This window comes from Rhyacophila brunnea, unplaced genomic scaffold (genome assembly GCF_057557595.1).
Source record: "Rhyacophila brunnea isolate RB1 unplaced genomic scaffold, BYU_Rbru_1.0 scaffold_4, whole genome shotgun sequence".
NCBI classification, from domain to species: Eukaryota; Metazoa; Arthropoda; class Insecta; order Trichoptera; family Rhyacophilidae; genus Rhyacophila; species Rhyacophila brunnea.
This window is the reverse complement of record NW_028233068.1, coordinates 17,708,644-17,977,000: the sequence shown is the minus strand read 5'-3', so window position 1 is coordinate 17,977,000 and position 268,357 is coordinate 17,708,644. Positions and strand designations below refer to the sequence as shown.

Sequence of the window (268,357 nt, the reverse complement as noted above, 5' to 3'; positions counted from 1 at the left end):
CGCTGGAGTGTGATTCACACAATGCACGGTTAGAAAAAGCAAAGCCATAAGACATGGCCATTTTTATACCGAGGGATTGGTACAATTCGGTAAGAACTGTACCTTAAAATACGTCTTCATTTAAATACTCGTTCTCAAAATAATGGGAAAATTTAATAAAACCAATCGGAACAAGACAAATTTAGACATTTTAAGCAATTGCAAAACTATTTTCATAGCAAACAAGCCCGTATGACTTATAATAACGAATATCTCAGATAAACCGAATATGAATATTTTTCTCTTAAAATACACCAACACAAAAACGGGTTAGATAAAACTAAATTATTGTGTATGTATATTACTCAAATATTTTGTTTGCTGGATTAAATTTAAATCATATTTTTGCTCTAAACATTCTTGAAAATGAATAGATGGGCCCTTCTGCCACCTGAGTACCGAATGTATTATCAAGATTCGCAACTTCACCCCTTCGTAAAACCGCTGTGGTTAAAATAGGCAGGCTATATCTGAGTCCTCGTAGGGAAGCGTGGGGGAAACTGACAGTAGAGGAGTCACGGTTGTACAAACATGGAAAGACACCATGGAATTTCTTGACATAGGCATGCAAACTGGGCCGGATGAAGCAGTTTTCACGAATAATGTAATGTGCGAAATCTGTTTTGACACCTTTTATTAATTGTGGACTTTAGTAAAGCGTCAATTACATTGAGCTACTTTACGAGCTGTTTATTGGCGAATTTAATAGCGGGCGATTCAGCTACAGCGATTATGATGACACACAAAACTTTCCATTCGCTGAGAAGCCACAAGCCAGCGACTATTTTGACAGAACATAGTTCGTTTTTTTACCGAGAGGTTGCTACTGCGCAAACGCAGTATGCCCACGCCGGCGTGTAGCGTGTAAAGTTGACCGGCTTTCAACTTTTCTCGGTACAGTGTTTACAATCTGCTTGTTAGCTTGTTCGATGATTACACTGGGCGACTTTACAGGCAGATTGTAAATTCGCCAACAAACAGCTCGTAAAGTAGCTCAATGTAAATGACGCTTAAAAAAATAAATGCATGTTAATCATAACAAAATCAAGATTGATAATGTGGATTTGCTCAGTAATACATGAGGATTTTTTTTAGCCGTGACTGCACTATGTCAATTCCCCTTCGACAAGTGAACTGAGTTTTAATAAAAGTTTATTTTTTTCACCTCGCCTGATCAATTTTGTCAACTTCTTTCATAAAATGGGGGAAACGATTATAGAGTTCAGAAAACGCTAGCATAGAGTGCAATTGGATAAAAACATAAGACGGAAAAGATGAGGAAAAATTACTTTTCAAAATAACAATGTAAAAGTATCGACAGATGACTGTGATAACTATGACAAGAGTCAAAAAAGGCAGTAAACAAACTCGCGAGAGCTAAAAATGCAAAACGTTCCTAGCAGCGATGAAATTAATAGTTTTTTACAATCAGGTATCGTAGTCTTCATCCAGTTGAATCTCGACGGACTTACTTTTCGGAAGGGAGGCAGATGCGCTCCTCTGCGTTGAGATTATCGGTAACAGAGGGGGCGGTTCATTGGGAAAATTACTCTTCCTCTTTTTACTCATCGAACAACCTGATGGACTGGGGTTTTCAATCCCGTCTGAGTCAAGCCGGGACGGGTCGAGGCGGGGAGGCATAACGGCACCGACAGCCGTAAGAGGAGGCATCCGGATGGTGGGCGACCCTCTCGTGGCCTCTGAAGAAGACCTCTTGAGCAGTGGAGGCGGGGCTCTCTTCGGGCAGGCGTCAGACCTCCCAGGCGGATCGGGGAAGAAATTTCCTTCGTGACGTGGAGTCCTTGGCTGCCACGTGAGCGACGGTGTGAATGGGGAACCACTTTCGCCAGACTTCAGAGTCAAGGGGACGGCCGATAGATCCAGATGGAATACGGGGGTAATCGAGTCGGCGGACGCGCTACGTGTGAAAGCTCTGGAGTCCACGCGGAGTTCAGGCGGTCGCGTTTCCAATGCGCTTGCCGATTTGGGCACGGGGTTTCTATCATAGTCATCCGATGGTCTGGGAAAGGCTGACGGGTTTCGCGGGGAATAGTCAGGGTTGGGGCGGATGACGGAGCCGTAGGGCGGCGGCTCTCCATCCCGACCGGCGTCTTCGTCGTCCGCCGTGCTCAACGTCTCCGTGTAAAAATTAGGCAACCGGTTGGGCCGAGACTCCCGGAGGGAGGTGTTCTGCACGGGCCCGGCCAAGCCGGCCGCATGGCGCTCTTCCGTGCGGAAGCGATCCTCAACAGGAATGTCGACGGTGGCATCGCCTGCGCCCGAAAGATGACCAATCGGATTACGGCCGTTGTTGTACGTTCTAGGAGGCCGGTTAGAATTGTAGGGCAGTCTCTTTCCTGTGGGATCGCATTCGTTCCCTGGATCTCCAGCACGACCATTGCGGCCAAGTGGATGACGGAGGAGAGCAAGTCCGGTGGGGGACAGAGCGGTGGCGGGGGGACCAGAAGGTCCGGCTGGGACATCTGGGAATCTACAGGTACTGGGAGAGCTGTCTGCACTCTGACTCAATGCCGACTCTTTCTCCTCCGCCTGACTCATGTCCGGAATGTTCTTCACCTGAAAATAGATTGTAGATTAGAGATCAGTGGATATTTCTGAGGTACGAGGGTGGGTCAATAAGTCCTTAGAAAAGCCGACAGGTGGCGCGACTAGTACTGCAAGCGGTTTGTTTTCATGCAGCGGCACTACCGATTCAGTATGCTGCGAAGTTTCAATAAGATTGGTCGGGTTGTTGTGTGTTTCTCGTACATTTAAAAAAAAAATTTGCTTGTGGAAAATGGAAAAATGGAAAATGGAGAAAATTGAGTTTAGAGTTGTTATTAAACATTTTAATATAAAAGGGTTAACAGCAAAAGAAATAAAAAAATGAGTTGGATTTAGTTCACGGCATATCTGCTCCTTCACTTGCAACTATTTATAACTGGTTAAATTAATTTAAACGTGGTCGTACAATCGACAAAGGATAAACCACGCTCAGGACGTCCTGTAGAGGTGACTACACCAGAAATGATCAATAAAATCCACGATATGGTGTTAAGTGACCGAAGATTAAAGTTGAGTGAGATAATTGAGGTTACAGGGATCTCAAAAGGTAGCGTCATTTCTATTTTACATGACAAATTGGGCATGAAAAATATTTCTGCAAGATGGGTGCCGCGTTTGCTCACAGTCGGCAATAAACGCAGTAGGGTGGTGGCCTCTAAAGCCCTGTTGTCGCTCATGCAACGCAATCCGGATGAATTTTTTCGTCGCTTTGTGACTGTAGATGAAACATGGATACACCACTATACTCCCGAGACGAAAGAACAGTCAAAGCAGTGGATTGCGAAGGCAAACCATGTCCAAAGAAGGCGAAAACCGTAAAATCAGCTGGTAAGGTTATGGCTACTGTATTTTGGGATGCACGTGAAATTATTTTCGTTGACTATTTGGAAAAAGGAAAAACAATAACAGGGGATTATTATGCATCTTTATTGGACCAGCTAAAAAACAAAATTGAAGAAAAACGGCCTCATTTAAACAGGAAAAAAATCCTCTTTCATCAGGACAATGCCCGTGTTCACACATGTTTACGATCAATGGCTAAAATTGAAGAATTGAAGTTCGAATTGGTCGACCACCCACCGTATTCGCCAGATTTAGCCCCCAGTGACTTTTTCCTTTTCCCAAACTTAAAAAAATGGCTAAGTGGACAACGTTTTTTTTCAAATGAAGAAGTCATCGATCGGACAAATGCTTATTTTGAGGACCTTCCGAAAACTTATTTTTCTGACGGTTTAAAAAAAATTGAGAAACGTCTAACCAAGTGTATTGAGCTCCAAGGAAATTATGTTGAGAAATAAAAAAAAATACAAAAATAAAACCTGTTTTAATGCTTTTTTCTAAGGAATTATTGACCCACCCTCGTATATGTAGTGTGATACACGACTTAGAAGTGCAAAAAAAAATTTAAATAGCCTAAAATAATTCTCACCAAGTCCTTGAGGAAATCGAATCTGGACTCAGCGGATATGCAGAGCTTGACGTGTGAGGGACTGAGAGTCTTGGCATTTCTTGCGTGCGTCACCTCCAGAGATTTAGTCAGCAGCGATTCCACAAACATCTCCAGGGTTCGAGGTATGATCGAGTTAAGGATAAATGAACATAGTATTATATACATAGTATTATATTAAAGTTTTCTCGAAAAACCAATATTGAAGCAATTCTTAAGTTATTTTTGAGTGACATAGTCGCTACCGATGAAGCCATTTAGAGTAGAGTAATGAAGAAATACAATCTTAATATAATATCTTTCTTCTTTTGACCATGTCCGATCATGGAGAGATATAGGATCATATTATCATGGGCCTCCACGATGGCCCCCACAAGGGGGGGCTGACAGGGCTCTAGCCTGGGGGCCTGGGCTTAGGAGGGGCCCGGCATGGATGTAACTCAGCTTATCACAAAAGGGGTCGCGATCAGAGCTTCAAAATATGACGCTGAGTGCCGACAATTCAACCGAATTTATTTACCCTTTATTTTACACGGAACCCTGGAGTTCCGCGGGTATGTCATTTGAGAAACACTACTGTAGAACACCACACTGCCCTTAACCTTAGCGATAGGTTGGGGGGCCCGCTTCAGGATATGGGGGCCATGGCATCCACCAGTGGCGAAGGGTGGAGGTAGGCTGTTAAGATCCGCCATAAATAGTGCACATTAAACTTTTTCAAACATACATATTTGTTATCATTGAAATAAGACTACAATTAACAGATAGTGTAGGTTAGATTTTAAAATTCAATTAAACCCTGAGAAACCAAGCCATAATAGATATTAGTCAAAAAATACATGTCTATCTATAAAATATCTAAAATTATGCAATTAAATCATACATAACTTTGAGTATTTTATAGATAGAATAATATTTTTTATTTATTATAGTTTGGTTTACGCAGGGCTTAATGAATCAAAAAAATGAAGCAAAAATATGTGTAATATGTAGTTTTAATCCAACGAAAACAAATAACTATGAATGAAAAATTGTACACAATTTTGTCGCATTGCCCAAATTAGACCAAATCTATTATGGTTTCGTTTAGGCAGGGTTTAATTGATTTTTAAAAACTAACTAATACCATCTGTAAATTGTAGTCTTAGTTCAATAAAAACAAATACATATGACTAACAAAGTTTAGTGTGCACTATTTATAGCGAATCTTAACAGCTTACCTCCACCCTTCGCCACTGGCATCCACAGAGCGAAGGTTTATACAACTAAACGAATTTTTGTTTTTATGACAATATAACAACTTGAAAACAATATGCGAGACCCATGATTTGAACCTGCGACTCACAGTATTATAAGCCGACGCGTAAGCCACTGAGCCATCGTGGGTGTGACATACATAGTACACTCAGGTAACAATAAAATAATTTTGTTTTATCTACATATTATAATATATAATATGGATAACTTTATTAGTGAGAAGGACGAAATTGATTTTGAGAAAGAATTAAGTATCAGTCAAAACACAGCTCTAAATTAGATAAACATGTAACACCTCATCTAACACCTGTAATCGCAGCAACTTGGCCTCTCACGTGACTCAATTATGATGAATTATAAAGACTGTCACCTACATGCGTCGCAGATACGCCAATTGGTTCTTGGAAGAGCAGGCAGCCTATAATGATTTTTCAAGGAAAATCATCACAGTGATGAGGCATATTTTCACCTCAATGGGTATGTTAATAAGCAAAACTGCCATATTTGGGACGAGAAAAACCCGCCAGTGATTTAAGAGACCGTTACATGCTGCGAAAGTTAGTATTTGGTGCGATTTTTGGCCTGAAAGCAAACTTCTTCGAAAATGATGAAAGAGCGATCGTTTCGGTCAATAGCATCTACTATAGGGAAATGAAAACTGATTTTTGTTAAGATTTAGAATCTGAAAGCATGTCGTCCAACAGGATGGCGCCACATGCCATACCGCTCGTTAAACAGTGGCTTTATTGTGTGAAATGTTCGATAGCCATTTAATTTAGATACTTTAAGTGCCCATACGCACTTGCGGCAGGCCGCTAACCGCAGCGGCCTGCCGCATATCGCAGCCAATTTTAGATGACTTTTTCACACATTTCGGGCTCTATCTCGCCCATAATCTTAAGGATCTTGTCCTTCAGCGTGTTAAGAGTTTACGGATTGTTGGCCTAGACCAGAGGTCGGCAGTATATTGATGAGTATTAATGTTTAGCTCCAGTTTTAGTATATCTTTATTTTATTATTTACATTTATCATAGACTTTTTACCTTTGTCATTTCGTATAAAAAAAGGCTAAAAAAACACAAAAACCTATATTTGACATGTTTTCTTGATTCCAATTATACACAAAATTAGCTCAAACTATAAATAAATAATAGAAGAATTCAATACCTACATGTATTCAAAGGATTTATTTGAATTAAGTGCATAATAAATGAGTTATATCAATTTTAGTAATCATTGTGCCTTTTTCAAAAATTCACTGTCTCCAATGGGTTAGTGCCCATACGCACTTGCGGCGGCCTGCCACCTATCGTTTTTTGTATGCAAAGTGCGGTAAGATGGTCCAGGGTCATTTGAATGATAGTTTGTTCCATGTGCAATTGCAATGACTAAATCATATAAATAAATATATTCGCAAAAAGTTAACAGTATGTGTTTTATTTAAAAAAACAAATCTGTGCCAGAGATTGGATAAACCTTTACAGCTTGATAGAACTAACACGCTTTTGGCGAGGTCTCAACATTGGACGTGTTAATCTTTATTTATGATCCACCAGTATAAGTTGTCCGCTGAGTGAGGGCGCCACTTCTAACATTTGACATATCATTCAATATTTTTTATACTGTGATAAGCTTAGTTCTAAATTCGAACACCTGACGATTTATGATGGTACATTATTTTAAAAGGATGGTAAATTAATCCTTTCCACGCGGACGGAATACCTGTTGTACACTATTGGCCATTAGATATAATTAGCATGTTATTTAAAGTTGACTCCTTGAAGTTCCTGTCATGTATTCCAAAATTTTACCGCGTTTACACGTGCATGGATTTACTGCTGACAGTACGTATTATCACAGCCATAATAAGAAAATCTATGTGTAAACATGTATTATCGTGCGAGTTGCAAGATTGCATGCATGTATCAAAAAAGTTTTGAAGCTTGTGAATTTTTACGTGACAGATGGAACTTGTGCGATATCTGCGCCTGCGCAGTAGATAGCGGCTTTTCACAACCAGTGAAATAGCACCTTACAATGACAACATCGCATCTCGCTTACACTTGAAGAATGAGATTGGTGAGACAGTCAGCACTTTTACGTGTAAACAGTTATTATCGCGATAGTTTAATTTACACCAAATTGGTGCCAGTAACCCAAAAATAAGTAGGTATGTTGTGTTAGGTTTTTGGTCTCAAAACACTTTAACCACAAAACGGCATGGAGTACTGTATCTTTACCCCCTTCCCAATTTAGTATGAAAGATGACGAAACGGGCAAATCTTTTTACTTACTATTAAACTGCCACATCGTACTTGAATCAACAAAAATATATAAAATAGGTATGCACTTAATGTACAATAAATTATGAAATTTTATAGGACTTAATTGTGACTTCTACAAAGTATAATAATTTATCAGGTGAGTCTAGCTGTGCATGCTTTAATTAGGTATCTATAAAGTAGACTAAAGAATACTTGCCTAAAATTGTATGACTTCTACTGTCAAATTTATGTCATGTTTTTTTGGCCATTTCAAGATTTCCACTATACGATACGACTATATGAATTAGAAATAGCCATACATACTTTTCGAATTCATAGCTCATTCAAAAAAAATCATTGAATACATTGTCTCATCAGCATTTTGTAAACAAAGACTGGAGGAATGTCTGTAATATACGTCTTGATAATAAAGAACCAAAATGTCATTGGTAGGTTTTAGCGTGAAAAAGGATATAGATTATAACTGGAACTGCTTGTGCAACCTTTCCCACTTCTTCGTCGGTTTGCATTATCTTCTTGATGCGTCCCTAAAATAATTAATTTAAAATTGTGTTAAAGGATAGGCTTGTCAAATTACGCACATACTCCACAACAACTCTAAACTCTCGGCAATTTCATTAATTTACTCACAGCTGGAAACCGTGCATTGTATTTCTTCTTTTTGGAAGGCATTTTGACTTTTAGACCGATTGGTAATTTTGATTTATCAATCAAATGATAGTAGATTTACGACGATTAAAAACATTTTTCTCCTAAATTTGAGGTTATCGAGAGGATGTTAACACTTTCGGTACTCATACTTTCTTTTCTTTTATGAATGTTGTCTATGGCCATTGTAGGCTACAAAAAGACCCTTAATTTTAAAAAATACGATATTATAAAGAGATGTTTTTTAGTTAAAATATAAAATATTAATATGTAATAAGCATCATAAAAAAGCGCGGGCGTCGACTTTGAAATTGAACAATCATAATGTCACCTTATTCCAAAAAGATTAAAGACCCAACAATACACAAAAAAAAATTAATTAACAGATCATTATAATATTAATGCATTCGATGTGGAGTATTTTTTTCATTTCGCATCATTTTATTTAGTATGTATTATTGTATTATAAATATAATATGATTACAAATTTAAAATCAAGCTGTGCATAACATCAATCGGCGATGAACAAAACTAAAGAGACAAACTATATAGGTACCTACTGCCAACCGTATACCTACTGACCCAGGTAAGGCGGATGTTGGTGCCCTTTTGAGATGTGGCCACCGACATTACAAACTTATCTAAAGAATGGATGGGGGAGCCACCGTCGAAAACTACCCAATCAAGACTCGCAACTGGACAGAGTCTGACATTCGAACGACGTTTTCAAAATGGCCTCCATATGGTAGTTCCATTTTTGACCGTTCTTTAGATAAGTTTGTAGGACTGTATGTCACTGTCGACCATAGCTATCGACACAATTTCGGTGGTCCAAGTCAGACGAATGACGAATCAATTCGCCGTGTATCTTTCAACCTGAATGAAACAAATCAAACTAAACCATGGACAAATACGTACAAATTGTATGAATAGAAAGTAGACCGGAAATGGTTTGAGATTTGACGTTTGGTTCAGTGTATCATTGAAAATCAAACCGTTCTCGAACCATCAGAAATGGTTTGACATGAAACGTCAAACCATTTCGGACGATCCATAGACTAATGACGATCTGTCAAAGTGATGATAGGCATTATTCAGCATTTATATATCGTGAGATGTTCATATTAATATTTTTGACATTTACACCATAGGAGTTCACTTGAATTATGTATATTATAGATTAATAATCAATACCTATTATTCATAACTAACCATACGCGAACAAGAAGCCGCTTTTGGTCTTATTATCAAAAAATCTAGCCATATTTTCTATGGTAAGAGTTCGATCTAATATCATTACGTAGGTACTTGTAATTATTATCATGTCAGACCAAGAATTATTTTCATTTTATTTACGTAATTATATTGTAACGGAGGTTCTAAACTACAAACTATCTTAAATCAACCCGGAAAGATCAGGTTTTATATTATTAGGTACCTACCTAACGAATTTTATCAATTTAATATGTCCAATTGTCGTCTAAGTCACAATATCATACCTACTGTCGACATGAATACAATCTAACAAGTGGGCAATTATGAAAAGCTTTAGGCAAATGTAATTTTTTTAAACTTTTGTCATACCCATAAATCTTATAAATGGCTACCTATTCATGAAGCATTATTTATATTTTGTACATTTAAAATAAATGAATACGACAGTTTGTTAAATTTGTGTTATTGTAGACGACGATAGGTTAGTACAGGGGTCGGCAAACTTTTGGACAAAAGGAGCCAAATATGAGTGGCACAACGGTTAAAAAAAATCAAGAGCCATACCTACATATATTTTTATAAATATGATTAATTTAAATGAATTAATTACACCCACGGTGGCCGCGCGGCTTAAGCGTTGGAATATAAAGCCGTGGGTCCCAGGTTCGAATCCTGGGTCTGGCAAGTATACATATTGTTTTTCAATTTGTGTGTTAGGGTATGGACCTAATAGGTTGAGCAAGTGGCTGACATCCATTTCTCGTAAAAAAAAAACAAAATCTGTCAATACAAACCTCCACTCTGTGGAGGCCCATATGATCTTATCAGGATCGGACATGGTCGAAAAAAATACATTTTATAATTGTTTATTTATTAAGCGAGAAGATTTCCCGAATAAAACTAACGTCAATATATGTTTTTATTGTTGAAATATCAAATGGAGAAAAATTTAATTTGTCGACTTTTGCAATGGGCGGATTTAAAACAACGACAATCATACCTACCTTTTTGCCATCAACCATCACGGAGGAAATATTAGTTTCGCGATAATGTCATTATATAATATAATGTAATACGTGTACAAACAAATCAATAATAAAAAATAAAAATTCTAAATTTTTGCAAAAGTTTTGTAAAAAATGTGAATTGGGAATTTGGCAAAGAGCCGCACACCAATACCCAAAGAGCCGCATGTGGCTCGCGAGCCGTGGTTTGCCGACCCCTGGGTTAGTATTTCATAACAAGTTGATGTTTCAATAAATGTGTTTCTGTTTTAGAGGCTAATATGTTATTGAATTAATTTTAAGTACTGGCAACACTAAGTAGTCGTCAGAAAAGCGTTCCCATGGACATTCTGCCAAGCGCTCCCAAATCCAACAAATCAAACGGTTCCATTTGATTTGTTTTATTCAGGTTGAATGAAACGTACCTATTGTCAAGATGTGCTGCCATTTATATGCCGTTACGTATTGTCTATGCCTATCAGTGCTGCCAACCGAACTATAATTAAAATAGGTACTATAAGCGCTTGGCCGTAGTCATGGGGCGTGTACGACGCGGAATAGGCGCGGGGACGGGCACGGGTAGAGTGTCCGTAGTAGCCCGCGCGCGTCCGGTCGTGTTCAGTGTCAAATCAGGGATAGGAAACCATAAACACAGAAAAGTTTTTGCTGGAAAACTCCTATTTGAAATGGCAAAACTTTGCAGAAAAATATGGGGACCATGAAATCAATATGGAAAACACTTTAACAGAAGAATTTTGTAACTTATACAAGAAACTGCGGGAACAACCAGGCAAATTTTTCGAATTAGAGTTACATGCGCAAATGTTTGATTAAGTATATTCTAATTGATTTAAGGTTTTTACTATTCTTTTTGAGTCATTTTTTGCGATCCGAGTATCGCATTTCGGCATCTTCAAACACCACCAATGGTGAATACACACTGTCATCTAATACAGTTAATTCCTGTTTATTTGGTAAATTCATATTTATTAATTTTAATTTAAATTCAATCAATTACCCTTGGTCGATAATATATTTTGATTATATATTGGATAATATATATGGAAACTAAGTTTAAAAATGACTTTTCGGTTCATATGGTGTAAATGTAGGTGTAGAGTATACGCTTCATAACTTTTCACCCCGGCTCTAGGATGGAAATGACGTACCTACTTAATATATTTAATTTTTATTATGTTTATATTTTTTTATTAAGGAAAACAAACATTTACGTAGATTACAAATATGTATAAAATAGACTAGAAAAAAGATATTGCAACCAGCAAAGTTTCCATATAAATTAAAATATAGTTAAGCCTAACAATATATAAAGCAAGAAGAACATAAAATACAGAAAAATTCGATAAAGAGATAAATGAACAAGAATATTGAATTATTATATACAAAAAAAAAACATTTTTAAGTACCTTTATAAATATAAGTAAGATAAGTATACAATATTATAAGTATCTGTGTTAAGAATTATTGAAATTTAAAGATATTATTTTTACATAATTATAATATTATTTATATAGTGAAAAGTGCAAAATTATAAAACGTATACCTATTTTACATCACTTCGCACTATCTATGCTTTGCGAAGATAATACCACAAATGCACCTGACGCGCGCGGTAAGCTCATGATGGTTTGAGACACCCGCTGCTCGCTCGTTTCCCGCATTGGCGCCCGTCCATTCAGTGCGGACATCTCTATGCGCGCGGTATGGGAAGATCCCGCCGCATGTACGATCTTGTCTGCGCCAAGCTACACGCGCCAAAACAACACGCGCGAACACCCGTCCCCGCGCATTGTCTACGGACATGTCGAGACGTGTTCACACGTTTGAGTTGCCCGCACCGCCGCCGCCCCGCGCCTGCCAAACCACCACGTCCGAGCACTAATTTTCGTCTGTGTTCTATGTACGCAATGACATATTAAATGGACAACTCACTTCATACCGGCGCGCACGAGAAATTGTGCATGAAAGTCATTCACAGATGTATAGGTAGATGTCACGTGACCATATGACGTATCCATTTCCATTATGCGATACAAGCTTCGAGAATTTATAGTAATATAACCTTTATTGTAATGGCGTATTAGTGTCATGACTCATTGCGTTAGAAACAGATTCTTGGTTACTTACGACTTCTCGGAGATTAGACGCAAGTGAGCCAGCGTATCACAGGCGACTATCCAATGGTTTCTGTCATTCAATTGCATTGAATAAACATTATCTTAAAATGGCATTTTATAAATAATAAATAATACTAACACATGAAAAGTGATATCCCATCTTTCTTGGAGTGTTTAGTAGATTTTTTTTACAATTTTTAACTAGGCACATTGGCATTTTGTAGCACAATAATAACGGTGGAGTCGAAACCTGACAGTCAGAAATTTTGTATGGGCAGACCCAGCGGTGTCGCCAGACCGCTTGCTAGCAGAATGTTCATTTGAGCGTAGGATACCGATATTAAAATATGAATTTCGCCATCCGGCAGACCCGACACAAAGTGAGTGTCATTTTATTTTCTAGATGCTTCGTCCATATTAATGTCATTGTATGTACGTTATAAAACAGCTGGTATAGTACGGTAGTAAAATAATATAATTTTATTTTGAAGATCGGAGAAAATACTCAAAAAGTATTAAATTTCCAAAGAGATTCGATAGTGCTTTGGAAATTTCGATATTGCCATACTATAAATTGCTGCAAAGTACTATAATTTCGCAATATAAAAGGCCTTGACTTTGGTTTAAAATGAAATTTCTTTAGAGCGTTTTTGAACCGAAGCGGTACCTAAATATAAAGGGGTCTCGGAATTTCTCATATTATTATCCGTTATTTTTTTTATGAAAAGCAAAAAAACTAGGTATAAATTTTCAGCATACAACGCGTACTATATTTTTTGCGAAAATACTATATTTTCTTGGACCGCGTACTAAAGATGGCAACACTGATGCATATTGTCTATGATTGACAAATATCAAAATGGTGGAATGTATTCGTGAGTTTCGCGTCGCTACGCCATCGAACCGTTGAATTTTCGTACGTTAATATCAATTGAAAACTGTATCATCTTACCAGAAATATTTAGAGGTGAGCTAGTTTGCATATGTTTTAGTAATTTCCATACGGTGTAATAGTCTTAAGCATTCTTAATTAATTTGACATAGCTTCATTTCTGAAAATGTCATGTCGTTTTTATAATATTTTTACGCATTCCAGCGAAGCAGTAAACGTCGTAGTAATAAGTAAAAAAACTATTTCATTCGTCATGTTATATCATCTATCGTTTCATGATCAGTAATGTTACTGTTAAATATTGTTTATAGGAGGTAACCTAAATGTGCCGAATACGTCAATATCCATAAAATTATCTTGCTTGACTCACTTAAAATATCATTTCTATATTTAATATTCGTTATTATTATTACTTTTAATATTACATTTAATTGATAGTTTTATTCATTCATATATTTGACCCGGTGATTCCTTGATGATATATAATTTACCATTTCTGTCAATGTGACTTATGACAATGGTCGTCTGAAAGCTTCAGTCAGTCATGAAAAACTTCCTTTGGTAAAGGCTATAGTACTCCATATCGTTTTTGCGATCGAGGTATTTTAAGACCAAAAACCTAACACAAGCTACATATTTATTTTTGTGTTACAGTAGGTTGCGTTAGGTTTCGGCTTGGTTTTTAGTCTCAAAACACCTCAATGATAGTATTATGGAGTACAATACCCTTCCTTTTTATATTTGAAAAATAACTCGTTAGCCCTGCACTCTTGTCATGCCAATATCATCCCGGTTATAGTGCTACAGATGACCGCATGACCATTTATCATTTTTTTTTTTGGCAGAAACAGTTTATCCCATGTAGATAATATAATTAAATACCCTTTTCTGTAGGCGGAGATACTTTTTGATCCAATAATTGTTAATTTAAAGTTTGATATTTTCATACATTCCGAAGCATCATTACACTAAGGTTAGGGGTTAGGTTGGGTTTGGTCTAAAAAGAAAGTTGTATAAGGTCATGCAGTCATCTGCGGCACCATTACCTATTATAGAACAGTACGTCTTTTGCTGGAAGGATATTGGTCAATTGAGTCGTGACATTGTAAAAATATGTTTTTAACCGACATATGTGAATGTCATTTTTAAATCAGTCATGAGGAAAAACCCATGTGACGATATCGTATTAATTGATTTTTATTTCATCACTCATGGCCTGCTATGAAAGGAATGAGTGGCCAGGAGTGAGGTGTATTTCAAAGGAAGCGTATTTCACCATACCGTCGAGCAATAGGCCTTTTGAACAGTTGGAGAATAGTTTGGCAAGTAGTACGATTGATAATGAGCAAAACTTATAATTTTCATGACGAATTGGAAATTGAGTATTTCTTTGTATTGTTTAATTTGTAACGCCATGTCTTCAGCCAAAATATAATGCGTTTGTTCTAGTTGAAGAACAGCAGTGTGGAATTACATTGATTTTACTAATTATATTATCTACTCTTATTACAGGTGTTCAGATAGGAACATGGATATGTCATATCCCGTGCGTGCCCCGGGAGGATTACGTGGTCACATGTTACGACCACCATTCATCCCTCCAGGAGGAGTCATGCCACCGGTGAGTACACATGATGTCGTGTCAGGCTATTAATTATAAACGAACTAATCTAAAATAGGCGCAGCGCAGCTACTTAAAAAAATTGGAATATTGTCCGTCTATCTTGTAAACCTTTTAAATCTGAAACAATTTATTTTTACGATAAGTTACAACTGTACAATCTTTAAAAAAACTTTTGGCAGGAAGAGTTAAAAAAAGGTCTCGATTTTGATTTTGGGCAAAACATATTTTTTTTGTTGCGAGAAAACCACTCATAATGGAAATAAAAGTTCCGAATTTGGATTTTTTTGTTCACAAAACCAAAATGATGACCTAATGTGGTTCACATCTCAATAAGGTTAAGATATCATGGTATATACTGTTGAACAAGGTCTGCTTGTCAACTTGTTAAAATTAAAAGCCCCTCTTATTTAGTTAATCGCACTTCGACTCCAGCGACTTCCGGTTATTGCCTAGATCTTCTTGTCGGACAGTAGCATTGAATTTTCAATTTCGAAATTTAAAAAAGGACAAACCACAAAATGACAACAATTAATGGCATTTACAAGCCAATTAGGTTTAATTTTTTTGCTCCGCTCATGGAGACTTTCTTAAAAATAAAAATTGTAGATTGCCCACCTTCAGTTTGGGCAAACCCGATATAAAATCTCATTGACTGAAAACTACTCCATACTAATCATTGGCTAAAATAAAATCTCATTGGCTGCATACTGTTTAATACCAATATGCCGAATGCTGTATGAAGCATCAGAAAATGTGTATGCATCAAATCTATGTGAATCCTAGGCCTATCCTATATAATAAATCAATATGAATTTTATGGATTGAATGATTGAATGTTCAACGATCTTAGACGGAGGTGGATAGTAAATTTGATTGTACTATTCAATAAACACCTTATTTTTGACCAAAATGGGATTTACAAGTTTTCCAAGATCCTTTCATACCAAATTGACCTAAAAGTTTGTTCGAATATTCCGCAACCGTGTTCGTTTACTCAGTTGTCGGTATCTCTTTATTTTCATGTTTCCTTGCTTGTTTGTGCCATATGCCATATTTAGTGTTCAAATAATGGGAAATTGTCAATTAATAATGTATTAAAAATCTGATGTGTTACCTAAATTTTGATGTAAAATCTGCCACATGATACATTAAAAATACACGCTATCACGTGAATCAGAGCTTCTCAACCAGTGTGCCGCAAGCGCAGAACAGATTAATAAGACAGAAATGCAATAACCATTGACCAAGGTTTTGATGCTGAGCTTGGCTTGTTAGTCAATTTTTTTTAACAATTAATTCATAAAATAGTAAAAAGATATACATATTATAGTGTTACCTACTGCCAAAAGTTGGTAAGTCTCGAAATCTTGTTATAGGGTAATTATTGCAATTTGAAAGTTTGACATGCCCTATAAAATCAGGCATAATGCTAATTTCTATGTGCTTTATGTACATGTTCTATATATCGGATGACCTTGATTTTTTTTTCTAGCATACATATTTATATATAGACACATAATCCAGTGTTACCTCTAAATACCCAATTTATCGACTTACCAACTTTTGGCAGCATCCCCACGATATGGTATTTTGATCATAACTCTTTTTGTTATTTATATAGAAACATGCCTATCGACATAAAAATCCAACATCCATTTAATGTTATGTTTATTGTTATATTACTAATAATAATAGTATATTCATTGACATGTTTTCTTTTTTAAGTACATAGGTATGTAAAGTTTTTTAGTCATCTTTACATGATTTAAGAATATTTTCATCCGACGCCATGACAAAACAAATCGATCTGCGCACACTTCGACTGTCAGTCTCCGATTGACGAGTCCAGGCGATGAGTGAGAAATTTCGTCGCACCTAATGTTGAAAATTATTTGCCGTTTCGCTGAAGTACGCTCTTAAGTGATGTGTTAAATAAAAGTGTTAATTCAAAAATTCGAATATCTCGTGATAAGTTAAAGGTTGGGAACTGTAAACTAATAAACCTAACTTTAGTTGCTGCATCTCATTTAATTATTGATTTCAAATGTTTGTCTGCAAATTCATATGTGTGAGAAATCTTATATTATTTTGTTTTTAGGAAAATAATTACGTAGGTACCATCTATACAAATTTCCCTCTAACTTATTCATCTTTATGTATTCTATCATATTACACAGCGGAGTTGTTGTTATTTCAGCATGTTTAATTATGTAAAACAATACTTATAGATGTTGCTTATAGACCATCAGGGCCACAGTTCTTTCATTTGAGAAAGTTTTTATTTTGTTAGTTGACAGGCAATAATAGTTTGGGGGATCCATTTTGAAAAAATTTCCTTAATATTTTAAATTAATTTTCAAAGCGTTGGGAGGGGCGGGGTTGACAAAATCTAGCAGGTGCCACAAACTTCAAATTTACCCAGCCCGCGGTACCGCACTTTTCCAGGTACATCCTCAAACCCAGCTACCTCCTACTTTGAACCTAGCCATAAACACATGGCCAGTTATTGCGAGCTGTTACATCCACTACTGGTTATTTAATTATTAGGATCATTAGTGTCCGTTCCCACTGCACTGTATTGTCTTTTAGACATACCTCATCAGAATATTAAACCAAACATAGAATGGCCCAGTACTAATTTATCAGTGCCACGGGTCTACCAGTGGACAGGCTTTGCATGTTGCAGAATTCTGAAAGAGTAGGGCCAGTCCGTTGAGAAAGTTGTTTGAAAGCAAAACATCTGACCGAAGAATAAGTAATTTTCAATTTACATGTTTCTTGGATTGCCCAGACCCGAAATCCCCCCCCCATCCCTTTCTGCGCGCCTGTTGGTTTATTATTTTTAAATTAGGCTGTCATTTTTTGCGTACACAGGCAACAGAACCCTTCACCCTGCCCTGAATATCAGATTTGAAGTAAAAGTTATTACTAATTCCACAACGTGTCATAACACAAATGATGACAAATCAAAAATTAGTAAATGTTGCGTTGAAAGTTATGTATTTTAAATGATTGCATGATATAATTTTCCAGATGATTTCGTTACCACCATATAGGGCTCCCGGGGCTCCCTTATTGCCGCCACCGGCAGGAATAATCCCAAAACCTTTGGGTGCCCCTGTTAATATTTCGCAAGCACCGCCTTCCATCGTCAACAAAAAAGACCTCTCCGAAGGGACCCAAGTCACCGTTTTCATTGGTAAGTTTCACTGTCTTTTTTATCCTCTTATTGCATTCAAAAAAATAGTTATGTTATACAAGAGTGATTGACCAATGTGCTACAATACACAATCAATGGACAAAATATGTAATGATTTAAAATAGTAAAGTAGAGAACATACAGACAAAAAGAATACTAAATTACTATATAATAGTAGTAGTAGTTACAATAATATTGACATACCTCGAGTTTTCAAGAAGCTACAGCGTGGGAACGGCTTAGGCAAAAGGGTTGCATGGCTGGAACATGGGAGTGACATAGAGAAAGTAATTGATTAAATAATCACATAGGTCTACACATCGTTTATTGCATAGACAGCATCACAAAACATCACACCTATAATCCTAAAGACTGCTGAGTTGCGAGTGATGTTGGAAATAAATTAAATTCGTAGACTACTTAGGAGTTCTACTTGTTGTATTGAACTTTATTATATAGTTATCGTTGTACCTACTGTAGTAATAACTGCTATGTAAGTATTATTGGAATTGTGCGTTTTTAACATTTATAATTGGGCAGGTAACATCACATCTCGCGCGCCGGATACGATGATTCGATACATCCTGACGTCCTGTGGGCCGGTGGTGAACTGGAAGCGGGTATCAGCATTTGGCTTCTGTGAGTTCAGTTCTCCGGAAGCCGGACTGCGATGCGTGAGGCTGTTGCATGATCGGGAGATCGGGGGAAAGAAACTAGTAGCCAAAGTAGATGCTAAGACTAAGACGTTACTCGATGAATACAAAAGTAAGATGGAAGCATTGCCTTATCTCATTGTTTTTAAATTATTTACACCTTCAATATGTATTTACCTGTATTTTTCTGTATGTTTGGTTGCCATTTTTTTTTAAATTAACACATGCGCCTAGACGCTGTGAGATGCTTTATTGCTTGCACCTAGATGCATTTCCATCCCACTTTTTGTTTTTTTTCCCTAAGTTAGGTACTATAAAATGTCTGCAAAAGAAATTTCACTGCAGAAAATATTTTTGCAAAAGTCTTAACTAAAGAGCCTAAAGCTCAGTTACCCAACCTTTTTATGTCACAACCCCCGTCTATAGTGATCAAGTAAGTAACCTGTAATCCTCGGCCACATAATATATTATATAATAATCAAAAATTATATGTAATAAACTAATTAAAGTGTAGCTGGCGACACGCTAGAAATCATGGGTTGGGAACCAGTAATCAAATAGTAAAGATGATAGCAATGATATTTCTATTACATAATGAAATTGTCACTTTAAACAAATTATGACTCGGTCTTTTGAAATTAAAACATGTTTAATACACTAATTATCTTTCAGCATGTAAATTATTTGTTTTACTGAAATCAATTTTTAAATGTGTGTTATTTGAAATATGTAGATGAGCAACGTCAAAAAAAACTGGAGCTGGAGCCGAATTCGGTGAAGAGAAATATTGATCCCGATGACCAGTCCGACGAAGACTATCTCGATGCCCAACAGAAGGCTGTGGACGAAAGCGCCCTCCACAGGATTCAACAGCTCATTTCTGAATACCAAGACGATATGAATAACTTCGAGGCCATACAGCTAGGTATTTAAATGTCACCTCTTCATCACTCATTACTATTCCTACTTAGTATGATACAAAGACAATATGCATATTATTAATTTGGCTACGGCTGACAGTTCAATCAATGTTGAGGAATCGATATTCAATGTTGTATGTAATAAAAAAAATCGTAAGATTCCGTCTGGTTTTGATATAATAATATTGAATTTGTTATTTATGTTGTCGGATTTATTGTTTAATAACAAATTGTTAATTCCTCGGTTAACTCGTTAGCTTTTTAAAATTCCAGTGAGAAATGCTACCATTTATAATTATTGTTGATATATGAAATGATATTATTTTCCTATCTTATTGATTGTGTGGCATCGGATTATTATTATTATTATACCGAGCGTGCGGGAGACTAATAACAACAACTCACAATAGGTTGAATTGAATAGAGGATTGCCTGAAAACTTGCCAATCGAGAGTAGATTTTGATTGTATTATATTAAATTATCTAATCCGCAAAAGAAGCATAGCAAAAGAAGTAATCAAATGTGCAAAACGAACATAGTAAAAACCGGTTTGATGAAGGAGCAGTACAAAATTCCCAAAATAATTTATGATTCCTTCTCGGAGAATGACTACCAAAAATTTGAGTGTTGTGCCACTGATAAATTATACTGCAGTAAACTTACTACAAAATATTGAATCATTTCCTTTTTCATACATTATACATATTATAAAGGAGACTACATCAGGATCAAGATATCAATTTGTAGTTATATTTTTGTTGTTTACAATTTCGCTACAATTTGTAATTAACAACATTTACTTTCAGAGGAACAAATTGAAAAGCGCAACAGGATCCTCCAAGAAGCTGATATAGAAGAAGAAAAGCGAGACGTCATTCATCGAGAGATTGGCAAATTCAGAGAAATCATGAAGGTTGGTTCATAATTATATATATTATTATTATAATATTCATGCTTCCTTTCACAACAGAATATCTCCGGTTGAGCATCTGTCACTCGTGGAGATAGAATTTTTCATATTTATAGCACTTTTGCGAAATTTTGAAAAAATATATGAAATAATCAATGGGTTGCCAAAAGTCAGATGATCATGTTTCATAAAAAAAATTCTTTTGATAATATTTATTTAATGTTGTTAATCTTTGTTGTTGTTAATTCAGAATTACCCTGCTTTTGTATATTTCACTTCAATCTTTTCACTCATGGCTGTAAATGTTGACTGTTGGTATGTATATGTTATTATTATAATATACTATACTTGCATCATCATTTTAAACTCAATCGTGATGGTAAAAAAAATCTGAGACATATTGTTTAAAATCTTAAAAATATTGTTGGTATAAGATATTTATATATTTTAACGCAGCCATGTTTCAATTAAGTTATCTTCTACAATGTAATATTCACGTGTTCTAAATGATGCAACGAGTTGAAAAGATTAATAACAAGGTGTAAATGGTCATGGTAAGGATTGATAGCAGGAATTGGAAGTCAGTTGTTTGATTTCATTTAATTAACACACACACACACACGGTACTGTTGTTTTACATCTTCACCTGTGTTTCGATGAACTGTCTCGTATGTATGTTTTTACCGATATGTCTCATGAAAGATTATGTGATTGCCATTGCTTAATGTTGGTGCCCTCCGTTAGGTACAGTCAGTTTGCTGCAAAATGAATTGAACGTGAACATCGACCGCCCCAGAGCTAAGTCCTTTGCAAGGCATTGGTGAGTCTCGATGCAAAATATAATGGAGATTGACTCATTGACGTGTGTTCCCCGAATGATTATTGTTCAAAATTGCTTAATCCTTATACTATTGGTACCGTATAAGTAATTATTTACTTTTAAATTTCACTATTCAAAATGAATTTCCTGATAATTATAGTAAAATGATACTTGATATTTTTATTGGGCTACACTAGAATCTCGATTATCCAGATTTCTAGTTATTTGGATTTATATGATCATCAGTTTTGTAAGACTATTAGAAAAATGTGCGATTTAGAAAAATATTTAGATTTTTATGAAAAAGCTTCAAAAAAATATAAAAAAGATTTTTTTAATGAGTTTTCAATTATCCGGATTTATCGTTATCCGGACTATCTTCATCCCTAATCAATCCGAATAATTGAGGTTCTACTGTATTTTAAAATAATTATTAAAAAGCTTTTGTTTAGTTCACGATCGTAAATCTAGTTTTCAACGTAGATAACATCATTCTTTAACGGATGTAAGATATTATAATATAGTCTGCATTAATATGATTAATTACTTATCGTTTGAAATAAGTTACCACTCACCCGAGGTAGAGGATATTTCTAGTACCATTTCAATGCCACATCGTGAGTTACATTGATAATTGATACTAAATCAATTAAAAGTAGCTTATTTACCATTATATCATGTTCATTAATTTTCACTTTTTATTATCGGTGAGCAGTAAATAGCTACAATTTATATATTTTTTCTAGAATCTAAACGCACCATTCCGTTGAAAGTCATTTTTAAATTATCATATCTATGAATGTCGAACACGTCAATGAGTCAAAATGAAACAGACGTCTCCCGATTCCATCGGTCCCTTTCGAAAAACAGAAAAATTCACACAATAGCAAACATTAATACGAATATATGCGTTTTTGATGCTGACGGGTTGGAACTTTTCTTATATCACTGCCCATGACATTTGATAAAATATACAAATCCAAATTTAGTAATTGACCCTTTGTGAATACCATATCCGTTTTGTAAATTTTTTTGACTCGAAAACATCCTTTCCATATTTCATTAAATAAATAAGCCTTTTTTGCATGAAGCCTGCACTCAATTGTCACTTTTTAAATAATATTAAAATCAATGCCGTTTTTAAGATAGGCATAACATTTTTTAAAACATACTTATATTATGATATATTATATACGTTTAAAGAAATTGCTTTCGAATAGTCTATTAAATCTGCAATTGATATTAAACATAAATTTCAACATATTTTACTATTTCAATAGGTATCTATCCAAAACTCGGTTTTCAGATAGCAGAACGGCCCATCTAAATTTATTTCTATTTTAAAGTTTTTAAATACAATCTTCAGTGTGGCTAAAGGACACATCTGTGAGTGCACTACAGACCAAATGCCGTTTCTTGGGCCCGGCACGCCTGCTTGGAGTGTGATTCACACCATATACGGATAGAAACGAAAGACCAAACGACATGTCCATGTTTATACGGTTTATATTATATTTAAGGGATTGGTACAATTCGATAAGAACTGTACGTTAAAAATATCTATATGCACATTCTCACAAAAATAAGAAATTTTATATATTTGTTACCAATCAGAACAAAAACATGGCAAAAGAGCCCATTTGCTTTATAATAGCTCGGTTGAACCGAATATGAATATTTTTTTCTCTAATTAAACAAAAAACATCCAAACACGTTAAATGATATTAAAATATTGTTTATATCACTTAAATATTTTGTTTGCTACGCTGAATTGAAATCTTATTTTTGCTTTCCTCGACATTCTTGAAAATGATAGATGGAAACTTCTACTATCTGACTACCGAAGTGTATATGCACCTACTTATTTAAAAAAAAATATTATTTACACGTCTTCAATGAGCCAGTGCAGGCAAATAAATATACCTCTTCCATTTTTTTTTCATTCTCAAATTTTTCACATCCTCCGACGCTCTGTACAGTTAAATTTGTGTTTATTTAGTGTTAGTCTATTTCTTTTCATTGTTTAGACTTTCATAATCAAAATAAATGGTGACCTATGAATCATATGTTTCAGTTAAATATGTGCAGTATGCACGCTTCATCACTTCATGAACTGATTGAACATTCTTCATGATATGATTTGTGACTGAATCACATCCATATAAAATAAAAATTAAAAGATATCTGTTGGTAGTTACACAAATGACAGTATTGATTTGCCTAGTTTCACTGATATCATTAGATTCTACAAACTGTCAATTTACTACTAAAAAAAACATCAATAGAAATTAACAACGAAATCGAAAATTTCTGGCCATTATCAGGGATGGCGAACCTTTTTGTTCAAGTGTGTCAAATTATATGAAAAAAATATTGAATAGTCAGTAATTAAAAAAAAAGGAATTGTAAAATTCAAGATTCACTACTATATATTTTCTAAATTTACATACTTGATACATAAAATATCAGAAAAATCATTCCAATGTCGCATAATCTGTTTGAACACAAATAAAACAAACTAGTGCTGCCTGGGACCCATGATATTTTAAGCTTGACACGTAACCACTCGGCAATTGTGGATGTCACTTAAATTAGTATAAAAAATATTGAAAGTTTTCCATTCAAAATTTGAATAAATGTGACACGCGTGTGATAGGCTCGCCATCCAAGGCCTATGCACTATACCAGGGATGGCGAACCTATGGTATGCGAGATGATTTTGCATGGCACACGAATGTTTCATTTTGAAGAGAAAAGAAATTGGTATTTTATATATATTTAAAAAGTGTTTTTTTAATAAATCTTATTTACAAATAATATAAAACGTATTTCCTTCAGTTTTTCTTATTATGTTTACCAATCGATGCGCAAACGGAAATGACGAAATTCATGAATAAACAACAAATCGCATCGTATTAAAATAGCAGGTCAATGCTTTTCAAGAATAATCATTACTTAAATTAATTAATTATCGGCAGTCATTCAAATAATATAATAACTGCTTGCTATTTTGTCTCAAACGTAATTTTTAAAAATGGAAAACCAACCGTTCAGTGATGGAGAATACAATATGAAAGAAGAGGGGTTTAAATGCTTCCACAATCCCTGAGAAACTTGAAAACAACGAACAAAAATATTCAAAGAAAAAAAGATATGGATTAAGCTAGAAATACGATGAAAGATAGAATATCAAAAACTCAATTGTAATTTTTAAACTTTTTAAATAGAATTTTTAAAACTTAAAAAAAACTTTTTTTCGCTATGAAAAACCGCTTGGCACGTCAGACAGTCGAAAAATATTATTTGGGAAATTTTGGCACACGTACGTAAAAAGGTTCGCCAACCCTGCCCTATACCATCATACCAATGGTTTGTAACTTGACAGTTTTGTGTTCAGATTAAGTTAAATTGTCATACTGTAAGTAATTAATTAATAAGATGCTTAGAAAATACAACTTATTTTAAAAATTGTCATAAGTCACCATTGGTTATGTACCTAATTTATAATTAGACAATATTTACTGATTCGCAAACCCTGTATTTGTAAGTTACGAGTTGGCGATTTGTCATTTAATTTCAAGCCTTTAGATGGTGTGTCGTACATAATATAATCGTTTAATTAATTCTTTTTTAATTATTTTAATGAATATTATAAACCAATCGTTTTAAAGTCTTTCTTGAATAATATAAACAAAGCACTATCAAATTGATGCAGTTGTTTAATATACTTCCATAGCCCTAAATGAAAATGTGGTGGACTCATAACCAAATTTAATATCTCCACCATGAGAAAGGTGTGGAACTCCACCCTAGTTTTGCTTTTGTCATAGATTTATTATTTAGTTCGGAAGTAGTATTCATTCATTTAGATTCTAGTCAAATAAATCAATTCTATTAATATAGTCTCTTCATCTGTAATGTGTAATTTTCTTACACACACCATCTTAGGCAATTAACATGATCAAGTGCTGACATCCTTGTGAAGCTGGATTCGGAGGGAAATTTAAAAATGGAACAAACAGTGGACGCCTGTCGTATACGCGACATATAACCTCAAACTGTTGTGACAACTTCCTCTTCAAGACGAGTGAGTATTGATGTGATAATGAAATAGAAGATTATTCTCATATGGTTGATAGATATTTCATCTTTGATTGTGTTAATATTACGCACTTGGTTATTTATTTTCTTTTCTACGCATACGTCGACCGAAGATGACTTTGTACACGCGTCCTGATGAACATTCGATAGAATGATAGTTTACTACTTACGAAGCAACGACGGGGCGATTATACGCATGGGTGAGCCTTATTTCCAACTGAATTCTTAATAGCTTCTTTTTCCTCCCACAGGTTCTCTGATCTGCGATGTTGTTACTTTTTTTTCATTATGTCTTGTATCTTTCTACATTTTTTTCCTGTATAATTAACTTGTTTCAGCTCGTAAGGATACACACACTTATAAATATTCTTTTTTAAAAAGAGAGTGAAAATTTTGCAGAATGTTTTAAAATTTCTTTACGAATGATTTTTTGAAAAATATTGCTTTAATTAATTACAATTGTTTTTCTCTTATATTAATTTCGATTTCAGTTATAATAGTTCATACGCAAATAATGAAAACAGTTAACAAATTATATATTATATTTTCATAAAATATCTTTTTTCAAATAGGCTTCAATATAATTTTATTTTATACATACATATAAACGTATATTGTTTTACCCTTTTATTCATTCGTTTGATACAAGATTGAAAAGCATTGGCTGCCATACATAAATTACATTTATGGTTGCAAAAGTCATTAGTTATTTCCTAGACTAAAATGTGTTTAAGCTATTTTTAAATATGAACCCGCTCTTTCTTCCTTCTTGTTGGCCACCTCCACCCGCAGAAACAGGAAGAAGCCAAGGAAATCACCAGAAGGAAAAAGGAGTCTGAAGAACAATCGTCGAGGGATAAGGAGCGCGACAGAGACAGGGAAAGGGACCGTGAAAGAGGTGACAGGGACAGAGATAGGGGAGAGCGAGATGTCAAAGAGAGAGACAGGGAGCGAGATCGAGATCGGGGAGAGCGGGGCGAAAGAGACAGAGACCGCGAGAAGGAACGGGAGAGAGAGAAAAAGTCCACCTCCAAAGAGAGGGCTAAGAGTAGAGACAAGGAAAGAAAAGCTTCAAGGAGGAGAAGCAAATCTAGGTTAGTGAAGTCTAGTTTATTTATTGACTTGACAATAATAATTACATCTCTTCAAGTGACTCAGCATTTATGTCAGAAATATTTAATGTTATGATATAGCTCTTACTGTACAATTGTTTAAAGGAATAAGTGAATAATATTGATATATGTAGTGGGAATGTCAATATGTACTGCTTTCGCTAATTATATTATTTTGTTAGGTCACGGGACAAGGAAAGGGAACGAGAAAAAGAAAGAGAGAGGGAAAAGGAAAAAGAAAAGGAGAGAGAAAGAGAGCGAGAAAGGTAATAAATTTTAATGTACGTAATATTATTCATTTAATGTTTTACTTACAAATAAAAATGTAACAATGCAATATTTTCTTTCCAGGGAAAGAGAACGTGAGCGTGAGAGGGAAAGAGAACGAGAAAGGGAAAGGGAACGGGAAAGAGAAAGAGAGAGGTATTTAGAATTTATCTGTTGATTAAATTTTAGCTAATAATTTGACTAAATAATGTTATAATGATATTATCTTTTGCTTCTTTGTAGGGAGAGAGAAAGAGAGGCAGCTGTCAAAGCTAGCATAAATACTCCTGTATCTCGAATGGATTCGAGAAAAGAAAAAGAAATGGAAGAAGAGGCTAGAGAGAGGAAAAGAGCCGACAAGCGAGCCAGAGAAAAGGAGGCCGCTTATCAAGAGAGGTAAACTCTATTTATTTTTTAGGTAGTTCGACCTTTTATATGCATCAATATTTGCATAGTAATAATTGGATTGAGGTAAACATAAAGGACCCAACTAATGTTTTTAGGTATTTTGAGTTATGAATGGGAACTAGTCTTAAATATTCCGAATTTCAATTTGTTAAAGAGATCCAATTACATTCGGTGTAGTTCCCTTTTTATTTACATTATTTTCTTTTTGTCTAACGGAAAGATATTTGATATTTGTTATGAAAAAGGAACGAACTGCAAAGTATCTGCCACAGAGTATCATGAGAGCAAGAGGTCAAGGTTCTTTTGATGATATAGAGTTTATCTTAACCATAAGTTATTTTTTTTAGGTTTTTAAGATATGCAAATATTTATTTTCACTTAAATGTTTTATGATAAATAAATAGTTTACGACTTCGCAAGTAATTAGAAATAATAAAAAGAGAATCACCTATTGGTTCCTTTATGTAAAATTGTTTCTAGTGATTGTTTGTATGAAAAATGTCATGTATGAAAAGGAACCAACTGTATTAATTAATATCATAACATATATTACTGCATTTTATGTCATTTAACTGGTAATAAAGATATATAAATAATTGTCACAGTATTTAATAGTTTTCATGTTCACAACATTTACATAAAGTATCTAAAGACGCATACAAACTTTCAATCTCAATATCTCCATTTAGTAAATTTTCAGTTGGGTCCTTTATGTTTATCTGAATCCAATTACGAATCTTGGTTCCGACAGGTTGAGAAACTGGGAGACACGCGAGAGACGCAAAGCCAAAGAGCACGACAAGGACAAAGAGAGAGAAAGATGCCGAGAGGAAGCAAGAGAGAAAGAAGCAAAAAAGCTTAAAGAGTTCCTGGAGGATTATGATGATGACAGAGACGACCCCAAGTATTACAAGTCAGTAATCACAACTAATCTTTGTCAATTTTAAAAATACTTTCAAATAAATAGCAGCAGTACTATTGTATTGTTATTTTATATTTCAGAGGAAAAGAGATGCACAGAAGACTCGGTGACAGAATGAGAGAGGCGGACGCTGATCTTAAAGACAGAGAAAAAGAAAAATCTGAACTCGAAGAGTTAAGAAATAAAGTATTCAGTTCTGAGATGGACAACCCTACTGAAGAATTTGAAAAGGTTAGTTAGTCATATCAAAATGGTTTATATAGAAATCTAGATTCCCATTCTAAGATGTTGAAGAAAACCTTTGCAACTTTGTAGCTGAAAAAAGGCTCCTCTTTTCACACTACAGATTCATTTCATTTACTGCTTACTTCACAATTATATTTACTTCACTTTCATAAATTAATAAATGTGCAGCTATTGCCTCTTCTTTACACTCTGAAACTGGCTTATTTGTTGTGAATTGATGTTATTGTTTTATTAATTACTAGGTACATACGCTGACCATTTGGAATATGAAACATCTTTGACCGTAACCAAGGCATCACATTATAATACTAATATTGCCTTTAACTGTTTGTGAAAGGTCCGATAACTTCAATTTTCTTATTTTGAATATCTAAATAAACCATCATTAAATCGCATGCCATATGTTTGAAATGTCAATTGTCAGCAATAAACAATCGCCTCATGTTTTAATGTACTTAAAAAATATTAAATCTTTCTATGGCTACCAATTCAACCACTTTTCAAATGTTTCAAGAATAGCTTCAAGTACCGTAGTACATGGGTTCATGATGTTCCTTCCAGTATTGCCAAAGCTTTTTTTTTTTATTGCTCGTTGGGTAAGGGGGTGTAATTGTTCATTGTCAATTTACAATAATGTTTATTTGGGTCGCTAATTTTTTTTAGTTTGAGAGAGCAGTGCTAATGTACATTTGTTAATGTCTGATGTATTATTGATACATATCACTTTTTATATTAAAACACTCATAATTTATCCTTTAAGCGGGGTACTCATTAGCAAGCCGTAACTTATTGTGACCGTTGCAGATACAGTAACCAGTATGGACTCCAAATAATTAGCTCGCGAGCTTGCCGCTTGCAGCGATCGATCGTTTTGTCAGTTTTTGCCGCGAATCAAAGGGAGGCTCGCAGTCGCTCATGGACGTTGAATGTTGCTCTGTTGCTCGCTGCGAACAATGGAAATACTTCGATAGTGTTGTTGTACATCTTTTTATGTGAACATGGCTGCTAACTGGAATGAGGAGAAATGCCTACTTTTAATTGATGTTTACAAAAATAATGGAGTGCTATGGGACATGGGATATGGCGGCTCGCCATCGGTTACATGGAAATAATTGACGTCTCGTCCACATCTAGAGTTGGTTACAGTATCTGCAACAGTCACAGTGACGGCTCGCTAATGAGTACCTGGCATTAGATTCTTTATTTGATAAAAAAATATTGAAGGCTTAAATTTCCTGTACATGATATACATACTAGAAATATAATAAGACAATATGAATTTGTTGAAACAGTGCTCTGAAAATAATAATGTATGAAACAAGAGGTAAAGTCAGTAATTGAAGCTTCTAATTTATACCGCAACGTGTAAACGTGACCTCATTTCATTTTACATTTATTTTTTAAATGTGAGTTTGCACAGTTAAATAATAGTACAGTGCAGCAATATGTAATTCGCGTTGATATGATTTTTCTGTTACAGATTAAAAAAGAACGCGATGAAATGTATAAACCCCGAATACTGATTGATGTTAACTTGGAACAGAGTCTGCAAAGGGAGAAAGAAGAACAGCGAATGAGGGACAGAGAAGAAGCCAGACAGCAGGTTAGTAATAATATCAACTGGAAACAATATGTAGTAAGTACACTACGCGTTTAGTAGATTTTAATTATTGTGTTACATTGCAGGCGAGAGATAGACAGCAGAGACATAGAGAGAGATTCTTGCAAGACAGAGCCTCCAGAGAAATCCCAGCTCATGCTGAACCAATCGATTCTGATTCCAGGTTAGTAAATAACTTTTACTTGTATGAATTCACATTTATATATCAATAAACATCATCATCATATATTATTAGTGAAATCCCAATTTGACTTATAAAATAAATGTAAATACATAAAGGGAAAACGTAAATTGGGGATATTGAATTTTTTTTTAAAAAATCTTTGTGAACCGGTAATGCTTTTCTTTGCTGAGACATTGAAGTTTGAATTCTGGTCACGTAAACTGACAGTTCCATACAAAAAAAGATGAATCCATTTAATTGAATTGTATGAATATTATAACACTTCTTAGGCTGACGATACAGATCATTTATGTCCTTGGCGCGCTGCACAACCATCTCTCTTCCCCATTAAGTCACATTCAGCCTCTACATACCTCTTAATTTTTCCAATAAAAAAGAATAATTCAATGTATAAAAGCTTAGATTTGAATAGAATAAATCTTTATTATATTATTTATTATCATGTGCACAACAGTTGTACGGAACCCACCTTCAGTTTTGATTTAAATTCATTTTGCCGTTATAAAACCTCATTAGCTGCATACCATTTTTTTTCCCTTTTTTTTGAGCTTGACCCCCTCCTGCTATTGTTTCATGCCTGAATTATCGAACCTAATTTTCAATATATGTAGCATACTTATACAATATAAATGTGATTGTGTGTTTCAGTGGCGGTGGTGGAACTCCTGCACTCTCTGATGGAGGAAGTACTCCTCCCCCTCCCCCTGCCACACCTCCATCACCCTCTTCACCGAGATCGCCACCCGGATCTACTCCACCTCAGGTTGGCAATACTAAGTTCTCGTATATTTAACATGGATTGCTTACTTCGGCTGAAACGCATAGAATGTTGGAAGTTATGAAAATCTATTTTACAGTGAAAGCCATTCACAGATAGAAATGTGATGACAGTGTGAAAATTTTAATTAAGCTGACACTGTTGCTTTCCACAATCAAAATGTTTTAACTTCCCATTGCCCGATGATTATTATAATATTTTTTAATTGACATACACTGGTTAGAGTATGAAAATAATAAAATTTCATAACATGGGTCGATAGTTAATATAAACTTTAAATTATTTAATATTTGCTGTATCGGTGGTTATACCTACAGTTTTTTCATATTATTTTTCAATGAGGTGGCAATGAGATTCTACTTAATATTAAAACGTCATCTTCGTTTCGTGTTGGTAGTTTGAATAATATAATTAGACATATTTAATATTTCTAGTCTTTCGTGTTTGTGTAGATAATTGATTGCTTTGTCGGAAATAAGTAAATGATAATAAAAACTGTATTTGTATAATTTCTGGATAGTGCTAGTGTAGTGCACACCCATTGTACACCAATCACTATTTACCCGAATAACGACCTGATCATTGTTTAGTGATTAATGATACTTTTATGCGTCAGGGTCTTACAGTTTTATTTATTTTTTGAATCCAACATCTTTGAATTATGTGTCTATTTATCTAAATTAAAAATAATTTTTGTTATATTAGGATATGGGTGACAGTAGATCACCCCCTATGGACATGATGAGGGTAAAAATAAAGAAGGAAGAAATCGACGGAAGATCGCTTACTCCCCCTCCCATAGCCCGTCCATCCACACCACAAGTAAGTACATATTCAATATCGTCATATCAGAGATAAGATTCATTAAGTAGTGCAATGTTTAAGTATTACCTCTAATACAAGAATTTTATTCATTCATTTCACATTCAACAATCATAACCGACTTTAACCATTGCTATAATTATTGTGGTAATAGTTTTCATCATCGGTGTCTTTATAGCAACCATGATTGGATCCAGTCTCCTAGTCCCCTAGGTTGTTAGGCATTCACTAAACCCTCATTTCGAAGGAGTAATGATCATTGTTAACTTAACTAATGCCATCTTAAATACATATAACTAATTATGTTTTTTTTTTGTCAACAGCATGATAAATCAGCCAGCAATTCTCCTATTTCAATATCAATGAACATCAAACACCACAACATGTACGGACAGGGACATGATTCAAGACAACAGAACAATTACAACAACTCCTCACCAAACCACAGTCAAGGTAATCGATTCGGTATTTATTACGTGTATGGGTTTCATTTATTTTTCATTTTTTTTTATTGTCCCTGACAGCTGACTTACATTGTTTTTTCAATTAAATAGCTCAGTCTCTAGAGCAGTCCTCCGCAACCTTTTCTCACCCACGGCACACTAAAGGTCTTCTCAGAATTCCGTGGCACACCGCACGTAAACAATTTATACACCAAAACATGGACCCCCATATACTCTAAAAAAGTGTTTTTTAACCCTCCTCCCGCTAACGGCATCTAGAAATGCCCATGATAGTTAAACCGTTCACCGCTAAGGGCATCCAGAAGTGCCCATAAGTTTCTACCTCCGTATTTTCGTAATTCGGCGAGTAATACAGTCGAAATTTGTTTGAAAAACTAGCTGGGTTATTCCTTTACTGACATCTGTGACTTTTTTTCAATAAGACTTTTTAGATAATTCGAAATTAAGCAAAGACACATACCCTGTCGATATTGGAGTAAAACAGATTTCCAATGATTGGTTTCAAAATTTACCGCTAGTTGCTTTGCGCAATTTGCGCCGGCGCGAATTGATGTTAATGATCTCATACATGAAATCGGCTAGTGCGGTGATAATTTTCAACAGTCGATTGCTTTCGTGTTGTGATTGATACATTTCAAAGTTTTTTACGGTTTTCTATAAAATTATTATTGATGCGCCATTCTGTTAATAATTAATTATGTGCGTTAATTCTTTAAATGAAAAGTGATTTTATGAATTAAATCAGTGGTTGTAAAGTGAAAACGAAATTATTAACACATAAATAATTTAAAATTCCTATAATAAATCTTTTGTACTGTATGGAAATACATACGAAAAATTGAGAATAAGTAAATAATAATCTGTAAAATATTTAAATTTAAATTAAAAAATGTAGAATAGATTTTCAAAATTCACGGCCACTCATTTTTATTTCAAGGAAAGTGATGATTAAAATTCTTCTCATTTTAGTCGAATAAAGAACTAAGATTAAAATTTAATATTATTGTGTAGTGAATTAAAACTTTAAATTTCCTCAAAACTGTTAAGTTATAATAGCATATTTAGTGTTTAAATAAAAATGTCTATCCCTGATGTTGAATGTTTGGATTCGGACTATGAGATGGAAAGTGATAATGAAGAAGCTGCGCTAGTAGAACATCCCGACGATGTTGACGAGCCTTCCAATATAGGCAGTGATGAAGGAGTGGCTGAACCGTCTACCAGTGCAGCACCAGACAGTTTACTCCAATCGTGGACTGCGGGTCCCTTCGTGCCGATCACATACGATTTTGATAGTTTCAACTCAGGCGTTAACCCTAGTGTACAGCTCAATGAAAATTCCACAGAAATGGAATTTTTTCGTCATTTTCTTAACAAAACAATAATGAATACCATAGTTAACCATACAAATAATTACCACAACCATATGCTCAACACACAAGCCCACACTCCGAATGCAAGGATCCATGCCTGGTATGATACATGCCCAGAAGAGATGTATGTTTTTTATGCTGTATCAATGTTGATGACAAGAAATCGCCATCTCACAATTGAAGAACATTGGAGTGCTGATCCATTATTAAATTCTAAAATATTTGGCCAAACTATGATAAGAGATCGGTATGAGTTGATTCTACAAATGCTACATTACTCTGATACCCAAATCCCTACTGGAGATCGTCTTTATAAAGTGCGCTCACTTCTTGACCACTGCAGAAAAATATTCAAAGAAACAATGCTACCAAACGAAAATCTCTGCATCGACGAAAGTATCATTGTTTTTAAAGGGAGATTAATATTCAAACAATTTATACCGTCAAAAAGACATAGGTTTGGAATCAAATTATTTGTGATTTGTGATGTGGAAACCGGTTATATTTTAGACTTTATTATTTATTGTGGTGTAGAAACCGAAATAAGTGATAGTGAACTTTTGGGAATATCTGGGGCTGTTGTCACCACTTTGATGAAGGATTATTTTGGTAAAGGGCATAAACTATTTTGTGATAATTGGTACAGCAGCCCAGAATTATTTCAGTTTCTACATAAAAAAAAGACAAATGCTTGCGGCACGGTACGTAAAACACGAAAGTCAATGCCAAAATTTGATAAACTGAAGAAAGGACAAGTAAAATCTCTTAACCGTGGCCCATTGCTCGTGTTAAAATGGCATGATAGGCGGGAAGTGCATATGATCAGTACCATGCACGATGACTCCATGGTACCGTCAGATAAAATTAATAGGGCCACAGGACAACCCATTATAAAACCACAATGCGTTGTGGATTATAATAAAAATATGGGCACGGTAGACAAAGCTGACATGATGTTGAGCAGCCTCTCGTGTATGCGAAAGAGTCTTAAGTGGTATAAAAAGGTTGGATTCCACATCATAGATTTATTTTTATTAAATAGTAGCATACTTTACAAAGTTATCACCGGTAAAAAAATTAGTTTAGCTGAATTTCAATTAAACGTAATCCGGCAATTAATCGAAACATATGGCAGTGCCTCAAGACCATCGACATCACAAACTACTCGTGTAGTTAATAACCCAAAAAGAATTTTAAAAACAGAACTCCTAAGACATTTACCCCGTAAAATTCCTCCAACAGTAAATAAAACAAAACCATATCGAAGATGTCGTGTGTGTATTGCTTCAACTACTAAAGATAAAAAAAGAAAAATGACGAACATTTATGCTCTGTGCCCTGTTTTTATGACTACCATGACAAAATCAATTTTTGAAATATAGTTAAGCCATAAACATTAATTAGGTGTGACTGAAATATGAGACCAAGTTGTAAGGAAATAATATAACAATAACGATTGTGTGCGTTCTGTGTTGGTGTTAAAAAACGTGTGAACATTAATCATCGGCGCAAGTGTCTACCACTTATCCGGTATCATAGAGGCCACTTCACTCTGCGGTATGTACTCCAAGCGTGCTTTATTATGTATGACAGAATTTCTTAAAGCTCTGTTGCTTAATTTACGATCTTTTTGTTTATTTTCACATGCTGTAAAATTAAAAGGAATGTTTTATTATAGCTAGAGCCACTCAGTGGATTTTTAGGTACATTTTTAATGATGTTTCGGTATGATTTATGAATCGTAAAAATCGCAGCGCGCCCGAACAAGTACATGAGCGAAATTATGTCGCGATAAAAAGGTTAAAGGGTGTCCGAGGTAAAATTAATGGTTTTGATTGTATGTTTAGCGATTTTTTGTGTTTATTAATACATCCACTTGAATTATGATTAGTTGTCGGGTTATGAATAATTATTTGTCGAGTATTGACATAATAATAATAAATTATTGTATCCTACAATCGCATGTTTCAAAATATTAATATCAGCGTAGTAAAATAGTGCCTTTCTGGTGACTTTTTTTACTATTAGAGCAAATTTGTAATTTGTTCCCCCTTGTGGGGGCCATGCACCAAAATTACATTAATAATTTATGTTTTTTTATTTGATAAATAATTAAATATATCTACAAACAAGACAACACACGACGAAAAACTAAATGTACATATTTCCATGTATTTGTATTATCAATATCATAACTAAGTAATGTGATAACTGAGCTTGTTTCAATGAACGTAAAAGTTTTATATATTTTGACTTGATATTTGAAAGAGCAATTCAAAGTTATCGATCAAGACCCATCAAGCAAGACTGCTTATTATTTTTAACTTTAACTTGAGTTGAAAAACTTTTCTCACCTAGATAATATGTCGTAGAAAATGGGAGCTGAACAGCGATAGCCTTGTCGGAAATCCGAGGATATTCTTTATTAACCGAAATCCAGAAAATAGCCAAAGGAACATCGGCGAAGTTCAGTTATAGCATCCTGTCGTTTCTCAATTCAACCAATTCCTCTCGAATTTATAGGGAAAGCGCTTCTATAGAATTTTCGGCATTGGTTGCAAAAGGGTTTTGAATCCAATCATATTGATTGTATGAAAGTAATGATGAAATTTCTTTTGCAGTAAAGTTAAATATTCTTGAGACATCCAAAATTAATTGTTTGTTTTCAATGGTGGTCTGGTAGGTCCTTTGGTACATTTGTAGGGATCCTTGTCTTAACTCCTTCTAATTTATCAGAAAACGTCAATATATTTTCATTCCGCCTTGCATTGTTTTATTAAGTCCATGTAGGTGCTCAAATATATTACCAGCCTTGTACGCAAATTTGGCTATTAAGTAAGTATTGTATATATACATAATTATTTGTATTTTTTCTTGGAAGCAATGCACCACGGCACAGTTAGCATTGTCTCGTGGCACACCGGTTGCGGAGCATTGCTCTAGAGCAAGATTTATTTCAACAAGTGAATACTTAATTGGAATAATTAACACAACATTGTTTTGGATTTAAAGATTTGTTCTTTTTCAGATATTAGCATGAGTATGAGTAAAAGCAAGCGTCGCAAGTTAGATGTCCGAGACGTCTTCAACAATGAGGAAGAAGAAGAGTCTGGGTCTGGAGAGGGAGGAGGTGGGCTAAACAAAAGACGACCTCTCGTTCCTCTTGATTACTCAGACGTCGTTCCACCTTCCGCTAGAGGTAAAAAGCACCTATGTATTACTTTTGGCTGCATTTACGATAGTATTTACTTGACTTTCTTAAACCGCTGTTCCGATTCACTATCACTTTTAACATTTTCTTAAAGCAGCATTTGAATATCTATAGTCACTCTCGTCAATTTCAAGCAAGTCACGTATATAATATATATTATATATACTTTAATTTAGTACCTATTTGAAATTTAAATGTTTAAATCACAGTGATTTGTATATTCATTTTTTTCTATATTCTTTGTTTCACAGTTTTACTATTGACCTATGTGAGGCATTATTATTTCTATTAATTTTACTTTCATAATTCATTTATATTCCTAATGTTTTTCGTTTTTTTCTTCAGGAAAGAGTTCAGAAATCCAGCCTTCCTCCAAGACATGGAATTCGTCATCTCATTCGCACTCGAAGAGTGGTAGAGATAAAGACAGAGAAAGAGAGAAAGACAGAGAGCGAGAAAAAGAAAAGGAAAAGGAGAGAGACAATGCCAAATCTCAAGAGGAAAAAAGAAAACAAGTTAAATCTCTAATCGACAAAATACCCACGCAAAAAGATGCTCTTTTCGCTTTTAAATTAGACTGTAGCCAAGTGAGTCACTTTTCATGTTTGATATTGATAAGTTTTTATCGAAGTTCTTTGTTACTCTTTGTACAATAATAATTATTCAGCTTTGCCAGTAAAATTGTTAAAAGATTTATCGCCACTGTCATTGTTTTTTTTGTTTGGCAGGATGCTTTTTTAATGTGAAATTCAATGTGTGACATTTTTAGATTGACATTCCCTTGATGGAAAAGAAAATAAGGCCGTGGATTAATAAGAAGATAATAGAATATATCGGGGAACCTGAACCCACCCTCGTAGACTTTATATGCAGCAAAGTCTTAGCAGGCAGCGCTCCACAAGGCATTTTAGATGACGTGCAAATGGTAATTATCTGTGTAAATTTTGTGCCATTAATATAGGATTTAGCACTCGCACTCTAAAAATATGATTTATAATAGTTATAATTGTTTTTCTCCTAGGTGCTGGATGAAGAGGCAGAAGTATTTGTAGTTAAAATGTGGCGCCTTCTCATTTATGAAGTTGAAGCCAAAAAACTAGGACTCGTCAAGTGACCATCGACTGAACGCCATGTCATAAGTCAATAACATGATTATAATATCATGTCAGAACAGTGTAATTAATATATTATAGTATGACCATAATTATATGTAGTAATAATTAGAGTTGAACATTCACTCATTAGATGTCGCTCACAAACATTACGTTATTATATCATTAATTAATTATTATTACATTTTAATATAATCAGCGAGTGCCAGTTGTCATAGGAAATGCATGACAGTACCTTTTTATTAGCCAATTTAAAATATGTACATGAGACTTTCAAAAATATCTTTCTGTAACTAAACATTATAAATATCACGCGAGTTCGAATAAATCAATTACCGCTGCCGAAAATTACATATTTCCATATTCAACTGTATGGCTGAATTACATGAATAGTCTCGACAATTCCCACATTCACACGGGGAGCATCATCAATCATAAATTGCTATCACACACAATGATTCAGATATCAATTGGATCGTCTCAAACCTTGTGATCGGCTTATATCATATCGAGGGTGCTCCAAACGGGTGTTGGGGATTTTATGGCGAAAATGAGTTACTTATGGGGATGGTTTATTTAGAAAGTCATGAGCAGCATTGCAAAAGTGTTTCAGTAAGAGTTATCAGTTACAAGTTAAACTATTTTTTGGCAGGGAAAAATATATGACGAAACCAATAAAATTCTTTATTCAAATTACTTTGCTGTAAAGTTATAAATTATTACTTAGGCCTTTGTGTACTGGCCATTTAGGTATGTTTGTGTTGACGGTATTTAAAATTTAAAGCGACCATTATGTTGCCAAAAATATGATCGCACAGGTGCTGTAGTGGCATGCGTCGTCAGTCTGCTCATAGTTGTCACGTCAGGTCTGAAAAGAATAAAAACTTTTCTATTTTACTCCAGACTGTCCATTCCATGTTGGGTCGCACTTTCAAACTCATCTCGACTGCAACATGTTGAATTTGTCTATATGATTTTCTTTGGCATTCGCAAAATACATGTAACTTGATCGTCCACCGCAACCAGTGTCAATGCAACATTTTAGATTTTGAAATATCAACTAGGTCAGTTCTACACAGCCAGCATGTTGAACATATATTATGCTGTTGCTATGCAAAGAGAGTTGCAACATTGCTGACAGGCTTAATTTATGGCCATATTGGTGTCAAGTTGAATTTCAGTGTACGTTGTGCCTAAGTGTAATTTTTTTTGACGCAGACAGTTGACAGAGATCGCGTCATTTCATGTAATTTGAGCATTAGGAAGATAAATAAATTGTAAGAAGATAGCTTCCCATTTTTTAGCTATCATCACATCAAATCATGAAAAACTCAGTGTCAGTCACTATGACTAGAGACCGCCAGGTTTAACATGAGGCTCCCTGGCAACGCAGCAGCTGAGCCTCACGTTAAACTTGTCGGTCTCTAGTGCATCATTTTTATTAAGTCATCTGTATATAATGTGTCAAGTCAGTTCTCATCAAATACAATAAAGAGTTGTCTACTACACAATGTTATTAATTATTCAGAAACCTTATATAATTTAAAAAATAATTCGCTACTCTTCGGCTTCTATATATTGACATCTACGTTGTGGCGCTGTATGAGATAACAGTATTATATTTACATGCTGGTGGAATGAGGGTTGATTCTGAACCTTGGAAAAACAAATAAAGCAAGTTCCTGATAGTTACCATGGTATTACGATGGTTTTAGTTCTAGAAACGGCCGCAGCGGCGTGTACATTTCGATATAGAAGTCAAAGTCTACTTACTATAGAATGGAATTTTAAGTCATAGAATTATATCACAATTTATTTTGACCACAAATCTAAGTATGAAGGTTCGTCTTGTCAATAAAAAATAGACATTTTTATAAAGATTTTAAATGGATATTTCTGTAATTTCCTTAAATAAATCACTGAACTAAGTTCCAATTTGATATAAGTGCCATTCTTGTAAGCAAAAAAAATTGGGATCACTCTCTAATATGTATCAGAGTTTGTATGAAAATAATTGGTACATTATTCCCAGGGGTCCTTTTTTGCCTTGTTTTCATATGTTTAGGCTCGCATTATTATTGTTATTAGCATTGTTTTACTATAAATGAATTCCATAAGTATCTCCTATGCATATGGGTGAAAGGGTGACCGGACAAAACAGAACACGACAAAACAGAACAGCCAGGGGAAAAATGAAACATTAATTTTGTGGAATCTATTTATTGATTAAATTTTAAACGAAATACGTATACTTATATATAAATATTTAATATTTAAAAAATAAAACAATTTTTAAGTGAAATCATCAAGGTAAGATATTATCGTCGGGTTAGTGCCAAAAGTTGGTAAGTCGATAGTTTAGGTATTTAGAGTTAACAACGGATTATGTGTCTATATATAAATATGTATGCTAGAAAAAAAAATCAAGGTCATCCGATATATAGAACATAGTTTTTTAGCTATTCATTATTTTAATAAAAATACGTAACTCCCGTTTTTTCGATTATCCAACATCAAAAAAACTGTAAAGATGCTTACAGTATTAATCTAGATAAAAATCGAACCAAATGTCAATGAAACGGGGTAGTCAAATCTTTGTAATGGCACTAACCGATTTATTTTAGTTCAATACTTGAGCTAAAAGTTAAAACTTCTTCTGAAATAAGTTTGTAATAACATTTACAGTATTCTCTTAAGCCGCAGTCGAGTCAAATTCAATGTACTAGTACTGCCAAATATTTGTAACTTCAGTTACAGCGCGCATTTGCCTATGGTTTTGGCCATTTTGCGGTAACTCTAGCCAGAATTATCATTCTTTCTCCTACAACTGTCAGAGCAGGTTGGTGATCAGGCGTGATCGTAATTATTTGTGGAACGTTATTTAGTGTTAATATAAAATGGGTAGTAAACCATTTCCAAAGTGCTTGTCATCTAGAGCTGTGAGGATTTTATAATCAGTTTATAAAAATACAACCGATGGCTGTAAAACAAACTGATGTCCGATGTCATACTGATCAGGTAACTACATTTTGTTGATTCATTTGTCTTTACTTTCGTTGTTTGGCGATTAATAATTGTTATATTTCTCAATGTTTTGATAATAAGTATATTGATTATGATATTATAATATTACAAAAGTCCAAGTGTTTATAAACTTGTAATAATTACTAATAAAAATAATAGCTTATAGATTCGTGACGTGTCACAATGCACGGTGCATCAATTTGAATATCAATAAATAACTTCGTTTTAGTTTTGTTTGTAAGTTGTATTACCTCTAATAATAATATAACTTATCTTATATAATATTAACAGCCAAGTCCTCTGACCTATTTCTTAACTAATATAGAATCATAATAGCCAAGTTATGGCTTTGTGACGTGTTGCGTTTCAAGAGTAATAATTTAGAATGTCTGCCTAGCTTTAATGTCAGTGGCTCGGTTATCATTCGTTTTTTATAATAACAATGATGAATAAGATTTATTGACACAATAATAATTGTTCCAGGATCCTATGCTGTTATCAACTCCTACGGAAGAAATCAAGGATCACCAAAATCATTGCCCATACCGGACATTATACTAATTTTTTTTATTAGTCATATGAGAGGGCGGCCTGTTATCAATGTGTTTAGTGAATTAAAGAATGGATATTATACTAAAATGTTGTGATAACTAAAGAAAAAAAAAGAAAAAATGTGTCGTGCTGGAATAATTCCATAAGAACTAAATTCATGATAAAAAAGGACTACCTACCTACAAGTGCATCATGTAGAAACATTATTCCCGAACCTTCCATAAGTGATAATGAAATCGAAGAAGACGGTGTAGTGTAGTGTTTATTATAATAATCATTCAATTGTGTTAAAAAAGAACGGAAATAGTGAATAGAATCATGTTAAAACCAATTATTTGTAAATTTATCTGTTTATTCATGTGTTATTTCAATGTAAGTTTGTATATTTTTATTATGTCCTCAATTTTGGAACTGTAAACTTTTGTAAGTATTATAAATTTATTTGTATTTTTTACTAATTAATATCAATATTTTCATATTAAAAGTGTCTTGTATTATGAATGTTTTTAAAATCAACTATTGATTGTCTATTAATAAATTAATTCATTTTATAATTGTATCATACCCATAAGTTTGTATGCTATTTTGGTGTACCGAGATTAATTAATACGATTTATTTTAAGTTTTTTCTCTTTATTAGGTCATGTGGGTAATTAATTATTAAAATAATTAAAGTTTATGTAATTTTATTATTTTCCTGACTTTTCCAATGTATACTGTTGAAAATAATGTAATTCCTATGACATTAATAAATTTCGAAATGTGTATGTTAAGTATTACTTATATTATATGTATTTGTAATATGAACAGCCGTATGTCCATTAAAATATTTATAAATACATTGAAATTGATCATTGATAATATAAAATTGCTTTCAAATTTATTTCTTTACCTTTAAACCTTCCTTTTTTTCAATCCTAACACAATGCTATGCAAAGATAACTCTCAAAAGAGCTGATTCATTTCTGCCAAAAGTTTGTAAGTCCCACCTCATCTTACAAAATGCGATTATTTTGTATGATTAATTTAATTTTTGAGTTTTTTAACATGCAGGGATAACTGTTAATACTTCAATTCATCTAAATAAATAAAGCACAAATAAATTAGCATTATGCCTGATTTTAGAGGGCATGTCAAACTTTCAAATTGCGATTACTCCATAACATGATTTCGAGACTTACCAACATTTGGCAGTATACCGACGTTATATACTTTCATTTTTTTTACAATACCGTTATTTTGAAAATAATGCATTTTTTATATATTATAGAGTATATAAAATTGTATAATGTAATCACTGCATGTTGGCCATTTGGCGTAAATACCTCAATTTATCTGTTTGATTTTGATAATCATGCACGACTATTGCCACTCGATTACTAAGTGTTTCATACTTTTTTTTTATAACTTCAAGGCGACCTGTATGAGCACTAGCTAATAACAATCGGGGTGCCGGACGAAATCAAAAATCATGAAAAAAATGGTTTTTTGTCTCTCCTGTAAAAAAATGCGCAATCGTAACACTTATTTTGAATTGCGCAAATTTTACAACGGAAACAAAAAAAACATTTTTTTGTGGAAAAAATGGGTTTTTGTCTCTCCTGTGAAAAATTGTGCAACCTTAACACTATACGGTCCGCGAATTTTTGCGACGACCTACACCAATATCCGGTATTTTTAAATGAAAATCAACAAATTTCGATCACGAAGTTAAAAATGCTATAACTTTTGAACATATTGATATATTTCAATAAAATTTTCAGAAAATACTTAAAATATATCAATGCATCAAATTGTGTCATTTATTTAACACTTCGTCGCTATAGGATTGGTTTGCCGAATATCCGTTTTTGTCGAAATCGACCTCTTAATGCAGAATGTTTTTTTGTATCTAATTGGACTAGAACCATCCCTTTCTTTAAATTACTTTGTAATGGTAATGAATATATCATTCATATCCTGTAAAAATAACAATTTAAATATCTCCATGTATTTAAATATAGGATTATGAAATTTGTTTTTCGTCTCATGAACATTTGGTCTATTCGGGAAACCAATCCTACAGCGACGACTTGTCAACCTCTGGCCCGCGTTCCATAAAGGTAAAGTATATAATTTGTAAATTTTCATAAATTGTTTATTATATGTTATTAGATTAGTTCAATTTGTTAAATATAATGTAAAGGAAACAGCCTATTGATATAAAGCAATCACAATATATTATTTTTAATTAAAAAATGTAATAAAATATTCAAATACAAAATGTTTTACACCGCTATAGAATACGTATCAATTCATTTTTAGCGCTACTACTCATATCTCTGATTATCAAATATAATAAAATAACAAAGACTTCACACAAACTGTGAGTGTTTAAAAATAAATGCACATTCATTCCCGAACGAATACTTATTTAGTGATTTATTGGTTTTACGAGTTTTATGGCTGAGGCCTAGCGATAGAGGCAGTGCAGTGGCGTGCATATTTTCGCGTAAATTTAATTAAATAAAATGCACGCATATACATTCCCACCGCTTATTACAATTTGGTATTTTTGTAGGAATCGAGACAATCCAATAACAGTGCAGAGGCGTGCGTAAAAAAATCATATAACAAAATCTAAGAGCAATAAATTGTAAAACAAACATCCATATTCCACAAAAATATTTGAATCAACACTCAATCTTATGGATAACTTTAGATAACTGGCTAGGCATGAAATAATTATTGGCACATAATAATATAGTGTACGAGTAGATTTAAAACAAATTAAACACTAAAACTGAAATTATTTGAAATAGTTTATAAAACTATGAATGTAAATGAACTAACAACTAATACACTTTTTTAAATGATACGAAAAAAAGCAATTACAAATATGTAGATGTAGAGGTACTTTACACTCTTTGGACATGTAAATAGGTTCTTTTCGAAGTTTATGTGAGGAACACACTTTACACTTTCTTCTTAAACGTTTATTAGTTGCGGAAATCCCCGGAAATATTTGATGTTGTTTTACACTGCCAGAGAGTCTTTGCAATGAAGTAGGTGAACTGGTTTTATGGGTTGAATCTATATCAGAAGATGTAGAAGGTGCATGCGTTTCCGCAACATCAATTGATTCAGATGTCTGTATATCCTCGATCCAAACTTTATGTTCAACAAAAAATCGTGAAATTTCATTTTTCATTATTAGTGAAATGTAAATAACGCAATATTTGAAAAACCGCTTACGTGGAATAAGTGGATTTGTCGGCCAATAAGAATGAGTCGCTTTTCTGACAATGCCCATTATTATCACCAAACCGAACCACTTTTTCAACTCCGACATGGTTATGTCCACACATTTTTTTGATTTAGCTTTAGGACTTAAATTATCAGTGTCAAATGTTACTCTTGATAATCCTTCAAATGGCTTGTTCTCTCTCGGCGGATCATCATCGTTCCATCATTGTCGGCCTCAGTTTCTGAATCCTCAGAATCACTCGCGAAATATGTTGTACGTGGGCGTGTTCTCAAAGGAGCAAATGAGTCTGTTTCAATATCACTAAAATCTCCGATATCTTCACAGTCACTGGGAATATCTGACATACAATCCGCATAGTTTTCCTCTAAAAACGATTGGTCCTCCATTTTAAAAAGTTTTTTTGGAGATAAAACTAATAAAAAATATATATCCTAGCTAAAATATACTTAGATTAATTATTTTTTCAATGAAATTAGTGCAACAAATATAAATAATAATAGCTATTATTTATGCAGTTACACAAGCAATAACCTCCCGAAAAAAGCGAACGAAAATAACGCGATACAAGTTCACATTTATAACTGTTCTCATTTTCAAGTTAAAATTTCTATCATGGATGATGAAGCATGGTGGACATTTCATGGGTAGTAAACCATTAAAGACAAAATATCAAATAGCACGCAATTTCATAGCTAAAAATCGCGTTCATTTTTTTTAAAAAAGAATGCAGGTTCATAAATGGTTGACTGCCACTGAAAAGGGTCGACAATTAAATTTCGAAGTTGAAGTGACGACACTGGAATATAACATTGAGTGTTTATTACCTTTTTTGTTTATGTCTCGTGATTCACCCGCCTAGAAACGGGCTTGTAACTAATTAAAAAAATGGTATAGGTACAAAAAAAATACTGAATGGTATTACGTCCGCCATCTCTGTAAAAACACCGAAATATTTTTTTTTCCATCGTGATTTTACTTCTTGCACATGTCATTCAACCATCTGTCGATAGATCTTGCAACCAAATATTAAATTTAATATTTATTTTTCACAGTAAAGATATGCGTAAGTTAAAACGCCACGTCGGCGTCACCGGACCGTAACGTTCGGCTCGCTAAGGACGCCAATGTGGCGTTCCCGGACCGTAAAGTGTTAACACTTATTTTGAATTGCGCATATTTTACAAGAGTCAAAAAAATCATACAGTTTGTTAAAATTGCGCAATTCAAGATAAAAGTCGCGATTGCGCAATTTGTCCCAGGAGACACAAAAAAGCATTTTTTTATCTCTCTTAATTATTTTTCGGGATTTCGACCCAAACCCATCCTAAGCTTGCCGGCAACACCGAGTTACGTTTATTTGAGGCTTTCTAGCGATTAGTAATGCAGAAATTAGGTCTCTCTCTGGAAAATCTCTGCTATTAAAAATCTATCAACATAATAGAGATAGGACAATTTCAATATTAAATTTATATTTTTCCTGAAATGTCATAGTTATATTTATCGTTGTTCTGTTTTGTCATGTTTTCTGTTTTGTTTTGTTCTGTTTTGTCACCGAACCGGGTGAAAGGCACTAGGATGCAAATACTTTTACAGTTAATACTATAGTGAAATTTATAATGATTGTCACTTGCCGAAACGAATGTTCTATGTCTCATTCATGATGAGAGCGTTAATAAATAATAAAATCTATAGGTTCTTTCAAATAATATAGTATCCTATTTTTTACCCCCATAAATGATATGTCAAGCGATCCATGGAGGTAAAGTGACGAGCTGTGTTGGTGCGTACTTTAGTGGACATTTGCAAAAAAAAATAAAGTACATTAGGCATCATTAAGGCCATTGGACCCGTTTTTTCCTGTCTTCTCGGAATCGCGGAAATGATAAGCATATTTAAAACGAATTGATACACAATAAACTCTTTATTTATTTAAAATCCAATAAATAGTATTCAACTAAAACGTTCTGTGTCATTAAAATTTTTCGAATCGCTTTACTTTTTAAAATAAATGACAAATAGTAAGTCCTGTTTTCGAAATTGGTCAAAGCGACTGTCACGCCACAATGAATGTTGAACTTAATAATAGTTTTGCAGGTATATATTGTATGAGAGAAATGGGTAAAACAATACATTTCATTGATTAACCCACGTACTTTTTTTAATTTCAGAAAAATAAAGATTTTAAAGCCATTTTAGTTTGAGTATACATCAGCCAATTTTGAATGATTTTTTCTCACAAAATAATATATACTGCACAATAAAAATATTTTTTTATTATAATATAACATTTCCGTAATACTATAAATAATAATTTATAATAAAAAAATAAATAAAACCCCATAAATTCGGTACAATTAGTGACGCTATATTACCAAAACATGTCGTACATTTTCATGTATTTATCCTGTTTTCAGACAATTTAGAAATATAATTATTTTGCAAAATTAACAAAAAGAGACCATTTGATCGATTAATCCATACAGTTTTTCTAATTTCTTATTTCTAACCTTAGTACGATCTGGAATTTCAACGGGTAAGGACGTCTTTTTTTTTCCCAAAATTTAGTCCGAAACAATATTATTTGACTCATGGAAAAATGACCTCTACTCTCTTTGCAGTAACAATCAAATTGGCAAGTCGCAATTATTTGTATCGTTCTATTCCGAACACAGGACGCATGCCAGGTGCTATAATTTGTGTTGACTAAAATATCAAACATCATATAGTACCACTGAATGTCAAACTGAAAAAAATGTAGTTTTATTATATTTATTATCTTGTTATTGAAATGGTTGCAGCATGTGAGATATTGTAAGATAATTGAATCTAATAACCACGATGGCTACAAGGAAGTACTGAAGGTATTCGTTCGGTGACCCATTTATAAAAAAAAAATATTTTGGTCTTGAGCAGTTTAGATAAAATATAGGTGGACTTTAATTGTTTTGATAAATATGTACCTACTTGGTTAGGCTTTAAGCGATTTGAAAAACTTTGCATGTACTTAATACAGTTTTTATGTACCTGGGTGGCCATGTTTTGTTATTTTCAAAGGGACGTACGTATCCAGTTGTATGTTTATTGGCATTATCAAAATGCGTTTTCCGCTGTATCTGCTTTAACCGAACAGTACCGAAAATTTAAAGTAAAATACGTTTTCTAATGCTGTCATCGTTATGGCCACTGAAACATGTGTCACAATTTTATTAATCGTTAAAATAATAATAAAAAAAGTCTTTTGGGGCACAAAATCACGTATATGTTTTATGATATATGTATTTTTCAGATGGTTTGTGGTAAAATCTTTTTTTTCATACTGCCACAATTCAACTATTCATAATTAATTGTTTGTTAAATTTTTCATAGTGATCTTTGACTTAATAGGTAGGTGATAAAGTTTTTACCTTACTTTATTGTATTAATTTATTTTTAAGTGAGAATTAGCTGCTTTCGTTGTCAGTGTGTATTTGATGAGTGCGCATAGTGCCTGACGATGTCGAAAGGCGAAACCAGGATCGCATAAAACGACTCAAATGAAATAGTACAAAACTTAAATCCATTAGAATTTAATATATTTAATGCCGAGTTGAATTGAATGGAATCACCTTAGGCATTTACTAGTAATTATTTAACACAAGTAAAAAATATATTGAGGTAAGAACCTAGTTCATTGAATAATAAAAACAATATTACTCGTTACATCACAACTGACAAGATGTATATGAATTGTATATTGCCTGAACTCGTTGATCCTAGACTAACACGGTTGATGAATATAAGAAACCCTCAATATAATAATTATATTAGATGCTATCAATAGAGAAGAAAAAAAAATTTAAAAATAATAATTTATAATAGTTATTCTAATACATTACATACCGTTAAGCCTGTACACTAATTAAAGAACCAATTATTAATTTTATATACACTAATGTTCCGAAATCCTCCGCGGCGACCAAAACGTACTGCCGTCAAATACACGTTATTATAATAATGGTTTCTTAAATCTTGATTGTTGCGTACTAAATTTAAAAAAAATTGTGCCTTGACAAATATTCATTGAATTGCTTTCTTTTATGAGTCATGTTTTTATAATTCAATAAAAACGCAATAATAACAGACATCTTTTATGCCATCTTGTGAATGTTTTAAACTTATAATTTGTAATGTTAGCTCATGAAAAAATGAATAACTTTTGTATTCATACACACCGATATATATAAATAATATACCAATTTGAAACACCTCAGAAACATACATAAGTATTAGATTTTTTTTTGAAAAATATTTGGACTGAATTTGAACCTACAATATGATAGGTTCAAGAAAAGGTGTCACTTCACAAATTCAGCATATCAATAATATGAGGTTCTTATTTGGAGGTCTACTATTTTTATTATTATAATTTATTCTACCTACCACAAAAATGTTTATAAAATATGGTAGAAAAAAAATATTATTAATTCAACACTTTTAAGACCTCTGATTTCGTATCTACTCCCGGAGACGCTGAGCGAAGCGATTTTTGTTTTTTTTACTTTGATATGCGCTGAAGCTTATGGCTAATTGTTGAGGCGCTTACGTCAAATTTGATTCTTACGAATGAACCCATAGGCCTTAAGAATAGTGATGCTTCCAGGACGGGCGTTTATCTCACTTCCAAAACATGCATTTTTGGAAGCCAGGTATATTCTTAAAAAATATGTTAAAACTAATGTTTCAATGATTCCGTCACCTAAAGAACTAAAACTACATTTTAATGCTAAACATATTATTCATAAAAGATGATGTACGAATAAAAATTGGACTTCGTTCGATCGGAAAAATGTATATTTTATATGGTTTTTACTGAACTGTACGTTTATTTATTAAATAAAAAATCACAGGCTGAAAACATTAATGAGGTACAAAATATTTTTAATTTGTCATTGGTCGAATCTCACCCCATTTAATGGTAGATATTTATTTCGCTATACATTAATTTGTATTACTGATCACAGTGCAGAGGTTGAGTGGTTTTAACTAACTCAGAACAACTATCAACATTTTTTTTCTTTTATTTTGTTAACTGTCAATTCATGGTGCAACTCAGATGTTCTAAATATAGGATAGGCAACGAAGCGGGTTACTCATGCAACCAAATGAAGCATGTCGACGACAGCCGACAACTTACGAGAAAAAACGACGCGATAAAAAAACGCAGGGCATCACTGAGGATTTACGTTGGCCCTTTGACCGTAGTACCTTACGTAGTTACTACGTACTCATATAATATAATAATGTTCAGCGAAGGAAGGTTTAAAATAACAACACTGTTAGGATTTTAGTATAATTATATTTGAATGTTGGGAATTTATGAAAAGATAGGTAGGTTATTTAGGTACTTACTCTATATGTCTTTCAAAAGTAATAAAGTAATTAAAAGTAAATAAAATTATAAAAGGTTATTAATATATATTATGTCATATTATATTAATCAAAAATAAAGTTTACATAAAGATATAGAAAACACATTATTAAATTCTTGCAAATATCCCATCACTAATTAATTCAGCCTTAATTAAGTTTAACTTACACATTTGTAATTAGTTCGGGTTTAATTAAGTTATACTACAATATAATATATATACCTACAATATATATAATATATAAACAACTTTCCTTTCCTAACTTATATAATATATAGTACGTTATCACCGGCCTTCTGCGCGCTCTGAAGCGGAGATGGCAGGCCGTGATAACGTCAAGGTCAAAGCGGGGGTGGGGGACAGAAACGCACGGGGTATTTGGTACTGGGCTGGTTTATTTCATCGTATTGCAGGGTAGTCGTTACAGATACGATACAGGTTATTGTCGTCGTTGGCGGTCGGTTGGTAATTGGCGGGCTGCAACGTGGTGTCGCGGCTGGGCTGCTGATTGATTGCTTGGCATCCGAGGCGAGTCAGTGCTTGCGGCGTGGCGATCTGCCGATGTCAGATGTGGTCTTTTTGGCGGGCTGTCCGAAATGCTGGCTTGGCTTCGCGTCCGAGGCGAGCGAAGGCGAGAAGAGATTTTGCGGTCGATGCTGTTGGTTCGCCGGTTGATGTAAGAGAGATGCTGGCTGGTCGACGTATCAGGCAAGAGAGAGCTTTCGCGCCCATCCAGATCCAACTGCCAGATTCGCGGCATCCTGTTTTATCCGTCGGTCGGGAAGCTCCCTGTTTTACCGACGGATTGACTAGTGGCGGCGCGAGCGGCCGTTTTTGATAGACCGTGTCTGTTTTGGCGGGAGTTTGACGAATTTGAATTTCAAGGAGACGGGTTCCGCTCGGCCGAGGGTTGCGATCACCGCGAAGAGTGGACGTAGGCTGTGGTATTTTGGGAAATATGATGGTTCGGTCCGCCCTTTGAGGTAGTCTCCTGTGGGAGATTTCCATCTGGTATCAACGTACATATCTATATGTAGGTATATGGATTATAAATATCTGAACACAAACACGTCTCATAATCAATTAATATTGTAAACAAAATAAATAAATATATATCACGTTATTCACAATTTTTAAAAAGTGAATAATATCAAAGTATCAACGCATACAATGATATAACAATGCTCAAATATACGATACAATCAAAATGTGTTACTTATATTCAATTATAATATTAATAATCAATGCGTTCACTTAAATGCGGTCCTGAGCAATACAAACACGACTGCTGTGTAATGGTATGTAAACAGAGTAATTCGGAACGAATTTAAGCATGCGTTATGCAGCCGAGTTTATTTTAGATTATTATTTTAACATGTATAAAATTAATTAAACATACTCATTTGTGATACGTCACGGCTCCTAAGCGTTTATTCTTTTCATTACTGTCGTTTTTACAATTTAACACACTACACACAACCATTTTTACTGAATATTACCTAGCTCAGGTGAACCTTTCATGTTGATTTACCAATGCAAACTGAACGTCAATGTGACGCACGTTGAAGTGCTACCATAACTTGATTACCAGCCTGCCTCACCATACTTTCATATATGTTGCCGTCCCTAGGTGCAACTGCATTGTATTGTTGTTTAATTTAATAAAACTTTTAATAAGTACTACAGTAACTTAAGTGGAATAAGTACTACAAAAAAAAAAATGCGTTTTATTAAATTAAACAACAACCATCATCTTCTTATCTTCACAACAGTATATTTATGATATATATTGACATGGAATATTAAAACAAAATACTTTGCATTTCACATCTATATGTACATCTGTAGCAAAAATTTCCAAATAACTATCACTCAAAAAATTGCAAATACTAATGCATTGCAATCACTGATCAGTATTTAAATATTCCTCTAGGGAAAAAGTATCAAGTGATTTGATATATACAAAAAATATTAATAGGGCCGCAATGGCCCTAAGCATGTGGCATTCACTAGTCGCGTGTGAAGAACAACTTATAGGGTTCTAAATGTTTATTTTGTCAAGGATGAACACTTAGAACCTTGTAGTATTAGGCTCATATAGTGTCTGTGATTGTGCCTGCATGTTGCTGAACCTAGGTTCATTTTACATATTCTATTTTCTTACTTCACTCAATCATTACAATTTTTTGAAAGTTTGAGGAGATGAAAATATAAATGACATGGTTTGAAAAGTGTACACGAAGAAGATTTAAAAAGAAAATCTCCAATTAAGATCTTTAACATAAACTATTTACAATCAAGTACCTTCAATCAGTATTATGACACTGGACACTTTATCAATGCACTGTTAAAACGATATTCTTGTGTAGTCCTGTCAAATCAACCTTAGAAAAGAAGTAGTGTCCCAAGGTTTATTGACAATAGGTAAATCATTGTGTGAATCAGATTAACCTAGTACAGGAAGATACCATGGATGTCTCATTTTTCAAATGGTGTTGAAAATAATTTCAGAATTAAAACAATGAACTTTATTATAGCTTGTACCACTCCCTATGGCTGATCAAAATTGGTTTCTCAATCAAGACAATATATTTACCAAATGCCAAACCGAACTCTTCCGTGCGGTCCATATTTTGGTCTTAACGCAATCTATCATAAATGGCCAAACCGTGCTAACTATAATATAACAATCATTAAACAGTAAATAAGTATCATGATTAGATTGAAAGAAAAAACACCTAAGTTACTTCTAGCATGCAAAATTCGCATCTAGCTTATGGCATTAAATCTAGCATTTTTTGAGACGGCAGAAGGATTAAAATTCTCATAAAATGTAGAATATTTCACAAGATTAGCTTGAAAATGAAAATTTAATGTAGGTAATAATATTAAAAAATGATAGGTATTAATAATTACTATTTGCTTACGGGCTAGAAATTTGCCTCGCAGTCGATCTGTTCATGTTTGCATGAATCAGCCCAATGATGATTCAGGCCTCATGGGCTTGGATCCTCTGAGGATGCCATGGTTTAGGCGGTATCAAGGTGGCTTGTCTAACCGTCGGAGTTTACGGATGTAGGCATCAGCATAGTCCGACGTGGGGACGGCAAGCTATTTTATCCCCCCTGTCTGCGGATTCGACGTACATTCTGATCACACGGCCACATGCCTCATACCTGGATAATCTGTTGGGTACATGTTATAACGGTTTATACTAAATACAACTACAATCTAACTATTCTAACATAAAACTCTATACAACTAACTTTACGTATTGTTTCTATATTTATTTTAATTACTATTTTTCTGCTCAAAGCAATGCTCCTGAATAAGTCAGAGTTTGATTTATTTTCCTTTCTTATTATCATTTGTCATTAATTTATTTTTATTTTTCTCCTGTAATGTCGTGCGTTTATTTTGTTTTCGTAATGTTTTTGTTATTTTTCTCGTTCTTTTATACTAGTCAGCGGAGGGGTCGTGGAGCTGCAGTCTTCGACTCTTGGACTGTCCAGTTTTTTTGTATTCCGAGAGGCTACATTCGTAGACGTTTGGCCCTCGTTCGGAATTATTATTTCGTTAAGCACTTCTATTTTTTTCTGGCGCTATAGGAGCGTACCTAGCCAGGCGTCTGCCTTCGCTACGAGGGCGAGATAGTGGTGTGACTACTGAGCCAGGCTCGTCCCTAGCAGCGGATATCTTTCTATGGAAAGTTTCCCACTCGTCTGTTGGTCTCTGTAGCATCACCTCATGGGTAGATACTGTGCTTGCATCCGTTCCTACCGCTGTGGGCAAAGCGTCATTTAGCGGTACAACGGCCAGGCTCGTTGACGGCATGGCTTTCCCACCGGTAGTAGGATGGTTCTTAGCCGCAAGTATTCTCTTCCACTTCCTCTTCTTTCTTCTATTCGCGGATGGCGACACTTCGAGACTACCTCCCGTTGTTCCACGACATCTTTCAGGCGTCACGTCCCTAGCCTCCTCGTGAACCTGCGACGAGAAAGGAGAGTTCGCACTCTCCACACCATCAAGCTCTGGTATCATAAGTTGCCCGGTTATGCTGCCTTCAGATTCGCTCACTTCGAGAGGAGACCCCCTTAGTGCTTCCAAATTATCTTTTTCCTCATCTCCTATATCGTCTTCCGCTTCCGTCTCAGCGGGAGGGTAATGTTTACGGATTTGATCCACATGAAATTTATAAGGTCGGCCACGCCGAGCTACGTAATACGTCACTCTCCCAACTTTCCAGATAATTTCATGAGGCCCTGTCCATCTAGGTTCAAGTCCCGCACTTGCCCCTGGCCTTATTTTGGGGTATTCCTTCGTGTATACCGATTCCCCAACTTGATAAGCCGGTGGTTCAGCCGCACGATCCTGTCTTCGGCGTTGAAAATACTTTTCTTGATTGACAAAGACAGCCTTATTCATACCTTCACGGTTCCGCTCAACTCCGTTACTTTCTCTCGATCTTAACGGGTTGGACCAGTATCCAGGCCTACACATTTTCGCTCCCCAAAGTACTTCAGCAGGGGTGAATCCCGTGGCTGCATTTCGCCGGCATCGTAAATCACCCATTACGTTCGCAAGATGTTCATCCCACGTGTTTTGCTCAAGGCCTGCCAACCGAATACGCAACCCCTTTTTAATCTCCTGGTTACGGCGCTCAGTTGGATTTTGTCTGGGGCTCTAAATAGCGGTCGTCCACTGCAAACAGTCCCATTCCTCCAACGCTGCGAGCCATGCCGGGTGACTAAATTGAGTTCCATTATCCGTTAAAAGAGCATGTGGGCTTCCATAACGTAGGATGATTTGCTACCACCGCTGATCGCAACGGAAAGGCTTCAGTCCACCGCGAAAACAAGTCGGTGATTACCAGAATGAATCTATTTTTTAAACGTGTGGTAGTATAAGGTCCCATCAGGTCTAATGCCAGGATCTCCCACGGCCGCTTAGCTTCCACATGGGAAGTTTCAGCTGCCCTAAGTTGCAACGCACCACGCTTCCTGGTGGCACATATGCCACAGGCCCGTACGTAAGCTTCCACTTCACGTCTATGCCTGCGCCATACGAATTCATCGCGCATAGCGTATTCGGTCTCCAATGATCCTGGGTGACCGTTTTCGTCGTGAAAAATCTTCATAACCTCCTTTTTAAGCGAGGCCGGCACTACGATTTGTTGCGCTTGACTTTCGCTTACTCGTACCAATATACCGTTTTTCACAATCAGGCCGGCGAGTCCTCTACTCGGCTCAGCATTCGAATTTATACGTCGTATTAAATCTCGTATCGTCGCATCCGTTTGTTGTTTATCAATAATTCTTTGTCGCAGCGCAACCGTTATGAGCAACACTGCTGTCACTGGTGCGGGTTTCCGCGTGGGTGCTTCCATTCGTTTGTTTATTAGGAAATCTTGAAAGGTGATCGGCCAGGTGGTTTTCAACACCTGGGCAATGTTCCGTATCAAAACGAAACTCGCTCAAAAGCATCGCCCACCGAGCTAATTTACACTTATGATTTTTCGCCGTATTTAGTAATCAGCGTAAACTTTCGATCCTCGAGGTATACCCGATATTTTGTAATACCGAAAACCGCCGCCAGGTTTTCAAGTTCATTTCTGTGATACCTACTCTCGACTTCATTCACGCGTCTACTCGCATAGGCTATGACATCGCGTCCACCGTCCTGTTTCCATTGGAACAGCACGGCCACAATTCCACGTCCGGAAGCGTCCATCTGTAGGCAAAAGGGCCTTTCAAAATCCGGTCTGGCTAGCTTTAGTGGTTGTTTCATGGCCTCTTTTATTTTTTTGAAAGCGTCCGTGGCTTCATCAGTCCAGTGAAATTTTACCGTTGTTCTAAGTAATTGAGTTAGAGAGACAGCTATTTCAGCAAATCTAGGTATGTACTCCCGTAACCACCCGCATAATCCTAGAAAGCTACGCACCTCCTTCCTAGTTGTGGGCTGGGTTGCCGCTTCTACTTCTTGCAGGTGATGCAACTGTGGTTCATTTCCGGTGGCTGTAATGTGGTGCCCAAGGTAGTCGACCTCTCTGAGACCAATTTGGCATTTCTTCGGTGCCACTCTTAGTTCGTGGTATTGTAGTCTTTCAAATACCATTCGTAAATGGTTCACGTGGTCCTCCCACGACCGACTATACACAGTAATGTCGTCCAAATAGACTAAACATATATTGTTTATGAGTCCGACCAGCACCTCTTGGCTCATGAGTCTCTGAAATGCGCCGCAGGCGCCTTGTAAACCAAATGGTAAGACTTTGAAGTGATAGCAGCTACCATCAGCCGTAGCGAAAGCCGTCAGTGGTCGGGATATCTCTATCAAGTCTTACTTGCCAGTAACCACTACGCATATCTAGGCTGCTAAAAATGGTGGCAGTGCCTAGGTCCTTGAGTGTCTCTAAAATAAGAGGCAGGGTAGTAGCCTCCTCTTTCTTCTTTAGTGAGGGCGTTGAGTTTTCGGTAATCCACACAAAACCGGGTGGTACCGTCGCGTTTGGGTACTAAGTGTACAGGAGAGCAGTACGGAGAGTTGCTAGGCTCTATTACACCATCCGCAAGCATCTGCTGCACGCTTTCTTGAATTTGTCTTCGCTTATTTTCGGATTGTCTAAAAGGTCCCAACCTGAAGGGTGTAGTATCCTTTAAATGAATCCGAAATTCCGTGGTTCTACTCGGTGGTCCGTGTTCGGCAAACCGGTCGCTAAAGTCCGTCATAACTTTAGTTAAAGCAACGCGCGCCCTTTCAGGGATGTCAGGTGACTGTTCTGCCAAGGTAATTTGTTCGCTAGGCAATGGCGGTCTCGTCGTTTGACAGTGAACAGTTTGTCGTATGTGGTTTCCAAAGTGTACACAGCGACGCTTCATGTCAATGACCGCTTATTGTTTGTCCAGCCAATCCATGCCGATGAGAAGGTCGACATGCAAATTGTTCAAGGCGAGAGCATCGAATTCCACGGGGCTGTCACGTAAATATCCGCTGAGTAAAACGTCCCCGCTTGTGCTCAAAGCTTCGCCACTCGCGGTAACGAGCGTTTGAGGAGCGCCCTTAACTTTGTATGGCGGGCATACCAATGCCTTCCGTACGAGAGTTTTCGTGGCTCCAGTATCGACGATGGCCTCGTAACGTCCGGTTACTCCGTGGATGCTCAAAGGCAGTTTGAGAAGGGGTGCACCTCCGTTATATGAGCTGACCCCATACCCAGATACACATACCCCAGCAGAGGCTACGTCGTCTTGTACCCCGTATTTTAAATTATTTACACTACTAAAACTATTTCTACACAGCGTATTTAAATATATTTTATCACTATTATCATTATTCACACTCTTGTTACTATTATTAGTATGTGATTGAACACTATTACCGTTCACTTTTTTATTTAACACTAAATTTTCGTAATCATATAACACACTTTCATCAAGTAAACATTTATATAAAACATCTAATTTATTAACTACAACATTATTATTATTCACTAAGGTATCACTAAAACTATTGGCAATAGCGATCTTCTTTGGTGGTACGTTTTCGCACGCCGTAATGTAAGTCGACCCGGTACTACCAATTTCATTATTATCAAGACTTTCCTTATAACTAACATTTTTATTATTACTTATTTTACGTTTCTTATTATTTATCTTATTTATTATAGCTAATATATTTATTCCCGCTTGATTAGATGAAGACATTCGTTTATTTAGTTTTTCGCGTGCAGCATCCGACGTTTGTGGTGACGCGGGTTTGCTAGCTTTGAAACATTTATATACATAATATCGTCTTGAGTTAACGTCGTATTCATAATTGCATTTTTATTGTTTGTACCAGATTCGATACGCACACAATCAATAGGATTAATATTAGCATGTTTAAAATTAAGTTTATTATCAGTGTTACTTAAAGTTTGGTCATTTACTTGTAATCGTTAAGGTTATTTCCATCAATACTTATGGCTTCAAGTTTACAGTTAGGTTTTTCCAAGGCAAGTCAATAGGCGGCTTTACTTTAAGAGTTTGTTCAAATCGATCACTGAAATCGCTAGGTACAATTAGGTTTTTACTCACGATTGGTGATTCATCGGTGCTCGCAGCACGGTTTGTTCCGAAGAACTCGTCACTAGGACTTGGCGGATCACACATTCTTCGTTCGTCCGTCATCTTTCTTACCTTTTTAATTTTATTACATTTTATGTTTTCGACGAGCAACACCGAATGATTTTCATTCAATCTTTGTGGAGTATCAATGAAATCGGAATTTAAGTTAATGTCTTCGCTACCGTGCGGCACACAACTAGGCTTGGCGTGATTAAATTTATTTTTACAGCGAAATATTCTCGTTTTATTCTTGACTGAAGGTTTTACTCTGAGAAGTTGTTCCTAATAAAAATCGGCGTTGCTTGTCGATACATTTTTACAATTATTATTCAACTTAACATTATCAACAATAGGCTTCATAATAAAGTCACTATCTAACTTATCACTAGGTTTCACGGGCGCCGTAATGGAGTCCCGAACACAACACTTATCATTATTTTCTTGAATACCATTGTAGGTGGCATCCGCAGGATCACGAGGCCTCCTCGAGAGCCCAAGGCGGCTTCTCGGTTCTGCGGCGCCCCTTCAATGTTCTTGCTCCGTTTCCCGTGGTCTCCATTCTTGGTTGCGTCTCCGTGCAGGGTAGTTCGGGTATGTATGGTTCTGGTGGTAACCGAACTCGCAGTACTGACACTTGCGAACGCCGTTTGCGTCATAAAGTGGCGTACGGTTTCCGCCATGGAAAGCACCTCTTCGTTGTTGGCCTCCTCGAGCCAGGAAGGCTCCGTTTGGGATTCTGGCCTGATTATCATTTGTTGATTCCCGTGGTTGCGGGGGTGGTTCAGGGCGTGTCTCAGCCTTAAATATTTGTTGACGTGGCTTTGGGCGTGCGCTCGACTGTTCTTAGTTTTGATTACAGTCGCATAGGCAGCCGCATTCTTTTCGTCCTGATCGTTGTGTGGCTATCGCTACGAGAGGTCTAATTGTAGTTGGTATAAGGCGTTGAGCCACCACTAGTAGTTCGTCCAGGTTGGACCAGCCTGCTTGACTCACCCGCAGTTGATCCATTTCACTTAGCAAGTTGAAAATGTCGCCAGGTCCTTCTTATTTAACAGAAACCCGAAGACATCTTCATCCGGTCGTTGTACCAAGTTCTGCAGTTCCTTCCGTTGTTGGCGACGTTTGAGGGACGATTCGAACTGCTGGCGCAGCAGGTGAATAAATGACTGCCAGCAGGTATTTGAAGATATCGTCTTCCCCCATATTTTTGCCTCATCTCTTAATCGATTTAGCGCGAGTCCTGTCCAACTTTCGGGCGGGCTCTTAGCTGCGGCGAAGTATGCCTCACACCCTTTGATGAAATCTGATACCTGATATAGTGGGTGTCCCGTGTAGAAGACTTCGAGCTCCGGCTTCAAACCCCAAGGTTGGTACAATTGTGGTATGGCCGGCACTGCTTCTGATGTAGGCTTCAGGGCTGTCGATGACGCTACAGTCGGCAAATTCACGTCCTCGTGCGGCCTCATTTCGAACACCAGAGGAGGACTCTCCCGGTTTGATGTTGGAGACAGCACTTCTTCGATGAGGGTCACGTCGGAGTCCGCTTTTTCATTAGCCATTTTTTGGTTGTTCCGGCTCCTGGATCTCGTTAACACTTGATACACATTGAAGTTAAAGTCCCTCCACCAAAACCGCCCCGTACCACCCTCGGTCTTAATCGAGAGTATCACGGGACCCATCAATTGGTGATGTGAAGCATCTAAGAATTGGCCTGGGAGTGTCCTGGGAGAAGATGCCCAAGACTTAGATTGCTACGCTCAAAGTGAGCTCTGACTGAGTTTACAGAGTTTACTCTAATGCAAAGTGCCAGGGAGAGAAAAAGCACATGGAAATTACTAAAAAGAAAATGAACCTACTTGTTTATTAAATTAAAGAACGAAGCTAATCATACAGGCAGCAAAATTTATGTGAAGAGATCTTCACGCCCGTAGTAAGACGCCGCAAATTTTTTGAAAGCAAGATAATTGGCCTTAGTAGCAACCAGGTCGGACGATGATACACAGTATGATTACTCATAAACTTTTATTTAGCGTTCGCGGGATTCAATTTTATTTCGCGGGTTCTGAAGAATCAAAGCGATTCTTCACGCCTCATGTTGCCAGGGCGCCATTTGAGATAGCCGGGGTTCCGGCGGCTAGCTCAGGTGTCCATCAAACCCCGGATTTACAAAAAAGGATATATTTATGTTTGTTAAATTCAATAAAACACTTAAGTCTTTCTTGTGCGGGTATTAGCGTTATATATTTTAATATTTAGTTGGACAACGTTATTTTGTAGTCTTCCATATATTTTGTTTTTACAATAATTTTCGCAGGTCCATACATAGTTTACAAAGGACGCTTACTGACTTTTTTTTATTCTTTTCAAATTCCTCGTACTCACGCCGACCAGTAAAAAGGACTCTCGTGATTGGCCAAATCTGATCGCATGATCCTTTTGATTTGACGAATCACGAGGACCACCTCGGCGCAGGCGCGCGGAGTTTTTACCGTTGCGCAATGCGCGGCAAAATTTATTATATTTTAAATACTTATATTTAGTCTTAAAATTATCTCTTTCATCCATCATCATTTATACTTTAAAATCTATCTTGATTACACCTCCGCCCAGTAAGTGATTTTCACGCACCAGACGAAGGCCTTTTCTCATAAATAAATTTTAACGTAGTTGAGCAGGGAATCAGATCAGGTGTTTTATTCAATTGTTTATAGAGATCAGGGTTGCGGTTCGGCCCGTCTTTTATTTATTTAATATTTACGGAAATCAACAAAAGCCTGTTGACAACAGCTATGTGTCACAATCCTTAATGGAACTGTCAAAAAAATCTCGGTGTCCACCCGAATTCCGGAGTGGTGTAGGTCATGGCTGGGGAGGGCTGACAGGGCTCGAGCCTGGTGGCCCAGGCTGTGGGGGGCGGCGTGTCGGGTTGACCAGACAAGTGAGAAACACAAATCATAAATTAGCTTTAATTGTAAAAAAAGTCGCTTGTGGAACTATTATACTTCATGGCCATGAACATTTTAGATTATATAATTGTGCAATATATTTTCTGATTATTATGTATGGATACTTGACAGCTCCATACTTAAAGTAGATGTATTAAAAATCGCCAATAATTCATTGTATCAGTACCTAACCTGAATTTGAACTAAAACACAATTTGAAAAACGTTAATGTAGTGTTTCACACTGCCTTTAATCTTAGCGGTAGGTAGGGGGCCCGCCAAATATCCAAGCCTGAGGGTCCGTTTCAGGGCCGTGGTGTAGGCACACCGAGTGCAATAAACAAAAGACCGATAAACGAGTAATTAGGCTGTGTTGTGTTGAATAGGTTTGTGTATAAGTTAAATGCACTAATACTTTTTTTGTCCATTTTCAATTAATATTTTGGAAACTCAATATTAAAAAACCAAAAATCGACGATAAACATTCGGCGAAAAGAACGACTACACCGACTAGTCGGTGGTAGTGTAAGTCAAAAGAAATATTTTTTTCAGTGGAATTTGGCATAAATATTGTAGCTCTCTAGAGTCTAGACCAGTGGTCGGCAAACTACGGCTCGCGAGCCGCATGTTGCTCTTTGGCCACTCGAGTGTGGCTCTACCACAAATGACCACGTACGGACTAAAATAGTGAAAGATAGAACAGTCAAAAAGTCTTCGAATATAACCAACCAGCAAGTCGAAGATCTTAAATTGGTTTCAACTTTATCAATAGCAGTTGACGAGTCTTGTGATGATGACACAGCACAAATTTGTACAATTTATTTCATCTACTTAAGTGGGTGGATGTATTGACGTTATAAAATGACGTCTATGTAATACGGTTGATTTAAAATGAATTTATAAAGAGCTTTTGAGTGGCTGTCTCCGGCATAGACCCGCGATTAATGTCTTATGACAAGAGTAAACACATGATTTGATTGACGTTTGAAGCATATGCATTTAAAGCTACTTATTAGGTACCTATTAACATGATAATATGCCCTGTAATTGACATCCACCGACCTGCACATAAATATTTATGGTTTTACGATGGAACAAAGTGTCTGACGTCTTTACCTTAACAACTACCTACTATAATAATACTTAATTTAGCTTAAAATTACGTCCTTTATTGTAATATGAAATAATATTTTACTATTTTCACAAAATAAACAAAACTTTACCTCTTCATAGAGGAAATCCTTGACTTTTGATATTCCTAGTTGCTGGGGTTCCCACACATTTCGTAGCTGATCCCCTTCATCTCTTGGACATCATCTCTAGTTTTAGGTTTCGTTTGAATCTACGTGGTGATGTGAATTGCCCGGTCCTTGAAGAGAGCCGGGGGATGTGGCAGCCTCCAAGTGCAGGTGTTGTATTCGTCTTCATTCTTCAGTGGTGATTTGATTTCCCGGTTCTTGATGAGGACCGGGAGAGGTTGCCGTCTTCTAGTTCAAGTGTTGTGTGGCAATTTTCAAAAATATAATGATTTTTGAAATATTATTTTATTTAAAGAGCCTGGCGCGCTCTTCACTCGGCCACCGCATCCTTTTCTTTGCTTCGCGACTGTGGTTTTCTAGCTTCCTTTTCGTATTCGTAGGTGGCAGTTTATCGGCGGCTGCTATTCTTCTTTTTTCTGGTGGTGGGTTTCTTCTTCGGGGTTTCTGCTGGTTGCTTCTTCGGGGGTTCTTCTGGATTTTTGCCTAGTCTGTATAGGCGGGTGTGTATTTCGTCTTCGCATTCTTTGATGGCGTCCAGTGTTGTGCAGCAGTCTGTGGTTAGGTAACCTTGGTTGTGTATTTTATTCCTTTCGTGTTTGAGATATGAATAAATACTCCATAGAGAATCTTCTGTATGTTTTTGTTTTCGGTCTTTTAGAAGTTTCGTATTATTTTGGATCTGTTGTATTTTGGTGGGCAACTGCCAGTCATCCTCTGTTGTCTCCGTGTGCTTTTTTCTGGTGACCGGCTCCCATCTATCTTCTTGGGTCTCAGATAAATCCAGTTCCGGAGTAATATAGTCCGGTTCCGGGGTAGTATATAGGTTCACATCGTCGTCGCTGCTGATGTCAGCCTCCGGCAGCGGCTCGCTCTCCGGGGCCTCAGCATATTCGGTTTCCGGTTTTGGCGGGGTTTCCGTTTCTGTGGTCTCGGCTGCTTCAGTGTCGTGTGGTACCGGAACTAGCGTATCCGGAATTTTCTCTGCTTTTGAAGCTGTGAGAGTTTCCGTTGTTTCATTTTTCGGAGTCTCGGTGGTTCCGGTTTCCGGGGTCGCTGTTGGTTCGGGTACTGCAGTTTTTGTCGCTTTGAGTTCCTGGGTCTCGGGTAATTTGATTTCCGGGATGTCGATTTTCTGGGTGACGACTTCCGGGGTCTCTTTCGGGATGATAACTTTTTTTCTTTTCTTTTTTCCTTTTTTCGGGGCGTCGACTATGTCCATATCTTGCGGCTCGGCTGTAGTGATGGGAAAGGTCGGTGTGTGCTGCGGGTCCTTTGTGGAGATGGATAAATCCGTTTCCAAGGATACCTCCGTGATAGGTATTATGTCGTCCAGTATGTGATCCGTCTGGGTATGGGATGAGATCGAAATGTTGTTGTTCGGTTTGTCATCCAATATGCCCGGTTGGTATTCCGTGTGTAGAGGTGAGTCAGCTGTAAGAGTCTCCGAGTGGTGTGGTGAGTCGATTGTGGTGGATTCGGTCTGCGTTTGAAAATACTGATTTCGCACCGGACTCCAGATATCATCGACTCACCGCTATCATCGCCAGCCCGAAGATTTCTAGCCGCCATCTACCTGCCGCCGAACAGTCTTTTTGAAGATAATCGCCGACAGCTGACCAAACTAGGATCTTCGCCGGGCTTTCATAGTGGAGAGTCGACCCATCTTTCGTACCAGACTTGAATTGCGCCTTCTCTCGCCACCCTGCCCAGCCCATCACTCTCACTCGCTCATACCTACCTGCTTTACCCACCTCCCCGTGAAGTGCTAAGCCGTGAGCCATTGCTTTCGAGTGCTCCAAAGTGCCGTGTTTCGTGTGCAACCAAAAAGTGCGACCGCTGCCAGTACCGGGCGGTTCAGTGTTTTGTCGTGTGCGGTCCGAGGATACTATTTCATCTCATCAGTGTTGTCGTTGTCCCGGATCGCACAGCTCGGCATCAGCTCCGTTCAGCTCGGTCCAGCCAGTGAAACGTGCTTCGAGGAGACCACCGGATCACCGCGCCTAAGGAGCCAAGGCTACAGCTGAGCTTTCTTTCACTTTTATTACTTTTATTATTTTACTTTTTAACTATAACTTAGTTTGATTTAAAACTTTCTCCACCTCTCACTTTGATTTTAATTTTACTCTCAATTTCTCAATTTAATCTTCCAATTTTGAATTCATCCTAACTCTTATTGAATACCTATTCAAATCTCGAATAATATATCAATACCTTTGCCTCAATATATTAATAACGTAATAGTTTGTCCTACTCTGGAATTTTATTTTTATAACTTCTCAATTTTTACACTTTAATATTTTTAATTTAATTTCTCAAATCTTGAACTCACGCTTAATACCTAATTCAGCTTCGTATAATATATAAACACCCGTGCCTTAGCATTTCAATAACAATAAAATAAATAATCGATTTTAATTTGATTTAATTAACTAATGAATTAAACCTCGAATTTTTTGAATAGTATATTAACACCAATAACTTTTCATCCTTAATCTACATTTTTCATTTCTCACCTTGATTTTAAAAATTTTTCAATTAATTTTTAATAGCTTATTTACCTAGTAAATTGCAGGTACTTCTCCAACAACAAGACGACAGACAAGAAGCTCCTCCCAGAACAGCCACCCCCCCTCAAGTCCCTGACTCCCAAAAAACTATCACCACAGATGACATCCAAAGCTCAGACTCCGAAGATGAGGAGGACAGCCGAACTTACTCTTCCACTTCCTCATCCTCCATCCTCCAGGAGACGGTCCTCAATGACAAGACGCGCCAGACACCCAAAAGGCTGGACACAATCTTGGAGGACGACTCACCCTCCCCGCTCAATCACTCCACCCCAATGTCACTCGGTAAAAAGGAGCGTAAAAGAAGGGACCACAACCTGAATAGGAGCAAATCCTTGAGCTCTACAAAAAGCCGGCCTAAGGCTCCCAAAAGCTTAGCCATCGCCCCTCCTCAACATCCTTAACATCCTCAACTGCAAACCCCCATTCCAGCCTCACCGACAGGATTCTCTAGCGCCAGTTGCCAGACTTATAAAATTGTCCTCCGAGGCATCGACTCTTCCTTCCCCGAAGAAGAAATCCTCAAAGAACTCACAGAAGTCCAAGGCTATCCCGTCCTCAAGGTTCAGAGGATACGGAAAGGGCAAAACAGGACCCCCATGCCCCTAGTCCTGTTGGATGTAGAGAAAACAGAACGGGGCAAAGAGGTATACAGCCTGACCAAGATCTGGTATCTCCGCATACAGGCAGAACCACTTAAAAGAAAATCCTCAGCCGGGCAGTGCCACAATTGCCAGGGTTTTAATCACTCGGGCAACAACTGCCACGCTCCCCCGAGATGCGTAAAGTGCGGTTAGGATCACATCTCCTCCTCCTGCGCACACACACGCGAAATGGGACCAGCCACTTGCGCAAATTGCAAAGGGCCACACCCCGCTAATTTCAAAGGATGCCCCAGCAAACCTGGCAACCAAGGTCTCACCAGACGCCAGTCCCCGATGCCTCTAATGAGCCTGCCGGTACAACGCCCGAACGTTTGGGCCATGCGGGCGGCCTCACAGAGGAACAGCGCCCCCCGATCCCAGGATCACCCAACCGCCACCAAGGCCCCCGTGGCATATGCCTCCTCTTCCACCTCCAATTTTATCACCCTCCCACAGGATCATCCGCAGGTACAGCACATATTGATGCTGTCCCAAAGGATGAAGCAACTGTCGGAGGAAGTCCACTCTTCTCTTCAGCCAATCTGCCCAACCCTCTATGGCCGGTAAAATAAAACCGACATCACTTCAAACCGCGTTCTGGAATACTCGAGGTTCACTCCTCAACGACAAACACGAAGTCCGACACTTCCTGCGTGAGCACGACATTGACATACTTCTTGTCAATGAAACATGGCTCAAACCCTCGCACCGTCTTAACATACCGAACTATACTATCCACAGAACCGACAGACTTACTAAAGGTGGCGGAACAGCCATCATCGTAAAATCACATATCGAGCACTGTTCAACACACTTCCAGCCAACCGCGCGCGTCACACGTCCGGCTATAGAATCTACCTCGATATTAGTAACCACTAAGAATTACGGCTTAGTTAAATTCACAGCTATCTACTGTCCACCGAAACAGAAACCCACCAGGTCAGATTACGATAATTTATTGGACACAAATAATATTCCCACAGTCATAGCCGGAGACTTCAACGCCAAGCACTCCGCTTGGAACAACCGTAAGTCAACAGCTCGTGGAGTATTACTACACGATTTCATTCAAGCTAGTCAATCAGTGATAGTCGCACCTCTGACGCCCACTAACTTCCCAAACAGAGGAATGCCTAGTATTCTTGATTTTGCCATCATCCGTAATACCAACTACATTCCCTTCATTCGTACGGTAGATGAACTCAATTCAGACCACAAACCGGTCCTAATGTTCCTTGGGGACGCATTAGACCCATTAGTTACGTCACCAGACTCCCAAAGATATAAAGTATCCTGGGAAGACTTCGCTATTCATCTGGAGGAACACCACACGATTCCATTAGATCTCTCTTCAACACCTAAGATAGATTCCGCAATAAGGAACCTGACGGCCTCTATAAACGAGGCTGTCAGGTCTGCTTCCACGCTGATCAGTCAGACTGACACACACAGATTGGATATGCCAAAATCCACCAGAGCCAAAATCAACGCGAGAAACCGCGCCAGAAAAATCTCCCAAATCTTAGGGGACCAGTCCTCCCTCCGAAAGTTTAAGAAACTAAGGAAGGAAGTTTGTAAACTAAACGCAATACACGCTAGTGAGACCTGGAACTCCAAACTCACAGAGTTACTAAAGGGCAGCGACCCATTCTGGGAACTCTCTAAAGCCCTGAGGATAAAGAAATGTCCTATTACTCCGCTGAAAGCCCATAATAAAACGGTTTTTACGACCGCGGAGAAACTCGAGGTATTCGCGGACAGCCTCCAAAATCAATTTAGACCCAACGAGATAGACACTTCCAAAAGGTCCACCAGGCGATACCTAAAATCAATTGAAGATAGGGCCAGCGCAATAATACACGATAGAATAGATCCTCCACCATCTCCGATTACCCCAACCTCCACTCAGGAAGTTGAATACTTAATCTCACGACTTAAAAATCGTTCAGCGCCAGGCAATGACGGAGTGAGCAACCTCTCCCTCAAGAATTTACCAGAGAAAGGCATCCTTGCCTTAACAGGGATCTTCAATGCCTGTCTAGAGCTGCAATACTTTCCTGATGACTGGAAACTTGCGGACATCATCCTCCTGCCAAAACCGGGCAAGGATCACACACTCCCCGAAAATCACCGGCCGATCAGTCTCCTCCCTACGATGAGCAAACTCTTAGAAAGACTCATAAATGCCAGACTTCAAATCATTATCCATGAGAAGAAACTCATACCAGACGTACAGCACGGGTTCAGAGCCGGTCACGCCACGAACCACCAACTGCTGCGTGTAACAGAATACATAACAGACGGTTTCAATCACCATAAATCTACAGTTGGCTTGTTCTTAGACATTGCTAAAGCCTTCGATAAAGTTTGGATCGAAGGACTCATAGTTAAACTCTCTGAGGCCGAAATCGAACAACCAATCATTAAAATCCTACACTCGTTCATCACCGACAGACACTTCGCAGTCAAACTGTTCGGAGAAAAATCCTCAATCAGACCCGCAAGCGCCGGAGTCCCACAAGGCTCCGTACTCGCTCCGTCTCTGTATAACCTTTATACAATAGACATTCCTATCCCAGTAGATACCCCATTAGCTTCGTGCATAATAGCACAATATGCAGACGATACAGCGATCCTCTCCCGATCGATGAATCAAGACAGAGCTACAGAATTAGTCCAAAGGTCGGCCGACCGGGTTTCCGCCTGGTGCGACAAGTGGCGCATAAAAATATACGCAGACAAGAGTAACGCCATTTGCTTCAGGCGCAACTTTAGGAAACCACCTCCTAAACGTAAGCGTAAACGTAAACGTATTTCCACACCTGGTAATGCACAAAACTAAAATCCCTTGGACCAATACGGTCAAATATCTTGGTCTTACGTTAGACACCGCACTCAATTTTTCGAAACACATTAGCGATAAGAGACGCCAAGCCGACATAGTATTAGCTAAGCTCAAACCCATGATAGGACATAGGAGCAAGCTTGCCCATCGCAGCAAACTGCTATTATACACAGCTATCGTTCGCCCCATTATGACCTACGCGTGCCCCGTCTGGGCATTTGCAGGCCTAAAGTATATCAACAGACTACAAATCGTACAGAACAAAACTCTCAGAGCAATCACAAATGCTCCCTGGTTCGTCAGGAACACCACACTCCACAGCGATCTTAACTTGGAAACCCTCCAAACCCACATCCTCAAGCTCACGAAGCAATTCTACAGCTCCATCAACAACCATCCCAACACGACAATCAAAGGCTTACTACAATATGACATACACGCTCACTATCAATTCGATCGGCCAAGGAGGGTACTCCTACTGATGCCCCCCTCCCCTAACTAACACACTGTTTAACTTTACTTTCTTTCTTGTATCTTTTCTTATCATTACAGACCCCTTGCTACCCTTGCTACGCTGCCAAGCGATCACCCAAGATGACCAGATGACCAAATAACCATTCTTTCCCTACAGATTAAAACCACAGCGGAGGGGTTTTTGGCCGGAGGTGGGCTTGCTCACCTCCGGAGTTTTCCCCCCCTCTGCGGCTCAAATTTTGATGAGCAAACGGGCTAAGACCCGAAGTAACACACGATAAAGATGCGATTATGGATGCCGATTCTTTGCTTTTTTGGCCTTCTCTCAGTCTTCCTGGGAGCACTCGTCTGGTTCGGAAGAAGATGACCCCGGCTCTGGATGACCCCGGCTCTGGATTCGAATTGGACCAACGCTAGACCCCACGGACTTAACGCTGGACTCCGCAGAACCGGACAGAAGTGAGATGTGAGGTGGGGAGATGATGGAGGCCTGTGACGGTGGTGGTCCTTGTTGTTTGTTCATGAGAAACACTTTTTAAATATACTTACTAGAGATTCCTTCACCCGGATCCCAAACCTGGTCTCGGTCGGTCGCGAAGCCGCCGAAACCGGGTTCTCTCACTCTCAATCATGCTTCACTCCCGATAGGCACTTCATATAAAGGAGATAGGCGCTAAAAACCGTCTAGTTGGCCCAAATATATAAGCACATACCCTAAGTAAGTAAGCATTCGGCGTGATAGCTGCGAAGCACCCGGCCGATTTATCAAGATTTTACTAAACATGCGAATTTCCTTATGATTTATATTACAGACGATAGATCTAATTACTACAAGCACAATAATCGAATAAAATCTTTAAAAAGTTAAGTATTAACGACGTTATACGGCTCTCTATCCGTTGCGTCTGTGGCCCTGGTACTTTGGGTGAATAACACGGCGCGCACTCACACATACAAAGTTATTAGCGGCACACACATATACCATTTCGTTTTACCCGCGGCTTACGTTGCTGCGTAGGTAGCAAATATTACCGCGTGAGCTTAGATATTTATTTATTTAATATTAACAAAATTACTGGCTTTAACTATATTCGATTATTGTGCTATACATTTTATATTTAATTATTCACAATTACATACAATTACAGTATAATATTATAATAATCCTTTTGCTACTGCGTTCATCTTCTTTATGATTTCAATCATTCTTCTTCTTACATACCAGAACATAGATATATTTATACTTTATTTAAACTTATACCTAACATGTTATTCCTAATACTAGGACAGGGTTTATACAGAACAAGGCAATTATCATTCTTCTCACATTCACACCGAATTACCTTCTTCGTAGTACGTACTGCTCTGTCCAGCATGTTTACATACCGGACGGAGGACTTAACCTGTGAAAAATGAAGATATTTACATATGGTTATACAAGTCGATTAGGCGTTTTTATTAAGCCGTATAGTTAGAGGTCAGGTTTATATGTCTGCTTATTACTAAATAATTTTCTATGGGTAGACGCCCACCTACCTTCAGGAGGTAACACTAACCTAACCTAACCCAACCTAACCTAACCTAAACTAACCCAAACTAACAAATAATCCAGTATATCGGGTATTTTCAAAATATGTTTTCCGCTGTATTCCTCATAACCGAACAGTACCGCATAGGTTGTATGAGTGCCTAGACATTTTCCAGCGCCTTTATAAGAATGTGGAGAATATTCTAAAAGTAAATAGTATCATGATACCTACTTTTATATTTCATAAACCATCTACTACCTACACTCTACAGGGATTTTATACATTCGCCTAATATGAAAATATCATTATTCATTATTTAAACTAAGTAAGAATGCGAAAATTCTAAAAGAAATTGCCATTACCATATAGATAATATTAAAAAATAATCAAAACAATTATCTTTACTTGATAAAGCAATATACCTACAAAAGTTTATGAGTGCCTAATACATTTTCTAGTGCATCGATAAGAATGTAGTGAATATTTGAAAAGTAGATTACATTATGATAATTTTATATTTCATTCACAAACAATCTACCTTATCTATGAGCTCTATTTTATGAAAGCCTAATACATTTTTTTTTAAATATGGAATATCAATATTATTTTATAAATGGGTGAAAGCATTGCCATTTTTTATAAACTGTCTACCTGCAGGGTCTTATGACAGCCTAATACATTTTTTTTTTTTTTTAAATATTCGATATGAATATCTGTACCTCAGAGGCAGACGGATGCAACTCCATTTTTGGGGAAAATGAGTTTTTTTAAGAATCGTCATGCTAAAAGCTTTATTTATTAGAGGAAGAGAGATGGAAGTCCTAGTCCAAGATATGCATAGCATAAAGATGCAAATGCCATACCTACCTTAGAAGCAGAAGGATGCAAATCCAATAATCCACTAAGATAAAATTCTTTCAAAACGTCTGCAATATGTACTAGACGAGAACCAGCCAGGAGAACGAGCTTTAGAGAAGAATACAGCACTATGGACCATATCCAAGTCATCAGAGAAATCAGAGCGGTAACAGGAATACAAGCTGCTGCTCTCCATGGGTTATAAAGACTATGTGAAAGCGTTCGATTCCATAAAGAAATTTGCAATACTCGGAAATCAAGGAATCCCCGGGCGCTATATAAATATTTTCAATAATATATACAGTAGCGCAACAACACCTCCATAAACCATCGCGCATTTCCTATCAGCAAAGGAGTCCGATAAGATGATACAATCTCACCTAAACTATTTACAGCTACACTTGAAGACTTATTTAGGCAACTTGACTGGAATGACACGGGTCCCCATAAATGGAGAATACGTGAGTCATCTGCGCTTTGCCGATGACAATAAATAGTAGTTTGCAAGACAGAAGACCTCCAAAGCAGAGTGTAGGAACTCACTGGAGTAAGCAACAAAGTAGGCTTGAAAATAAATGTATCAAAGAAGAAAGTCATGTTCAACTGCTTTTCGGGCCAAAAAGAGATCCTCATCAATGGCATTCAGCTCGAACAGGTGAAAAACTACATCTATCTGGCACAACAATAGTCTATAGATGGATGTATATTTGATGAAATTGTTTGCAGAGTAAAGCTAGGCTGGAGTGATTTTGGCCGCCTAAATAATTTCTTCAAAAATGACCTCCCACTATGCCTAAAGTGCAAAGTGTTCAACCAGTGTGTACTTCCCGTAATCACATGCGTGTGAAACATTGACCCTAAGTAAAAGAGAGATCCAGAAACTTAGAGTAGCATAACGTGGTATGGAAAGGTGCATGCTGGGCATAACGCAAAAGGACAAAAAGAGGAATGAGTGGATAAGGGAACAGACAAGGATTAATGATGTGATAGAGTTTGCTAAAAACCTCAAATGGAAATGGGCTGGACACATAGCTCGAAGAAAAGACAATCGTTGGACAAATTTAGTCATCCAGTGGTATCCAAAAGGTACAAAACATCCGCTGGATCGATGAAATGATAAAGTTCTGCGGAAAAACTTGGCAACGCAACGCACAGGAACGAGAGAAGTGGAATCAGCTTGGAGATTAGCGAGGCCTTCATCCAGCAGTGAATAGATTCAGGCTGGTGATGATGATGATGATGACATAATAAAATTTAAAAAAAAATGTGTTTTGCTTTGTTATATTTATACCTATATTTTTTTTTGACTTATAAATTGTTTTATTTTGGCTAGGTAAATAAGATACAAATCCACATGAACAAAATATTTTTAGAGGCAGAAGGATGCAAATCCACACTACGTTTTTAATTTTATTTTTTTTAGATATAAAATTGTACTATATTTATTCCTTTCTTACATATTCCAGAAGTACTTTAATTGATTTAGAATAAAAAAATAATGATCATTCTATGTATATTTTCTTAGAATTTATGAGTATTCGTTTAAAATAAAAATTGGTTTTTGGCTCTCCTGAACAATTGGGTATTTGGCACTTGCATCCGTCTGCCTCTGAGGTACAGATATTATTTTAAGCTAGGTGAAAATTCTAGAAGACGGTGACATTTTTTCAAAAACAATCTACCTGCAGGGTTCTATGAGAGCCTAATACCTTTTTTTTAAAATATGGAATATCAATATTATTTTATAAATAGGTGAAGGCATTGCCATTTTTTACAAACAATCTACCTGCAGGGTCTTATGACAGCTTAATACATTTTTTTCAAAATATTCTATATAAATATTATTTTAAGCTAGGTGAAAATTCTAGAAGGCAATGACATTTTTTCAAAAACAATCTACCTGCAGGGTTCTATGAGAGCCTAATACATTTTTTTAATAGTTAAATCAAAAATAGGTGAAAATTGTAGAAGGCATTGTCATTTTTTCATACACAACCTACCTGCAGGATCTTATGACAGCCTAATACATTTTTTTTCAAAATATGCGGTTTGAATATTATTTTAAGCTAGGTGAAAATTCTAGAAGACAATGACACTTTTTCAAAAACAACCTACCTGCAGGGTTCTATGAGAGCCTAATACATTTTTTTAAATTTGCAATATCAATATTATTTTAAACTTAGTAATAAATAGGTGAAAATTCTATTTTTAAATATGTATGCAATATATTTTAAGCTTAGTATTAAAAACGTGAAAATTTTAGAAGGCATAGCCATAACCAAGATAATTTTTAAATAATAATAAAAAACTATTTTCATTAATAAATTGATTAAGTATAATATAATATAACCAATATACACCTACCTTTTATGAGTGCCAAATACATTTTCCATTGTATATATTACTATTATAAGAATGACGTGAATATTCGAAAAGTGGATTGATTGCATCATGATACTTTTGTATTTCACAAACCATCTACCTTACGTCCTTCTATAATCTATACCCATAAAGCCAGGTACCCTAAATAAATTATGTATTTTGTGATTTTGTCTGCACGCAAAAAAACATTGTTGTAATAATATACTATTATTGCTTTCTTCGATAAAAACTTTTATTTTTTATTATTAGACACATGGGTTGTCTAGAAATGCATTGTTGGGAAAAAATATACCTAGCTCTTGGTTTCCCAAACTATGGGTCGCGAGCGAATATTGAGTGGGCCCTCGCCACTGTATACATGAATTTAAAAAAAATAGGAAGTGATAAATTTGATATTTCATTCATGAAACACTTGAAACTTTTATTATTGAAAACCAAGTGCATCAAGATGAACGTACTGTCTGAAATTTCCAGTCATTTTGACGACTATTGGGGAAGAGATGAAAAAGTTTGATTCGTTGCGTTGGATTTGTAACCCATTTCAAGACGGCTTACCAACTAGTATGTCAACAAAAGCAAGTGAAGAACTCATTGATTTATCAGAAGATATGTCACTGAAAAATAGTTTCAATCGTAAACAGTTAACGAAATTCTGGCTTATATACTTTTGAATATCGGATAAAAGATTTTATTTCTTAATGATTTCATTTCCACAATATAAAAATATACTAAATATAACAAAATTACAATATTTTCGTATCATAATTTGGTGCGAAGTACTATTATTTTGTAATAGAGGAAAATTTGTCGAACCAAGAGAAAAAAATGTTTATGAGGTAAAAAACAGTTCTCGAAACGAAACAGAGTTTTTCAGATTCGCAGGTAAATAATTTTGATAGGAGGTAAAAAATCTAACTATATATGAGAGGCGGCGCTCGTGGTGCAGTGGGTAAGGCACTGGTCTTCCGCCCGAGCGTTCTCGGTTCGATTCCCGGTCAGGACACAATATTTATGTGTTTTTCTCAAAGCCTGGGTGTTTGTGATTGTCCAAAATTACTAACAACCACCTTGTACAAAAAAGCAAGGACATGGTTATTAATAATTAAAAAAAAAAAAAACTATATATGAGAAAAATACTATAATTTTTGGGACCACGTACTGTAATTTGGTCACAAAATTACAGCAACACTGGTCTGGTGCAATGCTGCCAACCGTATAATAAAATTATAGTATGTGTACTATAATTTTGATCTGTGTACACTATATACCTACACGCATCAAAAATTCGCTGTAATATAAAAAAATTCGCCTGCGGCGCAAGTTTACTTTAACATTATTAAAAGTTTGTCGATATTAAACTACCTAACTACCTAAATGTAGGTAAGTACCAACTCAACAATACGCTGAAAACACTTACTAATTTTTACCTCGCGGAACAACATTTGGGAAACGCATCACACTGCCGTTAACCTTAGTTTTAGATAGGGGGGCCCGCCAACGATCTTGGCCTGGGGGCCCACTTCAGGATGTGGGGGCCATGATGGACCCACTAAAAATATATAAATACTTATATCAACGAATCCAAAGCGTACAATGCAGTTTTAAAAATGATATTGAGCTCTTAAGATTTTATTTTTATTCTATTATACCCTTTTTATTACTAGGTATAATAAAATTAATACCTTACCTACTATAAAACAGTGTAAATTAAACAATAAATGTACGTTGTGGCGCTGATGGATGACAGTCGTTTCATTGCATTCCAGTGTAGCAGAGATCGCAGTACGAGTCTGTTGAATCCAGTGTTGCCATCTTTTTCTATGCTGATTATAGTACGAAGGCGTAAAAATTATAGTATTTCTAAAAAATATATAGTACAGGAAAATATCTCGTCTCGTGGTATATTTGGCGTAAAACTATAGTATTTTACATTTTTCGCGGAATTAATTATAGTATTGTACTATAATCATAGTACGGTTGGCTTCACTCGTGTACCCATGATTGTGGCCATAAATAAAACTAGTAACATGCGATGATTTTTATTATATGGCAAGAAAAAATAAATAATGAGAACAGAGAGAAATGTCATCATCCTATCAGCTGGTGTCTGTGTTTTCGCTGAAAAATCACGACCCAATTTATGTTTCGTTCAATGTAGCTCCTTGGAGTGTAATTTGCGTGAAGTGGAACAGCGAAAACGTAAAATAAATGATACTGAATATAAACGTGACGTTACTTAGGCATCAAACGTGCAAATACGTCAACACATAGTGAATTTGATTTTTTGACAATAGATTGTAGGTTAGGTTATTATTTTGATTTACTAAAATGTTTGGACAGCCTCGATGTAGGGAATGGACGCCCCTTGCGACCCAACAACTTCGATTACGAAGTCTTATACAGGTAAATAATATGGATTGTCATTCCTAATTTTAAATAGTCACTGAGAAAACACATTCTTCTAGTAAGTACATTAAGCTACCTTTTATGATAAACAATAAAATTACCAAGTGAATGTGTATAACGTTTCATTTGGTGATTCAAATCAATTTGAAAGTTTAATGATATATTATATTGATTGCTAGTGTAACATTATATCCGGATTGACCTTCCAGTAGTAAATATTGTTTTTGATGTTTGCAATGAATATGGAATCATGTTTCATCTGACATCTCTTCATTAACGTCCTTTGCTAAATACTAGTGAACATGGTTTGACTTTGTTTACGAATTATGTTTGTTAAACAAAAATAGCTTGTGTTGAAGGTTCAAGATAGAGTATTTTATGGCCTAATATTTTGTAGGCACCAATGAACAATATTTGATAAACACGAAAAAGAATATGTTTTGGCCGTTCAAAATCTTTGACATAATAAATAGAACTGTGAAGAAACAGTAATTATTTTGTTTTCTATTGTTTGATAAATTTATTCAGAAGATTCCATGGAGATGCCTAAAATGTTAAGAGCATACTTCAGTGAAACAGCAAATAATTTTCAACTATAGGTGCGACGAAATTTCGGACTCGCTGCCAATCGGAGAGCGAAAGTCGAGCTGGGAACACGTCAATTTGTTTTGTGATGGCGTCGGGGGTATTAATTCTTAAATCGTGTAAAGATGACTAAAAACGTTACCCATTTACTTGAAAGAGAAAACATGTCAATGAATATATTATTATTACTAATAGAACAAAAAACATGACATAACATGGACGCATGTTGATTTTTTATGACAAATAATGTTTTGTTCGGCACGCGTCGTTTGCACAATCTTCGCGTCGCGTAGTCACAATCATTTTAGACCGTGCCCCAGCTGAAGTATAGCCTTAAGTATAACCTAAAATCCAGATAGACTGGTTGTCACTAGTTGATATTCTATCGTATATTATAAAAATACTATATTGTTTGTATAAAATTTATATACTTAAACATAGATTTATTTACAAACAATAGTAAGTTGTTAGCCATTTCCCTAGGTCATTACTCTAGATCAGTTTCCCAAAGTGGGCGATTCAAAAGGTTGTAGTAGACTGACAGGGGGAGGAGGGGTTGCATATAAATAAGGGGGCGATGGAAGCAAAAATGATGTTGAAGAAAATTTTTGAAAAACTGTTTGAACATGTTTCATATTGTGTAAAAATAAAGCTGAACATTAATAAATTGGTAGGAGTGTACCAGATTCATCCTTTTTATTATTCTAATTGTATTTCGTCATTTTAATTTTCTTTGTTTTTATGTTACTATGGTTGATTTTCAGAGTATCTTATAGTAGAATGCATCTTTCTTTCTGTTTGTTGGATATTCTCTTAACGGCCTATTGGACAAGAGGCTCGACTGGTGAAACCATAGATTTTTTAGTGCAAGGTCAATTCGCTGTTAAACATCATTTTTTTTAGTAAAATATCTATTCTAGTGCACACCGTCTTTTTTAGTGAAATATCTATTATAAAAATGTAAAAACAATGAAGAAAGAAGATGAAACAAAATTCAAATTCAGGTTCCGTAAGTATGGCTGTCTTAGGAGTTTTTTTCAGCTACCTACCACAGCCCACCTTACTTGAACAGGCGGCTTTCACCACTGCCGTATAACCAGTAAGTTCTGATAATTTGGGCAGGAAACAACAGGGCCAAGGCGAAACAACGGACGCGATCTTAACAATGCCCTCAATAGCAACCAATAACAATAAGCTCATTATCCCCATCTACTTCTTACGCAAGGGAAGAAATCGCATCTGTGCATATTGATGGTTAAGCGATTGTATATTATTATTTCATAAATTTATAAATCTATATATATAAAAGAAAGTCGGGTTAGTTACACCATTTATAACTCGAGAACGGCTGGACCGATTTTTACGATCTTTGCATTGTTGGATTTGTCTCAGCCCCGAATAGCAGAATAATTATTAAAACATCGGAAAAATTCACGGGAAAAAAAATTATGAAGAAAATTAATTTTCTCATACATTTTGACATTTTGAACAATGAACGCGTAATCGAAAATAAAAGAAAATCACAAAAAAATTAAATCCGTATACAACGCCATCTCTGATACATGACAAAAACAATAAACAAACAAACAAAAGAAAGAATGATAGTCGAAATGTCTAACTGTCAATGGTGTAGTGTGCCCAACATTTCGTGCTTCATGTCAACAGCTCAATTTGCTTGAAAACGATACGAGTTACACCATTTATAACTCAAGAACGGCTGAACCGATTTTTATGATCATTGATTTGTTGGATTTGTCTCCGCCCCGAATAGCAGAATAACTATTAAAACATCGAAAAAATTACGGAAAAAATGTGAAGAAAATTCATTTTCTCATACATTTCGTATGGAGCGGCTTTTTTGATTGAGAACTGATTGACTGATTTCGTTGATTTTTTTTGTTCTTCATTTGTTCGTCGTTTGTTGTTCGTTTTGTACGTCAAAATCGAGACGGAGCGATTCACTTTCATTCGGTTGTTTCGGTATATTCATTTACGCGATGTAATCAGCACCGAAGGAGATGCAGCTAATGTTGGTCGATTGACTATTCTACTGGCGACGTACATTGGCAGCCCGCGTCATATGCATGAAAATGCGCAATATGCAATGACATAATATTATGTTCGTCATTACGGTCGTCCAGATCTATTCATCACGTTTACGTGGAATCCGAAATGGATAGAAATTGTTCAATTGCTGCCCCCGGACAAACATCAAATGATCAGCACGACATCACCGCACGTGTCTTCAAACAAAAAATCCTGTCGCTGATGAACTACATTGTTAATCATCGCGTCTTTGGGGATACTCGATGCTGGATGTATTCGATTGAATGGCAAAAACTAGGCTTACCCCATGCACACATTTTTAGTTGAAAGAATTCGACCAGACCAAATAGATGACATCATATGCAACGAGATTTCTGATCCCGAAACCGATCCAGACCTGCATGATGTTGTAATTACTAACATGATTCACGGACCGTGTGGCGCCATCAACCCCCAATCACCGTGCATGGTCGACGGCAAGTGTTACAAACGTTATCCACAAAATTTGACGGCGGAGACTATCACTGCGAACGATGGTTATCCACTATATCGGCGTCGATCACCCGATGATAACGGTAGAACCATCACAACAAAAGTGAAAGGAAACGATATCGTAGTCGACAACACTTGGATTATTCCGTATTTGCCACTTCTTTCCAAAACATTCAAGGCGTATTGCAACGTGGAGTATTGCAATTCAGTGAAGTCCATCAAATACATCTGCAAATATGTCACCAAAGGCAGCGATATGGCGGTTTTTGGTGTTCAAACTCCCAATACCAACGATAAAATCACACACTATCAAGTTGTCGATATGTGAGTTGCAATGAAGAGATTTGGCGTATTTTCTCATTCACCATTCATGAACGTCATCACACCGTTGTACATTTGGCGGTGCATCTGGAGAATGGTCAACGAGTTTATTTTAATGCATCGAATGTTGCTCAACGTGCTGTAACACCTCCAGCGACAACATTGACCAGTTTCTTTTCGATTTGCCAAAACGATCCGTTTGCACGAACGTTGCTCTACTCTGAGATGCCACGTTATTACACTTGGAACGCTTCATTGAAGAAATTTCAATGTCGGAAGCAAGGCGATGCAGTTCCTGATCATACGGATGTGCGTTTTGCTGATGCTCTTGGTCCCATTTACACAGTTCATCCGAAGAATAACGAATGCTTCTACTTGCGGTTGTTTCCGGTGAATGTTCGTGGGCCGACATCATTTGAATCACTTCGAACTGTCAATGGTGTGGTGTGCCCAATATTTCGTGCTGCATGTCAACGGCTCAATTTACTTGAAAACGATACTCATTGGGACATGACAATCGCTGAAGTAATTATTGTTTCTGCATCTCCAAGTCAGACACGCACATTATTTGCTATCATTATTTCGACATGCTTCCCATCGAATCCACCTGAACTGTGAAACAAGTACAAGGATGACATGTCAGAAGACATTTTACATTGAATTCGTGTCAGTTCAGTGAATAAGTAAATACATAACCAGGCTTTGCTTTTGATCGAAGACATGTGTTACCTCATGTGCGGCAGTTTGTTAGTCAAGTTAGGAATGCCAACGCCACATCGTGGAATAAACGACTCTTTCAATCTAGAATTGGAACGTGAACATGAATATGATTGAGATGCATTGAACCAATCAGTTCGAACGAATGTACCACTGTTGAACCCCCAAAAGAAGGAAGTGTACGATACGTTAATGAAGGCAATTGATGATGAAAATGGTGGCTTATTTTTCCTCAATGCGCCCGGTAGAACTGGGAAGACATTCCTCATGTTCATGATTTCGCCACTGTTCGTGCGAGATCCGAAATTGATGTAGCAGTTGCTTCTTCCGGGATAGCGGCCACGTTGCTAGAAGGATGCTGAACGGCTCATTCAGCGTTTAAATTGCCGTTAAACCTTCAAACAACTCAAAAACCAACATGCAACATTGCTAAATACTCAGCAATGGCCAAAGGTTTGAAAGCAAGTAAAATCATCACCTGGCATAAATGCACAATGGCGCACAAACGCGCATTGGAAGCACTCAATCAAACTATGAAAGATCTGCGATCAAGATGTTTTGGAGGCGCAATGATTCTACTATCTGGCGATTTCCGCCAAACACTACCAGTCATTCCAAGATCGACCGCTGCCGATGAAATAAACACTTGCCTCAAATCATCGACTCTGTGACGCTATGTGAAGAAACTTCAACTGACGAAAAACATGCGTTGCATTGCTAAACGTTCCATCTGCCGAAGATTTCTCCAAGCAATTGCTGACTATCGGTAACGGCCGTGTTCCTGTCAACGAATCGAATGGATTGATTTCGTTTCCGCTGAATTTTTGCAATTTCGTCTCAACGAAGGACGACCTCATCACGTTCCCAAACATCATTGCTAACCACGATCAACAAATCACAACGCCAATCCTTTAGTGTTTGTGGCCTGAATCTAGAAAATGAATGTTTCTCTTACGGTCAATTGTACGTAGCATGATAACGTGTCGGCAAACCATCCACTTTGTTCGTTCTCGCACCTGACAACAAAACGAAAAATGTCGTATAGCACAAGTTACTTCAATGAAGGGAATCGACCCGAGTGCAAGCCATCCACCAAATAGTTTAACAGAAAGTAGTGCAACAATGCTACGCGAATCATATCTATTCGCTTCAATAAAGCAAATGCCTTGCTGCCACGTGAATTACATTCATTTCAATGTAATTAAAATACTTTTCATTTTGATTTGATTTTTGCACATTTATTGAACTTAATTAATTTTGAGTATTCATAAAAACTGAATTAAATTATTCAGCTAATAAGTTAACACAATATTTCTTGATTCTGAGGCGGTACGAAGTTCGCCGGGTCAGTTAGTTAACTTTATAAATTTCTTCTTCTGTTTTCTGGTGCTACAATCTTATGTGGTTCTCAGTCTCATCGAGCGTCTCGGTTCCTCCAGTTTTAGGCGCCCAAGGCCTTTAAATCTAACTCGAAATTAAATATTTTCTTTCTAGATATAAAATGACTATAAAAATAAATAAAATTGATCCAGATGACTAGTACTATAATGCTAAATTTGTGTTTCAGATTGTTGGATACAACATCTACGAGGATGAAACCTATACTCAAAGCGGGAGTCTGTATTACACGCTACATGCTACAACAATGTCTGCACCCTTTTATACTAGCGAGAAGCTCCTCTCAAATCATCCAAAATGGCGAGAAATCGATTCAGGTATAAAATCAATCAAACCAAATGTATACATCTATTACTATAATTACTATGATTCCATTTCACCAATTTTTGTAAATATTTATTTTTGTATTAAATAATCAATATTCTCTATTGTGTAAATTTATATATAATTAATTGTTTTTATCGGAGTAATTATGAGGTGTTTCACATTATTGAATATGTCAATAAAAATAAGTTACTGCGCATCAGTCACAACAAATGTCTTAATAATTTAATTGAGGCAGTGTTATCTTCTGTGGCTATGTGTGCTTTGTTACATAATTGCCAGGATATTTTTTTTTTGATTGAACTGCAAGGAATTTCATTAATTCTTATCTTAAATGTACAGCACATGTAAATAAAAATAACAAGAAAATACCAGATCTATGTGTTCATTGTAAAGTTATTGTCTTGTGTAAAGTCTATCGATTATTTTTCTTCTCTCGACATTATTAATGACATATTATTCAAGACTAAAAATACATTGTCAACATAAATTTATTTTCTTATATTCTAGTGTTTTAATCAATAGAACCTTACATTTCCTTGTGTTACATACATTTAATATTTTTTTAATAATAGATATAATCTAGGTACAATGCATTGGACTCCTTTCAAAATAAATCTACATTCATTGAGGTTTTTAAATTTCTACCAATCCCACCGGGTATTCTATTCTGTTTTAATGTCTAGTAGTTATTCAATATTATGTTGTTATAAACGAATAAAGAAACTGTTTACTGATGTGTTAAAAAATTCATAATAAGTTGACATGCAATATGTACCAGAGTGTACCATCCTTTAAATTCTTTGGCTACCATTATTTTGTTGTAGATAAAGAAATTAAAATGATAAAATACATCATAGAATCAGTGTCGATGTCTAATATATGAAATTGTTTATTAAGTTTCACTATATTCATCACGTGCATTCGTAATGAATCATATTTATGATAGCCTCAATACCTTATCAATAATTTTATTGGTTGTACCTACATTTATGATGTAAAATATTGTTATTTGTGTATTATATATTATTTAAGTCACTCTTGGATAGGAATTTCCTTCATTATAATATTGAAATTTGCAATGCTTTTATAGTAGGTAAAAATTAGTATTCAAATATCTTATTACAAACCTTCTATAGAATAGATATAATAATTAATGTCATATTTTTTGTAGTTGTACGTAGTGACAGTTTAAAATTTATGTTTGTTATCTCTGATTGTTTTAGAACTCATCTTGAAGATGTCATCGCAGAATGTTGTTGTGAGAATTTGGCGTCACACTCTGCCCGATAGAAGAAAACCGGAACAGGCATCGGACGGTATTTCTCACACTAAGACAGACACCATAGTACAAACGTGGGGTATTAATTTTACCGGTTTGCTTCACATCGGTGCAAATCTAGCTCTGGATTTTACTCCCAATAGTTTCAAGGAAAACACCCTCGTCTTTCAAATGATCGGAGGATATTTTTGCTCGTACGACAGCATTCGACTGGAATCCGTCACCAGAGCTTTCTCCAACTGCGAAGCGGACATAGTCGCCGTAATGGGAAAGGAAGCGTCCCCTTCGAGAAAGATTCCAATCGATGCGAGGCACGTCCGCGGTTTCCAAGAGTCTAAATCCGTCTCACCCGGCAGACTCAGTTGGAGAAATGAAACCTTAGACGCTAAATATGTTTCAAAAAGTCAAAGCCCTCCTGCGAACAGTGGATTTAAACAGAATTTTGCCAGCACTAAGTCGGTATCTAATGTAAATCGGCAAGAATTTATGCGGGGCTCGAGAGAGTTTTATAGATACGATGACTCTCATCCGAATACAGTGTATGAACATTCCCCGAAAAGCGATGCTAGCGTCGAGATCAGGGAGTATTCCGGTTCCGATGAAGGATCCGACGTGTTGATGCCGTGCGGCTCTGTGAAAGACGTCGATAGAATCGGTATCGAAGAGAGCGAGACGGCTGAAAACTTTGATGCCAAACAAATTGTGCCCAAATGCAGATATTCTTCGTTGAAGTTCCTGAAATCAGAAATCAGGCCGAGCTATACCGCTGAGAAACTTCAAAAGCTGCATCTGCTGCAGTATACGATCAAAAAAAGAACGCAAGCCGTTCAAGAAATAAAAGAGAAAATATATCACAAATCAGCGATGGAAAATTACAATGACCTCTCACCTCAGAGCTCTCTCGTCGACAATGGAGATTTTTCAAGATCAGAGAGCTTGAGTGTCTCGTGCCGGGAATTCAGTTTGCTCACCGGTAAAAATAGACACTCATCACGATGCAAAAATCTTGGGACGATATTATCCGCCAGCAAATGCAATCTTGTTGATGATTCGGATGCCGGAGTGGAAGGTAGTAATCTGAAAAGTTATGAGCCGTCTGATGAAGTGAGGGGAGGCAGAGGAAAGAGTCTGCCGCCCGACAAACACGGCGCCAATGTTCTCGGGCAGAGAAGGTATTCGGGTTACAAAGAAGAAGATGGATCGAAGCCTACCGATCGACGATTTACTCTGGCTCTTAATAAGTTACTTGAGTTTAAAGTGAGTCTTTTCATTTAGAATATATTATTATAGTATTTCATATAGAATATATTACAGCGTTACCCTAATAGGTTCTGCAGGAACCTCCAAGGTAAAGTTAAGGGTTCAGCAAGAGTTGCTAGTTTTTATAAGACACGATTTTGACAAAAAAAAATTTGCAGACTGGCTAAAAATATTTTAATCACGCTTCATATTGTGCTGGATGAAATGGTCCAGATTATTATAAGTCGACCATTGCAGTCACGATAATTTTAATTTACGTGTGAAGATTACGGGTAGTCACGAGATAAAGTCCTCGTTAGAATGTTTCGAAGAGCAAGAGTTTTGCAACCATAAATTTCAATTAACAAAGATTTTCCGATTATCACAAACTGCATATTATCTTGTAGACAGACATATGCAAAAAATTCAATAAAGTATATTTATCGCTCCAAGAAAAGATCTTGTTAGTTGTAATTTTGTATCTTGGCTGTTGAGCAAAATAAGACTCTTTTCCAATCTCCGGTTTCGCAGTTTTTTTTATCAAATATGTTTGGGGATGCCCCACATCTACGGCATCTATGAATAGCATGCGCTGGTAGAGCCGTTTGTCATAAACACAATTCATCCATTTTCGCCGTCACAGATGATTTTATTGCTTCCATTAGATTACGATAATGCTGAATATTTGTGTTTTGTTTTTTCCTTTTCAGTCGCAACCGTCCCCTTCCCAACGGCTGAGACACGCCCAGCTGACGAGAGCCATCGAAGTGAGTCGGTTTAAGCGGCGGTTGCTTCAAGACGAGAGAGACAGCGCTTCGGCTGCTTTGAGGCGTGCCAGAGACTTCCGGACAAAACTTTTTGAAGAGAACCAGGATAGTGGTTAGATTATTTACTTGTATTTGGTTTCTTCCATTATTGCCATCTTTCTTTCCTTATACAGAAAATGGCATCTCCATTTTTTCGTAATATTTATATGTTATGTGTTTTTTGTATCCCATGTACAATATCATTTGCATACATTTGAAAGTTTTTTTTCTTTGTAGTTTTTAAAGATAACAACATAAAAATTCAGTATCTCCCAACAACCACAAACTGAATTAGAAGGTGCCATATCCCAAGGTGTCCACATTTTAAACAATACATTATTTACAGTTCACAAAAGCCTCTTTCATAGTAAAGACGGAAGTGTTGGTTTCCTAAACTCTGACTGTTTAATAAAGCAACTATTTACTTTTGTTACTTTAAGTTTTTATGCTGATTCTTGACTGTTGAATGTATTCCTCGTCTCTTTTGGGAATGTGACGCTTTATTTTAATACAATTTCAGGCACCGACTTGATGCAGAAGTTGCATTCGCTGAAACGGAAATCAGACCAGCTTTACGAGTTAAAGAAATCAGAAGCCGCATTACGTGAATTGTGTGCCAGGTCCTCCAGTCAGCTGCACGCAAGAAGATGGAAGATCGTTCAGGATATACAACTTATTTATCCCATACACGAGGTGCCATTTTATTTTGTTACTTAAATATTATTAGCTTCCGTAGTTATTGCGATTTATCCAAGGGATCTTGAAAATACTTAAAAATAGCAAAATTTGCTATGAAGATAAATTTTGAAAAATATACATTTGTTTTGGATTCAGGGAACTGGGGGGTTTGAGTTTAGGTAGTGATGGGTACCGTTGAGTGATTGTGGTAAACTTCATTAGTTATACATATTAATACATACACAGCTGTAAAGATATAGACAATAAAACTAATATTCTTCATAAGGATTTCAAAGATGATTAAATTTTTTAAAAGAGTATAATATCAGTGGCAAGTGGCGATTTTTGCTTGTAGGGATGCGGTTAAAAAAACATATCTTCTTTACTAATCGTATCACAATGCTATTATTTATTATTGTGATCTAATTGAGATTTTACAAATGTTTTTATTACATGCTTTTCTATTACTGTGATCAAAAGATCTCATGAGCAGAAATAAGTTGTTGACAGTCTATAAACACGTATTATGTATGTAGTTTCGTAAAAAATAGTGACATCACGTTGAAAGAGCACCATTAAATGCGCACAGTCACAGGTTATAAATGTGTATAATTGGTTCATAATGAAATGGTCAACTGATTTTTTTTAAATGCAAAATAATTCCTTTACAAAAATTTCGGGATGCTATGAGCTTTGTAAAAATTGTATTGCTTTTATTATGACAGGATGATGCTGGCCAGTTATGCATATTGGGCGTTCACCTGCCGGCGTGCCGCGACCCTCTGGACGGGCTGCGCCAGTGTACAGAGACTGCGTTGGCTGTGGCACTAGGCCGCGTTGCACATTGCACTGCCATGGCCGCTTCCATCCTAGCCGCTCCTCTCCGCCATCCCCTCAAACTTATGGGCTCCCGCACCAAAGTCTTGGACCACCTCGCGCCACAGGAAGGAGAGTATGTCACTGCTCTCTAATTATCTATTCTCTACCTTGGTCATGACAGTCGCGTATGGTCTCAGGCTACGTGCACTTCTTAATCATTCTTAAATCGCTGAAGTATTTTCCATCACTTGATTATCATATTATGTACAAATTGATCATCAATCCTTTCACAAGATATGACGGTACATACCTGATGTGATAACAGTGGATGAAAATTTAATAGACTTAACAAACGATCCTGTGCACATACTCTCATTTTTAGAGTTGTCAGCATTTTAGATTTCGTTTGGAGTCAATATCCTTGATTAACTAATAACAACCATTAAAAGGCCATCCATACACTGAAACAGCATGTAGTTTTCAACAGTGCGTCATATTAAACTTATGATATCTTCATGGAATATATGTTTACTACGTATATAAGAGTGTGATTGTATCCGTCAGTGGTGAGGGGTGGAGGTTTGCTTAATCAATGACAAATTCTCTCCATAATACTGGAATTCGGCTAGCTGAAAGAAAATAATATATATAAGTGAGTCTTAGGCGTAAAACCCACTTAACGCAGCAAGTGGGGCTCTCGCGCAAAATTTCACAAGTGGCGCGTAAATCATCGAAAATACAACGTAATCAAATACGCCAGCGCACACTGGATTTGACGACGCATTATGCGCGCCCGCCCCATGAGTCATCGTTTTTTGGCTTCTCGGCAATACGAATGAACGAAAATACAACGTAGTCCATTCATTGAACGCGTCGAGCAAAATCACGCTCTGGAAGCGTCGTCGATCGACGGGCGAGAAGCCATTATTTAATAACAGAGAGCTCATTGTTTAATTTTATTGCGTGTCCGATATTTCGCTGGTAGAATAATGTCATCGTGAATATTAATTACAAGCCCCGAAATAATATAATATTTTTATTGCTTTGTTATGAGAGACGCTGATAATAATAATTATTTTGTGCTTCTTGGGCCCCTTATTATATAGGTGAAGGGTAATGCGCGGCTGGGAGGGGGCCTACTCAGTAGTGAGCGCATCGAGCGCTTTTTTGGTGGGCTTTATGCCATAGACTTGACTCTCCTGAGATACATTGTCCCTTGTAAAGGGGTTTATATGCAAAAACTAAATTTTACAGGAGAAAGGAAAACAACATAAACAGCAAGAATTTCAGTGATTTATAGTACCTACCTATGATTTTTAAAGCAATTAATGTCAATGATTGAAAATATAACCATACAGAACTGAAATTTTTGTTATTTATTTATTTAAGTGTGTTTCCTCTCCTGTAAAATTATGGTTATTTCATATAGACCCCTTTTCGACGGACGCCTTCAAATATATATTATGATTTAGTAATGGAATGGAGTATATTGTGAAATATTTTGTGTATATTTTTTAGAACAGTTTAATCAAGATCAAAATATGTGATTCATAGATTGTTTGTCATTTCCAGAATACCCCTGTTCGCCCGCAACAAAGACTCCATGATGTTTCGCTACGGGTTGTTCTTGTTAAACAAGAACATTGCTCAGTTATTGTGGGCCACTCATCGAGTCATTACTCCTGACCCCAGGGACACTCTCACTAACCTGCGGAGACTTCTCACCTTGCCCACTCCTTCACCCGGGTACGTCCTGAAAAATTATTTAAAGTAATTGATATTATTCAGTTCAAGTGTGGTGCGAATTGAACTTTTGTATGAATGCTAACTTTATAGAGTATCATCAGCTATATATTTCTGTGTCGTGTAGATCGTGGCTAATTTAATTTTTTTATTTATGTAAAAAAAATTATAATCGTCACATGCCTAAACAATAATGCAATTCAATTATGTCAGATTGGAAGCTTCGCGAGTCTTCGGATCGGCGTCCTCAATGGAGACAGCGGGTTTTGCGTTGTTCCACCCGCTGGCCATGGCGACCACGCCCTCGCAGCACGCAGCGGGCCTGCAGCGCGTTCACGCCAGTATGCCATCTCCCAACTCCTGCCATGCCCACCCTCTGAGGAGCAACAGCTCAGCACCCCTGCCTCCTTCCAGTTTGAGGAGTCTGGTCGCCGATAGATCTGCCAGAGGCCTGACGGGCGGAAGCTGTTCAGGACATCGCCAATTCAATCGTTTCAAGGTATATTCATACTATTTAAGTCAATTCACTATTTGATTTTCTGTTCATTATTTAATTTACTTAAAGTCGTAAGTAAGTGGTTTTTTACAAAAATTGATTTTTGGCCATTATGTAGTTCAATTATTAACACATTGATCGCCAACTAGTTTTACATAAAATAGTGATTATTTGTCTCTAAGGTATTATTTGATAGGTAATGAAAGAATATAATGTTTTTTTTCATTTTGATGATTTTTTTACGTAAATATTGGTTTTTATGATGTGCCGGCCACATGTGTCCGTCGCGGCGCCAACAAGTTAATTTATTCTATTGCGCCGGGCCGGCCACTTCGCCGGTCACCTGTCCATATGTGTTGACGAGAGCATGGTGCCATTTCGCGGTCGAATTATATTTAGATTTAGATAGTATAATAAACAGAAAAGGCACAAATACGGAATAAAAGTTTTCAAATTGGGTAGCATAATATCTGGATACACATAAACTGGAAATATACGTATACATACCTTATAATCATTTTTTTTATTCTATTTTTTTATTATTGACATATTTTTTATAACTTACATTTTATAATCTATTTAATTTTTATTTTTATATCAACAAAAACACATTTACAATTTAAAAGGAAAACTTTTTTTTTCATTATGTACATTCTTTACATTAGTGAGCCTATATTTTGTGACTGGGAAGACATATTTTCAGGCCAAGTGGCAGTAATATACAGAAGGGCCATGCCGGTCACCGCGTATCGAAAAATGCACTGCGCACGTGCCCGCCGGCGCTGTAGAACAACTCTAAGGCAGGTCTTCTTTGCCGGTCACCGGTGACCCCCATGGCCCCCTGAACGTAATCCAATGCCGGTCACCGGTGACCCCCATGGCGATCAACGTGTTAAAGAGACAGATTTATATTAACACCCAAATCCATGTACCAATTACCAGATAAAAGCAGCATTTTTTTTATTTATCTGGAACCCAAGAGCCACTCACTGACCATGATCGAGACAAGTTCCACAAGATTCTGCATTAAAGTGAAAGAGACCAGCAATTAAAAAATAATAAATTTTGTTTTTTCTCTTTCAGGACTCCGTGGATGGTCACAGTCCAAGAGCAGCTATGGTCATCAGGAAACACAGATATTCAAGAAGTGTTGGAAGTTACGTCGATGAACAGGTTGGTATTACAATTTAAACTGTATTAATTAATAAATATGTATCCGAAAACATTAAAAAGAAAAATATTTTTTTATTTTAAGTAATCTTTTTTTTTGTAAATTTTAATTATAATACTACATGATTAATTGTAATAAAATAATATTGTAATAATAACAGTGTATGTTATACAATTATGTAAGCGTAAAGCTAAATCGTAGTTTAATAAAAAAAAAATTATTATCATTCCTTTATTAATCAAACTGTTTTTATATTTTTCAGATGCTCCAAAGTCTGGAGATGAGTCCGTCATCAGCCATGGGAAGTGAACCTTCTCTTCTCACCCAATTGGATAATCAGCGATCCGGAAACGACAATCCTTCTGAATCTCCGTCTGAGAATATTCAAAACGTGCTGTCTTTTTCCGAATCGGATCTCACCAAAGTCACTGATATCATTTCGCCAGAAACTTGTTCTTCGGTCAATGACCTTTCGTTAAGATCAGAAGGCAAAGTTATCTTTTCTCTCGGTGACCCTCAATCACCGGAATCAGGAGAACTGATAACGACCAGTCAAAGAAAACTGGAAATTTCTCCCAAAATAAGTATCGACGATGCAGATTCAAATTCAGAAGATGTGTGTGATCCGAATGACATCAAACGGCAACTATCTGATGAAGAAAACACTAAAAGTCTTTCCAGGGAAATGATCGAGGCCCGAGATGCACAAAATGATGTAAATGATTTGATTATTGAAATCGCTGGGTTGACAGCAGACTTGTCCACCAATATTACATTTGGCGCTTCTGACCAGAGTCTCGAAGGTGACATAGATAAAGTTTGCCGTGTTTCAGGAGGCGGCGAGTTGGTTGATGACTTTGATCGCTTTGAACCGTTTGATCCTTACCCTGTGAAACGTTTAGACTTTTCCAATTCAACAGATGTAAGTCACAATTCAGGAATATCCAAGTCCTCTGATATGACACAGACAAATAACATAAATACGCATGAAAATCTCAATACTGAATTTGAACAAAAACTTTCATTTGATGAGAATAATTCGAAATTGTTAATTTCACAAGCAGTTTCATCTGAATGTAATGTTTTACTATGCTATGCAACAAAAACAGGTGACCTTCCGGCCGATTGTAAATTGTTATCCGGTCAAGCTTGCACTGTAGATATTGAAAAGTTAGGTTATCCGCCGTATTGCAGCAAGCCTTGTTCCAAAAGTTGTCCGAGAATAACGGGCGAATTTCCACTTGGAGGATTGCATACTGGGTATGATCAGTGTGAAAATGGCGATGAAGTCATGCAGGACGTGATCGTCTTACCGAGCGCCGAGGCCGTCATGACCTCGAGTTCTCACTTCACCGACTCTCCTGCACTCTTGGATTTAGAAGGTGCGGAGCAAGCTATGGAATTGACTCAAGATGTGTTAGATCAATTGAGGCAGAACCGCTTCCATTTTGACAGAGATGCGACCGTATTAAGAAAATGTAAATTCGACTGTACTTGTAATAAAAATATATCATTAACAGCGTCGGGTGACGTGTGTAGGATATCGGATACTCAAATATCTAAAGAACATTTGTGTCAGGGCGAGCAACAGATGGCTGATCAAAAAAATGGAAGTATAACATCTGACGAATTCGGTTCTAAGTCTTTTAAAATCGGTGCGAGTGTCAGTAGTTTTGGTGAAGAAATCGGTAGCTCTTCCGATAGATTATCTCATAAAGGGAATGTTATTCTGGAAGAAGACTGTGGAAACTCTGTGGGCTTTTCCAGTTTGAGTGATGATTTCGTATCGGCCTGTTCTACGTTGAGTAGAAACTCGGCTGATTCCAAAAATGTAGATCAAACCGCTAAGGATTCCAGTATAGAAGATTTCAGTTGTAGTGAACAATCAGTTTTGGGTGTAGTCAAAAGTTTTCCGGTTACGTCCGACAGTATTAGTGATAATTTATTTAGTGATATCAATGTGGATCTTTCAAGAGATGTAGTGAATGAAAAGAATGCCGATGATGGTGTATAAAGGGAATCCATAACCGGTGTGATTTATCACGATAGTAGAGATTAATGAGTTGACGTTGACTGATCATTAATGATAAATGTTGATATCATAGTAATAATCGATAGCTTTGTATGTACATCTCTAAATATTTTTATATGGATGCAGTATTATCAGATCTTAAAGTTTATTCATTGTAATATTTGTAAATGGTGATCTAATCTTCTTTAAATCGGATAATATATGCATTGAACTGACAATGCCATACAATCATAATAATATGTATAAATATTGTAAACTACTTTAGTAAACAGCTTATTATGTGTTGCTTGAATTGCTTCGAATGTTCACTAAGAATATTCACATACGTAAAATAATTAAAGTGTCTACATAATAAAGCCACTGTATGTATGGCATTGTTTTCATAAAAATATATAGCTTCTATGTTTCGTAAGCAAGTGGCAGCGTAATTCAATAAATATGACGTGTTGATACAACAGATTAATTATAAATTCGTCATTTTTTCAAAAATCTACAAATGCTAAATTTTTATATTTTATATTTACTGCCAAAAGTTGGGAAGTATCGAAAACATGTTATGGAGTATTTGCAATTTGAAAGTTTGACATGCCCTCTAAAATCAGGCATAATGCTAATTTCTTTGTGCTCTGTGCATGCTCATTTTTTTTTAGCATATGTATTTATATATAGACACATATTCCATTCTAAATACTTGGCTTACCAACTATTGGGAGCAACACCACGATATTTTGTTTAATTGTGAGATACAACTATCATAAATACGCTCTAATTGAAAAACATACATACTTACTATATTTATTTTATTTTCATTTGTACGGAAGTAATTATAAATTTACCTCATTGTAAGTAAGTTTTGATTGTTTAGGCAGGCGACTAGACCTGGAAGTGGGCCAAGCGTGACATTCGATTGCAACCATAGAAAATATATAAATACGCCCCTGCCTAATTCTTGCACAATGGAAGATATGTCATCTGCTCACCTTATTCTCACTTCACCGCTATAATAAGTGCAGTGGCACCTATCAACATTCTCATACGTCTTCTCCGTGTCTCTCTCTCATACATTTACGTGTATGTTCTGTCTTACTGTCTTTGTTCTGGTGTTTCAGTCTTATTTCAGAATTATGTGTCTGTGAGCTGCTGCATCAGCCTGGCCGAGTGTTTGCACATATGACATATGCACACGAGTATCTCCTGACTTTGCCGAGCACGCCACTCATTCATTTATCAAACGGCGATGCTTGGCTGACGGTTCTTCCTCGTCCATAATGTTTCCATTTTTTGATTGACTGTGTATGTTACCTAAGGTTACAACAGTAGATTAGAGCATAGTTTCTTAACCGGTGGTCCGCGAAGATTTTTGGGTGGGCCAACATTTGAAGTGGGGTTGTATTATATTTCGACAATTGTTTCAAAAATAATGTAAAAAAAAAAATTATTATTTTATTCCAATGTTGATGGATTTTTTGTGATCCGCGGATGTAAAAAGGTTAAGAAACATTGGATTAGAGCACCCTGTTCCAATTATAATTACCCTCAAATGTCTTGAATAACCTACTAATTTCTTATCTGAACGCCACTTTGTTGATTTTTTATCACTTTCACTTTGATTTATCCACTTCCGAAATCTCTTCAATTTGAATTAAGCATAGTCATATATATGTTACGCCGAATGTGCGAAATTCACTATTACATGAAATGGGCAAAATATCTGGCGAGTGCGTGATATCGGTAGTATTTTTTTTTGCCTAGTTCATGCATTGGGCAAATTAGATAGTAGCGCTACGGTGGTGTTTTTTGCAACTAAACCAAATGTGTCAAATGCTCATGCATTAGTCAAAATAGATGGTCGCGCTCCGGTGGTGTTTTTTGCAACTAATCAAACTAACCAAATTTGTCAAATGTCATTGATTATATAAAAATATACCAATCAATAACTACAATGACGTTCATATCTATTTACTATGCCCAAAAAAATCTAGAACTATAATATGATAACGGAAGAATTTTATTAAAAGGTATTTTCGCGATTTGATTCGTCCTTGGGTATCAATCGTGCAATGGTCGATTGTTTGTTTGTGATAGTATGATTTGATAGTTTGTTGACACTTGTTAGCTAACCTCAAAATGGACATTCAGTTGAATTCAGAATTACAAAACCTAACCTAATAATAATATTATATTATGTCCAATTATAGGTAATTAATAAAACCATCCATATTAAATTTATTTTTTCTACTGTCATGTTGACAGTTTAAGAATTCCATACCCTGGCGAATTCATGCACTCGGCAGATAATTTTCCTAATTCATGAATAAGGCAACGGGCTCGACTATTACATGAATTAGGCAAAATTTTGCCCATTTCATGTAATAGTCAATTTCGCACATTCAGCTTAACATATACATTGACATTTTCAGAGATAATATATCATTATCAAAATCGAGTTTTCCGAACGACACCATATACTTATACCGTCGCAAATTAATTGTAATGTCGTTTAATGCTTTTTATATACTCGATATGCTATTACTGCACTGTGAGCATCTGTCAAACTATTATGAGAGTATCCTACCAATTGATATACGAATACCATTGATTGAATACATTTCCTTTATTTGCCTGTCATTTTATCTTTCAAATTGAGAATTTGCGTTTACATGTATGTTTAATACGTCTTCTCCCAGTCTCGTTCTCTCTTACTGATTTTCATGTTTTTTCACTCATGCGTTATAGATAATTCAAGACAAATATATTTGGTGATTATATCACTATGTACATACCAGTGGCTAAGGGTGGAAGTAGGCTGTTAAGATCTGCCATAAATAATGCACATTAAACTTTGTTAGTCATACATATTTGTTTTTATTAAATTAAGACAACAATTTACAGATGGAGTTCGTTAGTTTTTAAAAATCAATTAAACTCTGCCCAAACCAAACCATAATAGTTTTGGTGTATTTTGGGCGATACGACAAAATTGTGCACACTTTTTCATTCATACTTATTTGTTTTTGTTGGATTAAGAATACATATTACACATATTGTTGATTCATTTTTTTTAATTCGTTAAGCCTTGCGTAAACCACGCACCACCCTCGGGTCGAAATCCCGAAGGCCGAAATCCCAAAGGCCGAAATCCCGAATGGCCGAAATCCCGAACGCTGAAATCCCGAATGGCCGAAATCCCGAAAAATAAAAAAATACAAACATCAATAATTGCGCAATCTTGAATTGCGCAATTTTGGAAAGAGAGACAAAAGCGCATTTTTTCTGGAAATATATAAAACGAAAAATAAGAAAATACAAACACCAATAATTGCGCAATTTTTGCAAGAGAGGCAAAATCCATTTGTTCCGCAAAATTGTCTCTCTTGCAAAAATTGCGCAATCTGCAAAAATGGGCTTTTTGTCTCTCTTGTAAAAATTGCGCAATTATTGATGTTTGTATTTTTTTATTTTTCGGGATTTAGGCTTTCGGGATTTCAGCATTCGGGATTTTGACCAGCACCCGGTTTTCCCAGGGTTTGATTGAATTTTAAAAACTAACTATATAACGCCATCTGTAAATTGTAGTCTTATTTATTGAAAACAAATACGTATGACTGACAAAGTTTAGTGTGCACTGTTTATGGCGGATCTTACCTCCACTCTTCATAAGCTGCCAATGTGAAGTAACAAATTATGCTCTTCAAAACAAAAACGGGATGTTAATTACAATACCATTCAACTACTTGTTTACGCTTAAAAAAATCTTAATACCGATAAGCAAAATTAATGACGATTCTAGTGAAACGCAACTGAATGCAAGTACAGAGATCGAAATAAATAAATAATAATGTTTATCCTAAAACATATTGAAAAAAAAATATAGTGACTTGAGTAATCTTACGTGTATTTGTTTCTTGATAAAAAGTCGAAACGCTGATCTAAGGAATCAAATGCTCACTAAATAATTTTGATTGGATAATTGGCATTCATAGAATCGAGGAGCTACTCACTATTGTATGACTTTTATCTATATTTTTTGAAAGCAAATTCCTTAAACCATATTCCTGGAAACATTTTTAATGAATAAAAAATGTTCTATTTAAATAGTTTTTGTTCAGTATCTGCCGACATGGAAATTTGCCAAATATATATCGTCGTTGAAACTAGAAAATTGTGTAACTCCAAAAACACTACTTTACAGGAGAGACAAAAAACATTATGGTTTCCTATACAAATGTATGGTTTTGGAGTGAAATCATCCATGATTTAACAATGATACAATTTTTCTGGAATTACAAAATTTGCAAGACGGATAGATATTATCAACGGCCACTAGATGGCATTCAAAGTCAATTTTCGATTAAAACGGAGTTACACAATTTTCTAGTTTCAACGACGAATTATATTTTATGTACCAAATAGTAATTTATGTGTATCAGATAAATAAATTTAAAATTTAATATTAATTAAAAGCTATTTTGTGATATGTAATGCATGTATTTTTATAATGGGAACACTATTCTAAATTAACTATACATAGTTTCGTATGTTATAAGTCATTTTGGATTATATTATTTAACATGTCATCAGTTTTTTTTTAATTTTTGGAAAATATTTTAAATCAACGAGCATACATTGATATAATATTTATTTTCACACTCTTTCATTTAATTTTAAAAGCCTGTGTAAAGTGAAATTATCTATGTTAAATTTAAGCCAAAGACAACTTTACATAGTATTACATTGCTATTGACATTTCAAACGTGATTTTTTTTACGTAGGTATGTTTAATTTTTACGCATTGCTTTCCTCTCGCCTTGTTGTTTCTGTAAACCAAAATAGAAAATTTGTATTGTTTGTAAGCTTTTCTAACCATTATTGATGTCATGTTATTAATTTTTCTATCATGTTTTCAATCACATATCTGAAATAATATTCTTAAAGCATGGTCATGGATAACTTACACGTGTGTCGCTACTTATATATACATAATACACAAGCAAATTGGAATCTTCTCACTCAAACTGAATTAGACTGTTTCTCATACATATTGTAGAAAAGAGAAGGTGACAGATGGTATTAGTATGCCTTATTTATTTAATTACCTATTACCCCAGTCAAACTGCATAGTTTTTCCCCCAATTTAATTGTTAAGTTACCATACATTGAAAAAATATATTTATTACCAATAATTTATTATAAGATATTCGTAATATTGGTGATATTATGTAGTGATAATGCTTAGCTAAATTCTTTGTAAATGTATATCATAATAATAATATATTTAATTTGGTACGTTTTGGATCAAAATTGCTTACATTGCTATTCAATATTAAAATTCTGTTTATTTTTACTTTACTTTCTTCAGAAACAGTGTTTTTTTTAATAGACTGCGACATCTTTAATTAGGTGGGTGGCTGTTTGCTAAACTAAAATCCTCTCGGACTTCCATATTTATTCCACTCCCGTGAAATGATTTTATATTTGTTGTCTCTGCTTGTTCAAAAGTTTGGAAACTAATGGGTCATAATTCTTTTTGTAACCTACTTCGAAGAAGAAAATAACAATGCGCTCACTCAGCTTATAAATAAAGTTGAAGAAAGAGCTTCTGCTATAACAGGTATAAATCGCTTGACATTTTAATGATGCCATATAACTAAAGATATCCCAAGCCATTGGAATAATTTTGTCGTTTGTGATTTATTTCATATTTCTTCTTTTATCAGTGAAAGTTTCCAAAAATGTTGATAACGCAATCTGTTTAATTATTCATGAAAGTAAGAAATGGTTAAGTAACTTCATGCTGAAATTAATCCAAATTATGTACGAGGGTGGGTCAATCAGTCCTTAGAAAAGCCGACAGGTGGCGCGACTAGTACTGCAAGCGGTTTGTTTTCATGCAGCGGCACTACCGATTCAGTATGCTGCGAAGTTTCAATCAGATTGGTCGGGTTGTTGTGTGTTTCTCGTACATTTAAAAAAAAAATTTGCTTGTGGAAAATGGAAAAATGGAAAATGGAGAAAATTGAGTTTAGAGTTGTTATTAAACATTTTAATATAAAAGGGTTAACAGCAAAGGAAATAAAAAATGAGTTGGATTTAGTTCACGGCATATCTGCTCCTTCACTTGCAACTATTTATAACTGGTTAAATGAATTTAAACGTGGTCGTACATCAACAAAGGATGAACCACGCTCAGGACGTCCTGTAGAGGTGACTACACCAGAAATGATCAATAAAATCCACGATATGGTGTTAAGTGACCGAAGATTAAAGTTGAGTGAGATAATTGAGGTTACAGGGATCTCAAAAGGTAGCGTCATTTCTATTTTACATGACAAATTGGGCATGAAAAATATTTCTGCAAGATGGGTGCCGCGTTTGCTCACAGTCGACAATAAACGCAGTAGGGTGGTGGCCTCTAAAGCCCTGTTGTCGCTCATGCAACGCAATCCGGATGAATTTTTTCGTCGCTTTGTGACTGTAGATGAAACATGGATACACCACTATACTCCCGAGACGAAAGAACAGTCAAAGCAGTGGATTGCGAAGGCAAACCATGTCCAAAGAAGGCGAAAACCGTAAAATCAGCTGGTAAGGTTATGGCTACTGTATTTTGGGATGCACGTGAAATTATTTTCGTTGACTATTTGGAAAAAGGAAAAACAATAACAGGGGATTATTATGCATCTTTATTGGACCAGCTAAAAAACAAAATTGAAGAAAAACGGCCTCATTTAAACAGGAAAAAAATCCTCTTTCATCAGGACAATGCCCGTGTTCACACATGTTTACGATCAATGGCTAAAATTGAAGAATTGAAGTTCGAATTGGTCGACCACCCACCGTATTCGCCAGATTTAGCCCCCAGTGACTTTTTCCTTTTCCCAAACTTAAAAAAATGGCTAAGTGGACAACGTTTTTTTTCAAATGAAGAAGTCATCGATCGGACAAATGCTTATTTTGAGGACCTTCCGAAAACTTATTTTTCTGACGGTTTAAAAAAAATTGAGAAACGTCTAACCAAGTGTATTGAGCTCCAAGGAAATTATGTTGAGAAATAAAAAAAAAATACAAAAATAAAACCTGTTTTAATGCTTTTTTCTAAGGAATTATTGACCCACCCTCGTACTAAAAGAAATCTCACTCTTAGTATAGCCAATACGGCAATGTGGGGAACAAAATTTCTCAATCCTGGCAATACTTCCACAACAACAAGACTAGCATTTGTCGTGTATTTTGCACAATATAAAATATTACAAAATAAATGTTTTAAAACTATTAGCTAGGTACCTACACTATTTCTTTTAATCAAATAGATAATTCACAAGATTTAAGAATGTAACATTCTTTTTATTGAATATACATCCCAAGAGACGCAGGTTCAAACCTGCTGGGTGTCATATTTTTTTCAAAAATGATTTTTTTCTATTGGTTATAATCACAGAACAGATAATAAATAGAATACCGATCGGCTATATTCAATACGCCGCACGTTGAAGTAGGATTTTTGAATGTGTGAGTGTCCTACAAAAATGAAGCACGCATTACGTACGTGCAATAGTGTGTGTAATACACCAACATTAAATGAGAGAGCATAAACCGAGAGCAGTTTTCAGTATTAGACGTACAACGTATTCTTGACACGTGTGTAAGTTTAACACGGATTCTTCCTTACTCGAGACGGTTACCTGCTATCGCCTTACCCGTTGGGTATTTCAGTTCCCATTATTTCTGAGTTCCCTGGTTATAATATATCTCTCAGAAGTGTTTGCACATTTTTTTTTTTAATAGACCATGTCCAATCCTAATTAGATCATATTATGGGCCTCCACAGAGTGGAGATTTTGTATCAGCAGATTTTCATCTTTAATAAGCTGACGTTTAGGTCACTCAGCCATCGTGTGTGTGGGGTTTTAATTTACCACCGGTTAATTATTGTCAGGAACATCAGTGAAAAATATATGATAAGGGCCTAGTATTCTAATTAAGAGGTATCTATATTTATTGAATAATAAAATTAACATGCAATAATTTACCATTAGATCCAAAATGCTAAATATAGTAGAAAATTGTTTTCCATAATACCTAATATAGTATAGCTAAAATTATTATTGTATTTAAAGTAAGTTAATATAATGACAGAATTTATATGTTACATAAGTGTATAATATTGTATAGGTATTATATCAAATAATAATTTTATTTAATCTTATATTGGAAGAAATAAAGATCAATTATATAAATAAGGTGTTTATTTTAATAATGGCAACATTTATTATTTAAAAAGATTGATTTATTAAAATATTATTTTATGTTCTCAAACAATTTACTGAAAAACATTTACCTATATTACTTATACTTCCACACTTTAATATATTTAGGCTCCATGTATAATTGGAGGGTTTTCCTCAACATCATTCATAATATAAATAAAAAAACCAAATGGATGTCAATGCAGCATTTGCCTCTTCGAAACAATACTCAAACCACGGTTATCAACCATTCTAACATTTATGCAGCTGCAGATTTCACAGTATTTTTTTTTTAAACTGCGTTGGTTTCTCAAAATTCAAGAAGTTCTATTATTTACAATTTATTTATTTCAATTAACAATAGAATTTTCAGGTTTTTTTTAAAAATTCGGATTCAGACTGTTACCTACTAATACCTTAAGGTCATACACGACTGAAACGGCGAATCAACGCAATCCTATACTGAGCCGATGTTCATCAGACGCGGTTCGTCACGCAACCGCATAGGACGTTAAAGTGTATCGTTTTTTTTTGTGCTAGCTGCGTAAAAAAATATCGTTATTCGTGTAAAGATGACTAAAAACTGTCATGTATGTACTCGAAAACGAAAATATGTCAACCAATATTCAACAAAGAACAAAAATCCCCCGAAGAAACCACGGTAAATTGAAATTTTGTACTAATTACTTATTTGTTTCGGAAACGTAAAAATCGCCATAACTTTAACTTGGCGTCATTTGTTTCTGTTGAAATTTTGTAAGCTTATATTACACATTATAATATAGGTATTTAATACCATGTTAAACACAAATATTAATATACCTATATGCTTACGATGGCGTATTCGCTATAACAAAGTTATCATTTGATATTTATAATATAACAAAATCTAAATGTTTTTAGTAATAATATTATGTTTATGTTGATGTTTGTAGAATAGAGAAAGAATCATCAGAAAAGAAATATGCCAGTACTGACGATCGAGCCGAACAATGTGTGGTAATTATAATCTTTTTAATTTTATTACCTACCGCATGCATGTTTTCGCAAAACATATACATTGAAGTTAATTTAACTTTTAAAAGATAAAGTACCTATTATGAATGCTCCACTGTAGAATGCATAATACCTACTCGTACAAGTGCGGCTGTCCAAATTTAAAACATAGTGGGGGTGTTTTTTTTTTAAATGTCTTTTATTTTATTTCTAAATACACGTGCATGTATTTTTTTTAAAGTTGTAAATTGTTATATTTTTGACAACTACATTTTTATAACTTAATATTTTGACATGACAATCTCTGTCAACATCTTGACATTATAAGTATTTTATATAACACCATTATCAAAACTACAAAAATATACTTACCTACTTATATTTACCTACTTAGAAACCGTATTAGTTTACACTTTAAAGCAATTATTTTACTTTCCTACAAGTTAAAATAGATCATTTAATTAATGGGATCTTTGGCATTACATTTCTTCAATCAATTTATATAGAAAAGAATGTAAATGTGAATATTCACCTATAAATTAAAACATCTGCATTGTTATCCCACTTCGCGGTGTTACATCTGATAACGCGAGTTTAAACATTTCTGAAGTAAATTAAGTTAATCGTTCTTGAATGGTTGGTTTTGAATTTTTATAGTCTAGAGTACATCCCCACTTAAAAAAACTTATTTCTTTCTAGGAAACAACAGAAGAAGCAAAAATTCAACACGATACCACAGGTTCAATAAATGACGACAAAATCGCCGCTGCTGAAAAAATCAATATTGAACAAGATTTTTTTAATCTTCAAGGGCGTCGTGTAGTTGATTTTATGTACCTTTTCCAACAGTTACAAACTATAAGCAACCACGATTCATTATTCAACTGTAAGCTAAGCCACTTAGAGATAACCTCTGAAAAACGCCTTGGTTTTAATTCGTGTATATATTTAAAATGTCAATTATGCCAGGAAATATTTTCAATTCATACATCTGAAAATCGTAAAGATACGATGAACTTGAACGAAGCATTTGTATCAGGGGCCATGAGCATAGGTATCGGTTATTCAAATTTAGCTGAGTTGTGCACAGCCGTTGAAATCCCATGTGCTGCGGAAGGTACCTATTCAAAAAGCCATATTAAAGTATGCGAATGGTGGGAACAGACAAAATTAAATAGTATGGTAGCCGCTGGTAAAGAAGAATACGACTTAGCAGTCAAAGACGGTACAGTTACCAAAGATGGAATCCCTTTGATAACCGTGGTGGCAGATGCTTGTTGGTCAAAACGTTCTTACAAGACTAATTATTCAGCGTTGTCTGGTGCAGCTGCCATAATTGGTTTTCGCACAAGAAAAGTTTTATTTATTGCGGTAAAAAATAAATACTGTACAATATGTGCTAGATATACTAATCTAAACATAACTTTCCCTGAGCATACTTGCTTCAAAAATTATGAGGGCCCATCGACTGGAATGGAAGCTGAAGGAATTTTGGATGGTTTCAAATCTTCGATCGATATGCATGGGTTGATATATTCTAAATTAATTGCCGATGGTGATTCCAGTACATACAAGAAGATTAAAGATGCCTGTCCATATAATGATCTAACAGTGGAAAAAATTGAATGTACCAACCATTTGCTGCGAAATTATTGTTGCAACATTGACAAAATTTCTAAAGACACAAAGTTTCCTCTTAATTTACGTAAGCTGATAAGTAGCCGGAAACTTCGTCTGCGAAAAGCTGTGGTTGGTGCAGCCAAATACAGGATATCTTCGGAATGCGACTTTAATACAAAAGTTATTGAACTGCGGAAAGATCTTTTGAACGGTCCAAAGCATGTTTTTGGTGACCATTCTGCCTGCAAATCTTATTTTTGTAAATATGTAAGCGAGGGAATTACTAAAAAAGTTGATTTAAATTACTTACCAGAATTACAAGACTCTGGTACATTTCAAAGAATTATGTCGCATACTAATCGCTTAGTGGACAATGCCAAAAGTTTAATGTACTATTTAAATAGTAATATAGTAGAGAGTTTTAACGCTATCATTGCCAAATTTGTTGGTGGGAAACGCATTAATTATTCCGGCAAACAGTCATACATGGGGCGCTGTGCAGGTGCAGTCGTATCATTTAACGATAAACATCCTCACTCCAGTCTTCACAGATCAATATTTAAAAAAAGCCCTAGTAAATTGATGAAACACCAAGAAATAAAAAAAAACAGACGGAAGGAATATAATAAGACACATTGCAAAAAAAAGAATCGCACTATTGTGAAGGCTTCAAGTGATTGTCACTATGGTGAAAATTGTGAAAAACCCGATATTGACCAAGATTCGTATGGCAAGGCAAAGCGTGATTTTTTGAAAAAAATTGAACTTACTGATGAAGAGAAGCATAACACTGAAAGAAGAACAATATTACAAGCAGATTGTATGGAATGGATTGAACGAAGAAGAACTCTTTTGACTGCATCTTCTTTTGGAAATGTTTGTAAAAGAAGTCAGTCGATCAGTTGTTCGAACTTAGTGAAAGCATTATTGTATGGAAAACCATTAGATAAAGTAAAATCAATAAAATATGGTAAAGAAAATGAAACCACTGCAATCGCTCAATTAAGTGAACAACTAGGTATTACAATAGAAAACTGTGGCTTATTTATTGATAGTGAAAAAAATTATTTGGGAGCTTCACCGGACGGTTTGTCAGGTGATAACATCATTGAAATAAAATGTCCGTTTTCTGCAGCAGGAATGTCCCCATAAAATTTTGGAAAATCGATAAAAATGGTAGAGAAATTATAGATAAAAACCATATTTGGTATTATCAAATACAGGGGCAACTGCACATCACACAGAAAAATAAATGCATTTTTGGCGTTTGGACCGGTGGTAATATTCCTCTAAAAATAGAAATAATAACGAAAGACGATACATTTTGGGATATCAAAATGCGGGACAGACTTGAAAAGTTTTATATGGATTGTATTTTACCTGAAATTTTAGACCCAAGATATACACGAAATATGAATATAAGAGATCATGAATACATAACACACGCTATTGAAAGTAGAAAACAATCAAAAGCACAAAATTTACCGAAATGTAAAAAAAAATTGCTTGATGTATTACAGCCGACAGCAAGTACATAACGCCCGTAACTAGAGTTGGGTATTTCCCGAGAAAATCTCAATCTCGAGATTCGGGATTTCCCGAAATGGGGAAATTTTGAATTCTCGAGATTCGGGATTTCCAGAAAATAATTCTCGAGAATTCTCGAGATATCGGGAAATTTTAAAAAAAACTGTAAAAATCCTAAAATCAGTGTAAAAACAGACAAATTCCAAAAAAAACATGATTTTTTTTATTTATGTAAGAAGACAAACAAAATAGAAGTAGGAAAACAAACATTATTCAAAACATTACTTATTAAAATAGAAAGTCAATTAAAATACTTGAAATATACTTATACCGACCTACCTCTACATGATTTTGATTACCTTTGATATTGCTATGCTTTTTGTACCACTCATTTTCTCGGAATAGTTATATTAATATGTATTTGACAAACATTTTTAATAAACATTAAGAAAATAATTTAACAAAATTTGGTTTATTTTAATTTTCTTATTAAATATTTAAGTATCTTATTGTATGTAATATGTACCTACCTACTTACTATTTTTTGTATTCCCCTGTCATAGGCATTTTCATGGTTGTACTTATTATTTAATTGATACCTATATGTAACAATGACTATGTTATATTATTTCAGTAATAACAATAACGTTAAATGGACGCACGCTGAATGTTATGACAAAATTATACTTCGTCTGGCACACGTTATGACGTCACTCCGGGCATCGCATGGTTACGATCTTTTACCCGTATTTTTAGACCATTGCTCAACTGATGCATGGCCTTAAGAAGAACTCGTATATGATTGTTCGCTTCGTTCCTGGTATAGGTAAATCAGTAAAGAGTGGCACCATGGACACGGTAAAACCACAATGCAGTTGTAGTGGTATTGTTTGCTAGCATAGAAACAAGCATTGGAGAAAACTATTCCAATACAACCGCGGTCGCCTATAGTGCCACTGTAGAACGATTTACCTATATTTAGCACAATAATTAATTTAACACAATTAAATTTTTAAACAATTTAACACAATAATTAAGTTGGCAATTTGTCTGCGCTGGCATGTTTATTCATTGAAAAAACATTACAGTTATACATGGGGGATAAACATTGATTCTGTATAACTAAGGTAAATTATGATTATTATAGGACGCATTTTTGTGCTAAACAGTATTTCATTGTCGCGAATTATGGAGGTTGATTAATAATGGGCACCTAAATAATTAGGTTTGCACTGCACTTGCATTTTTTTCACGTGGTTAAGTTTACACATTATTCATTAATAACACTAACGATTACACTCTTATAATATCGAGACGAGTGGAGTTTACTTTGTACTAGGTGGTCCCTCGCAAGGGCGTAACTCCTATCTTCGCGGGCGAATTCCTACTGTCTCTAAAATATCGCTCATTATTAATTCTTGTCTAGGGTGGGTGGGAGACGCTAAGAAAGTTCTAGCTTCCAGAATGTTCAGGGTCTTCTGCCGTTTTCAAAAATTCCCGTTGGGACCGTTAGGTACTCGGGTCTGGGGTGGCCTTGGTACGGTGCGTACCTTAAAAATCGCACCTCGTCAATACTGTTTATGAAATATTATTTTTATATTTATTCTTTCGGAAGGGTGTATTTGGTGATACTACCTATCTATGTTACGTCTACCTGTTATGATATAAATTTTAAAAACTAATACATGGAATGTAAAAATAATGTTTATTTCTGAGTTAGCAGTCCGCGAAATATTTTTCCTAATTTTATTAACATGGGCTTTTTATAAGTGTGGCTTTGTTAAGAAAAAATGCGAGATTGATTTATAGCTAACTTATTCAATAGACCAAAAGAGAATTGCAATCACGTGTTTACATAAAGATGTCCACTCCCCGGTGCGTTAATGCTGCAATTACATTATGATCACGTCACATGCTGTCACGATGACATATTTAGTCTATGGTTTTGTCATTCCGCAGAATACTTTGAATGATCACTATCTCTAAAAATTATGGAAAGTGGCAACTCTAATTATTTATTAGTATTTTGAATTATTATGGTATATTAATATGGTATTCATGGTAATCTCAATTAATTTTAACAGTTTCTCCGTGTGCGTATGTTAAAATTACTTGCGATATTGCATCCATAGATAATATTTTGAACAGAACCAGCGCCACCTGTCTTTGACAGAACTCAACCAGCAGGTCATAGATAATAGACGTAAACACCAGACATAGATAATAATTTAATAGAAAATCCATAGAGAGAAAAAAATAAAAACAAAGAGCATGTGTTTTGACGTTTCTCGAAAATGTGTAGAAATGCCGAACATAATAAAAAAAACATTCATTGAGTCCGGTTGTCGATGTAGCGCGTTGCGCGTAAGGTAACTTCATTGTTGTACTGGCCATTTCGGCAGATTTTATTAACTGACAATGTTCGTTTAAAAAAAGGTTCACAATGTTGTGCTATGGGATGGGAGCATCAGTCTGATAACATTTTAAATACCAAGAAAAATTACATTACACACTTTTTTCCCGTAGCGGCAGCTTACTGTGACAGCACATAATGTGATGATAATGTATTTGACGCTTAAGGTGATGTCTTTACCTACCAGAGGCACCTAGCGGAAAACTACGAAGCTTGCAATTTGAGACATTTTTTTGATAATTTACAATTTCAACTGTATTAACTCATTCGACACAGATGACACGACTGCCGTGTCCCTGTTAAGCGGCCGATCGATCCAATTAGCATGTTATTTAAATGCGGTAATTTAAAATTAATGAAAAGATACGCAGCGATTGTGTTAATTGATAAATATGCATCTGAAAACATTAAAAAGAAGATAAACTTACAATTGTAAAAAAATGTTATAAAATATGAATTTGTCACAGGATCTTATTACATATATTTTATGGTCATATTTATTATTAAAATTTCGTTTATTAAGTTTTCTATGCAGAGTTTTGACGAATTCATAGTTTTAATATATTTTATATTTAATTTAAAAAACATCAATTTTTTTAGAAATATATATAGGTATAGCTTGAAATCTTTTTATTTATATGAAATTTTATTTAGGTATGGTCCCAATACTTAAGCTCGATTTGATATAAATAGAAAGGATTAATAAAATAATGAAAGGAGAAATAATAATAATTAATACAGTTGAAATTGTAAATTATCATAAAAATATCTCAAATTGCAAGTATCGTATTTTTCCGCTAGGTGCCTCTGGTAGGTAAAGACATCGCCTTAAAACATTACTTTTTATTATAATCATTTGAATGCTCATTCTTCCAATAATTTTGTAATTTCAGGATAAATTATATCATAAATAATAATACATCGGTGCCTCAAGTGGCTGAAAATTGACAATGGCACCAGCAAACATGTGTAATTATCGTGTAATTTGTTTTTTATTAACCTTTTCAATATTGGACTATGTGAACTATTGTGAAATAGAATACTATTCATCATCGAGTGACTTAACTACAGTGAAGACATTTGAATATAATGGAGTTCTGCTGACATGTTATTTGGAAACTGAAGGTAAGAAATAATATATTACTAGCTGAGCCAGCTGGCTCTCGCCAGTCTGTCTCGCTAGGTCTTGCAGACAGCTTTTCATCATAGTGACTTGGTGTTGGATTTTAATATAATAATTGTAAAGTGTGTATAGACGGCGCCATAGTTTTCCCTTCGGGATGGATTTTCATTCACGTCAGACAATTGAAAATTTATCTGATTTGTCAGTTTTACGATAAGCATGTCGTCACTGCAAATACAAATTTGGAGTCATGTGCGTAGTCTATTCTGGAGTCTGGCCTTCTCAATATCATCTGACACCATTTCAGGCTGCTAAGCCTAGCAAAACAGCTGGCAATCGCCGATTGCTACCACTGTCATTTGAATTTTAATACAATATATGTGTAGGTATGTGCATTTAAATATGATAAATAGTTATACATCTCAATCGTGATTATCATAAATAGCGATCCAATATAACGCGAATATTAATCTCTTTCGGGTCCCATTTACATAATAGAAAAAGGTTAGCAGCATAAAAAATAAATTTAAACATTATTTTGTTTCATTGTCTATAAAAAATAAATGCTTGGAGCCACAGAATAATATTTTAAAAATCATATTTTGTTTTAAAAATTAAACTTAAACAATATAGTTTCCCGGTGCGGGACATTCATATCGAGACAAATGTTGATAAATAATGAAGTAATACATATTATATCTGATAAGAATAGGAATTTATAAGACCCAAAGATATGGAATCAGCTTAAAAAGGCCTTCATCCAGCAGTGGATTGATACAGGTTGATGACGATAATGACGATATAAATGGGTAGGTATATAAAATCACAAATTTAAAAAAATATTGCAGTTTATATGACCAAGAAGAGTAGAATTAGGTTGGGATAACCTTCATCCAGCAGTGGATTAATCTTGGTTGATGATGATAATGACGATATTATGAATGGGAAAATATAATATCAGCAATTTTGATAAATATAGTAATTCATATGACCGACAGAAATTCAAACAACTTAGAGAGGCCTTCATCCACCGGTGGATTGATTCAGGTTCATAATGATAATGGAAATATAAATAGATATAATATATTATCACCGATTTTGATAAATACAGCAATTCAAATGACAGAAAGGAGAAGAATCAGGCATGGGAGGCCTTTATCCAGCAATAGATGGGTTCAGGTCAATGATGATAAGGACGATAGAAATAGGTATAATATAGTAGTAGAATCAGGTTGCGGAACTCTTCATCCAGCAGTGAATTGATCCTGGTTGATGATGATGACGATATGAATATGTAGATAAATGTAATATCACAGAAAGGAGTAGAATCAGGCTAAGGAGGTCTTTAAGTAGTGGATTGGTTTAGGTCGATGATGATGATGATGACGATTTGAATATGTAAATAAATATAATATCACCGATTTTGATAAATACAGAAATTCATATGACAGAAAAGAGTAGAATCAGGCTAGCGAGGTCTTTATTAAGCAGTGGATTGTTTCAGGTCGATGATGATGATGATGATAATGATGATAATGACGATATGAATATGTAAATAAATATAATATCACCGATTTTGATAAATACAGCAATTCATATGACAGAAAGGAGTAGAATAAAGCTAGGGAGGTCTTTATTAAGCAGTGGATTGGTTTAGGTCGATGATGATGATGATGACGATATGAATATGTAGATAAATATAATATCATTGATTTTGATAAATACAGCAATTCATATGACAGAAAGGAGTAGAATCTGGCTAGGGAGGTCTTTATTAAGCAGTGGATTGGTTCAGGTCAATGATGATGATAATGATAATGACCATATGAATATGTAGATAAATATAATATCACCGATTTTGATAAATACAGCAATGCATATGACAGAAAGGAGTAGAATCAGGCTAAGGAGGTCTTTAAGTAGTGGATTGGTTCAGGTCAATGATGATGATGATGACGATATGAATATGTAAATAAATATAATATCACCGATTTTGATAAATACAGAAATTCATATGACAGAAAGGAGTAGAATCTGGCTAGGGAGGTCTTTATTAAGCAGTGGATTGGTTCAGGTCGATGATGATGATGATGATGACGATATGAATATGTAGATAAATATAATATCATTGATTTTGATAAATACAGCAATTCATATGACAGAAAGGAGTAGAATCTGGCTAGGGAGGTCTTTATTAAGCAGTGGATTGGTTCAGGTCAATGATGATGATAATGATAATGACCATATGAATATGTAGATAAATATAATATCACCGATTTTGATAAATACAGCAATGCATATGACAGAAAGGAGTAGAATCAGGCTAAGGAGGTCTTTAAGTAGTGGATTGGTTCAGGTCGATGATATAAGAATGATAGAAATAGGTATAATATCACAAATTCGTTAAACCGATAGTAGTAGAATCAGGTTGCGGAACCCTTCATCCAGTAGTGGATTGATCCTAGTTGATGATGATGATGATGATTATGATGACGATATGAATATGTAGATAAATAACATTAGAAATTCAATACTGTCAAGAATACAATCAACGTAGAGAGGCCTTCATCCAGCAGTGGATTTATTGAGGCTCGTGATAATAATGGCATTATATATAGATAGGTAGATAATAATATTATATCACTGATTTTGATAAATATAACAATTCATGTGTAAGTAAGGAGTAGAATAAGGCTGAGGAGGCCTTCATCCAGCAGTGTATAGGTCAAGATTGATGATGATAGGGACGAAAAAAATAGGTAGATATTATACAATATCACACATTTTGATAACTGTAACAATTCGTATTAATTTCTTTCATTGTTTGCAATGGCAACTTTTTTAGTATGGAAATTAGTAGCCTAGGTAATTATTCAATAACAAAAATAGTGGGTGAACAGCCACAAAGAAGTATTTAAAAAAATCAAATTTGGAATATCACGTTATCTATGATATGACGGACAGTGGCGGACACACCTGTCAAATTTTTATTTACGTAGTGAATTGTAGCAAGATTATGGTTTTTTCACCGGAAAAAAGTGCGCCAATGCCTACATTACGATATTTGAATAAAAATAATCGAATTTGTTTGTCAAATAAAGGATTAGAAGGTCTTAAGCGACGAAGACGTCATTCTGCTATTCGTTAAATGAAATATGGCGTATCGTATACGGTATGTAAGAAAATATCGGATATAAACGTCAAGTACCTGTAAAATCATTGAAAATTTGTGAAATGTGGTCAATTCAAACGGTAGATGAATCGGCAGCGCACATTTTGAAGTGAAGATGTAAAAATAACAATAAAATGTCGCTTAAATGAGCTGTTGGTGAATTTTCCAAAATCTCTTAGGATAATAATATATAGGAGATGATACCTACATAATATATTGTGTATCCCATATTAAATTTATGGTTTTTTGGTATACCTATATATATATATATATGCAAATAAAAAAGACCAGTGCCCAGCGCCTACCTTTTTGCGGCACTAACTACCTGGCGCTGGCTATAAAGCGGTGTTGCCATCTTTTTCTATATTGAAGTACAATAGGGTAAAAACTATAGTATTTTTGAAAAAAAAATATAGTTCAGGAACATTTTTTGTCACGAATCCTTGGCATATATGTGGAAAATTATAGTATTTCATATTTGTCGCGGATTCAAAATTATTGGAGATAGAATTGTACTATAATATTATAATACGGTTGGCAACACTGCCGCACAGTGTAATGTCAATTATGGAAGCTTCTATGTGTGTGAAATTTACTAAATCAATAGGGTCGATTCGGCTCTTCCTATCTCGGCGTTGATTTAGAATCTAGCTACTTGATAATATGTTAAAATTCGATCGTCATGTCAAAATCCGCGCTCCACAAGGCCGAGATGGTCTTCCAGAGAGTTGGTCGTATGACTGGCGACGGATCAGCGCTCGAAATGGAAAATTTACGAACTGAAATGTTCGATGATTTTCCGAAAATATTACCATATTTATCTAATTTGATAAATGTTTTGTAAAAAAGTATTCGATTTTTTTGTTATATGGCCTACCTAGCTCAGACGGCTAAATTAATTTTTACATGAGATGGAACGATGGTCATGGGCAGGGGTCGGCATACTTTTAGACCAAAGGAGCCAAATTGAGTGGCATAACGCTAAATTTTTTTTTTCGAGAGCCATACTTATATTTTACCACATTTTTATTAGCTCGTAGTCTTGTTTGTCCAGTACAAATTTTTTCTTGTTTGTCCAAAGTTTGTATTGGACGATTGAAGATTTTTAACTAACTTCCCGACTAACTAGACATATGAAACTTTTAGAATATATCAGAACATGATTACTAGCTTTATTATCTTTAAGCAGAATTGAATTCATTTTCAGTTAATTCTGTTTTGTATGGAAAGTTATTTCGGAAAAAATTAAAGTAAAACACTATTATTGGTTACTAAGGGGGTCCTAGTAACTAAATTATTAATATATAAGTACGTTACTATGGAAATCAATATGAAATGTCACAATGACATTTCAGTATTCTATATTTATTCAGTTTTTCTATCAAGTACAAAAAAAAGTATTTATTAAAACATAGAATTGTCAAGTTTATATGATTCAACAGAAAATTTAAAAACGTGGTATAAAAAGTACTTTTTATGTTGTAATTATTTATAAATATAATTTATTTAAATGAATTAATTACATTTTATAATTGTTTATTTCTTAAGTGAAGAAGATTTCCCGAATAAAAGTGACGTAAATATATGTTTTTATTGTTGAAATTATAAATATAATTTATACAGAATATGAATTACTTATAATTTTTACAGAATATGAATTACTTACAATTTCACGCATTCATTAAAACTAATATGAATAATGACCTTCCTTGCATTTCTTTGGAGAGTTTCTGTATGTTTGGTAATTTATGTAACTTGTAGTTTTTAATTTCAGGCGTGACTCCAAATTCTCATCGGTTATTTGGCTTCTCTAAATGTTATTTATATTGTTCATGTTTGAAAATGATTGTTCACATACATATTACGTAGACTCGAATATGAGTTCGGAAAGCTATTCCACGTATTAAAAATCGTAGTATTTACCTTATGTAGATCTTTTAGAGCGGTCCACTTGTGTTGTGAAATTAAATTGCATTTTTCTCTGTCCAAATCCTCAATTTTGGTGGCAAGACCTACAAATTTGGAAAAACTCTTTGCTTATGAAATCCACCAATAAAATTCTATTTCAACAGTGCTCGTGTCAATATCAAATGGAGAAAAATTTAATTTGTCTACTTTTGCGGGCGGATGGGCGAATTTAAAACAACAATCATACATTTTTGCATCAACCATCATGGAAGGAAAATTAGGCTCGCAATAATGTCATTATATAATATTATAAGTGTACAAATCAATGCCAAAAATAAAAATTGTGAATTTTGCAAAAGTTTTGTAAAAATTGTGAATTGGGAATTTGGCAAAGAGCCGCAGCCCAGTACTCAAAGAGCCGCAGTTTGCAGACCCCTGGTCTAGGGGATTTCATGAACCGGAGCTACTTTCTGGTGCGCTCCGGGCCATTTCGAGCCCTGCGACGAATGAGGTCTAAGAATACAGGCGCTTTGAATTGCGTATGATGCAATTTTTATGAGAATCGCTGCAAGCGTATGGTACAAGCATATCCAAAAAAGTATAGTAATCAGTGGATCTCTTATAAATGGGCATCGCAGTGCGCTCTTGTCAATCACAAAGGCCTACCGTACATTTTCAACGGACGCGCTCCCTGTCTTGGCTGGGATCCTCCCTATCGATCTGCATGTATAGGTATTTAAAGGCGAGGAGGCGGATGCCAATGACTTTCATCTTACGCCGCCTTGATAGTAAAAAACTATTTATGAAGAAGCGGACTATCCGTCTAATGTTAAAGACCTAGCAGAAAAATGGGATGCCTCCACCAAAGGCAGGCACACATATATTATGTTTTTTCCAAATATCAAATAAATGGCAAATGGATATAATAACCACTTTGAATCCAGATCATTACACAAGCATTTGCAGTCTCTATGAGCTTGGTCTTGATACCTGTTTAACATGTTCATGTGGCGGCGAAATACAAAATGCAAACCACATCTGGGAATGTCCTAAAATGTGTACAGAAAGGGAAGATTCACGCAAAATATGTAGATTAGTTTAGAAAATTCCTATGAAACACCCTCAAACAGTAGTGGTTTTAGCTACGTGAAGGTCTGACACATTGACAAAGTTTGGAGGTCCCCTTGTGAAAATTTTGTCTTTACGATAAGCTGCTATGAAGTATTACGATAGGTATAATACTAGTTATATGTTGACAGGATTTTTTATACTTGCTATTTTATAATCTAAGATATCGGCACTTTCTAATGAAGTGACTGGATTTTCTGCTTCATTGAGAAAACCGCCACTGCTTCAAAAAGTTGTAAAAATTGTGTACGTTCCTTCATTTACCACCTTTTATTAAGTGCCGCCCCTACACAACGCATGACCTGCCTACACCCACGAGATGTCTCCGAGTATTATAACTAATAGTAGTAATCGCAAAGAGGTTGGATGGTGCCTTTGATTAATAGTCATAAATTCCACTACAGTAGCCGGGTGCCGGATGTAAACTGGTTAGAGCTTGTCCAGATGACACGATATGTAACGAGTGCACGTGGATGGCTCAATGAGGTCAGCTGTACCTCGACTGCGTGCGAGAAGTGACTCTTGGCAATTACATGTGGATGACTCAATGAGGTCACATGTACCTGGAATGCGCGCAAGTCAAATCGCGCCATCTCCTTAGCGATGCATAATAGATTTTTTCTAAATATAATATTTTAATAAGGATTTACAGCAGGTGTATTAAAATTTCATTTTCATTTAGATTTCTTTTGTTTCAGGAATTAATTACCACGTCAGATCGCTGAAGCATGGCAAACTAATGGTAGACAGCACCGACCATTCTCTATTACCATCAAACCGAGTCCGATTTTATGTGAACCATAATATCATACGGGTGAGGAGATTAATACCAAGCAATACTGAAGAGTGGAGGCAAGGATGCACTAAGAGTAGCTGCCGCCCCATCATCCATCAAATAAAAAAAATACTTTTAAATAATAGATATAAGTCAAAGAAATTATTAATTTAGTTTAATAAAACAAAATTTTATAGTACTTTTTCCACTTTTATTGATTATATCTGGACCAGTTTCGTCCGCCTCAGAGGGACATTTTCAACTAAATATTTCTTAAACAAGACAGTAAGTTTTGCCATACTGACTTTCTTAATTTATTTTATTGTGTTAACTGTCAATTCATGGTGTAAATGCATTGTATTATTAATTTAATTTAATAAAACGCAAATGTTTATACTACTTTTTCCACTTTTATTAATTATATCTGGACCGGTTTCGTCCGCCTCAGAGGGACAATTTCAACTAAATAGTACTATAAAAATTTACGTTCTCTTAAATTAAATTAATAATACAATGCATTTCTACCATGAATTGACAACTAAATAAAAGAAAAAAAATCAAAGAAATGTTGAAACAATTATTTTGTTGTCACTAGATAATAATATAGGTATCATTCGATTCATTCATTCACAATTTAAAAAATAATATTTATTGATTTATGCAATAAAATTGCGCCTCATATTTTTTTAATCATACAGTTTCTTTTTTTCATTTCATTTTTTTTCACTTTTGGCTTTTGGCGCTCACGTAATCCAGCCCGGGTGTTTCGCACCCCTAACAGCCCCGCTTGGCGCGCACCTGAGTGGACAATTCATAAGTAAAATGCAAAGCCAAACTGAAGATCAATCAAATCAGATGATAACTATGGAAAAATTTGCCTCCACCTTGTTTCATGTGTCAAATTTATGCAGAAAGCCTAGCCGCATTTCAGGCTTAAATTTTTGGATAATGTGACATTATAATAATATATTGCTTTATTTAAAAATATGTGTTTATCATTTAAACTTGATATTCACCTCATACAGGTACCTATATAAAAATACGACTTATGTTTCAATCACATTGTCAATTTCGTCAAATATGAATACCAAAACATGTATGTGATGTCATAATATTAATATCAATACTACTCACATATGTTAATGTAGGCCGGGGGCATTGAATTGCGAGTTACGATGGTAGTGTTACTTAAACATTATCTTCGAATGCAGTCACAGTAAATATTGAACATGTTGTTCAAATTAATTAATGTACATACAGTCGAACTTGGTTCTTACGGAAGATGGGACCGACTGAATTTGCTCATTGTAAGCGTTACTCGTTATATCAGAGAATAGGTATTTTTAAATGAGCGATCACATTACACAAAAAGTCGAAAATAAAAACCTGAAAACCATCGTACAAATCCCCGAAACAAGCATGGCATTCATAAACTACAAAAGAAGTTGTTTATTGTAGTGAACGCTGGTAGGTACCTATGGACTTCACAAACCTTGGATTTTTCAACCATATACGTAGATACTTTTGTATTATTGTCGGCGAAACACCAATTAGGTAGGTAGGTACTTAGACACTTAACTAGTGTCATAAACGTAATCCGACCCTGGCGGCATCCTGTCCGATCGGATTTTATTGCTTAGGGTCGAAATGTTTTTAAACGATCGATACATTAACAGTATTTTAGCTCGGTATATCCGATAAGTTGCTCGTTATAACAGTGAATAAATGTATGGAGAAAATCATAAACCAAAATGTCAACGAATGTTTCCTCATTACATCCGAGACCTCGCTATGTCCGAGATCGTAATAACCGAGTTCGACTGTATTACCATTTTACAATAGTCATCATTTACTACAAATAGTTTACCTGGCTTACCATATTGTACTCTTAAAGAATAAGCAACAACCAACACTACGATCGAAATTCACAGCTTCGTGTCCCGGCCTGAATATAGCCGGCCTTGGTATGTAGGCAGTGGCGGCTCGTGGATAGGATATTTGGGGGTGCTGCGGTTGATTAAAAATAAAAATAAACGTTTATTTGGATTATATTTTACTATTAACATCAAAATTAAATATAAATTATTAATTATATTAATAATTAAAATAAAGAACTTTGCATAAATTGCTTGCAGCTTATAGCTATATTTTTTTCCTCGCTGTGGCGGGCGTGCTCACGTGCGATGCAGAAACGGCGAAAATATATTCGTCTATCGGCGAAATACTGAAATCGGACGGCCTGACCCGCAGTACTGATTAGGTTTCCAGCTGCGAACCCCGCTCCCCGCGCCCCCCTTCGTCAACTCGAGCAAATTCTATCGGAAATGGTACTATGCAAAATCAAGTACCTACCGCGGTAAGATAATATTATTGGACATTAGATGTATCGGAGCGCGGGCGAGCTTATTACACGCTTAAATAATATATATATTTTCATATAATATACATAAATTTATGTATATTATAACATTACATTTTTTCTCAATTTGCTTAGGGGTGCTGTAGTTCCGCAGTGCATATGGACGAGCCGCCACTTTATGTGGGTATCTACATAATTATTATACTGTAATTATTATGAATTGTTTACATAAACCTGGTATGTTTCAGATCTGTACATTAAAGGGGACGATTCCGATTGTATGGTGCTCTCGATACAGTATTAGCAATGCTAACCTGCCCCAGCTCCCGGCGACTCCAGCAACAACCACAACCACTCAGATCAACCCCATTACGCCGAGTTCAGAATCCGGGTGCCCACCACTGCCAGCAAAAGCTCTTACGGTGATCAAGAATGGCAACAAAGCATGGGATTGTAAGTTTAGTATTCTCACATAATTGTATCAAATCATTTCCCGACATTGCAAGAATTAAAGGAAGGTTTATTTCCATAATAAAATAAGACAATCTAAATATTATCGTGTATTTAAGGCTCTCCATTGGTCTCCATACAAAAAATGCTATATTTTTAACACCGTCATTGTCCACGTCTCCACACCCGTTAGAACCAAACCACACGACACTGCGATTTGCGGCAAATTGTGCGCTTGACACAAACTACAATGATTAGAATCAGGCAACATCTACCACAGTTTGCGTCAATTTGCTGTATCTAAGTGCATTGTCGTGGATGTGGATATATAGCGTAAGTCGTAACTTAATAAAAGTTAGACGTTCTACAAGTAAACAGATGATGAGTCAGAACCTCGCCCTACAGACGTATCACTATGTAGATTGATTGATTTTTTTACAACATATTTTCCATGTTTTCGTATTTCCATGTATTGTGATATTCTTTTTTTTATAAGATTGTATCGACCTGGCCAACGCAATCTTCAAATGTAAGAGCAGTCTTTTGCTTGGGGGTCCGATAGAGCGAGAAGAACTGTGCTCTCACCATGTTACACCACTAGTTTTTGACGGTACAGATGCCGGAATAAATGAATTTCGCCACATGGTGAGCAATCATGAGTTTAAAATTAAATTTCCACATGCAAGCTATTTTGATATTTAGCCAATAATACAAATATAAAATCTTGTAGGCACTTTTAGGCTATGAGACAATCGAGTCGATAGAATGGCAATGCGGTGGTGCCCTCATCAGCGAACGATGGATTCTTAGTGCAGCTCATTGCATTCTCTATGAGTAAGTAATATAAAACCCCTTTTTTACTTAAATACAATTAAAAAATAATTACATACATACACATGATTGGGGCCGTCAAACTACAGGGGATTTGTACCAAAACCAAATACAACCACTTTAAATACCTAGATGTAAATGCTAATTATAGTCCTATAAGTTGCAAGACTGCATGCATGAAACAAAAAAGTTTAGCGGCCTCTGAATTTTCACGCGATAGTTTCACAAGTATAATATTATCTATGTTTCACAACTTGGGGGACATGTGCACAGGAGTGGTAGAATGATCGTTGTGATCCTGGTGGCAAACGATAGTACTACAACACCGGTCAGCATACAAAATATGCACGCAACACCAACAAACGCGTCTCGCTGATACTTTTAAAAATTAAATTAGCGCGACAATCAGCATTTTTGTGTGTAAACAATTATTGTCGCGATAGTTTAATTTACACATTATTGCTGGCAGTAAATATATGTATTAGTACGACAACATCTTCTTGGCTACGCTTCTAGGCGCTGCTGTCTACTAAATGGGAGGAGCTTATTAGTTTATAATGGAATTCCGGGTAAAATGGGCGGAGCATGTTAGTTCACAGTTTTAACACGTAGCCAAAAAGATGTTGTCGTACAATATGTATAGGCGCTATTATGATGATTCCTGGCACTTGGCACATACACATCACAATGTGGCGGACAAAAAAGTAGTAGGTATTAAAATAAAACATGATATAATGAAATCTCACTCGCCGGTGTCGCGATGAACAAGGATTGCTTCTTGTAATAGTTTTTTGATGAAAAGACATTATTAGACAATGTATGTATTGTTGATATAAAAAGTATTCTTTAATAATTAATTAAATAAATAAATAAATAATAATTATACCTATAACATCTTTGTAAAAAAAAATGGGTGTGTGTACTTATGTAGTGTTAGAAGTAAGCTTAATTATCTTGTTAAATTACACACTCAAGAAAAAGGACTGCTTATTGGAACGCCGTTGGTTTATTTCTATACACTTACAACTAAATTATATAATGGTTTCTCATTGTTTTTATTTTTAAAGTACCAACTGTCACTGACGTTTAATCTTTTGTTTACGTAAGGAATTGCAAATGGCCGACAATAATAAATTCGCTGCCTAGGAAACGGAACAATTCTAAACTATAATATTATACTGTATAATCGTCACGATTGCAGTATCATACTGTGGCGTAAAGGTAGTGCGTTCAGCTAATAAACGAACAATCGGTGGTTCGAATCCAACAGAGTGCGTTTTTTTTCGTGTGAAAAAATAAATTATGTGTTACATGTCACACGCCAAAAATACACTCTGATCTTATTTCCCAAACGCGCCAAAAGAAGTATAACTTCAAAAAATATATTCCTGATGCAGGATGGTGGCTGTTATCTGTTATATGTATTAGAAATCACAATGATGATAACTACATAATACACGTCTGTCCTACAAATGTATACATATTATTTAGGCTAAGCTCACAGATAGGTACTCAAAATTCTTCATTTTCGACTTTCAAATAGCACCCGGGCCCCTTGTAAGTATACCTATCAGGGCTGGATTTACCATGTCTAAATTGACTATAGTCATGGGTCCGTGTCCAGATTTTATAAAATTAAGCTAAGGAAACAGTGGCCATATACGTCAATAAATATTAGAGGTCAAAAGGTGCAACAGGTGAAGTAAATAACTAGATAGATTGATTATTGTTGCGGTTTTTATTCCCCACTTCACTTACAACAGGCCTATTGCATCAGTTTCTCACGTTCGGAGGCGCAATGTAAAAAATACGTAATATTTTCACAAAACTTTCATGTTTATTTCCATTACAGAGTTGAAAAGTATCGGGTGCTTTTGGGATCACCTGTGCTAAATGCCCCTATCAACAGAAAAAACCTGTTCCATGCATCTACAATCGTTATACATCCAGAATACAAACGTCCTGCCCAATACCATGACATAGCGCTGGTACAACTTGACGTGGAGTGAGTATAATAATACCAATCACTTATTTATTTGTATATGTTATGCTGAATGTGCGAAATTGACTATTACATGAAATGGGAAAAATTTTGGCTAATTGATTCATGTAATAGTCAAGCCTGTTGCCTTATTCACGAATTAGATAAATTATCCGCCGAGTACGTGAATTCGCCAGGGTAAGGAATTCTTAAACTGTCAACATGACAGTAGAAAAAGTAAATTTAATACGAATGGTTTTATTAGTTATAATTGGACATAATATAATATTATTATTATTAGGTTAGGTTAGGTTTTGTAATTCTGAATTCAACTGAATGTCCATTTTGAGGTTAGCTAACAAGTGTCAACAAACTAATACAAACATACAATCGACCATTGCACGATTGATACCCAAGTACGAATCAAATCGCGAAAATACCTTTTAATAAAATTCTTCCGTTATCATATTATAGATCTAGATTTTTTTTACGCATAGTAAATGGATATGAACGTCATTGTAGTTATTGATTGGTATATTTTTATATTATAATCAATGACATTTGACACATTTGGTTAGTTTGATTAGTTGTAAAAACACCACCGGAGCGCGACCATCTATTTTGACCATAGATAATATAGTTGCAAAACGCACCACCATAGCGCTAGTATCTAATTTGTCCAATGCATGAACTAGGCAGAAAAATTACTGCCGAATTCACGGACTCGGCAGATATTTTGTCTAATTCATAAATAAGGCAACGGGCTTGCATTTTTCATGATTTAGGCAAAATTTTGCCCATTTCATGTAATAGTCAATTCCGCACATTCGGCGTAACATATACGATAATCAGATTTTAACATCACTAAATTTGAAATGATCTTTTTATAGGCAGGAGCGAACACAAAATAAGGTAGGTAAGTGAGGTGCCTTCTGGGCCAGGTGTAAGAAGGTATAATCATTGAGTGTGGAAAAATATGGAATAAACTTAAACATGTGTTAAAGAATATGTTATTTTCAATAATCTGCGGCTTGGCTTACACAGGGTTTAATTAAATTTTAAAAATGAACCATCACGATCTGCAAATTTTAGTCTTAGTTCAATGAAAACAAATATGTATGATTGAAAAATTTTAGTGTGTACTATTTATGTCGAATCTTAACAGCCTACGTCCACCCTTCGCCACTGCCATCAACTAGGTACTAGATGGAGGCTTTGGTATTATTTAATATTTGCGTGATATTATTACTTTTTCATTTTTGCTTTTAGTGTCTCCTTTGGACGGTCTATATTTCCAGCATGTCTTCACATAGAAGTAGCTAATATCGAAAAAGCAATTGTTATCGGATACGGCTATACTGGGAAGAATATTACTCATCCTCGAGAAAACAGTAATCTTCTACAAAAGGTACAATCTTTTTTTATGGATTCATGGTAAACATTATTCGAATATTCTAGTTAGTTAGATCCTTACCTGCAGGCGCGTACACAGAAAAATGGTTTGGGGGGTGAGTCTATTTTGCTAAATGCCACTGACTTCCGTATTAACCCTTATATTCTAGCCATTTCAGTCGTGGAATATCACACTTTTCCAGGTACATCCTCCATACCCAGACACTCTGATTTTTTTGTCAAGTTATCAACACCTGGCCTGCGGCTATAGCCACGCCACGGGTGCTCATCTACGAGTTAATGCAATCTGTCGCATTCACAAGTGGTCTAACAGCCATAATTATTACGATCATTAGTGTCCGTTTGTATTGTCTGCGCTGTCTTGTCTCCGGCGATAATATTATAGCGGACGCCTCAGATGGCTTTGTCAATTCATAAGTTCCTCTGACACAGGTTTTGCGTATCGTAAAATGCCAAGAAGAGAGGGACAACCCGTTGAGAAAGTTATTCGACATCCAAAATCATCCGGGTCATGGTTCTTATGCGTCGCAAAGAAGAAGAAGATGTAATATTCTATTCACCCAATTATTACTATTTTTTGATTTAAGTTTTGTACTATTACATTTGAGTCGTTTTTTTGCGACCCGGGTTTCGCCTTTCGGCATCTTCAGGCACTATGTGCACTCACCAAAATGTAAATACACACTGACAACGAATACAGTTAATTCTAACTTATATAATAAATTAATACTAATAATAGGTAAAAATTTATGAAGTCAAGAATCACAATAAAAAATATAACAAACAAATTATAAAAATATAACAAAAAAACCTAATAATAGATCATTAGTAATTATAATCAATAAAAATACTACATTCAAGAGGTATAAAATCGTCAATACTGGGAACAATGGCAACATATTGGGAATTTAATGGAGTTAACTAATGAGATATATCAATAATATCAGTCTTTAAAAGTTGTTAGTTAAACATTCAATAATATTCTTACATATCTAACATCATAAAAGTGTACTGCACTTCCATGAAAAAATGTTTTTGAAACCAATTTATTGTTAAGCTGGGCGCAGTGCAAAAACATAATTTTTTTATATTGTCAGTATTGGAGGCCACAAACTGGTATAACAATCGGTCAATAGTTGTGATTGTGCATCCAGGGCGCCGCACCATATTGTTTGAATACCACCAAGTAAGATTTAATATATATTATAGGACATTGAATTTGAATTGATGTTATTTTTACAAAAACAAGTAATGCAAGCAATTGTTATTGCAACATGATTTTATTCGGAGTATCAAGGAATGGAGTACCAACGATTTTATTCCGTTTTCTTCCAGGCAGTATTGGATAAATTTTCACATGTCGACTGCAATCTGTCCTATCCGGCAATTTTCTCACTTCCACATGGCGTTAACCGTGATATACAATTCTGTTATGGTAGTCTACGGGGTCGAAAAGACGCGTGCAAGGTAACTTTTGTTAATAAATACATTATAATATTATACATAACATATTATACTTACATACATATATTTTTGTGTAAAGTCAAAAAATAAATGTTCCATTCAGTCTTATCACCAAGGAATTAATATATAGTTTGCTATACAATTTAAATATATTTTCTGCATGTATGGAGATGGGCTGGACACATTGCTAGAAGAAGAGAAAATCGTTGGACGAATTTAGTCATCCAGTGGTATCCAAGAGGTACAAAACGTCCGTAACGTAGACCTAGAGGCCGCTGTATCGATGAAGTGATACAGTTCTGCGGATGTACGTGGCGACGCAACGCACAGGACCGACAGAAGTGGAAGCAGCTTGAAGAGGCCTTCATCCAGCAGTGGATAGATTCAGGCTGATGATGATGATGATGACACAGTACATGACAAAATATTTTGAAGACAACCTTTTTCTATTGTATCTAGTACCCCTTTAATTCATCGGTGTTAAAAACGTTATATTAATGATATTTTTTGATTGGTTTTGTGGTAAATTTTTCTTAGTTTTCTAGTTTTTTCAGTGCTATTTATTTAGTTTGATGAAAACTAAAATCCCATTATTATTAATAGCGTTGAGTATATTTTTTTTTATTTTTGGTTTTTTGATTTGATGGCCTCGCCACTGTCGTATAGTACAGTAAGTAAGGGCGCAGACAAGTCACGACACTGTATTTGGCGTACGTCGATGCAGGTCTTACTGGACTCCACATGCATCCAATTATCATCTACAATTAGAGAAAAAATCCAGTGCTCTGTCGTTTGTCTGCACCCTAAGTGTAGCCAGCGTTGTGTCAAGTGAGGGTGTTGGGGCTGCACGGCACCCATGTGGTGGGGGAAGGCAAAATACCCCGATTAAAAAAAAGAAATATTAACTGTATACAATGTTTAAATATAATATAAGGTATGACAAAATATATTGTACTGATAAAGAGTGACCAAAGGGCGGGCGACAAATCGAAGAATAAATGCAAAAGATATGAAAAAATACATAATAATTTTCACAGAAAAACACAACAATCATAGTTGTACACAAAAATGGTAACAAAAACCATTCTTTCAAAGTCTCAATACGGGTCATTATCCTAACATAATATAAAATATTTCTATTATTTTTAAATCTAAATATTTTTATTTTTAAAAGCAAATTTCTTTCACAGTATTTAAATGTATACATATTTGAATAAAGGCATTCCACATGTTTTAATTAATATATTTTTCTCAAACTTAGGGAGATTCTGGTGGCCCACTCCAAATTCGGAACAAGAATGTATACTGCACATTTACAGTCATCGGAATTGTGTCGCAGGGAAAGGGATGTGGTCATCCAAAAATGTCAGGATTATATGTGAGGGTTGCTCCCTACGTCCCATGGATCGAGAGTATTGTCTGGCCATACAATGTATAGACATACACAGAAGATGTGAGAATGCAACCGTCAAAGCAACAACTAAACATAAGCCAATGAAGTTTGAATAATGGGAAAGATTGGATTAATAAAATAACATAAGTACCTACTAATAACTAAACTGTCAAAAAATACATACATTATACCGAAATGTATCGATACGATTTTTTTATATTGTTTTACAAAACCATCTGCAATTTGTATTCTTAGTTTAATGAAAACAAAAGTATGACTGACAAACTGTGTTTTATTTTTTTTCGGATCTCCACAGTCTACCTCTACTATTATGGTTGCTAGGCAGCGTTTAATTGAATTTTAAATACAATTAAAATTTGTATTCTTAATTCAATGAAATCAATTTAACATGACTAACAAAGTTTAGTGTGCACCATTTATGTTGAATCCCCACATCCTACCTCCACCCTTCGCCACTGCTATCCTCACAGCGCACGAAATGGAAGATGTTACTAACCGGAGTGCTCGATAATTTTTCGAAAATATTTAGATATTATTTATGTAATAATAGTATGTATTATATATAAATATACCTGCCAAACTCAGCCGATCAAATGATATGGCATAATTTTGTCGGCACCGCAGACAAAAATAGAGGTTTACGTCATAAATATATATTTTTTACAATGAATAAACTTTTAAATAAATATATGAAGTAAATTAATTTTATGAATTTTTAATACTTCACTTTTCCCACAAGGCGGAGCCGATAGTTTTGGGATTTTCACGAACAGGAGCTGTGCTCCGGTGTGTTCCGGTCCATTTCGAGCGCTGTATCCTCCAGCCATAAGAAAACGGCCGAGGAAACATATATAAACATGATTATAAATCACACCTGATACCCAATGGTGTGCCAACCGAAATAACGGGAATGGGACGATTTGACACCGCGAACTGGCCTCCGCCGATTGGCCTCCGGTAATTGGCCGCCGGTACAATCGGACGCCGGCCCAATTGGACGCCGACCCAATTCGACGCCGACCCAACTGGCCTCCGGGAGATTGGACGCCGCACAGTTGAATTAAATGCGCAAAGGAATAGACGTACGTTACGATTTGTTGGAGTAAATAAGCAAGTCAGTTTAATATGCTTCTATCTTCTCAGTAGGTGTACCTTATACATTTCGCGCTTGACACATTTTTAATATAGATTGAGAATAATTATTATGCCTGATGATGTTTATTAAAAGAAAATAATTCTTCCCTCGCTAAAACTTAAAGATGTGCATAATCAATTAATGTATTGTCTATACATGGGTACTTATTTATATTTACAACAAATATTTAAAATAATGTTAGATGTTAGAATGAAAATTACATTATATTTCAGCGTTTTATCGACTTAATATTATAATAAAGCTTAAATATGTATATTATTATGCATACATGCGTATTTTAAGATAGTATGAAATTACAAACAAAATATTAAGTAAGTTATCTGCTAAGTATAAATGTTTCAGTAGTTTGATTGATAAACTACTTAGGTACTGGGTGCCGGACGAAATCCCGAAGGCCGAAATCCCGAATGCTGAAATCCCGAATGGCCGAAATCCCGAAAAATGAAAAAATACAAACATCAATAATTGCGCAATTTTTGCAAGAGAGACAAAAACCCATTTTTTGTGGAAATATAAAAAATGTAAAATACAAACATCAATAATTGCGCAATTTTTTTTCAGGAGAGACCATTTTGTAGAACGAATGGATTTTGTGCATCTTACAAAAATTGCGCAATCCACGATTGCGCAATTGTTGATGTTTGTATTTTACATTTTTTTTATATTTCCACAAAAAATGGGTTTTTGTGTCTCTTGCAAAAATTGCGCAATTATTGATGTTTGTATTTTTTTTATTTTTCGGGATTTTGGCCTTCGGGATTCCGGCCATTCGGGATTTCAGCGTTCGGGATTTCGATATTCGAGATTTCGGCTTTCGGGATTTAGGCTTTCGGGATTTCGGCCTTCGAGATTTCGTCCGGCACCCAGTACCTAAGTAGTTTATCAATCAAACTACTAAAACATTTATACTTAGCAGATAACTTACTTAATATTTTGTTTGTAATTTCATACTATCTTAAAATACGCATGTATGCATAATAATATATATGTTTAAGCTTTATTATATTATTAAGTCGATAAAACGCTGAAATATAATGTAATTTTCATTCTAACATCTAACATTATTTTTAATATTTGTTGTAAATATAAATAAGTACCCATGTATAGACAATAAATTAATTGATTATGCACATCTTTAAGTTTTAGCGAGGGAAAAATTATTTTCTTTTAATAAACATCATCAAACATAATAATTTTTCTCAATCTATATTAAAAATGTGTCAAGCGCGAAATGTATAAGGTACGACTACTGAGAAAATAGAAGCATATTAAACTGACTTGCTAATTTACTCCAACAAATCGTAACGTACGTCTATTCCTTTGCGCATTTAATTCAACTGTGCGGCGTCCAATCTCCCGGAGGCCAGTTGGGTCGGCGTCGAATTGGGTCGGCGTCCAATTGGGCCGGCGTCCGATTGTACCGGCGGCCAATTACCGGAGGCCAATCGGCGGAGGCCAGTTCGCGGTGCCAAATCGTCCTAGACCCGAAATAACTATCGCCTGACAAACTAATTGTTGTGGAATTTAATATAATTAACAAATTTGGGAATGTTTGCAGTGACTAAATGGGTCCACTAAAATGATTGTGGTCTCCAAGCGCCGTCTTCTCACAATGGCCGTTTAATTAAATTCTCGTTAACGAATTCCAAACGAAAACGCCCCAATAAAATAAAATACACTGCGCTTAATCAATTAAAAATGATTGCTCCGGCACGAATGTTATTACGAGCCCATTATTTAGAAATAAAACAGTTTTTTTACAGATGATAAATTTCGTCATAAATTCCACGATCCAGGAGGAATTTATGAGTTTGAAATATTTATGGAACTTACCTAATTATAATAAGTGAGGAACTAATAATCGAACGAATACATATCTAAATCGACTTCAAAATTTAATAACCAATTGTAATTTACACATAATAATTTTGCCAATTTTTCGAAATACGTTTTTTTACATCAATCGATTCTCTAATGAAATTTCCAACATTTCTGTATAAACCTAAATGCATAGGATTATATTGAAGAAACAATTATTATTTTCATGCCACTTCGTAAGTATCATTATTTGCCAATGTTTTTTTTTATATTTCGATATTATAGAACTAAAATCGAATTAAGTATAGGTTTGTAATTTCTAAATTTCGCTTTCCTACACATTTTATGGTTTGGCGCTTAGGATAGTTTAGAATTGAATAGACGTGATATCACTTATCTTATCAGCATTCTGCATTTTATACTTAAACAATGTCTAAAAGTTTGGAATAACAAGAAGAGAATATTGATTTTTCTTTATTAATGTGTTCAGTACTTGAATAAGACCAAATCAGATCAAAACATTCAAATCAGGTACGAAAATACCAACATTTTATATACAGAACAGGAGTCCATATGACGAGGAAGAAATGAAAATGTCATGAAAATCAGTTGCTTAGTGCTAATGAATGTGAAAACTGTAACTTTTGATCGAAAATTCTCGAGAAATAATGACGCAAATTAATTGATGGCATTATCGGACCTTATTTATTCAAAAATATGGATGACATTGGTTCGAGCGTGACGTGGTTTCAACAGGATGGCGCAACGTGCCATATGGCGACCGCAACCATCGACTTGGCGATAAGTTGATTTCAAGAAATGAATCTGTCAATAATTTTCCTCCATTTTTCAAGGACGACACCTCTGGATTATTTCATGTGGAGCTCGTGAAGTCACTGGTTTATGCTGATCAACCAGAAACAATTGACGCATATTTTTTTGTGTTATTTTTTTTTTACAAATTAAAGTTCTATCGGGCTATAAAACCATCCTTTAAAAGCAATAGTGATTTTTGTGGCCGTCTTTATACATTACTTTTCTCAAAAAAAAAAATTAAGAATGCAGCACTGGATAATTTCAGTTTACTTCCGTAAAACCATTTTCGCAGGCAGGCTTTCCTCCAAAAATCTCTAAGATGCCGGATGTTTTCTCGGGATCATAAGAAATAGTGTAGGTACTATTTTCAAAATAAAGGACAAAACTGAGTTTTTCAGAATAAAATAAATCTAAATGACATCATGCTTAAATACGGGACGTTCATCTTAAATAATAATGGACAGATAGTCACCGTCCTCAGAAGGCATTTTATGTACTTACTAATTTACGCGCGCAGCCAAAGATACTACGTACCTATAGGTATAAATCTTGAAAACGCCTCAGATATATTTTTTATATAATAATATATCGTCACTGTTCTGGCAGAAGACACTAATTCGAAAAAATTACATATTGAGTTAGTTATACCAAAATGTTCCTTATTTCAAACTTTACCGTCTGGAAACCTTCTTAATAAATAAACAGTCTTTATTTTAAAGTCATCCTTTTTACGATTACTGATAGACCATTTCAAATATGTTAACATCTTCAAAGTCAAATTACTCAAAACTAGTATTCTCCAGTTAGTGTGTTCTGCGAGAACAGAGACGATATTAGGTATAGGTACGAGTATCTACTAGAAAAAGTCTTTGAAAAGATGGATAAAAAAATGGTAAGATCGTAACTTCGGCTAGGAATCAAGGTAAGTTTACCTATTATTGGTACCTTGGCTCAAAGCACAACAGCCGATTACTAGTATTAACGGAATTAGTGAAGCTCGTCAGTCATCAGCTGTGTGAATACGAATTAATTTCGTCGTGATTATGCTGGTCGCAGGTGGCTTAATTTTGTGAAGCACCTTAACCAGAATCCAATGGATGCTGGTTCAAGTCCCGCCGTTTATCAAAGATATTTTCTGTGAGGTATTTTAAAATTATGAATGTTCAATGTTATGCCGGGTCCACACTGGCAACATGTCGCCGACAACCTCGTTAAATTTTACAATAAGTATGATAATTATCGTAAAATTTCTTAAGCAATTATGATAATTATCGTAACATTTAACGAGGTTGCCGGCGACATGTTGCCAATGTGGACCCGGCATTAGATTCTCAAATCGTTTAATGCGAGTTTTGTTTACGTGTCAAACTTTAATAAATTTCATGATGCAGAAGTAACTATTGAAAATAACATTATCTTTAATACATCTTAAATGTATCGTTATTCGAACTACAACACGTCTTGTTCCAGTTACAACCTCACACAGAAGGCAACCCTACCCATTATTTTTGTGTTCCCTGGATATAATAAAAATATGATTGGTTTTTTAATAACACCTTTAAATAAAAACAATTTTATTGGGTATATATTTATGGACTTGTCGGTTGACTCGAATTTCAACTAGTTAATAGACGGTTTTATTAGTTAACCAAATAATGGCTGGAAAATGTTGATGTTTAATGAGGCGCATATAATGTTATGTAAATTAGAAATATGTTAATCAGCAAAGTTACCGTGATTTGACTGAGCGGACTATTATTTTTATGATTCTATCCATTTATAACTTTATAACCAGCTGGTATTATAAACACCTCGATTATTGTAATGCGGTATCACAATCTCGCTGAGACTACCCGAGTAGGCACGCTCGTCCCTCCTCGTGTACCAAAATATAGTATGAAGGAAAGTCTAGAGAAGCATAGATAAAAATCACACAAACAAAATGACGTTATAGTAAAAAATATGTTGTCTTTTTGAACGCTGTTTGAACCACTGTATTAGGCGGCTTAACAAATCGAAATGAAGAAAATAAACTTTAGACAGAGTGCATAAACCGCAAATATAAATTGAGCAATTAGAAAAAAATGTAAATCTTATATTATTTAAAAATAAATTCAATAACATCTTTGTTCCTGCTTTCTTTTCATGATTTTGTCTAAACGTAAAACTGTTTTGCTTATTCAGATCCGCAGGTTTATCTGTTTATTCATGTCATATGATACCATTTTTTTTCCTGTGGGTGCGGGCACTTAGGTTGGGAGCACCTGCCTTATATAATCAATAATTATTCATACTTTTTAATTTCTTATTTAGTCGAACTTAGCTATTCCCAGCATATTGTGTCAGACTTCTCCCAATAGGTATTTTTTATTATACTTATTCGATTTTTTTCCCACTGTATATATATTAAATTTACAGGGTTTTGCAAGGAACGGTTGTAAGTTATTAGTCCAAACTTTTTGATCCAAGCATTATTGGTTATCCAGGGGTCAGCAAACTTATTACACATAAGAGTATGAATATCCCGACTATTAAGATTTTTTTTCAAGAGCCATAGATTTTCGCTTTCCTTCACGATTTTCTGACGATGAGTTGGTTGGCACTTTTTTGCGATAATGCTATTAATTGGTAATCCTAATTGTGAATTTCATGATACATGACATGAAAATCGTATAATAATTATCGTAGTGGCTTTATTTTGACATTCAATATTTTTCTTAATATTCATTAATAAGCGTACCCGAAGCGCCGCATGCGTAGTGACATCCCTAAAAAGGGCTAGAATGCCGTCCCCATTCAATTTTTGCCATTTTCAAGATCAAACAGTAATGATTTTGTTTGGTTTATGGTCCTGACAGGTTTGGAGTTACCTTTATTATTATTTTTTTACTGTACGATAAACCGCCATTACAACCTCCACGGGACGCCACGACGCACGCAGCTCACAAACGTCGATCTGCTGACTCTTGAGTTATTCCATCCTTAATTATTAATTATTGGAATCAACTTTACACCACTTTACTTGGACGTTGTCAACGAGGTTGCCAAATCTGCTGATGCATACACATGGAGGACGATTTCGGAAGAGGCTCGGACCCACCCTGGGTTGCTAACCTACTGATGATGCTAATGAAGTTAAATACTTGGTAAATATGTATTCAATTATTTTGCCATCTTTCAAAGTCAGAACTTTGGTTGGGTGGGATGTTTTGTATATTATTACATTTTTTGTAACCTTTGACATTTGTATTTAATCAGGAAATGCCCTAAATGGTGACCGAGTGAATTTTAGGTAGGGCATGGCTATTATAAACGAAACGTTAATATTGTTGTACTGAAAGGTGTAACTAGTAAAATACGCTAATGTAACACGCTATTCCCACAGCATAATGGATATATGCTTATCTAGGCCTATATATTATTTAACACAATTGCTTTATAAAACGCATTTATAAAAAAATACTTATTTTTTTAAGTGCTAGTTTCTAGACATCATTTTTTCAATCATAATAAAATCTAGCTTTTTTATTCCCACCAGATACCTAGTTTTTTTAAATCCTATCTAGCATATTTTTGGTTCTTGGTAACACTGCCTACGACCCATATTACAGTAACAGTTTTGGTTTCACGACTCAAACTCAATGTCAACCGACCGATTTCGGGTCGCAAAGGGTTTTTTGAAATTTATTAATTATGTATTATTTTATTTACCTACCCTATAAAATAGACAAGGTGTTCCGTTAAATTGTCAGAATTTGTGAAGTGTTCCATCTCATTTCTTTAATTTATTGATTAATGTATTATGACGCCCACGATGGCTGCGTGGCATAAGCGTCGGTCCATAACGTCGTGAGTCCCAGGTTCGAATCCTGGGTCTGGCAAGTACACACATTGTTTTTCAATTTCAATTTGTGTATGCGTCCAGAGTATGGACCTAATAGGTTGAGCATGTGGCTAACATCCATTTCTCGTAAAAATAAAATCTGTCAATACAAAACCTCCACTATGTGGAGGTCCATATGGTAAAAAAAATATTTACCTACCCTACAAAATAAGCAAGGTGTTCCGTTAAATTTTCAGGATTTGCGAAGTGTTTCATCGCAGGAAAAGTTATATAGATAAGTATATAGACCAACTCATCGCCGGTAATGCATTGAATCCTTTGTCGATATTGAAATATTATGTAATCAGCTTACAATTGCATTCAAGTTTTCAATCGCCAGATATTGAAATAGAAACGTAACGTCAGTAATAATTAATAATATGTCAACATATTTATATCATATTATACCTATTGGATTTTCGTGCTTTTTTCGTCACAATAATGGGTAGTTATATATGGTTCCAATATCGATAAGTATCAATATATAAATCAATTTTGACTTCAAATAGTAGTAAAATATTGCATAATTGATAAACCATTATTGCTTTGCTAATCTATCGTAATAATATCAAGTACTATTATGTTTAGATAGTTGTAATTAGTAATTACTAATCAGTAACCATTATAATTTTTGTATCTACAATTCTACCCGTTATATTCGGCTTCTAATGCCGGGTACACACTGGCAACATGTCGCCGGCAACCTCGTTAAATTTTACGATAAGTATGATAATTATCGTAAAATTTAACGAAGTTGCCGGCGACATGTTGCCAGTGTGGACCCGGCATAAGAAATATATCCACAATTTAAAACGCACGTCACTACCTATCCACAATCAAGACATCTTGACTTGATCCCCCAAAGAAATTCAATTGCTTGGTTCATATAAGTCACAGATTGACGAGTGAATTCCACAGGCGATGATGGATAATACGTAGGTACATATTGTATGCATTTCCATAATAATCATTCTCAAACATTTGTCAGATTTTTTAAAAATATTTTCTGACGAATGCTCGGTTTCTGATAACCGATGGTTTATCGTCATCGTATCGCGACATATTATCAAGGTTTTTGCAGAGCTCATACTCGATGTTGATTGGGAGTCTCTCTATGCCCAGCGTAATTGTTCAACCATCAAACAATACAGTGGCGAAGACTCCATACCAGGCCATTAAAAAATATTTTTTAATTGCATATTGACATATTTATATAATCACTTGATTATTTCATATTCTATAAAAAATATTTAATTTACCAACGACAGATGTCGTATATGTAGGAATGTATTGCACAGATTAGAAAACAATCTGCAAGGGTTTAAAAATATACCGTAGCGCGCCATCTGTCTTGACGTAAATAAACGTCGGATTGTGTGTGAAGGAATTGTGAATTTTTTCGTATGGACTTTACGTCACGTAACCTCGTCGTAATATCGTCAATGATTTCTGTCTGCAGATGACAAAAATAAATTAGATTTTTAAAAAAAATCTGTAGTAAAACGAACCTTAAAAATGTTTAATTCTTTAAAATAATAAATATTGAATGAATTGAAAAACTTACAGTCAGGTCGTGGTGTCGAACAAAATGGTTCCTTTCGAAAAATGTCTCAAATTTTAATTTCCGAAATAACTTATTCTTGTGTTGGCAAAGGGTTGAAGATTATTATTATTAGTATTAATTTGAATCTTGATCTAGCGAGTAGCGACTGTGTATGTATATCGTACAAATTTCTATCAAATGTTGCGTTTTCTTTCTGCACATCAAAGTTTCCATGGATAAAGGACCTAACTTTGAAAACCAGCGGTTTAGATTATTGGGTCGAATACATACAGGTTGGTCAGAATGAAGGGCCACAGGGAACCGTGAAGCCTTTAAGTGATACATAGTTTAGTAAGTTAGGGAACTATACGTAGGTAGGTACCGAACATGCCAGGGGCGACTCGATATAAGGTTTTTTCTGTGCACATTTAGAGTAAATTACTTATTAAGTTCATTATTTTATTTTAGGCAGGGATATTCAAAGTGGAATTTTATATACGTAAACGTAAAGGGTTCTCTCATAGAATACGTGAGGACTTATATTAATTATTAAGTTAATATTTTTAAACGCGCTATTTGGATGCGACTAAGTGACGACTCATATAGCTATGTATTTTTTTTAAATATTAGGTATACCTATATTTTCAATTAATTTCTGAGATTCAGTTAAAATAGGTATTATAATATATTGTTATTAGATTTATATTATAATTTAGTTATATAAATGCGTGGCAAACCACGTAATTACAAATATATATAAGGTATTCTTTTGTTGATTTTTTGGGAAATAATTTAATCAATTCCAGATTAAATCAGTATAGGAAACTTTAATATACTTAATAATAATATTCGCTTGCAATTTTGATTACATTGCTGTGTTAATTTTAAATTTAAAAAATAGTGAAATATAACTTATAAAATTACTCCATTCATAATAATCGTATTAATATAAGTAATTTGGTAGATAATGTGTAATATTATGAGAAAGTAGGTAAAGAGTATTTAAAAATAACGGCAAAACTCCACCACCTAAAAATTCATAGAGCCATAACTGCCAAAGACTGTAGTGTAGTGAAACAGTTGTTCAATTAGTAATGGAAGTGAAACAATCACTAACACACAGACTTTGAGATAATCACATAAATATATTGTGACCACACCGAGATCGAACCCGATGCCCCTGATGAAATATCAGCGTCTACGACTGGACAGGATCTTATATTTTGTTCTTTGATACTGATGGTAGCTATTAATTCTCGACTGCACTTAACATCAAGCACATTGCATAGTTTCCTTTCGTTCGGCGCCGCTCCGACTATGTCATACTGTTTTCTGTCAAAACTAGTGAGCTTCACGCTAATGTAGATGTGTTTATAGTATTGACTATTGATAATGGGTTCGACGTTCGGCTAAAACACTAAATTTGAGGGATTTCGAGATATTTTGAGATTGCTCTAAACACCTAAACAATTAGTACATTCTTATGTTATGTTATATCATGCAAATTGTGTATAATGAAGCATTGATAAATACAGGCGGCTCTCGACTTTCGAAAGTTCAACTTTCGCACAATTCGCTATTTCATACGTTTATTAAAATTTAGGTTTCTGTTGATAATGCAAAAACTGTGCGGTTCCATGCAGTCGCTACTCTCTCCTCCTTTCCCTGTCACCTTCTCAAATACGTAAAAGGGTGGTATTCAAATATCTCTTGGCAAGTTTATAAGGAAAATACTTGATTGCTAATAAGCCTCGTTAACTTTATTATACTCGTTGATAAATTGATATTTTGAAGTACTTACACTTTTTGACGTCTGTATATTATTATCTCGTTAGACGCCACTGGATATCGTTATGATAGACACATCGTTAAACTATGATGTTTTATTTGATTACAAGTAAGTACTTACTACTCACTAGTAGATTGTAGTACTTACTTACATGGATAGGTGCTTTTACTTGCATGTGACCGCACATTGGCTGTCGTGACCTGCCCATAATAATAATTTTATTTCATTCCAAGTCGTGTAATAAAAAAACACACGCTACTCTGACACTGAAATAATGCTGTTACATTTATTATTTCAGTTAAACACAGTTTACGCTGCGTCCTATCTATAATGGCGGTAAAAAATAGATTCGTCTACACGCCTATTAATAAGATTGTATCCCGTGGTGGTCGATATGTATTTTTTTTTATAAAAAAATCACTTAAAATGTTGATGTTTATTAATCGTAACACATTTATCACACAGCAATTAAATGTTTGGTACCTAACTACCAGTGGCGAAGGGTGACTTTTTGAAAGAGGTAGGTAGGTTGAGGAGATCTGAGAAAAAGAACACACTTGTCAGGTATACTTACGAGAAATAAGAAGATAATACGACATTACTACTAATGAATTGGTACACACTAATGACAACGACACACTTCACACACTAATTCAATGACACTTCAAAAACACCACTGACGATATAAAATTAAGCGATGAGTTTAAATTACGTACACATCAAAATCATTACAAAAAAATATTTTTATTTTTAATCTATATTTATTAATACATATTTGATTAAACGCCAATGTGCCGTCATGACAACAATATTATGCGCGAAGGTTTTAGGCTCTGCGATAGGAGCCTACCATATTTCATACAATTCGATAGACTGACTGAGGTTACGTCCACACGAAAAAAAATTCACAATTCCTTAACACATACTCCGACATTTGTTTACGTCAAGACAGATGGCGCGCTGTGATATATTTTTAAGCCCTTGCAGATTGTTTTGTAATCTGTGTAATACATTCCTACATATACGGCACTTATCGTTGGCAAATTAAATTATTTTTATATAATATAAAATAATCAAGTGATTATATAAATATGTCAATATGAGGCTTGAAAATTAAATAATCGCCTAGTATGGAGTCTTTGCCACTGCTACCTACCAGAGGCGAAGAGTGACTTTTAAAAGGATTTAGCTACGAGTAGTACGCTATAACACCAAAGTACTGATAGATTCACGATATAAATGTCTATGTTAGTCTACTTACTGTTAGTAAATGCGAATTAATTCTAATAATTTTAGCTTTATCGATTTGGTTATATTAATAAATTCTTACTCGCACGTAGGTACATACGTAAATTAATCGCAAAGTGTATGATTTCGGTGTTTGGTTATTCAACACCATCCTCAACCCTTCCTGGCTACTTTATTTATTTGTTTGTAACATTATAACAGAGCTTAATGAACACTGCAGGTGAAAAAATCTCATCTCCACGAAACCTTATCTCACTGTAAAAGTCAATATTCGCACTGGTTCTTGAATTTGCCGCCTCTTAGACCTGCCTACCCCCACAAAACGTCACTGATTGTCCTTGGAGAAACACTAATTGAGCTTTAAATTGAAAATGATTACATAATAATATAGGCACTTATGATAGCAATCATATAGGCAATCAGGATAAAATTAATATAAATGACCGAAAAAGCGTTGAGAGTTCTTTGCAAACAATGTAGGCAGGTACATTCCTCAAACAAAAATCTCGCTGACATAATTTGGGCCATTTTTTAAATACTAACCATTCAGTATTGTTGTTGCAAACTATTTGAATACATTTCTACAAACTATTATAGAAAAGAGTACCTAGTGAGTTGATCTGAAAGCTTATAAATTATAAATCTGTTTGCTACTTTCAATGTTTTGAAAGACCTGAAGCCCCACATCTTGAAGCGGGCCCCCAGGCCAGAATCTATGGTGGCCCCCCTACCCATCGCTAAGGTTAAAGGCAGTGTGACGCTTTTTCCAAATAGTGTTCCAGGTAAAATAATTAAGGGTGGGTATTCAGTGTATTTACGATGGCAGCGCGGTTTAAGCGTTGGACTATAATAGCGTCGTGGGTCCCAGGTTCGAATCCATCTGGCAAGTACACGTCATATTGTTTTTCAATTTGTGTATGAGTCAGAGTATGGACCTAATAGGTTGAGCAAGTGGCTGACATCCATTTCTCGTAAAAACAAAATCTGTTAATATAATCCTCCACTCTGTGGAGGCCCATATTATGATCCTATTAGTATCGAACACGGTCGAAAGAATTCTTAAGGGGGAGAGGCATGCCAGCAGAGAACCTAGCGGAAAAATACGAAGCTTGCATTTTGGGATTTTTTTTCTGATAATTTACAATTTCAACTGTATTAATTAATAAATATGTATCAGAAAACAAATTTAATTTTAGGTATGGTCCCAATATTGAAGCTCGATTTGATATTGATTAAAAGGATTTCAAGTTATACACACTTTTGAAAGGTGATCAGGCGCGCACACAAAGAGGAGGTCTTCATGTCCGGATCCCTCCCCCCATAAACGTAAAAATACAAATTACTAAATTACATGGAATATTACTTCTTCTTATTCTTCGTCGGGACCTCATCATGACTGAGGATCGTGACCAGGATGATTTATCTGTTGAACAGATTATGAAATGGGTTAGCCCCATCCGTCTCGGCATTCTACGACACGCAAGGCATGTGGCCAATGGAAGACCCGTGGCATCATAGATTGATGCAACTACCTGGGGCGTCCAATGTTTGAATTACTATTCCGATACGGCTCGTATAAAAGGCGACACAAACAGACACTAACGATCATATTATTAATAAAAAATATGACCGTTAAGCTACGCGCATTCGATAACTAGTTGTGGATGCGACAGCTCGCAATAACTCGGAGATTTATTATATCTGCAAGTCAGGTGTTTATAGCTAGACTCAAGTATTCAAGTATGAAGTTTCTGGGTATGGGTAATGTACCTGGAAAGTGCGGTATTCTGTGGTTGAAGCGACTATAACCTATACGTAGTAGGCGTGGTAAATTAACCCCGCGCCCTCCCGCCTTCTTAAAAATCAATAAAAAATCTTATGAATATTTTTTTCAAAACGGACTCCTATCATCATCCCACATCATTTTTCTATGTACCCATCTGAAGAAGTTCGATTAAATATGTAATCATACGCCTAGATGAAAGCCTCTCCAAGCTCCACTGCATTTTTTTTGTCTAAAAGTGTGAATAGGCACGGGTCATGTCATTTACGACTGCTAAACTTTCTGATATTCACATATGTAATAAAAAGCTATGAATTTATAATACTAGGTACTAGGGATTCCAATCCCGGGATCCCGAACTATTTTCGATACCTATGAATCCCAAGATTGGTAAACATAATCATGGAAAACAAAATACAAAAAACGAAAATATAACAGAAAACATACTTTTAATAACATATAACTAGGTACTTACATAAGAAATAAACTGAGTTTGAATGAAGTTTGATTTATTACCAATGTGTTGCCAACAACAAAGTGATTCCATCATGATCTCATACGTTTTATGACAGTTTCATATTTGACTGAATAATTAGATTTATTAAATATTTCGAAGATTGAACGTACACAATATTAACAATAAATGTCTTAAATAGAATAAATTATACTAGATTTATTTTTGACCGTATTTATCAATGTTATTTATATGAAAATTTTATATTAACTATGGAAAAATGCCAATCCCGGGACCAGTCCCGGAATCCCGGGATTGTCAAATTGTAATCACGAAATCCCGTGATCAATATTTTCGCTCGGGATTGGATTCCCTACTAGGTACCTATGCACTATCAAACAATAGGTAATATTCACTTGAGTGGCGCATCATATTACTATTGAAAACAATTTTTAATTTAATTAATTATTTAATAATTTATCATTATTAGACCACGTCGATTCTTGACTTCTGACTCTCGAGAATTCTCGAATTTATTGATTTCCCAAGTTCTCGAGAATTCTCTAGAAAATATACGCAAGCAAATTGTTTCGAATTTCGTTAAAAAGATTGTTTTCGTCAAAACCCGAGAGATTTTTTTTTATTTAAAATATTTTTATAATTTATTATATTCTCATAGATGATTTTTCAAGAAATTATATTCCCGGAAATGTTTGATGAAATTTCGATTAAAGAGAATTATTTTTTCTCATTATTTCTCGAAAATTCTCGACACAATAAATTTCAATAATTAGTACCCAATTCATTTTTTATTGTTTTAATTATGTCACATAGCTTAATAAGTAGGTACCTACAAAATATCTTACACCTCTGCGGCCAGGCCAAAAAGTTAGGTACCTATGTACTAATCTAAATAAAACGAAACGGGTGAAATGATTCGTGTTATTTTTTTAGTGCCTACTATGATTTGTTGTGAATACCAAGACCGTAATCAGCGTTTAGCCGGCAATTTCAAATCCCGTAGAAATAAATAACAGATGATGTGTTTAGAAGGTACCCACTACACATACTGACGACGCTGGATACTCCTTGATTCAGTCAGACCTTGCCAGCGTCCCGGAGCGCATCTTAAAACGTGACTCCAATGTGTTTAGTGCCTACGCTTTTTTACCCGCGAAGTTTGATTTTGTGCATTGTTCTAAATTCGGATATTGAGTAATTAGAGAATATATTTTATTATTCATACAAAACTCTTTTATGCCATATAATTTTCACACTATTTTTTTCTAAAATAATATTAAGTAAATTGTTTTAGGTACTTTAAAAACTTTATGACGTGATTCTTTCTTTTTTAATTTGGAAAATAGAATCTTTGTCATGACGACGATGTCATTAGAGAATAATATGCTAGAGAATTAGGTGCTACGGATTGAACTAATACGAGTTGAGTAAATTTCCATCAAAGTTAAATATTATACGATTGTAAATTATTTCAACGTTCTGCATTCTCAAATATGATCGTCTATTATTATTTCATGGAAACATATTGATATTTATATATTGGTTTTAGTGTTTAAAAGAAAACAAATGAAGCAAAAACATTAAAATCATAATATGGTTCCTATGAAAATCACAATAGGATATAACCTAATGTTCGGAATAAAACGCATAAGTATAACTTTTTGTACAACGTTCCGTGTTTAAATCCTGTTTGACACATAATTACGCGGTAATGTGAAAACTGGCCCTTTTTTAAAAATAAATTTCACTTGTGCACTTTTAATGGACGCATCTCAATTACATATATACGATTAGTTATCATTTGAAGTTTACGTGTTCCCAAAGCGTCAATTACATTGAGCTTTTTTACGAGCTGATTATTGGCAAATTTATAATCTGCCTGTAAATTCGCCCAGTGTAATCATCGAACAAGCTAATAAGCAGGTTGTAAGCACTCCACCGAGAAAAGTTGAAAGCCGGTCAACTTTATAAGCTACACGCCGGCTTGTGGGCGTATCGCGTCTGCGCAGTAGAGCGTGGTGGTGGAAAAACGAACTACTCATTTTGAAATTTACCTTTTTGACGTTTAATGGAAACATTATTATGGAGCGTAGCGACCTCCCGGCAAAAAAAAGAACTACGTTCCGTCAAAATCGCTCGCTGGCTTGTGGCTTATCAGCGAATGGAAAATTTTGTGTGTAATCATGAAATCGCAGTAGCTGAACCGCCCGCTTTTAAATTTGCCAATAATCAGCTCATAAAAAAGCTCAATGTAATTGACGCTTAACATTTAATTTAAAAAAAAACCTAATTTCTATATTTATATATAGGCCCAAGTTCAATCGAATTATTAACATTGACCATAATATGACATTTAATATTATGCAATGTTGTTTATTCATCGGGTTCGATAAAGATTTTGCAAGAAGCGAATATCCATATTATTACGAGTTATCGAACAATTTGTGAATACATTTTCTACAATATGTATTTGGAATAAGTATCTAACGATAAAATCTTATATTTAATGAATAATTTTACTGTGAGGGATTCTTTAATTGTACTTACATATTTTTTAAATTACCCAAACTAATTAACCTACCGCTGTAGTATATTTTTTGGAAGGTCAGTTTAAATTAGCGTAATTATTTAATAGTATTTTTTTAATAACTTCAACTAATTAAATTTAGTACTTACGTTCGGTCTAATTTTATTTAGTTTAAAGGGTTTTTCAGTTTAATATAAATATTTTCCCAAAAAAATTTTTGAGAACAAAATACAACAGCACAATTAGTTGTTATTAGGAAATAACCACTTTTCTATATTTGACATCCAAATAATCTCGTTTTTTCCTGCTTTGTCGAAAGCATATAGGTATCTTCCGAGCACGATTAAATTAAACTGAAATCTATTACACATTTTCTTTATAATACACCTTGTAAATGGTACTACTTTGCGCTCATTTTATTATTCTAGGATTACTTTTGAACATTTTTAAAATAATCGATAAACAGCGATACTTGTTTTCGGAATCGACAAGAACGCCGCAATAGGTTCCAGAACATAGTTTAAGGCAATGGCGAATGGTGTGGTAGGCTTTGGAGATCCGACATAAATTGTGCACACAAAAGCTTATCAGTTATACAATCATTTGAACAAAAAATTCAAATTGTAGATGGTTTTGATAAGTTTTAAAAAAAATTAAACCCTGCCTAAAGCAAACCATAAAATATGTAAAATGATACCATTAAATTATATATAATTTAAAAATCTGTTATGATTAGGTTTAGGCAGAGCTTAATCGAATTTTATAAACCATCTCCAATTTGTATTCTTAGTTCAATGAAAACAAATAAGTGTGACTGACAAAGTTTAGTTTGCACTATTTATGTCGTATCTCCACATACTACCGTCACCCTTCGCCACTGGTTCGAGGTATGTGTGGAAGACATTTTGGGAGTAAAATGCTCTGGTTTCTCATCTGGGGCTACGGGTTCGATTCCCTGTGAGGTCACAAGTAATTTTCTCATGTGATTGTTTCACGTTTACTACTTTACTTCTGGCATTTGACCTCAATGTAGTATTACAAAGATCAAGAATAATAGTCGTAGTTTTTTTTATTTCTGGAAGAATGAATATTTTAAGGCTTTATGATTTCAGAATAGGTAGATTATTTAAATGATGTTTTCTCACAAAAATATAATATATTCTTAACACACAATAACAAATATTTGACGTAAATTATTATGAAACCATGGTACAATATGTGTCATCCGTGTCCAACTTCGAGTTGGGTCTGATCCCACTCCCGATTGTCATTCTTCAACTTGAACAAACGTATTATATCTGGTTGATGACACTCAAGCATCAACAGAGGAAATAATCAACTTCTCATTCACCGTGATAATGACATGTTCAATATTCAAAAAACCCAAACTGCTCTCCTAGAGAGCAAAGAACCTACTGCGAGACGGTAAGAAAAACAACGCTTTAGTTTAAAGCGCGGGAATTCACTTCTTTCACTCTCGTGGCAAGTCGTGAGTGATGCAATACGAATCAAGTGATACGACGAGAAATGTGTTCCCTCACGGTTAATTTGAAAACAACTTTTATGTAATTTGGTGGACAAAATGAAATTATATTATGTTACAACTGTTACACGCTTTTTATATTTTGTTTATTTTATATACGCCTAAGGTGCGATCATCCAAAATCCATCCCGCGGTCGACAAAATTGGACATACAAACTGATTAGAACTGTGAAAGAGATTATATGTATAGGAGGAAAGTACTGAGAAGTAGGAGAACTAGTAGGTACTGATACCTATGTGTTTCCTTTAATTCGCGATGATTACATCCTAAATGATAGATATATCTTCAAAAACTCCAGTTATTTTCATTAGTCCTAATACTTATTTAGTTATATAATACTTTATACACGTAAGGTAGGTATTATATGTAATTATGTAGTTATATATTCGCTTTTTTTTTAGATACCTATCTATATTTTATAAACAGACATACAACGCTCTAAAATTGGTAATGGTAGGTAATAATATAAATAATTAGACTACGTTTCGAAAATTTTACCCCATTTAGACTCTGTGTACGGGCGGCTTTGTGCCTAGGGGCGGCACTGCTCGGCTCCGTTGATCGCGGAAGCCGTGAGACGATCACAAGTAAAAATTGAGATAAGGCAATCGTGTCTCCCCTATAGCCTATAATGTTATCCCCTTTAACTGAATTACAATGGCAAATTTTAATGGAATGAAATTTACTGCCGACGCCTGGCAGGCTTGAATAGAAGTAGCATGGCATTCTTATTTTGTAATGGATGGCCATTCAACGGTGGTGGCCACACTCACTTTGCCACTTATTGGCCCATTGTCAGCCAGTTAGCTGTTGCGTGAATGCGACACACACAAATCATCCTTAATTTATTAGAGAACCCATCGAAAACATGATGGGTAAGATGTATAACAATAATTTTTTTTCAATCACTTGTCATGTGAGTCCAATTAGTACTCTCGTCATTATTTGTGTAAATACCGCGGGTGTGTGGGCGTGCTATGATTATGTAGGTAATTATCAAGTTATTTACTTTTACTTACGCTGGCGCCATACCATCTTCAAGTAGGCTCTCACGCGGCCAAATTTTCTGCTGGCTGAAATTCAAAAGCTGTATTTATAACGGCGAATTTAAAAATCATCCATTTCAGTTCTTTGACAACAGAACTGTCAGCGCTCGAAATGGAAAAGTTTACAAACCGAAGCGCTCAACATTTTTTCTGAAGATATTAACATAGTTATAAAACTATATGGTCTACTTTTGTTATATGGCCTGTAATACACCCTCCACCACTCACCGTGTCTGTACAGCTGTGGATTATGCACAGCTCTGTATTGCGACATAATGAATATTAAATTGCTCTTATTTCGTTCCGAACGAAGCCGCACGGGACCGATTATTTGCAACCATGCACCTCGGTGCTTAAGACTACTCTAGGAAAGTGATGAAGTGAGGCGTGATCCGCCCTGTGTACCCGCGTACCGATGCTATTTAGCTCAGACAGTATAATTATTTTTTCACAAGACCAAGCGATAATTTTACCAATGTAAAGAACCGGAACAGCGTCCCGGTGCGCTGTGGTCCATTTCGAGCCGTGGTTCCGGTTCAGTCGAGAGTTTTTTTGGGATTTTTTACCCACATTTTTTTATCATTGAGTAAGATACTCCGTTTCAGCTCAAAGTCAAGTGATTTTTAAGAGTTTCTGTATTTTCATATCAACAACGTCGGCGGCTTTCTTTTCCTTTTGTCACTTTTTTCCCTAATAACAATTTCTCTGATTATCGATATCGTCATTATAATTTCTCATGAAATCAGAAATTTCGAAATTTCGGAAAAAATATTTCTCGAGAATAGCCTTTTATGATTATTTCTCGAGAACTCTGGGGGCGAGATTTCGCGATCACAACCTCTATTTGACACAATATGGTTAACAACCAATCATCGTAAAAAGTCTGTTAAGATACCTCTACTATGTGGACGAGAAGAAGTTCTATCTGGGAGTGAAAATAGTGATTTCCATTACACACAAATGCATGGCCCCCACAAGGGGGGGCTGACAGGGCTCTAGCCCAGGGGCCCGGGCTCAAGGGGTTCCCGGCCTAGTGGGCCGACCAGTGAAATGAGATAAATACACATCTTAAATTTATTCTAATAGTAAAAAAAGTTATTTTGTGTTATTGTATTTCGGGGTTATTACCATTTTAAAATATAAGGTTGTGCGATGCTATTTTTGGTTGTTGTGTATTGATACTCGACAACTCCATAATTCGATGTGTTAAAAAGAACGCTAAAAATACACTGAATTTTATTTGACATTTGGAAAATGTCACTGTAGACTTGTAGAGTGTCACCCTGACTTTAAAATAAGTGATAGGTAGGGGGGCCGCCAAAATTCTGGCCTGGGGGCCCGCTTTAGGATGTGGGGGACAATGCATAAATGATAGGTAGATATTTCTTACACAAGACTACTAACACAATATTGATACGTGGGTAACAACGTTAACGAGTGACAAATAATGAAAAGACTTTATTATGCATATTGTTGAAAATCGTGACATTTTGTAATTCACCAGATTACGATTTCTTGTTTGACCCAGACGAATAAATTTATCAATAATAGCAATACCGGCCCGACATTATTTTATTTCACAGTGTCGTGAATGTTCATTGTCTCGTCCACCCCTAACTCAGTGGCTTATCAACTTGTGAATAAAAATACCACGTCCGTTCCTGAACGGAGCACAGTATGCGCCGCCACGAATAAAAATATTAAAGATTGTTACGAGGAATCGTTATTGGCCATTCGCACAGTCAATTGAGCCACTTCTCATGGGATTTTCGCCAGATGCGTAGATCAAACTGGTTGCTGCGATTGTAGAAACATACACTAGTAATGATCTACCGTGAGGACAAATTTATTTTGATTTTTTTTTAAATAAATAAATCAAATGGAGCTGTTTATAAAATGATCCATAGATATAGTGGGAAACGTATGGTAGACTTGTAGTATTAGAGTATAATTACTACAAAAATAATAGGAGGAAAATACAAAATAATAATATTCTTTATAATAACGTGTTATTTATTTTACTGAAGCTTATTGCTGTTTAATGTATAATTTCGCACATAATATCCAATCATTACTAATATAGATAATATACTTAACATTATTATAATACCTGTGAGGTTAATACGAGTAGTTAAACTTATTGTCAGCAAAAAAAAAAAAAAATTATACTAAGTATTACATTTTTATTTTAGCCATTCAGTGATTTATCAAAAATATATTTTCAATCAATCTGTCTTCTACGGGCGCACTCCTTAAGGTGATGTCTCTAGGTAAAGTTGTTATCGAAAAATAGCTAGAAAAGTTTATTAATCGGTAAATATATATTCAAAACTAATGAGAAAAATAAAATTAAAAATTAAAAAGTATCGTGGAGTTCTGTATTCCAAAAATACGTGTCAAATTCGGTACATTTATATCGGGTGGCAAGAATGAATGACGTAAGTTTTATTATCTCTGTAACCAATGGTCATTCAATGGTGTGTCTGAAACACCATAGACATTTTTTCCTTTAAGTATCCACATTTTTATATTAATTATATTAATAATTTTTTTACCTATAATATTATAATTATTACAATGTGCTTAGGTGATATTTAACTACACAAATAAAACAATAAACTTTAATGAGTGGCTGTGATATGACATAATTAAACCAAAATGTCACCAAATTATCGAGAAGTCCTCTGTTTTTTATTAACCTTTTCAATATTGGACCATGTGATTTGTGAAATGGAATATGACCCACCTTCGGAGTTTAAGAGTGTTCCAACTACAGTGAAAACATTTGAAAATGATACAGTTCTACTGCCATGTTATTTGGAAAATGCAGGTAAGAAATCCCAAACATACTATATTATAGGACTTTTTGATATTTATACATTATTATAAAGTTGCCAGAGAATGTTGATTGTTGAAGTTAATTGTGTATATTTTAACACTCTCTCATCGGAAATGCATACCTATGCAGTTGGCTGTAATCACAGTTCGCCATGATATACTCAAGACTGTATCGGAAATAAATGGCCGTATAGTTTTGAGATAAAATATATGCCTCAATAAAACACTTATATTATACAATATGTAATAAAAACTAACGGAATACAAAGGAAAGACAGAATGAAATAGGTAAGTAAGTAAATTAGAAATACAATCATATCGTATATATAATATATTTATAATTCTGGTAGGTACTCGTAAGTCGTATCTATCACATATCTGATAATACTGACAGCGTTATTATCAGATATTAATTGATACCTACCAATCAATATCCAATTAATTGAATATAATAAAATTGTTTTTAACTTTTTCCACTAAGGCATTCTGGCCCCAATGATTCTAGTAGGCAGCTCAGGCCAGTGGGTTTAGCCCAGAGTATATTATTATAATCAGGACTCGAAATGGACCGGAGTGCCGTTCTGGTTCGTGAAATCGGCAAATTATCGCTCCGTCTCGTGGAAAAAATAATTTGACCATCTGAGCTAGATATGCCATATAACACACTTATTTTTATAAAATTCACATACAATTTCGACGCACTCGGTCCAAGTGTACTTGGATCGTACTTGGACCGTGTCAACGCGGCTCCCACTTCATCATCATCAGGGGCGCGACAACCCGGTGTGGGTCCTGGCCTCCTCAGACAGCTCCGTCCACCTGTCCCTATCCAGTGTGGCCGCTTTCCAATTTGGTACCCCCAGAATACGGCAGTCACTGGCAGCTCCATCTAACCAGCGAATCTTTGGCCTCCCTCTTCTTCTACGTCCTATTGGATTGCTGGACATCACTCTCTTTGCCGGTTCATTGTCATTCATACGGTGCACATGACCTAGCCATCGCAGTCTCCCAATCTTAATTGATTGAACTGCGCTGCAATCTTCATACAGTCCGTAGAACTCAGCATTATATCTTCTCCTCCAATTGGTGCCATCCCTGATCGGTCCATATATACGGCGGAGAATTTTTCTTTCAAATATGTTCAGGGCTCGTTCATTTCGCAGAGTTAATGTCCAGGTTTACGATGCGTAGGTGAGCACTGGCTTTACAAGTGTTTTGTAAAGAGTGCTTTTAGTTCGACGAGATAGTAAGCGGGACTTAAAATGTCTTAACAGACCAAAGTAGCATTTATTCGCAGACATGATTCTCTTGTTGATGTCTTCTGTAATATCATTATGTCGAGTTACAAGAGATCCAAGGTATATGAAACTGTCGACCGTATCAAACTTGTATGCACCAATATTTAACTTTGGTGCGACTTCTCGTGGTGTGACATAGACAGGCATGTATTTAGTTTTTGCCTCGTTTATTTGTAAACCCATTCTTTTGGCAGAGGCTTCTAGTGCTGTGAATGCCTTTTTCAGCGCCAATTCTGATATGGCAATGATGTCGATATCATCGGCATACGCCAGCAGCTGCACAGGCTTAGTAAATATCGTGCCGCTGCCACGGGCATCAATCTTTGCATCCCGTATCGCCTTTTCTAGCGCAATATTGAAAAGAAGGCATGCCAGAGCGTCACCTTGCCTTAGGCCATTCAGTGATACAAATGGCTCGGATATTTCCGCTTGAAGCTTTACCCGGCATTGTACTGGTGTCATTGTCATCTCTACAAGTTTAATTATTTTCGTCGGAATTTCAAATTCTCGCATTGCTTCGTATAGCCGGTATCGATTAATGCTATCATAAGCTGCCTTAAAATCGATGAACAGGTGATACGTGTTAATATTGAATTCAGTGGTCTTTTCTAGAATCTGCCTTAGAGTGAATATTTGAGTAACACATGATCTCCCTCGTCGAAAGCCTCCTTGGTAGTGCCCGAGTATTCCTTCTACAATGGGTTCCAGCCGCTGGAATATCAGAATCGACAACAGTTTATATGCAGAGTTAAGGAGTGTCACCCCTCTGTAGTTACTACATTCTATTTGGTCTCCTTTCTTGTGCAGGGGACAAATCAGCCCATCCTTCCACTCTTCTGGCATCTTTTCTGAAGTCCATACTTGGTTGATTAGGCTATGTAAATGTTTGAGCAGGCTTTTCCCCCCACATTTTATTAATTCACTCTGGAGGTTATCTATTCCAGGCGATTTGTTTGTTTTTAACCTTGAAATGGCACCTTTTACCTCATTTAATGTCGGTGGTTCTTCGTTATCATCCATGCCACTTTGTACTGATTCCTGGTCATGAGTATTAATGTTAGTGTTGCCGGCATCATTATGGGGGGTATTTAAATGTTGATCAAAGAAACCCACCCACCGGGCAAGAATACGGTGCTTTTCTGTGAGTATCATGCCATTGTCATCCTTGCACATTGTGATACGAGGCTTGAAACCCTTCCTAGCATTATTTATCTTTCTATAGGACAGCCGAATTTCTTGGGATTTATAGTGTTCTTGGAGTAGGATCATTTCCTTTTTTAAATAATCACGTTTCTTTTTCTTATGTAGTTTCTTTTCTTCACGCCGGCGCTTTTTATACTCATCGTCTGATGCCCGTGTTTTCTTCTGTAGCATCATTAAGTAAGCCTCATTCTTTCTCGTAGTGACTTCGCGGCAATCTTCGTCAAACCATTCTGATCGTTCACCTGTTTTTCGGCGTCCTAAGGTATCATTAGCTGAGGATACTATGGCAGTCTTGCACTCTTCCCAGTGTTGATTCACCTCTTCATGGTCTTCAACCTCAACATTGTCGCTCAGGTGAGTGTTCAAGCTCTCCTGGTACCGAGCCAGTTCCTGCGGAATCTTCAGTTGCGGCTCCCACTTACAGTGACCATATTAGTTTTTATTGTGAAACTAGCTAGTATTGTTGTAACTCCACGTTGGTGATATTAGTAATTAATAATATATTTATACAGTAAATTACGTGTTTAAGAAAATAATTAAATAAAAATCAGCATGGAAAACTCCAAAAATGTCAACGAAAATAACGATAAAAGTGGCAACGAAGATTTTTTTTACATTCGATAATGTTGGAAGTGTATTTATTCAAAATTATAAAAATTTTTGCGCGAAAATATCGGCAATAGTCGTAGCGATGCTGCGGACAGTGGATGTGGCATCATCGGGACCAGCGAAGAAAGTGAAGAGACTTTGATCGGGAGGGCCCTTAATTATCGTAATAATACAGATTGTGAAACTGATATCATCTCGCCCAAAAGAAAGAAATGTGCATATTTCAGCTATGGTAGTGATGAAGAAGAAACACCCCACAATCAGCTGGTCAGAAATCATAGAGAAGGATTAAAAATAAGAAGAGGAAGATATAGATCCAGAACACCGGTGAAATCACATTAATCTACATGTCATTATTCCTGATATACCTACCTACAGAAAAAATATGTTTGTTACGTTGTATACGTTGTATACGTTGTATACGTTGTTTGTGGTTCTAATAGAAAGGGAAATCAAAGAAAACGTACAATGTAATATTATTGTAAAATTTGACTATAACTGACTTTAACTATTGGCACTTCATGTGGGAGTTTGTTTAGATATCATACTTTGAAAAAATATACTGATTAGTGCAAGCTACGTTGGATCAAATCGTAAACTAATTTCATTGTGACAACTAAAAACAACTAAAGATTGTAAACATTAAGTGGTAAACACTGTGTATTACTGTATACTAGTGTGTGTGTGTGTGTGTAGTTACTGACAAATTTCAAATCTTATGGGCTGACTAGCGGTTTTCTACCTTCTAGGGTTCGAAACGGACTGGAGCGCACCGGAGCGCCATTCCGGTTGATGGAATCCCCAAAACTATCGCTCCGTCTCGTGAAAAAATAATTTTGACCATCTCAGCTAGATATGTTATAAAAGAAAATAAAATTAACACAATAATTATTTTTATAAAATATACATAACATTGATAATTACGTTAAAATTTTCGGAAAATTAGTCAGCGCTACGGTTCGTAAAATTTTCCATTTCGAGCGTTGAAAACTACGTTTGGGTGCAAGTGCAGATTAATGTCTTTCACTCGCTAGAGCAATATTTAATTGTTATTTGGTGTTATCATAAGTTTTTTACTTTAAGGGTCCTACTCCTACAAGAAAGTCCCGAATTTTGATCGGAGTACATAGCTAATACGTTTTGAAAAAAAATATCAAAGCGCAAAAGGAACATTGCTGTCTGTAATGCTCCACGAACAACGCATCATTTTTTAATCTCGATGATATACGGCCATCCTTTTCCGGTACGAGGGGTTACGGTGAACTTTGATACGACTAAGTGTAATATTATGTACAATTTACATGTAAGCTTTTCTCATATGCCACAACAGCATAAACACTATGTGATATCCAAATTGTTAAGATTATATATAATTATAATATATGACGTATATATATATATATCATCACTTTTAACACTAAACAGGCATAGAGGCCCAATGACAGTAGTTTAGTTTAACAGTATCTAGTGTATTTAGTAATAGAAGTGAAACAATCAAAACACCCAGGCTGTGAGAAATCACATAAATATATTGTGTCCTCATCTAGAATCGATTCCGGAGCTCCTGGATGAAATGCCATTGCTTTACGCACTGCATCAGAAGAGTCAAAGATCATTACCTATTAATCGTGACATATTTTTAAACCTGTAGTTATGATAATCAATTCTGTACTTTTGGAGACTAGATTTGATATATTTTGAGTGTTGTATTATAGTATTTGGGTATATGTAGGTAATTTTATTTTATTTGACCATGTTTATTCAAAATCTGATACTTACGCATAATTCGAAAAATTGTTGGTCATTTAAATACCTACTTAAATGCCTACTACAAATAACTGTGTCTTCGAGGCGCTTACTGCAGATTCCCATATTGCCACCCATGTATTGTGATCATGGCCCCACATCCTGAAACGGGCACCTAGGCCAGGAACTTTGTCGTCGTCCCCTATCTATCGCTAGGGTTGAAAGCTCTACAGAAACGTTTTCCAATGGTGTTCCAAAGGGTATTCAGTGTATTTTTAGTGATTTTATGTATTTTCCAATAAATCCACTTTAGTTATGAAGTTTTCGAATATCGACACACGATAATCAAAATTTGCATCACACAATCACATATTTTAAAATGTTATCAAATATTCTTAAAGTAAAATAGCGCCGCAGGCGATTTTTTACCATTAGAGCAAACTTGTGATGACTGTATGTTTATCTCACTTATAAGGTAGACGCGCTACGCGGGCCTCCCAGAGCCCCGGCTCGCAGGCTAGAACCCTGTCAGCCCCCGCTTGTGGGGGCCATGATTGTAATGAATGAGCTTTATGACATGCTCCCAATTTTCCAATGTATGTCAAAATTATATTGATTAGCAAAATCTTTAGATCAACATGTTACGTAATCGGTAGCCCTACCCCCCCTCTGCCACCCCTATGCATTTTGGGACTCCTTTGATACACCTCCTCATTATCAATGTGTTACAAGTTACATGAACACCACTAACACCGATTCAATAGATTTTGGCGTTGGGGGTCTCTTATAAATATCTAGTTTAATTTGTTGCAGCTATGTATAGGTCAGTGGCGACGGGTGGAGGTAGGCTGTTAAGATCCGACATAAATAGTGGACACTTAACATTGTCATTCACACTTATTCGTTTTCACTGAACTAAAAATACAATTTTCAGATGGTGATGAGTTTTTAAAATTCATTTAAAACCGAACCATAATAGTGTATGCTATGGGCGATCCGACAAAAGTATTACACACTTTTTCAGTCATACTTATTTGTTTTCGCTGAATTAAGAATACGTACCAGGGCTCGAAATAGACGGTAACGCACCGGATCGCCATTCCGGTTCGTGAGATCTGTAAAGTTATCGCTCCGTCTCGTGGACAAAATAATTTGACCGTCTGAGCTAGATATGGCATATAACAAAAAATCTAGCACACTTATGTTTATCAATTTGATAACCATGTAAATATCCTCAGGAATTTTTCGTTCGTAAACTTTTCCATTTCGAGCGCTGATAAGTACGTATCATCAGAGGCGATCTTAGTTAGTATTTTTTAAATAATTAAGCCGTGCGTTATCAAACCACAATAGATACAAATGATTCTTCTATCTATTGAATATCTAAAATAATGTATGATTTAATGGCATAAGTTTAGATATTTTATAGATAGACGAATATTTTTGCCTACTATCGATTATGGCTTGGTTACGTAGGGTTCAATTGAATTTTAAAAACTAACGAACGCTATCTGAAAATTGTAGGCTTAGTTCAATGGTAACAAATATGTATGACTAACAAAGTTTAGTGTGCACTATTTATAGCGGATCTTAACTGCCAACCTCCACCCTTCGCCACCGGTATAGATACGTATAGGTAAATCATTCTACAGTGGCGCCATAGGCGTTTCGCATATGTATTGGAATTTTTTGCTGCAATGCCTGATTTAATGCTAACAAACAATACCACTTCAACTGTAAGTCGCTTTTTCCATAACCATGGTGTCACTATAGAATGATTTACCTCTACTTACTAATAAGGAAAGTAAATTTTAAGCTATATTTAAGGATTCATAATATTAAATCTAATACTGAATGTAGCAGTATTTAATGTTAACTCTTACGTCTTTTCTCAATAGTCTAAAATCTCTTCGTAGAATGGCATATGTATGTAGTAACCGTAATAAGTTTAATATCTATCTACCTACCCATAAAAAGACAGCTGTCGACTTGTGAGTCATTTTTAAATGGCATTTAATTGGCTAAAGTAATCTTTCCGATTCGTGAATGAACCTAGGTAAGTGTTATCAAACGAAATCAGGGAATTTAAATAGTAAGCAGTGCGGTTTTAGCTTTTTGCAAAACCCTGCAATGCCTGTGCTAACTTTTCTCCAAGCCGCCATCATTATAAGGGCTCAGACACACAGCCCTCCAGTTGCAGCGAGTCGACACAGGTCCTTGATTCTAAATGTATTCTATTTGAATCTCAAATTGGATTATTTTATCCAACCAAAGATCCTTATCGGATGCATTTGAAATCAAGTCGACGCGCTGCAACTGCAGTGTTGTGTGTCTGAGCCCTCAACCGTCCTCGATAATGGATATTTAATCATTCTAAAAACGCATCATTATTCTCAATACACATAGATTGAGCGTATTTTTATTTTTCTGTTTTCGATTTAAATGTTAAATAAAAAAGATGTACTTAAGTATTTTTTTTAATTAGCAACGTAAATTAAAATTAAATAACGAAATTTACCGCGTTTTTGTGACAGCTTGAGATACGTGTGCTCAAATGGAAATTTTATCAGAAAAAATATAATAAAAAACGTATGTTTTTGCAAATCCAATTAGAATCCAATAACAAGAATGTGTATCATTAAATTGTATAAATATCAGCAACCTGCAGACACACGGCATTGCAGTGATCATGCGTCGACGCAGGGTCTTATTTGATTCCGATTACATTACAATCGGATGCAATAATTGGGATCAAAAAAGACATGTGTCGACGCACGTCTACAGTAGTGCCGTGTGCCTGCACCCTAACAATACTGTTTTAAGCGGTATAGAGACAAACGAGTAAAATAATAATAAAATATAGATATTAAGTATGTACACTTTAAAATGCTTGAAAGCACCTGATATTATATTACAATACTTAATTGCCAGACAGGGGTGAATCAAGTTCAAACGTAATTACAACAGGAATTATACACTTAATAAATTCAAAGACTTAATTCTTTTTTTTTATCATTCGTGACAATTTCACTCTATTTTTGACAACATCTTAAAAGGATATATTGAATACAGTAAACCTTTTATCATTAAGATTCCGTCCTGCTATTTTTCTAATTAAGTGATTACGGCCATTACAAGTGCTTGCCTACTCATAGAGAATATTTTTTTATCTACGTATATGTACTGGAATATAATATGCAGTGGCGTAGCTACAACATTGCAAGAGTATACAAAGCATTAGGGCCCAAAAATACAATATTTTATTAATATATCTAAAGTAGTAAATAACTGTAATTTATGTTCTAATTATAGTAAAAAATAAAACTAAACAAATCTTAGTTTACTGTTATAAAAATTGATTAGCTGATGAGCTGGTAGCTAATAATTTCATTTAACAAGAGGACCACTGATATTAATAGGTACCTACTCTACTACGTAACCAGCTATAAATCAATAGGTCGTATGTCAAGAAATTAGTAGCCAATGTAAACTTGCAATCAGTCGTATGTCAAAAAATATGAAAAATTAAAAATTAATTTACAAAAATGAAATATTCAAATAATATTTTAGGATATTAATCATAAAAACGATACATCCCATAAAATCGGCTTTTCAAACACACGACTGTGTTAGAGATATTGATTTATAGTATTTGACCGTTTTGGGCGATCTAGCGACGTCTACTGATCCTTTATTTTCAAATGTCCACCTACAGCCGATTTGCCAACCAGAGCCTCTCGAGTCTTCTATCGCCTTCGAGGGAGCAATTCCCCGAACTTTGATATGCATCGCTCTAGAATAAAATATGCGATGCACAGCGAAATGTTTTTCAATTATAAAAAGACATTTTCTTGTTTTTTTTTTTGTTTCAGGAATGAATTACCACGTCAGATGGCTGAAGGATGGTAAACTAATGGTGGACAGCTCCGACCATTCTCTTTTACCACCAGACCGAGTCAGACTTTACGGGAACCATAGCATACAAGTGAGGAGGCTAATACCAAGCGACACTGGAGAATACATCTGTGAAGTATGTGCCAATAAATTATTCATTTACTAATAAGATAATAAGTCACTTACTATTTGAGTAGGCACTTACTGTCTTATAACCAGGGTTTCTAACAGAAACTGAACCGAAAACCGGAAATATCTACCGTTGTTTTTGTCGGAACGAAAACCGGAACCGAACCGAAAAAATATCGATTTTTCGGTTCGCTACGTATTCAAACACGATATTAATATTACTCCCCACTTCTGTTTTGTCGTTCAGTTGTCGTGACGCATCTCGACATAATTCTCATAATAATTTATAATACTTTAAATATTATTTTAAAAATTCGAAACAATCGAGCTTAAATATTGGGACCATACCTAAATAAGATTTCATATAAATAAAAGGATTTTAAAAGGATAATAAAGAGGAAGTTATACACATTTATATTTTTATAAAAATCGATCTTTTTTAAAATAAATATAAAAAATATTAAAACTATGAATTAGTCAAAAATCTGTACGAGAAAATATTAACAACTTAATAATATATAATATATATAAATAAACTAAATTTTAATAATAAATATGACCATAATTTTTTTACAATTGTAAGTTTATCTTTGACTTACTGGTCTGCCCTGGTTGTTGTGTCAAACAGGAACTTACTTAAGCGATTTTTATAGGGAAACCACAAAAGGCGAGGTGCGACAAGTTGTCTCGGATACTAGGTCGTTCTTTGCATAGACAATGAACTGCACAACCAAACCGACCAGTAACCGCGTCTACGCGATAACTTGCAGCTTCGTGTGCCTTAGTCCTAATACGCACGCCGGACTTCTGTTGTCAAGTTACATTAGGTACAAACCGACACACTTGACTCAGGACTAGGATTCCAATCCCGGGATCCCGAGCTATTTTCGATACCTATGAATCCCGGGATTGATAAACATAATCCCGGGATTTCGGGATTGATTTTTTATCAATTTTTATGGAACATAAAATAAAAGCAAAAATATAACAGAAAAAATACTTATAATAAAAAATAACTACATTAGAAATAAACTGAGTTTGAGTGAAGTTTGATTTATACCCATGTGTAGGTAAGTTGCCGATTTATTTTATTTTTTCACATAAATTATTAAAAATGAGAAAGATTGAAAAAAACAATGCTTCGCACTTTTAACAAAGTAATTCCACCATGATCTCATACGTTTTACGGCAGTTTCATATTTGGCTGACTAATTAGATTTATGAAGCGGAAAGGCCATAAGTACGCCATGATTATTTGCTTTACTATTTTAAATCTCGCTAATCCATTCAATTAGTCTTTATTATCAGAAACAGCAATCTCATATTAAATTCACATTATTATTTATATTAGAATATTATTTACTCCATTAAACTTATGTATTTCCAAGATTGAACGTATACAATATTAACAATAAATGTCTTAAATAGTATAAATTATACTAGATTTATTTTTGACCGATTTTATCAATGTTATTTGTGAATATAAAAATTTTATATTAACAATCGAAAAAAATGCCAATCCCGGGATTGTCAAATTGTAATCCCGAAATCCCGGGATCAGAATTTTGGCGCGGGATTGGATTCCCTACTCAGGACTAGGAAATTCAACTTCGACTAGTAGTATTAAATTAGATCCCGGAGCGGAGCAACTCAAAAAAGGGCCCGCTCCAACCCTCTGGCTTAAACTGTTAACTGCATTTTAATTGCATGCCATGCTATTTTATCAATTGATTTGTTATCCTTAGCAAAAACTGTAATATTATAATAATATGCTTAGTTAAAATTTTTAAAGCTCTTGTGATAATCGAAAAGCATTTTAAACACACCCCACCCCATTGATATAAAAATTATAGACGATCAGCCCCTATATCTTGAAAATGATAAATTTAATATTAACGGTGATCACTGCGTAGTGCGTATCTACTCCACCGTAGGTATAAGAAATTTAATAATATGTTGTAAGTGTGTTTTGAAATTATTGTAGGTATCAATATCGAATTAAATAATAATGCAATGTAATAACGATGTGAGAGACTGCATGTTAAGCGAAACAACTGTTGGAGATAGTATACCGTACTCCTATACATTACTTGGTATCAGTAGCGAAAGGTGGATGTAGGCTAAATAGTGCATACAAAAGTCAGTCATATGTTTTTGTTTTCATTGAATTACGACTACAATTTACAAATGGTGTTTATTAGTTTTTAAAATTCAATTAAACCCTGCAAAAACCATGCCATAAAATTTAATATTTATATATCTATCAAATATCCAAAGTTATGTATGATTTAATTGCATAAATACGGATATTTTATAGACATAATAATATTTTTTATCTATTGTAGTTTGGTTTAGGCAGGGTTTAATGGATTTATAAAATGAACTAACGATATATGTAATACGTATTATTAATCCAACGAAAATAAATAAGTATGAATGAAAAAGTACGCGAAATTTAGTCGTATCCCCAAAGTAAACAGAAAATATTACGGTTTGATTTAGGCACGGTTTAATTGATTTTTAAAAACCTACCAACACCATCTGTAAATTATTGTAGTATTAGTTTAATAAAAACAAATATTTAATACTAACAAAGTTTAATGTGCACTATTTATGGCGGATCTTAACAGCCTACTCTACCCTTCGCTACTGCTTGGTATACCTATACTTACATCCCTCCGCAGTGTGTAGGTATCGCAGCAGGCTTTATTTGTACGCTAGAGACTGACAACAACTACTTGAGGTGTGGAGACTTATTAGCTCGCTTCAATTGGACGTTTTCCGCACCTCACATATTGCTGTATCAAAGTAGACATTTGCAGATCAAATTTAGCTTAAAGCCTATGGAAAAATACTCATTCGTCAATGTTATGTAGATAACCAAAAGCAATACATTGACCACTATTTGAAGATGATAAATTAGGTAAAACACCGAATAATAACGTACGTTATGTAAAAAAAGAAACGGATTTCAAGCCAGAATGCGAACCGCCATTTTGTTTTTGGTGCTGCCAATAAAAGAAGAAAAATAATGAAATTGTTACCAATACAACCACACGTAGGTACAATAGATTGTTCGATTCGAAAATCGAACTGCCTTAAAAATATTCCTAATATGAAATTTGCAAGTATAAGATTCCTACGATCTAGATTCTAGAGCCCATTTTTTTATTACATATTCTATAATATTTTGAATGTCATTAGTATTTTGTTCACGACAGGGTTAAAATTATTAGAACGGCTCGCCCGTCTAGCCAGACATCAGTTGCGTACCGTCCGCACTTCGCACCGAAAAGAAACTTTGATGATTGGCTGTAATCTTGTAGCGAAAACAATAAAACTTCATTGACCCGTGTGTGACGAACATGTCTTACAATTTGCCAACTGCATTTCGTACAATTAATCAATTAAGAGACAAATTAATTTCAATTATTGTTTGAACTGTTCTTATCTTTTAAACTCAATTACGGTATGCTGACATATTATGTGATCTTTGAGTTTCAAATTCTGGTACAAATTTGTTTTTTTATAAATAAAGCACACAATATTTATGTATTGTTAACTTTTTGCGAATATAATATTATCATTGAGGATGACTTTCCTTAAAAAATCTTTATCGGTTGCCTGCTCTTCCAAGACCCACTCTGCTCGACACTCGACCCAGTGGTCGGTTGGCTTTCAGCGCTCGAAATATAAAAGTTTATGAACCGGAACACTCAATAATTTTCCGAAAATATTAAAGATTGCCAGTTTGTTTGTTATAAGTATACGAAATATGCTGTCAAAAAATATTAGTTTTTCTTCCTTATCTACCGCATATAAGCAGTACATGGTTTGTCTACCCCCACAGGACGTCACTGCTTTGTCATAATCAGCGCTCGAAATAGAAAACTTTATGAACCGTAGCGCTCAATAATTTTCCAAAATTATTGTGTGCCGGTTTTCATGTTATACCTATATACTTACCTCATATACCTACATACCCTTAAGCCGCGTTGTCACGGTCCAAGTACGATCCAAGTACACATGGACCGAGTGCCATCCAAGCGCACTCGTATGAGACATCTTCATATTAATTATACCTATCCAAGCTAACTTGGAGGAGTAGGACGCGGTCCGAGTAGCTTGGATAGGAATAATTAGTATGAAACTGTCGTTGGATGGCACTCGGTCCAAGTGTACTTGGATCGTACTTGGACCGTGTCAACGCGCTTTTAGACGGGCAAAAACAATAACAGCCTTTAGACATATTCCGATACGCACTACCACTAAGGCGTAAAACCCACTTAACGCAGCAAGTGTGGCTCTCGCGCAAAATTTCACAAGTGGGGCGTAAATCAACGAAAATACAACGTAATCAAATACGCCAGCGCCCACTGGATTTGACGACGCATTATGCGCGCCCGCCCCATGAGTCATCGTTTTTTGGCTTCTCGGCGATACGTATGAACGAAAATACAATGCAGTCCATTCATTGAACGCGGCGAGCAAAATCACGCTCAGGAAGCGTCGTCGATCGACGGGCGAGAATACATTATTTAATAACAGAGAACTCATTGTTTAATTTTATTGCGTGTCCGATTTTAATTACAAGCCCCGAGAAATTTAATAATATTTTTATTGCTTTGTTATGACTGTTATGAGAGACGCTGATAATAATAATTATTTTGTGCTGCTTGAGCCCCTTATTACATAGGTGAAGGGTAATGCGCGGGTGGAAGGGGGCCTACTCAGTAGTGAGCGCGTCGAGCGCTTTTTTGGTGGGCTTTATGCCTAAGATTTCGGCCGGTAACGTTTTTTCAACGCGCAGGCGAAAAAAACTATTTACAAAATCTGCTGTCAAAAATGGTAATAAGCAGTGATTGGTTTGTTCTCCTCCGCAGTACCTACGTCAATGCTTTATACAAATAAATAAAATATTATTTACGATCGTTTAATTAGTTCAATTATGAGGTACTAATACACAGATATTGAAGATGTCGGAAGCCGATTCCTGGAATAGTTTAGGTACATACTAAATCCAAATCCCATGGAATGATACAAAACTCTTATTAATCAGAATCGAGTAAAACCTTTGTAATAAAACAGCACCACATCTTATTATTGTTTGTAGAAATAGGTGTGTGCGTCATGTCAAGTACCTAATGAAACTTTATAAAAAATGTAATGATTTTCACAATAATTCCAGAACCGGAGCGCCATTTTCAATTTTCAATAAAATTACTTTGATTTTCTAAATTTCATTATCACACGATTCGATACACTATGTTTTATTTGCTCTGACACATTTGTTTCATCTCCTGAAGATTATTATTACTAGGTAGCGGATTTATACATGCACATATGCACTTAAAACCGTTAAAATATGCACAAAAAACGAAAAAATATGCATAATTACATAATAGAAAACCACTTCACCCAATATTACTGATAAAAATCGAAAAACGAATTATTAATTTTAATCATACTTTTTTTTGTGATTTTACCGAGGCTTTCACTGCGACTCGCTGTCATATCGCCTCTTCTCTTCTGGAAGGGGATCCGTCGATCAGGTCCTCACTCCTATTCTGTTAAATAGCTTTATAATTATTTTGCCTAGCTCTTCCGTCTTTCTTTCTTTCTTCTTTAGACGCCAGTGTTTTATGCACCAGAATCGCTCTCCTCCGTATTCATCCCCTCTGTATTTTTGATGCATCGTGTAATCATTGAATTTCAGATAGTCTAATTCAGACCTCAGCCAAGTCTCTGAGATTAATGGTATTGTTATTTTTTGTCTTATTGAAAAAGTTCTATATCATTATTTTTTTTCTTCATACTTCTGTCATTCCATTGTAAAATCCTAATTTGTTTTTTACTTTCCATTTTGTTGCAGAACCTCCCCTAGAATTTCTCCTAAATTTCCTTCTTTGAAGTTTTTGCATACCCAGTCCACCGCTTTAATTATTAATTGTTTAATGATCTGCTGCCAGTCTCCCCCTTTCAGCAAGATTTTCATAATTTCTCCCATCGCATTAACCTCTGTCTTCCCATTTGAATTTGCCTTATTTTTTGTAGGCTTTACGCTACTACACGTTGTTCGCAATGTGCCCATATCGCCAGCATTTGTAGCATTGCATTACCCTGAATACATACGGTTCTACAGCAAAAGAGACGCCATATATGTGAATTATTATTCTCGGCAATATTTTCTCCCCAAATTTAATACTGACTGACGAGGTCTTCGTAAGCTTTCCTGTGTCACTTTTTCTTGTCAACCTCTTAAGGTTGGTCACTTTTGCATCACTTTTGATTTCCATTTGCAGTTCTTGGAGGTCCATATCAATGTCGACTTGTCTTATTACTCCATAAGAGTAGGAGTCATTCTCTTTATAATCATACTTAATACAATAACAAAAGAAAACAAAAATTTTAATGATCGATATAAAGTTACATTATTTTCAAAATTGTTTTTTACAAGTGCAAATAATTAACAATGTAAAGTAAACACATCTTTAAAAAACAAAAACGACACACTTACCTGACTATTTCTCAATACTATTTACTATTTTTTTTAGCCCGAAACAATAAGTTACAATATATTTTTTTAATGTGTGTTTAATTATTATTTACATTTATATAAGTACATTAATTTTTTCCTCATATCTGCCAGTATTTGTTTATTATGCCGAAAACGACCTCTCAACGTCCACAAATGTGATTGGCCAAAGTTTAAATAAAGGTGCCTGAGTTTTCACTTTTGCTGGTAAATCCACACCTATTCAGTTATGTAAGCATCAATTTTGTCAATGATTCTCTAAATCTGGATTTCTGGATAAAATGTTGGCGAATTTTTTGTTTATGTCTCCCATCACATGTGGGATGTAAGACAATATTTTTTTAACATCTTCCACCGTGTCCAGTGACTCTATTATAACGACATCCTCATGTCTCATCCAGTTCTTTTAATACTCGATCACCACTATCGTCGAGAAATCTACGAGGGAATGGGACGATTTGGCACCGCGAACTGGCCTCCGCCGATTGGCCTCCGGTAATTGGCCGCCGGCCCAATTGGACGCCGACCCAATTGGCCTCCGGGAGGATTGGACGCCGCACAGTTGAATTAAATGCGCAAAGGAATAGACGTACGTTACGATTTGTTGGAGTAAATAAGCAAGTCAGTTTAATATGCTTCTATCTTCTCAGTAGTTGTACCTTATACATTTCGCGCTTGACACATTTTTAATATAGATTGAGAATAATTATTATGCCTTATGATGTTTATTAAAAGAAAATAATTCTTCCCTCGATAAAACTTAAAGATGTGCATAATCAATTAATTTATAGTCTATACATGGGTAGTTATTTATATTTACAACAAATATTAAAAATAATGTTAGATGTTAGAATGAAAATAACATTATATTTCAGCGTTTTATCGACTTAATATTATAATAAAGCTTAAACATGTATATTATTATGCATAAATGCTTTGTAAACATATGATTGATAAACTACTTAGGTACTGGGTGCCGGACGAAATCCCGAAGGCCGAAATCCCGAAGGCCGAAATCCCGAATGCTGAAATCCCGAATGGCCGAAATCCCGAAAAATAAAAAAATACAAACATCAATAATTGCGCAATTTTTGCAAGAGAGACAAAAACCCATTTTTTGTGGAAATATAAAAAAATGTAAAATACAAACATCAATAATTGCGCAATCGGGAGCGCCATTTTTGTAAGAGACAAATCCCATTTTTGTGGAAAATGTGTCTTTCCGATTGCGCAATTTTTTTTCAGGAGAGACCATTTTGTAGAACGAATGGATTTTGTGTCTCTTACAAAAATTGCGCAATTCACGATTGCGCAATTATTGGTGTTTGTATTTTACATTTTTTTATATTTCTGCAAAAAATGGGTTTTTGTCTCTCTTGCAAAAATTGCGCAATTATTGATGTTTGTATTTTTTTTTATTTTTAGGGATTTCGGCCTTCGGGATTTCGTCCGGCACCCAGTACCTAAGTAGTTTATCAATCAAACTACTGAAACATTTATACTTAGCAGATAACTTACTTAATATTTTGTTTGTAATTTCATACTAACTTAAAATACGCATTTATGCATAATAATATACATGTTTAAGCTTTATTATACTATTAAGTCGATAAAACGCTGAAATATAATGTTTTCAATCTAACATTATTTTTAATATTTGTTGTAAATATAAATAAGTACCCATGTATAGACAATAAATTAATTGATTATGCACATCTTTAAGTTTTATCGAGGGAAGAATTATTTTCTTTTAATAAACATCATAAGGCATAATAATTATTCTCAATCTATATTAAAAATGTGTCAAACGCGAAATGTATAAAGTACAACTTCTGAGAAGATAGAAGCATATTAAACTGACTTGCTTATTTACTCCAACAAATCGTAACGTACGTCTATTCCTTTGCGCATTTAATTCAACTGTGCGGCGTCCAATCCTCCCGGAGGCCAATTGGGTCGGCGTCGAATTGGGTCGGCGTCCAATTGGGCCGGCGTCCGATTGTACCGGCGGCCAATTACCGGAGGCCAATCGGCGGAGGCCAGTTCGCGGTGCCAAATCGTCCTAGACCCATCTACGATGTTTTATAAATAAGTGCAAAAGCCTCATTTATTTATGAAATATGCACTAATGCCTCAAATATGCTCTAATGTCCCATATAAGTATAAAGGTTTATTTTTTGATCCTGCGTGTCTCAAAACGGTCTTCTATGCAACTCTCATAACTGTGCATACACTCAAAACATGCACTAGCATATAAATCCGGTCCCTATTATTAAACTCAAATGCGGTCTCCTCGAAATTTTACCAGTTACCTCAATGATCAGTCTGAAAGTTGGTAGAAAAAAATCGTTTGGTACAAGTCGGTTTACGGGAAACCAGGCGGAAACCGCGCTAATTTTCATAGCCGATTTTGCCAAACTTCATGAATTCAAGAATGAAAACCTAACCTAACATAACAAATAATCCAATAGGTATATCGGTTATCTTCAAAAATTGTTTGCCGCTGGCTTCCCTTTAACCGACAAGAACCGATCTTTTTTTTATATATCGAGTTTTTACAAAATGAAACTGAAATAATTAATCATTTAAATTCGTATTCAGCAAGCTCTTTATTTCACAGCCGCACTGAGATTAAAACGACTAGTATTCGTGTTATAATACAAGCCTACAAGATTTTTTACATGCGATTAACCATAATTTTTAAGAAGAATAACCACGTAGCATTGCAAGTAACCATACCTAAATTTCTAAATAACTAAGAAAAACAAGATGGCACCAGTAAGGCCGAAATTTTCTTGTATATTAAGAGCGTACTTCAGTGAAATGACAAATAGTTTTCAACAGTAGGTGCGACGAAATTTCTCACTAGTCGCCAATTGGAGACCGACCGTCGAGGTGTCCGCACGTCGATTTGTTTTGTAATGGCGTCGGATGAAAATATTCTTAAATCGTGTAAAGATGACTAAAAAACTTTACGTATGTACTTAAAAAACAAACATGTCAATGAATATAAGTACTATTATTATTAGTACCTAATATAACAATAAACATAACATTAAATGGCGCATGTTGGATTTTTATGACAAATTATATTTCGTTCGGCACGCGTCATTTGCACAATCCGTGCATCGCCTAGCCACGATCTTTTTAGACCAGCGATACACAACCTGCGGCCCTTTAAGCTTTTATGTGCGGCCCGAAACACATTTATTATCAGGAATTTCGTACATCTTCAGATTCGTTTCGACTTTGACGCACAGATAGTGACACCCGAAGAGGATTGTCATTATGGTCCACATCAGATCTGGTATAAGAGTGTTGCTATTGCACACGATTAATTAAAAAAAAACACGCATATTTTTTTAAATCTCAAAAATGTTTTGTCAAAAAGGGGGGGTTTCATGATTTTTTTCGTCACACCAGTATGCGGCCCGCGTTACTTTACAAATATATATTTATTTGGCCCGAAGAAAAAAAAGGTTGAGTATCATTGTTTTAGACCATGCCTCAACACTGAAGATAGCCTTAATCTAAAAACTACTTTTGCTTGTTTGTTAATTTTGTGTCTAAATTGTTTCTCAAGAATTTGAGATTTTTTGAGATCTGAAGATTCTCGAGAATATTTTTGTTCAGGTTCTCCGGTATTTTTCTTTGATGTAAATAAATAAATTGAATGATCTGTTTTTTAGTTCTTATACGAAATACCTATATTTGTATCCAATTCTTCGTTTGTAGTCACCGCACTGTTTGCTGACTCTGCGGGGTATTTTCGATCACAACCTCTTCAATTAATCGACTAATTTATTGTCGTATCAATGATGTCATATATCAATGGTTTTCAAACATTTTCGTCTAGCAGCTCCCTTCGTGTCAAAAGATTTTTCACAGCGCCCTTAAAAACAGATACCGAACCTATCCGCACACACGAGATGTCACTGCTGACTGCAGTTACCCTTATCGTTTATCTTAATCCATGTGAACTTCTTTATAGTAAATTTAAAGTATGTTTGTAACCAATTTCTAATGTGAAATAGGTGCAGTTCAAAATAATGTATACGCCGGTCTATATATTAATTAGATAATAGAATTCAATGCATATTAATTACCTATCTTAAACGCGATAGTTTTTCAGATACCTTTGTCTTTTCATATGAGATGATTAAGGAAAACTAGGTATGTAAGCGCGAACATTGTTTCGTCTAATTGCTTTTGAAACGTTAAAAATACCATGAAAAAAGGTGCCGGAACGCCGTTCCACCGCGTTACATAACAAAAAAAGCCCTGCAGCTACATAAACTTACTAATAACGAAAATATCTTTCCATTTAAAAAATCAGCTAACTGGTTGGAAACAAAATTTAACATAAAAGGTTTAACATTGTAATTTTTCTGTCAAGTTCACGTTGTCTAGTTTACTTCCGTTGCCCATTGATGTCCATGGTGACTAGAAACTACACGTGAACGGATAATAAAAAATACTGTATAAAAAAATGGAGAGGCATTTTGTCTAGGGACCTATTGTGGTCATGTTATTGTTCATGTAATTCAATAATAATTCCAGACAATAGATTGTCTGGAATTATTATTTTTGGTACTGTTCAGTTATTAGGAATACAGCGGAAAACACATTTTGAAAATAGCCGATAAACTGGATTATTTGTTAGGTTAACCTAACCAAACCTAAACTAACAAATAATGCAGTTTATCGGCTATTTTCAAAATGTGTTTTCCGCTGTATTCCTGATAACCGAACAGTACCTTATTTTTTTCAATCAGCCTGCCCAGGGCGCCGCGACACACACTTTAAATACCTACAACAGCTGTCATACTATAATATATTATTTTCTGTTGCCTTAACTGACGAGCAATATTATAGTAATATAAGGGGGTACCTTGGTATTGTTTGCTTTTTAATTGGAGCCTCTGACACCAAAATAGTTGTGCAAATAGTGGTTCAATTAAAACTCCTAAAATGTCATTAGACTTAAGCTCCAAACGCCAACAGTCTAAAGTAGGTAATTGATCTCCAATAATATTGGCATCATGGCATCATTTTGAATACACAATTGTAAAACATATGGACTTCCATCCACAATGTAGATGTAGATGTCTTATTCCACTATTTTATTGAGAGTTGGTTATTAGCAACAGGCCCGCTCCGCCATACTAATAATGTACAGGATCTACATCGTACTAGGGCGGTCGAAGCAGTGGCGCACCCAGGAATTAATATTGGAGGGAGCCAAGTAGGGGGGGAGGGGTAAAATATATTTTTCATGCAAATGAAAAAAAAACATTAGTAGGATTTGTAAATTTTATTTACACAACAAAATCAAGTTTTATTTTCTTTTTACAAAGCTCTTGAATTACTTCGGCCGTGGTTACTTTAATCTCCCTGTGTTTGAAATGGCATCAACAGCATTTCTGCATGGAGTGTGACTGCATTTGATTTACTTATCGAACTTTTTATATCATAATTTCAATTCGGCGTTCAAAATTGCAAGATTTGTAGAAGGCATATCACGGCCATAAAATTCGCACAGGTCACGAAATATTTCCAATGCTCTTTCTGTTGGAGCATCTCTTCCGTTTGCAAGAAGAGTTAAAAACTACTTCAGTACTTCGCGATGTCGCATGAAATATTCATTGAGCTCATTTAATATTTGGTCAATAAATGGAAAAAAGATAGTTCTACTGAAATACTCTTCTACCGGAACATTACACCTCAATGTTTGTTTCAATGTAGTTCGCGGCTTTTTTATTTCAACATTAAAGTTATTGGCTTTTGCACACGCTTCATCATAAATAAGTTTAAACGAAGATTCTGCTGTTTTGCGAACTGAATTTAGTTCACCCACAACATCGTCAACAAAAGTTAGAGCAGTTAAAAGGTCACTGTCTGATTTTTTGAATATTTTAGACAATGGCAAGGTGTACGCAAATATAGAGTCTGTATTGTATAAGCTGGCGTTCACGTCACGTCATTCGCGAACGGAGAGCATTGTGCCATCGCGTTCGACTGTTGCAAGTTTTCAATGGGAGGGAATGCAGTGCTGAAGCGGGGGGGAAACCACACGCCAACGTATAGAACACAGACTCTAATTTGCAAGCATAGTAATGATAATGTAAAACCAAACTCACATGACGAATTATTCAAAACTTTTGCGTTAGAAGACGAATACGAGACAAGTAATTATTTCTAATCTATGAATCACTGCATCAAATAGTTCTACCATGAGCATGATGGCTTCATGCCGTTCCACTTACCTAGTTGGGCATACTTTTGACGTAGTTTCCGGTGAATATTTATCAATATTTTCAACAATGACTGTCTGTCTCTTAGGGGTATTGAAGAAATTATATACTTTTTCAATAATGCCAATACAATTTCTTATTTCCTTCACAGCTACAGCATTTAAATTTGCCAAATTCAAACTATGTGATGCACAATGAACATAATATAAAGCTTGTGGATATATGAGATTGGACACCATTAAACTTCCCGCTCATTGATGCGGCACCGTTGTAACCTTGTCCACGTAAATATGACAAATCGATACCATAATTATGGAAACTTTCCAATATTTTGTCAGATAAGCCTTTTCCTGTGGTGTTACATGAACAAATTGAATGAATGTTCACAAATTGTGTTCATATTTTCATAATCTATGTATCTAATTCACAAAGAAAATTGTTCTGTTGTCGAAATGTCACAAGTTTCGTCGGCAAGGATTGAAAAACATTTTTATTAAATTGGAGGCATAGTGACGGTAACCGTTGAGCGTGTCATTAGCGACTGGCGGATTGGAAGTGACTAACAGCGAGCATGCCGGAGATGTGCGCCTAGCATGCTAAACCATTACTCAAATAATACCCAGAGCTACAATATTTATGCCGAATTCCATCGAAAAAAATATTCTTTTGATTTACACCACCACCGATTAGTCCGTGTACCTAGTCGTTCTTTTCGCCGAAATTTTATCGTCGATTTTTGGTTTTTGAATAGCGAGGTTCCAAAATATTAATTGAAAATGGACAAAAAAAGCATTAAGTATTGCATTTAACTTATGCACAAACCTACTCAACACAACATAGCCTAATTTCTCGTTTAACGGTCTTTTGTCTATCGCACTCGGTGTACACCACTCCGGAATTCGGGTGGACACCGAGAATTTTTTGACAGTTCCACTCCCTGGATCAGGTTTCTAAAAAAAACCGACGGAAATTTTTGTGTTAGAAATTAAAATCTAAGACTTATTTCTAAAAAGAGTGCTTGAGAATTATTACAAATTATTTTTTATTTTGTTTTTATTTGCCTAAGCCCAATGTATAGTTATTGGCTTTCAATTTCAATGTTTTTGGGGGGTGTCAGGGCTCCTTCCCCCCATGGGTGCGCCACTAGGTCAAAGGATATCAAAAAAAAATCTCAAATTGTAAGCTTCGTATTTTTCCGCTAGGTTCTCTGTTGGCATATATTATCCCCCTTAAGCATTAAAAGTTTCACAGGTCGATGCCTTTCATAAAGATATCCATTTTTTTTTTATTAAATATTCACATACCTACATACAAATGGACTGTCTTCATCAATTCACGGTACCTAAGAAATCCTTACTAATTTTAATAAAACTATTAGATTAGCATTTAAATACATTAATTTTAAAGTCACATTTGACAACTTTTACACCAAAAAGTTGCTTAGAATCATTTTCAGCGGTAGTGTATGTAAATTCTTAGCATCTTTTAATCAAAAAAATAAAACCTTGCATCATTATCAGTTATCTACTTAATTAATCGTAAAGCCTCAACATATAAAGCATTAGATACAATCATTTTTTAATTATAAGCATAGCTTTACCTATATTAAAATGCATGTACCTAACATATAAAATTTAAGAGGAAATTCGAAGCATGCCAAAAATGTATAAATTATTCTTAGTCTTAAAATAATTTCTGTTTTGTCTCTACGCCATTGATAAAATGTCAGACACAAGCCGATATTTTTTATGTGGAGCGATGGCATCGAAACTCTCTCCCTCTCTATCAAAGGGTTTGTTTCACTCGCACGCAGGGGTTGAATCACATTCACAAAAATTCAAAGCCGACAAGTAGCTGGGATACTTCAAATTCAGCGAAACAAGAATATTTGCGAGGGCAGGCAGCAGACACCCCCGGACACTGCACGGAGCTACTGACACAGTCCCTTGCAAATTTTTATATAATATTCAAAATGTAGCAACTGTTATCATTATCCAGTAATAAATCTCGCCGCTTTCTCTCAACCAACTATCCGATGTATTTTTTAACACTGCGAGACCAACCCAAGCAACAATGTTTTCAGCCAGCCAACTGAGCGAGGGGAACATATATTGCCTTCACACATTCGACCGGATGTGATTTTACTAATATTTGATATTGATTTCTTCTAGTTTTTATCTGAATGTAATGTCTTCAAATCATTGCAAGGAACAATTTTCAAGGGTAAAATATTAAATATGGTTATTTAAAATGTGTAACATTAAATCTTATTTTCATTTCAAAGGTAATTCGTGCTGAACCTTGGTCACCAATCCAGCAAGTCCATGCCATAGAAGTTCTTCGTAAGTACTAATGTGTCATTGTGTTTATTATTTAAGTTAAATTACCATAAAATCTAGTGGCTATTTTGACTTGTACATACAGGGCTCGAAATGAACGGGAGCGCCGTTGCTGTTCGTGAAATCGGTAAAATTATCGCTCTGTCTCGTGGAAAAAATTGTTTGACCGTCTGAGCTAGATAGGCCATATACTATAAAATTTAATGGATAGATAGACATAGAAATAAATAGACATAAAATTTAATAATAATGTAAATATCTTCAGAAAACTGTTGAGCGCTCCGGTTCGTAACTTTTCCATTTCGAGCGCTGTGTACAGTATTTATTTATATAAAAAATAGACAAAATTTATATACCTACCTGCCCAAATGATCCTCTAAGGATCGAACATGGTGAAGTAGTAGTAGTATAATTTTATTATTATACTGAGTAAGCAAACTTCAAAATTTGATAAAAAATTTTGTAACATTTTATTTCTAGATCCACCGAGTGTCGTAGCAATCCCGGAAGTTGGAATAGTGGAAGTGCGTTTGGGAGAAGAAGTGGACATAGCTTGCAAAGCAAGTGGCACTCCACAACCGATCATTTCTTGGCTTAGTAAGGTAATAAATATTAAGGTGAAGTCTCTTGGTCCTATGGTTAATTAATTGCCATCTCGTATTAACCCATAGCTTACGAGCCGCACAAAATTGTGTTTTTGCTAATTACTTTTCAAATGCAAATTAACACGTTAATTACAAAATTAATTAAAAGGGCCCGTAAGCATTGTGTTAAAATAAAACAATTGCATTCATCTGTATATATAAAGTATTTATTTAAATTCTATTTTTGAATCATTAATCCAAGATAGTATACGTTTTTAATTTAATGTTAATTGGATATTTTATGTTAAATTTATTAGAAGCTTTTGTAAAGCAACATGTAGTTATTATCTTTTGAATTACTTATTAGTTGAACCGTAAAAACACAATTAATTCCTTAACAGATTGATAACAATATAACTATTACAATGATTTACTTCTAATACCTACTATTAAAATCATTATATGATTAGGTATCCCCTTATTTTCAAAAAAATATTGAATAATAATAATATAATAACATTCCATCTATATTTAATTGGTTAAAGGTTTTTTTTTTAAGTACCAGATTGTTTCGCCATAAGTTATTTGTTATAACAGAAGTTAATAAGTTTATAGTTATGTTTTGGAAATACTTACTAAAAATGTGTATACGTTTAGGGACAACCAATGGAACTATTAGATAATCGACCGAGATTGAAATTTAAAGCAACAAATCGACATCTTGCGGGCAACTATGAATGTGTTGCATTAAATGGAGTCGGTGAGCCTGCCAGAGCTGGTATTCAAGTCATAATTATGCGTAAGATTATTTCTCTTTAATTAGAATAACATTTAAATAATTGTATGAAACCATGAGTATGTTAATGTGGGTATTTCGATGCAAAATATATTGTGGATTGTGGATCTAATTTCAATTCACCAATTGAGTCGCCCATTTTCAAAATTCACCTTGTCCATTTTTTTTTTTTTTTTTTGAGATATTCACAAAAACATGTTTGGAACATATAGAAAAATAACCATTTTTTTCTTGTGGCATTGGGCGGGTGCTTTTAAAACTACAAAGCTTTTCCAATCAAACTCTATGGTAACATAATCGATAAAGTACCCATCTGACAATGAAACTTTGGGTGCGGGTCAATACTGCATCTTACAAAAATCAGCCTGTTGTTTTTGATCAAGAATAAGGATATAATGAATTGGGTGAACCATTAACAACCATATTGTCTGTTAAAAATACTGTTAATATAATCTTTACTCAGTAATAACCCATATACTCCGTATGGGAGATGAGATGGTTTTCAGAAAAAAGTCTACATTGAAATCAAATTTTATCATATCTTCAGATCCACCGGAAGTGATGACAGAAAAGCCATGGGTTCATACGACCCTGGGACAACGCTCCCAACTAGAGTGCCAGGTGGTTGCCAGTCCCCATGCAAAGGTGCACTGGTTTAAGGGGCCGGCGCCGGTGGCATTAGGGCCCAGGATAGTTTCCCACGTCACCAATGATAAACACATTCTCGTATTCAGAAGTGTGAGACCAGAGGATCTTGGCGTTTATACCTGTAAAGCTGAAAATAGAATTGGAATGACGGAAACTAGGATGCATCTCAGTGGTAAATATTATAATATTTTTTTTTAGGAATTTAGCAATGTTTGCTAATTGGTTTTTGTTAAGCTTTAATTATTGTGATTATTCACAGAAATTGTAATTATTATAATTGCAGTGACATCTAGTTAAGATGCCTCCAAAGTAATTTGTATTGGAATGGGTTCTAATATTACGTGAGGGTGTATGCTTTTTAATTAAAGTAATAGATAGCCCTATGAAATCGCAACTTTTGATGCTATCCCCCTTAATCATTAATCTGTGTTACCATTGCGGTGTATTGGGTTTTTTTCTCTAGCGAGGACTTTTTTTAATGGTTCCCTCCATATCCCAGATTCGAGAACATTAATTTTTTTAGATTTTCTGAGCACTCAGTTGAAACTTTTCTTTTCAAAATTTCATGTGAGTGCTTATTTAGGTCTAACAACCCCTTGCACTTGTCACTCACGATGGTGATTGCATACATTTAGCTAGCATGGCCTAAAGTCAAGCGGGGATATTACAACATCTACCTACGGTTGACACCGCGCCATTGATACGGCTCTTTTCCACATTAACAAGACCAGTAAAGTATTAAAACAATGATATTGTATATATTTAATAAACTAAATACATGTGTAATTTTAATACCTATTTCAGGAGTTGCAAATATTGCCATTTTCAAGACAGATCTGGCCAAAAATCATCCTACACCAACAAGTTTCGACCTGATTTGGGAGGTCGACAGCTATTCCCCTATCATAGGTAGGATATTGATTTAAAACTTTGAAACCTAACAATTGGTAAAATCAAGCATAATTATTTAACTTTGCTTTGTATTTTATTACATCTAAAAGAAAGATGAATTTTATTATAAAATATGAAATATTATTATAAATTTCAAAATACTTATTGGAAATCTCACATTAAATTTAGTAGCAGTCCCTTGATTGGTTATTTATTTTATATGAAGTTTTATAATTGTGCATATTATTATTGCTGATTTCTTAAATCGGTGAAAATATTTTTATTTATAAACCAATCTTTAATTCACATTTCTTTGGTTGACAAAAAGATGGGCTGTTTTATCAAAAAATATGTAAAAAGACATCCCACAATCGCAGGATTTCAACATTATCAATCCAGGGACTTTGGGATCACGGAATCGAATGGGATGCCAGGATTTCAAATCCGGCTTCAGAGCACTATTTATACATTATTTACAATGCTTTTCAGAGTACAATCTATGGTTCAGACCTTACAAACCAAAACCTGCACAAAAAGATGGAGTGTTTATCAAAGAGAAGGATGATACATGGACAAAGATGACAATTCCTGGAGAAAATACTGATGGTAAATTAAACATTTTGAATTTTCATTAGAAAATTATCGATAATTCTTTTAACAGCAGATATTTTAGATTACCTTTATCAATGCCGTTAGCCAAGTTCTTACACTTCATAGCATTTTACAATTCTTTCGATCCTTAGATTTTTCTTGCTATGTATTTCTATGAAACATAATGGATCCTTAGATTCAACAACTTCTAGGGCCCTGTGAGAGTAACTGTGTACCAGTGACCTGAGCCTTTTAGAAGTTCTACAGCAATAATTATTATACAACAGTAACTACCCGATTTTTGAACAGCTCACAGTCACATTGTCAAGATAATACATTAGGTAGCAAGTTGAGAATATGTAGTGGACGGTGGTAGAGCCTGCCAGTGCATTCTTAAATATTATTATTGTACTTTACAAGATGCCACATTAAGCCAATATTACTTTCAGAATCCCTTCTGTTTTAAATACGGGCGGCATATGTACATTGTTTGCACATAATTTTTATATTCAACATTCAAGCATCCAATCCACCCATGTTTGATAAGAAAATTATTTTTAGAATAAAAAAGTATTAAATTTAAACAAAATAATAACATAATTGCTTTCAGGACCAATGCATACAGCTAGTTATATTCTAAGGGGCCTGGCGCCTTCGACTGTTTACGAAGCACAAATTACATCAAGAAATCGGTAGGTAATATACCATTTTATAAATAATCGTTTTCATGATTAATGTAACACAGTAAAACCTCGAAAATCGAATTATAAATTACAATATGGCATAAAACAGTAAGACTTGAAAAAAGTTTTATTGTATGAATTTTAATGAATATTTAGATTTAATTTAGTTAGTGAATTTTGAATTAACCGTGTTCGTATTAATGAGGTTTTACTATAATGTTTGAGAAAAAATTACTTATTTATTTCATATGCGCCCAAAGATGCCTTCTCATGTGAATTGAATTTTAAGAATTTTTAACCGTCAAGAATATTTTCTGCTTTTTGCCTGAACCGTGACAATTCTAGTCTTTCTAAATTACTATAGTGAATCAATATTTCATCTGTCAATAGCATAATTTAGAATTATTATCATGATTTAAATTTTTTTTAAATTTATTTATAATAGGAGTCTAATTTCGATTTTTTTAAATTCTAGATTTGGATGGAGTAAGCCATCGGCCATTTTGCATTTTGCCACAAATAATGGTGGTAAGTATTTTATATTTTGATTTTGGAATTGCTTGCCACATCACATCACGCATGTTTCTGTTGGTTGACAGGAGTACGTAGAAAACATTCAAACACTTAGTTCAATCCAAATTCAAACAGAAAGCGATGAATGTGCTGTAATTATTAATGAACTGTGTCTGCTGTTTGTTTTATATTACGTAACATTACAGACCCCAACAGGAATGTATTGAGTGCAGGCGCGTGCACAAGGGGGCTGTTGGGTTCGGTCCGACCCCAGGAACAAAAAAAAAATACAAGAGGAAGCAAAGAGATGTTAATTTTGAGAGTAGATTTGATTTTTCTATGGCACTGACAAAGTACGCATACAATAACTTCTTGTGGCAATGAATGTCATGTTGTATTTGTATGTGTAAGAGTTGTAAGGGTTAGAGACAAGATGACAAGAGTCATGACAAATAGCATCATATAATACATTACAAATGTCCTTAAATACCATTGGAAGTTTTTTCTTGTTCTGAATGAGAAGAGTGCATCAGATAAATCCTCTGACCTGTCAGTTAAGTAGTTCTTGTTACACGTAATTTGTCTATTTTTATGATGCAGGCGTTCAAGACTAGTTATTGTTCTGAATACAGTCCAAATACTTCCATCTCCAATTGTTTATTTTTCTAAATTTCTATACATATATTTTATTATATACAGGCACAGTGATCTGTTTAATGAGTGCTCCTATAGCGAGGTATAAGTGAGGGCTTTTGAAAAGAAAATTGTAATTTCCATTTTCTAAAAATGTTGGCAAGTCTTTGTTATTTCTTTCTTTGAAGATTACTTTTTTAATTTGTAGTTATGGACGAAAAGAGGCCAACTGATGAATCAAACCATCTGCCAGTTCTGGAAGATGATTACTCAGAAACAGAACAAAGGAAGAATGTGACCGAGTTGCTTGCAACAATAATACTCGGCTCTATGAATGACAACAAATTAACTCCCGCAGCTCAAAATAAGGGTTCCAACAATTTCCTATCACATATTAGGCAAAATATCATAATTACAATGCTATGTATTCTTTCCCACCGCATATGGCTGAGTAGGTTTTCATGAAATTATGTTATTAATGAGAAAATATATTTTTGTAAAAAATAAATTAATTAACAAAAAAATGTTTATTATTATTTTAGACATCGGGTTAGTGCAACAATGGAAGCAGTGCTTTTTTCTGCCAAATTTTAAAATTAAAATTTTAGTTGAAACGTTATTTTCATTTGAATATTTAATTTTTTGAATTAATCTGTTGTAAAAATGAAAAAAGATTTTCCACACAAAGAAACAAGATATACAGGAAACACTGTTCGTGTACTTCAAGTGGGATTGGGAGCATTCATGAATGCAACTTTATCGTTTGAAGCAAAAAAACACTCCTCTTTATAAAGATAATTCACCTCAAACTTATATTTTTAATACAAATAGATAGTTTTTGATGCCGTCTTCTATCGAAGGTTGGCGATCAAATTGCAGTACATCTACCTATCCTAGGATGGTTGTATCGGGACCTTGGATATTGAGCTACTTACGGAGGTTAAACAGCCTCTACCTTTCTTGTCATTATGACCTGCGCATCTGTTCTATACATAAGGCTGCTATCGAGGGTAGTTTATCATATTTATGTATTGAGATATTATAATTGTTACAATAAAAAGCACCTCTCTTGGGTGTGTTAACTTTTAGAGTGAGACAGTTTTGACAGTTTAGACGGCTAACTTATTGTAACAATTATAACACTCAATACATAAATATGATAAATTACCCTCAATAGCCACCGATAGCGACTGGTAACAGCCTTGTACTGTATAGAATAAATGCACTGGGGTAAATTATACTATTCAGTATGGGTAAAGTATGCAGCCTTTCTGCTTAAATCTTGGGTTGTCTTAAAACCTCTTGGTAAATGTGATCAGCATAGGAAATCCCCATCGTACACACCGTGAAAACCTCCGGTCTCTGGTCCACAATATAGTAGCATATATTAAATATCACAATAATAAAATACATTACTCACACAGATGGGAAAATAAAGTAATCGGTAGGTTATTTTTAATACAATTAATTTAATAGTAAATATATTTCAATACAATGTAATCGATCGATTTTAATACATTCGTTTTCAATTCAATTCCTATAAGCCTTCTTCTCAACGAGATTTCAAACAAAAACAATGGCTAAAAATGATTAAAGATAGAAAGTCTAAGCAATTTCTTTTGCATTCCAAAAATTAAACCATTTTTGAGTTTCAAACCATAAAAATAGTATGTAATAACAATAATCAATTCGGTTATTAGCAGATCTAAACAAAAAAAATGTTACAAAGATATAAATCTTATAATCGGTTCAAAGCCTGAAAGCTGCTTTTTTAGAATCAATTCTTTTCAACAAGTATGTACGTACATCCATACAATTTTTTAAAGGAGATTTGAATGAAACAGATTTTGGATTTATCATTCATAAAAATGCGCATTAATTCGTCAAATTGACACATTAAGAATAAATCTGTCTAGGTCAAATTAATTTAGTAATTGTATAAAGTAATGATAAAAATAACAATGATAAACAAAGTGATTGCTCATCTAGGAAAATGTATGTAATATGGATATAAGTTTTACAGAATATGAATAATAAAACGAAAACTCAAAAAATTATCAATCTCTATTGTAATAAAAATATTTTTTAAACAATTAAATCCTTCATGACGAGCATGTCTAACGCGTCGACCGTGGGATGGATCTCAGTCGGTCATATCATACTACCGGCATACTTAAAAATCGTTTTCAAATTAACCTTGAAGAAACCAACGTGACCTCGTACTATCACTTGATCCGTAGTCATACACTCATGACATGCCGCAGAAATGAGGAAAAGAAGATGTGAATTCCTGTGCTTAAAACTGAGGCGTAGTTTCCCTTAATGTTATGCAGTAGGCTATTTGTACAGTAGAAGAATTGTTTGACGATGAGTGCCCAAAAAAGTCCAAAACTGTACCCCAGTATCTTCAGCCAAATACAATATATTTGATTAAGTTGAAGAACGGCAACGGTGGAGTGTGGAAACTGTGGTCGATCAAGGTTCGAACACATTATCATCACATCTGTGCTGTCACAGTAAGCTGCAGCTATGGGGGAAAATGTGTAATATCGTTTTTCTTGGTATTTAAAATGATATCAGACTAATGCTCCCATCCCGTAGCACATTTTGAATCTTTAAATGAACATTGTGAGTTAGCAGAATCTGTCGAAATGGCCTGAACAACGAGGTTACTTCACGTGTGCCGCGATATATCGCCAACCACATAAATCAATGAACGTTTTTTATTAAGTTCTAGCACATACACATTTTCGATTCACATCAAAATGCGTGTTCTTTTCTTCTCTATAGACTTTCTATTAAATTATTATCTATGTCTGGTGTTTACGTCTATTATCTATGGTCTGCTGGTTGGCATCTGTTCAAAATATTATCTATGGATACAATATCGCAAGTAATTTCAACATACGCACACATAGAAACTGTTAAAATTGATTGAATACTAATAAATTAGGGTTGGCACTTTCCATAATTGAATTTATAGAGATAGTGATCATTCTAAATATTCTGCAGAATGGTGAAATCATAAGACTAAATTTGTTGCCGTGAAAACACATGACGTGGTCATAATGTAATCGCAGCTTCACTGACAGTTTCGATACTGTTTAGTAGATGACAGCCTACTTGAAGGTGGATACAGGTTCAATAACAGAATTAATAAAAAATATAAAAACCATAAACATTTCTAAAACAAACCTTGAATTACTTGAAAACTTTGTTTAAAATATATTTTAATTGTAAAAACAAAGTTCATAAACACAAATTAATATTCATAAACAACGCATTATCACAAGTATTATTATTTCGCACACATAGAAACTGTTAAAATTGATTGAATACTAATAAATTAGAGTTGGCACTTTCCATAATTGAATTTATAGAGATAGTGATCATTCTAAATATTCTGCAGAATGGTGAAATCATAAGACTAAATTTGTTGCCGTGAAAACACATGACGTGGTCATAATGTAATCGCAGCTTCACTGACAGTTTCGATACTGTTTAGTAGATGACAGCCTACTTGAAGGTGGACACAGGTTCAATAACAGAATTAATAAAAAATATAAAAACCATAAACATTTCTAAAACAAACCTTGAATTACTTGAAAACTTTGTTTAAAATATATTTTAATTGTAAAAACAAAGTTCATAAACACAAATTAATATTCATAAACAACGCATTATCACAAGTATTATTATTTCTCATACAAAATAATTACCTATCATCTTAGTTAAAGTAGAAGTCTAAAATTTATAAGAACAAAAGCATTACATAAATATACATAAATAAAACTTCAAGTTAGATTGCACAATAAGAATAAGGCTATTATATTATTATTCAATTAAATCATAGAGTAGATACCTTTAGGAAAGAGAAAAAATATCACTCAGTTGAGTAAGATAAACTTCTCTGAGTTATAATTGTTGCCATGAGGTGTCAAGTATTAATTTAAATGCGTGTTTTAATAAGATAAATTAGATTATTTATTATTGTTAGGTGTATGTATGATATAGCATTTTCACTGGATCTGTGGACGAAGTGTAAAAACTATTGTAATTGGTTATATTAACAAAATTTATTCATCGTAAATGACTAGGTTTAAAGCCATAAGCCAGAGTGTTATTGTTTTAAAATCGGTAAATCGTTTAAGTACCGATTCTGTATGTGTATAGAAGCTTCTAAAGCAAGAAATTATACTACACCAACCGAGATTGACAGTAAAATATTTAATTCAACAGTTTACAATTTAAAAAATATATATAAGTACAGTGTAACCTCTCATAACGAGCAAGACAAATTGTAAAAAAATGGCTCCCTTAACGAGCGACATTTCGCAAAACGAGTGACGCGCAAGAGCTTATTGAGTTGAATCGTGTTTCACAGCAAGAAGGTGTGGAGAAGAGTTTGTCAGTGGAGGAGGTGGAGTTAGCATCTTCTGGCGCAATAAGAGAAATGCTGAAAGCATGGGAAACTGTTGCGTCGTATATTGAGAAGCATCACCCTAATAAGGCGGTGGCTATGCGAGCTACAAATTTATTCAATGATTAATGCTGTACCAAATTTGAAGATTTGGCAAAAACAAATGTCTCTAGACAGCTTTCTAGTAAAAAAGAATTACATAGTTATTGTCATAAATTCATAAATAATAATAAGTAATTTTCTTTGAATAAATGTAATAAATAAAAAAAATTGAGTATTTTTTTTTATCATGGAACGCATTATCGTATTTTACATTAATTTATATGGGAAAAATTGTTTCGCTAAATGAGTGTTATGCTCGTTTTGAGAGATTCCACTGTATTTTAAATCTACCAAATTTGATGCCATTGTCGTTAATATTTAAAGAATATATTTCCAAAAACCGATAAGTTCACATATGGTTATAATCCAACTAAAAATATATACAAACTGATTGAAACTGATAGATTAAAAAGATACAAACAAATGTATATCCAATTTTATTTCACTTATTATTGGGTTGATCGGCCAACAAAAATGAGTACATCATTCTAATTTTAAAATTCAATATGACAGGACCGATTATTTCATTTTGAAACACAAAACATTCTGCACAACAAATATCAAATTGTGGACGTATCGATATTTGGAAATACACGCCTTAGTTCAAAATTTTGGATACCTACTTTCAAACAAAAAAGTGTATAAAGTGATTTCATAACATGCGTGCCTACAATTACAACTTCACACTTAATTTCTTTAGAATCAGACAAATGTATCTTACAATTTTATACAAAAGCGTAAAAATATGCTCTTACAGAGTTGACCATGATTATTATATCAGTTCTATAAATATTGAAATACATTTTCGTTCCTTAAAAGTAATTATTATTAATAGTAATTATTCATTGCCTTAAAAATAAATCACACTGTTTTCTAAATTCATAAAACATACCTATGCAATAATGAGTATTACATGAAATCAAAATCATTAAAAATTATGATACGTTTGTCTGATTCAAAGAAATGAATTCTTGGTCATTAAAGTGATACCCCGTTTAATGAAGCCTCAGATAATAGTCGCTCTATAATAAAATTTAAAAAACTGCACATTTTTGGACATCGAATGTCATCATTAACACAATACCTTGAAATGTTGAGATTTTCCTTATAGCACTAGGGCGTCGATTATGTCAAGGATGTTGAATAAAACCTTATCAATAGAAATGAAAGTGACACTGAAAAAAGTTACTAAGCTAATGATTAAATTAGCTACAAGTCCTTTCGTATTGTAGATTCATCTGTAGCAAACATTTCGCTTTTGTGTGCTGTAATTTATTTGACAAAGTTGCAATGAGATAAAAATGTCTTGAGATTTGAACAAGATTTTTATTCATTGGAATATTTAGATAATTCATAAAAAGTCATAAGTAACAGTATATCAAATAGACATAATTTTTGGCACTACAACTCTTGATGGACGTTGGCCATCTCATATGTACAGTACCTATAACAAAACTTAATATTTCAATACTGCTAAGGCATATTATAGTATTATTTTTTCTATAGGTACAAATTCTAAAAAAAAGGGTATGAATACAAAAAGTTCATATTATGAATCCATCTAGTCTAGGTTTTGTCCATTTTTCTTTTATCTTTAGTCTGAGCACATTCTTATAATCCCCACATTATTGAAACGAATCATAATGAAGTTAGCAGTAAGAAAAGTAACAGATTTGCTTCATTAACCGAGGTATTACTTCAGTGCTAAACAGTAAAAAAGCAAATGTATGTCAATTGCAGCCGCTTCTGTCTGAAATCTGAAGAAGCATACGATAATATAATATCATGTTAAGAAGGTTTACAAATTGTAAAACCTATTCTAAACCAAATCTCAAATGTGTAATAACAAAAACCAATATTAATTTGTTTCATACCATTATAGTGGACTTACAATATTCATATTATGTCAGTCGAGGTATTCGATAATTGAATATCAGAAAGTGAATTGGCAGTGATCGCAGAATATTGCCTACGCATTTTTTCTATACATAAGACTGCTATCGGCACCTATTAAGGGTAGTTTATCATATTTATGTATTGAGGCGGTTAATTGTTACAATAAGTTAACCATCTGAACTGTCAAAAAGTGCCTTGTTTTAACAGCACCTTTCTTGCCTTTGTTAACTTTTAGAGTGAGATAGACAGTTTTGACAGTCAAGACGGCTAACTTATTGTAACAATTATAATACCTCAATACATAAATATGATAAACTACCCCCGATAGTCACCGATAGCAGCCTTGTGTATAGAATAGATGCGCTGATATGCATAATAATAATTCCCACACATTGTGATGCAAGTAAGACCTGATGACCGTCTCGCCTCTGGCATTCCTCTCAAAATACGGAAGGATAGCTGGGACTCAACATCACATGCAAAAATCGGACTTGAATTACCCAGACAATAATTATAAATGGCATTTGCTAATAAACCTCTGTACAATGTATTGATCGATTGCGCAAGTTTCGCATTCATATTTTTTAAAAGCTTGAAATGATTATCTCATTATATTAATTGAGTGAGCTAGCATTTACTTGGTAGAATTCCACTTAATAAAATGACAATACAAATTACATTAAATCCTACGACAGGTATTTTGGTTGAAGAATTTAATATAATTAACATCATCATTTTGTTGAATATCTCAGCTTTATAAAGGAAATATATAATATATTTATATATTTTTATAAGGATAAATCGCGTTTTCATTGCATCGCAAACTCTTTCATTTGATGATCCCTAAAACTGCACATTATGAGCACTATACTGAAAATTATCTTCTTAAAATCAGATTTGAGACTTTTGTTACGCTTTTCCGAGCTGCCAATTGAAAGTGTCACTATCAGAATAAGACGTAAGAAGTCCGTGTCAATTATTGAAAATTGAATTCAAAGGACACAAAGCTAGAATAAAGGACGAATGATCACCACAGCAATAAGTGAACAGTTTAAACTTTACTATCGCCTGAAAAAACAATCACTGAAACATTTATCATTGTGATCACATATCAGCGCATTGATTTAAGATTGTCTGATATTACATACTAAGACAATGCTGTGCATGTGGAACTTTACAGTAGATGTGTAACATAAACTTGCACGTGCGGTTTGTATATTTTACTAAGACAATATTATTCTTTGAGATGTGTAAACTCATCGAAAACTATTCCAACATAGCTCAATATTTGAAGTTCTTAGCTGTACTTCTAGCCAGAGATGTATAGAATATCAAGATAAATAAATTTATATAACATAATAATACATCAATATATTATAAATGACAGCTGCGAAAATTACAATGCATATAAAGTCAGAATTCTTGCCATTTTTCAAACATCGATTTCCATAGTTATTAAAATCGTACTACTGAAAAGTTCATTCAGAATTTGTTTCAGTTTATTACATTCCATACATCCCTCGGCCCGATTTCTTAGCAAACAGTCAATATAAGGAACATAAAAAAACACTTTGATTTATCGAAAATATTTTGAGAAAACTGGCCTCGTATGAGTCAAATTATTAATACCGATTTTATGTAATGTAGTGATACTGGTTGACTATAATTTAGTGACTGTAAAATAATAGTATTCGACTAAATATTTGTAGTATACCATAGTATTTTTATCTGTACCAGCATGTGAATAGATTCATAAGCTTATTTACCATTAAACCTACTCACTGCGATACTGAAGAAAATTAATACTCACAATTACATACATGACAAATTTAAAAATTAATACAGTAAAACCCCATTAATTCGAAATCGACAGGACCGACGATCGAAAAAAAAATTCGAATTACGAAATACAAAAAATATGGTAAAAAACAGTAAAAAAAAGTTTTTTTGTTTAAATTTTGTAACATTGTTTCTGTTTCTGATACAATTTCTTTCAGATTATTATCAGTGATGATTATTATGGTTCATTCATCGAATTACTGGAAATCGCTATATATAAATTTTAATGAATATTTTCGAATTAACCATGTTCGTATTAACGAGGTTTTACCGTAATGTATTCACCACAGATCACATTTAATAACACGGATGAATTACACCGGTAAATTTCTCTGTTAATCTATTCCTGAATACTTTCAGCATAGACATAATGAAGAATGGTAAGAAAATCTTGAAATTTAAATATAACCAAGTAATTCGACTGTGCTCGATTGTGCCAAGTGGTCAATTTACGTGAACTCGTGGTATATCATTGTTGATTTGTCAATACCTCCGAGGTGACGAAATTTAAATTTGACAAAAAAGTTGCTTTATAAGCACAAAAATTTGTTAGCTGAATAACAGGTAGCGAAGGGTTTGTCATCATTGAGTCTTTGTAATAGTTTCAATATGATGACTAGATACATTGGAGGAATTACGGCCTAATTAAAATGAAACTTGTCAAATCAAAGGTTTCTTTAAATAATCATATTAGAATTTTGGTGGTATATTGAATATTGAGGGTTTTACTAAACTATGCGGTGATATGAATGAACAGCAAATATTAAAAAAAAAAACAATGAGATTTTCACAGCTCAACGGTGATATAATATATACAAACCAAGAAACACAAAAATATTGGGAAGTGCATTATCTTCTGGGTGTGGTTGTAAGAAGGTCCGATTCTCGAGTGTGAAGAAATATGTGATAACTTAAAGATTATTAGAAGAATTATTTTCAATATTTACGTATGTATCATAATTATGCATTAAAGTTTGTCAAGTAAATGCAACGCGCATTCACTATTGGTAATATTTGAGGACATTCAGGTAGCTGGCTTTGCATTTTTTGCGTTTAATGGCTCGCTCTTCATTAAGTCATAAACCAAAACTGTCAAAGAGTCTCAGTCTATGGTGACTGGCTATCACATTTCTATCTTATTAATCTGTCCTGGGTTACAAACATTGATAGATGTTATTGTTGCCAATATATACAAACATTCACTGTGTTGCGGTTTACCGGTATCTCAAATATATATATTGAACAGTCAAACATGCATATAACACAAATATCGTCAACATATTTATTAGTATTCTCCGTGATTGATATACTTTGGCAGTAACTGTAGCAAAGAGAGCATTTCAGTCGTTTTCGAATATTAAGAAAACATTTTCTACTTAATTTAAAGTTTTAAAAGAAAATCTACAATTTTTTATAAATTTAATGTATTCAACGCACTCGGAAAAATTATCAACAACACTGTATATCCGAAGACAGTTATCTCTACACGATTATTATGACAGTCGACCGCTCGATTCGATAGTATGCTAAAACTAAAGGCATTAGAAATCTACAAAAATTGCTATTATTGAATAATGTTTCTTCACAAATGATCTTGCAGGAAGGACAGGAGGGTGGTCTCGTAGTGCGTGCTGGATTCTAAATGGCGAAGCGAGTGCCTCTCGTTGGGGTACACCTGGAGGCGGTACGGCTTGCCCGCTCGCACCAGGGCTTCGATCAGCTGCTGTGTGTGTACAAAATGAACATTCTCATCTTGCAACCCGTGAATTAGAAGCAAGCGATTTTGTCTGGAAAGAAACAAACCGAGATTTACAATAATTGCAATGAATTTATAAATGGCGAAAATCGAAAGAAAATTCGTATTACAAAATATGAAATGTATGCGGGAAAAATATAAAAATTTTGAAAAAAAAATATTTTGATCTTCATTAATATTGTTTACGATAATAGATGTGCCTACGAAATTTCCGATTCCGCATGTGTTAATGGGTCATAAAATGTCAGGATTATTTATATTACCTTCTTAAAATAAGTAATTTATGATGTTTTAAGAAAACTGACTTCAATGACTGGCTCATGAAATAGTGTACTTTATTACGATTTATTGAATATTTTTGTATGCCAGGACTCTGAAATCATTTTGAATTACGAAATTCTAATAAAGGTATGGTTTTATATGAAAATAATGTTCAAGGGACTTTTTTTGCGAAAATTTCGAATTACGGCGAATTTCGGATTATCCGTGTTCTTATTAACGAGGTTTTACTGTAAATTAACATTGGAAATGGTAATTTTATCATTCAAATGAATCATTCCAACATATTATGAAATAATGATGTTCTCTTGTTTATTGGTAGATTACTCCTAATAACCTAACCTAACCAAGTAATAAGAAAGTCGGAGTAAAAGTCAAAAAGTAAATTGCTCAAGTACAAAATTTGGCACAGAAAAGTGTGTTCCTACTTTGACAGACTTGCTTTGATGTACATATAATTACATAATCATTTGACGAAAGAGAAATCATATTTGTCTGTCATATTTCAATTAATAATGTCTCAGCGATTTAATTTGTAAATGAATCAAAAAAGAAAATAGCCATGTATGATCAGTAGAACCCTAATTTTAAATGCCCGTAATTCACATTCTCCTGCTATTTGCGTGCAGTTTCTGCGTCCCATTACAATTTAGTAAATTTAATTTAATCGTGTTTATTTCCCGCAATAAATAGCAAAATATTCAAAATTCAATTAAAATTAAAAATTCGACGTCTGCTATGCGAAAAAATGTGTCAGAACTCTTCCACTTAGTGATTAGATAGCAATTTGCATATGCATAGAAATTTGTTAAATATAACTATTACATTATTTTATGCTTACTCATCAGGGAATTTGTCGGCGTGCATGAGAACGCTGCTATTTGCATAACCCTCAGGATTTCTATGGGGCAAGTCCATGTACCGCTCCGTGTACGCAGTGTCGTACATTTCCCAAGAAGTCACAGGCGCACATGCCACACACACTTTGAACAGTGAAGGATGATGCGCTAGTCCCATTAAGGAAAGATAACCACCTGGTGACATCCAACAAAAGATATATTTAATGATTACTGATATATTGTAATAAAGAATTTGTAAAAAATTATCGTTTAAAATGCTTGTGACAAATATATACCTACATGTCGACTGTGTTTAGGAAAAAGGGCGTAACCCTCGATTTTTTGAAAAGTGCTTTTATTAGATATTAACAATATATGTATACAACTAAATACATGTTCTGTAAAAAGAAAGTAAGCCGCAAATGCCGATTTATTATCTTAATTCAGGTTTTAATTAAGTTTTAATTTAAGGAAAAAAGCATTTACCCTCAATTTTAATGATTTTTCTGTAATAACTCTTTAATTATTAGTAGATCGAAAAGATATTACACCAAATCATCAATCATCATTCACCCAATGTCTGTGTTTATTTTTTTTATTAATATTGAACCAAAATCATTAAAAAAATGTTTTTTGCCTCTCCTGTAAAATTTGTTCTGTGTGGGTTACGCCCTTTTTCCTAAACACGGTCGGTGTGTTTTAGTTTTAAGTACACTAGACTTTTTTCTGAAGCCATTGCCTCAATAATTACGAAGAACTTCCGAGAATATCCAAGGGTGTTAGGTGTCACCTCCGATACTGTCATACTGATGATAGCTTTCTGAATAATTTGTCACCAGACTTAATTCATGATTTGAACAGATATCAAGAATACGAAATAAAAATATACTTATAGTAAATACAATTGGCTAATGGTCACTTTTGCAAAAAACAATCTACGATAATTTGGGATGACATTTTGTAGTAAGTAAAAATGAGGGAAGACTATTTTTTAGTGTAACTTACGAGTTAAGCTGACCAAAGGATATTTTTTGGTCCACCGCATGGTGAGAGGTGAGAGGAACAAATTGGTACCTGAATCATTGTTATTTAATTCTGCTTGTGTTCAAATCAATATATATATTGTTACCAGACGAAAGAAAGACCCCGGCGCGACAATTTCAAATTCCGAATCCGCAATTTAATCAAAGTCAGGAGGACCCCGACCGAAAGTTTGGTTCTTCTGCCGTGCGGGATAGTGTCCCGGATTGACCGATAACTTCTAAGAAGGGCCTCTCCGGCCGATGCGCGCCCAAAAATTTACAGTTAAAAGCTGTGACAAACAACCCGCCCACACCCCTGGGATATCGCGCCCTCAGGGCATGAAAGTACCCCTTGCCGTTAATTTTTTTTCGATATTTTTTGAAAGTCAGGTTCAGTTCCAATCCGGCAGTGAAGCTGACAAAAACATTCCTCCGCCCGTCCTCGGCGCGGCAGATACCTTTAACGCGTGTTTCAGTTAGGATCCTCGCGTTAAAAATAATCAATCAAAAGTTATCATATCTTAGAAAAAGTGACACCCCTTATCGTTGTCGTGTGAATAATAATCTATACAGTTGCCCTTAAAGCAAATCGCGAATCCAATAAAGCAAACCATGTGTCGCGTCCTCGATAAAACACTTTCGCGCCGATTCGGCTAATGTGTTTAAACACGTGTTCCCATATAATGACTGTGCGATAGCTAAATCTAAGACTCCTGTGCAAGTGTAATTAATGATGTAATCCAACCAATGTCTGAAAAGTTAATGTAATTAAACGTCCCTGCGCAGGGAAATTGTCAAATCAAAGACGTGTTTTATCTTGAATTATATGTCCTGATGTCCACACAACCCTCAATCAAAGTGATGCTCGTGAAGAATGCTGCCAGCATACATGTGAGTCCTCCACCATTCTTCTCGGTATCAATATATATCTCAATATAATATATCAAAGCATTAAATACAGAAATTTGAGAGGCCATCATTTTATATATAAAATTAACGTTAATTTAAATAAAAATATTGACTCACCGTAACTCCAACCATGTATAGCTACCCTGTTGAGATCAATGCAACCAGTCTTGTCAGCTAGCCATTCCAGCACTTCTATCTGGAGACAAACAACATAAGGTAAATAATAAATAGAATTCTGATAGGCTATTCCCCAATACACTGCATTTTGACGGTTTTGAATATGTGAGTGTCCTACGAAAATGAACCACACATTATAAACGTGCAATAAAGTGTGTTGAAACCTTCAAATCGTCACCGTTTTAGCAAAACCATCTATGTGTCACTTTTATCAAAAATGACTTTTAAATACCAAGTCATTCCTTATTTTTTTCTCTATAGGCCAGTAAAATGATCTATGTGTTGGGTAAACTCGCTCCGAAGTTATTTCAAAAAATAAAAAACAGCTATGTGTAAGGTTCAAAAACCACGGTTCACAAAAACAACTATGTGTATATTATAGTAACATATAGATGGTATTTTGATATCGAGAGTGTAATGTTTTTTTACAGTTTGGCTACACATTGTTTGTTTATATGTTATATGCTATGCATTATGGTCTTGCACGACGGCTTGAAAGATGCTTTCTCAAAAAGAGAGACAGGAAATATTCAATAATTTCTGGAAGATGCCTACATGGTCAATAGGGTATAGGCGAGAATTAATTTAAAAGTTGGATAAACAACTACAAACGTCTCGATGACAGTGGCCAATTGAAAGCAACAATGACAAGTAATAAGAATCTGACTGAAGATAAATAATTGGTAGTGCAACCAAAAATCAAAACGGAGAGATTTGTGGAAAAATGTTACATTATGGTTGGATCTAATTCCAAAGTTCCCAGCCATTATTGCAGAGAAAATACCTCCAGGGTGTGTGTGGAATTGTGTTTCCGATCCAAAATACAAATGCATGATGAATATAAAAAATGGTCTCTGGAAAATGGTCATAAAGCAGCAGAATATACTCCAGTATATTTACCACCAAAAAATCAGTATCCACCAACCACGTAAAGATCAGTGTGCCATCACTGCCATCTGCTGTAGTTATAAAATGAAGAATGTTTCAGAAATGGAATACAATAGCCACATTATTAAAAAAAAAAAAAGATGCTAGAAGACCAAAAATGAAATGAAGGAGAGTACCAGAAGTATTACTGGACGGTTAGTAATCACAATGGATCTCCAAAGTGTGCTGCTATGTCCAAAACACAGGCACAAATGTATTATAAACAAAAGCTGCAACTACACAATTTCACCATATACATTCTTCATAATGTATCTTCTAATGAATTTGTCTCATCTCATCGAAAGCAGGACAATACAATGAAATAATTCTAATATCGGATGGGTGTGGATATCAAAACCGAAATAAATTATTCGCTACTGCTCTAAGTTATATCTTTAGAGAGAAAAAACATCGAGATTCAACAGCTTTTTCTGGAAAAAGGCCACACCATGATAGAGGCCGATAGTGCACATGCTACCTAAAAAAAGTATTTTAAGCCTCCAATATATTCACCATCTGATTATATAGCACGTATGCGGCTAGCAAGACCAAAACAACCTTATAAAATTAATGTCATTGATTTTTAATTTTTAAGAATTATGGATAAGATTAAATCTGGATTAAGTTCAATCAGACCAGGAAAACGAATCGGAGATCCTGTTGTATATGATATTAAAATGTTACAGTATCTACCAGATGGAACAATCTTTTACAAACTCAACTTTATCAGTGCAACCGTTTGACTGCCTTTATAATATATATAATGAATCATTGCCAATATCACAGTCGAAATACATACATCTTCAGGAATTAAAAAGTGTAATAGAGAAAGATCACCACTATTTCTACGATAACCTAACATTTAAACCTGCTAATAGAAAGTAAACGAACTTATAAATATAATATCATCTCACTATTGCATTAATAATTAATAAAATGATATTGCAATTTATCACTAATGCACTATGTATATTTCAACTATTATTTATGTAACAGTTTTTCATGAATTTATTATTATTCACATTTTGATGAATAAATTAAACTATGTGTATTTACAAAACGGTCAAAACAACTTATGTGACATCACAAACTGTATTTTTATTATTTTTGTATTAAAAATAAAAGATTTTTGTAAACAAAATAATAATCTTAGACCATTTTCTGATTATAATAAAGCATTCTTCATAATTTTAATGTTTAAATGTAACATTATTTTTTTATTCAGTTTTATCCTTCTCCTGCACAATTTGAGAAAGTGCACATAGATGGTTTTGCTAAAACGGTGACGAAATACACAATTAATGAGTGAGCGTCAGCGCATAAACTGAGAACAGTTTGTTGTCAGAACGAAGGACAAACGTATTCTTTAAATGTGTTTAAGTTTATCCCATATTCTTTCACACTCAAGATCGGTTGACTGTTACTCCACAGCTGTTAGGTATTTCAGTTCCCATTATTTCTGACTTCTCTAATATATTTATACCAAATACATAATTGTTTTCAATGAGTGATTTATGCTTCAATGATAATTCTATGTTGATACAATAATATGTAGGTTTGACTCACTTGGTCTTGGAGCTCCACGGAGCCCATGCGACATCTAATACTGCTTTCAAATTTGATTCCACGGTGTTTGGAGCCTCGTGAGTCGATGCAGACCACACAGTAACCTCTCGAAGCCAGCATATGCATTCGGAGGTGACGTAAGCTCTGGAAAATGACAATTTGTCATTATGATGGCTGTATTAAGCAAATATAATGATTACAGTAGAACTGTGATTACCAGGATTTCATTATGATCATCACTTTCGTAAGGGTTGATGATTGATGACGATTTTAAAGAATTGTATGAAATATCTTTATTTTGGAAGTGAAATAGATTTGTTTTTTTTTCAATTAACTGGTATAACTATTGACAATGAATATCCAAACATTTCTTATTAGAAATTTATTATATTTATTATGTTTAGTTTAACATCTTCACAAACGTACTAATAAATGAGAAGTGAAGAGACTACTGGTTGGCTTGCAACATTTCTAGTTTAACAGGTAATGTTGCCATAGAGATCTTAAATTTATAGCCTGATTGTGTCGGTAACACCCAGTACAAACTATCTTCATCAAACTTTCTACTGGATATTTATCTTATGTATTTCTTTTCGCCTTACAATGACTCAGTCGGTATAGAACTTGTATGGAAGCTATGTATGTGAGTTCGACAAAAAAGACATTGTTTTTTATAATCTACGTTTTATCCAGAATAAAGACACAACAGGTGGGAGCGAATGGCTAACAACAGTCCCTAGAAGGTCTGCTAATATAACCTCCATAAGCCTGTATCCTTTGCTTGGAGTGAAATTTGTAATCTACTTTTTTATTTCTCAGTTTAACAATTTACCAACGGCTCCCGCCATCAACATGTATTGGAAATATGAATTCACGATACAATAAAAATGTGTCAAAAATGTACGAATTTTAAAATATCTACATATTTTCATTATCAATCAAACATGGAGGGTGCATCACTTGAAAGTGACCAAGCGGATTGTAAACACTCATTATCATGTCAAATCGTATGGGGGGTCATTTGTTTTGAATAATCGAAAGTCTTGATCTATTTTCATGACCTATATAACAAAAAAAAACAATAAATTTTGTGTCAAAAATTATTCTTGTAAAGTGGATAAAGACCAAAAATGTTTTGAAAAAATCCTTCTATAGAGATGAAGCCAAAATGCCCAAAACATATGACATTGAAGCAAAAAAAGAGGAACACTGGTCCACAGATTAGGTTAGCTACAAATGACTCCGCAAAGAACTTCACACTAGTGTTATGACATTTATTTTCCAATTAGCAGGGCATATAAAAAGACAATCCGTCACAATGAGTAGATAAGCAGCCAATAATACTCTACTTTGGCATTATAATTTAGTTAAAAAATCCTGTAAAATGTGTGTAAAACCGTTCAACAGCATTCGAGTGAGTAATCACAATTAACATACAATATGGCAAACATTCTCCTTAAGTAAGAAAACAGTCACGATGGCCGCGCGGCTTATGCAACAGCCTATAACGTCGTGGGTCTCAGGTTCGAATACTGGGTCTGGCAAGTCCACATTGTTTTTCAATTTGTGTATAAATCAGAGTATGGACCTAATAGGTTGAGCAAGTGGCTGACATTCATTTCTGGTAAAAACAAAAATCTGCTAATACAAACCCCCACTCTGTGTAGTCCCATATTATCTTATTATGATTGGACATGGTCATAAATGGGGATGGCAACTGAGCGATATAAATATTTGTGGGGTTTACTAACTTGCTGAATAATTTCAAATGTCCTTCTATTTACAGTCAAATTTTTTTGATAAAAATCGTTTTAAATAATTCTTAAAAATTGATTGAAATATATCAGTAGATTCAAAAGTTATATAAGTAATATTTAATTTTGAGATGGAAGTTTGTTGATTTTTATCAAACATTGGCAGAATTCGATATGCATACATTGCACAAGTATTTGCAGTAGGTAAAGTGTTTAGAATGCATTATTAAAAAAACAATTAGGAGTCATTGCTTAATTATAACACCAATGAATTGTCAAGAATACTTTTAATGAACTTAAGGCTTTTTATTGTCACCTTGAAAGTATTGGTTACAGTCTGTACACCAGGTCCTCCATAGACGTGCAGCACGGTGGGCGCGGGACTGGCGGGGCCGGCTCCAGCAGGCCGGAAGAGCATGGCGTGTACCTCCTCCCCTGTCCCCCCGTCCAAACGCGTGCTGTACAGCTCTGGAGTGTAGAGGTCGGCGGGAGTCACTTCACATAGCATCATCGGGTCTTCCAAAGACCGAGGACCACGCTGCGGACGCACCGATCGCATTGCTCTACGCTCTGGGGGCAAATATACTCGATGGTAAAGGAGATAGATATGGTGGATCTGCCAAAGATGTTGAACAAATATAACAGAACAGAATATTGGATCCGGCTTCTTCTCCCTACAGTGTAGACCATCAGTACCCATACCAATTCCCGAATGAAGCACTATGACCGGTTGCGCAACGGAAGTGCAAGCCTACTTCAACGAAGTATATTAAAACTCAACCGGTAGTGTCGACTGCAGTATGGAATTGAAGTACACATACTTTGGCGGTAGAGGCGCTAGCAACTCTCCGTTTGACATATTATTAAACGTCAAAAATTCGTACGTAGTATTGAAGAGGACTGTTAATCTATTTTTTTCTATCTTTTACATAACTATTACCGCGATTTTGTAATACAGAAACACACATGTTTGTTTGCAAAATATAATGGAAATTCCGTGTTGTAATATTGTTATATTGGAGACGTAACTAGCTTGTTTAAAGATTAATTGGCTATGTACTTCAACAATGAATGGTTTAATAATGCAACGTTAACGGTAAGTACTGATTAAATATGAAGTCATTACCAAAATGGATAAAAATGTTATTTAATTTCCATGAAATTGACAAGAATTCCGTCATGACATGCTTACTTTCTATCTTACTCTAACGCATGGACATGAGGTATAAGCATGCTGAATGCTTTCTCACTCGCACTTATATTTCGCGTATCCGTTCCATTCGAAGCTCTATACACACAATATGTCCTGTAAAACTAAAAATTTTACGTGCTTCAATTGAAGCGGTTCGGTGACGTATTTTGCAGTGCTTCATTCGGGGATTGACCTCCAGGTCTGTTTTATTCATCAGATATTTGCAAAGTTCATTTGCAAAAGTCATTTTGTATTGCAGCTTTATTATTTTAACCTTCACACTCTAACCTTAATTTTCCAGGGCCTCCCTGACATATAAACACTTTGCTTAATGTGGTTTTTTTATACAATGAATTATCATTATTTCGGTCAACAATCGTCTATAATCGGAAATAACAGTACATAGGTAATGCTATCAATTAGCGTAATAAACGCCAAAATCTCCCATCAAAAATCCTGTAATCGACAAAATTAGGAGAAGAAATATTTAAGTCCCAATAATATTTGAACTTTGAAACTAAACGACCCCAGTACATCTTTGTCTACTCTTAACAGTTACAATACGTTACAACAAGAACAAGTAATTTCAAGAATTTTGGCATAGTTGAGAAAGTACTGTTGTTTTACCCCCCCGCATAGCTTGACGAAAAAGATAACAGTTAGTCAGCAACTAGCCCTTGAATGCCTAGGCGAGTCTCAAAAAACCCACAGAAGCCCTTTTGCGGCACAACATGCGTACTTACCAGCCATTATTTTAATAATAACTTTTAACCCAAACGTAAAACCAGTGTATAAGGAAAATAAAATAGTGTTTCATTCCTAATAACAAAGTGCCGTTGACATCTTCACAAAACTTTCTCTATGTTTATGTCACTTCTATAAACATCCATGTCCAATATCTTTTGTGAATAAGAAAATATACCTTACATTCAATTGCCTCAAATCTGTGGCTTTAATTCAAGTCAAAACAAACCCTCTGATATAAACCCCTCTATAATAGTAAGTAACCAACCCAAGAGTGTCAATATTAGGCCGCTAATTGCAATTTATTTACAAAAAATGTATTACATAATATATACCTAATATAAATTTTTCTATATACTTACTGTAAAAACGAGTATGTTTTTTGCCGTTATCAAAAATCTAATTTAAAATCGCCCTGCCCGCAAAGAAATGTTATCACAAAAATAAATGAACATGTCAAGTTGCGATATTTCTTCTATAATAGTTATGCATGAAGCCTTTGGGTAGCAAACGCCGAAAAGCGCTCCGCGCCAAAGTTTTGAAAATACCAATAAAGAAGGGCAGTCTCTCGCTCTCTCGCATCTTCCTACCCTTGAGTTATGTAAGTTTTTGAATATTCAAAAATCGATTGAAAATCAGCCCCCCGTAACGTAGGCTCGCGGCGCAGCGGACAGTGGTTTGGCCAAACATTAATACGATTCCCGCGTGCACTCCACCCCATTATTTAAAAACGCACGCTTAATAATAATCTAAACACATAGGTACATCACAAACAGCAAGTGTGATAGTGCGTCCCATCGATATCAGTGTTGTATAGTGCCGATTCGGAAAATAGATAAACAGATTGCCTCTATTAAAACCAAGTGCAGTTTTAATAACAATACCTACCTCGAGTGTTTTATACAACCATTTATCTCTTTTGATCAATTGTCCGATCTTAATAAGTATACCCCTTATGTGAATGTTCTTTGTTAATAATGATAAACCCAACTCTGTGTCAACATAACAAATTAGAAGTCCTGTATTGTAATATTTTATACTTTTATACAATGTCAATACACATAATATGTCTCTCCTACAAAAAACCAAATTAAAATGATGACTCCAAAATACCAGACGCTCAGATCATCGTCATCCATCTTCTTCGGAGTATCAGTAGGTACTCACCGAAAGCAGGCCTATGTCCAACGGGATACGGCTGCCCCCTGACGCTCTTTTTGTCATACTCCATGAACTCTCTAGGCTCCGTGATGGTAAGCGCCTCCCAACCCACCAACTTAACGCCCCACAACGGTTTACCGCTGATGATGTGGCCAACGGTGTCCATGGCATTTGGTTTTTGGTCTGCGTGTTCAACAGCTGCCGTGCTACAAATGGTCTGGGTATGTACGTTTGAATATGAAGCCATAACGCATTCCCCCATCTGAAATTTAATGGATTTTGTTGTCACACGTTATAAAATGATACTTTCGATACCATCTCAAAAGATTGCTGACAACTTTCAGAGCATGACAAAATACAGTAACCTGCTAGTTTATGGTGAGCGGACACAAACAGCTAGCGTGTAGTTATAGTGCATATTATAGCTGACAATATAGCGGCTATCACTTTTTTGTGTAGTACATAACGTTTTGTCTTCTATCAGATTATCTGAAGTTTTACAAATGTGTTGTTATAAAAAAATACTTTACCTCATCCATATCTATGTTGTAGGAGTAGCCTGGATTTGTCAAAAGAATCGGTTCTTGACCAATGTAATCTTTGTAAGAAGCGCAATACAGATGCCTCTCCAGAGGAGTCTCTTTTAAGCCCATGAAGTAAACAATCCCCCTTCTTTCGTGTACCTGAATAGACATTACAACAGTAGATAAGTGCATCTCTCAATAAATAATTACATTGAATACTTCGATAGAATAAAGCAATCTGGAGTACAAAATGAACTGGATAATATTTCTCTGAACCGCCGTATAAAAATTATGAAGCATAATAATGCAGTTCTTCACATCTAAAAAGATGAACCTCATATGTGAGGCAGATATTACATTTTGTCCCAGTTTGTGAGATTGCAGATGATTTACGAGGTTTGCAAAACAGTTTTCTCAGTTCATTCATGACGTCTGGCTGTACTCACCCATATTTTCTTTCCTATTATTTCCCAATTGCCGTGTGTGATAGCTTGTTTCGTTATAATATTCGGACCAAAACTGGAAGCATTTTCCACACCTTAGAAGAAATAAAACAATATATTTACAACATATAAACATGAGTAGAAAATTATACAATAGGAGTCGCACATGTTCGACACAGTGATGCTGTGTATGCGAACATCCTATACAGAACAGTATGAGAAATGCTGTCAGCAACATGTGGCATCGACAGGTAGCTATGATTATTGGTTATGTATGTGCACGGCCGTAAACCTTATACAGTGAAACCCCGTTAATCAGAAATCAAACAATCAGGACCAAAAATCGATATAAAATTTGAATTGCGAAATACAAAATATGTGACAAAAAAAAGTTATACTTCAAAACAAAAGTTTTTTTTATTGCGATTTTGTAACATTGGTTCCGTTTCCGTTACAATTTCTATCAGATTATTATCAGTGGTGACCATTATGGTTCATTCATCGAATTAATGGAAATCTCACTAGTGAATTGTATTTCGATTTACGGTGAATTTCAAATTAACCGTGTTCGTATTAACAGGGTTTTACTGTATGTAAATTAGAAATTGAAGGGACCAAAAAAAGAGAATACAAAAAAAAAATTGATACTCACTGGATTCAAAATGATTAGAATGACAAATTTTGGAAGAATATTATGTTACGGAGCGTTTTACGTGGGCGAAGTCGCGAGAAGCGATGAGCGGCACACGCAACTCAAACGTATAACCGTGTGTGAAAATGTTCATAAATAGTATTTTTTTGGTTGTACGGTTATACGTTTGGAGTTGTGCGCCACTCATCGCTTCGCGCGACGTCGCTCACATAAGACGAGCTGTTATAGGGTTAAAAATTATTTGTTATTATAAAATTGAATTACTATGGGTGTTTGAAATGACGGGATTTTACTTATTCCACAGAAAATATTCATAGTCACAAACTTACCATCTATATTACTGAGAGGTCCATTCAAAGCTGCCGTAACCAGGTACAAGTGAAGGAATCCAGTCTCTTCGGATGCCCAAATGAAGGAGATTCTAGATTTGTCACTCTCACTCGGCAGAAAATAGAGGATGTCATGGACATTTACCCACGCATCGGAGCGTTCACACAACAGCACCTGGTAGACGGACATAATAATAAAATATAAATACATACATACCACATACCACATAACACTTTAATACATCCTGGAACCTTCCATCTTGATCCGTTTATGACATTTCGACTTTCTAAATGGTTAGAAGTGAGATTATGTCAAATGATTGCAATTACATCCATTCCACATAGTAGGACTCTTTACCAGTCCTAACATTGCTTCAGAAACTTATAAAAGTTTTAAAACTTTTCACGACAAAAATATATTTGAACCAAAGATGTTAAAGAAACCCCCTTCATCCAGTTAAAGCTTCCCGTGGCTTCCCTATCAAAACCACTGAATCAAGTTTCAGTTTGTCATAAGTGTCATTTTTCTATGTAACATCAACCACAAACCACTATAACTCTTCAGTTTCTATAAAAAATAGTAGGCCATCTTTCGAATCCTGAGTCTGGCAAGTACACATGTTGTTTTTCAATTTATGCACGAGTCAGAATATGGACCTAATAGGTTGAGCAAGTGGCTGATATCCATTTCTCGTAAAAATAAAAATCTGTTATACAAACCTCCACTCTGTGGAAGCCCATATGATCTTATTAGAATTGGACATGGTAAAAAAAAAAATCTTTATCAATTTTGATTTTATTTAAACAAAATAAAGAGAGAAGACAATATGACATACCTGTATAGGAGTTGAGCATTCTTTCCGCCTAGTGTTTGAAGACGTGGACATGCTTGTGTCTGTGGCAGGGGTGGGGGCCGCATCATAGTGGAACGGTTCACTAAAGTACCACAGCGGAATGAGAACCAACTCCAGCCTCTGCTGCCGCCTGTCCAAGATTTGACACCATGCACTATAACAAACGATATTAAATGATTGTCATATTGACATAGTTATAGTAAAATCAATTACAAATTAGTTATTTATGGGATTACATTATTTAGATTGTCATCTCAGTGCCCAAGAAGGGCATTAGCAAGAGTTATTCCATGATGAAGTTATAATACGTTTTTGTCAGAGTAGTCAGAAATATATGATAAAACTAAAAATGTTGGAGGAACCCTTATCCTGCTAGACAAGTAATCCACAAACCGCAGCCCGTGGGCCACAAGCGGCTCAAATTAACAAGTACTTCATCACAAAATTTTTTATTGTATACGAAAAGATTCTAAATTCCTATTAGTATACTAAGTTCTATCGTGTGAATACATATGTACATAATGCGTGAAGAGTGATTGGAGTAGCTGATATGTAACTACTAAATTTAAAATAATAATATGTATGTCTCGTCGAGTATAATATATCATTATTTTTTAATACTTTTTTTTACCCACTGCGGCCCTTCAGAAATTAGAAATGGATAAATTGGCCCTTCTTTCAAATAGAACGTGCACCACTGTGCTAGATGGATCAAAATCGCTGAAGCAAGTTACAGTTCGACAAAAGAGCTTTTTATCTATGCTACATTAACAAAGAGCCCTTTTAAGGCCAGTATTAGACTATCAAAGATGTTTTATCAAATAATGTTTTATAACATTTCTTCTAAGAGAATTCTTTTATAAATAAGAGAGGGCATATTACACCGCAATAAAATATTTTATAAAAGTCTAATTTAAAAACTGGACAGCGAATGTATGTCCATGTATACAGTCTTTTATTTATATTTTGGTAATCTGGGTGGTGTTTATTATATACCATTTCATAGATTTGCGATTTTAAAAAAATCTCCTCTGCACATTATTGCATTTAGACTCACTATTGTCCACAGGGAGTCCATCCTATTCTTGGTATATATTCGCACCATGGGAAAATTTCTTCTAAAGGTTTTTTCAGGTCAAACCAGCGCAGGCTGGATACCTCTGGGAGGCTATTCGATGTCGTTGAAGCATCTGCAATCGGAAATGTTTAATATTTTATATCACTTACCAAATAGGTATACATATCATAATTTAATTTCAGAAGACTGACAAAATTTTGTAATAAGGAAACCACTGATATACAATTCAAAATGAAGTTTCATAAAAACAAACTTACATTACACCATAATCTAAAGAGTGGAGGTTGTATTAAGATTTTTATTTTTACCAGAAATGAATGTTTGCCACTTGCTCAACCTATTTGGTCCAAACACATTGAAAATCATCTTGTGAATTTGCCAGCCTCAGGATTCGAACCCTGGTTCCACATTATAAGCCGACATGTTACTAGTCTGCCATCGTGGGCAACAAAAAAACTTAGTAAATAGTTGCAATAAATTATAAGTATTCATTATAATTTACAAAAAACTTACTGTCAATGCATTTATCTCTGGTACCATATTTCACATTCCGTGGTTTGCTGGAAGTACTCTCACTGGATTCTGGACTAACTGTAAACTCTAAAAGACGTAACGTGGAGCGCGCATTGGCACTGCCGGCCCGCGGGAACCTGCAAACACATGTTACGTTTTTGATTTCTTCTTATTAAAGATTAAGTGTCACTATTATTTAGATCACTATTAAGTGTCAACTGTCAATTCTCGGTAAAAATTTATTGTATTAATTAAAATAAAACGTAATGCATAACATTTGGTACTCATCCTACATAATTTAATAATCAGGACTGGTTTTGTCTGCTTCGTACGAAACTATGATGCATACAAAACTGGTCCTAATGATTATTATAATATTATGTGGAATGGATACTACTACATATTATGGTGTTTTATTTTAATTATTTCATGTTATGTTACGGCCAAATAAGTCAGAACATTAGTAAAAATACTTTTCAAAATATAATATACATAATGCCGATTATGAATTTGTTGCAAGGTTTTAAATATTGTATATCAAAATCTTCATTCTTTGCCTGATACATGATACATAAATGTTCATCTTTTACTGTTAACTTATCATAATTACTAATTTATAAGTATAGAACAGAAGATTTCCAAAGTGAAGTATTCTAATGCCGTGATTACATTATGATGCACGTCACGTACTGTCACAGTAAGCTGCCGCTACGGGAAAAGTGTATTGTCCGGAAACTTCATCTTGGCTACGTGGCAAAACTGTGAACTACAATCAGCTAATCGAACTTCCGGTTTCAAAAAAGGAACGCCCCCAAATTATTCATTACATTTTTGACAGTCGTATTGGACGCATCTATCAATTTACGTAATTTGAAGCTTTTTATATTCAAAAGATGTCTAAAACAATACGAAGTCATGTTCGAATTATTATTAGTAAACTTTTGATTTATTGTGAAGAAGAAAAAGAGTCGCATTTAAAAGGCGAGCCTATACAATACTATATCACGGGTTGCTGTCATTGTCAGGTATGTCAAAATTCAGTGTTGTAATACTAGAAATATTTCCCCAAAAACTGGGAATTATGTTTGTATATTATATAGTTGTGTGTATTGTAATCTATTTTATTAATATTTTTAACGTATAATAATTAAGTATAAATGATCATTTAAGTACACTGGCAGTGTAATAATAAATTGGCAAGAAGAATATTTTCAAGAATAAACATTATTGGCATTAAATCAATTATTACGGAGATGTAAAATTTACAAAAATGCTTAAAATTATCTAGATACTTATACGTAGTGTATCATTAATTTACAAGAATATCCCAAGGACAGTTTCTAGAATCATGAAAGAAATGATTACAGCGAGTGCCTCCTCTTCAAAAATCGTAACGCCTGGAAAAAATAAGATTGCATTGGACAGTATGGACTTATGTACCATACGTCAAAAAGTGCAGGAGTTTTATACTGTCCACAAACAAGTTCCGATGCTGCAAAACTTACTGGTTTCCTTAGGAGAGTGCATGGATTTTCAAGGAAGCAAAGAATTTTTACAGCGACGGTTACATTTAATTTAGTATTAATGTATTTAGACAGTTAATTAGTTGTCCTTGTATTTTTAAACCGATAAGTAGGTACATATTGTTTTAAAATTTATAATGTTAGGTGGATATAATTTAATTTATAGAAAATTATTTTCACAGTAGGTATGTGTTTCGACAACAATTTTACTAAAAATATGATATAAAAGACATCATTTGTAAATTATAAAAAAATGTGTTGATATGAATATGAAATATTGAATATGTTATATCTTTCACTTCTACTTATTTAGTCATAATTTGTGTTCTCCTAATTATTTAATTAATAAATACCTGCAGCAATATTATCAGTTAATGTGGGTTCAATGATATATTTCCTTCCAAATTCAATAATTACCCTGTATTAATTATCCTAATATAATAATATTAATTAAGAGGTGAAATTATTTAAAATAATTTTTCTATTGATACTTATCGAACAATAATTGGACTCCTAAATTAATTACTTATTGAGAACACACTGATTGATATAAATTAAAAACCTAATTTCGCGGGATTTGTTTTCTCAAAAAATGACAACACTGAGAAATATTCTATGCTCGACAAGGGCGACTTCCAGTTGTCGCCTAAATAATGTTGTCGTACAGTAATATCGTTTTTCTTGGTGTTTAAAATATTATCAGATTGATGCACCCATCCCGTAGTACATTTTGAACCTTTAAACGAATATTGTCGTTATAACGTTGAATATTGTATGAACAAAATCTGCCGATATCACCAGAACGACAATGAAATCACCTCACACGTACCGCACTGCATCGACACTCGCATGACTCAATGAACGTGTTTTATCATTATCAACATGCCTACACATTTTTGACTCATGTCAAAATCGCATGGTTTTGTTTTTAGCGGTTGGCACTATGTATTTTTTATAAGAATGTTGTCTATTATCTATGGTCTGCAGGTTGGGTTCTGTTCAAAATATTATCTATGGATGCAATATCGCAAGTAATTTTAACGTATGCACACGTAGAAACTGTTAAAATTAATTGAAATTAGCATGAATAATAATTCAAAATACTAATACATTAGAGTTGGCACCGAAGTGACATTGAATTTATAGAGATAGTGATTGTTGAAAATATTCTGCAGAATGACGAAACCATAGACTAAATTTGTGACAGCATGACAGTACGCCAGATGCATCATAATGTATTTGTACCATAAAGAACTGGAAAGCGGGCCATTATAATATAATGATAAAAACAGTAAATCTTAAAAAAATACCTAAATTCTTCAGTTTCACTATCAGGATTACTATAAGACGGTAGACTGTATATTTTTACAGCACTCTCGTCGACTTCTTCATATAATATTCTATAGACATCATCTGAAAATCAAAATAAAAATAAAAACAGTCATTTTGTTTGTAACAATATCTGTTCAGATACAGCATCTGTACATTTGTAATCAATTATTTATTCAGCTGTTAGTTATAAGCTATTATTTCAATAAAAACATGTATGTAATCAAATATTATAAGATTTGATGTGAAATAGTAAAGATACAAATATATTGTTCAAAAATGAAATGAATTGATCGTGTACTGCCTCACTATATTGTAATAAACAAGATGAAAGTATCTGTATCTGCATACATACACCTCCATGTTTAACTGCTAATACGATCACGCAAATAATAATGATAACATACTGTGATAAAAGTATAAAATGAACCTTTTTGTAATGGCTGCCACCAGTATCCGGTGTACCTATTGAATTCTTCTTGCATTACGTATGACGGCATACCGGCTTCTTTAGGATCATCAGCTAGTCTGAAATAATATAGAAATGTTGTAGAATAATTGGTTCTTGTCTGTATGTGGCAAACAATTTTTGAAAATATCCGATATACTAGATTATTTGTTAGGTTAGGTGACGTTATCATTTTTGAATTCATGAATTTCACCGAAATCAGCTATGAAAATTACCGCTGTTCCAGCCTGGCTTCCAGTAAACAGATAGAATAATTTTCTAAAAAAAATACATCCGTATTTAAATTATATATCATACTAAACAATCGATCAAATGAATCCTCAATACAATAAAGGTATTAAATATACATAGGTAATTTGAGACACCTCAGAAACACACCAATTAACAATTTAACCTAGATCATGTACAGATGTCATTTATTCCAAATGAAAAAACTTACGATATGATCGATATCAATTAATAAAAATAATACTTTAGGACAGGAATATCATCATTTTATCTTATAAGCCTTGAAAATGCAAAATAACTTCTATATTTTTCAGGATACAAATCTAAAATAACCCTTTAAAAACTTTCTAATTTTCGTTTTAAATGGAATTTTGACTATCGAAATAAGAATAAAATGACAAGGATTCCTGTTAAATAACATGTTATAGGTGCAATAGTCTTACGCAGAGGTAGATAGATATTCGAGAACACAAGCGTATAAATAATATAATAAAATCAAGATAGACTGATGATATATAAAAACTTCAATAGTGTTATACCTAGAGCTACCTTTACAGGCATAAGTTAATCTGATTGGGTCCTTTGAAATAGTGCTGGGTGTGGTAATCATGCTCATGTGTATCTCCTCCATCATTCCCGCCAGCCAGAGGTCGCCGCCGGCATGATGGCAGACCAGTTGGCTTCTTTTGGGGCTCATCGTGGCATTGCAGTGGTGCACTGGCTGGGAAGTTTCCCGAGAAACATCCGGACCTCTATCACTGCCACCAAGCGCCAGAGCTCGCTACAAAATTTATTTCGGGTTTAAGTATACAAATACAAAGATGTTAAAAAAACGCTTCTCAACTAAATATATGAAAGTGAAGCTGGAAGAAGGACTCATGGACTACTGTTTCAATTAAGTGCAATTATTCATTTTACATTGTAGATTCATTTGCAGCAAACTTCAATATTTTTACCAACATCTCTCTAAAACTGTAATCATTTCAAAATAATTTTAGAAAGAGTTGAATCTATAAATTATTATGTAATGCCTAATTCATGAATGTTGTTCGAGTAATTTTAACTCAATATGGAATATAATGATATACGGCAGTGGTTTCCAAACTTTATGTCACTATGCCTCCCTTTTAAAAAAAATCTAATCTTGGCGCCTCCCCACCTTTATTTCATTAAATAATACAGACACCTTTTTAAATAGTCAACAATGTACCTACTAATACAGAAATTAAAAAAAACACATCCTGAAGCGGGCCCCCAGACCATGATCTTTGGCATTTGAATTTTGATCAGATTTTTGTTTGCTTCAATACATCTGGCCCATAAATCATTTAAAAGTGTTTCCAGATGGCGAACTTTTTTTTTTTGTAATTTTGATTTAAAGTTTCAATTTTTTATGAATGCCTTCACTTTGTCTTTTTGAATTAGTGAATGCATCAGTGGTCCTTGCATTAATTTATTCATTATTTTTTTTTTTAAATTTCAACCAAATAGACAAGTTCAACAGCAAAATTGTCGTTCCTAAACAAATTTTCCTCAAATTTCAAGATCATGATTTGACCCTTTTATGTATTTCATTTTTTCACGGATAGCCAGCGTACTTCACAATAGTATAGAAGTGAGGTATTATAAAATTAGTCTCCATATTTTCAGACCGGTTTTGCAAACAACCTTTTATAGGACTATTTCTTATGTAATTTATAACTAGCGGCCGTTTTATAAACTATGCATTTGCAAATTGCAAACCTGTGGCTACATTAATTGTGTTAAACTTTTCGCGCCTCCCTTTGCAACACTCCGTGGTCTCCCAGTTTGGAAATCGCTGATATACGGCGATGCTGCAACACAAGCTATCCCAAAATAATTGGGTAAAAAATGGATAGTCAAATTCTTCAATATGAAAATAATTATAATTCAACAAACCAATAATATGCAGATATTTACAAGGCATAATACATATGTCATAAAAAGTCATAATACATATAGCATAAACAAGTCGGCATCTTTAAATTTCAATCCTCCACCTAACAAAATATTAATTTTCCTCTGTTTACTAAAACCAGAACACATTAAAAAATTATTCAAAAATGTCATCCGAGTGTTTTAATATAAAAAATTCCTAAGGCTCCTTTTTGTTGTAGCCAAACTCTTTGTTAATAGCAGAAATTTACTCACCCCATATTCCGAATACATCAAATAAATAACACCAGACATTGTGAACATCATGGTCCCATCGATGGGGTGCATGTGAAACGAGGTTATCGGTCCCCAGATGGGCCCTCGGTAGTTGGCCAGTATCCGCAGCTCGTCTGTGGGCATTCCGATTGCCGACTTGTGAAAGTGAAGATTCTTATCATCAGAGTCTTCACAAGGTTTCCTTCAATGAATAATGACTACGGTTTAGTTTGAAATGAATATTGGCTATAATATTTCAGCCCATTTTCATGACTTTTCAAATTCAAATATGGGGTCTGCGGATGAATATATTACGAGTAGAAAGGTTCTTAATTAAACAAATTTCACGATGTGGAGGCTTATATACTCCGTTTAAGGGCGAAAATGGTAATTTACTTCACATATAAATTCATGAATGAATCTGGATTTTCTAATAAATTTCAATATATATTTACAGTAAAACAAAGAAATAGAAAAATAGAGATATTAAACTCATGTAAGTTTTGACTAATGAGAAATGGATGTGAGCCCTACTTGCTCAGCCTAATAGATCCACGCTTTGGATCCAAACACACATTGAAAGCAATGGCAATTTTCCAGATGTGTGATTCCAATCCGCGAACCCAGAGCTTCAGAAACGGACACTCTACCACTCGTCCACCTTGGGTGCTAACAATCTACTGAATGACCTATGTTGATGTAATATGTTTGCATTAAATATAATATGAAAATAAGATGATTTATATTCATACCATGCCCCGTCTCCCCAATTGTTGCCAGCACTGCTCCGTAACCTTTCTATGTATCTTACATGACCTACACTTGTTTCACACATACTATGTAGGAAAAAAACCCTCATATAGTTAAGCATATTGGAGCAAACTTCATTCTTGAAAACAAATTGGCGGGCTGTGGAACTGGTAATTCGGGCCACCTGATAGCGCAGCCCATTCACGGAGGCTTTCAATTCTGTCCATGAACATTTCCGGCGCTTTGGAGCAGCTTCAGCCATTGTTTGATCGCCATCACTTTCGTCTCCGTCTTTTGCATTTGTGTCCATTGTCTATGATTTTAATATTTCTCTATATTGCCGCACTGTAGAAAAAAGAAAAAAATATGTAGATATCAGTGGCTTTTGCTTGTAGGGGTGCTGTTGAAGAAAATACATAATATACATCTTTTATTAACTAAATATTATCTACTGAAGGTTTCGTAACTAATTGAATTTTAGAAGGTGGCCGATGATGTAATATAGTGTGTTGTGTTACAGCATAGCTGTGGTATATTCGAAAATTATCTACTAATATTAAGTATGTAATAGAATCTTTAGAAAAAGTAAAATTTTCCATACAAGAAATGCCTACATTATATTATTACATAGTACTTTATCGATTATTTCTGCGGATGCTCTGCATCTACAGCATATAGATGCATGGCATTTTGAAATATCCAACACCCGGCCCCATAAGTATGCCCTGATTCAATGAATAAAAACATTGGTGGTTACTAACACTGGATAACGTATTAAATTGGTAGTGCAGTTTATAATTAATAACCTATTTACTAGTTTACTGATTTAATAATATTACTAACAAGTAAAAAAAGGAAAATAACGAACAAAACGTACTAGAAGAGATATACGTGTCCGAAAATGGTAAGTCTGTTGGTGCTTTCATAATGGCGAAAATACATGTGCCTAGTAGAGTATATTATGTTTTATAACTTCGCACTTTTTACTACACTGATAGACCTCTTTTCCTGATTACCTCACATAAAATTAGATCAAATGATATTTAATTGTATTAATATGTGGTAAGTAAGTAATAAGAAAATACATAGATATATGTGAAAAAAATATTTTTTTAATATATTACATCATTTTCATCCTAGAGCCAGAGTACATAGTTATCAAGTGGCAACTCTAAGTGTGTAAGAAACATTATTTCGGACTTTCACAGTTGTATGTTTTCATTTGTTGTCACTTGTCCTCGATGATTCAGGATCATTGTGGAGGCCATACTCAAGAGATGATGTGGCGAAGTGTACTGTTGGGTGTAAATACATCAAAACCCACTAAATTTTATAACTTCATGAAGTATAACTTTCAGTAAAATTCAATCTATATTTCAGTTCAGGAGTTGGCAACTTTTTCAGACTCATGGGCCGCATTCAAATTTTAGTTTTAATATTATTGCCGCTAGTGTTTAAAACATATGAAATTTAAAAAACACAGTTTATGCAATACTGCTGTTTCTCTACTAAATGTCACTATTGTTTATTGTTCTTCAATTCGAACAGAATATTGATGTGCGTATCCTTACATGATTATTATTAATGACAGTATTTCCTCCACTTGTCAATACTGACAATGCTCCAATATCAGAATAGATGGATATGCGTCATTACCGCACCACTATGATCAATAATACTTTCATTACTCATAAGTTATGTTAAAATTAATGACAATATTAAGTATTGATCATCTAAGATCCGCATTAGAACTAGGTTTTTTTAGTTGTTTCCATATTATAGAACTAGGGTTTCGCAAAACAGGTTTCAATTTAAAAATCAATTTCGTTGTCAATTAACTCCTATGTTTTCAAGCACTCATTTTATTGAGCACCATTTGTATTCATACATCTAGCAATATACTTGACAATGGCCTCTGCCTGAAATGTCTAGGATTAATAACATATGATGGGTCCACTGCAAGATCGGTGCACCTGCACATATAGTGATTTTGAGATATCTGCATTTAAAGGTTTAAAACAGTTGCAAAAATATACAGATGTCGAGGAATAAATGAATGTATCAATAATTTTGTTAATACATATTGTTGTTATTTTTTATTAGTATTATTTGGTATTATTATTATTTTTATTAGTATTGTTGTTAATATAGTAGTTGACATTTTTGTGAACAGAAAAAAAACAATAAAACAAAAATTATTGTCATTCAAGTCCGAAATTCCACTGCAAAAATGATGATTGTCCATACTTTCCTTTGTTTCAGGCTGGCAAAATTTCTAATTATGCTGGACCGGGTAAATGGAATTCACCTGCATTTAACCTAACCTTAAAGGTGGCGACAGTTTGATAAATTGATCATACTGACAGCTGAAATGGCGGGTAAACTTTTTCTATGGGAAATTCAGTGTTATTGCTAACGAATATAATATTATGTAAATAATACTTACCACTATATTATGGTGAAAACTAGAAGAACAGAAAAGGGTAGGCATTTAACCTGACTATTTACAGAGGTATAGTTTGTTAGTACACAGTCAGTTCTAAGAGTTTAAAACACACTTTACCCATTACATTGCTGGACATATTTGAAGTTGTTTAATTTATTTAAAATAATATCCAAAGTAACTATATATTCACAGAAGAGTAAATTTAGATGTAGGTGAATATTTCATGAACTGAAATTGTAAAATAAAACCCAATACTGCTTTAATTATTACATGAATTATAATATTCTACATCTCATTAGTCACAGATGAGCGGTTTGATGTAATATTGTATCTGTCACGAGAAAAATTGTACAATATACCTACTTACAAATCAGACACATACTATGACAATTGATAATTTATGCATTTCTTACTAACACCATAGTAAGAGTAAAAAGGGTTAACAAGTATTATGGTATTCATGAAAACAAAATAACTAACCTATAAGAAAGTGTTGAACTATTTCTAACACTTTACTTTAAATGTGCCGTACACTTCTCTTCGAATCTGACGATACATAAATCGTAAGTATTCGGTTTCTCTTTGATGTCATAAAAGATTATTTTATAGCGCTAAATTAAGTTTTTTCGATATGGTAAGGATTCAAACTAGAAATTTAAAGATTTAGCTTTTTAATAATGTATAATTTGTATTTTTATCAATGAAATTGACAGCAACTTAGCCTTTTTCATTGTCATTTGACATCGGCCATAGACTAATTGCACTGATGTATATTATGATCTATGGTATATTTAGTGCATGAAAGTGTTGCAATTTGATTGCAATCTTTTTACAATTAAAAGTAATGGCAAAGATCCACAATCAAAAGACAAAAAATGAAATAGTTAAAATTTGACAGCACCATTGTTAAGACAGTAATTTATTATTAAAAATTACTTAAATAACGCATTTCTATGATTCAGAAAATTACTTTTGTGTATAATTTGTACCAACATAGCACAGAATACCCACCTATTTACTCAACAAAAATATTGAGAACAAAGAGAATGGACGGTGTCCAATCTCTTTGATTGAGAAGCATTTTTATGTTTTGTTTTTGGTTCGAATGATAACGTATTTTCAAAAGACGGCCAGGCGTACTATAGTTTTTGCAGAAAAAACTATAATTTCTTGAGCCGCGTACTATAATTTGGTGACAAAAAGACGGCAGCACTGATTAAAATATTAATGTTTATTTATATCTGGCACCACTGCATTCCCGAACAAGACCATCGACAATAATGTGTCATCACGGTAAACAAATTATTGCATGACGATTGGAGATTATTTCCGTGGGGTCATTTTTGTATCGCGGGAGCCCGGCACGCCTTTTTTCAATATAAATTTAATATTGAAATACACTATCTGACCAGGATTCTGTAATCGGAAGATTTTGTCCTGAACAGAAACGACGATGACACACATGCCAGTATATAATCCTGTGAGTAAAATTTTTGTCTTTCAATTTAAGTCTGGTTTGACGGGTTTGACATTGAAATAATATTGCTAGTAATTCAACTTAACCAATGTTTTTGGGCTCACAGCTATTGAGAATTTGTTAACCTCATATTGTCAATTTTCGTTTTACGCATAATAACCAAATCAGGGGTTAGCAACACCGCGTCCTCGCAATTCATATTAGACTAAGTCAATTTCTCAATTCAAAAATATTATTAAAATGTATAATATAATTCTTCGGGAGGGCGTATGCTTGATATAGAGGCGAAAGTGGTAATTCCACATGCCAGAATCGGAACAATATAATTGTTATTATAAAGTTTAATTAATGACGATTTTACCTCAAAGAGTCCTCAGTCAAACAGTCTGGCATGAAACATATAAATCAAATTGGCAAGCCTATAACTGTCTATATTCGTGCATTTTTTCGTTCCATACCTACTCTATAGTTTTGGTAATAGTGACGCAGATGCCAGCATGATCTTTTATAACTTTTTAGACCAAACCCAACCTAACCTACTGATACACCCCTGTTACAGGCGGGCTTCTCCCGGTGTAAAATAATCATTTAGTAGTCATAAGTCGAAACGTAACCCTGACCTCTAGAAACGGCTTCTTAAAACATCTAATCTGATTCCTTGCTCAGCTACGTAATTTTTTTTTTTTTATTCATGAGTAAAGGCCTTCGTCCGGTGCGTGAAAATCACTTACTGGGCGGAGAGGTGTAATTAAGATAGATTTTAAAGTATAAATGATGATGGATGAAAGAGATAATTTTAAGATTAAATATAAGTACTTATTCGTATATAATAAATTTTGCCGCGCTTGCCAGCAACGTTCAAATTTCCACGCGCCTGCGCCGGGGTGGTCCTCGTGATTCGTCAAATCAAAAACATCACGCGATAAAATTTGGCCAATCACGAGAGTCCTTTTTGTTGGACGGCGTGGGTACGCGAAGTTTGAAAAAGAAAAAGAAAGTAGTGAGCGTCCCGTTTCCAACATGTACGGACCTGCGAAACTTATTGTTAAAACAAAATATGTAAACGTGTAAAGAAAATGTAAAAAAATATAAGAGAATACCAAGTTACGCACGAGACAGACGTGGTTTCATTTAACTTCTCCTCAATTTAAAATATCTCTTTTTGTGAATCCGGGGTTCGATGGACAACTGAGCTAGCCGCTGGAACCCCGGGTATCTCACTACCCCACCCCAACCTAATATAATCTTAGTGTGTGATATTGATGCATCGAAATGTATGAAAATTTCAATAGAATAAACTGTTTTCGTAAAAAATTATAAAAACTCATGCGGGCATATCTGATCTGCGGCATATTTACCATAGTTTTTTTTAAATACTATAATTTTTACATCGTTGTATTAAAATCACTACAGTAAGTCCTCGATTTCGCTTCTAAAATGAGTCATTCTACGATTAGAACAATAATTATACTCGATAAAGTTCGAAATATGGATCATGTGAAAAAATCAGTACCAATGCAATCTACGATTATTACCAAGAATAGAGGAATATTAACTCATTTGGTGCTAACACCGCGACTGGCGCGTTTGGAGTAATTGGCCATTAGATATAATTAACGTGCTATTTAAATGTGGTAATTAAAAGGTTAGCAGTGATTCTGTTAATAGGAGAAATTGAAAAATTATTGGCTATAATTGGATAGAAGATATGCAGCAACAACACCTCCCAATAAGCCTTATGTTCATACAAGAAAAAGCCTTGAATATTTATGAAGGCCTAAAGTGCAAAAATAACTACATCACTGCAAGCCACGAATGGTTTTAAAGATTTAAAGACCGTAATAAAGTACACAACATCAAAGTGACAGGTGAGGTTGCTAGTGCAGACACAGGGAGCTATGAATTTTATCAAGAGTCTAGCAGAAATCATGAAAAATAAGGATTACCTGCCCCAACAAATTTTTAATGTAGACGAGACTGGACTATACTGGAAAAAAAAGCCAGATCAGTCATATATATCCCAACTAGAAAAATCTATGCCGGGTTTTAAGGTGTCTAAAGATAGGCTAACACTTTTACTTGATGGAAATGTTGCCGGTAATTGCAAAATCAAGCCACTTCTAATTTACCACAGCTAAAACTCAAGGGCGTTTAAGAATATTTCCAAATCTTCACTACCTGTGATTCAGAAATCCAATCGAAAAGCACGGATGACTTAATTGTGATTTAATTTATGATGAATAAATTTTTGACGTCTGGTTTCATCGTCATTTTATACAAGAGGTAGAAGAATATTGCAAAGAAAATAACCTACCATTTAAGATTTTATTGTAAGTTGATTATGCACCGGGTCGTCCGCCTTGTGACTATAATGAAAACGTAAAAATAATGTTCCTTCCTCCAAATACAACCTCCATTTACACGATTTGAGAAATCTTACATTTGAAAACAGTATTATGTACTCAAAAATTAATATCTCCGAATGCAATACTTCTAATGCCATCAAAAAGTCCTCGACTTACATGAAAACATTCGGAACGAATTAATCACGTAAGTCGAGGGTTTACTGTATTATAAAAAGATGACAGCACTGCTTCCCATAAAAAATTGAAAACTATTATTTGACATAGTGTATTCCACAGGTTGAACCTAAAGCATGTGCAAAACTACTCAGTATTAAAACCAGAATTAAAAAGTAAAAGTAAAATGATGAAATGACCACCTTTACTGTAGACATAGCTTATGATACAATATTTTTTATATGTTGACTTTATAATGAATGTCAAGAAAAGGTAGCCTAACATAATAATATGTAGGTACACCCAATCCTCTTTTTGCACGGCTTTTTTTTGGATGATTATTTTTTAATATCTTTTATTTACACTGATTTTTTTGCTTTAAAACACGGTTTAAAAAACTAAAAAGAATAAAAACACGTATGTTTGTACAATTAATCAAAAAATTGCATTGCAATGGACCACACGCCACTGGTGCATACATATGTTGTCACCGGATGCCGCCCAGACATACATACGTACATACATGGCGCCACTAGTCAGTCACTTCGGGTTCGATATTAAAGACGTGTCGGGTGCTTCGGCGTCAGCGTCATTAAATATTTCCAGCGATGAGAGTGATTTTTCGCCAGAGAAAAACAGCAGTAAACGGGCACGCTTATTGTCAAGTAACGAGACTGAATGAATATATTTCTCGATGCTAAATTCAATTTAAATTGAAAACTATGTATTTTTATGTATAAATAATAAATAAATTCGATTTATTTTTGAGTTCAAGAATTTCATATTTTGAGTTGATTTTAAGTAATGGAACCTATATTATACCATTTTAGTATGGGCACCTTATCTTTTTTTACACGGTTTTGTTAAAGTTTAGTCTGTGGAACGTATCCCCCGTGCAAAAAGAGGATCGGGTGTACTTCTAATTTTATTATTTTATTATTGACAATTTTATTTGCTGATAAGCATGAATTTTACTTATGTGAAATTATATAATACAAAAAAAAACACACACACACACATAATGTTACCATAATGTAGTTGCTGAAATACAAATAATTTGAAATCATATTGTAATATGCATAATGAATTTAACTATTCTCTTCATAGAAATCATTCATCAATTTAATATGATAAATATTATTCTAAATTTGCTATCTTAAAAAACTTTTGTTAAATTCAATAGTTTTTGTTTCTACTTAAAAAATAATATTAGATACTAATGAACGAAAACTATATATGCATCAGTTTAAGTTGTCCGCTGAGTGAGGGCGCCAAATGCTAACATTTGACATAATTATCATTCAATATAATTTTTTAATCATAATTATTCTATTCATAATTATCATTCAATATATAGTATTTTATGATTTCTTTCGCACAACTTTAAAAGCGGGAGCCTCAAAAATATCATTGGGCCAGGCCTGACATTGTTTCTGAAAGGCCTTGAATGTGGTAGTATTTAATAACATTTACACAAAACAAAATAATATATTAAATTCTACAGGTAATAAGACATTAGCCTTGATAATGGTGTGACAACTGAAATAGCTGTCAACTAATAAAACAACTTGTTAAATTTAATATAATTAGTATTAACATTTCGTTTTTAACCATTTGCCCAACCTTGCGCTAGATCAAATACACATGCATCTTTTGACCAGCCGCGAGTTCGAACATAGTACATAGTTAGATATTTATAGAAATTCAATTTAATCTACAAATGTATTAGCAGACAGCTATTTTCATTTTTACACCATTTTCGAGAATTCTCTCTTGGGATAGTCAGGAGAATTTTTGAGAATATATTTGGGTATATTCCATACTCAATTAATATCAATTTAATAGGTCTACTTTAGCATCAATTACTAGTAATGTAATGCCCCCAGGCCAAATGTTGTCACTAGTCGTAATGTGATAATGAAATCCATATTGTTGAAATAACATGAAACTTGGTGTTAATAGAAACCAATTAAATTGAATATTTAGCCTTAATTGTTACACTGATTATGTATCTTTTTAATTATAAATCCACCAAATTCTATTTGTCTATTTCAATAGAATACATCCACATAAAAATATTATACAGTACCACCCTGAATTTAAGTTTTATAACTTTACATTACCAGGATTTTAATCATTGCATGGTGTCTTGGCAAGATCAGCTGGGCTCAATCCACCCTGGATGATGGCCTCTCCTAGCTTCTCCAATCATCTCAGTTCATATTTTTTTTGCCATGTATTTCCACAGTGCCTTAACCCCTTCAAGGCGTGGTGTTACATTTTTCCATCTAACTATATTATTCATTGTACTTATATTTTTGTGTGAATGAAATTTTATTAAAAAAACTTGCAGTTCTCTGCAGAGGTCAGTGTGTTTATAATGTAATTTTATTTGTTCATATGCGCCACTGTTAATTTATATTAATTATTAAATAATTATGATGACCGTTACTTTTTAAATAAAATATCATTCACACAAAAAGCAATGGATATTATAATTTTTTGCCGAAAGGCAATATCATGCATTTAATGGTTAATAGACATTAACATCAATGGGTTATAAGATAGCCTTTTGGCTATCTTCTCTTAGGTGGTACTACAGTATGACTGGATTTGTCCAGCAGTTATCTATTTGTTGAGCAATATTTCAAACTCATTTCTTTTTCAGCACTTTGGCAACATCTATCACATAGATTAGTTTGTCTGATCAGTACAAACACAACAGTTACACTCTTATCCCTATAGCAGCTGTAAGAGTCAACCAATTGGTTTGTTAAGTTTGGGCATTCGGCAATGGTCAGTTTCTTATATTTGTGGGCAAAAGAAAGTCACTGAAGTACCCTACTCTCCTCTATTGAGATGTTTGGTTGGATTATTTCGAATATAATTATAATTTTTATATTCAGGCCAATTACAATAGTGAAACACATTACAAAATTATTCTGGCTAGAGAAAACCACATGGATGTAATCACCAGAAACCTTATCGCTGGTTTTGGGGGTATGATGCCTCTTAAACCCACGATATTTATTATCGAGTGGATAGGTAGACACAGCATTCAATGAGGTTGTTTGAGTCTTAGCAGCACATTCAATTTGATCCATTGGTTTGTTCAACAGGTTATTATATTTTACATTGTTGGCATTAAAAGCTATTTATTGATATACTGATTACATGTTGAGATGGAATTGAGTTTGGGCAAATGTGTCCAAGAGAGAAAAAAAAATATTAATATTCGTTTTCGGTATTCCACTCGTTTTCGGTGCGTAGGAATAACGCGACACCTATGTTTATCAGGTCTGTACAAATCGAACCCGGATCCCCCTGATAAGAAGACTGTGCCATGCGTATTGAACTACGTATTCCAATTGTAGTATTCATGAAGGTTTTTGATTTTGCTTTCAGCCCGTCCCATACCTGGGCATGATCCCAGGTGGGATGTCTCCAGGGAAGATGATCCGAGTTCAAGGCACTATTCCACCAAATGCTGAAAGGTAGTTTTTTTTATTTTCATTTGATCTCTTTTGAGAATTATATCATTATTTTGGGTACCCATCTGTGTTTTCTATGGCTATCTATAATATCTATTATGAAGAATAATTTTATAAAATCTTTTCTGTGCAATAGTCTATATTTTATAAAATATGTCTTTTATCAAAGATTTGTCTATCATAGATCAAGGGTGGGGAACCTTTTCATATCAGAAGACCGCAGAAACTTCAATTACTTACATAATATCCAAAAAATGCACCTACATTATTTTATAAATGAATGAAAAATGTTTGTTAATATTAAAGTTAACCATTCTTTTAATGACTGAATTGTGACTGCTTTTTGATGAAAAGCCTTTGGATATCTGGTCCATGTCATCAAATTTGGATTCTGTCAAAAAGCCGCAGGTACTCCACCCCTGGTATAAGAGTGTTTTGTAGTGCTGTCAGATATAATTTTCAAAATTCAGTAGATTAGCAAAAATGTACAGAAACCAATGATATTAGTTGCTGAAAATTAGAATAGTGCCTTCAAAGTGTGCTATTATAATCTGACTTGTATCTTTAAAATCATGTAAGTAAATGTAACCTTTAATCCAAAATATAAGATGAATAGATCTACTGATATTTCAGTAAACTTGCCAACACTGGATTGTCACTGTTGGATAAGTCATTTCAAAATGAAAGACAGGAAGAAAGTAACCGACTAAATTGTTGTTTGCATATATGAAAAATGATCTATGGTATATTAGTAAAATAATTACTTATATGTTACAGATTTGCCGTGAACATTCAATGCGGGCCCGGTGTAAACCCACGTGATGACATTGCATTGCATGTGAATGTGCGCTTTCCGGAACAGTGCATTGTCAGGAACCACCTCCAAAGTATGCAGTGGGGCAATGAGGACACTCACGGTGGATTGCCGTTAGGTCCCGGAGGACAATTTCAATTGCTGGTGCTATGTGAATCGAATGCATTTAAGGTAGGTGGTTTGATTATGTAGTATTTTTGTTGAACATTTTTAGGCATGATGTTATAATTTCACCAGTAGAGTGAATCTGACAAAAGTGTAAGGAAAAACAGTCACATCTGATTTAAAAATCACCACGAATCAACCTTTTGGTTGATAGTTGAGTGTGCTATCAATTGCACCGAGGTTTTGGCAAATGTTATTTTTTTGGAAATAGTACATACGACTACTTTGACAAGGTGACTTGCTTTGATTTCGAGTTATCTGGCCAACTGGTAAATCACTTGACACTCATTCATATCAGTAAAACAGAAATTGCCGCTGGACATGTAAATTTAATACATCATGCAATCGAAGCATAAAAGACAAGCCACAATAATATATATTATAATAATAATACTATCGACCTTATCTACTATCGAGGATACTTGATGGAATTTAAATTCTAATGGATTTAAGTTTTGTACTATGTATTCCATTTGAGTTGTTTTTTGCGACCCGGGTTTCGCCTTTCGGCATCTACAGGCACTATGTGTACTCACCAAAAGGAAAATACACACTGTCAACGAATACAGCTAATTTAACTACAGACAAACTTGGTTATTACGAGGTAGATGGGACCAACTGAATTTGCTCGTTATAAGCATTACTCGTTATATCGTTTTATAACATTTTTAGCGCCATGTTCTATTTAAGTATAGAACATAAAAAATCTGAAAACCATCGTAAAAATCCCCGAAACAAGCATGGCATTAATAATCTACAAAAGAAATTGTTTATTATAATAAGCCGCCGGCGCTGGTAAGTACCTACTGACTTCCTAATGTTTGGATTTTTTACATGCAATTTCAATCATATGCGTGGATACTTTTTCAATGTTGTCGGCGAAAACACCAATTAGGTACTTAGACACTTAACTAATGTCATAAACGTAATCCGATCCCGGCGGCATCGGTCTAGTTAACTGCCCGGTCAGATTTTATTGCCTAGGGTCGAAAATGTTGTTTTTAAACGATCGACACATTAACAGTTTTGCTCTTGCTCTGCAATTGAATAAACGTATGGAGAAAATCATAAACTAAAATGTCAAAGAATGTTTCCTCATTACATCCGAGATCTCGCTATTTCCGTGATCGTAATAACCAAGTTCGACTGTATATAACAAATCAACACAATAAAGTACCTAAGTAAAAACTTTATCACCTATCAAGTTAAGGATCACAAAAAATATAACAAACAAATTATGAATAGTTGAAGTGTTTGTAAAAAACCCCTATCACTAATAATACAATCAATAGGCGTATACATTGACAAAACCCTAATAATAGATCATTAGGTAATAATCAATTACACTACATTCTATTACTACATTGAAGAGGTGTAAAACTGTCAATACTGGGAAAAACAATGGCAACGTATTCAGAATTTAATGGAGTTAACTAATGAGATATATCAATAATATCAGTCTTTAAAAAGTTATATTAGTTAAACAAATATTCTTACATGCTACTTTTTTTAAAATTATTTTTAATATAACAAATCCACATAGTGTTAGCTAGACGTGTTTGTTGTTGTGTATATGTTTGTGTAGGCGCGGTGGTGTAGTTCATACAGTTTGCCGCCAGGGTCGCGACTATCATTCACTGCGCATGCGTACATATCGCGCAAGCTGATTCTATCTGAAAATTCAGATACTGCAAATTATTATTGATCCGTGCATGCAGATGCAGTCTTGCAACTTGCATAACAATGACGTGTTTACATTTTGCATTTTATTTTTATGGTCGCAACAATATGTACTGCCAGCAGTAAATCCATGCATGTGTAAATGAGCTATAATATTTGAGGGATGCTAAAGAATAAATTTCACCATGCAAATATGAAAGGAAATACATTTTCAGTTAGAAGTTGATAACGATAACCCAAAAATCTATTACAATAACAAATAACCATGAAAGTGGCAAACATTATGATAATAATGTATACTTATTATTGTTTTCAATTTTTTATAATAAAATAGCAACGACATAATTTTCTATACATACGTGATTCAAAATTATTGTGTGTAACATAATATGTATTAATGAGAATTGTCTTAATAAAAGTCCAGTATCACCGACCCCACTACACCACTGCTCCTGTCATTTTTAATTACTTGTACACGTTTAATCAGCAGCACTTCAATATTAATGTTTGTCATTTCTTTCAAATATCCTGTGTTTTCACTTTGAAATAATTGTATAAAAATTAATAATTTTCTTTCAACTTATTACAGTTGGCCGTGAATGGAAATCATTTCTGTGAGTTCCAGCATCGACTACCCTTCCAGAATGCGTCTTACATAACCATCGATGGGGATGTCACCGTGTCAATGATTAACTTTGAAGGGGGAACTGACATGGGATTTCAGGTAAACTACCGAGAAAAACTTTATTCACTATGAAAACAGTCACGACAGTGGCAAAACATTACATTGAAAATATAGCATGTATATTTGAGTATTCTGGTGAGAATTCAAAGAAGCGAACCTGACATTGGACTGCTAATCTAGCAGGGTTGATTCGTGGGCTTGAATCTATGTTAGAAACATGGTTTGCTACGATTCCGTCACAGCGTGTGGGGTCAATATCATTTGTCTGGAATATAAATCATGTTACATGGCTTATTGCTAGAACTACATACAAGTTGATTTTCCTTTCAGCAAGGACCTCCATCATACAACTCTGCAATGACCCAAGGCGGTGCTCCAAATATGGGCATGATGGGAGGCAGTCCGATGGGAATGATGGGTGGCGCCCCGATGGCCGGAGCGCAGATGACCCCGCCGTCCTACGGCGCACCGCCACCCTACCCTCAACAACAGCAGCATCCAAGTGAGCGCCAATTTAACTACAATACAGTTGTTTTTTGTCCCTCATTATTAACATGCACTGTTTCCTCATTGTTATTGTAGTAAAAAATAATCCCGCATTGGAGTTGAAAATGTTTGAATTGAAAAGAGTTGATTTGTAAAAGTTGTTAATCACCGAATATGATTCTCTTCCTAAATAATTGGCTTAATTGAAGTTAATTATTATCTTTAAAATTTTATACATAATTAGCTTGAAAATAATAATTAATGTTACCGTTCAAGCTCACCTTCTATTATTACAGTAAAGGCAATCAGTAAAAGTCTTCAGATAATCTTGGTCCCCACTTGTTGCACCTGGAAAACATCGCATTGTCTGTTTTATCCCAGATCAATGGTTATCGACCATTCCTTGTAAAAAGCTGTCGATACATCCTCCATTCTGTGGAGGCCGATATGGGAAAATGATAATTGAGTTTATTTGTAATATATGTACATACAAATTTGTTAATTCGCGGTGCCAGCAGGTCTATTGGGCTAGCAGGTCTATTCTTAACGGTTATCACTTTAGCATGTTTCTGTTATTTTCATTGGTCCAAATTAACCCAGAAAGGATTCTATAAACAAAACAGTTATCGGAGGCTATCTCTAATTCATAATACGGCAAAAATTTAGGTTGGTAGACATGTCCGTCTTTGGATATGTTCGTGCTGCCGAACCCGAGCGGATAAGACCGAACCGGTGTCATCTAGTCGGTAATGAGCCGAACACAAGAACTTTGTATTGACACGCCAGACATATCAACATGACTTACAATTTTATTAGTCATATCATTGCGATAGCAGTACAACAGTCGAATTTTGCATCTCATATCTCAATATGTAAAATTGACGTACTCTGTCTCGTTCTCAAAGTTAGCACGGCCAAGAGAGGGGCTGTTAAAAGGTATCACCTTTTGACAGTACAGACGGTTAACTTTTTACATAATTAACTGCCAGAATACGTAAGTGATAAATGTGATATATTTATCACTATGTTAAGTGATATGTTAGAATAGGCCTGCTGGTTAACCAATCGTTACAACTGCAGTGGGTTCGCTTATATTTTGTAATTTTAATTTAATGGTGTTACCGTACATAAAATATAAATTATTACATTATAAGCAAAGAGACAATAAATGTTTTTGAGTCTGTAATTTTTTGTTTTCCTTGCTAAAATACATTCAAAAACTTGTTTGATACATAATTCATTCACCTTCATTTATTTGCTTTAGGTGTTCGTATGTACTTTTTTTCTGTAGTCATCAGCATTGCCAGACGTCCTGATTTTTACGGGATGTCCCGTTTTTTAAACAAAAATAGATTGTCCCGCGCGAGATGGCTTAAATTCACGATTATTCAACAAATACAAATAAGCCGTTTAGGTATATTAAATTTGACTGGAAAGGTAGATAATGGACCTGAGCATGAAGAATTTATCCCACTGAAACCTTATACATATTGATGTGATTGCGAAAAATTAGAAATACTCAGCTGCACAGGAAAGACATAAGTTATTTAATTTCATTTATTTTAAGCATACCAACATCTTATTGCTTTACCGAATGGGTATTTTCTCAGATGAATTTTAAATGGTCAGATGCACGAAACAGATGCTCTATTGAGTTGATATAATCAGAATCACTTGTTCAATTCAACATAATTTATACTCATGTTCAGAATTTTACGAATATATTAAGCACCAGAAAGAAACTCTTCGAGGAGTTCAGCTAATTACAAATAGGCGAGTGTCGGGAAAAAATATTGTTTAATATTATTATTTTGATAGCTAAAGAGTTTTGTAGTTTGTGTTGTTTCATTTATGATTATTTTATATTACAGAAATATTGAACTATGCGTTTTTTTAGGTTATCCTGCTTTTTGCTCCTAAATCCCGATTTTTTTAATTTCACATATTAAATCCTGATTTGGTAAAATAATTATCTGACAACGCTGGTAGTCATTACGATTATGCTTGAGTTTGACACAAATAATGTTTTGAAAGAGTTACATAATAATAATCATTGGCATTCTGTAGTCATTATATACTGACACCATTTGAATTTAAGTTTGATAATCAATAAAAGCAAGAACTGTGCATATATTCAACAGTTTGTTGTCACAACAAGTGCTTGTCGGAGGGAGGTAAATAGATAACAGAAAGCAATACTGCACACTTCGACAGGACCTTAGTAATATATCATTATTATTGATACAGAATCAATAAAATTTTAATATACGAGGGTGGGTCAATAAGTCCTTAGAAAAGCCGACAGGTGGCGCGACTAGTACTGTAAGCGGTTTGTTTTCATGCAGCGGCACTACCGATTCAGTATGCTGCGAAGTTTCAATCAGATTGGTCGGGTTGTTGTTTTTTATTTTCGTACATTTAAAAAAAAAATTTGCTTGTTTATAAAAATGGAGAAAATTGAGTTTAGAGTTGTTATTAAACATTTTAATATAAAAGGGTTAACAGCAAAGGAAATAAAAAATGAGTTGGATTTAGTTCACGGCATATCTGCTCCTTCACTTGCAACTATTTATAACTGGTTAAATGAATTTAAACGTGGTCGTACATCAACAAAGGATGAACCACGCTCAGGACGTCCTGTAGAGGTGACTACACCAGAAATGATCAATAAAATCCACGATATGGTGTTAACACATCTTGAGCGGGAAGGGTATTTCTACCCGCGCGCCGTACCGGTGCTCGTCGGCGGGACGGGTAGAAATACCTTTTACGCCGGCTCCACTTGAAGTGCGGGAAAGGTATTTCTACCCGATTATTGCATACGAATATTTTATGTCAACGGTTTGAAAATGTTTCAAACTACACACACATCTACAAAAAAAAATAATTTACCGTCGATTCATTTACTTACACACACACTCTTGCGCAGCCCAAATGAGAGCTTGGGCGTAATCAGGAAATTTGTTTAGAGTCACTAAATCAGAGAACTATATTTCTGTAGACGATAAGAATGCTAAAACTATATGCGTCTTCTTTTTACACTTGTTTATTTTTTGATGGGTGAGCAGGAAGACAACATTTTGTGAAATATCGATGTATTCTTTAAACATGGTTTGTTCGCTGTACTGTGAATGCGATTATATGTATATTTTTATGATGTGTGATAAATACATAGGCCTCCTTTTCATACTATAATATTATCCTTTGTGAGCGAGTGAAAAGACGACAATTTGTGATAGACGGAATGCATTCTTCGCACTTGTTGTAAGTGATATTGTGCGGTGCGATAACGCTGGTATGCGAGCGGAGCAATAAATTATAACATAAGTGGAAACCAATGTTATTTAGATGTCTGTAATCTACTACGATCTATATTGAATATCAGTATTGAATTTTCAGTCTTGAAATACGGCGCTATAGAACGGGTGTGTTTTTACAAGTGAAATATATTTAAGTAATCGATATTTTATTTAATCTTTAAAAAATGGCTTCAGACAATTATGAAAGCGATGACGAAATATTTGCCGATAATTTGTCTGCCTATTCTGGTGAAGATTTACCAGAATTAGGCAGCGACAGTGATAGCGACAGCGATAGTGAAGAGTTCCCTCGCACGAGAAGGGTACCAGTGATACCGTTACAAATCAGTGATTCTGAAGACAGTGAAGTGGAGGAAGAGGAAGTCATGGAATGGTCTGAAATAGACAACCCACCGCATATTGAACCATTTTTAGGCAACGTTGGTATTTGCGTAGCACCAAACAATTCTGAAAATGTGATGGATATAGTTAGTTTATTTATTGGAGATGATTTACTTAGCATGATGGTAGAAGAAAGCAATCGATACCGCACACAAAATGAATCCCGAATCAAGAAAATGAAGAAATCTATCAAATGGAAGCCTGTAAATCTTGGTGAGATGAAAAAATTCCTCGGACTCATTTTGCTTATGGGACAAGTTCGAAAAGACACAAGAGATGATTATTGGTCTACTGATCCGAGTATAGAAACACCAATATATTCTAAAACAATGAGTCGTGATCGTTTTAGACAAATTTGGCAATCGTGGCACTTTTCAAATAACGATATCATTACGGATTCCAGCGATCGCCTTGAAAAGATTAGGCCAATTATGACATACATAATACCGAAGTTTTCTTCGGTTTATAAGCCTCAAAGGGAACTTTCTTTAGATGAAGGTATTATACCGTGGCGGGGAAGACTTGTATTTAAAGTATATAATGCATCTAAGATAATAAAATACGGTATCCTAGTGCGCATGGTCAGTGAAGCCACTACGGGATACATCTGTAATATGCTCATTTACAGTGGGCAAGGAAGACCACTATTAGACACCATCCAATTGCTTCTTGGTCCGTATTTAAATTTGTGGCATCATGTCTATATGGACAATTATTATAATAGTGTAAAAACCAGTGAAGCACTTTTAGAAAATAAAATTAGGACGTGCGGAACAATGCGAATAAACCGAGGCTTCCCAGAATGTTTTAAACACGTCAATCTTAGTGCAGGACAGAGTATTTTCCGTCGGCGAAAGGATGTATTGTTACAACTCTGGAAATCAAAGAGAGATGTTCGAATGATTTCAACAATACATCCATCTACCATTTTAGAGAGTCACAACACCGATTGGAATACGAGACTACACATTTGGAAACCGCTATGTGTTATCGAATATAATAAATATATGAAAGGGGTTGACCGTGCGGATCAGTATCTCTCTTACTACTCGATCATACGAAGAACAAAAAAATGGACAAAGAGAGTTGTCATGTATTTGTTAAATTGTGCTTTTTTCAATTCTTTTAAAGTTTATAAAGTATTAAATCCGACCAAAAGGCTAACTTACAAACAGTTTTTGCGTAGTATAAGCAAATTTTGGATAGCCGACCATATCGTTGAAACCGACGCAATTTTGGAAGAAGCAGGGCCATCTACATCACGATTACCAAGAAGAGTGGGTAAAAGTGATCATCCTGGTAGGTTATCACTCGATATGAAGAAGCATCGAATGATAAAAATTGTTACAGATGGTAAAAAAAAATACCCACAAAGACAGTGTCGAGTGTGTTCGGTGCACAAAAAGAAAAGTTTGACTAGTTATATGTGTACATTTTGTGACGTCCCCCTACACAGGGGTGAGTGTTTTCATAAATATCATACTTTATCCAAATATTAGAATAATAATTTTTGTGCGGGAATTTATTTATAGTGAATGGAATATTTTTTACGAAACCTTCCTGTAAATATGTGATTAGCACCATGTACTTATGTTATTTTAAACAATTTGTTCTAAAAAGAAACACAGCACTGAGGAGCAATATATGGTGAGTGTGAATTCCAAATTTCATTTAAAACTAACTGATAGTTTGGAAGATAGAGCGATTTTTGTAAAATTCGATTTTATTTCAATTGCCGCTGGTTTTCGCCCGCTGCGTGTACTTGTGAATTTGTACTGAGGCCCGCGCAAAATGTGTTAAGTGACCGAAGATTAAAGTTGAGTGAGATAATTGAGGTTACAGGGATCTCAAAAGGTAGCGTCATTTCTATTTTACATGACAAATTGGGCATGAAAAAAGTTTCTGCAAGATGGGTGCCGCGTTTGCTCACAGTCGACAATAAACGCAATAGGGTGGTGGCCTCTAAAGCCCTGTTGTCGCTCATGCAACGCAATCCGGATGAATTTTTTCGTCGCTTTGTGACTGTAGATGAAACATGGATACACCACTATACTCCCGAGACGAAAGAACAGTCAAAGCAGTGGATTGCGAAAGGCGAACCATGTCCAAAGAAGGCGAAAACCGTAAAATCAGCTGGTAAGGTTATGGCTACAGTATTTTGGGATGCACGTGGAATTATTTTCGTTGACTATTTGGAAAAAGGGAAAACAATATCAGGGGATTATTATGCATCTTTATTGGACCAGCTAAAAAACAAAATTGAAGAAAAACGGCCTCATTTAAACAGGAAAAAAATCCTCTTTCATCAGGACAATGCCCGTGTTCACACATGTTTACGATCAATGGCTAAAATTGAAGAATTGAAGTTCGAATTGGTCGACCACCCACCGTATTCGCCAGATTTAGCCCCCCAGTGACTTTTTCCTTTTCCCAAACTTAAAAAAATGGCTAAGTGGACAACGTTTTTTTTCAAATGAAGAAGTCATCGATCGGACAAATGCTTATTTTGAGGACCTTCCGAAAACTTATTTTTCTGACGGTTTAAAAAAAATTGAGAAACGTCTAACCAAGTGTATTGAGCTCCAAGGAGATTATGTTGAGAAATAAAAAAAAAATACAAAAATAAAAACTGTTTTAATGCTTTTTTCTAAGGAATTATTGACCCACCCTCGTATATATTGACATTGATTTTTTTTTTAAATGATTAATTGTTTATTTTCGACACATACTTATAAATTTACCGTACTAAGCTGCCGAACGATCGATTATCAAGGGCTACGCAATCGAGAACTGGTTTGACTATTGCATGTTAGGTGGTGTGTTCAATATTTATACAAAATATAATCTCGATTAACGATTCCACAGAAACCTTGTTCAATTAGTGACAACTATAATAGTATTATATTTGGTATAGATGTTGCTTGTTCTTGTGGTGCAAACATTAAAACTAATTACTTTGATCCGATGTGGTATTTAAGTATTTCTATATAATTATTTTCAATGTAAAATGCTAAATAATTGTTTATAAAGGAGTCTTCGCCACTGGTTTGTATAATTTCTTGATATCATACGCATACATTACGTGCTTGCTATACAATAATATTTATTTCCTTGCAATGGATTCAGCGTTAACTTGATGGTAATTAATGATTGATTGGATGACATCTGAAAACCACTTCATGTTTCCCTCACATTATGAATTTGTTTTTACAACATGATTGTGTTTTATAATACAAACAATATCGTATATGTACCACAATCGTAGAATGGTGTAAAAAAAAAACTCATAATATGCTACTTAAATACCTACTTATTTAATTTAAAAAATTCTTGAATTAATATCTTTTTCATTTCTCTAATATTATAACAATTATTGGAATTACAATTGACTCTTGATTTACCGTGATGAAAAAAAAACTTTTTATCAAAATCATCCTTGTCGCATTTCAAATAATTTAATTGACTTATGTGTATGTAGTAGAAGTGCTAAGTTATCCACTATTTTTACTATCATATTTGTTCTGGTTACCTATTTCTTGTCAGCACAACATTGTAATTTGTAAACGTTCTATGCCCTTGGTATAAGAATATTGTAATAATTGCATATTTTTCAATATATCATTGGATGTCTTGGATTATCTAGTAAATAGATTTTCCTATCTGTTCCAGTAAATCGGAAGTCAACTGTACACCTAAACTGGTTTTTAAATGTACAGACCAGTTAACTGTATTATGTATTAATTATTCATATGAAATAAATGTATTTTTCAAATGACTTATTTATTAGTAGATATAATATTATTAGTTGTTTTAACAGATATGTTAACTTAGTATGGAGTTTTTCTTTCTAATTACTGAGTTATGTTTGCTAGCCGGTTTTATGCAGCAACCTGCGGCATACAGCTATGCGCCCGCCCCGCTTATGGGATTCCAACCGCAGACTCAGGTATTTTAGTAAACCCACAAAATTACATGAGAATAAACCCATTTATTATTGTGGTGTCATTTCCGGATTCAGTGTTAAATTCGTGGGGGTTAAGTGTATAATTCAATGGAAAATTGTAATAACATTGTCATTTTTTATCACTAGATAGTTCGTAACATATAATGCCTTTGGAATTAATTATTTATTTAGCAACTCAAAGCAGATAGTGTTAAACTTCACAAATTTATCATTAATATATTTACACTGCTTTTATTCAATATTCAATTGTTAAGATTTTTTACACATTATGTAGGGAATTTTATATCACACATAAAAAACACTATTTATCTTAACACAGTCATTGTCCAATTTACGAATTATACTTGTAGTCTTTTTGAATTACACAGTAAATTATGATTTTGTTCTTTTTTGTGGTAGGAACACTGCACTATATTGATTGTACCGGCATATAATTAAGGCTGTTATTCACTGTCGTCCGTTGACTGTTGGCATATTATTTTAGTTTTATCAAAAATATTTGTATCTCACATGCGTGATTTATAGAACCGATAAGGGAAAACCCATCAATTTTATGATAGAATTGCTCAGACTAATTGAGGTTGCAGGTAGTCCTATTAAAAATAAATCTGAAAATTCTAAAATAAACTGATTACGTATAATGAAATCCAAATAATCAAGGTACAGATGACCGTGGTTCTGTTATACTAGGTATCTATTCCAGTCAATACAAATAACTGGACACATGTATGTAAGTACTAATAATGTGTTGTTGACAATGACATCTTTTTGACAGTCATGTTACTACTTATCTTCATTAATATTTATAATATTTAAAATTTCTGAGCTTCCTGCATCATGTGCTTATAATATGCTTTTATGCAATGCGCAAAGACTAATCAGCCTACACTAAACACATTGCATGTTTCCCAAATTAGTGTTTATAGGGTGGGGGTGAAACAATTATACAATTAAAATTTGTTCCAAATACACATACTTACTTACTTTTCAATTGAAAGTGTTATTTTCAAATTCTTAATTGTCTCATTGTCGGCCCTACCTATCTCGTATATTCTTTAAGAGAATCACTAAAACCAATTAATTTTTATCATAAAATAATTTGTATAACGTTAACCTACTAAATAAAGATAAATTAACCTATTTTGTAACATAATATGTATTCTATATTCACACTAATTATTCTTATATTATTTTTAAAAGATAATGCTTTTCTTAAAATCCCCCATATTGTTTGATATCTAGGTAGTAAAATGTAGTAAATCCAAACTAAATTAATTTATTTGTGAATTGTTTCAGATGCCCCCTTTTGGTAGTGGAGTAAATCCAATGACAATGGGAGGAGTTCCACCAATGGCACCGGTAATTTTATTTATTATATATACACGTATTAACCGGCAGTCAGGTATAAATTTCATATATTCGATTTCTTCCGTGCTATATCTTGAGTTCACCAAGAAACTCATTTAAGATTTCCCCTGCCATTTTTGATATTCATTAATGATATAACAGATATCTTCAAAGGCGTTCACATTCTTCTTTTCGCTGATGATATGAATACTTCAATAATTGTGTTTCCAGTCTTGAAGATATTATTTAAGAAAGATTGCAAAAATGGTGTACTCTTAACAAGTCATCAACAGATTTTTCCATTAGTTTTCACCGTAATTACCAGTCACTGAAACCTCCGATCCTAGGTTTCATTTTCGATACTATATTTTAAATCACATATTAGTCTTACTACTTACGAAGCTAATAAAATGATTGCTTTTATCATGTGGCGCTCTAGTGAGTTTAAAAAAATCTTCATCATAACCAGTGGCGGCCGGTGGTTTCCAAAATTGCTTTCATTGGGGGTGCACTGAAAATTTTCTTACCTTATTTAAAAAGCATATCAATTTAGCGTTGTTTCTGTTTAGCGAACACCTCAATCACTTCTCATTGAAGTCTGGAACTGTTTGTAAAAGTTTTTTCTCGATGCTTAACACAGGTAGACAGTTAAGTCTGTCCTGATTCATGGTAAGTATTTCTTAAAGACGATTTAATTCTTTTAATGGTTGAAAAACACTTTTCACTTTCCACAGATGTCATCGGACCATCCTTTTTTTATTTTGACTCTTATTATTATTATTGATAAAGTCTACGTTTACCGACATCATTTTAAAACACATACACTTCACTGATTAAACTATAATTATATGTATTGTTATGAATCTTTTATTCAAAATTTATCATTTTAAAACACATACACTTTGATTAAACAATAAGGATAATTATTATGAATCTTTTATTCAAAATTTATTTTTATGAACAAAATTATCGAAATAACGTGACAAAACACCTAAAAAAGCCGACTATAGATCGCAACGACAGAAATCATACTGAATTGTATTGTAAGTAAATAAATATTAAAATTCTGTCGATTGTTTTAAATAGGTAGGTACGTATTTTTCGACTCTCGACAAAGCGTCAGTTACTTCGTCTACAAAAAGCAACAAAACTCCGCGCCGCATAGTTAAAAATATGACATCTGTTATAATAATTCACTCACTTTGAGAAAGAACATGGCAACTAAGATATTAATTTTTTATAAATTATATTCAAATATAGAACGATTTAAGGATCGTGTCCATAATATTTATGTTGATAATCAATTTGTATTCAATATCAGCCTATTTTCAATGAATTTGTATGAGATTTAAATTTAAAAAATCTATTTTTTTATCAATCCTGCTAAATCTCAGTTACTACATTTTTCCACGTAACTGTTTTTTTTTTTCTGTGTCGAATTTTGTGCTGAGTCCCAAAAGGCTATAAAATTTTATGTATTTATGAGTTGTTTATGGGTTTCACGTGTCGGGTTGAACTGTTATTACACAGTGTAATATGAATGGCAAACCAAGATCGATATTAGGGCGCTCACCACAGTGCTCGTTTTTCATGACTGTTCAATGGGTGCATGCTTTTGGTAATTTACATGGATTAAATTGCGATAAACGAGTGATGACTTATGAATAGCATTGTTGCACATTGAGAGATGTTTAGGAAAAAGGAGTGCAGCGCACATGCATGGTGTTGGAGAAGCCGCCGCTGATCATAACATCGAGAAAAAAATGAACTTTGTGTCATTAGTGACTCATACTAGTACATATTTTACAGTGGATAAAAGCCAAAGATGTTAAAAGAACCTTCTATAGTAGGGGTGGCCACACTTTTTCTTTCTAGGATCGACTAGTTGATAAAATTATTTATGACGATCGACTGATATCGCTTGTAATTATATCATGCGAGAACAATAAAAACTCAAATTTTATAAAAAATGTATTTTGAAAACAGATATTTTATACATCTAAAAAATAACGATATGAAAAAATCGAATTAACGGCAATAATATACCTAATTCTTATGTATTTCACTTCTAAAGAATATTAAGTACACATTAACTGTAATTTCGACATAGTTACACAATTTACCTGTATATCGAATATTAGAAATCTTAAAATTAATTTTTTATTTTCATCCGAAGCCTTGCATTGCATATTTTTAGCAATTTTGTCGTATTGTACATGATATGAAGTTACCGCTAGGCGTAAGCACGCAGTCAAATTATCATTAGTGAATCGTGAGCGATACTTCGTTTTGATTTCATTCATTGAAGTGAAAGCTGATTACAGATATGTAGAACCAAAAAGGCAAATTAAATATGCTGCAACTTTCCAAAGATGTGGTTACAAATTAAGCTCCAAAAATTATTATGACTTAAAGCTCTGGCTTTCAGGACCACATCGCATTTTAGTGTCAATATTTCTCCTTCAAGTGTGGCAAGGTGTGTAAAATCGATATCTAATAAAACACTAATTTGTATGGCTATTTCTACCGCGTTTATACTATCATTAAATAAGAATGACCTAAATGTATCAACATCTTCTAATTTATAGAAATCCTTAAAGCTCAGGCTAAACTCTGTTAGCAAAGTTGATATGTGATTGAAATACTAACTAACCGTTATATTTTTCATATCTTACACTCGGACCTCATATTATCAAAATTTTTCAAATCACATTCCTTTAATTGGTCTTCATACAATGAAAGTTTGGTTTTAAATATATTCACTGCACTAATCATATTAATTAATGACTTTTTTCCCCCTTGGAAGTTGTAGATTTAATTTTTCTGTTTTTGACTCGTTTAAACAAGAAATAGTACAATATTATTATTATGTCCGCGATCGACCAAAAACACCTTTGCGATTGACGCACTGGCCATCCCTGCTAAAGGGATGGAGCCTAAATGTATGAAATTGAAGCAAAACAAAGACCTAAGGTACAATCTGTCACGATGAATACTTCGATAAGCAACCAATAATATTACACTTCGGCATTATTATTTAGTTTTAAAACATCTTGTAAAATTTGTGTAAAACTATTTATAACTGCACTCGCGTAAGTACTCACAATGAACATAAAAAATGGCAACCATTTCGTGAGTGAGAAAATCGGAATAGTAACCGACTGATGTTAATAATATCATGTATTGGTTAAGTTTACCAACTTATCATGTTTCATGCGTTTGCTAAATAAGTTATAAAAATAAAAACAATCAACCGTGACAATGACTTAAGGCGATGTCTTTAGCCTAAATAACACATATAATGTGACTTTTACGCCATCTATTTATATTTAAAGGCATCTACCATGAATTTCTAAAAATCTGTTACTAAAAACTTTGGTCAATTCCAACTAGATGGCAGTAAGTTACCATAATAAGTTGCAAGTATGATTAAATAAAATTGCCAGATGAAAAAAATCGCTAGACAAAAATTCATTTACATATTATAAGAATATAATATATTCTACTTACTATAATATTATTATATATATACTTATTCAAATAATTATTAATTTTTTTAAATAAGTACAATATTTTATTATATCGTATTGACATTTTTATGATAGTATAATAGTATATTACAATATATTGTAGGTATATAATTTGATCAAATTCAATTACACAAAAAACGTTGTTTATGGAATTACCTTCACTTATTATAATATAAAAAAGTTCCACTAGTTATTTTGTAATATGTGACAATCTAATTCACTGTGAATTGACACATATAATTTTAAATCGTCTGCCAAGAGTAAAAACTGGATTCCATTGATAACATTGACAATGTCACAAGATTTGATATAATACACGTGATATGATATAAGAAAATAAAATATAATCGCTAAGACACTTCGCTTTCTTCCATTTTTTGTGATGCAAGTGCTTTAGTCGTATGTTTTTAATTAAATCAAAATTGAACCATTTTGGGTAGCGACGCGAAGAGCCCGATGATTTTTTTATAAAGAATGACTTGTCAAATACATTACATATACATTGGTAAAATACCTTCACTGCAGCATTGACGCCACTAATCGAATATAAAATTTCCCAATCAATATTCTGAAATTCGTAATACATAATATGCAATAGGTCGCCCTTAAAGAAGTTCCACAAATTATTATTAATAAACTTCGATTCAGTACATTCACTGTCTCCATTTCCAACATTATGATGTTGAATACGACTATGAATATGAAATCAATTTATACTTGCCAACTTCTTTTTTCATTTTGAATAGAAATTTAGAATACAAAAGGCCAATATAGGGCCAAAGGAAATAATATTGAAACACATACGTAGATTACAAATACTTTTTATTATCACAAGTCTGGCAATTGTAGGAATATATTTTAGAAGAATTGCCAAAGAAACCAAAATAACCACTACATTATAGTAGGTATATAATATAATATTGTAGGTATATAATTTGATCAAATTCAATTACACAAAAAACGTTGTTTATGGAATTACCTTCACTTATTATAATATAAAAAAGTTCCACTAGTTATTTTGTAATATGTGACAATCTAATTCACTGTGAATTGACACATATAATTTTAAATCGTCTGCCAAGAGTAAAAACTGGATTCCATTGATAACATTGACAATGTCACAAGATTTGATATAATACACGTGATATGATATAAGAAAATAAAATATAATCGCTAAGACACTTCGCTTTCTTCCATTTTTTGTGATGCAAGTGCTTTAGTCATATGTTTTTAATTAAATCAAAATTGAACCATTTTGGGTAGCGACGCGAAGAGCCCGATGATTTTTTTATAAAGAATGACTTGTCAAATACATTATATATACATTGGTAAAATACCTTCACTGCAGCATTGACGCCACTAATCGAATATAAAATTTCCCAATCAATATTCTGAAATTCGTAATACATAATATGCAATAGGTCGCCCTTAAAGAAGTTCCACAAATTATTATTAATAAACTTCGATTCAGTACATTCACTGTCTCCATTTCCAACATTATGATGTTGAATACGACTATGAATATGAAATCAATTTATACTTGCCAACTTCTTTTTTCATTTTGAATAGAAATTTAGAATACAAAAGGCCAATATAGGGCCAAAGGAAATAATATTGAAACACATACGTAGATTACAAATACTTTTTATTATCACAAGTCTGGCAATTGTAGGAATATATTTTAGAAGAATTGCCAATTGCCTCAGCGAATGGAAAGTTTTGTGTGTCATCATCACAATCGCAGTAGCTGAATCGCCCGCTTTTAAATTTGTCAACAAACACCTTGTAAAGTAGTTCAATGTCATTGACGCAGGACTTGGATTTTTTAACACTTGTAGTTTGCACTGAGTAGGTAGGTATTTCACTATCTAACAGAATAACCACTACCTACCTACATAATAAATAGTATATTATACTGCTGTACGATGGCAGGTTATCGAATATTGAAGGAACTGCTGCTTGACGCCACTTTTCATGTCACCGTCCATGGGAAAACGAAATGTAGATAGCACCGGATTTTTTTTATAAAAACTATCATACATAGTTAGATTTTCATCACGTAGCAGAACATCGCCGAGGCATCTGAAAATATTAAATAAAAAATTAGATCAATGTTTACTTGTTGTACCTATAATTGCATTACTACTGGTATGGAGATAAGATAGGTAGGTACCTACCTACCTCTTCTGTCACACTTACTTTTGATTATCAAAAAACAAAGCAGTTTATAGTCAGTAGTTTCGGTCAATAATATTATGCTCTCATTTTAAAAATAAATTATATTACATACCTAGGTACCTACTGAACATTCAACATAACGAATTGCTTTGTCATAAACATAACCTCAAACTGACGTAAAGTATTTATAATTTTGCGAAAACGATGAGTCTTCGCCTAAAATAATATATATTGATGATAAATGCTTATGATGGTGATTGAAAATACAGTATATTTAACTCTTTTAAATAATTTTTGAATGTTTGTTTGACAACCAAAACTGCGTGACATAGGTAGTTTGTCATTGATGTATGATAATATTATTATACACTGAAAAGTTTACTTACTTGACAAAAATGTTACTGATGATCGATTCATTCCTGTTTTCAAACAATATAATAATAGCCAAATATGTAAAGAAGATGATAATTAATTGTTATAAACCCGATATTCGATCGACAGCACGAAAGCTACCATATGTAAAAATGCGAGATTTGTATATTTTTTGATTATTTTTATCATAAATAATGGTAAAAAACAGTTGTAATTTAAGCAAATACTAATTGCAAATAATTTGCAGTTACAAATTTTGAATATAGGCAGGTTCCTACGTATATTAAGTAAAATATATTTTAATTATTAAGTTATTTTTATTCATATGGCAATTTCGCCTCGAAGTTTTACCACAAACTGATTCTAGCCTAAATGAAGCAGAAAAATGTTATGTTGTCTTGTCTATGTGTGAGTTTCATTTTCAACGTCATGTTGTTGCATGTGTGTGTATTTTGTATATATGTATTGTTTCGAAATAGTTCCACGGTGGCAGCACCGGACAGCTAAACATCGGTTGAATTTGGACAATTATTATGATTTCGATTTCTATCGATTCGTTAATATACAAAAATACAAGATTAAATTTAAATAACTCCCGTAAAAACTAATAAATAGTATTTTTAATAGAAACGCTAAGCGTTTTTCGTCGTTAATTGAGTCTAAACCGAGATATTTCGATTTTAAAAACATGCTTTCTAACCTATAAATCGATGTTTTTTAAATTAAAAAAAAAAGATATAAGGGTATAATAAATTCCAATTTTCGTTTAGCGTTTCCCTAGGTAATAGATTTACGTACATTTTTATCGTAATTTTGATAATAAATCTTATGTCATTCATTCTTACCACCCGATAGAAATGTACCGAATTTGACACGTATTTTTGGTATATAGAACTCCACGATACTTCTTAATTTTTTATTTTATTTTTCTCATTATTTTTGAATATATATTTACCGATTAATAAACTTTTCTAGCTATTTTTCGATAACAACTTTACCTAGAGACATCACCTTAAGTTGCAAGTGGTCAATATGTTCTTTTATCATATGGAGTATCCCGATAGTATTGTCAAATGCGTATTTCATATGACCCAAAAACATTGTATTTTATATATTTTATGATGTCTTCTTTTATTTTTTCAGTATAAGAAAGAATCCAGCATGGGAATGAAAGCATTAAAGTATGGTCTACCGTTAGCAGGCGTTGGCTTGGGGGCTTACGCTCTCGGAGGCGGTTTCTCAAAATCTTCAGATGAAGACAGCGATTCCGATTACCTCGGATGAAGAAAAATATTTTATCTTCTCACAACCATGCTGTGACTCAAAAAGATTATAATCATCATCTACATATTTGCGCTAATAACACACCTGTCCATTTGAATAAAAATTAACTGGATGGCATTCTACAATAATAACTATTATTGTTTTAATTTTTTCTTTTCTAACAATAAATTTCAACATAAACACACTTTCTTCATGTGCAATATGTACTGATTTTAGTTGAATTTGGTCTAATGTTGTAATGAATTCAATTACATAGAGTTTTGCACTTATTTACCAAATTTGAACACATGAAGCGCCTAGTTTCAAATCACCCGAAAACGGTTTTTGAAAATTTTTGAGTTAGATATGTATTTAGATGGATATTTTTGTTACCTATATGATGGCCAAAGATTGAACTTTAAAATCGCCAAAAACTGTCAATACGTATGATCAAAAATTAGGGTAAATTTCAAAACCCGCTAAATGGTTGGGTGTGCTTTTCAAATACCCCTAAAATGGATAGGTAAGCCAAAATACTCTTTAGAATAAACGAATTAAAAAATAAATACACAAAGTTCACAGATTTAATAGATATGAGGTTTCTCTCATTTTTCTCAAAACTACCTAAAATTGTTATTCTCAGAACTACCTAAAATCGTTTTATGGGCTTTTGAAACTAAGCGCTTCACATGTCTGTTTTTTAAATTGTTTTATTTTTAACCCTTTGATCTTCCAACTGCAAGGTATTAATGCAAATCACGCCCAATTATGAGCCTTTTTAGAAAGCTGTCAAATCGTGATTTAGTTATAATTGTTCAAATAATTTTGTCAAAGGTGAAGATCGATGCACTTGTAGGAACATTTTGCAAGTTCTCTCAAAGACTGTTAACCAGTATAATGTGTGAATTGCAGGGTGTTAATTAAATCTGAGTGTTTATTCATGTGTGGTGGAATTCCTTTTGTTCGATTAGGTAATGTAGAAATAATGTTAGATGAAATCTTTGGGCAATCTTGGCGTCTGATAGTTTAAACGAATACACGAAAGGACTATAAATTTTACCTCCTGCATATGCGGGTGAACTTCCTGCTGTACGTAAGTCTGTATCGATTGCCTTACCGTATACTACTGTTAAATTAAATATTTCAAAGAATGCAAAAAATTTTCATATACTTATTTGTAAGATTTAAAAATATAAGCATAAATAATAAAGGCCCGCATGACTAGACTTTCAATATATTTCTTTAAGACAATTGTGTAAGAGGCCACATAAAACATTTTACCTAACATTCAGCAGTTCATGATTTTGATTATTATGTATTATAAAACGCTCTAGGCGTTACAGAAATAAGTAAGAATAAATATTTTATCTCAGTAGTCAAAACAACTCTTTCAACAATTGTTTCATTACATACTATTTCGATACAACCAAAATTGAAAATAATGTTTTACTTAAATCTGTTTTAATACTTTTATTATTGCACCTGATGTATTTTAGATCTTTGTTTTAATTTTTTTGAGTGTATATTATATTATATTTTATAGTAAAATTTGTCAGAATAAAATACGCATCCTTGACTCGACAAGGGTAGTGCTTAGATACGATTATGTATTGTGATTTTATATATTTTTAAATTGGCTTGTTGTTAGTCAGTAGTTGGGGAAGTAACTATTATAAATTAAATAAATATATTTTTACTAAATATGTGCAGCTTATCGTAAAGGTTTCAAGCTCAAAAATGTCATGATCAGAGGTGCCTATAATAAAAACGATTGTTCTTAGTAACGGGAATATATATTACGAATCTCCTACATCATAAGCGTGATGACTAGATCTTCGTTTAATTTTTATTGACTCCCATCAAATTTTTTCATAATAACCTTGTCACATAAACTTTTCAGACCCTTCTCCAATCCAATCATGTGAGACAATATTACAATATTAGCAATTTCAAAACAGTCATGTTACATGACTATTGCAAGCCACTAATTACCTAATTACCCTCAAATTTGGCGATGATTCGATAGCTAAATGAGGTTATTAGTTTCAATGACTGTTACCTCCATATTCCACCATTTCGAGATAATCGCAAAAAAACATCAAGCACATTTATTCCTGCAAATAAAATATTTTCTTAAGACAATTAATTACACACCAATACAAAATGTCATTATTGTTATTAATAAAAAATCACGTTTAAAGTTAATGGAAAAATATAAAAACATGCCAACTGATGAATATAACTGACTTCGCAATCAACCACCATTTTAATACTATTTTACTAAAGGTCTAATTAAACCAGCAGACTTGCAGACCTGATCAGATTCAACGATCGTCGTGAGCTATCATTGACTGTAAATAGCAATTGCACAGAACGATTTAGCTACCAACGCAATCGTGGTAATCTTTGATTTCATTAGTTCATTATATACGCTCAGTTTCTAGTGTTAACAATTATAAGTAAACGGTCATTTTGGTGGCAACACTAAACATCTTCTATTATGTTGTTACTTTAAAAACCAATTGCAGACAATATCAAGACAAATAATGAGTTGCTGATTGTATTACTAAGTTATTATTTTTGTTTTGAGTTAAAATAATGAATTAAGTCAGGCACTCTTCGTTTCATTATGTAAACGTCAAATTTGAATTGTTATGTCAAAACACAAGATAGGACACGCCAGTATGGCCTCTCTTGGTAGCTCAAGGCTAATTTGGATATTTTCGTACGTTCTCGGTAATCTTGACATGATCGTGCCCAAAAAAATAGGAATTGTTTCAATTCGGTCACGACTCCAGAAAACGACTCAAAAGGTGACTTTCCACGATCATGGCAGACAGTAGGCCTGAAAATCTGCCAATGTAATTTGAGCTTAACAAGCGGACCTAGATTTGATAGTTTATGAATAATAAATAGGATGAATCAAGGAAAATATAAAAAGGTGGAGGTAACCGACTTTGAAACCCAACGCCTCAAGTAAACCATAATAAAAATTATCAAACCCAAACTTGAGTGATATACAAATTAATTGGTTAGTTCTCCTTTCTTGATTATGATAAAAGAATCTCGTTATCTGATAATTTCTGTGTAAAGTCTGATATGCATGTACCAATAATTATTGATTATTTCGACTTCTTCAAAAATATTTCGACTTAAAAATCTTGTGTACTTATAATTCCTATATAATTTAGTAGTAGTATCATGCTACCAATTTCAATATCTGTTTTAATGGAAAATAATAAAAAAAGTATATTATATTTATCATCGTTGATAAAATTGTTTTTTATTTCTTAACATTCATATTTTTATATCATTAAGGTGGAAGGAATTACATATTTTTACTTCACAATAATTTATAATCAAAGTCATAATAAGTGCATGTCCCTCACCACTACTGGAAGTCCTACAAAACTCATGTGACCAAGAATGAAGTGATTAAATCACATTTGTCCAACAGGTGATTGTCAGATAGTTAAGATAATGATAATATTATGATAATGGATTCTAACAATAATTTCATAATTAAAGATATAAATATTTTTATTTTATTAATAACAATTTTATAAAAAATATTCACTATAGGTACATACATTGTTTTATCACATCACTGTTTGATCTGTAAATTGGGAATATGTATCTTGGGAATGTATTGAGTGTGAGTAGCTCTCTCTAACTTTTCTCCCAGAAGGTTGCTGGTGGAATCCAGAGACCTTAATGCAGTACTGGCTTGCTGGAGCTTTATCTGAAATTAACAATTGCATCAGATCACCATTATTAATGACTCACATCGTTCGAACAACTACAATCAGCCATGATTATCATTATGATGTTTCTTGATGTAGAAACATCCTCCAGCAATTGACCATTACACCTAATTTCCCGCCAAATGGTCGCTGGTATCAGTATCCAATTGAATTATCCAATAGTTTTTTGACATCCTAATAAATTATATGCAATGTTTTCTAATGCTAAAATAAATTAATCTAAAACACAACAGACTAAATAGATAGCAATGTGAAAGTCAGTTGCCGTGGAACAAGATTTTGAAGCCGGGCTAACTTTATGCGCCGACTGTCCTCAAATATTGAATGCGCATAACATTTACGTTAACATTCATGCATATTATTATACAGACATAACTATTGAAAATTGAATTGAATTGAAAATCTTGTGTTTAAGGTTATCCCATTTCTTCACACTTAATATCCGTAATCTGTTATACCACACCCGGTAACGTAAGCAAGTTTCCATTAATTTTATATTCCCCGATAGAAAAGGTGCAGATAGAGTCAATGTACTATGCTGAAGAGACATCTACGAGACAATGATATTACAATATGTACTGTGCAAGTCGGCCATGGATCCAAGTGATCCATAGCACCAGTTAAGTAAGTAAAAAATGACATGTTGAGAAAATAAGTGAGTATATTTTTGGATAAATGGAAAATTTACCAGCGTTGGACTATCATGCCGTGGGTCCCAGGTTCAAATCCTGGGTCTGGCAAGTACACATATTGTTTTTCAATATGTGTGGGTCAGGGTATGGACCTAATAGGTTGAGCAAGTGGCTGACATCCATTTCTCGTAAAAACAAAATCTGTTAATACAAACCTCTACTCTGTGGAGGCCCATATGATCCTATTAGGATCGGACATGGTCGAAGAATACTAATAAATCTCAGGTCTTCTAAACTCAAAGAGGTTGAACTAATATTTATTATGGCTTGGTTGACATAGGGTTTAATTGAATTTAAAAAATTAACCTGCACCATCTGCAATTTGTATTCTTACTTCAATGAAAACAAATAAGTATGACTGACAAAGTTTGGTGTGCACTATTTATGTCGGACCTTAGCAGCTTACCTTCACCATTGATGCATGGTTGTCATTGTTATTTTGATTTAACGTAACGTCTATATTCTATGCATATGACCCTAAAATAAAGTGACAATTTTAATAACTCACTTGTGATTTGAGTAATTGCTGCTCTGCGGAATTCAATTGGACCAATGAATTGTTAACTGTCATCCTCATTAACTCCATTATGTTTGTATGAAGAGATGTATTGCACTCTCCTATAAAAATATAAAAGAGTTTTCATACAAATATCACTGGCCTAAATGGCAAATAGACTAAATTGTGCTATGATAATTATCTCTCTGTACACGGGATTGATCGTCCATAAATGCCATAAAAAAATCAAAGGGTAAGGAAGAAAGTTCAATGTCGCCAAATTGCTGAAATGGGAATAGGATGTTTACCCAGAGATACATCAAAGATTGATATAAGAACCTACAAACTTATCTGAAGAATGGGATGGGGGAGCTACTTGACTGTCGAAAACTACCCAATCAAGACTCGTAACTAGACAAAATCTGACATTCAAATGAAATTTTCAAAATGGCGTCCTATGGTAGTTCGTAGTTCCAGTTTTGGCCATTCTACAGATAAGTTTGTAGGTCTGTCTGTACTAACTAATTTTTGAAAATGGATTGATTCATTTTACATAATATATGTTTCTCACCTAGTTTTTTATGCAGCAATGAATTCCAAACCCTGGGTTGTGGTCTGAGGGCTGGTATGATGATTGGCTTGCTTGAAGTCCCAGGTATATTCATGCGCTCTGGAATGGTTTGTTTTTAAATACATATCAAAGCGTATACTTGCCACTGAGGAATGTAAGATAGATAGTTGTTGGCACTAATTTATTTATGTGTAGTAAAACCAGCAGCACTCGGAATAGAAAAATTTATAAACCGGAGACTTGATAATATTAGTGTTCGATATTTTATTTATACCTATACCTACTTACCTTGGACAGATAAATGTAAAAACAATCTTTAAAATTTCTGACAAATATCCACTGAAGTTTGCGACATTCAAAGTTTGGCAGTGCTGCAGGTGAAAACAATGTCCGGAAACTTGTACGTATGCAGTTTGCCATATCACACTTCACCGTGAAATGTTGTATCGGAAATATATGGCCGTATATTAAAGACCGTCCAACCTCTTTGGGTCTTAGCAGCAAACAAATTTTGAAAATAGCTGATATAATTTACTTACATGTAACCGGCGAAAACATCTTATTTTTAAGGAACATATTATTATCAAAAATTAATATGGGTAATCTTTTCTATCTATATCTACCGCCCATTTAATAGTGGATGGTCTGTTTATCCCTTATGTATCATTTACTATCGTTTCATTTAGAAATGTAGCTAATACTAACGTGTATATTTTTATCAATCGTTAATTATTATTACTAATTACTTAGTTAGCATGTATTGATGTACTGGTCCCCTAGTTTGAGATTATATCGTAAGCGTTTCAATTTTACTATGTATATGTATTTTTGTCCTTCCATGCTTTTAAACATAGAACAATAAAATTATGATAGTCACAAATTTATTTCAGAATATTGCTCTTACCCTCGTCAGACTCGGGTGCTTCACCCGGCACTAATGCACCCTGAGGGCTGACTGTGATATCTGTTTTGGTCTGAAAATAAATTTACAACACTTAAAGATATTTCTGTTAATATTCCGCAAAGTACAAGTTATTTAGTTCTATTTTGGTGGAAACGTACATTTTTTTGAGGCATCGGTTCATCTTGTTCGTTTTCCGATTCTGAAGCTTCGCCTTGAACAACACAAGGAAAATGTTCCATTGTTCATATCAAAATATTCCACATACGAAAAAGAGAATTAACTAGCCCATCGACTGATATACTATTATACTAAACTAGCCGTTAAATCGTTAAAACAACAAAATAATGTAATTTGTATTGTTACATGAAAACTGACGTACATGGTACAAAGTTTTGAAGTGTTTACATTGAAACGTCAATTCGTTCAATTTTTCATTAATAATATAAATAGATTGTAATAGACAATAATTGCAAAAATTGCTATGCTATAAAAATCTGCAATATTTGCGAGCAAAACAGTTGAGCCCCACAATAAAAACTCGTAACATCATCACACAAAAAAAAAACATACAAAAACATCCCTAGAAGAACTGGATGCTGTAATATAAGTGCATGAAAGTTATTGATATTTTGTATTTACAGTTGTTTTTAATATTTCGATTACGAATTTCATTTAACACAATACGCTAAATGCCTTGCTTGTAAAATATTGGACTTCTTAATGGAATTGATAGCGCTACATGCATCACTACCTTTTATGTGTAAGTATTGTTACTGGATACATTTAAATATTGCACCAAAATCCAAGATTTTTGTTAATAAATAAACCAATATAATAATATGTTATATTTATTTATAAACCATTTGTAGTGACAATAAGTGTGTTTTAAATGGTTTTATACCAACTCATGTAAAAATATATTTCGGAATTATTATATTATTTGAAGGTTCATCAGTTTATCCAACTGCAGCAGCCAGTCCAATTGTCCAATGTCTGCGTCTGCCATCGATGGACAGTTTTTGGACTACTTCTTCGACTTCTTCTATTGCTATATCTGAAACATATGCGATAGTGCCTATGATGTCGTAAACATTCACAATAAGTCAAAATTAAGTGCAATAAAGTGGAGAGATGTCTGGACGGCGGTCAATTCTGGCTTCCAACCTTGATTCTCTGCCTAATTCCCCAGTAGACCCACTCAGAGAACTCTTTGAAGCATGCAAGACAGGAGATATTGTTCGTGTCAAAAAATTAGTCACACCTCAGACAGTAAACGCCAGGGACACTGCTGGACGGAAATCTACACCTCTGCACTTTGCTGCAGGTAAAATATAATCCTAAAATTACAATAAAAGTTTATAGGAAAAAAATCTGTTTATAGAAAGGAGTGGAAAGTATATAGGTACAATTTTGGAAATCGAACAACAGCTATCGACATGAATGACATCTGACGTTCATTTGTTTTTTTTTTCATGGATGCTTATTATTTTAAACTTCACACAAATTGTGCAATCGCTGCGTTAACAATGCCAAAGTACGAGTGAAATGTTATTATGGAAGTAAAGAGGTTTGTCAATTGTTTCCTGCATTAAATAAATACACCTACATATTTATCATTAATGTTTTGGTAAAAATCTATGTGCTGTTTTGCATTCTGCTTTCTTTTATTAAAATAAATATGTTACAAGTTCCATGGTTCTTGGATAAATATACCGCACTCCGCATCGTTAAAGTAATACTTTTAAAACTTCTAAAAAACAACAAAAAAAATCCAACCTACAAAGGGTAATTCTTTAACCAACTTCTTGGCTAATGTCTTTTTTAGGGGCAATCCATGATACCATATTGTGAATTTGTTAACTTAATTCGTAGCCTTTGATCGTGAGTCCTGAACAGGGAACACGTAATTAATGGGAACTGAAATACGGTGTAGAGTAACAGGCAAACGATCTCGAGTGTGGAAGAATATAGGATAAACATAAACATGTGTTAAGAATATGTCATTCTAAGCTTGTAGTTCATTCTGACAACCGCTCTCGGTTTATGCACTGACGCTCATTCAATATTGGTGTATTTGAAGGTTGCAACACACACTATTGCTTGTCTATGATGTGTGTTTGATTTTCGTAGGACACTCACATTCAAAAACCTGCTTCAAAATTTAGTGTATTGGGGTGGGGTATTATAGCCTATCTGAATTCTATTTATTAATCTGTTCTGTGGTCGTGAGTTTGGCAAGGCCTCACTCACAGGCATGTGTTTTATTTTTGAGGTACCACATTATCTTTTATATTAGGTAATAATAATGGTTTGATAAAAACAAAATATTGATGACAAAATTTACACCACTTCAGAAAATATTCTATTTTCTATTTATTTTTCACGGATTGTAAAACAGAAAATAATAATAGATTAATTGATTTCATTACTAACAACCTTTCTTTGGGGCTAATGTTGTATTGAAACTATCATTATTGACGAAAAATGGAAGGCTTATCTCAGTACAGTAAAACCTCGTTAATTTGAAATCAATGGGACCGAATTCGAAAAGCATTCCAAATTATGAAATAGGTATAAAATGTACTTAGCAAAAAAAATTATATCTTTTGTAATTTATTATTGTTATTTTGATTTATCGAATATTTTAGTAAAGCGGGACTTCTAAATTATTTCATATTACAAATTTCGAATTGACAATACTACTTATATCTATATATTATATTCACAGGATGGTATTTTAGTGAATATTTAGATTTACAGCGAATTTAGAATTAACCGTATTCATATTAACAGAGTTTTACATGTAGATGATTAGAATTAGGGAAGACTAATACAGAAAGGTTGAGTACTGCTGCAAATTAGTAGGAAAAGAAGTATAATAAACCTTGTTGATTGATATATTGTGTATCAACGCGTTAACAATCAGTATAATTGAATATCTCGGACATGCTCATAATGTGAATATTTTATATGTACCTATTGTTTTGGTAGTATGCAAATGTCATCTGCGACATAAATGATAAACTTATCTTTCTGATACCCCACTTCAATATAGTCAATAAACGTAAACAATTCATTACTAGGGATAGAATTATTTCGATATGCATGTATTGCATTCGGTATTAATCTCATTCAATAACAAGGGAATATTGATAAATTACCTTTGTGGAGGCCCATTTTCGCTGCTTGTGAGCTAAAATCTTAGTATACTTAAGGTGTGATATCGTCTATGTAAGTTTAATACCGCGGAAGAACCATTTGTCAAAATGTTCAGGAGGGACAAAAACCTTGCAATTTCATCAATAAAAAAAGATAAAAAAACAAATTTAAATGCAGTTTATTGTGTCTTCCTGTTTTATATTAGAAAATATATTTTTACTATAAATTAATTGCCACAGGATTATTCTGTAAATCAGTTGGACCTTACGCGTTATTGCCGCAACTCGCCGTTCGTCCACTGTATTGGATCGGGGATATACGCAGTCTTGCTTGCTTCCTTAGTATGGATAATTCATACGCGGGTATTGATTTTAACTGAGTCCAAATATCCATTGATCAATTTAAAAATTTTAATGCACCAATCAATGCGGCTTGTGCCGTTCAACTGAGAGTGCCAAAAATACATATTTTGGACATATTGGCTCATAGGCGGTATTGAACTTACATAGACGAAATACTCATACTGAGCCACTCTTAACACAGTCACTGTTGACCAGTTAATTACCACAACTCAGTCAGTGTTCAAGACACGCCTGGCGTGTAGCAATTAGCATGATAATTAAATGTGGTAATTAACTGGTTAGACCAGGAAGGAAAAGGAGGGTCGGGAGACCTAGACTGCGGTGGCTGGACTGTATAGACAGAGACACAGCATCCCTGAGACTAAGGCGGTGGAGGGGAGGGCAGACAGAGGGGAGTGGAGATGTTTCCTGGAGGCGGCCAAGACCCACATTGGGTTGTAGTGCCGATGATGATAATTAACTGGTCAGCAGTGAATGTATATGTCTGTAATGGCCACACGCCAGGCGTGTTTTGAGCACTGACTGTGTTAATATGGTTGAAATATCATCAGTGGACAACATCGGAATCTGAAAACCATATGAAGGAAGAACAATATTTTCATTGGTATAATAGGGTTATTCTCTTCTTGATTGTCTTCCACTCTGAATCAGCCATTTCGATTTTTTGTGTTTGCCGCAAACTTTGATCAGATACTGGAAAATGCTCGTGTTGTGTTTGTATACGTACCTACCGTAGTCCAATGCATAAGTCACTGGCTTCTCATACATGGTACATCTGAGTTCGATTCCTGATGAAGTTACAATATGTGATTGTGATTTTCTCAAGCCTGGGTGTTTCTGTGATGGTTTCACTACTACTACGCTACTGTTTTATAACTCTGTGAGACAGATTTATTATGAATTATTTTTCTTTTATGTCTTTTTATGTCAGCTATAAGTACACAATGTTTATCATTTCCCAAGATATCAGAGCAAGTTGTATAGTTACAGGAGCTTTTATTTTAGAAAATATTTCACCGCATAGTTTTTTTTTCATTATGAGAGTATTTTTATGGCAAAAGTAAAACGTATGTCGAAGAATCGGCCAAGTATCTTTTCTCAGTATATAACTGAAGAGTTAAATTAATGAAAATAAATTGATATCTTTTGAGATTCCAAAACCGCATCTATGATAGACATGACGTGATAATGTGTCCGCTTAAGAAGTTGTGGTACTCAGTTTTGAATACCAGTTCACATGTTGTTTTTTAATGTGTGATTGGACTTCTATTTCTCCTTTAAAAAAAAATGTTAGGAACCTCTTTGTGCGACTAGTGATGATAATGTACAAGAGTAGTTTTTATATTTTTTAAAGATCCGTGTATGGACATTATAAGTAGGTTAATTTGATGAGATATATTCAAGAGACATACTGCATGCACACTCTCATGAATATAAAAATGAAGAAGTGTGTCAACATTTTTAAAAACTCGTAAGCTATACAAAACAAAATCACATTTTATTTTGAACATACAAGTTTACATGCAATTTGAGATTAAAATTTCAGTTAAATTCAGCATCTGGTGAATTCCAGCTGCGCTGCCAACCCTTTTATAACTATTGGGGATGGCGTTAATTTTTGGTTTTCTTTTTATGTCTATTCCTAATGTTATTTTACTCACACTTAACCTTATATTTGTTATTATAAATGGCAGGTTACGGTCGCCGAGAAGTAGTTGAATATCTTCTGGCGACGGGGGCGTCGATTAATGCGCGTGACGATGGCGGCTTGCACCCCTTACACAATGCATGTTCGTTTGGCCATGCAGACGTGGTCAGACTTCTGCTAGGTGCGGGGGCGCCGCCCTCGGCCAGAGACAACTGGAGCTATACACCGCTGCACGAGGCTGCTGCCAAAGGAAAACTTGACGTGTGCATTGGTAGGTTTTCTGTTAATATTATTTTAAGAACTGTGCAGCGCAGTTTATGGATTTTATTGGTCTTATAGTAACCACTGATTTTTGATACATTCATAGTTATGAGACATTGCCCTTTTATATTCGATTCACTCTGAAATATCATTGAAATTTTGTTAACTTCAAGCCCTTTTTGAAGATTTACTTAAACTATTTTCAACTGAACTTGAACTTAATAGAAATACTTAGTTGTTTATGAGCAATATAATAAAGTAATTTAAATTCTACGAGATGATTGGCCATTGCCTGTCAAGAGTAAATAAGTTGCCACAGATTTAATGGTCCTGCGCCCACTGTTTATAAATTATATTTAATCTCGCTCGTATAACAATCTGTTTTTTTATTGTTCGCGAAGCACTATTGCAACATGGAGCCGACCCGAATATTCGCAACACGGAGGGAAAGACTGCTTTGGATATTGCCGATCCCGTCACCAGACCTGTACTCACCGGTAACAACTATTGATATTCAATACACTGTTATTTAATTACATCATTCAACACTGAAACACTCATACTTATTACTCAACTTATTTTAAAAACAGGTGAATACCGCAAAGAAGAAGTATTGGAAGCAGCCAGGGCGGGTTGTGAAGAACGGTTAAGTGCACTGCTGACCCCGCTGGCCGTGAATTGCCACGCGGCCGATGGCCGCAGGAGCACCCCGCTGCACTTGGCTGCCGGCTACAACAGAGCTAGGGCTGTCCGCCTGCTCTTGCAAAGGGGGGCTGACGTCCACGCCAAGGATAAAGGGTGAACCAGCTTTTTATTTATAACTATGTAGCTCTATATTAGGACATGGCGAAAATGTTATTTTAAAATTTAATTAACTGGTGAACAACAGGCTCACCCATCCCACAAATAGTATTTTTTATGAGGCACCATGCTCCATATGGTCTGTCTTGGGATAGAAATGATGATGTTAAGTATGTTGCAACATGCAATGATTTTAATGAGTTTTCTTTGTTTGTACCAGAGGTCTTGTTCCGCTGCATAACGCCTGTTCATATGGTCATTTTGAAGTGACTGAAATGTTGATAAAGCAGGGAGCCAATGTGAATGCGAACGACCTGTGGGCCTTTACCCCCTTACACGAGGCAGCTAGCAAGTCACGAGTCGAGGTCAGTATCTATTTCAATTTTTATCAATAATGAATGTAAACTCTCTAAACTGATATAACTGTACTATTAAAAAAAATATTCTTTTTCATTTCAGGTATGTTCATTACTTCTCAGCGAAGGGGCAGATCCTACTCAGTTAAACTGTCACGGAAAATCGGCCATCGATGTGGCTCCTACTCGTGATCTTCAAGAGAGATTAGTTGGTAAGAAATACACCTACAGCTATTTATGCAATTTTGCAAATTCTTATGCATCTGGATAAGAGTCAAATTTCTTTTTTGTCTACTGAAAACGGTGTTCTGGGTTCTCATGCGACAGTTTCGTTTGCAGCTGAATACAGAGGACACTGTCTATTAGAAGCATGTCGAATGGCCGATCCTGCTCGCGTGAAGAAACTCCTGTCCAGCCATTCCGCTTGTTTACTTCTCACGCCTGGCCCGGCAGCTCCTCCTCAGGTATTTTATACATGATGACTATTTGGCAGGGTATCCGATTATATTAGATTCATCTACAAGTCTTTCCGTAGTGACTTATAATAGTGATGCACTAATATTATCAGAGAAAATATTCCAAAAGGGTTTTTTTTTGCATAATTGAATAAAATATATTGGTCGCAATAGTTAAAGTGAAGCATTAGACTATCAAAAGGTGGTTGCAATCGCAACCACAGTGAAGAATGTAAGAAAGGAGTGTGTAGTAATGGATAGACAACAAGCTGGCACTGATTTTAAGGATGAAAAGTGGCTCCTGTAAATGCCGGACATATGCGATATGCATTTGAAGTTGTCACGTGAAATAGCCGTATTTATGAGACGTGTATTAGATGTTTAGTCGAGAGGTCGTACCTCATCTAAGTTTTGTTTTACACTTTGGTTTTTTTTGTACTGCCTGAATTGCACTGATCCAAACCAATGAATGAATGACTTTTAGAAACCTGGTACTAAATTGGCAGTGGCAACACTTCAGCCTAATGTTATTAGTCTAAATTCATGAATAAGCCCTGGCTGCTGAAAGTTACAATATATTTTATTTTTTCAAGATATAAACCAGAACAAATCTTGTCTGCTTGTAATAAATTTTTTATTTATAATTTCAATTATAGGCCACCGAGTTGCGTCCCGGTTCACCGGCCGGCGGAGGTGCAGCTGTGTCTCCTCCGACTCTCTCCCTCACCTCTTCCGCAGGCAACAACTCTTCTTCGTCATGTGTGACGGTCACCACTCAACAGTCTCTACCTGCTGGGAACGGCCAAGCGACCCCGGGTGCGGTTACCAACGTCTTGCCCTCCGCTTTGCCTCAGGGAGGCGTCATACAATTCGCTCATCCTTATACCGGCGATACTCCTCTGCATTGTGCTGCGGCTAGTGTGTATCCCAAAAGAAAACAGGTACATATTAAACATTAGAATATTTGACTGTAGTATATTGATTAAATACACGTCTTTCAAAGAAAGTACTTCTATTATTCATTAATAAATTTAACTTCTGCAGGTCATGGAGATGCTTATCAGAAAGGGTGGCCGGTTAAATGAGAAGAATAAAGATTTCCTGACACCCTTGCATGTAGCGGCAGACCATTCACATTTAGATGCTATGGACGCTCTGTTAAGAAATGGTTAGTATTTTTATTTTCTTTTAGACACACATTCGTCCCAACACCAATTTAATTCACTCAGAAATACCATCAAAATTGCATTCCCGGCCGTGCCCACAGACACGATTTAGTCTATATCGTCTCAACCTCTTGTATGGTACATTATTATGCCTTCATTGGTTTTTAATTGTTGGATCTTGTTATGATTATAGGTGCAAAAGTGAACGCCCTAGATGGATTGGGTCAAACAGCCCTGCATCGATGCGCGCGACGGGATGCAGCGGCTGCTTGCCGCCTCCTACTCGCCCACAGAGCCGATGCCTCTTTGGTCAGTCTGCAAGGATACGCCGCGCCGCAGTTGGCGGGAGAGGCCGCCGCTCTCGTATTGCAAGGTTCGTCGCATTTAATTTATACTTGTGATGAAAGGGTGAACATTTAACAATATCTTCTAGTATAACACTCCACCGTGACTGGCTCCCCTGTTTTATTGATAAGATAGTACTAATATAAACTAAAAAGTCTACTTATTCAAATCACAACAGGAAACTTAAAATGAAATTTTTTGATTTGTACGATTATATATTTCCTACTTCTTGATAAATTAATTCTTCTTCCTGATGCTACAACCCTATTTGATTCTCTTCACATTCTCCAGCATCCGCCTCTATGCAGATATATCTAAAATCTACATCTAGTTTTAAACTAACAAGGTCTTCAAATCCGACTCGACACATCCTTCTATCGTGTACGAGGTCAACTAGCTCCTTGTTTGCTTTCCAGCATCCCGAATGTCAGATTTTATCCATGATTGAACTTTCTTTTATATGTACATGGCTCAGCTATCTAAGGCACCCCGAATTAGTAGACTGTACAATGTGTGAGCTCTCTCGTGTAAAGCGTACAACTTATATTCCTGCCTCCACCCTGACTGTGTTATTAATCCTTACAGCGCGAACGCCACACCTTTTGTGTCCTGATTAGGAGGCCATTAGATATAATTAGCATGTTATGTAAATATCGTAATTAAAAAGTAATTAAAAGCTCCGCAGTGAATCGGGAGGTCCAAAGATACCATGCAGCACATTGATAAGCCCAACATTCTTCCCTTGGTGATGCATCAAGTTTCTTACATATTCATTATGATAATTTGCTTTATTAGTGCTTTGTACAGGATGCATTTCAAGTGTGAGTTCAATGCTTGCAACTTAGCACCTTGGTTTGACTGAACATTTATTATAGCACAATAATTTGTCTCTTTAAATTTCATAATATACTTTCTGTCATCAATGTCTCAATTGTTATCTTTTTTTCAGAACCTCGGGAAGAAACGAACTGTGCAGAATCGGAACGGAGACTCCTCGAAGCGTCAAGAGCAGGAGACGCGGATGCGGCGAGAAGACTGCTTCGTGTGTGGCCGCATTTGGTGAACTGTCGTGACTTGGATGGTAGACACAGCACGCCCTTGCATTTTGCAGCCGGATATAATCGTGTCCGAGTTGTAGAGATGTTACTGCAACACGGTGCAGATGTGCATGCTAAGGATAAAGGGTGAGATATCTGTTTAAAATTAGGACTTAAGTCTGTTGTTGATCTGAAATCAGGCACAAATTTTTTATAGTATTTTTCCATACATACATACATACATACTAATATTGCATATTTTCCTTAAATCGATTTTATATGACTTATATATTATATTTTTGTCTTTCAGCGGCTTGGTACCGTTGCACAATGCATGTTCTTACGGTCACTACGAAGTGACAGAGTTGCTGGTACGAGCGGGGGCTGGAGTAAATGTTGCAGATTTGTGGAAATTCACTCCGTTGCATGAGGCGGCGGCTAAAGGGAAAGCGGACATTGTTAGGCTACTTTTGAAGGTGTGAAGAACTTTTTTTAACACCTACATCTATGCATGCGATTTAAAAATGCTGAAAAGTTTAGTTCATATTGTATTTATTTGTCAGAGAAGAGAGAGCCATATAGCTTTCTATTTTTGATAAATTGTATTTAAGTTAACAACTGGAAAGAATTTGATCACAATACATATTTTTAGCACGGAGCTGACCCTTCAAGAAGGAATCGTGATGGTCTGACAGCTCTCCAACTGGCAAGAGATGGTGATGCTGAAACGGCAGATCTTCTAAGAGGGGATGCTGCATTATTGGATGCAGCCAAGAGAGGAGACCTGCCCAGGCTGAGAAGGCTTCTTACACCTAGCAATATCAACTGCAGAGATGCACACGGAAGAAATTCGACACCGTTGCATTTGGCTGGTAAAAATATGTTTTTGTTGTGAACACATCACATTAAGTGTGATCAATAATTATGTAGGTACATGTTATGATATAAAATATGACAGGATTGTATATTATTGTGTGATTGACAATATATAGAAGTTATAAATGTTGTCTTTGCAGCTGGATATAACAACTTGGAAGTAGCAGAGTGGCTGGTGGAGCGTGGAGCCGAAGTGGACGCCCGTGATAAGGGCGGACTCATTCCTTTGCACAATGCCTCTTCATATGGCCACGCTGACGTGGCTGCCCTGCTCATTCGGTGCGGCACTTCCATCAATGCCACTGACAAATGGGGATTCGCCCCCTTGCATGAGGCCGCACAGAAGGGGAGAACGCAACTATGCGCTTTATTGGTAGGCTTAAAATTATCGCAAATATACTAGAGTGCGAAAATTATTAGTTGAAGTGTCATGGCCGCCGTCGTGGCGCTGCGATATATTATGAAAGGATAGTCAGGATTGTAGTTCTCGAAACGGCCATACTTCACGTTAAACTTGCCGCAGTCTAGGAGTATTTTTTCTGGCTAGGAGGATTATTTTTTTCTTACTTTACTTTTAATTCTGATAGGGGAGATAATAATCAAAATATATGATGACATCATTATTATCATAAACTGATAAAGACAATATTGCTCTCAATAATTCGTCTCCGTAGATAGTATCTCCGTGATGTTTGCTGTGGAAGGTTTTGATGCAAACTGTTGATATATTTTTAACCTTTTCAATGATACTATCAATATCTCAGGGGTGATATCCGGAGCTAAATATCCCCCCGTTCTGTCATATACACATCTAGACGCCGACCTCCACTCTTGTCTTTTACACTACATTATTGGCACTATGAAATCGCAGCCATGATATTGTGATTGTAAAATGTACCTATGTAAATTTAATGATCTAATTCTTTTTTTGCATCACAGTTAGCTCATGGAGCTGACCCATTTCTCAAGAATCAAGAAAATCAAACAGCACTAGATTTAAGTTCGGCTGAAGACGTTCGATGTTTACTTCAAGACGCCATGATGGTGTCAGCCAGCACTCAAGATGTCCCCAATACCAATACTACTCAGCAAATTCAAGTTTCACCACAACTGCCAGCCTCTGCAGCCAGCGCTACGGCTTCCATGGAGACTGTCATGATGCCTAGCGGAGGAACCATTACACTGTCGTTACCAGTAAGTGCAAATACCTTACCATTACGTTCATCAAATTTCTTTATTACCTTGTCACTCTTCATTCACTCACTCCTGGGGTATAGAGTCATATCATTTATCATATTTCGCCACGCCTTTCACGTTTAACCTTGTAACATTCCACGGGATTTCATCATAAGGGATAGAGCATCGCTCTCTTTAGAAAGATTCAATAACACATCCGAGCCGAGTGAAATATTTCTTGGTAATAATATATCAGCTACTGGGAACTGACACGTCTGCTCATAAACTCGAGTGGTTATAATACGGTCACATCAGTACATCCTTAAAATCTATCGGAAACATTCATTGTTAAAAATGAAAGCAGATATACTGCATTCATAGCCTTTGGTACTATATATTGTTTCTTCAAATGTTTTTATGTTTTTTTTTTAATATATATATTGACTTTGGTAAGGCAGGAAGGCGTTATTGACAATTTACAACATGGCTTAGCACTCTATCTGCAAAATGATTTAGTTGCATCAATGGATTTCTTCTGTTTAAAAAAAAATCTTTCTAATCAACTATTTCTTTTATTCAACGAATAATTCACAAGATTTAAGAATATATCATTCTGATTATTGAACATATATTTTTTTGAAAAAAGTAAGTCACCCCGACGGGGAATCGAACCCTGTATCTCCCGAGTATACGCCTCATCCGTCGCATTACCATTATGCTACGGCGTGACATACTAATAGCGAACAAATTTTAACTATTGGTCAATTACTATACCTACCCATCAGCGTTCCTTCCAAATCAGCTACTTTGGCAATCGATTTTTGTTTCTTAAATCAAAGTAGGTATATATTACTATTACTTTTGATTACTAACCGACGTCGTGGAATTTCTCCAATATTTTTATAGATGTAGCTACTTGCACTTGCTAATAATTTATAATTAACTATTTCTTTTATTCAACGAATAATTCACAAGATTTAAGAATATATCATTCTGATTATTGAACATATATTATTTTGAAAAAAACACTTTCTGATATAGTATATAATAACCAATAGAAAAAATCTTTTTTGAAAAAAGTAAGTCACCCCGACGGGGAATCGAACCCTGTATCTCCCGAGTATACGCCTCATCCGTCGCATTACCATTATGCTACAGCGTGACATACTAATAGCGAACAAATTTTAACTATTGGTCAATTACTATACCTACCCATCAGCGTTCCTTCCAAATCAGCTACTTTGGCAATCGATTTTTGTTTCTTAAATCAAAGTAGGTATAAGTTAGTATAGTTAATTATAAATTATTAGCAAGTGCAAGTAGCTACATCTATAAAAATATTGTAGAAATTCCACGACGTCGGTTAGTAATCAAAAGTAATAGTAATATATACCTACTTTGATTTAAGAAACAAAAATCGATTGCCAAAGTAGCTGATTTGGAAGGAACGCTGATGGGTAGGTATAGTAATTGACCAATAGTTAAAATTTGTTCGCTATTAGTATGTCACGCCGTAGCATAATGGTAATGCGACGGATGAGGCGTATACTCGGGAGATACAGGGTTCGATTCCCCGTCGGGGTGTCTTACTTTTTTCAAAAAAGATTTTTTCTATTGGTTATTATATACTATATCAGAAAGTGTTTTTTTCAAAATAATATATGTTCAAAAATCTTTCTTTTAAATGTTGTGTGTATAAGCCGCAATACATAACCTCAATGTAATAAACTGTTTGTTTTTCAGTTGTCTAGTTCAACATACAGAGGGAGCAGCGCAAATAGTTCAATGTCATCCTCATCCGTGTGCTATTCCTTGGGAGCAAGAGCTGAATGTGGTCAGGCGGCCGGGGCGGCAGCTTCTACATTTGAAAATGATAACCTTAGAACATTCTTGGCTAAGTATGTTGTAGTTACAATATTATAATGATATATTTAATTCTGAGTTAGCACCGTAAATACTGGGACTAAAATGATTTGGCACCGCCATCTAGACGACGGACATTTAGGCGTAACTACAGAAAGTTCTTTAAAATATATTGTGCAACTTGCAAGCAACCATGCGTGCCAGAGCCACTGTAGTAGGATTAATAAAACACTTTCATTACAGCTTGGGTCTGGAGCATTTGACGGATCTGCTAGAACGAGAGCAGATCACTTTGGACATTTTGAATGAGATGTCACACGACGATCTGAAACAGGCGGGGGTGTCGGCATACGGGCACCGACACAGACTTATCAGAGGGCTCAAACAACGAGCCAGTGCGCCAGGTCAGTATTCTCATCATAACGGTCAAATTAAAATAAAAGTCAATTTAGATTCATCATCATACTATGTTGGCTTTGCCGAACTTTTATATTTTCTTTTCTCATAGAATGGTATGCGGGTACAATGGTAGCTGAACTCGCCAGGGATGAGCCTGAGTTTGTGGCTGTGGAAGCCGAGATGCAAGCCTCGGTCAGAAGCCACAGAGACTTGGGACACGCCGGTGGAATGTTTTCACATTATAGCATAATCAGGGTAAGCCCATGTGACCACATTTTTCATCAAAAAATTAAATGCTTTTGCTTGCTTCGTTTTTGATTATGTGACTCAGTATTTCTGAAAGCTATAACGGTTGTGGAAAAAACACTGACTTAACTTATCCTGTTCAGTTTTGTCAGAAGTCTGTTTGATTTTATTCATTTTATTTTCCTTATAAGTTTATCAATGAAATCTATCAAATATTTTAAAAAGTAGATATTGCGATAATCATTTTCTGCAGTTTACCATATTGTATTCGAAGTATGAGCATTAACTAGCACTACGATCGAAATTTACAGTTCCGTGTTACTGTCTGACTCATTGTGGTGTAAGAAAATTATTTATATTGTAAAATTATTACAATACCCATGTTTTCCAATCAATAGATCCAGAAAGTGCAAAATCGCCGCCTTTGGGAGCGTTACCGTCACCGACGTAAAGAAATTGCAGAAGAGGCGGCCGCCGCACTGGCATCATCTGGCACTGGGCCGCCCGTCTCCGCTGCCCTTGACACCCACTCACAGCCCTTGTCCGTCATTAACGCCAGTGCCTCAATATCCACGCCCTGCAGCGGAGGCTCGGGCGAGAGGATGCTCTTCCACGGCTCGCCATTCATCAATGCCATCGTGCAGAAAGGCTTCGATGAGAGACATGCTTATATTGGTAGGCTGAGTGACATACAGTTCTCATTAAAAATAATTATTACTGCATACTTAGTGGAAAATTTTCACGTTGAATAACTCGCAGTAAATTAGATTAATCAATGGTGACTCAATATCAAAGAGGTTTTAATTTTTTTCACTGTGCCAATAGATACATCTATGCACGTAAAAATAGTACTTATTATCACACGTTCAATTTTGATGTCTGCTCATTGGTTGAAAATCCCCGCTTCATACCAATTGGCCAATCAATGAATGAAATGATGTATCCGTCAAGCCTTTAGCTAAAAACATATCCTATATGGTAAATCAATGTTCAATATTGTTTGTTTGTTACATTTCAGGTGGAATGTTTGGAGCTGGAATTTATTTTGCCGAGCATTCGTCCAAGAGTAATCAATATGTGTACGGCATGGGAGGCGGAACTGGCTGTCCGGCTCACAAAGACAGAAGTTGCTACTCTTGTCATAGGTGAGGATGTGGACATTTATTACATTGTGGTTGATTTCTTCATTCGTAACGGTGACTGTTGTTATATTGCTGTACTTCATTAAACTAACATCTCCCTTTCAGGCAACTGCTGCTGTGCCGAGTATGCCTGGGTAGATCTTTCGTCCTTTTAAGTGCAATGAAAATGGCACACGCACCGCCTGGTCACCATTCTGTGGCCGGTCGTCCCAGTCAGGGTGGACTCTGCTTCCCGGAGTATGTTGTTTACCGAGGAGAACAGGCGAGTGCACTTACATTTATAATCAGTAAAAATACTCTTCTAAATTAGTGTTTGCATTACATACTTTATCGCACATGTGTACTTATAGGCAACATACATCTAAATTATATTTTTTGATTTACAGGCGTATCCTGAGTATTTGATAACGTATCAAATAGCACGGCCTGAAGACGGCAACACAAACGAACAACCCGCATAAACGAAATCTGTTGCCACACATAAAAAGATGGATAATTTTATATAGATCTGTATTTGTCATTTGGTCTTAGAATGGCAGTAATGACACCTTATGAGTGAAGTTTATTTTTTCGTGCTGTAGATTTGCGGATAGCTGACCTTTTTTTATTTTTACTAAATATTGCAGGAAAAACACCATAATGAAAGATTAAATTTTAATCGTCATGACGGATATCTCATTTCTTATGTCATAATATACAAGTCATCTTGTATTGAAAAAAAAAAACATGTGATTACAAAGCTATGATTTCTTCAATTTTTATTAAGTACTCGCATGTTAAAGGGGGTGGTGCTCAGTTCTCTGTTAGTGTTTGAAACACTGGTTGCCAGGCAGTTTGGCAAAATCATCAGTCATTATAAAACCATATTTTATTTATTATTTTAGCATTCATTTAATAGTAAGAAACAGGCCTCAAAACTATAATATCCAAAATTACCGCAGAACATGATATTGTGACATAATTTATAGTACATATCGCAATATTTTTTCAGTATTACAAGTCAATTACAAACTCCAATAAAAAAAAAATATTTAACGGAGCCATAGTAACAAAAATCTTGCAAATTAAATTAAATGTATTGTTAGAGTATTGTCGAAAGAATAAATCTGTGAAAAACAAATTATTTATCATATCGCAATATGATTTTTTTCAAATTTTTTAAATTCTAATTGATTTAAGGTTTATATTATTCCATTCGAATAATTTTACCCCCGGTATCGCTTTTCAGAATCTTCAGGTAGTATGTGCACTCATCAATGGTAAATGCACCCTTATAACGAATACAGTTAATTCTCGTTTACATAACCAATTTATGAAGATGTACTCTATTAATTGTTAGTGTGCATTGATGAGTGGACATAGTGCCTGAAGATGTCGGCAGGTAACACCTGGGTCGCAAAAAATTACTTGAATGGAATAGTGTAAAGCTTTAATCAATATTATACTAATCTATTATAATAATAAATAAAAAAAATCATATTGCTATACATATTTTATTATATTATTTTAGAATTATTAGCAGCACTACACCCCTTAATCTCTGGTCTTTTGAAAATATTCTAAGATCTCTATTCGACTCGAATGAAGTGGGAGGAGTAGGCTTAAAAAGACGAAACACATAACTCTTTATTAATGTAAAAATGTATGGGGTTGTCTATTCTTTTATTGAATATTTACTTCCAATGATCTCTAAGCAAAAAAAATACAGTCTTCAATAGATGATAGTACATTATTCTTAAGCTATCAATGAGGAAATGTATTTTATTTTTACTGTTTCCAATGGAAAGTGATTTACTATTCTTCTGTGTAATACGTATTTTAATTAACCGTTCGGTAGCTAGTCTAATGTTAACATTTCATATTAATCAATATTCGCAGTCTAGGCTTAAATGAATTAATTTGCTATTTGTTTCACAACTATTAGCATTATAGCTTGTAATAATAGCTATTGTGTGTTTGTTCAGAATACTATTTTTATCAATATATAATAAATAATATAATACATGTTCTGTTAAAAGTTATTAAATTGAACTTGTCTTGATAATAAATTCTCTTCTAAGTAAATGCCAACTCGAATAAATGTATTATAAATATTCTATGTATAAATAAATTATTATAGAAGAAAAATTGTAACTCTTATGTGTTTTTAATGTAATACGTAACTGAGACTTAAAAAAGATAATGTGATTTTAATTTTTTAGGATAATCTATAATTAAGGATAATAAAGAGAGTTAATACCCCGTTTACATGTGTGTGGATTTACTGCTGACAGCATGGGCCCCACATCGTGAAGCGGGCCCCCAGGCTAGGATCTTTCGGGGGCCTCCCTACTTATCGCTAAGGATAAAGGCAGTGTAAAGCTCTACAGTAGCGTTTTCCAAATGGTGTACACGGCAAAATTAATAATGTGTATGTTTAGTGTTTTATTGTGTATTTTAATACATCCATTTGAATTATTATGGAGACGGCGAGTATTGATATACAATTAAAAATTGTATCGTACAACCACATAACTTGAAATAATATCTAATTTTTTACTATTAAAGCATATTTGTGATGTGTGTTTATCTCACTTATCTGGTCGACTCGCCTCGCCGGGCCCCTCATTAGCCCGGGCCCCCAGGCTAGAGCCCTGTCAGACCCCCCCCCCCCCCTTGTGGGGCCATGGCTGACAGTATGTATTATCGCGGCCATAACATAACAAGAAAATGTACGTGTAAACACGTATTATTGTACAAGTTGCAAGATTGCATGCATGGATCAAAAAAGTTCAGCAGCTTCTGAATCTTCACGTGACAGTTGGTACTTGTGCGATATCTGCTCCTGCGCAGTAGAATGATAGTGGCGAACCTACCGGAAAAAAACGAACTCAGAGCATTTTGACGTTTACCAATTTCCACAACCAGGCAAATAGCATTTACGTGGAAATAGTTATTATCACAATTGTTTAATTTCCACACTATTGGTGCCAGTAAATCCATACACGTGTACAGGCGCTATAATGCAAAATGTAGAACTTCTAAAAAAATACAGATATCAATCTTGAACTATAATTCATTTCACAGTGAACATTTTATCATTTAAACCGTTGTAAAATATAATAATATTGTACTGTAAGATGCGACGAATTTTCAATTAACTTTATCATCCATAACTGGTCGGTGATTAAATTTAGAGTAAAATATTATTTTAACAAATATCTTGGTTACCAGGGGTCACCAAAAAGGTATCAAAATCAATCTTCAACTCACTTAAAAAAACAGACATTGACCTGCGCTATTTATGGATACTTTCAGCTATTTATGCAATTTTTAAATTACATTATGTATGACCAGGCAATACAAAATTATGGGAACCGGCTTACCCTACTGGGTGTGGTATAAACAGGTTATCTGATAAACTTAAACACAAAGTTAGAGAATATGTTATTGTCAATAGTTACGTCTGTGTCATAATAATATGCATTATAGTTTCTTACGTGCATGCAATATTTGAGAATGATCAGTGCGTTTTGTTTTACTTGGGTTTTTCGGCCTGATCATCATAAAGTACCCTGCCTCAAAACCTAGGTCCATAGCGATGGCTTTTACATAATCTCTCACATTAATCTGTTGTGTGTATAATCCATATCCGGGAAGATTTGCATCACTATTATTTTTATTCGCCGGCATAGAACGCAGCAGTGGCAACACTTTTGTATTTAAAATTCGGGAATATGTACCACCTAGTTCAGGGGTGGCGAACCTATGGCACGCGAGATGAATTTGCATGGCACGCGAACGAAAACCAATAAAAATTTTCAAAAAAGGTTTACAAATGAATATTATACTTACCTACATATAAAAAAATAATGACTACATTTGAGAAAATTGGGAAACCTGCTGCCCGCGGTGAAAATATATACCTAAAAAAATGAGCCAACTGAAAAATTGACCAACGGCCCGCGGCGAATATGCAAAAAGGTTCGCCAACCCTGACCTAGTTATTCATGGCACTATTATACATAAATACTGATTAGGTATTTAGTGAATAGACTCACTGAAATATGGATTTGTTTTTCCATTTCCTAAGTGAATTTGTTTTTCTCATTTTAGTGCCAAATTCATGTAATACATTTATATATTAGAAATCTTTGTTGTTTCTGCGTCATATCTCATTACTGCTACTTTTTTGATGACCCCTACTGATAGTTATCTGATAATGTGGAGACAATTGAAATCTATTAATAATAATTCTCCAGTCAGTGTCATATTCATGACTTGCAACTTCAACTAAAGAAAACTTATTATTTTATAATATTATATTTACAATTTACATTAATATGTTTTGAGCTATTTTTCTGACATAACCAGGCTTTGAAGAGATTAATTTTAGATAGTACTTTCTATTGTATTACATACTGGACTATAATAATTATTACATAACCATAAATATAATGACTGTACTTTTCTTATTGTGTATATAGGAAAAAATGTGATTTTTAATTATAAGTGTTCAATTGCTTCTTTGTTGGAATGGCGGGAATATAATAAAAACATAGTTACTGCTCACTTGTTGTTTTATTTAACGTTATTTATTTGTACCCTCATATAGGTCAATCATCCTACAGTGATACTGTGGGCGATTCGGAGGTATCGGTATCAATACAACTATGAATCACTTTTGCCGCCACTAGAATGATTCACTATTTAAATACAATTGAAATTTGCTTGACTTAATGATAAGCAACGCTTCGGACAAATAATGAGGCTTAACGGCCCACATGCCCAACGTAGGTCAAAATGGAGTTTTTATGGTATTTTCAAAGCATTAGCCTGAACATTCCTTAAACGTAGATAATCTATTTATATTATTTTGAAGCCTTATTATCCTTTATATTTATTATAAACAATTGGTGACAGCATAAAGTACTTTTATTACATAAAATAGTATTCTTTTAAACCTCGATCTAAAGCAGGGGGGGGGCAAACTGCGGCCCGCCGGGTATTTTTTTGTGGCCCGCCATCATTAATTGTATTTCTGATTACGAATAACTTTTTTATAATTTTTTAAAAAATATTGACAATAGATCAAAATTTGTTTAGCAATATTACGCGATCCATTTTGAATAGATATTGATAGTGTACCTACAGAGATACAACTTAAAATTATTGATCTGCAGTGTGACACTGATATAAGAAAATTGCATCGTCGTGAAGAAATCTCCAAATTTTACAATGCCCTTAATTCAGACAAATTCGACCAACTCAAAGATTATGCAAGAAAAATGTTCGTTATTTTTTGATCAACCTATATAATATGTGAACAAACATTTTCGATCATGAACCTCAATAAAAATTCTTTACGATCAAATATCTCCGATGCCCATTTACAAGCAGTTTTGAGAATATCAACTACAAAATTAACACCTGAATTTTAAAAAAATGTTAAAAAATGTACAACAGTTTCATTCTTCTCATCAATTTGTTTGTAATGTTTATTTTTCGTGATAATAAAATAGTGTATACATGTGTCGCTGAGTTTCAAAACCCGCTATAACACTTTTTTGAAATAATTAAGATATATATATCGTTGGATTCGTTATTAAAATCTCTACATGAAAAATCGCCTCTTTCAAAAGCCGCTACGATTAACTGTCATTTATGAAACAAAATCAATGTGTCTATCAAATCCCGCTATAACACTACTGAAACATTCAAAAACCTTTTTAAGTAGTTCAAAAAGTTTTTGTTGATTTTCTCAACATAATGAAAAAGTGTTATAACGGGTTTTGAAAGTCAGCGACACATATCTAAAAATGGTATTTTACTTGCGGCCCGCCGCTCATTTTGAATTCTTGAATTTGGCCCTCCATCCAAAAAGTTTGCCCCCCCTGATCTAAAGGCTTGAATTCACTAGGGAACAAATCGTGCAACATGACGCACAACATCTACGTCGATGTTTCGGGAATGAAGCCGCGGAACATGTTTCTTGTTCAAAATACGGACACACTACGCAACGTCGCAAAATATGTTGTACATACTTGTCGCAGAAATGCGAGAGCCGCCAAAGTGACTCTTATTGCAATATCATTAGAGCACATTTTTGTCTTTCAGGCCTTGTCATGTGATGGTGTCTAGACAATTTTTATTATTCTTTTTACCGACAAGCCGTTGAAGCCAATGGCACTTCACCTTTTTAAATGTATATATTTAATGAAATTGAGAACCTGCACAGAGTTGTTTGGATTATAACCAGAAGATATTATGGTATGATCTTTTTGTAGAATACCCACTCCATAATAAGATAATCTGCTCGCAAATAAGTTATATAATTGTTTGTAAACTTATATCACTTCACAAATGCACGTTTCAAACATTTGAAACTCTACGCACGTCCTGAACTGCAAACATTGTCATCAATTTAAATGTAGACTGGGCAGTCCATATCATACAAATTTGCGAGATTTAATCAAAACAATATTCGCCGAGACCACAAGGCGTTACTTTTAGTGAAACAAAATATTTGTAAACACGTCCACGTGCGTTTTCATACGTTTTCCATCCGTCAGAAATACAAAAAACGTGCACATTTGTTTAAAATACTTAGTATGATTTTTTTTTATACAAATATTTGCAAACAATTGATATGCAACTTTAAAACAGTGTTTAAAATGTTTATTTATTTACGCGGAGACTTATCTTAATTTGGGACTTGGCATAACACTTGATGGCGATTCCACAACGTTTTTAGTGTAAGTGAATTGACATGATGTATGCATGTTGAAAGATCTTGACTACACATGCCTACGTAAACGAGTGTAAATTTATAAACTGTTCATTTTATTATAAGTACACGCAAATTTAAATATCGAAAATATTATGCAATTGAACATAAATAAGACGTAGCCCGACAAATAAGATCTACATAATTTCCTTCCCAGACGCCGGATTTTTTTTTTCATTTTACAATAATATGTAAAAATCCCGTATTTCACAAAAACAGTGAATTTTAAACATAAAAAATTAACCTTTAAAAAATGCTGAACTACTAAAAAAACAATAATCGAGAACTTTTAAATGTTTACTTATGCTTCAAATACACTCTATGACGATTGGTCATTCGAAAAACCCGTTTCTTATGTTGGCGTCCTGTGTCATAGGGTGTCACAGAGTGTAAATACGATGTCATAGCTGTCATACAATATGTATGTATAAATGTTGGAATGGCATAGATATGATCATAGACACTAAAACGCTCTTAGCATATATGTGCCCGATCGTCATATAGTCTATTTGAACCTTTACGAACAACCGCATTTTTTTTGAAATGTTAATTATAATATTATATACATCCACGTATTAAAAAATATGATAAATGTTTATTATATATTTTTTTTTTAGAATTTCCATGTTTCCAGTATTTTAAACAAATGTGCACGTTTTTTGTATTTCTGACGGATGGAAAACGTATGAAAACGCACGTGTTGACATGTTTGCAAATATTTTGTTTCACTAAAAGTAACGCCGTGTGGTCTCGGCGAATGTTGTTTTGATTAAATCTCGCAAATTTGTATGATATGGACTGCCCAGACTATATTTAAATTGATGACAATGTTTGCAGTTCAGGACGTGCGTAGAGTTTCAAATGTTTGTAACGTGCATAAGTGATATAAGTTTACCAACAATTATATAACTTCTTTGCGAGCAGATTGGCACTTTGGCGGCTATCGCGTTTCGGCGACAAGTATGTACAAGCAAATATTCTGCGACATTGCGTCGTCGTGTGTCCGCATTTTGTACAAGAAACATGTTCCGCGGCTTCGTTCCC

The 268,357-nt window shown here is 34.7% G+C and overlaps 9 protein-coding genes across 11 annotated transcripts; 6 read left to right on the top strand and 3 right to left on the bottom strand.

Moving 5' to 3' along the window:
- Positions 1–1,043: 1,043 nt before the first annotated feature.
- NC2alpha (negative cofactor 2 alpha) lies at positions 1,044–8,389 on the bottom strand. Its single transcript, XM_085954355.1, has 4 exons — positions 8,224–8,389; positions 8,048–8,120; positions 4,034–4,176; positions 1,044–2,616 (listed from the first exon to the last, which is right to left on the bottom strand). Exons 1-4 carry the CDS (start codon positions 8,263–8,265, stop codon positions 1,468–1,470), a joined length of 1,407 nt encoding a protein of 468 aa, XP_085810481.1. The 5' UTR covers positions 8,266–8,389; the 3' UTR covers positions 1,044–1,467.
- A 5,049-nt stretch (positions 8,390–13,438) lies between these two features.
- LOC147067035 (RNA-binding protein 25) lies at positions 13,439–39,749 on the top strand. Its single transcript, XM_085954499.1, has 21 exons — positions 13,439–13,565; positions 15,003–15,111; positions 18,148–18,313; positions 18,854–19,078; positions 19,700–19,891; positions 20,694–20,800; positions 26,511–26,812; positions 27,013–27,096; positions 27,182–27,253; positions 27,341–27,493; positions 28,257–28,418; positions 28,508–28,658; positions 30,154–30,276; positions 30,360–30,457; positions 31,127–31,241; positions 31,962–32,078; positions 32,402–32,531; positions 36,944–37,114; positions 37,472–37,713; positions 37,896–38,051; positions 38,148–39,749. Exons 2-21 carry the CDS (start codon positions 15,019–15,021, stop codon positions 38,238–38,240), a joined length of 2,952 nt encoding a protein of 983 aa, XP_085810625.1. The 5' UTR covers positions 13,439–13,565; positions 15,003–15,018; the 3' UTR covers positions 38,241–39,749.
- Positions 39,750–76,166: 36,417 nt separating this feature from the next.
- On the top strand, positions 76,167–125,713 carry LOC147067033 (uncharacterized). Its single transcript, XM_085954362.1, has 18 exons — positions 76,167–76,479; positions 82,211–82,358; positions 83,592–84,904; positions 85,597–85,765; positions 86,213–86,385; positions 87,096–87,322; positions 88,762–88,935; positions 89,146–89,431; positions 90,512–90,601; positions 90,862–91,981; positions 115,463–115,578; positions 118,147–118,351; positions 118,845–118,993; positions 119,079–119,182; positions 121,032–121,184; positions 122,430–122,568; positions 123,909–124,040; positions 125,299–125,713. The coding sequence occupies exons 1-18, from the start codon at positions 76,405–76,407 to the stop codon at positions 125,473–125,475; spliced, it is 4,950 nt and encodes a 1,649-aa protein (XP_085810488.1). The 5' UTR covers positions 76,167–76,404; the 3' UTR covers positions 125,476–125,713.
- On the top strand, positions 101,505–104,645 carry LOC147067034 (uncharacterized). The gene has a single exon (XM_085954627.1). It carries the CDS (start codon positions 102,705–102,707, stop codon positions 104,643–104,645), a length of 1,941 nt encoding a protein of 646 aa, XP_085810753.1. The 5' UTR covers positions 101,505–102,704.
- A 15,324-nt stretch (positions 125,714–141,037) lies between the features above and the next one.
- On the top strand, positions 141,038–177,843 carry wrapper (immunoglobulin domain-containing protein wrapper). 2 transcript variants are annotated; one of them, XM_085954112.1, is made up of 12 exons: positions 141,038–141,156; positions 147,667–147,909; positions 156,646–156,803; positions 171,870–171,927; positions 172,405–172,526; positions 173,166–173,307; positions 173,852–174,124; positions 174,757–174,861; positions 175,333–175,449; positions 176,045–176,126; positions 176,593–176,645; positions 177,472–177,843. In XM_085954112.1, exons 2-12 carry the CDS (start codon positions 147,738–147,740, stop codon positions 177,726–177,728), a joined length of 1,539 nt encoding a protein of 512 aa, XP_085810238.1. In that variant the 5' UTR covers positions 141,038–141,156; positions 147,667–147,737; the 3' UTR covers positions 177,729–177,843. The 2 variants fall into 2 exon arrangements, 1 of the variants encoding a protein (XP_085810238.1); XR_015071483.1 differs by having other exon boundaries at positions 141,044–141,156; positions 176,045–176,130; positions 177,472–177,542.
- Positions 177,844–185,634: 7,791 nt separating this feature from the next.
- On the bottom strand, positions 185,635–211,921 carry LOC147067031 (dipeptidyl peptidase 9-like). 2 transcript variants are annotated; one of them, XM_085953918.1, is made up of 18 exons: positions 211,637–211,921; positions 208,713–209,055; positions 207,961–208,162; positions 206,328–206,569; positions 205,522–205,619; positions 205,073–205,175; positions 202,240–202,376; positions 201,706–201,838; positions 200,631–200,802; positions 199,795–199,969; positions 198,817–198,908; positions 198,377–198,529; positions 197,853–198,108; positions 195,066–195,319; positions 192,996–193,139; positions 190,443–190,521; positions 188,397–188,589; positions 185,635–187,307 (listed from the first exon to the last, which is right to left on the bottom strand). In XM_085953918.1, the coding sequence occupies exons 2-18, from the start codon at positions 209,018–209,020 to the stop codon at positions 187,103–187,105; spliced, it is 2,946 nt and encodes a 981-aa protein (XP_085810044.1). In that variant the 5' UTR covers positions 209,021–209,055; positions 211,637–211,921; the 3' UTR covers positions 185,635–187,102. The 2 variants fall into 2 exon arrangements, with proteins under 2 accessions (XP_085810044.1, XP_085810045.1); XM_085953919.1 differs by lacking the exon at positions 211,637–211,921 and having other exon boundaries at positions 208,713–209,158.
- A 522-nt stretch (positions 211,922–212,443) lies between these two features.
- Positions 212,444–242,098, top strand: LOC147067030 (galectin-4-like). Its single transcript, XM_085954817.1, has 8 exons — positions 212,444–212,636; positions 218,558–218,646; positions 219,421–219,628; positions 221,892–222,026; positions 222,318–222,489; positions 230,047–230,120; positions 231,435–231,497; positions 238,709–242,098. The coding sequence occupies exons 1-8, from the start codon at positions 212,610–212,612 to the stop codon at positions 238,847–238,849; spliced, it is 909 nt and encodes a 302-aa protein (XP_085810943.1). The 5' UTR covers positions 212,444–212,609; the 3' UTR covers positions 238,850–242,098.
- A 252-nt stretch (positions 242,099–242,350) lies between these two features.
- On the bottom strand, positions 242,351–245,673 carry Blos3 (Biogenesis of lysosome-related organelles complex 1, subunit 3). The gene is made up of 5 exons (XM_085954625.1): positions 245,414–245,673; positions 245,256–245,325; positions 244,352–244,450; positions 243,793–243,902; positions 242,351–242,570 (listed from the first exon to the last, which is right to left on the bottom strand). Exons 1-5 carry the CDS (start codon positions 245,492–245,494, stop codon positions 242,433–242,435), a joined length of 498 nt encoding a protein of 165 aa, XP_085810751.1. The 5' UTR covers positions 245,495–245,673; the 3' UTR covers positions 242,351–242,432.
- A 447-nt stretch (positions 245,674–246,120) lies between these two features.
- Positions 246,121–261,658, top strand: Tnks (tankyrase). The gene is made up of 22 exons (XM_085953857.1): positions 246,121–246,579; positions 250,471–250,695; positions 251,087–251,182; positions 251,276–251,483; positions 251,707–251,851; positions 251,946–252,054; positions 252,182–252,306; positions 252,954–253,238; positions 253,342–253,465; positions 253,657–253,836; positions 254,758–254,992; positions 255,156–255,321; positions 255,498–255,717; positions 255,862–256,094; positions 256,661–256,915; positions 258,641–258,795; positions 259,004–259,164; positions 259,269–259,414; positions 259,804–260,080; positions 260,424–260,550; positions 260,653–260,809; positions 260,934–261,658. The coding sequence occupies exons 1-22, from the start codon at positions 246,387–246,389 to the stop codon at positions 261,006–261,008; spliced, it is 3,897 nt and encodes a 1,298-aa protein (XP_085809983.1). The 5' UTR covers positions 246,121–246,386; the 3' UTR covers positions 261,009–261,658.
- Positions 261,659–268,357: the final 6,699 nt, after the last annotated feature.

Excerpts from the sequence above, each read along its gene's own strand:
- NC2alpha (XM_085954355.1), bottom strand. The coding sequence starts at position 8,265 with ATGCCTTCCAAAAAGAAGAAATACAATGCACGGTTTCCAGCT. Across the intron at positions 8,121-8,223 it reads ACAATGCACGGTTTCCAGCT|GGACGCATCAAGAAGATAAT; the intron begins GTGAGTAAATTA and ends TAATTATTTTAG. Across the intron at positions 2,617-4,033 it reads TCGATTTCCTCAAGGACTTG|GTGAAGAACATTCCGGACAT; the intron begins GTGAGAATTATT and ends ATCTATTTTCAG.
- LOC147067035 (XM_085954499.1), top strand. The coding sequence starts at position 15,019 with ATGGATATGTCATATCCCGTGCGTGCCCCGGGAGGATTACGTGGTCAC. Across the intron at positions 28,419-28,507 it reads GACGACCCCAAGTATTACAA|AGGAAAAGAGATGCACAGAA; the intron begins GTCAGTAATCAC and ends TTTATATTTCAG. Across the intron at positions 37,714-37,895 it reads TTAAATTAGACTGTAGCCAA|ATTGACATTCCCTTGATGGA; the intron begins GTGAGTCACTTT and ends TGACATTTTTAG.
- LOC147067033 (XM_085954362.1), top strand. The coding sequence starts at position 76,405 with ATGTTTGGACAGCCTCGATGTAGGGAATGGACGCCCCTTGCGACCCAA. Across the intron at positions 82,359-83,591 it reads ATGGCGAGAAATCGATTCAG|AACTCATCTTGAAGATGTCA; the intron begins GTATAAAATCAA and ends TGATTGTTTTAG. Across the intron at positions 119,183-121,031 it reads GCTCATTGCATTCTCTATGA|AGTTGAAAAGTATCGGGTGC; the intron begins GTAAGTAATATA and ends TTTCCATTACAG.
- LOC147067034 (XM_085954627.1), top strand. The coding sequence starts at position 102,705 with ATGTACCTTTTCCAACAGTTACAAACTATAAGCAACCACGATTCATTA.
- wrapper (XM_085954112.1), top strand. The coding sequence starts at position 147,738 with ATGTCACCAAATTATCGAGAAGTCCTCTGTTTTTTATTAACCTTTTCA. Across the intron at positions 171,928-172,404 it reads CCATGCCATAGAAGTTCTTC|ATCCACCGAGTGTCGTAGCA; the intron begins GTAAGTACTAAT and ends TTTTATTTCTAG. Across the intron at positions 176,127-176,592 it reads CAAATTACATCAAGAAATCG|ATTTGGATGGAGTAAGCCAT; the intron begins GTAGGTAATATA and ends TTTAAATTCTAG.
- LOC147067031 (XM_085953918.1), bottom strand. The coding sequence starts at position 209,020 with ATGGACACAAATGCAAAAGACGGAGACGAAAGTGATGGCGATCAAACA. Across the intron at positions 202,377-205,072 it reads AGTGAAACTGAAGAATTTAG|GTTCCCGCGGGCCGGCAGTG; the intron begins GTATTTTTTTAA and ends ATGTGTTTGCAG. Across the intron at positions 198,909-199,794 it reads ACCTCTCAGTAATATAGATG|GTGTGGAAAATGCTTCCAGT; the intron begins GTAAGTTTGTGA and ends ATTTCTTCTAAG.
- LOC147067030 (XM_085954817.1), top strand. The coding sequence starts at position 212,610 with ATGACACACATGCCAGTATATAATCCT. Across the intron at positions 212,637-218,557 it reads ACATGCCAGTATATAATCCT|CCCGTCCCATACCTGGGCAT; the intron begins GTGAGTAAAATT and ends TTTTGCTTTCAG. Across the intron at positions 218,647-219,420 it reads ATTCCACCAAATGCTGAAAG|ATTTGCCGTGAACATTCAAT; the intron begins GTAGTTTTTTTT and ends TATATGTTACAG.
- Blos3 (XM_085954625.1), bottom strand. The coding sequence starts at position 245,494 with ATGGAACATTTTCCTTGTGTTGTTCAAGGCGAAGCTTCAGAATCGGAA. Across the intron at positions 243,903-244,351 it reads ATTGCTGCATAAAAAACTAG|GAGAGTGCAATACATCTCTT; the intron begins GTGAGAAACATA and ends ATATTTTTATAG. Across the intron at positions 242,571-243,792 it reads AGCAATTACTCAAATCACAA|ATAAAGCTCCAGCAAGCCAG; the intron begins GTGAGTTATTAA and ends TGTTAATTTCAG.
- Tnks (XM_085953857.1), top strand. The coding sequence starts at position 246,387 with ATGTCTGGACGGCGGTCAATTCTGGCTTCCAACCTTGATTCTCTGCCT. Across the intron at positions 255,718-255,861 it reads GACACCGTTGCATTTGGCTG|CTGGATATAACAACTTGGAA; the intron begins GTAAAAATATGT and ends TTGTCTTTGCAG. Across the intron at positions 260,810-260,933 it reads TTGTTTACCGAGGAGAACAG|GCGTATCCTGAGTATTTGAT; the intron begins GCGAGTGCACTT and ends TTTGATTTACAG.